At 42.1% G+C, this 232,751-nt stretch overlaps 2 protein-coding genes across 7 annotated transcripts; one reads left to right on the forward strand and one right to left on the reverse strand.

The window, feature by feature from the left end:
• Nucleotides 1-3,814: 3,814 nt before the first annotated feature.
• On the reverse strand, nt 3,815-218,293 carry NEK11 (NIMA related kinase 11). 6 transcript variants are annotated; one of them, XM_089776601.1, is made up of 17 exons: nt 218,137-218,277; nt 217,681-217,722; nt 203,842-204,117; nt 146,926-147,091; nt 138,520-138,638; nt 131,044-131,108; nt 127,987-128,113; nt 107,053-107,202; nt 106,896-106,974; nt 106,245-106,333; nt 101,900-102,019; nt 99,906-99,999; nt 98,904-99,042; nt 65,096-65,241; nt 55,698-55,758; nt 44,799-44,895; nt 3,817-9,025 (listed from the first exon to the last, which is right to left on the reverse strand). In XM_089776601.1, the coding sequence occupies exons 3-17, from the start codon at nt 204,009-204,011 to the stop codon at nt 8,821-8,823; spliced, it is 1,827 nt and encodes a 608-aa protein (XP_089632727.1). In that variant the 5' UTR covers nt 204,012-204,117; nt 217,681-217,722; nt 218,137-218,277; the 3' UTR covers nt 3,817-8,820. The 6 variants fall into 6 exon arrangements, with proteins under 6 accessions (XP_006117646.3, XP_089632728.1, XP_089632727.1 ...); XM_006117582.5 differs by lacking the exon at nt 217,681-217,722 and having other exon boundaries at nt 218,137-218,293; XM_025181916.3 differs by lacking the exons at nt 3,817-9,025; nt 217,681-217,722 and adding an exon at nt 41,190-41,659 and having other exon boundaries at nt 218,137-218,293.
• A 229-nt stretch (nt 218,294-218,522) lies between these two features.
• Nucleotides 218,523-227,503, forward strand: ASTE1 (asteroid structure-specific endonuclease 1). The gene is made up of 5 exons (XM_006117581.5): nt 218,523-219,321; nt 219,444-220,775; nt 222,696-222,906; nt 225,489-225,681; nt 226,995-227,503. Exons 2-5 carry the CDS (start codon nt 219,462-219,464, stop codon nt 227,281-227,283), a joined length of 2,007 nt encoding a protein of 668 aa, XP_006117643.3. The 5' UTR covers nt 218,523-219,321; nt 219,444-219,461; the 3' UTR covers nt 227,284-227,503.
• Nucleotides 227,504-232,751: the final 5,248 nt, after the last annotated feature.

Genomic DNA, 232,751 nt, shown 5'->3' on the forward strand with positions numbered 1-232,751 from the left:
TACAGAGAGGTGACAAAAATCTCTCTCCTGGCGCTGGCAGAATTTAGAGCCACTTCGATTGTTCTAATTTACCCTAGTATATCTCAAGTTTAGGATTTACCTCCCTAAGTAAGGGTATGTCTACACTACCCCGCTAGTTCGAACTAGGAGGGTAATGTAGGCATACCGCACTTGCAAATGAAGCCCGGGATTTGAATTTCCCGGGCTTCATTTGCATAAGCGGGGAGCCGCCATTTTTAAAACCGAACGTGGCTACACAGGGCTCGAACTAGGTAGTTCGGACTAGGATTCCTATACCTTGTGAACTCCAGATGCCTTACAATTCATCTGACCTGCACAGTGAATTCCATCAAGTCACACTGAGTTCCTGCAAAAAGTGACACTCCCTGCCAGCAAGTGGAATTTTCAGGCCCTGTGACTCTCTATAAATTCATCTGATAGACAACTGGCTCTGTTTCCTGCAGTAGGGCTATTGGCAGTCCAGTCACCTCTGAGAAAGAACTCACTTCTTGTGTGCTGTTGCAGATGTAATTGGTCTGCCTTCTAATCCAGCTGCAGACAAGATGTTGACAGCTATACTTCCTATCAAAATGGTCATATGTCCTTTTCCCCTTAACTGTCCAAAGCTCCAAAGACATTCAATAATTAACTCCCAGCAATTCCTTTGCGCACCATATCGCTTCATCGAATAATACTACATGTGTCATTTTTAGGAATGTGAATAGAAAGGAACAAGGTCAACTGGCATTTGTAAAATATGTATGTTGTACAAATATGTGGGAGCCAAGGGACACTTTTGAGCCTAGATCCACAAGAGGAGGTTGAGAATTAGAGTCACAATGCCTACTGAATAAGCACCCTGTCATCTAGTGGAAACCACATCCCTGAGCTAGGACCTCAGTCTCACTATATTAGAGGTTTCAATCTTTTTTCATTTGTGGCCTCTTAAAACATTTTGAATGGAGGTGCACACTCCTTCAGAAATCTTAGACAAAGTCTGTGGACCCCCCCAGGGGACCGTGGACCACAGATTGAAAACCACTGCCCTTATAAATGACAGGCGAGCTAGATGCCAAAGAACGGGACTCTCAAAAGTCAGCATGCTGAATTGGGAGCTGCATGAGCTGACTAGTCAGAAATACGTATTAGGACATGTCGATCCTGAAATTAAAAGCCCACAGCTGGCCCACGGCAGCTGACAAGTTCACGGTATTCGTGCTGAGGGGCTGTTTAACTGCTTCAGCTCCTGTGGGAGATGCACGCCTCTGCCTCTGTCAGAAGACTCCCTTCCTGGAGATCAGGTTAGACTGGTGCTGACTGATGCCAACAAGTGGTGCAGGGAAGGAGGAGACCAGGACTGAGAATTCACAGTTAGTTTCCCTTTTGAAGGCACCGGAAGCCTCGGTGCCGTAGAAGTTTGTGTCATCTCCCATATGGCTGGGAATGGCTGTATAAGAAGAGATCTCTTGCTGCAGACACCTCTGATGTTGATGATACCACCAAGGCAGTGGATGTTCTGTGGCTCTCCTATGGTGGAGAGTCCATCAGAGTCAGACTCAGTGGTACCCCTTCAATGACCTGAGTCATCAGGTTGTTGGAACCTCTCAGTGGCCTGGTGCGGGTCACACTCTATTAGCAACTCTCTGCCCTGCAAACTTCAGGATTGGGATCATTGGTGCCAAGAACAATCTTCTGCACCAGGGATGATGGAGTAAGGCTTCTGACCAGGTCAGCCTTTCCTGACAAAAAGCTTAGGAGGAGGCCCACCATATCCAGGAGGTTGAAAACCTCATTTCAAATCTGCAATGTAAAGAACACACCTGAACCCAGATCTTTCTCCTTCCAGAGATGTGCCCTAACCATTGGACTACAGCATACTCTGGTGTGTTCTTTCCCACTGAGGCTTGCTGTTCCACATTCTATAAATATTTAAGTACTAAATGATTTACCCAACATTGCTTGGGTCCTTAACTCAAATACGTTTTGTTTTCCTTCATTTAAAACATTGCTGTGGGGTAGGGTTGAGGCTGAGGGATTCAGTATGCAGGCTGCCATGGGGCAAGAGGACAACCCCAGCCATCTCTCACTGGAGCAGCTTGGGGCCAGATGAAAAGCATCTCTCCATGGTTGCTGCAGCTCTAGCGGGCACAGTTGGGGGAGCAGTTCATGTCCCCCCCTCCCCAGCTAAAGGACAGACAAACTCTCTGGCTGCATCGAGACTGGCATGATTTTGCGCAAATACTTTTAGCGGAAAAGTTTTTCCGTTAAAAGTATTTGCACAAGAGGGCGTCTATACTGGCATGTGCCTTTGCGCAAAATGATCCGTGCCAGTGTAGACGCTCTCTTGCACAAGAAATTAACATGGCTGTCTACACTGGCCCTCTTGCGCAAGAGGGCTTATCTCTGAGCGGGAGCATCAGAGTAGTTGCGCAAGAACCACTGATTTTGTACATGACAAAGTCAGTGTTCTTGCACAAATACTCGCGGCCAGTGTAGACAGGCGGCAAGATCTTGCGCAAAAGGAGCTGCTTTTGCGCAAAATCATGCCAATCTAGACGCAACCTCTGAAATATATAGCAGATGGCTGTCCTTTTCTCTATATCTGCCCCCTGCTGCCTCAATAGGGTTATTGCCATCCTGGTGCCCATCTCTGGCCTCTTGCTTCCCCTCCCCCATGGTCATTCTTCAGTATAACTCACTCTGACCAGACCCCTCCATTTCCATTTTATGAGAAACAATCAAATTCCGTGTAACCTCCCATTATCCTGGCACAACCAAACACTGACCTTGCTTTAAGTTAGGATAAGAGGATGCTGCCAACCAAATTTGGTAGCGCTAGCTCTTACCGTTTAGGAAGAGCTTTTGAACAAACAGACTCACAGATGGATGGACAGACACACGCACACTTCTAAAATACATAGTAAGATTGATTGAGCAGATGGCTTGAACTTGGATTTTTCACATCCTGGGTGCATGCCCTAAGCTATAGTCTACTGCTTGCTGGCCCAATGAATACTTAAATATTGCATAAAATGTGGAATAGCTACTGGAGAGACTGATGCATCTCAGAACACCCTCTAACTCCTAGTAAGTAAAGCATTCCCTTGGGAGGCTGGATCCTGTGTGAGTGCTCTAACTATAAGGAAACATCAGGGTCATTGATGTTTGCGATGTCTGATCAGTTAGGCTGCTCAGAGACCACCTATCAGTTCAGGCCCTTCAGGGAAGAAATACCTAGCTTGAGGATCCTACACAGCAACTAGGTGGCACCAGGATTTAGGTGGCTTTGTGTGTATCCACCAGCAAACATTTAGGGGACTTGACTGGTGGAAACATAAGCACCTAGCGACTATAGGCACCAAGGGGGTTAAGCCGCAGCTGAGTGTGCTTTTCAGGGGCTCTACATTTTTGATATTACGTGCCAAAAGTGGCACTTACACATCTAAGTCTCTTTATGGACCTAGCCTGTGATGTCTCCACAATTCATTTAAAGCAGCTACTCTGTTCTTTACCAAGACGCAACAATAGTATTCGTTCCCCCATCTCAGCCTTGTCAGATTTCTACTAATGAATATCAGTAAGAGGATCTTGCTGGAAATGAGACTGTGCAAGTGTTTACTAGATTTCGGCTAAAAAGAGCTAAGGACATAATCTTTTCTTAGTTTTAAACCTAAGTTGCAAATTACAGCACTGAGGGTGAGACTTTGGAACAGTGACTCATTGCGTGTTGTCTGATAGCTCTCAGGATGATGATGGGATAGATTTGATCTGTTTCCCTAGTTCCAGAAATATCTTACTAGACTAGCACAGAACTGTGCATAATTTCCCACTGACCTGTTTAGGGTAGAGAGTGGAAGTCAGCGGTGGGGCCAACAGCCACTGCTGGCCCTGGGGCAAGATGTTGGTGTGTGTGTATGGGGGGGGGGTGGAGCTGGCTTCGCACCCCTGGAAGGGGAAGGGCGGTCAGCCCTCAGCACCACTTAGACAATGGTGCACCCGCTTCCTGCCCCAGCTCTCAGACACGCTGGCAGCAATACAAAGGGGTCTGGGGCGCTGGCCATTGCTGCAGTAGCAACAGTGATGGCTCGGATCTCCAGGCCCCTTTGCAACTCCAGACCCGGGGGGCAATTGCCCCCTTTGTTTCCCCCTGCCAGCGGGCCTGGAAGCCAGTTAAATGTCTACATAGACTGGTATACTGCCCAGGACAGTCTCTAGTACCATGCCTGGTGCACGCTCACTCCCTTGCTCTCTCTTGCACTTCCAAGGCCCTAAAATTCTCTGATTTATTTTTCAATAAATCTTTAGTTAATTCAATCCTGACGTCTCCTTTGTGCTACATTCAATTATGCAAGAATGATGGAACCGATAACCTGAGTTTACCAGGCCTGTGTTTTAATTAATACTGTTGTATCTAACCCAGCCAGCATCACTGAAACAAATTCACCAGGGACTACTTCATCAGCCAAACGTGGCAAGGGTAGTTTTACCTGACATGACGTGACATGAGTCTGTGTACTCGAGGATGTACAAAGTGTCAATCCTCTTGATAGCTCACTGCATTTGTTTATATACATTACAGCTCCTAAAATCGCCATTTACCTCTTTGCATCCTGAAGTTGAACAAATACAGGCTACTTCTGACCAAAGCCCTATCGTTGCTCAGATTCTGGCTACAGGGTGGGAGGTTGAGGGGGCTAGCATATTTTTGTTCTTGGCTGGTTGGTTTCTTTATGTAGAATGGGATTTACTGCTGAATTTGGGGTTTAACTTGTATTTAATAAAACCTGTTTTGTTAGTGTTGTGAAAGTGTCTACATCCTCAGGATAGAAACTTTGGATATTCAAGAGAAATCTATAAATTACACTTTAAGCCCAAGAGGTATGAATAATGGACTATTAAAGTCCCTGTCAAGATGTCTAGATAATGATCCAGAAACTACACAGTCAATAAGTGAAGGAGAAAATTAAAGAAATATCTGATAAAATCCCAAAGTGCATATGTGGGTCCCTACAGGTATTTCCCACCTCTATTTAAAATCTGTATGTGATAGGTGGAGGCTACGAAGCCTTCAGCTTCTAGCCATCTGTCTTACGAGCACTCTCTCTTACTTAGTCTACTGCCATCACATTTGCTGAAACAAAAAAGAGGTTCTAAAGGAAACAGTGGCTGGGTTCTGATCTTCATTAAACTACATTTCGGAGGACCTCAGCTTTCATCCGCTCTCTTCTCTGCCCTTAGCCATAAAGAAACTGGGACAGACTCATGCAGAACTATGACAGTACACTAAGGTTTGCAGGTAAAATTTCTCCTTGTTCCCTTACTCACCCCTGGAAGAATGACAGCCATGGGCCGTGAAGATGGGAGTTAGTTGTTATGGAGGGGAAAGTGAAGAAGAGATCCTTAGGGCTCAAACTGTGACTTGGAAAACACGTCCCCCACAGGGGTAAGGAAATGATCAAAACAGCTTTACAAGCTATTATGCTCTTTTTTTTAATATACATCAAACAAAAAAATCCTCACATCAGAGAGAGATCATTTGCCTAGCCCAGAACATGATTTCCATACTTCAAAGATACACTCTTAATGATTTTCTAAGTGCTTGACTACTCCAGAGAGCCTCATTCACCACCTGCAGTTCTTTTTTCTTGCTGTTGGAAAACTTTGTTTCATAAAAAATGTCCTCTATTACTTACAGTCAGTTTTCAAGGTGTTGGGGTAACTTGCTTTGGGCCATGGCCAATTGGAATTATGTACGGCAGACAAAGTTGTCTCCCTTGGTCTACATTTTTGCCATATATGCATTATTGAGGAGTTGCTTTGCTTGCTAATTGGCTCTTGCAGTCCCCAGGTATTTCTCCCATATCCTTGGAAAAGTTGATGCCTGTGTTTTGAGGACTTCAGCCTTTAATAGAAATTATGTTCAGAATCAGAAGCCCAACCATTGTGGTGAAGGGACTCATACGTACCAAGCTAAATAATGTAAAAGGGCCATCAAGGAGTCCTGACCCAGATCTCCTACTTCATGCTGCAGCACAGTGTATGATCACAATCATTCCACGTGAGAAATAGGATTTTGAGAGCTACTTTTGTGACAGTTCAGCATGGAAGTGCTCCAAGTGCTTTGGGCCAGTTTCATTATAAAGCATGACTACTCTTTGTCCTTTTGACAGCATGTTGGGTGAGAGCTGCATTTCTGTGCAGGTTTATTGGCAACTCATGGGGTGATAGCACTGCAATCTTGTGGACAACTGCCAAACCTCTAGTTATTGCAGCTATTTAATTCTGGGTGGCAGCACAGGGCCCCAGACATCATTGTATCAAGTTGTACTCACCAATCAGTTCTGCCCTATGCATCATCACTAGTGTAGCCAGAAGACTCCAGCTGTCACTCTTCCAGTCCTGGCTGATTGCCCCTGTCATGATCTGACCTGAAGCCTGTACAATTCCATGGAAATGTTTTGAGTGGGCTCTGTGGGCCCTGGTAATATTACTATGCACAGCCAACTATTAAGACAGTTTATTTCATGATTTCATCTCCAAGCCACATCATACATGCTGGCTAAATGCAGGATGCCCCTTCTCTAAAACAGTTGGACATGTCAGATAACACATTAGACACAACCTTTCTGAGGACCAGCGGCAACAGGTGTCAAGGGACTATATTTTGGATTATTGAAGCATGTCTTGGTAGACAGACAAGTCAGATTTGCTTCCCATAGTCTCTCTGGATGAGGATTTGCATGCCCCTCAAAACAACTCTATGAACCAAAAGCTCCTTCCCTGTTACAACAAGATACACTGTGGTCAGGGACAGTTTGACGTGGATCTTACCATTAGGCTACATCTAGACTACAAGCCTCTTTCAAAAGAGGCTTTTATGAAAGAATCTTTCAAAAAAGCTTCCTTCAAAAGAGATCATTTAGACAGCAACCAGTATTTTCGAAAAAGAGAACCACTTTTTCAAAAGAGAGCACCCAGGAAGTCTGGATACTCTCTTTCGAAAAAGCGCTGTTTGTGTTCAATAACATCTTTTTTCAAAAGAGCACGTTTGAAAAAAGGCGTTATTCCTCATAAAATGAGGTTTTCCGTGGTCAAAAAAACTGCTGTGTTCTTTCAATTTAAGTTTGAAAGAACGTGGCAGCAGTCTAGACACAGGTGACGTTTTTTCGAAAAAAGGCCACTTTTTTTTTTTTTTAAAGAAAACCCTATAGTCTAGACACACCCTGGCTCCGTCTAGACTGCAAGCCTTTTTTGAAAAAGAGAATCTAGACTACAACCAGTACTTTCGAAAAAGCAAGCCACTTTTTTGAAAGAGAGCGCCCAGGCAGTCTGGATGCTCTCTTTCGAAAAAACACAGTTTGCATTACATAGCGCCTTTTTTCGAAAGAGCACGTTCGAAAAAAGGCATTCTTCCTCATAAAATGAGGATTTCCGCAGTAAAAAAAAATGCCACGTTCTTTCGATTTCATTTTGAAAGAATGCGGCAGCAGTCTGGACTCAGAGGAAGTTTTTTTTTTTTAATAAAAGGCCACTTTTTTGGAAAAAAACTATGCAATCTAGATACGCTCCCTGAGAGCTTCTTCCTGCCTCTGTGAACCTCCAGAACAAAAAGCATCCTATCTGTTAATGCACCGCTTTCTTGATCACCTTGATGACAGATGGATGCTTTTGATGTCCACAGACAATGCTGTCATGATAGACTGGCTTCATCACTTAATCAACACCTAATCACTGCTTGTGACATCAGTAGCCACATACCAGAAGTATCATTATTCCCATTTTACAGATTGGCAAATTGGAGAAAGGTTAATGGCTGCAGCTCCCATCCATAAGTACCTGTCCAAGATCAACTGCAATGATTTTGAAGGCCATTGCTGCCCACTCGCCACGTGAGCACATTTAAAGTACTGCAATGTACTGCACAAGAACAGGCAATGTAAGGGGTCTGATGATGGCTGGGGGCCTAAAGTGAATTTGGCTCCAGGCTCACATGAGAACCTGTTATACAGTATTGTACTTATTTTGTATTTAGAGCTTAACAGGTAATGGTAAAGGAGATCAGCATAGAGAACGAAAAGGGAAAACATTAGGAAGAGAAAGTTAAGCAGGCATAATGAATGGTGTGAGGGTTATCTGACATAACCAGAAGCATTGTGCATTTAGAGAAGGCAACACAAATATGGAGATAAAAAATGTTAAACACAATCTGTGGACAAGCCAACATGGATTTATTTTTCTATTGGTACATTATGAGACTGATCCAAAACCCACAGAAATTCCTCAAAACACTTCCATGGACTTCAGCAGGCTTCAGGTCAGACCTCATTTTGGTCTCCCGCTTTTGCATGGCTCTGTCAAAGGGCACACAAGTGAAATACAGGCCTTCAATAATGTAATAATTAATGTGTGTAATTTCTGATTACCAAGTAACCATATATACCCAGGTACACATGTGAGTATGTACGCACACACACACACACATCTAAGGCCAAATCCAGCAAAGCATTTATGTATGTGCTCAAATGTCTTGCTGGATCACAGCCCACTGCTGCTACCACTGAAACTGTTTGCAAAACTTTTACTGACCTCTCTGGGTCACTTATCATGCATCACTGAAATCAACAGGAACAAACCGTGGACGAAGAATCTGGACCTAAGGGAATACACTGCTTGATGCAATAAAACAAGTGAGTAAAAACAGACTGTCAGCACAATGTGCACCTCCCTGCCCTTAATAATGCAGTACTTGTTCGCTGGCCTGTAAGGGCGAAGCTCAGCATTTTCACATATCTCCAGTGTTTTCCGTTCCTGAGGCATATTTTATATTGGAGCATCTTGATCTAAGGCAAGCAGCTGTTTCTCAAAGTAAAGAAGTTGATCCACTTCAAAACAGTCACTTGCTCTAGCAACCACTTTCTCCAGGCATTCCCGGATCTCGTCTTCACTTGCATTCTGCTGTCTCGCTTTCTTGAGATTGTTGTAAACCTTTTCAAATACTTCTGCTCCCAGCTTCTGAATTGCTGATCTACAGACAAATGTTATGCAAAGGTTACTCACAGATTAATTCATTTCACATATTAACACATGTAGCATGAGACCTTGATCTGGTAAGTTACTGAACCTCTCAAACAAAATGGCTTTCTGCTCCAGAGCAATGTGGAACTATATACAGGCAGTCCCCGGGTTACGTACAAGATAGGGACTGTAGGTTTGTTCTTAAGTTGAATTTGTACGTAAGTCGGAACTGGCGTCCAGATTCAGCCGCTGGTCATTTTCAGCAGCAGCTGACTTGGGAACACCTGGGGTAGAGCAGCTGGGGTGCTGCCGGGTTGGTCCCCGCAGCGCTGAGGTGCGGTGGTGGGGGACCTACCCGGCAGTGCCCCAGCTGCTCTGTCCCAGGCGTCGTCGGCGAGAAAAGCCTGGTCTGCTGGGGGAGAGGGCGCACTAGCTGCACCCCCCCCCCCCGCCCCAGCAGACCAGGGAGACGCGGAGCAGCTTTTCTCGCCCCGGAGGACACGGGCGGCGGGACCACAGCACATCTGGGCGTCGTGCCGCTCCCGTCCTCCGGGGCGAGAAAAGCCCCGTTTGTAACTGCGGATCCGACATAAGTCAGATCTGCGTAACTTGGGGACTGCCTGTATACAATTTGCGTAGAATAACGCTCACTATGGAATTTCTCTATGGGCATTATCAATATGAAAGAAAGTCCCAAAATGAAGTCCTCGCACTACTGAAATCAGTGAGACTTTTGCCATCATCGTCAGTAAAGCCAGGATTTAACTCTTAATGGCTAATTTGATCAACTACTTTATAACATGTTTGCAGTGGAACAGTCACCCCCCCGCTGCAGGATAAAAAGAGTTAAAGATAGCCCTGGGAGAGGAGCCAATTAGAGTGAAGCTAGTGACTGCCAATCAGGACCCAGCTAGGCCTTATAAGAAGGACTCCTGGAGAGGGGGAACACCTCTTGGTTTCAGCTCTGGATGGAGAGAACCCAGCTGACTGCTAATAAGGTATCATGGACAGACCAGTGCTGGAGAAAGCAAGAGCAGGAAGGTAGCCAGGGCAGGCAAAGGTAGCAAGTCCTCAATCCCTTGCCAATGATGAGTGGCCATTTTAGACTGCAGTTTGCCCAAGGCAGGGTTAGAGGACAACTGGCAATGGGTCACTGAGGCAGGTGGGTACAGGGGGTTGGAGTTCTCTAAAGGGGAGTGTGGGGCACTGCTGCAGGGCTGTACCTTAAGGGCATGGCTCCGCAGACTGGGAGGGACATGATCCCTGATACAAGGTGGTGGAGAATGGACAACAGGTAACAGCGGGTGAGACATCAGCTGGAAAAGCTCCAGCACTGAGCTGAGCTAATTCCTAGCACGACCAGAGAGAGGCACCATGTCAGTGAGTGCTACAGCATTCTACAGTGATTCTAGTTCTTACATGCCTATTTACAGCCTCTGGATTTCCTAGCAAATACATTAAATAATATGCCACTGGCATATTGTGAACATTTGCTATTCATAAATCATTCCTTAACCACTTATCAAACAACTGTTGCACAGCATGCAATGAGAATGGAACAGTCATTCTTCTTCTGCTAAAACACTACTCTCCCGTTTTAATCAGAAGGGCTAGCTGTACTTTCATGATGAAAAATACACAGAATACACTAATACTAGTTAACACAAAAGTTCCAGTTAAAAATTCTAAGATTGCTCATCGAATTAAAAAAAAAACAGAGCAAAATTGTATAATGATGCATGTAAAAACCCACAAGTAACACACAGTGCTATAGTCAGGGGCATGCTACCAATATTTTAACAAGAGGATATTCTAAAGGTTGAACCTCCCTGGTCTGGCACCCTTGGGACCTGGACTAGGCCTGAACCAAGGAATTTTCTGGACCAGGAGAGGTCAATGTCAGCCCTTCTGCTGCTGCCCCCTGCAAGGCTCCTCTCTAATGAAAGCAGAGGAGGTGGCATTGATGAGGATGGATGGCGCTCAGAGTAAGAGTGAGGGTGGCTGTGGGGCCCCCACCACCGGTCACTGGCCTCTGCTCCTGACCACTGGCCGCAGGGGTCTGCAGCCCTGAGCTACTTTCCCTGTCCTCACTCCTCCCTTTTTCTGAGCTTGAACACCATAAATCAGCTATTTGTGGTACTCTGGAAGCTCTGGGAGGGTGGAGGAGGAGTATCTGAGCATGGAGCCCAGCATTTCCCCAAGTGCTCCTGCTGTGGAGCACCCATAGATGTCGAACTACACATGTTCCCAGATGACGGAAATCCAGACTATAAAGGTTCATTGTGCTGGAATTATTTATACTTTGTTCCTGAAAAATATGCTGAAACCTACAGTATAGCATGCAGCCTGAATAATTTTAAAAGAGGGGAGAATCCCTCAGAAGCAGCTCTGGAAATCACCCATTTAAGTGCAATCAGGTCCTTTTTTAAAGTAAATAACTGGCAGTGTTTTATTTGAAGAAGACTATGTGATTGTATGAGGCTGCATCATAATGCCTGAGTACAGCTGGACAGAAAGCTGCATGCGCAAACTTCTATTTATCATTTCTTTCCTTTTGTGCACTGACACGTGTAAGCTTAATGTTCGCTGAATGTATTTTGTTTGTTTTAATATCAGAGCTGCATGGTCTCCTGCCATTGACCAAAATAGCAGCTGGCCAAATGGGATTCCCTTGCAGAAATCCCTGACATTTGCTTGCATAACCCTCACTGAGTTCCATGAGCAGCAGTTGTGTAATGCAGCCTGTCCTCCCAATGGCATTTGTGTACCTTTGTCAGGATTTCAGTCATGAACAGATGCTACTGTGCTGAAGGGTTTTCCCTAGAAATTCATTCTGGCAGCCAGGCATTCTTCAATAAGGTTTCTTTATATATCTTAAGGGCTTTACCTGACATATTAATTTAATTGTCATATATTAAAATAAATTGGTAGTATTGTCCTTGGGGCCACTGTACTTGCATGTTCAACATACTTCTCTCTCCAGTGTCCTTCATCTGGAGAGCTGTCATTCATTTTACTCCCCAGGCTCTGCACATTCGATGCTCGGTACCTTTTATTGTTACAAATTCTTACACCAGAGATAAAATATCATTCAGCTAATAAAAAGTCTCATACACTAAAGAAATGACTTAGCAACCGTTTATAGGTTCTAGCAAGAATAAGTTTTGGTGTCCCTTGAATTTGGGACTTTGTCATCTGTTGTATCTGACACTTGCACCTTGGCAATCAGCACCCTCATGGCATCAGGAACATCTAATTTGTCCCTTCAATATTAGGTAGGAGCTACCTGCTGCCACTACAGGGCTGAGCGTGCCCTTTTATGTTTGCTGTCTGATAGGAGGAGGAATCATACTAGCACCATGGTGCTGGCACTAGTCATTTAAGCTGCAGCATTGCACATACAAGTAGGGTGTTCAGAAGTGGGCATCTAACTCCTCTCTTTTATATAAGGACAGCCGCAGTGCTAAGCCATGCTGCTAGCACCCCTGGCAGTGCTGATCACCCTCAACTGACAGCTAGCCGAAGGGACAGGAACAACTCCATAAGGTCAGTATTATCATGAAAAGGGGAATGGGGAAGGGTAAAGCACACAGAGCCCTAGTCTACACTAGGGAGTTATTTTGAAATAACCCCCCTTATTTCAAAATAATAGGCAGAGCATCCACACTACCAAGCATGTTATTTCAAAATAATGGGCTGGTTAATACAAAATCTGTACTCCTGCTTTCCTCAGGGAATAAGCTTATTTTGAAATAGTTATTTCATAGAATCATAGAATACTAGGACTGGAAGGGACCTCGAGAGGTCATCGAGTCCAGTCCCCTGCCCTCATGGCAGGACCAAGTACTGACTAGACCATCCCTGATAGACATTTATCTAACCTACTCTTAAATATCTCCAGAGATGGGGATTCCACAACCTCCCTGGGCAATTTATTCCAGTGTTTGACTACCCTGACAGTAAGGAACTTTTTCCTGATGTCCAACCTAAACCTCCCTTGCTGCAGTTTAAGCCCATTGCCTCTTGTTCTAACCTCAGAGGCCAAGATGAACAAGTATTCTCCCTCCTCCTTATGACACCCTCTTTTAGATACCTGAAAATGGCTATCATGTCCCCCTCAGTCTTCTCTTTTCTAAACTAAACAAACCCAATCCTTTCAGCTTTCCTTCATAGGTCATGTTCTCTAGACCTTTAATCATTCTTGTTGCTTTTCTCTGGACCCTCTCCAATTTCTCCACATCTTTCTTGAAATGCGGTGCCCAGAACTGGACACAATACTCCAACTGCGGCCTTATCAGTGCAGAGTAGAGCGGAAGAATGACTTCTCATGTCTTGCTCACAACAACACACCTGTTAATGCATCCCAGAATCATGTTTGCGTTTTTTGCAACAGCATCACAGTGCTGACTCATATTCAGCTTGTGGTCCACTATAACCCCTAGATCCCTTTCTGCCATACTCCTTCCTAGACAGTCGCTTCCCATTCTGTATGTGTGAAACTGATTGTTCCTTCCTAAGTGGAGCACTTTGCATTTGCCTTTATTAAACTTCATCGGCTGCGTCTAGATTGGCATGATTTTCTGGAAATGCTTTTAACGGAAAAGTTTTCTGTTAAAAGCATTTTCGGAACAGAGCATCTAGATTGGCACGGACGCTCTTCCACAAAAGTACTTTTTGCGGAAAAGCGTCTGTGCCAATCTAGACGCACTTTCCCGCAAAAAGCCCCGATCGCCATTTTCACAATCGGGGCTTTTTTGCGGAAAATAAATCTGAGCTGTCTACACTGGCCCTTTTGCGCAAAAGCTTTGCGCAAAAGGAACTTTTGCCTGAACGTGAGCAGAATAGTATTTCCGCAAGAAGCACTGATTTCTTACAGTAGGAAGTCAGGGCTTTTGTGGAAATTCAAGTGGCCAGTGTAGACAGCTGGCAAGTTTTTCCGGAAAAGTGGCTGATTTTCCGGAAAAACTGGCCAGTCTAGACACAGCCCATCCTGTTTACCTCAGATCATTTCTCCAATTTGTCCAGATCATTTTGAATTATGACCCTATCCTCCAGAACAGTTGCAACCCCTCCCAGTTTAGTATCATCTGCAAACTTAATAAGCGTACTTTCTATGCCAGTATCTAAATCGTTGATGAAGATTTCAGGAGTTATGATTTCAAAAGTAGTTATTTTGAAATAATTTCCTAGTGTAGACATGCTTAAACAGAGAAAACAGCTTTTTGCATAATATCATGGTACTGTTTGAAGTATGTCCACAGGACAATCAATATCCCCCCCAATACTCTAGCACTAAATACTAAGATCCCAGATGGGCCAGGATTCTACACTACTCTTGAATTCCCATTTAATGTGAATTCTTCTGGCTTTCTCGACAAGCAGTAATGGCTGTTACATTTTTTTTTTAAAGTTGCTTACCATTTATATCTTTTTGTTTGAGTGTAACTGGAAACACTAAGTATCCTCATTAGCATATAAAAGATTCCCCAAAATCATAGAATTTATGCACTGCAAACCCTACAAATGGCACAAGTCCCTGTACTTTTAAAAGGTTTCTTAACTGAAGAATGTTATTACTGGTTTGATCTGGCACAACCAGAGCCGAACACCTCCTCCCCACTTCCATCCGGCTATGACTTTGTTCCTTCCACGTTGTTCATTCCCACTTCAGTCCTGCCTTTCAACTGTCTGTTGTCTTCCCTGGCTGATTCCTGACACAAGAGGTGGTTTAGGAACGGACAGCAGGTAGAAGTGGGACAAAGCTTAGGTTGGAACGGGACCAGTCTGGAGTCCCTACAGGTGCAAGATCTGACCCATCCTTGTCTCTCAGGGCTAAAAACCCTCACTCAACTCCTGCCACTAGCACCCATTTATAAAGAAATTAAAATTTTGTAAACTAGCCACTGCTCAGATTAGCTAGCACTTTGTAAAGTGCTTCCTGGGGCTTTTCTGATTTCAAAGCATTAAACAGGGTTTCCTTTTGAAAATAACAAATATCTTAGCTCATCTTCTGCAGCAATATTTCAGCACTTACATCTAGGGATTATTATAAATTAATGAAAAAAATTCTGAACAGATTCCTACTGCATCAATCCTTTTAATGACTGCTCTCTTCCTCCTAAAGGAACATGTTTAATTCTTTGCCCTTCCCATCTATTTAGAGAGGTGAAATGAAGTGAATGAGCACTTTGGGAGCCCTGGAGTCTGCTAATAAATGTGACCTGTGGACTATATCTTTTCTGTTTAGGTTGAGAGAGCATGCACATTAGCATCCAAGAAAGCTAATCTGTATAAAATTCGTACCAATGGGATTAAGGCACAAATGTTGAAAGCTGACAACAAGGGAGCATGTGTCAAAATTTTTAACATCTGCTTCCTCTAGAGAAATCATTAGGTGCCATTTGTACTTGAGATCCTAGGAAAAGACAACTGTCATATAGTACATTTCCTAGGAGCATAAGGGGGATGTGGTATGGGAATCTAAGCCAGAAAATGTCAAATAGATTTTAAGACCCAATTTCAAAAATCAGGAGCAACTCCTCTGCAACCAAAAGATTTACATTGGTGTAAAACTCATCTGACACCAGAATCAAGATCATTGGAGCCGATATCAATAATATTCTCTTTGTAGCTCTGTATCAAAGTATGCTAGTGTTAGTTTTTGCATCCAAGTAGTTATGGCAATTGTGCATTCAAATAAGAACTTGAACGTCTAAAGTTTAAATGTGCAATTGGTGTATACATATGGAGGTCACACTAACAAAGATAGAGAGGTATGTGCACACTCATACATTTTGCACACTATTATCAACCTTATTTTCTAATAATCTGGCATCCAGTATCATTACATTATTTATTATTTCATTCACCTGCAAACCCTGTAATTCTCCCCAGTAATGGTATCATCACTTTATATTTCAGGCAAGCATTATTATTTGTATTACCATAACACGTAGGAACTCTGGTCATGTGCTAGCCGCCATACAAATGCAAACCAATATGCACTCCCTGCCTCAAGAGCGACAGTAGTATCAACCAAGTGCTATTAATAGTGTCTTCTACTATTAGACCTTTGTTACTGGGCTGGCTCATCACAAGCCATAAATTACTGTTGTTCCATGAAAGTCAATGGAGTTATGACAATTTATGGCAGCTGAGAATCTGGCCCAGTGTTATAGTTATTACTGAATTTACCAAATTAAAACTGGGCCATACCTGTGAACCCAAATGTACAAAATGGAATTAATGATGCAAAATTTTAATTTTTTTTAAAGCGCCAGTTTATTTTCTGACTAATTCATCTCATGTGATAGATTACAGTGGGTCTCTCTCTGGCATTACGTGACCCACCATTATCCTACAAAGTATTAATCATGGGTGTGCTCACAGCAATCTGTGATGTTTACAAATCTTCCCCCAGGCTATGAAAGTTACCATTAGTGAGCAACTGTGAGTCTGTATCTTGATGACAGAAAAGGATTGTGTTACTAACTCACCATTAACATTTTCCTGCTGGTCTAGGTTCAATTACGATAGAGCTGTGATCCCCTCCACTCCCTCCCCCCCCCCCCCACACACATTGTGAAGTTTGGCTTATGAATATAAATATGCACAACTCGAAGATGCTTTCAACAAAATACCTTATGTAACCTATCAATTTTGCAGTTACAATGTGCTGGCTGGCTGTGTATATCCTATTTTGGTGCATGCATCATTCTTGTGTGTAAAGTGAGAAATATGAAGTATAAGACTATTTATAGTTTAAACGTGCTAATGAGACCCAGTACTGCTTCCCCACCCCCATCCGGCAGCCTTAATGACTTGATCAACTTAATAACTTCTAAACAGCCTTGTTTGTCCTGTAAGTCCAAAGGGGATTGAACTAGTAAGGCGTGACCATGCCACCTGATACTGGGACTCCATTTTGACCCTGGTGGTTTCCATAGAAGGGGAGAATGTAGAACAAAAAGTTTCCACCTTGGGGGAAAAGACTATCAGCCCTTTGTCTTTGGATTGGCTGGAAAACCCTGGAAGGGTACAAAGGGCTAGGGACCCAAGTCAGGGTAAAAGAATTTCTGACTTGATGATTATACCTAGGACAAGAACAGCTCATTAGGATAAGAATCTACTTGCAACAGGTTTTTTAGGGCATTAACACTAGCTATGCATTTTCTTTTCCTTATAACTTAGTAACTCACTTTGATCTGTCATCACTTGCAACCACTTAAATCCTACTGTTTGTACTTAATAAAACCACTTTTGTTCACTAGCAGGCCCAGTGTAAATGGGGGGGGGGGAGGCAGGGGAAGGAGAGGAGGGGAATGACCAGTGTCCATTTCTCTCTTTCATTGATAAAGACTAAGAGCACAAACATTTTCATGGCTTCCTTTGTGCAAAGCAGTGCGACCAGGGGAGCGAAGCGGACAGGGGACTGCAGACAGGGGAGTTGAAGAGGGAGAGCAAAGCGACCCCACCGCCGAAGAGGCTACCCGGTGAGAGTACAAGCTGTGGTGTGAGTGTGTGCCTGTGCCTGACTGTTTGAATTTTACAGTTTGAAGTGTGAATTGAGAGTCTGATTCCAGGTGAGTGCTAGCAGTTTCAGTTTCAGCTTCTGTGGCAGTTGGGACTGAGAGCCTGCCATTGTTTCCTTGATTGCCTCTGATTAGCCTCAGGCTCAGCCTTCCCCTGTGTGACTCAGAAGGGGGCAGGCCTGACCTAGGCAAGCAGGCTTTAAAAAGCCAGAGCAGTGCGACCAGGGGAGCGAAGCGGACTGCAGACAGGGGAGTTGAAGAGGGAGTTGGGCAGAGGGAGTGACTGATGGTGATGAAGACCCGTAGCACTTGTGCCAGTACTTCTCCTGTCTCCTCCACCTGTGCCTGTATCCAGACAGAGAACCTGAGCATGGATGCCTCTACCCAGGTCTTGGTGTGGTCTTGCTGTATTTGTGGCTTGCAATTCCCACTGAGTGATCTCCAGGCTGGGGGAGACAACCGTTGTGAAAGGTGCCTGCTGGTGGAATCTCTCAGGCAGCAGGTGGGAGAGCTACAGGAGGAGGTGGCCAGGCTGAGGAGCATTCGAAGCCATGAGGAATTCCTGGACAGTATTCCTGTGGAGTCCACGGAGGTCACTGTCCTAGGATGTGGGACTGTTGACCAGCCACTTATGGAGGAGGCAGTGGTGCAGGGTGAGCACTGGCAGCTGGTTACTTCCGGCAGCAGGCAGTGTTCCACCCCTGCTCCTAACCCTCCCACTGTGTTGTTACATAACCGTTACACTTTACTTTCAGCAGGAGACAAGGAGTCACTCCCCACGGTGGAGGAGACCAGGCCTTGCACCACCAAGGTTGAGCAGTCTCCTGCCACCACTGCGAGGAGGAAACGTAGAGTAGTCGTGGTTGGAGACTCTCTTCTGAGGGGAACGGAGGCACCCATCTGTCGCCCTGACAGCTCATCTCGAGAGGTATGCTGTCTGCCAGGGGCCCGTATCCGAGATGTTACGGAGGCATTGTCGAGGATTATCCGGCCCTCTGACTACTACCCCATGCTACTCATCCACGTGGGCACAAATGATACTGCCAGGTGTGACACTGAGCGGATCAAGTGTGACTACAGGGCTTTGGGAGTACGGGTGAAGGAGTTTGGAGCGCAGGTGGTATTCTCTTCTATCCTTCCTGTCAAAGGTAGGGGCCCGGGCAGAGAGAGGTGCATCCTGGAGGTGAATGCCTGGCTGCGACGATGGTGTCGCCAGGAGGGATTCGGCTTCCTTGATCACGGTGTGCTCTTCCAGGAAGGACTGCTTGGCGGAGATGGAGTTCACCTTTCCAGGAGCGGGAAGGCCTTGTTTGGACACAGACTGGCTAACCTTGTGAGGAGGGCTTTAAACTAGGTTTGTCAGGGGCAGGTGAGCAAAGCCCACAGGTAAGTGCTGAATGTGCGGGACTGGGAGATGGGTTGGAAATGGGGGGGACTACGGCCTATAATGGCAAGGAGAAAGGAGGGTCAGGGCACAACAGGGAGGCAAGATCAAATCAGTATCTTAGATGCCTATATACAAATGCGAGAAGTATGGGTAATAAGCAGGAAGAACTGGAATTGCTAACCAATAAATACAACTATGATATCATTGGTATTACAGAAACCTGGTGGGATGGGACGCATGATTGGAATGTTGGTATGGAAGGGTACGGCTTGCTCAGGAAGGACAGACAGGGAAAAAAGGGAGGAGGGGTTGCCTTGTATATTAAAAATGTACACACTTGGACTGAAGTGGAGATGAACGTAGGAGATAGCTGTGTAGAGAGTCTCTGGGTTAAGCTAAAAGGGGTAAAAAACGAGGGTGATATCATGCTAGGAGTCTACTACAGGCCACCTAGCCAGGTGGAAGAGATGGATGAGGCCTTTTTTAAACAATTAACAAAACTATCCAAAGCCCAAGATTTGGTGGTGATGGGGGACTTCAACTATCCAGACATATGTTGGGAAACTAACACAGCGAGGCACAGGCTATCCAATAAGTTTCTGGACTGCATTGGAGACAACTTTCTGTTTCAGAAGGTTGAAAAAGCTACCAGAGGAGAAGCTGTTCTGGATTTGGTTTTAACAAATAGGGAGGAACTAGTTGAGAACTTGAAAGTGGAAGACAGTATAGGGGACAGTGATCACGAAATAATAGAGTTCATGATCTTAAGGAAAGGTAGAAGGGAGACCAGCACAATTGAGGTTATGGATTTCAGGAAGGCAGATTTTGATAAGCTCAGAGAACTTGTAGGTAAGGTCCCATGGGAAGCAAGACTGAAGGGAAAAACAACTGAGGAGAGTTGGAAGTATTTCAAAGGGACGTTGTTAAGGGCCCAAAAGCAAACAATTCCGCTGTGTAGGAAAGATAGAAAATATGGCAAAAGACCAGCTTGGCTTAACAAGGAGATCTTGCATGATCTCAAAATAAAAAAGGAGTCATATAAAAAATGGAAACTAGGACAACTAACAAAGGAGGAATATAGGCAAGCAACACGGGAATGCAGGGGCAAGATTAGAAAGGCAAAGGCACAAAATGAGATCAAACTAGCTACAGGCATAAAGGGAAACAAGAAGACCTTTTATAAATACATTAAAAGCAAGAGGAAGACCAAGGACAGGGTAGGCCCACTGCTTAGCGAGGAGGGAGAAGCAGTAACAGGGAACTTGGAAATGGCGGAGATGCTCAATGACTTCTTTGTTTCGGTCTTCACCGAGAAGTCTGGAGGTGTGCCTAACGTAGTGAATACAAGCAGAGAGAGGGTAAGTTTAGAAGATAGGATACACAAAGAACAAGTTAAAAATCACTTAGGAAAGTTAGATGTCAGCAAGTCACCAGGTCCTGATGAAATGCATCCCAGGATACTCAAGGAGCTGATAGAGGAGGTATCTGAGCCTTTAGCTATGATCTTTGAAAAATCATGGCAGACAGGGGAGATTCCAGAAGACTGGAAAAGGGCAAATATTGTGCCCATCTATAAAAAGGGGAATAAGAACAACCCAGGAAATTATAGACCGGTCAGTTTAACGTCTGTCCCAGGGAAGATAATGGAGCAGGTAATTAAGGAAATCGTATGCAAACACTTGGAAAGTAATAAAGTGATAGGGAATAGCCAGCATGGGTTTGTGAAGAACAAGTCATGCCAAACTAATCTGATAGCTTTCTTTGATAAGATAACGAGCCTTGTGGATAAGGGAGAAGCGGTGGATGTCATATACCTAGACTTTAGTAAGGCATTTGATACGGTCTCGCATGATATTCTTATTGATAAACTAGGCAAATATAACTTAGATAGGGCCACGATAAGGTGGGTGCATAATTGGCTGGATAACCGTAGTCAGAGAGTTGTTGTTAACGGTTCTAAATCCTGCTGGAAAGGGATAACAAGTGGAGTTCCTCAAGGGTCTGTTTTGGGACCCGTACTGTTCAATATCTTCATCAATGATGTAGATATTGGGATAGAGAGTACTCTTATTAAGTTTGCAGATGATACCAAACTGGGTGGGGTTGCGACTTCTTTGGAGGATAGGGACATAATTCAAAATGACCTTAGCAAGTTAGAGAAATGGTCAGAGGTAAACAGGATGAGGTTTAATAAAGAGAAATGCAAAGTGCTCCACTTAGGAAGGAACAATCAGTTCCATACATACAAGATGGGAAGCGACTGTCTAGGAAGGAGCATGGCGGAAAGGGATCTAGGGGTCATAGTGGACCACAAGTTGAATATGAGTCAACAGTGTGATGCTGTTGCAAAAAAAGCAAATATGATTCTAGGTTGTATCAACAGGTGTGTTGTAAGCAAAACTCGTAAAGTCATTCTGCCGCTCTATTCTGCACTAGTTAGGCCTCAGCTGGAGTACTGTGTCCAGTTCTGGGCGCCACATTTCAAGAAAGATGTGGAGAAATTGGAAAGGGTACAGAGAAGAGCGACAAGAATGATTAAAGGTCTAGAGAACATGACCTATGAAGCCAGGCTTCATGAACTGGGCTTGTTTAGTTTGGAAAAAAGAAGATTAAGGGGGGACATGATAGCGGTTTTCAAATATCTAAAAGGGTGTCACAAGGAGGAAGGCGAAAATTTGTTCCTCTTGGTTTCTGAGGACAGGACAAGGAGTAATGGGCTTAAAGTGCAGCAGGGGAGGTTTAGATTGGACATTAGGAAAAAATTCCTAACTGTCAGGGTGGTCAAATATTGGAATAAATTGCCAAGGGAGGTGGTGGAATCTCCCTCTCTGGAGATATTTAAGAACAGGTTAGATAGACATCTGTCAGGGATGGTGTAGACGGAGCTTGATCCTGCCTTGAGGGCGGGGGGCTGGACTCGATGACCTCTCGAGGTCCCTTCCAGTCCTATTATTATTCTATGAAACTTTTATTCAGAGAAAGGTGGATTTATTTGGGATTTTGATCCCCTTTGGGGACTGGTTTCTTGGATGCTGTGCTCTAGAACTGCATTCTCCCAGAACTGAAGTGGTTCAGTGTCTACATTGCAATTCACAGAGTAGTAACCCCAACTCTGTGCCTTGTCTGGGGGAGACCAGAAGATTTAGTCCAGCAGGACAGGGTGGTGGGGAGCCCCAGAGAAAAACAAGGTGGGTAGCAGTGGCAAGATCAGCACACCAGGGAACAATCCCAAGGATACTTCTGAGATCACCATCCACCACAATATCTACCACTATTTATCACTGACAAAAGCTGCAAAGTAAGATTAATGCTTAGACTCACCACTCCTCTGTGGATGTTAACAGCAGGGCTAATATTTCTCAACAGCTTATCGTGTGTAATACAACTATGGGAGATTTCTGCAGCTAAGGTGTTTTTCAGTTTCTTGCTTCCAAATTTCTTGGAAATGGCATCGCAGCAACTACTAAACCCCATATTCTTTTCCTTTGCTACCAAGAGAAGTAGCGGTATTTTTGCTTCTAAAAACAGTAGTTTTCACTAATCCCTTTCAGAAACTGTACTCTGGGTTACTAAAGGATATGCTGCACTCTCATTTCTGAGTGAGATATCAGAATAATGAAATGGGGAAGAAAGTGCTCATATAGTTGATACACATCAACAATAATATTTCATCTACATCCTTCCTAGAGAGTGTGCAGCACAGCTCCTGAATAAGTTGTAGGAAATTCAATTACTGCAAAATGCAAACTGTATTTCATGTCAAACCCTGTGTAAACATTAATCAGCCTTCTGGGCGTAGAAAATAAAAGCACTCAGCTGATGTTTATTTCTGTATATGAAATGTTAGAAGGCAGCTTGGGATCACATAGTAAAATGTATCAATACAACTTTTAAAACAGATGGCAGGGACGGCTCATAGATTCTAAAGGCATCTAGCGCCATGGAAGCCAATACCAAGCACTTCACCCCATGGACTGTCCCTAAGGGCCCTGGTCTTTCACCTGCACTAGTCTACACTGCAGGGTTTTTGCACAAATCGTCTTTTGCGGAAGAGTTCTTGCACAAAAACTTCTTGCGCAAAAGCACATCCACACCTCAAAACACATCGCTTTTGCGCAAGAGAGCGTCCACACTGCATGGACACTCTTGCACAAGAAAGCTCTGATGGCCCTTCACAGAATGGCCATCAGAGTACCTGTGCTTTTTTGGATAGGCTCTATTTGTGCAAGAAACCCCTGCGGAGTGTCCACACATGCCTTTTTGTGCAACAGCTGTAGCACAAAAAGGAGTTATGCCTCATAGACGGAGGCTTATCTACACCACAAAAAGCCCTCAGTTCTGCTGTTTTACTGTCGATTTACTTGCGCTAAAGCACGCTTGAAGTGTGGACGCTCCGTGGATTTTTGTGCAAAAACTGGTTGTTTTTGCGCAAAAAACCTTATAAGGTAGACATAGCCTAGGTGTATGATACCAAAGGACCTACAAGTCTCTAGGGAACTTGAGGCCTCTCTGCTGTTGGGGAAGATATAGTTTTCCTGGTATGGAACAAGAGAATTTCACCAATACCAGTAGCATCTCCAGTATGGACGATAAGAGTCTAACCCCAAACAGAAAGGGCAGCTATCATCAAAGGAAAAGTCTCCATTACAAGAGGCACAGAACTGAAAGATGGGGAATGGGTATTACAAGGAAAACTGTCCTCAAGCTAACAAAGAGGCATCATGATGGGAGTGAAAACTTCCTCAAACTATGGCTACAGCTACACTACAAATTTTTTCTAGAAGAGGAAATGCAAATGGAGCACTCATTTGCATATTTCATGCTCTCATCTGCATATTCTCTTCCGATCCTTTTTGCGGAAGAAGTTTTTGTGCAAAAAAGCATTCTGTAAATGTCACCTTTTTGTGCTAAAATCTTCTCAGAAGAAGGGATCTTGCACAAAAGGGGGTTTTGCGCAAAAAGGTGCCATCTACACAGTGTTTTTTTGCACAAAAACCTCTTCTGCAAAAAGGATCAGAAGAGAATATGCAAATGAGAGTGCAAGATATGCAAATGAGTGCCCCATTTGCATTTCCTCTTCCGGAGAAAGTTCGTAGTGTAGCTGTAGCGTATATGTACTGTGAAAGTGCAGGTGCTAAATAGCATTACTACACAATCTTGTACTATATATAAAAAAACTATACTGAAAATTATGTAAAATATATTTTCAAAAGGATAAGAGCTAAGTGAAACACTGAGGACACCAAAGTATTTTCTCAGGCCACGGGCAGTAAGAAGAAACTTGAAGGGCAATTGATCCTGCCTACCTCAATGTTTATACCGTTGGAATGAGGCACAAGGCTAATCTGAGCACACATGCAGACCGTGCTAGCAAAAATTCAGGTATGCAGGATGCTTGCACACCTAGAAAGGAATATACATAAGGACAAGGACTTGGGAACAAAAGATTATCTGGGATGACAAGAAGATACTATTTAATAGCAAAAATAATAGAATCTTAATTGTGGAAGATGAGCGTCTACCTTACCTTCAACGCCCAGTGGATTTCAACTTTCATTATTACTGTGAGTGAAAATTTCTTCACATGAAGGTGTAATGATAATTTTAATAATGCATCTTTCCTAAAGAGAAGTTACTCTCTTTAGAATAACGATTATTTATTGAGATGAGTCCTCCGGTGGGTGCTCCACTATTGATACTGGGCTCGTCCCGGCCTGATGACTGCTTGAAAGTCTCCGATCCGTGGCGCCTGGATGAGCCCGACACCAACAGTGGAGCACCCATGGGGATATCACTCGAAGAAGAACTTCATAATTTCTGAATTATTAAATCATAACATGACAACAAACAACTCTCTGATGCCCTAACTGAATGACCTATGCAGTCGAAAGTATATTTGGAACAAATTTTCCCACGAGGTGAGAAGGAACATGTTATAAAAGGCTTTAGACAGACAGCTGGAGAAAAATATCAATATGATTCTCCAGTGGATTTCATTAACTGACTAAAATGAATTTGTAGAAACGTAATTGAAGCTGACACCTGTTCTTGAAGGGAGTGTGAATTGAAAGCTCACTGATACTGCACCTACTATCAGCTGAATCCTGAATTCTGAGATTATAAACCACTATTTGAGAAGTCTCAAATTTTTATTTTGTGTTGCATGCTTCATATCCAGTGCTGAAGACAAAAATCATTTAAATTGCCCTGCCATTTGATTTAGGCCATGTGCTGGTCACCCACCAGACCACATACCAGTGATTTCGCCTTAGCCTCTCCTCAAATCAGAGGCTTAATCATTTAGGAAACTGTTGTCACCTAAGCACTTCCCCTTCTGAAAGATACTAGGAGAAGCTGTAAGCCAAATACTCCAGTACAATTTAGCTGCTTTGTGCTGCTATGTGCTTCCATGGACTGATTTGGTAACTCTTATACGACCCAGAGAAGTGCTCCCCTCCTACAGACATAAGCAAATCCACAGCAGGGAGAGAGCGCATGTGCTCATGTACGAATGTGGTACAATTGCTCCAGGGTAAGATGCAATAATGATGGATAATAGTAAATTAGTGTTGATGGGCTAATCGTTCAGCAAAACACTGTTTCTAGTTCCTAAATGTGTTTTACCCATCTGACACAATCTCTGTCTGGATGGTAATGATTACTATTAACAAAGTAAGTTATTTTAAAAAATCAGAAAAGAAAATGGTCAATAGCTGATTAATGTAATACATTCTATTCCTATGCTTAGCTATAGTGTGTAGCTTAGCTATTATTAATGTAATACAGTCTATTCCTATGCTTAGCTAAGTGCTGGGAGCAGTTATCTGTCTCTGTTCTAGTGCTGAAGAAAGGACTACTATACTGTACCATACACAATGAGTAGCACAAGAGATAATGTGTAACTCCTATTTAGAATGTTACTTTTTCAATACGGGTGTGAAAAAGATATTACACCTCATCCACCTTGTTTCTTCAGATGGGTCATTTTAAGGGACTGCCCATTTGCTGAGTGAGAAATAGGATCCAGGAATTCTCTCATGGAGCCATTTCAATAAGTCAGTATTTATATATTTTCTAGATTTAGTTGAAACAATTGTTAGTTGAAACAGGTCCTTGGTAATAAATGACACAGCCCATAGCCTAAAAAAATGATCTGAAAACGGTGCCCAGGTTGCAAACTCTTTCTAAACCTGCTGACATTCTGTGGCCTTGGTAAAAGTATTTCACTAGATATTTTGGCATTTAGCACTGTCACAGTATACAAAGACCTCCTAGAAGCTGTCAATCCAACAGCATCCATTTCTGAGCCAGATCAAGCAAAAATTCAGAACACATTAGACAGATTCTTTACTCAAATTTACTTTGTCAATTAATGTTTGTTGTATTTATTATACTAGAACAGATGCAGATATATTTGAATAGTAGCTTCCTTCTGTATACACAATTGCTGCTTTTTGTATCGTGAAATGCAGTGGTTGCCATTAAAAATCAACAGGAGTCACAAACATCACACAAGATTTACTGAGAGTAGGGTAATAACTGCTGTACTGCACATACCACGTTTGGCCATTGTGGGTATAAGTTGATTATTATTTTTTAAATGGTCACTTGATTTCTGTAACCTATCCATAAAAAGGCAGTTTGAAAGCTGACATATGGTATGCTCAGAAACAGGTGAAATTCCTGTAGAGATTCGTGATAGAAATGTAGCCGTGTTAGTCTGGGGTAGTTGAAGCAAAATGCAGGACAATGTAGCACTTTAAAGACTAACAAGATGGTTTATTAGATGATGAGCTTTCGTGGGCCAGACCCACTTCCTCAGATCAAATAGTGGAAGAAAGTAGTCACAACCATATATACCAAAGGATACAATTTAAAAAATGAACAAATATGAAAAGGACAAATCACATTGCAGAACAGGAGGGGGATGCGGGGGGGGGGGGGGGAGGAAGGAAGGTAAGTGTCTGTGAATTGATGATATTAGAGGTAGGGAGAGTGGGATGTTTGTGAGTATAGTCTCCTATAGACAACCACCTAACCTCAAGATGATTCTTACCAACCACCACAGGACATACCACACTAATACCAACCCTGGTACCTTCCCTTGCAACAAACCCCGTTGCCAGCTTTGTCCACATATTCATTCTGCCGATACCATTATTGGACCTAACCAAGTGAGTTATAAGATCAAGAACACATATTCCTGTGCATCCAGAAATATAATCTATGCTATCATGTGCCGAAAGTGTCCGTCTGCTATGTACATTGGACAAACATCTCAGACACTTCGCCAAAGGATTAATGCCCACAAAACAGATATCAGACAAGATCACAAAGAGAAAACAGTTTCTTGCCATTTTAACCAGAAAGGACACTCTCTCAATGACTTGACCACCTGCATTCTGCTACAAAGACCTTTTACATCTGCACTTGAAAGGGAATCCTCTGAACTGTCATTCATGTTAAAATTCGACACTTGCCAACAAGGACTTAACAAACATTTGAACTCTCACCCCCATTACCAAGACAGTTGCCCCAATTATCACCTCTAATACCATTAACTCACAAACATCCCACTCTCCCTACCTCTAATATCATCAATTCACAGACACTTACCTTCCTTCCTTCCCCCCCCCCCCCCCCCGCATCCCCCTCCTGTTCTGCAATGTGATTTGTCCTTTTCATATTTGTTCATTTTTTTAATTGTATCCTTTGGTATATATGGTTGTGACTACTTTCTTCCACTATTTGATCTGAGGAAGTGGGTCTGGCCCACGAAAGCTCATCATCTAATAAACCATCTTGTTAGTCTTTAAAGTGCTACATTGTCCTGCATTTTGCTGTAGAGATTCCTTACTGAAAACAAAAAGTAACCGATTTCTTTTTAAATTAAATTCACATATAAGTTTAAAAAACTAGAATTTGAATAACAGAAAAAGGAAGAGATGAAAAGACTTATCTATTTAAATAAGACAATATCATAAATCTAGATAATTAGTTGAACAATTAAATCAATCTTTTGTGTGTTATAATCAAATTAATACAGGATGTACGAAGACCTAGTTTCTGAGCTAACTTTGTCAAAGCTGTAAACACTCAAGGTCATGTGAAAAGAGTGATTAATGGAGTCAGCTTATAAAAATTTGGACTTGGCTCATCAATAATACCAAGAATATTGCAGGCCGGAAAGCAGTGTGCTAAGAAAACTTTCTATGAGACCTTGTAGAATAGGAAAAATGGCATACAAATGAAAGAATTATATTAACCAGATTAATAATAGTACCAGCTGAGATTCTTCCTAAAACTTGAACATAGCCTCAATGACGACAACATTTTCATTAACAATTTAGCAAAGATTTTTTAAAAAATGTATTGAATATATATAGCAAAATCCAATATTTACTTTAATTCACATCAGGTAATATATTGGCAAAGATAAAATATAAAATCTTCTCTGAACTATGAGTTCAAAATAATTGTCCTTGTGTAATAGGATTTATAGCTGAGGAATGCCTCTCTATTCAATATTTGCACTTTCAACCCTGAACATATAGAAATTAATATAGCAATACAAAAGTCTTCAGTGTTTAGTGTCAAGTGTCCCTGTCTGGTAACCATCAAAAGACATGTATATTGTATGAATTATCTTACTTCTAACAAATGTTTTTAACATAAACCTTGTCCATGTCCATTCAATGTTATCATTTGTCAATAGAGAACAATTTGTGGGCTGTGCACCAGCTCCCAAATCTTGCATGTAAGTGACAACCTGGGAACAGGTCCTCTCAGAGAATGGCAGAGGCCCAGGCCACTTTGAGTTTACAGGCCCCAGCCCAGCCCCAGCCCCCCATTGTAGCTAACTTCTCATACACAGAGTCATACTAAAACCAAAAGAATATATGAAAATGAACACTTGAGACATATATTTATTAACAATTAAGTCATTATACCAATAGCATGTATATTAAAAAGATAACTTTAATTGTGAGTTTCCACTGCAAGCAAAATTCTTCATTTTAGGAATGCCCTTCTGGCTTTGTTGTGTTCAAACTCGTTTATAATTAAAGAAAAATCTAATTTACGGGCAACATCACTGTTAATGTTAAGCATTGCAAGCCCATTCAAATGCTCTTGCCCCATTGTAGAGCAATGATAGTTCTTTAGTTGTTTTAACACATAAAATATACATTCACCTGAAACTACTGATGCAGGGAGACTGACAAAAATATGCAATGCAATTGCGATATTAGGAAATACAGCTGACAGGCCAAAATCAAATATTTCTTGAAGCAGTTCTTTTGGCTTGCAGTTCAATTTAAAGTTGGTGGAATGTATAGGTTTCAGGAAAATGATCTTGTCACAGAGCTCTTTTGAAATGTCGTTGTTGTATCTTTGTTGAAACTGTTCAGTCACTGAATATAGATCTTTATCACTTAATTTTCGGAACTCTAAAGGAATCAAAAAAGGGCACAAATTTGTCGCAGTGACTCAAATTGACGTGTAAGACCAGATTTGATGGAGTCAATAACAAAAAAAAACATTGACTTGATAGTGCCTTTCCGCATCAGAATGAGATGTTAGGCTGTGATTGGTAGAAAACTCAGATGAAATGTCAATAGCCTAGTGCTACTGATTTGGACTCAGAAAGGAATGCATTCGATTGATCACGAATCTTTTGAATATCTTTAAGAAGTCATTCAATGTTATCCTTCTCAACATCTAATGTAGTACTGTGTGCTTCAATTAAATACTTAGTTTTGTGAATCATTTTTAGGAGCTTCATCCCCAGGGACAACATTCACATTTGGATGTATACTTCTGAATTGACTTAAGCTCAGTGCGAGCATGTGCTATGAGAGTAAGAGATCCAATCTCACTTAGCCTCTCTCACAGATCCCAAATCATAGAATCATAGAATATTAGGACTGGAAGGGACCTCGAGAGGTCATCGAGTCCAGTCCCCTGCCCTCATGGCAGGACCAAGTACTGACTAGACCATGCCTGATAGACATTTATCTAACCTACTCTTAAACATCTCCAGAGATGGAGATTCCACAACCTCCCTGGGCAATTTATTCCAGTGTTTAACCACCCTGACAGTTAGGAACTTTTTCTTAATGTCCAACCTAAATGCTGTGCAACTGGTTTAACGCCATCAATTCGTATTGACCATCTCATTGTTGACATGCTGTAAAGGGAAACAGGCAGATACTGATTTAGAATTTCCCACTTTCGAGGTCTGCTACTGAAGAGGTTGTGTAATTGCTGGATTTTGCCAAAATATGTGATTGCTTCCTTGAATGAGTCAGCGCAACCAATGCTGACAAGATTTAGTGTGTGGTTGCCACAACTGGAGCAAATACAGTGTGAATTGTGTTCAAGAAGGACTGCTTGTACTCCATTGTACTTCCCAGCCTTATTGGACCCATTGTCATAGGCTTGGCCAATGCAAACTTCAAAATTTAATATGAAGTCTTTCAGAATTTCTAATACATGAGCGGCAATTTCTTTTCCAGTCTTTTTGGTGAAATTTCAAAATGAAAATGAATCATTCTTCAATTGAAACCTTTGAATTTTCTGCAATTTTAACCTATCAAATGACCAAGCTCATCTGTTCTTTATGAAAACAGTCTGGAGTTGTATCAATACTAATTGAAAAGTACTCTGCATGTCATATCTCTTCAAGAATTGTTTGCACAAATGTCGCACATAGCTCAATAAACTCTTTTTGTATTCTGGCAGATAGAAAATGGACTTACATGCATTTTCCACTCTCTTGTGATTCATGAACACACTTAACATGGCCTGATAAAAATGGGTTGTACTTGCTAAGAAGCTCAAGTATACCTATAAAGTTTCTGTTTGTAGGGTCACCGATACATTGACTTGAACCAAACAAAGCCAATCCTCATTCAACAAGAAAAAGAATGACATTCAATATGCGCTCAAGGAATTTTTTCCAGTTACGTGTGTTTATTTCACTCAGGAGAAAGTTTTCAATTGAACTGTCAGCTAGTTCTACTCTACTAGCCTATTTCCATGTAACAGTTATCCTTATGTGATACTGAAGTTTCACGTGCAGGAATTTGGTCTTTCAACTTCCTCCAATAATCTACCAATGGATGGATAAGACAGTACTGACGCATTTGAAATATTACTGTTAAAAATGAAACAGGGTACACAGTACAGAGCCTGATTTTCCGCGCTCTAGCAGAGGAAGTCTTTTGTGTAGATCTCTCCATTTGGAAGAGGTTTTGTCAGCAGACAAGTAGGAAAGGCATGATTTTCAGTATCTTTCAGTATATTACTTTGAATCTGAAACCAACTAAGTTTGAGAAACGATTGCATTTGAGCAACATTGTTCTTATTAAGAAGTCCAATATCAGATTCTGATGCCACTATGCACTGTGTCCTGTGCTAGTCATGAGTTCTTGCTCTTGCTGCCCAGAATCTTTAAGGTTCTCATTTTCTGCTCGCACGGTCTCTAAATTGAGTGCAGATGCTGCATCTATCACTACTGTTGGCATTTCTGTGTCTTGATTAATGATCTCCTCATTTTGAGGCAGAGGCACTGAAATGTCATTTGTGGGTACAAAGCTTTCATCATTGGAACTGGAAATGTCACTGTCAGTATGGTCACTGTCTAAAGGCCGAGGCATCTTTTCTACAAGAAATGATGTTATTGGCTTTAAACTCTTAACTCCTGCTTCACTCTGTTGCTTCGCTGTCTCTTACTTGCACCACTTTCAAATGTTTGCTTCACTTTTATAGAGGGGTTCTTTTAAAACACAGTAACACACAATAAATTAATTCACTAAAGGCTATTGGATACACAAAATTTTAATTATATATACTTCACAATTAATATTATTTAATAATGGTTTGGGGGTGTAATTTACTACAGCCCTTATAGCTTTATTTCCAAGTCCTGAAATTTCATCTGCTAACATGTTCTTGTTATTACATAACTGGTGCATTTTTATAAATATAAACATGGGGCAATTGCCAGATTAGATATAAAGTTTATTAAACAACTAGAATTAAAAGATTATTATCACAAAAAAAGCCTTTAGAGGTGAATCTAAAACTGGACAAAGAGGTCGCTTACAGCTGAGCTTGATATGGTTATTGTATACTAAGACACATAAGAAAAAACAGGAATATGAAAATCTCCTCTACAGAGATAAACATCTAATTTAAAGGTTACACTCACCCTCAGACCAAGCTAAATCACTTTTTAGTAACAGAATTAATACAGAGGGATAGACGTGTTAGTCTGGATCTGCAAAAGCAACAAGGAGTCCTATGGCACCTTATAGACTAACAGATGTATTGGAGCATAAACTTTCATGGGCAAAGACCCACTTCGTCAGATGCATGTAGTGGAAATTTCCAGAGGCAGGTATAAATATGCAAGCCAGAATAAGGCTAGAGATAACGAGGTTAATTCAGTCAGGGAGGGTGAGGCCCACTTCTAGCATCTGATCTGGAGGCCTGAACACAGAGAGAGGAGAAACTGCTTGTGTAGTTGGCTAGCCATTCAGTCTTTGTTTAATCCTAAACTGATGGTGTCAAATTTGCAGATGAACTGTACCTCAGCAGTTTCAATTTGAAGTCTGTTCTTGAAGTTTTTTTGCTGCAGGATGGCTACCTTTAAATCTGCTACTGTGTGTCCAAGTGTTGTTTTTTGTATTTTGCCATTCCTAATATCTGATGTGTCTGTTTATTCTTTTATGTAGGGACTGTCCAGTTTGGCCAATATATATAGCAGAGGAGCATTGCTGGCACATGACGGTGTGTATTATATTGGTAGATGTACAGGTGAATGAACCAGTGATGGTGTGGCTGATCTGGTTAGGTCCTGTGATGGTGTCACTGGTGTAGATATGTGGGCAGAGTTGGCACCGAGGTTTATTGCAGGGATTGGTTACAGAGTTAGATTAACATGTACCCAGAAGCCTCCTACTACAAGACAAGCCCAAGAAAGAAACCAACAGAACACCATTGGCCATCACCTACAGTCTTCAGCTAAAAGCTCTCCAACGCATCATCAGTGATCTACAACCCATCCTGGACAATGATCTCTCACTTTCACAGGGCTTGGGAGGCAGGCCAGTCCTTGCCCACAGACAACCCGCCAACCTGAAGCAAATTCTCACCAGCAACTATACATTGCACCACAGTAACTCTAACTCAGGAACCAATCCATCCAAAAACCTCAGTGCCAACTCTGCCCACATATCTACACCAGCGACACCATCACAGGACCTAACCAGATCAGCCACACCACTACATGCATCTGGCGAAGTGGGACTTTGCCCATGAAAGCTTATGGTCCAATACATCTGTTAGTCTATAAGTTGCTACAGGACTCCTTGTTGCTTTTGCAGAATTAATACAACTTTCAAAACCTCTAAACAAAGACTGTAAACAGCATTTCATAACATAGAATCACTAATCACAGAAGCTACTCCAGTCACTCAGATGAAAACTCGGATGTGATTGAAAAATTGGTGAAGGCCCAAGGTCCCACAATGATTTAAATAATTTTTTTGCATAGATAGATAGATAGATAGATAGATAGATAGATAGATAGATAGCTTCTTTTGTTGTCTCTGTTATAACTGCAAGGTGTATAATAAATGGAAATGACTTGGTAGAAAAATGTCAAAATTTGGGTCCCCTTTGTCTCCTGAGGCCAGGGCCAAATGGCCCTTCTGGCATCCCCTCTGATAGGGCCAGTCTGGGAAGATGGACTAAGCACTACAAATGGAGTGAAAGGCAATGCAGTTTCCCTCAAGCAGGTTTCAAAGCAGCAGTAGAGTCACTACACAAGCTACTGCATTGTTAGACTGCAGTGGTCCTTTTGACTACTGTGCACTTCTATAAAGGGTTCTGTACATGCCCATGAATACTTCCATATACACGAATTCCTTCTCAAACATCCTTCATGAAAGATTGCAGACATCTTGCATACGATCCCACCACTCATACATAGTGGAGCTATACTAGTTCTGATGTATACAGGACTTTCCATATCTTGTGTGTCAGGGGAGAGCCACACTTACACCTTACTGAGTTACTATGCTGCACTATGTGCAACAAAATATACCACAATAATGACAACTAAAATATATTGCACTGAATGTATGAGAAGAAGAAACACTGATTTTTCCTACCAGATAACCGTGTATTATTAGATAACTTACTGAGCATATCTATGAAAGACAAAAACGATGGAGCAAACAGTAGTGCATTCATAATCCTACTTAGAAGTTCATGAACAAATGAACACTATTTACATTTTAGCTAGCTAAATTATTTTCGTGCCCATCTGTAAATTATGTAGGGTCAGAATTTTGGGTTTACTAAATACTGCAATGATATGTTAAATGATACCATAATGAAATAAACTATGATTAACTATATGCAAAAACACTCACATTTGTAAAATATTGACAAAAATCAACTCTCCCTAATTAAGCTTGAAATCTGAATAGCTCAATCTGGGTGTGTCTAGACTGGCAAGATTTTGCGCAAAAGCAGCCGCTTTTGTGCAAAAACTTGCCAGCTGTCTATACTAGCCGCTTGAATTTGCGCAAGAGTACTGACTTTGTAATGTACAAAATCAGTGCTTCTTGCGCAAATACTTTCCCGCTCCTGCTCGGGAAAAAGCCCTCTTGCGCAAGAATACTTGTGCAGGAGGGCCAGTGTAGACAGGGAAGAACTGTTTTGCGCAAAAAAGCCCCGATGGCTAAAATGGTGATCGGGGCTTTCTTGCGCAAAATCATGTCTAGACTGGCCACGGATGCTTTTGCGCAAAAGCAGAGTTTGCGCAAAAGCATCCGTGCCAATCTAGATGCGCTTTTGCGGAAATACTTTTAACGGAAAAACTTTTCCGTTAAAAGTATTTCCGCAAAATCATTCCAGCCTCTGTGTATTACTGTACATGTACAAAATTAAAAAACAACAAGGACAAATCCATGGTTTCCACAGAAAATGGGATGTAATAGCCATGTAATTTCCTTAATACTGTGAAAGCTATGGGGTACTTGACATTTCTTTAAAATTAGCCTAATGCATACTTGTAATAATTTGTTCTATGCAGAATGTAATTAGTAGAATGTAATTATCAAACTGAATATAAATAATCTTCAGTATTTAAAGAAGGTTCAAGCTCCTTCTTTTATAAACAATAAATGTCACAATAAACAATTTGAGCAGCAAGAGATAATGAAATGTACCATGGATCTACAACTCTTGGATCAATTAAGAATGTCAAGGATCTGAACAAGGTTTCTTTATAAACACAAATTTATTAAAGCTTATTTCTTCCTCTTAGGGGTTAGAATACATTTCTTGATAAGAATCTCAGGATTCAATTAGCTCATTTTATTTCTGTAAGAAAATAGATCAAGATTTAATACCACTTTTTTGCTCTATGTTTAGTAGGATCTCTAGATCATGTAGGCTATAGAACTGAGGGATAAATCAGGGTTGCCAAATTTCACGCTTTAAATAAGTGACTTGGACTTTCAAATCCAAGCTAAGCCCATTTCAAAATGTGGCCAAAAACAAGCAACTCCCTAAAACCCAGTCTATATGACTGCATTCCCTGGGTGATTTTTGTGGGCCCATGGCACCCCTGAAGTCTATCCAGCTCCCATGTGCCTCCCCTGACCACCTTTTACCACTTCTTCCCCTTTACTAGCCTGGGATGGTACCAGGAGGTAAGGGGAGGTACAAAGGAGCAGAGAATACTGGGCTCTGGAGCAGATTTGTATTCGGTACAAAGGCATGTGATTTCCTTTTCCAAAACCATCCTTCTGGAACCATCTAGGAACATCATATTCACATCAACAAAAAACACAGAAACTTATCCTGTTTCTGGACAAAAATGGATAGCTCATGAAGTTCATTATATGAGAACACCCCAATCGACCATGCTTTATTGCTTCGAATGCAGGATAATAATTAAAACAGCAGATCAGTTATTTCCTTTATTAAAATCATTCAGATTTTTCAGTTTTTGCCAATACTTCCTGCTAAATAAATAAAAAAACACAAACTAAAGTCAAGTATTATTTATGGACTCCTATATATAACAATGGCAGATGCCATCAAGCTGAATAACAAGCTAAATGAAAGGCATCCGTCTGCATTATTTGGGTGCACAGAAGGAATAGTCTTGACATTTTTAAAGATGACATAATTTCAATCTCAAAATACTTTCTGTTCAGCAGGAGAACAATTATACCTGCAAATGTGAGTCCTGAGGTATATTAATTCTGTTTCAGTCACTCTGTTTGACTCTGCATGTATTCAATGGAAATGGGGCAGTCACTGGTAATGCATTTCCTTCTAGAGAAAATGAGTTAATCAAGCATTTTGATATATTTCTTGCATGGCGCTTGTCACAGGGTCTGATCTGTGACTCAGCTTGCAACCAGTCTCTTGGGAGTGACCCCTGAATGTGCTGTGCCTTAAAGAACCACATAGTTCTGTGGGGGCAAGCCTATGGCTTCCAAGGAGGTATGTCTACACTGTGATAAAAGACCAACAGCATGGCTGTGGCTTATAGAGCTTGGGCAGTGGTGCTATAAAACTGCAGTGTTGATGCTCAGGCTGAAGCCTGGGCTCTGAGACCCTCATCCTCACACGATCCTCACACGGCCACAACACCAACCAATCTATGACGGTATGTCTACACTACCCTGCTAGTTCGAACTAGCGGGGTAATGTAGGCATACCGCAATTGCAAATGAAGCCCGGGATTTGAATTTCCCGGGCTTCATTTGCATAAGCGGGGAGCCGCCATTTTTAAAACCCCGCTGGTTCGAACCCCGCGCAGCGCGGCTACACGGGGCTCTAACTAGGTAGTTCGGACTAGGCTTCCTAGTCTGAACTACCGGTACACCTCGTTCCACTGGAGGTGTACCGGTAGTTCGGAATAGGAAGCCTAGTCCGAACTACCTAGTTCGAGCCCCGTGTAGCCGCGCTGCACGGGGTTCGAACCAGCGGGGTTTTAAAAATGGCGGCTCCCCGCTTATGCAAATGAAGCCCGGGAAATTCAAATCCCGGGCTTCATTTGCAATTGCGGTATGCCTACATTACCTTCCTAGTTCGAAATAGGAGGGTAGTGTAGACATACCCTGAGTATCTATGCTGCAAATTTGAGCGCTACAGTCCGAGCCCCACAAACTTGAGTCAGCTGAGGAGGGCACTGGGATTTGATGGTTTGGGGAGAGTTATCACAGCGCAGACATACTCGCAGACTCTGAGATAGGGCCTTTGGCACCAATGAACACTGTCTCACTCTGTGGCTACCTGCAGCAAACCCAGCCAGGCCAGGGTCCTGCTTGTACTGTACTCTTTCGCACTGCAATGCTCAGTGAGTGTTTACAACACAGGCAGCTGTTTCAGAACAAAGTAACCATTTATTAGTCACCCCCCACATAGAATCTCTGCTTAACCAGCTCAGCTCTGCTGTTGACACAGTAGGCATGGGACAGAGCTAAGTCTCCACTCGTTTCCTGTCCTTCTCCACTCAGCTGCTCTGAGACAGGGTGGAGTACCAGGCCCACAATGCCAATTCACTCATATATGCCAGAAACCATAGTCTGGGAAACCTATGGCTGGGAAATTGTTTCTCTTTCTTATGCTCCTGATCAGGCACGCAGTCTAATCTACAATCTTGCCCTTCTTGTTTATAAAGCAACCTTCAAAATTAAAAGAGCTCAGGCCCAAAGTTAAGTATGTGTTTAAGTACATGAGCAGTCCCACTGAGAGTAATGTGCTTAAAATGAGCTTATGTTTCCCTGGTTTGTTGGCTCAGAGCCTAAATAATTAGGCAGAAAAAAAGTGTGTCTTTAAATCACGTTCAGGAGAGACACTGGGCTGGTCTACACAAACATTTAGTTCATGGTAAGGTGAGGTGGGAATTTACCACACATTAGCTGGTCATGTATTAACTGTCCAAATGGAACAAGAGACGGTGTTTTAATAGCTCATTAGTGCACTCTGATCTGGTCCTTTCTGACCTGGGACGAGGTCACAGTCCATTACCAAACTGTTAATAGATTCCTATCCCAGCTTGGTGTGAACGAATTGTTCATAAAGACAAGTCCTCTGTCTGTGTTCAGTTGAGAGAACGTGTATGAAAGTGACTCATAGGATTAAGATTACTGGGGAAAAAAGGGCATGTATACTTTAGAAGTTCCTGTTGTCATAATGCATAAGTTTCTGCTTAAAAATGAATACAAAGAACTAAACTCAGATACAAAGGGGCTAAAAGTACATCTGAGAGAAAATTTAGTGCTCATGAAAGCTGCTAGACTAACAGCATTGAAGAATGATGTCTCTCTTCAGATTAAAAATTGTTATAATTTGGACAACAGAAAGATATGTTTCCTCTCCAATTATTAGTGTCCATTCGATATCAATGTCAAAAGTGAGCATCTGTAAACACCAAACATGATGGTGATTTTTGCATATGGACACTTTTCAATTGGGGCCTATTGCTGTTCCCATTAGTGTCAATGATAAAACACCAATGACAGTAACATTCAGCCAATGACAAGCGTTTTTGAAAAATCCACCAAATGGTAGTTAAAAAGCCAAACCCAATAGACTCCTTACCCCCAATTCTTTGGCAACAAGCATAAATACGTTAGAGAACCTGTTCCTTAGTTGAGGCATAATCTGAGATGCTTATCTTGAAGTCTATATAGTGCACACTCAATTACCTCACTTGACCTTTCTTTCTGAATTTTTAAGAGAAATAACACCTTCAGTGCCAACATCACAAACACAAACAGCACATATACTTACAATTGCTGAATCCAAACCAATGGTGCTATTTGCTATGAGCAATCACAAGAATAGAACAAAAATATCACCAAATGCCTTTCTCTGAAGCATCTGAAAGACAATTTTACTTGCACTCAGCAGGTGATGACGAAGTCTTTTGCCTGATCATGGTATGCTGCTGTGTGCAAGACTTTGGGAGCTGAATAAGGGGCATTTACTGCTGTGCTGTAGGATCTTAATTTACTTAAAATTTGGGACATAAAAGCTCTCTCTTTTTACCCATATACACTTTATTGAATTCTCACTTGCACTTCCATTCAAGTGACTCATTGCATGTGTTCATGGATACCTTCGTAAAGGATCATGAAACATTCTGAATTTATAGTCCTATCTCCCTTTTAATGTTTTTATTCCTTTTGATATTTTCAGGAGCAAAAGAAAAAGATATACATTATCTTATGTATATATTCTGTTATTCTAAAATCACCCATATTTTATAAGGCTCAAATCCTGATCATGCAAGCAAAGCTTGAGAAAGAGAATCCTGCATATAATATTGGGAAGGCTTCAGAGGAACAAATCTTTGCTCTCTGGCAGAGGTGAGCTCCATATGTTATAACACTAAGGCTATGTCTACATTAGAAAGGTTTGGCAATGGAAGTGCTGTTGACAGGCAAATGTCAACAAAACTAAACATTTGTCAAACCTGTTTTTCTGTCACCCACTGTCGACATTTCATGGACACGTTATTACCTCTCCTGTCAACAGAAAGAGCAAAACAATGTGGATAAGCACCCCACAGTGCCTGACATCACTTTCAGTCTCTGCATGGTGGAATGTGCAATGTAGCACTATGCATTTTTGGAAAAATATCCCATCAGTCACCTCATTGCTTCCCAGCCCTCTGTGGGCTTCTGGCTTACTTTCATGTCACCTGGAATTGCTTTGAACTCCAGCATCCGCAATGAGAAATCATGGACCCCCCAACTCTCAATGTGTTTAGGGTATCGCACATTGCAGCAGAGCTACTTATGCAATTCATAGCAGAGGATGAAGATTCGGATGTGGATGACAATGTGAGTGACAGGAACAGAACTGAATTGGCATTGCATTGGGCTGTCACAGATCAGCTGTGCACAGTAGAGCATTGCTTTTGGGGTTAGAGAAATCAGCACTCAGTGGTGGGATCATATTGCCATGCAGGTGAGGGATGAAGATCAGCTGACTGTGAAGCCTTTGGTTCAGTTCATTCTGCATCTTGATAAGACACTTCAGCATCCCATTTTGGTCTTCCATGAGCTTTGACCAGATTCTTCTTCATCCTTTGTGATTTTTTTCTTAGTTTATGGAGTCAGTCTACTGAGGAACATGCCAGACTTCTCAAGGCTTGGTCTGGAAAAGTAACTACTAACAATGGAGTGACGGTACTTTTCGTGATAAAGATTGTAACATTTCGCTAACATGTAGGTCTCTCAACAAAACTTGCTACTTTTCTTGTTACCCTAAGGGCAATTCTAGAGGCAAACACAGATCTCTCCAGACTCTCTGACCATGGTGAGTTTTAAAGAGAGGACGGTTGGGCATGGGTCCCCAAGAAAGTACAGTCTCACCACCATGCATGACTGCTGTCCCCCACCCCGCTGCACTAGAACAACTTACCACCTCACATGGCAGCCATTTACTCATGCTCCACATACAAAATTGCTGTGAGTCCTCACAAACTTCAGGACTTGAGACCAACACCTTGCTGCCTGGCACATTGGTTGTCACCACATTGAGTGTAACCCCCTTGTCCAGTTCCTCCTCTTCATCAATAACTTCTGTCTCTGGGACAACTCCTATTTCTGACTCTGTACTATGGGGAAGTAGCTACACTGTCCTTGGGTGTAGATATGGGGTCTACACTCAGGATTGCATCTAGTTCTTTAAAAAAATGGCATGTTGGGGGTGCAGCATCAGACCTACTGTTTGCCTACTTTACCTTCTGGTATGCCCTCTGGAGTTCCTCTATCTTGGCAATACATTGCAGGGTGTTTCACTTATACCCCTTCTCACAGGACTCAAGAAATGTGATTGCACATGTCCCAGTTCACTCACAGCTGTGACTGCACCGGTTCTTCACCCCACACTGATAAACTCCAAAAGCTTTGGGGGAGGCTCAAAGCAGGAGAGTGTTTTGAGCAATAGCCAGCCCTGTTTTCCTGAGAAGACACCATGAGGACCACTACACAATAAGCCAGACACCAAGAAATGGACTTTAAAGTTCCCGAGGTTTGCAGGTGGGAGGGACACATCTGTTTAACCTATGTACGTGGCTGCAGAGCCACAGAATTCAAAACACTGGCCAGAGTGGCTAATTGGGCATTGTGGAAAACATGCTGGATGTCAATAAACTTGACCAAAAACCTACTGTAGTACACACTGCATGGCTGCTGACAATAAAGGAAGAGGAAGAGACAAAAGTCTCGTGTGGAGGTGGGAGCTTTTTGTCAGCAAAAAACTGGGTGTTTGTCATAACTTTTGTCATACCAAAGACAATACTTGTAGCCAATTCTATTACAAACTATCTAAAGATTTATTAACTAGGAAAAAGAAATAAGCGGGTCACTTACAAGTTTAAAGCAAGTAATCATATATAAACACAAATGAGTTCTAATTTTAATTTTCCCAAATTTTGATAATAAGCACATTCTCAGTGTCCTTTAGGGCTAACCCTGGCAAGCACTCGGGCTTGTTTGTTTGTGCTTAGTAATCCTTGTCCCTCGAAGTCCAAGCAACATAAAAGATACCATTCTTCCTTTATAGGACTTGCTGTTCCATTCCTTCTCCGCTCACCGCTCTGCCCCAGCCCATGCTTTGAGTTGCAAATTTGCTGTTGGGAGGAGTTCCCTTGCATGTCTCAATGCCAGATGAACTACTGCAGAACATCACAGGACAAAAGACTTTGCTGATTGCTTCCCCTTCACCCTTACACCCATTGACAATATCTTCACTGTGGAAAACAATAAAGGGGGTTCCAGCAGGACAGAAACAGTTAAACCATGGAGTGTAGTAAATGTCTGTGCCCAAGATGTTGGTACCAAGAGTAATAAATGGGAAAATGGGCCAAAGAGGTCAATACCAAAAGAGTTGGTACCCCACTACCAGTGTTGGGAGCTTGGGATCAGTACAAACTGCACCAAAGGCAGCTTGTGCCTCATGTTTAGACAGTACTGAAGCATGGGATTGGTATCTCTATGGGTATCAGAGGGTCTTAGGTCAGGCCTTGAGCTACCCTAATTTTAAAGCAGAAAGAGTAGGTGTTTTCCTCTTTCTTTTGCTAGGTGCCTAGGATGGAAAACTGAAACCTGAGCTCCTTAGAGGAACAGTGCTGTATCCTACTTCTTTTGGCTGCAGAAGAACAGTTGATAGCAGGAGCATCCAAGGAATGCTTCAGTGAGAAGCCCTGGATATTAGAACTAAAACCCAATAAAATTACTATCCTAACATACTGTACTATGAACAACAATGCTAGGGTTCCTTATACCAACAAACTCATTGCGATGAGCACAAGTGCAAGAGACAGTGACATGACTGTCCATTTTTTCGCTACCATGGCAATAAGAAGAGATTAAGGGCCCATTAGCTCTGCTCTGCCCTTTGAGTCCTTTGGAGGGGTGATGCAGAACCACTGAGAGTGTGGGTGTGACCTCAACACACACTGTTGTTCAAAAGATTTTAATCGTAACTACCAGGAGTGCATGTGCACAGTGAACTGAATCCATGCAGACAACACTCAGAGAAGGAAAATTAGTTTCCCTAAATACGGCAAGCTGCATTTGGGTATCTGAATTATTATATTCAAAAAACTCAGTAACTTCATACTACATTCCTGTAAGGACTGAGATGTTCTTTTAGCACCATCTTCTCATATCCTCTAATATGAACCCGCTACAAAAATCCCTGTACACTGATTTGGTTGAATCTGCTTAAATTAGCACCCTGATAAACAGCATGTCTATGTACTACCAGGGAATGGAGTCACAGCAAAATGTTGTAATGAATCCAAACAATGAATACTGGATATCTATTCGATTGACTGTCCCACTAGCTGCTGTCTGCAAGCCCATTCATATTATTTATAGATGTCAATTAATATTTGCTATGACACAGATTTTGCTGTTTGACAGTCTCTTGACTAAATTAGTTTCTTGTGTTAATATAATTTGTACTGCGTGTTGTTTAAAGCAATTCATAAAATAAAAGCATCACTTTCAGCACAATGTATTCTTATAAGCATCAGATAATGGGAGCAATCGTTAATTGGTATGCTTCTGGTTCCATCAAAATGTACCAGTTAGAAAGATTACACTGCACTTCCATGCTTATTGATCTTACTTTCTACGTCCCAAAGAGCACATTTAATCGACTAGGTTATCCTGATAGCAAAATATACACACTCTCTCTCTTTTATTGGAACCTCTCAACTGGAAAGCCCTGCAGTAAGGTTTGGAAAGTTGCAATTTTCTGAGTGACAATAAAGAACACAATTTTGGATTATACTAAACTTGTTCTAAACAGGAGGGCATTGCATGTTAGGGGATTTTAAGGGAGCATAGAACAGCTTGACGGTCTCCCTTCCGGCCAGACACACATCCCTCTTCACCCAACCTGCCTTGTACGCCCCTAAGAATAGTTCACATTACACATGGTCTGACTCAGCAGCTCATGGAAACTGACAATTATTGTTTGTTGGACAATGCACCTTTTTTTTAAAACAGCTTAGCAATACTCAGGCCCTAAAAGTTTGGACCATGTTCCAAAAGGCATCTGAAGATGTATAAAGATGTCTTTAATAGCACAGGTTTATCCTGTAACTCCATCTGCCCACAGGATAAAGTCTGTCAGGTGAGTATTTTGTCTAACCAACTCACCTCTGAACCACTGGGCAAACAAGATACAATGTCACTCTCAGAAATGCTCCCCTTGAAAGCGGTGCTGACAAGAATCAGATTGGCCAACACTGACTAACCTCAGAGCTATGGCCAATCCAAGAAGTGAAATGCTAGGGAGACAGTATATTTAGGACTGCTGTAAACTTGGATGGCCTCAGGTGGCTCAGATATTTGGTAGGTACTTCTCTGGGACCCATCTCAATTGTATGTTTTGGTGTAGCACAGTGTTTTATGTAGTGCATCAATGCTATCATGTTTGGTTCTTTTTCTGTAAAGGTTTCAAATAAATAACAACTATCACTAATAATTTGTATTTATAATTTGTGTTCTGGCAGCACCCAGAATTTGCCAGGTACTGTTCTCCTCTGGAAGAGCATACAATTTAAGATCAGCTGATATGTTGTAACACCGTACTTCAGTTCTGATAGAGCATCATAACTAATAGATCAGTATCTAGATAGAAGTACAGTAAATCTGAAATGGTTACTATAATAATACTCTGTATTTACTGTAACGGGCACAAACAGTGTTAACTTTATATAGATATTGAAGGGATGCTACAGGTCTCTGCTCTATTATGGAGGTGAAATAATTATTTATTACAGCTGAGATTTTCAATGGAGACTAATGGAGTTTCAATGGGATTTTGGTGCCAATCTTCCTTAGCCTTACTTAGGCTTAAAATCCTGGCCTACCACAATAATATCCCTATTTAACTGGTACAAGACCAGAAGAAAAAAATCCTTTGCAAGAATGAAGGAATAAAGGCCAAAGGGCACGTGAAAGAAAGAACATGACATGAACATGAACATCGGCTGCTGATTTATGGCGTTTGTGTTGAGACCATAAAAAAGGGATGTTGAGAACGCAGAAAACAATGAAGACAAAGTATGCTACTAGCAAGGCTGACAGTGCTTGTGCAGACTGCAGGGAAAATGTTCAGAAGCAATGGTTAACCCTTCCCTCACAACAAACGTTCCACTGCAATGAACATTTTGGGAGCCATTTCACAGTTGCTTTTCCAATCTCTCTTTCTTTTTTGTTTTGTTTTATTTTGTCTTGCTGTCATTCAAAACTGCCCGCTTCGTCTCTATATTGTTTTCACATAGATATGCTACTCACTCTCTCATGCGTTTCAGCTTGGTCTCAGCCATGGTGTTGTTGATTGCTCTCGATCCCTGGGGCACTGCTGGAGCCACACTGGTAACAGTCCCAGAACCTACAAATCAATGCACAGACATTCAACCTTATTCACCTTTATCTCATCAGTAGTGCTGCAGATTCAAGGCAATAGTCAAGGACAATTAGAAAATGGAAGATAATTCACCTTTGTCACATGGTGTTGCTGTATTAATTAAAGATTAATTAGATTATTAAATGCACATTGAGGCAACTCAGTTCAGCGGGATAAGCAGATTTACAGTTTACAATAATTGTCATTCAACCATTGTATTACATAACAAGGACGTGCACATGGGAAAAAGCTGGGACAGAGAAACTATTAAACAAAAATAAATTTATGCAGTATGATTGTTTTGTTCACTTTGCTTGTATTTTTTTTATAGGAACAATACCCTTGTTTTCACAGCTCAGTTCCTCCTTTGGCTTGATCACGTAGTAAGGTTTAAATGTTGTCCTTACAATGTCAGATTTCTGCTGTCCTGGGTGAAGGGATTTCTGCAGAATTCACCATTTACCTACTGCACTGGAGTGTTGTGAGCTCCGCAGTGAGTTTAGGAATAGCTAGCTGAAAGAGCCGTTGTCAGAATAAGACCAGCTACATCCCCTTTAGAAATGGCCAAGAGATAGCACACCTCCCCTGTGGGGCTGCTAGCGTGGCAGGCTGTTCAAACCTCCAAATAATGTCTCTTTCTTGCCGGGGTACATTAGAGGACCCATTTATTTCTCCCTCAGCCAAGAATGCGCAGAATGGTGGGGAGGAGGAAGGCTGCCTGGCTGCTCTGAAGAGATTGTTATGGCAGTAGGGGACATAATATCTTCTGGGGCATGAAGGAAGGGTGCAGGGCTGCAGCTCTTGGTTCACCTTTAATAAAACAACCATCATTCCCACTGACAGTGCTTGACCTGTTGAAAGGGTAGGACCATTGAATCACCCCTACTTAACCCAGACACCTCCCCTGTGGGACTGCTAGCGTGGCAGGCTGTTCAAATCTCCAAATAATGTCTCTTTCTTGCCGGGGTACATTAGAGGACCCATTTATTTCTCCCTCAGCCATGAATTGCCAGCCACACTTTGACCCTAGGTATGTTATGCCTTTTGAGCTTAGACCTGTACACTCTATATAATGGAGCATGACAATGAAGCAAATTTGTCCCATACAGTCAGAATTTGCTGTGGGGCTGCTATTGCTCCCCCCAAATCTGGAAAGAGGAAATTCTTAAGATAGCAAGATCCTGGGTTTCAAATGGTCTCTTAAGCCTTTTCTATACAAACAATTAGACCACAGCAAGCTGGGAGTGAATCTACACACGCCAGTCTGTTGTGGTCTAACTATTCATGGGCACCCTGCCAATGCATATTATTGTGTTTTGATCTAGGACTTGGGGATTACAGTGGATGAAAAGCTGGATATGAGTCAACAGTGTGCCCTTGTAGCCAAGAAGGCTAATGACGTATTAGGGTACATTAGGAGAAGCATTTCCAGCAGATCTAGAGTAATTATTCCCCTTTATTCGGCACTGGTGAGGCTACATCTGGGCTGTGTCTAGACTGGCCAGTTTTTCTGGAAAATCAGCCGCGTTTCCGGAAAAACTTGCCAGCTGTCTATACTAGCCGCTTGAATTTCCGCAAAAGCACTGACTTCCTACTGTAAGAAATCAGTGCTTCTTGCGGAAATACTATGCTGCTCCCGTTCAGGCAAAAGTCCTTTTGCGCAATAGTTTTGCGCAAAAGGGCCAGTGTGGACAGCTCAGATTTGTTTTCTGCAAAAAAGCCCCAATTGCGAAAATGGCAATTGGAGCTTTTTTCCGGAAAAGCGCGTCTAGATTGGCACGGACACTTTTCCGCAAAAAGTGCTTTTGCGGAAAAGCGTCCGTGCCAATCTAGACGCTCTTTTCCGAAAATGCTTTTAACGGAAAACTTTTCCCTTAAAAGCATTTGCAGAAAATCATGCCAGTCTAGACATAGCCCTGGAGTATTACGTCCTGTTCTAGGCCCCCGACTACAGAAAGAATGTGGACGCATTGGTGAGGGTCCAGCAGAAGGCAACCAAAATGATTAGGGGGCTGGAGTACATGACCTACAAGGAGAGACTGAGAGATTTGGACTTATTTAGTCTGCAGAAAAGAAGAGTGAGGGGGGATTTGATAGCAGCCTTCAACTTCCTGAAAGGAAGTTTCAGAGATGAAGGAGAGAGGCTGTTCTCGGTTGTGACAGATGGGGCAGAACAAGGAGCAATGGTCTCAAGTTACAGTGGGAGAGGTCTAGGTTGGATATTAAGAAAAACTATTTCACTAGGAGGGTAGTGAAGCACTGGAATGAGTTACCTAGGGAGGTGGTGAAATCTCCATCCCTAGAGATTTTTAAATCCCGGCTTGGCAAAGTCCTGGCTGGGATGATTTAGTTGGGGTTGTTCCTGCTTTGGACAGGGGACTGGTCTTGATGACCTCCTGAGGTCTCTTCCAGCCCTAGGATTCTATGATCTAGTTCTTTCTGACACTTGTCTAGATCAAAGTGCATTAATGGACTGTTAATCTGCAGGATGCACATGAATGGTTAGACTATGGTGGGCTAAAGTTGCACCCCAGCATGCCATCAATTAAATGTTAGTGTGGACAAGTCCTCAGATTTTGAAGGGAGAAGAAAATGGCAGTCAAAGGAGTAATATTAATATTTCTTTATGTTCCGTGAAGCTGAGAAGATTTATATAACTATTATGCAATGGCAACCAAAATAATGGGGGTAATCAAATAATTACACAACACTTCTGCTTTAACATCCAGTCCTCCTTTGCTTAAACTTTAGTTCCAGTCCTGCCAATAGGGTGGCTTTCAGGGCTGCAGGGTGTGTGTGTGCGGAGGGGCTAGTCTGGCACATTCCAGTTGAAACTGAGGGCTGGCTGCCCCATTCTTGCCTCTTCAACCCAAGGTCTCGCTCCTTCTGGGAGCATGGAGATATGCCCCCCTTTACCTAGGGGGCTGACAGACTTGCCATTAATAATTAGTGCTTTACCAATGAATGATGGGATGATGAGCATTCACACGATTGTCTTGGTCCTCACAGTTTTTGAGATATCGGCCACTAAAATCATATTGTTATTAAAGTGAGGGGGAATAAAACAAGTAGACACAGCCAGATACGTTTCATACATGAGTTACATGTCACAAGCCTCCAGATTTACAAAATGTCAGCTACTCTTACTGAAAGAAAGCTAAGACAATCACTGAAATACAAACTATCAAAGGCCATTTATCATATAGATGAGGGTGCATTTAGTAGCCTAAGCTACTAGTTTGGTACCTAAATAGTACTGTGTAACCAAGGTTTTATCTTTGTGCCTATAGTTAAGTTGGTGAGTATGACTTGTTCGGTTCTTGTCAACAATTAATATGCACTGCAGCTGCTAAAAATATAATTTTATGTAAAGGCTCGATTGCAGGGCAAAACTATGTAAACGCTCATCTACTAATTTGGTCAAGCAGGACGCAAGTACTCTGCATATGTCTGAGTAGGAAAGGAAAGCTGATCTGAATAAATTAAAGTTGTGAATGTAAAGTATATTCAATACACTGGATTAAACCTTGTGTGGACATTCACATTAAGAATTAAAGTGACCTTAAATCAGTTTAGTGTCATTCAATGCCAAATTGAATGAAACGAAACTGAATTAAAGTTACTTTAATTGTGAATGAGAGTGTCCTCATGAGGGATTAATGCAATTAAACTAATCTACTTTTAATTCACAGGGTTAGTTAATGTAGATTAACATCCCTAAATGTCCCTGTGTACAAAGGCCTCTTATCATTCAATCTCTTGAACTAAGGGCTTGTCTAAACTTAAAAGGCTGCATTGGGCAGCTGTGATGCTGTAGCACTTCAGCAGAAAGGCTTCCAATGCCTTTTCCAATGGGAGGGCTTTGCCCATTAGTGTAGTTAATCCACCTCCTCAACAAGTGGTAAATTATACGGATGGGAAAAGCCCTCCTATCCACATAGTGCTTTCTGCACCAGGAGCTTAGGACAATATAACTGAGACACTGAGGAGTTTAGTTATACTGTCATGAGCTGCTAGCACAGAGCAAATGGTCAGTACTTTGCAGGTGCCAAACAAAATGATGCTGATGAATTGATAGGTGACTCTCTTTGCTCTCACACATTGAGGCTGATAGTCTTGCCAGGCCTCTGGGGAAGGCACAGGGTGGGGGTGTGGATCCACACTCTCAGAATGGGAGGGCTCAGGCAGAAGGAGTGGAGCTGTGGCTAGCTTCCCCTAGAAAGCCCTCAGAACTTCCTGGAGTGTACTATGTCTACTCCAGCCAGCTTGGAGTGCTGCCCAGAGTGTGCCACGCGGGAATCTGGAAGCAATTTAAAGGGCCCAGGGATCCAGCTGCACCCCTGCTGCAGTAGCAGTGGCCAGGAGCCCTAGGCTCTTTCGAATCACCAGGCCCTGGGGCAGTTGCTCTCTCTGCCCCATCCCCCATCCTTGGGCCTGCTCTCAGTCTGTATTGTACTGATGCCCTAAAAACTATGTCCTGACCACCTTTGACTTAAAAAGAAGATGCGAATGGCATTTTTCTTAAGACAAAGTAGAATTAAGCCTGACATCCTGCTAAATTCTAGCTAATAGTAATATTGCAGGATAGATCACTGTGGTAAGAAGCTAGTATAGTCTCCTTATAGTAGTGCCGTTGCATATTTATTGCTCAAATACTTTTGCTACTTCTGCTCCACCATTTAATTATTAATGACATCCTTCTTGACTTTCTGGGAACTCAAGCTAAATAAACCATTCTTACTTTGCCTTTTCTTCACAATGGCAAGTGGCCAAACAAAATTTGGTCTCAAAACACAAACTAATATCTTTCCCTCCATTAAACATTATCTTATGGGTATTGTAGAGCTGATGCAAAGGCATTAGGCTGGAGTATCCTGGGAAGTGGCTGTTATAATAAAATATGGGGTTTCAGTTAAGGTTTTAGCACTGCTAGCACATCCTTACAGTCCTTTCCAAGGGTGCTTGGTAACCCTGGCCGCAAAGAAGGTACCCGTATATACTCGAGTATAAGTCGACCCGAATATAAGCCGAGGCACCTAATTTTACCCCAAAAAACTGGGGAAAAGTATTGACCCGAGTATAAGCCTAGGGTAGGAAATGAGGCAGCCTAGGGCAGGAAATGAGTCGGGGCGAAAGCTGCTCCGGTGCCCCTGGTCTGCTGGAGACCGTCTCCAGCAGACCAGGGGCACCGGGCGGGTTCCCGCGCTTCTGAGGCTTTGCCAGAGCAAAGCCTCAGAGGCGCGGGACCCCCCGCGGCTGCGGCTTCAGTCCGGGAGCCTGTGGTCTGCTGGGGACGGTCCCCAGCAGACCACAGGCTCCCAGATTGAAGTGGCAGCAGCGGAGGTTCCCCGCGCCTCTGAGGCTTTGCTCTGGCAAAGCCTCAGAGGCGCGGGGAAGCGCCGCTGCTTCCGCTTCAATCTGGGTGCCTGTGGTCTGCTGGGGACCGTCCCCAGCAGACCACAGGCTCCCGGACTGAAGCCGCAGCCGCGGGGGGAGGGGGTCCCGCGCCTCTGCGGCTTTGCCCGCCTCAGTTCTCGAGATGCTGACTCGAGTATAAGCCGAGGGGGCATTTTTCAGCACAAAAACTGTGCTGAAAAACTCGGCTTATACTCGAGTATATACGGTATTTATTTTAGCAGAAGTGGTTTTTCTATAAGCTGTCACTTGATTAATACAATATTTTGCACCTAGTTCAAAGCAGTTTATCCATAACTCCTGAGGGCATTCTGCAAGAAAATATTAAAAATTCTTCAACAGAAAAAATGCTGTGCACAATATTTTAAAATTGTGTAATTTTTAGCTGTGACATTAATGTGGAGGTTCCAGCATGACATTGGGGAGCACAGGTCACTGGCTGCATATAGGTACGAGATCACTGTGTGGCTATCCCCGGGATGTGACTTAGTCCTGAGGCAGTAGCCAAACCTGACACAGTGCAAGAACCAGCCAGCACCAGAAAAACACAAGAGTCCTTCCCCTCTGTGCCAGGTATGGGAGGAAAGGCTCAACTAGGCAGGATCCAAGTGTGGGGGGTCAGTGTGGAGAGATCCAGGTGTGGGTTGAGAGGGTTCTGTGTGGGGAAATCTGGGTGAGTGGGCTCAATGGGAGATACAGGTGCAGGGAGGATCTGGATGCACAGGGGCTCATTGGAATAGCAGCACACTAAGGGGAGGGATTGGAACAAGATGGGGCAGGGGTGGAGAGGGCATGGGAAGAGGTGGGATGGAGGTGGAGTAGGAGCAGGAAGGGGCAGGGCTAAGGTTTTGGGAGAAGAGATGGAATAGGGGCAGGACCCAGGGTCAAGTACCCCCTTGGCATATTGGAAAATTGGTACCTGTGAACACAGACCAGAGAAGTTTACACAGGGATTCCTACATCCAGCCCAATAATCTGTGATTGAGTCTAGAGCATATCGTGTAGAAAGACAGCCAAGCTTAACAACTCATGTCTTTCAGTAAGTTGTCCCACTGGCTAATTACTCTCACTGAAAAATTTGCATCTTATTTTCAGTTAGAATTTTTCTAGCTTCAACTTACAGCCACTAATCTTATCATACTCTTATCTGCTAGATTGAAGAGCTCTTCAATATCAAATATCTTTGCCCTATGCAGCTATTAATACAAAGTGATCAAATTACCTCTAGCCTTCCTCCTTCTATAAAATAAACAGATTGAATCCCTTAAATCTTTCATTTCCAAATGTTAATTCATTCTTATGGCTTTCTTTTCAGACCTATCCAATTCTGTAGCTTTTTTTGTTTTTGTTTTTGTTTTTTTGTTTTTTGTTTTAAACAGCATGGACAGAGATTCCATCTCTGTCCTCTTGGACCCAAAGCATACTCTGTATGCAGCTGTACAGGTAATCCAGAATGAATACTGGAATATAGCTGAATTGTTAGTATGTTCATGCTCAGTGAAAACCCTTTAAGTGAAATCCTGATCCCAGTGAAGTCAGACTTTAAGGGGTCAGAATTACATTCTTTGAAACTAAAAACTGAATTTTTACACCAAAAGAACTATTCACAGCCACTAAGATACTGGAAAACAAATTGCATGCTTAATGTATCATCAGCAACATTGCCTCCATTGACTTGAGAAGGCATATACTAGTTAGAGCTCCTCTAAGAACTATGTGAAACTGCACATTTTTGCTTCACGATGGTTTCAAAAAGGAAAAGTCCTGGAGATTCTGACCAGTACAAAATCTGCATCAGCTCCCAGTATTTCTGTACCGTTCATAGAAATTGAGAATAGCTCTTTAATTTCACATGGGTCTTGTTAATTTAATGAAATTCATGCCAAATCTGTAAATGAATGCTATGTGCAAGTTACTCTGTGACCATGTGAACTGGGCATTCTTCTATGCGAAAGTCATACAGCATCTGGAGCCACATTCAAAAGAACAGAATTCATAGAATAAAAATGGTGGCGAAAAATGTAGAGGCCAGGGATCCTACATCTAATTATTATGTTAGTGACACACACTAAAAGATAAAAGTATTTACTCTGGTATGAATACTTCCCAGCATATTTCTGGACACTCTTTACAAGTATTATACTTTGCATCTAGTCAGAGTATCAGAGATCTTACGGAAGTAAATATTGATTTTTTGCATCCCATTTTCTCACATCAGTGAAATGCTTTATTTATGTGTTGCAATATGTAATACAGAAACTGTAAAATAAGGAATGATACTTCATACAAAAATTGCCAGAGAAAATTTTATATTTTGGTTTAAAAAACTTCTTGAAATAATTCAACTTATTCCCAGGATAAATCCTAAATGAAAAGAATGATAAAAAACTCAAGTGAAATGTTAGGTTCTCATTTCTAATTACTAGAGCTACCCACAAATTTTTGTTTATTGCCCATGATTTGTCTGTGACTTTTACAAAATATACTCATAACTAAACCATAGATTGACTTCCGCTTATAAGAATTCTTTTCCTTGGTTCCAAATCTGGATGTTTCTGGTTTTCACAATCTAGGTTAAGAAGAAATATCTTATTTAAGTGACTCTTTTAATTAGCATTTATATCATAGAATGCAAAATGTAGTAAGTTTACCCTCTGCAGCTTTGTAGCATTATATTTGAAAGACTTAAGAGAAAAGCTCATGCTAGGCAAAAGCAGACTAAGTGCAATTGCTTAGGGCCCTAAAAAACTCAATATGGCCCTCTATTCACTTTTTTAGTATGTGTTGAGGGGGGACCCCTTAAATATTTCTTCTTATGGGATAGCACTGCCTCTGCTTATGAGAATACATTTTAGAGACCCTTATTGGACACTGAGCAAATAATGACAAAATAGCTATTAACATTTCTCTTTCATTATCATCTCTTATATTTGTTTAAAATAGATCACACATATCTACGTATTAACACAGCTTGGAGAACAGTTTTAACTTTCAACACAGAACTTGTCAGACATATTTCAAAACTTAAAGTTCATTACTTACATCTATCAGGAGCAGAAATAAAAATCTGTCCTGTATTCTACAGGTAGTAACTGTGCCAATGTCAACCTAATATTCTTCCCTCATTTAAACTTTACTTTTAACTTCTGAACATAACCTAAGAAATTGAAAATTCATAACTAGTATTTGAAAAAGAGACTTTAAGGCTAAAATCTTGCGAATTTAGGAATCTATTGTTATTACATATCTACCAAGAGTGAGACACTGTATATTAAAGCAAATATTGTTTTCTTTCCAATCCTGGTTGAATTAAAAAAGACAACTGTAATTGCCTTTTCTGTCATTATAATATGTGCTAATAGCTATAGAATTCTAGTAAGAATATTATAAAAATTAATCCTTTTCATGTTATATCATAAAGCAAATTACTACGTTTAGTCTTAATCAATTTTTGGCTGGACATAACCCTGCTTATTTTATTTTTAATGACTATTAGCATTAGACTGAACAGCTATACTGTACCTTTCCTCTGAAGATTATGAAGTTCTTTATAAGGATAAGTCTTATTATCCCAATTTTACAGATTCAGAAAGTGACACACAAAAATATAGTGACTTGCCCAAGGTCTCATTTCAAGCCAGTGGCAGAGCAGGGAATAGAACACTAGCCTCTGGACTCAAAGATGTGGATTTTATTCCCTTGACCACACTGAGATCACTGCTCAGGAAGAAGGAATAGAAAAAAATATCAAATCATGTGTCATATCCCAAAACTCAGAAACACTGTAATCCGAAACATGTTTTTTTTTCCTTATTCTTGTAGGCACAAATACACGAATGCAATATTTTTCATCTGGGCAATGTGACACAGTATTTCTCCTTTGTGGCCTCTTTCTCATATCTTGTGATAAATTGTTAATTAACTGTAGCAGATTCAGAGCTGGTCCACTCAAAAATAAATATCCTTAAAGAAGCAACATTTTTTCTCTAGTCTAGGAAAATGACAGCTATATGGATACTTCAACCAGACATTATAATGCATAACAACTTTCATTATCAGAGGGATAGCCATGTTAGTCTGTATTCGTAAAAACAATGAGAAGCCCTGTGGCACCTTAAAGACTAAAAAATGTATTTGGACATGCACATCTGATGAAGTAGATTTTTGCCCATGAAAGCTTATGCCCAAATAAATAAGAACATAAGAACAGCCACACTGGGTCATACCAAAGGTTTATCTAGCCCAGTATCCTGTCTTCTGACAGTGGCCAATGCCAGATACCCCAGAGGGAGAGGACAGAACAGGTAATTATCACATGATCCCTCTCTTGTTATCCATTTCCAGCCTCTGACAAACAGAGGCTAGGGACACCATTCCTACCCATCCTGGCTAATAAGTATTGATGGACCTCACCTCCATGAATTCATCTAGTTCTTTTTTTTTTTTGCACCCTGTTAAAGACCTGGTCTTCATAACATCCTCTGTCAAAGAGTTCCATAGGTTGATTGTGTGCTGTGTGAAGAAATACTTCCTTTTGGTTGTTTTAAACCTGCTACCTATTAATTTCATTTGGTGACCCCTAGTTCTTATTTTATGGAAATAAGTAATTTTTCCGTATTCACTTCTCAATACCTGTCATGATTTTATAGACCTCTATCATATTGCCCTTGAGTCTCCTCTTTTCTAAGGTGAAAAGCCCCAGTCTTTTTAACCTCTCTTCATATAGCACCAGCTCCAAACCCTTAATAATTTTTGTTGCCCTTTTCTGAACCTTTTCCAATGCCAAGATATCTTTTTTGAGATAAGGCAACCACAGCTATATGCAGTATTCAAGATGTGGGCATACCATGGATTTATGCAGAGGCAGTAAGATATTCTCTGTCTTATTCTCTATCACTTTTTTAATAATTTCTCAATCTGTTATTATTTAAGGTGCCACAGGACTCCTCGAACATTCACTATGTGACTGAACTCCATGGGCACTCTCCTTTTGGGTGACGTGAAAACAATCTCCTTCTGTACATATGACAGGTTTCTTTTTTTTTCTTTGGAGGAGGAAGTCTTCTGAAATCTAGTTTTCAAAATCTTTTCCTACAGACATCACAAGCATATGCTTCAGTTTACCACTACCCACTGCTATATAATAATGCTTTATGTCTATTTCTCACACCATGATAGTAAAACAATGTCATCTTGACATGACTGCATTGGATGCTTTATGGAGTTGATGAAGAAAGCAATTAAGGCCACTTTTATAAAATCTCCTACAAGCAGTTGGACTGAAAAGGGAGTGAGCAGAATGCAGACCATAAAGACTGCCTAAGACTTTAGTAAATATTACAATTAGTTTTGAAGAAAAGACATCATCTCACCTACAGAGCTGTTATTCAGGACGCTCTCCAAATGCCTGACCATTGCCTCGACATCAGTATCCTGGTCATGGAAAAGTGAGAAAGAGCATTAGAATTGGAAGAAATATGAATGTTAAGCATTCTACATCATGAGTCTGACCCTGCAAACACTTACTATCCAAGAGTTTCCTATGCTGAGTAATCCTACTCATGTCAACATTGGAACCTCACATTCAGAACAAATACACACAATTGAACCCAATAAGCAAGACCATTTTCTACTTTTTTCCTCTCCCAAATGTCAAGTTTTGGGTGACATTATAGACATGGATTTTCTGACATTAGTTGCCTTACAGAACTGCAAACATGTAGAACAAATGTGTAGGATGTTTTATAGAATTTGAGCTGCTATTTAGTATCTTATGCGATCTCAGCAAAAACATCAGCACTGGAGTCCACTAGCTTGCCATGCATTAACTTACTGCATGGACCTCCCTCCCCCAGAAAACAAAATTTCATAGCACGCTTAAGGTATGGAACTTGTTGTGTGCAATAGCAGCATACACACAGTGAGTTGGTGTGCAACATGATTCCCACTATGGCTTGCTACACGCTCACTCGCCATGTAGGCAAGGCGTTACTTAAAAAAAAAAGGGAGATGAGAATGGTGGAGCTGGATACAATTTCTGCTTTGCTGTGAGGTTTCAGATGTTTACAGAAAAGCTTGCTGATCAAGCCTTTGACAAGTCTGCCAGCACCCACAGTCTACCAAGTCTGGTATACTGACATTTTGAAACATACCGCATTAGTTTTTATATGCAGAACAACAAAGTCAAGTTTGTTCCTGTATCTCAAAGAGATATGTTGAGTCTAGTTCTCACTGAGATACAGCAGCACAATTCTGAGAACATCCGTGTAGCTATGCTGATGTACAGCTGCTAAAGCTCTGGCTCTAGAGTAAGTGGAGACATCTAATGGAAACCTCTCAGTTTGTACCTGAATTCTGACAGAACAGCTGCTCCTATGGTACCGGGCCACAATATACTTAAGATGAAGGCAATATATTAAGTGTTGCTCCATTCCTGGGACAGGTAGGAAGCATTACTTCATTGGGGCAGAACCTCCTTTGGGTAAGAAATGAAGCGTTATGGAGAAAAGAGCTTTTTGCATGTCAATTGAGGATATATTGTTTTGTAAGACAAAAATAAATTATCTCAGCAGAAATGTTACGTTTTGTGGAAAGTTTTAGTGTTGTATTATTGATAATTTTGCTTTGTCCACCATTCCCTTCTTTGGCTATGTCTACACAGCAACATTATTTCAAAATAACTAGCATTATTTTGAAATAACATAGTCTGTGTCTACACAGTCGGCAGTTATTTCAACATAATGTCGAAATACCGTCAAACTGGAAGACTTCTTACTCCGACTCCTGTAACCCTCATTTTATGAGTAAGGGAAATTGGAGGAGGAGTGCTCTATTTTGAAATAAGTGCTGTGTAGACATCACCAACTGACATAGCTCAATTAGCGCAGCTTATTTCAAGTTAAACCCTGATGTGTAGATATGCCCTTTGTGTCCTGACTGTTCTGAGACAAAATGATTTTTTTAAATTTTAAATTTTGCTAAAAGTGGATTAAAGAATATAACTGATTTACTAAACTACCAACATAGCATCCTGTGTGTACAGCAGTCTAATGGAGTAACAAACACAAACAAAAAAACCATTGCTAACAAAAGTTAATGTGGAAAAAGGTGTGTTTCAGCAGAGACCAGACCATGCATCCCACCCTGCCCCTCATTACAAAAAAAGATGCTCTCTTTATAAAAAGCCTACATAATCAGAACCCTCCAACTGTTTAGGGCTGGAAATGAACAGGTAATGGGTATCCAGACAGTTCCCCACTACTGTGTACTCCTTTCTTGTTCAGGATGGATGCAGACATATAGGAAGAGGAGAAAAGGAGGAAAGGTCAGGAGGAGAAAAGTAACATTTTTAAACTGCCCCAGCCCTCAAAGCACTAATTTTGCTCCTTGACCCTGAGAGCTGTGGTTGTGCCATTCATCTTTTATCCTTGTGTTGACATACCCTTAGGAGCTATGCCTTCATTGCAAAAATGGTGTGTTTTTAAACTCCTGGTGAATCAAAGTCACTGTAGTTTTTACCTTGATGAAGCTAGTCAAGGCCAAATTTAGTTAGCTGTGTGCAGGGGAGAGGAACATGGTTGACTTCAATTAGCTACAATGAGGTAACGCTACCTGTGTCTTATCTCCACTCAGATTTTACATTAAGATAGATACCTCAAATAGAAAAAATACATCTATTTTGCTTGGAAGGCAAAGTCCCTCATGAGGAGAGTTAAGGTGCTTTGCAAAATAGACAAAACTAGCCTATACTAAGATATGCCTTAGGAACCTAATGGAATACTTCCTGAATGCATACCAGACTGCCAGCACCTGTAGTATACTAAGTCTGGTTTCTTGACATATTAAAGCATACCGTATGCATTGTAACAAACACAAGTTCATTACTGTATCTCAGAGAGGTTGTGTCCAATTTTCACTGGTGTAATTCAGCATAACTCTGATGAAGCCAACAGCTATACCAATTTATACCAGCTGATTCTCAGGCAGACATTCAAAACAAGAAGCTAATGTACTGAATTAATTAGACTTGCCTTACCAAATCATTAAAGGCAAGTCCTATATTAGCATTAGCATCAAGTGCAAGCATAAAAATCAAGATTATAAATTGAAATGGAGTGTGTCCATTATCACCTCAGCTAAATTAAAACCAACATGAAACTTTCATTGAACAACAACATTTTTTGCTGATGGTAAAGAAAGTTTTGCGATTCCCATGTTATTTGGCCTTGTTACCTCTCACGCAATTAGAAAATCAGTGTTCCTTAAACAAATACATGTATAAAACCATCAGGGAGCCAGAAGCCTGGAAAAGTAATTGTCAGATTCATTAAAGGTTAAAATTTCCCTCTTTCTTGCACAAAACCTGGCTTTGGGCAGAAGAATTAGCAGAGGTTTGGGACACTGAATCCATTCCAAAATCAAGGTGGTGGTCGGTATACCCTACTCCCTAAGGTGAAATGGAGTTATGCCCCATGCATGTATTCAAGGATTCATTGATCATGGCGTTACCCCATGAAGTACTATGCAACTACTCCTACTATGAAGTAAAACTTCTTACAGAATGAAGTCTTTGCAGAGGTTCATGGATAACACATTATAGTGCATTTATAAACACACATTCAAACACCTCACTGGTGATTGTATTTTTTCAGTTATTTCAAGGAAGGAAAGGTATGAATGCTATATCAAAAGGGTCCACATTAAGGGTCCAATCTCACTCCGATGGAGGTCAATTGGAATTTTACCATTAAAATCAACAGGAGCAGAAGCAGTCCCTGAAACTTACTAGCAAGGCAGATTCTACCAAAAAGATTTACGTACTCATATTTGGCATGACCCAAAGTCCAATGAAACCAACAGAAAGGCCCCTATTAATCTCACCAGGCTTTGGATCAGGCCCTGTCCCCAATTCTTTACTCGTGAAATTGATTTTTTTTTAAATTTTTGCTCCCCCCTCCCCTGGAAAATGGGAGATTGTTTTCATTAATAATATTCCAAAACAGGGTCAGTCTTTTCCACAAAAAGGATGCTACTATAGGGGGAAACCAATAAAGAGAGTCACTTGAGAAAGGCAGTGATAAAAAAATGAATATTACTGTCTGCTCTCTTCTCATTATGCACACACGTCTTTCTATAATGTTAACAGAACCTGTGCATGTGTGCTGTAGGGGAAAACAAATAGGCATATGTAGATGAGGGATCAGATTCAGACAAGAAATGTCAATTAAACATTCCTCCCAATCCCCAATACTAGCTTTTGTTGTCATTGAACTGTGAATCACCAAGAAATGATTAAATGTCACTCTGCCTAAATCTGACTGCCAATACCTAATTCACTCTGCATTATTAAGAACTCTATTTATATCTGCTGTCTTTTGATAATTCTAAGGAACAGTCTTCATGTCAAAAAACACTACTGATTGACACTTTCTGATAGAACTCTCTGACATGGTAGATGAAAGTCAAATGAAAACTAAAAGCATAATGCTAACAGGAAAAATACAATATGGGCTGATGACAGTGAGCAATACTGTATTTTTGGGAGCACATTATGATGGATTTTTCAAGCATCTGAGTGGTTTATGCACCATTGCTAGTGGTTTATGCTACATTCAGTCTATGTAGCCCCAGCAGATTACTGATCCTGAACAATCACATCAAAAGCATTCCCTGACATATTCTGCTGATTTTTGATTGACTAATTAAAACTTTGTAAGATCACTAGCTATAACATAATATCTATACTGCTTCTGAATGTTCATACATCTTTAGTAAAACACATGTGGAAAAAGACTTCATATTTTTTAGGAGACATACCTATATGATCCGTGCTTTTTTCAGAGTCTTGAGACTATTTTGATTTTCAGTAAGCTTTAAAACATTAACTCTCTCCAGAGCAAAACACAATTGTAACCCTATCATATTATTTTGTGTTTAATCTGCACAGTTCCTTGTTTTATGTATAATATCTGGATATTTCCAGATCAGATATGAGACTGTTTTGGCATAAACTTTTAAGCCTGAGTTTAACTGATGGCATAGATTCCCTAATACTGTGTTAGAAAGGCAGTACAGTAGTTAGAAATACTTCCTGTAAAGCAGTGATCTCCAACCTTTTTACACCCGAGATCACCTTTTAAGTCTCAGAACAGGTGAAGATCTACCATTCCACCCCTTCCTTGAAGCCAAGCCCTCTCTATTCTCCTGTCCATCACTTGCTATCCCCAGCCCTTATACACTCTGTTAAACAGTTTATTTTTAAATTATGCAATATATAAAATTAAAATCACATGTTTATAGTTATGAAAGAAATGGTCTGTTTTTAATTCATGCTATTTAAATGTCAAACGAAACATTTACAATTATACATTTTGTTCTCTGCTATTTTGTAAATCTAAAATCAAGTATTGATAATTATATATTTTTTCCTCCAATAACAAAGTCTCAGTGTGACACCTGTGACTGAACAGTATCTGTCAGTGTCTTGAGGTCTGGGTTGTAGTCTGAGATTGCTAGTCGTATACAGTCCATCAGATGGGCATCTGTGAGGCGGGTGCGATACTTGGACTTAATTATCTTTAATTAGGAAAATGCTGTCTCACAGAGGTATGTGGAGCCAAAGTAAGCCTTCACTTTGAAAGCACAAGATGACAGAAGTGGATATTTTTCTCTGTTTACCATTCTTCAAAAATCACTGTCCTTTGCTCTGACTTTCAGCTCAATATCATTTTGCATAGTAATAATCTCCATATTAAGTCCATTGCTTTGTAAATGAAACACCTGATGAAATTTTGTAGCCAAGCCGCGAATGTCTTCTACTTGAAGGAATGGATTTAAGACAAACATGACAATTGATTCCACCACATCTAATTCCTGAAATCTCCTGTTGAATTCGTCTGCTAATTTCTTCATGTGTGCACAGAAGTTTTCTGGGTGGAACCATTTTTCCTCTCTCATTCATTTTTTCTAGTATTCCCCCCAAACTTGGGAAGTCATGCAGTGTTTTATTCTCTAATTCGGAGGACCATAGGCCCAGTTTCAATTTGAATGCATTCACAGCACTGAGCATATGTGCTAAGTCTCTGTCCTTTCCCTGAAGTTCACAGTTCAGCTCACTCAGTTTTGATGTCATATCTGTAAGGAACCCAAAGTCTAGCAACCATGCACTATCTGACAGCTCACTGTACACTTCATTCCTTGATTTAAGAAAAGTGTTAATTTCAGGCATCAGCTCTAAAAATCTTTGCAGGACCTTTCCTTGACTTAACCACCTCACATCAGCATGGAGGATTAGTTCACCACAGGCAGCATCCAGTTTGTTGAGTAAGGATTTAAACAGGCGATGCTGAAGAGGTCTTGCTCGAATTGAGTTTAAAATCTTAACAACTACTTTCATTATAGGACAGAAGTCCATAACTTTACTTGCTACTACTTGCTGGTGGATTATACAGTGATAATTGACAAAAGAAGGGACATCAGAATCATTCCTGCAAAATGCAACAAAGCCTGCATTTGCGCCAAGCGTGGCTGGTGCACCATCTGTTGTGATGGAAACCAATTTCTTGATTGGAATGTTTTTCTCAAGCACATACTTTTTGAATGTGTTGTATATATCCTCACCTCTTGTTCTCTCTTTAATGGGCAAAAGGGTGAGAAGATCCTCTTTAATTGTCATATCCTTAAAAACCATATGTGCAAAAATCAGCTGGGCAGTGTCGGTCATGTTAATAGATTAATCAAACTGCAGTGAGAAGCATTTGCAGTCCTTCAGGTCCTGCTGTAGTTGCTAAAAGATGTCTTCTGACAAAGATTCCACTCTTCTTGCTACTGTGGAAGCACCAAGTGACACTCCCTGGATCGCTGTCATTATTTCTTCTTTAGTTTTTAAAATCTTTTAATAAAGAGTCAGCTACCACAATCATTGCTTCTTTAATTATTTCCCCATCTGTGAATGATTTCTTATGTTTTGCCAGCAAATGGCAAATACGAAATGATGCTTCAGTGCAGGCCTTGCCTTTTGCTGCTGGTTTAAAAAATGACTGTCGAGCTTTCAAAATGGCCTTCAGTTCATTAACTTTCTTTGTACGTAACATGCCATTCAAGGGAAAACTATCCTTGAATTTTCTATGTACTGTTGTGTGGTGTCGTTCCAAATTGCTCCTTTTACTTAATGATAAACTTTGATGACATATCAAGCATACGCTCTTATCTTTTATATTTGTGAACAGAAATTCATTTTCCCATTCCACGTGCAAGTTGTACATTTTTTATTTCTTAGGTGGCCTAGGTTTGCCATTCATGTTTATCGCCAGGAAGGGAGGTAGAGCTAAATTAAAAAGCAAGATAGCACTAAACTACCAAATGTGTGATATTTGTGTTTTGGTACAGTGTGGTGATATTATTGTCATGGACAGCCCGAACACAGCTTTTACAACTGTTTGGATTTAGAATTTAAAATTTTCATAGTCAGTGTGGTCTGCTAGATCTGGAACCCAGCAGGGACAGCTTCACCAGGCCCCAGGCCTTTCATAGGACCCCGCCAGACCCAGTTAGAATCATAGCTGCTGTCAGTGATGGATACACTCAAGACACCACAAGTCAATACGAGGGCCTCTCCGGGCTTTACTGTCACTGGGCTGGACGGGACCAGTTACACCTGGCCTGGGAAAGGACAGGGAAAGGAAAAGCAGCTGAGGTTCCATTCTCATTACCAGGCACTGAGGAAAACTCCCCAGAAGGCAGGGCTGGGCAGGTCTATGTCTGGGGAGAAACTGAGGCTCCTAGAATATGGCACAGAGAGGAAGCTGCCTGGCCTCTTGGCTGTGGCATTCAGCTGCCCCACTCCACCTGATGGGGTGGCTTCTCCTCTGTCAGCCCATGTGGAACATGGTGTACCTGGGCTGAACAGAGTAGCCTCCCCATGAATTGAAATTAAGGGGATTGTTCAAATTTAAAAGGGGGGCGGATCAGGGCAGAAGAGGGGTGAGACCGTGAGGGTGAAGGTGGGCTGTATGGCATCATAGCTCACAAAACTGGGGGGTGCTGGGGAAATTCAGGGGGATATACACCCCCATGGGAAGGGGTTCGGGAAATCCCTGGCTGAGTGCCATGGCCAGGCAGCTTCCCCTGTGCACCAGCCCACGTGAAGCATGGTGCACCCTGGCTGAGCACCATGGCCAGCTGGCCGGGCAGCCCCTTCGCTTCGCTCTAGCCCAGCTGCCCTGCTCTCAGACCGGGAGGCTGTGCCAGGATCCTCAGGAAGCCTTCATCTTTTGCTCCAGCACAGCTGGAGCTAGGTAGGTCCAGCCTCCCTGGGCTGAGCGCAGGGCTGCCGGGTTGGAGGGAACAGAAGCGGCTGCCTGGCCAGCTGGCCATGGCGCTCAGCCAGGGTGCACCATGCTCCACGTGGGCTGGTGCACAGGGGAAGCTACCTGGCCAGCTGGGTGTGGGCTCTGCCCGGAGGAGGCTGCCCCGCGCTCCAACTGATCGGCGGCTTCCCCTGTGCACCAGCTCACGTGGAGTGTGGTGCACCCTGGCTGAGCACCATGGCCAGCTGGCCGGGCAGCCGCTTCTGTTCCCTCCTGCCCAGCTGTCCTGCGCTCAGCCCAGGGAGGCTGCACCTAGATCCAGCTGGCTGAGCACCATGGCTTCCCAGCTGAGCCCTTTGCTGCAGAAGCCGGGGCCAGGTGTCTGCTCAGGTCGGCTGCCTGGCTCTGACTGAGCCTGTAGCTCTTATAGCCCTAGACCCACCCTCTGGCTTCCTGTGGGCGGGGCTAGGTGTGGCTGGACCTGCCCCCCAAGGGATTTTAGAGGGTGCTTCCTCTTCCAAGTCAGTGGGCGGCCATGTTGCTGTCCCGGGATCATTACATTTTCCTACACAAGCAATCTTATCTGTGCCTTATCTGGGCAATCAATTTTTTCAAACTCTGGGTCCCAGCGTGTTAGGGCAAGCAGCTAGATGTCTACAAGATGCTTTGTCTTCCTGTGCCTCTGCAGCTACGGGTGATCACAGCGACAGTATACTGCGGATTGCCATTCCTGGCCAATGGCAGCTGCGGGAGGCATTGTGAACTGGGACACCGCTTCCTGCGGCTCCCATTGGCTGGGAACCGTGATCTGTGGTCAGTAGATGGATTGCCCATACCCGCGGATACGCAAGTAAACAAAGCATCTTGCAACTTGCCCTTACAAGCCATGACCCAGTGTCTGAAAAACTCCTCATCTAGTTAGAAGTTATTTATAATTTGTTTAGTAGTTGCAGTATGTTTGGTTTCATTAACATGTAAAAAATCTCAGTCTCATCAAGTGTTTGCAACTGAAATCAGAAACAGTACAATTCAAACACATAACTTAGGTTGAAGGTCTAGGGTAAAATTTTCAAAATCTCATAACTCAGGAAGCTGAAACCCACTTTAAAATGTAACTTAAACATTTAGGAGCTTGCAGCCCATTATCTTTCAGTGAGACTTGGGCTCCCAAGTGCTCATGTCATGTTTTGAAACTTTTACTCTCAGGTTGCTAAGTCACTAAGACATCTTTGGAAATGTTACCCCTAATGTTGCAGCGATGAAGGAATCTTTCACTCTCCACCTCATACCCACCCCCAAAAATGATTTCAAGAAGCACCAAAAATCTACAGTTCTCCAAGTCAGTGGGAATTAAAAATGGTCAACTGATCAAGATTAGACACTTTGGTATTTTACTATTTGCTACTCGAATTGGAAAAATTAGCATTTGCACATATATTATTAACACAAAGAATCATATATACCTGTTGAATTGTTTTAGAGACAGTCTGTAATACTTCTATATTATCCTCTTCCTCCTCATCCTGCCCCTCCTCTTCACTTGTTTCCGAACAAGAATCAAACACATCATTATAATATTCTTCTGCGATTTGTGGATCTTCAGGAATCTCTGGAATAAAGTAAGAGTTTGTAGTAGTTGCATGTATTTAAATCTGAATTCGAGTCTTGTTTTAAATCCTGTTCACTGATTGTGAATCAATGCAAATTAAACAATAAATTCTAGTCTACACAACTCCACAAATATTTGTGTCCTGAAATATGTCTGCCATGACTAGCCTAGCATTTACAGTCCTTTAAAGGATTGTCTACATGATGTGACAAAGCACTTTAGAAGGGAGCGATCTGTAAAGCATTCTATCTGCCCCATGTCAATCCTGTTGGCATGCTCAGAGTCTAAAAGGACTTAGGTTAATGCAAAACAGATATCTTTTACAGCATACTGGCAGGGTTTACATGGGGCAGTTAGAGCACTTTACAAATAACACCCCTTCAGAACACTTTGTCATGCCGTGTTAATAAGCCCTTAGTGAACTTGAATTAATTGGCAATTAGCTGAAGCTAAAACAGGCCCACAAAAGGTAATCTAGACAAATCTGAAAGGAATGCAGAAATAGGAACAGAATTTAGGTATGGCACAATGTCAGCCCTTTGATAATTTTGAGATCTCAGCAGTTCAGTATCTGCTGAGGGATGTTAGAAGTGGGATAAATTATGGTCCAGGGGATTTGAAAGAAGATCAGTTTTCTATTACAACAAGAGCAGATTGTTTTGAATCATAATTAATAGTACCAGGACTCATTTATGAGCTTTCCTTTTAAATAATGAACAAAATTCCTTAAAAATCCTCAGCTCATTCCAAGAATAATGTTATAAATTAACTAATTCAAGTGAATTCATGTGTGTGAAAATGTATACAATATAAATGAGCTTAATAAAATTATCAAGAACCCCTCATTCTAAGGAAGAGTAGTTAATATGTGCTCCAACCAGACAAAACAACATAACTTCAATCATTTTCCTTTTTACCATAAAATGAGTATATTCCCCCCCCCCCCTTTTTTTTTAAAGAACAGAGTTCACTGTTTATTTAAAAGACAATTTGGAGCAGATCGATGCATAATCTACTATATATTTGAGAGAGTTTGTGAGTGATTATGTCTGTTCCTTTCTCTGTTCAAGAACTCCTCCTAAACAGTAAGAGCTAGGACCACCAAATTTGATAGGCAGTTTCCTCTTATCCTAACTTAAAGCAAGGTCAGGGCTTGGTTGTGCCAGTACAATGGGATGTACCTGGAATGTGATTATTTTTCATAACATGGAAAAGAAGCAGGTTGCTAGCAGAGACAGTTATATCATGTTATGACCACAGGGGAGCAGGAAGGGGCCAAAGAAGGGGCCCCATACCCTTTGCCCTGAACCTCCTCACCCCACAATACTGAATCCTGCTCTGCTCCCCCCCCACACACTCAGAACCCCTGGTGTGAGCCTCTCCTCACCCTCTAACTCTTGATTCCAGCACTCCTCCTCACCCCTTTGCCTTGATCCCCTCTTTACCCCGCACCCCTGACTCCAGCACCTTCCCACACAATCCTGTCCTGAGACCCTCCTCACCCGCAGCCCCTGACTCCTTCACCCCCCCACACCTACAGCCCCCTGCCCTGACTCCTGCAGCCCCCTACATGCCTAAATCCCTACCCTGACTCCTGCAGCTCTCACACTCTCAACCCTCTGCCTGGAAGGACCGGAGCAACACCGAGTAAATATTTTAGTTGACTTATTTTGTTGATACAGTTATTTATTCTCAGAAGTCTACACACTAAAAAATTAAACATCACTTCAACAATCTTTAGAAACTGGGGACAATTTTAAAAAAAGAACTCAAATGAAATTATGGCCATGAAGCATGTTGCTATTGTACTGCCTGCATAAATGTTGTAAGACTGAAATACCCAAGTGGAGCTGTGTCAGCATTTTGGATGCAAATCAAATATATAATACAAGAAGATATTTGTGAAAATATACACTAGGGGTAGAACACAGCATTAGAGATATTTTAGCTGGAAAGCTTCCTTCAGCTTGCTCATCAGACAAAATCTAGTTTTAAATGTTATACTCCTTTTTCTGACCTTTAAAGAAGCTTTTCCCAAATCAAAATAACAACTCTTTAATGGCCTTTAACATATTTTCACGTCATTTCTGTCCAAATGGAACAATTTAAAAGTACGTTCTACTAAACATTTATCATTTTAAATTAATTATGGTTAAAATTTACTTTATGGCATTGTAGTAACACTTACAGTAACTCTGTTCATATTCCTACAAAAAGTTGTTTACTGAGAAGAGATTAAATGTTGACCAAGAAATATAGACCTAGTAGAAATCAACATAGCCACATTGAAGTGAACAGGGTTATAGTAATTAACAATTAAGCATCTTGGCTCTTTCTAGCTTCAAATATCAATTTATTGTTATGACAATGAATGAGAGTAGGATACCACAGTATTTCTTCTAAAATATTGTATGCCACAAAATAGGCCTTCTGAGGAACAGTTGTGAAATACAGGTTGAACCTCTCTAGTCTGGCACACTCAGGATCTGACTGTTGCTGAACCAGAGAATTTGCCAAACCACAGGAGGTCAGCATTACCAACACTTCAAAGAGCCCAGAAAGCAGTGGAAAACATTTAGGAGTAAATTAGAGTTAAATAACAGCACAGAATACTGAGAGCCAGGACTGGTGGCTGTAAATAAACTTTATGGAAATATGGGAAACTTGGCCACATCTGTGATAAGTGGACGTTTGGCTAAGTAAAATCATGCTGGACCACAGATATTGCAGGACCAGAAAGTACCAGACTAGAGAGGTTCAACCTATACTATGATAATAATTCAGTGGGGGTAGCCCAATAGCAAAGGAAGGGACTAGAAATTAGCTTTCCTGGATCATATTTCTCAGCTATAGCTGTTTGGCTAGAAGTGATGCATTTGAGTGTTCTAATTCTAGATCCTGTTTCTCTAGGGCAAGTCACTTCACATCCCTGTGTCTCAGCTTCCTCATCTGAGAAATGGAACTACTGCTATCTATCTATGTTGCTCCCATTAAGGCCCTACTTCAACAAATCACTGTTCCAAGTTAAACATTTTTAAACACTTTGTTAAATAAGGATGATGCCATGAATCGAGACCTAAAATAAAATCAGCATCTACCAAATTATCACCCTGTTTGAGATGTTACAGTCTTTTCCTATCTTTATTGAGGGCTCTAGGATGCTGTGATAGAATAAACTGAGTTTTAATAGCAACCACAGTGCCTCATGTTGATATTGAGAAACATAATGTTTGTCGATGTTTTAACTCAAGAGAGAGTGGTTCTGAATAATTAATAATACCTTACATTTCTGTTTATTGCTATTGTACTAATGGTGGACCCAAGTGTTAAAAAAGGGAAAAAAGGCAACTTGAAAACATTTGGGGTTTTGCAATGAATGCTGTAATTTTATCAAATTAAACTATAGATTGTAATACATTTTCAAGAAGATAAACTGCAGAAAACAAAAACCAAAAATGCAAAATGTGTATAATTTTGTTTGACAAATTACTAAGAGCCTTGTCTAGGAACTAGAATCCCCTTGTGACAACAACAGTTTCCTTCAATGAGGTAAAAATACTTCTGGATTAATAGATTTAATTTTCTCTTACCCTGAAGTCAGACTTATATCTAATGTATTAATATTGCATTCTAAGGCTCCCATGCATTTAGGACACAATGGGTGAGTTCATTTATATATATAAAGAATCTATGATCTCTGTGCCTTACCATAGAAAAGAACAGTTACTTACCTGTAACTGTTGTTCTTCGAGATGTGTTGCTCATGTCCATTCGAATTAGGTGTGCGCACCGTGTGCACCACGTCTTCCGGATCGTTTTCCCTAGCGGTACCCGTAGCGCCGGCAGGGCGCCCCCTGGAGTGGTGTCGTAGTGGCGGGGCATAAGCACCTCTGCCGGCGCTCCCCCACCTCAGTTCCTTCTTGCTGGATGCTCCGACGAAGAGGAGGTAGGGGGGGAATCGAATGGACATGAGCAACACATCTCGAAGAACAACAGTTACAGGTAAGTAACTGTTTTTCTTCTTCGAGTGGTTGCTCACGTCCATTCGAATTAGGTGACTTCCAAGCCAACCCCGCTTCAAAGAGGAGGGGTTGGAGCACTGAGAAAGAGAAGTCCACGAAAGTTGAACAAACCAAACATATTTATTCAACTAACCGAACATAGAACTAACTGTAGAAAAGTGCAATGTGGTACAGATAACACATACATATTTACAATACAGAGCTGAGGACCGGAGAGCCCAACCCTGCATCCTCCCTAGCCTGCTGTGCCAGCGCGTAGTGTGCCGAAAAGGTATGGAGTGACGACCACGCGGACGCCCTGCAGATTTCAATGATTGGAACCTGCACCCCAAAAGCTACAGAGGACGCCTGCGCCCTGGTGGAATGTGCTATAACCTGGGGTGGGACATTCCCAGCCAAGGCATAACACTCCCTGATACCCTGCGACCCAATTGGACAACCTCTGGGTTGATATGGGAAGCTCTTTTATTCTATCAGCGACAGCAATAAACAATTGAGTGGACTTGCGAAAGGGTTTAGTCCTATCAATATAAAAGGCTAGCACACGTCTAGCATCCAGGGAATGGAGCACTTGCTGCTTAAGGGAGGCGTGGGGCTTTGGAAAGAAAACCGGGAGGTAAATTTCTTGGGACAAATGGAACGGTGACACCACCTTGGGGAGAAAAGCATGATGAGGGCAAAGCCTCACATTATTGGCAGTAAACACTACATAGGGCGGGTTTACCGTTAATGCCCTCAGCTCTGAGACCCTCCGAGCCGACGTAATGGCCACAATGAATGCAACCTTCATAGAGAGGTGTTTCAAAGAGCACGTGGCCAGCGGCTCAAAGTGGGGGCGACACAAGTCTAGACAAAATGAGGTTAAGGTCCCACGCGGAGAGAGGGGGTCTAACTGAGGGATACAACTTATCCAAACCCTTAAGGAACCTTTTGACCACAAGGTCAGGAAACAGAGAAACCCCTGCCGAACCAACATGGAAGGCGGAGAGAGATGCCAGATGGACCAGAACTGCCTGGGCCACCGAGGGGCTACCAGGATGACCATGGACCTGAAGGTCTTGACCCTCGTCAGAACCCTGGGAATTAGGGAAAATGGAGGGAAAGCATAGAGGATGCCCGCTGGCCACGGCACGGTCATGGCATACCCCTGGACTGTTCCCCCAGCCCCAGCAGGGAGCAGTAGCTCTGGCACTTGGTATTGCGTGCTGAGGCAAACAGGTCTACTAGGGGACAACCCCACCTGTGGAAAACCTGACGAAGGGCTGAACCCTTGAGCGACCACTCGTGGGCTCCGAAGGACCTGCTCAGAGCATCGGCCAGCAAGTTTTTGCATCCCAGCAGGTACTCTGTCTGCAAAACTATGTCATGCACTACGCGCAGGTCCCAGAGGCACAGGGCCTCACGGCACAGGGGAAGTGACTGGGCTCCCCCCTGCCTATTGAGGTAAAACACAGCCACTGTGTTGTCTAGGCGGACCAGGACAGAGCGGCAAGAGAGCTTCGACAGGAAGGTCTTGCAGGCTCTCCTGACCGCCCTGAGCTCCCGGACATTTATGTGCAGAGCCCACTCTGCTGGGGACCATAAACCCTGGGTCCTGTGACACCCCAGGTGTGCTCCCCAACCTAGGTCCGAAGCATCTGTGACCAGTGTAAGTGAGGGGGGAGGTACAGTGAACAGAACCCCACTGCACACCACTGCCTCCTGGGTCCACCATTGTAAGGAGGCTATCACCTCCGGAGGCACTGTGAGAACCGTGTCCCAGAGACCTTTGGCCTGGTTGAATACCCTTGCCAACCAGGCCTGCAGAGGCCTGAGCCTCATTTGAGCATCGTGTACCACATACGTACATACCGCCATGTGTCCCAGCAGCCTCAAGCAGACCCGTGCTGTTGTGATGGGGAACTGGGTTAACTCGAGACCAGCTCCACTATGGACATAAACCTGGCTCTGGGGAGGAGTGCTCTCGCCACCCTGGCATCCAGGAGGGCACCTACGAATTCGAGGTGCTGAGAGGGAGTCAACAATGACTTTTCCTCGTTTAGCATAAGTCCCAGCCTTACGAAGAGAGCCGTTGTGAGGGAAACATAGGCCTTCACTTGATCGTAGGAATGACCACGAATCAGCCAGTCATCTAGGTACGGAAAAACGTATACCCCTTTTTTGCGGAGGAACGCCGCTACGACTGCCATGCATTTTGTAAAGACCCTGGGTGCTGTTGAAAGGCCAAATGGGAGCACTGTAAATTGGAAGTGGCATTGGGAAACAATAAAACAGAGAAACCTCCTGTGGCTGGGTCTTATTGTCACATGGAAGTAAGTATCCTTGAGATCGAGAGTTGCGTACCAGTCTCCTAACTGTGAAACCGGAATGACAGAAGCCAGGGTTACCATTCTGAACTTGGATTTCACGACCGCCTTGTTGAGGTCCCTGAGATCTAAGATGGGACGAACCCTACCCTTGGGTTTCGGAACAATGAAATATCGGGAATAAAACCCTTTGCCCTCCTGATGTGAAGGGACCCTCTCCACAGCTCCCTTTTCGAGGAGCGCCAGCACCTCCTGGCAGAGTGTGCCTTTGTGAGAGGTGTCCCTGAAAAGGGACGGGGTGGGCAGGTTGGAAGGGGGCGAGCCCAGGAAGGGGATGGTATAGCCACTCCTGACTATCTTTAGGACACAGGCGTCGGTCGTGATTCCTGCCCAAGAGTGGGCAAACCGGGATAACCTGGCCCCAAACAGGGGGCCAGAGTGGGAGGCTGGTGCGCGACTCTCTAGCAGCCCATCAAAACTGGTGCTTGGGCTGCTGGGAGGGACCTTGACCAACCCCATGGGGGTTTGTCCCTTCTCGGACGGCGTCGACGACCCCTTGCAGAGGACGGACCCGCAGCCACCCCCGCACCTCCACTGGGAGCACAAGGACGGTGTCTCCAGTAATCCCCATGGGGGACCTGGGACTGCGTTCTCCCCTGCTGTCTGTAGGGCAGCTGACGACGCTGAGGGATCGGCGTGTGAATCCCCAAGGACCGTAGGGTAGACCTCGTGTCCTTAAGTGTATGGAGCCTGGAGTCCATGTGCTCCGAAAACAAGGCTTTCCCATCAAACGGCAGGTTCTGGATCGTGGTTTGGACGTTCGGAGGTATTCCAGACATCTGCAGTCAGGCACCACGGCGCATAACCACACCTGACGCCATGGTGCGGGCTGCAGAGTTGACAGTGTGCAAGGAAGCCTGGAGGGCCGTGCGGGCAATGGTTCTGCCCTCAGAGGTCATGGTCGCAAACTCCTGATGGGCCTCGGCAGGCAGCTTGTCCTTAAACTTATCTACGGTCTGCCAGGTATTAAAAGCATAATGACTCAGTATCGCTTGCTAGTTAGCAATGCAGAGTCACACCCCGCCAGTGGCATACACCTTATGGCCCATCAGGTCAAGGTGCTTCGGCTCCCTAGCTTTCGGGGACGGCCCTGGCTGAGGAAGCCTCTCCTTTTGGGCCGCAGCCTGAACGACCAAGGACCCCAGAACAGATTGGGAGTACAGGTGTTCATGCCCCTATTGGGGAACGTAATAGCGCCTCTTGACTCTCTTTAAGGTAGGGGTCGGGGTCACCGGAGTCTGCCACAGGGCATTGGTAATTTTGGCCACGGTTTTATTAAGTGGCAAAGCCAAGCGGGCAGGCGCATTGTCTGAGAGGATGTCAATCATGTCTCCACAAGGACACCCAGACTGGAGGCCAGACAGCTAAGCAGATCCTGATGTGCTCGAGCATCCATAGTAGGCAACGCCGGTGCGGGATCTGCCAAAGCTTCATCAGGAGATGATGATGATGACGACTCCTGGATCGATGCTGGACCCAGCATAGGAACCGGTTGAGGTGTCGGCTGGGCAGGCAGTACTGCTTGCGGAAGCAGCTCCAGTACCGAGGCCTGTGGCTCAGCAGAGGCATCTGTAGCAACTGACCTCTGGGGGGAGGAAGGGGGTCATGACAGCAACGCCGACGGTTGCGCTCGGTGCCCTGAGGCACCGGACACCTCAGAGGAGAGCACAGGCCCCTGCCACTGGTGGTAAGCCCACGGCGTCCAGAAGGGCCATTGCGGTTGAGGCGGCCAAGTCTGCTGCACCCGCGAACGATCACACCGGTGCCCAGAACGGGACCTATGAACCGAGGAAGCTCCCGAGGACTCCAACCTGAACGATGCCGCATCAGAATCCAACGAGTAGTCAGACTCCGGCCAGGGAGACACATATGACAAATGTCCTGCCACCGATGGGGGAGCAAACCTGGCCATAGACTCGGGTTTGCCCGAGTGCACTCAATGAGGGCGTGCTGGCACTGGGAAGACCAGTCCCGGTGCTGGTGCTTGTTGCGGCACCGGGAGAACAGGTCCCGGTGCCGTGAGTAGAGCCAGCTGCAGCACCGGGAAAACCAGTCCTGGTGCCTGGAGTGGAGTTGGTGCTGGGAGGACAGATCCTGGTTCCCGGGGTGGAGCCGGTTGCGGCACCGGGAGAACCGGTCCCGGTGCCGGTTGTGGTCCGACACGGAGCACGGCTGCACTGCTGAAGTTGGTATCGGTTGCGAGATGAACCCCGAAGAAGCTGATGTCACTGGCGATGGCGGCACTGGCATGGCCCACGGGGTCGATGCCGCTGCCTGTAATGGTGTCAAAACGTGCATCGGTGCTGAAGAGGCTGATGCTGAAGGGCCCAGTGACGACGACTGGAACGGGAAAGCTGCTCAGTGCTGGTATCGAAGATGATGATGGTGCCGTAGATGTTGCCGCAAGGCCAGGGTGATACGGCACCGGTGCAGCCAAGACAGAGTCTGGAAGGGGTCCCAGCACCAAGGGAGGTCGAGCCCAGTCGAGCACCAAGTGAAGCCTGGAGGCCAGCGTCAAGGCCGGCACCGATGTGGAGGCAAGCGGTACTGGTCCCACAGGGGACAGTCCCGATGCATAAGCGACTGGTGCCATCCAGTCATGCCGGTGCGGAGCCGAAGCCGGTGTCAACACGGCCTCCGGCATAAGCGACCTCGACCCCTCCGCCTCAACCGACGATGGAGGGATGGGCGGGGGGGAGGTAGTGAGGCTAATAAGGTCATACACCGCCTCAAAAGTGTCCAGTGTGGAGGGGCGGTGCGAGGGTAGTTGCCCTGGACTGGATAGACATCCCGCTCACTTACGCCGCACCCTGGTGGATGAGGACATGCGCACCGGAGACTTGGCACCGCAGTGTAGGCTCGACTTGGACTTCTGGCTCAAAGACTTACCATGAGATGTTCTCGAACTCTTCGGAGCCAGATAGCGAGACCGGTGCCGGGCCCTCGACGCCAAGGCCCAGTCCTGAGATGGAGCATCTCTCGTGGATGCCGGTGCACTGCACACCACAGAATGCCCAGCCGGTGCCGGCTGTAAAGCCGCCTCCATGAGGAAAAGTTTTAGATGAGAGTCTCTCTCCCTCTTAGTGCACGGCTTAAATGACTTGCAGATCTTACAGGCGTCTGTAAGATGGCTCTCACCCAGACACTTCAGACAACTGTCATGAGGGTCTCCTTTGGGCATGAACTTTGTTCAGACAGCGCACGCCTTAAAGCCTTGCAGCCCTGGCATTCCTCACCCCCAAAGGGGGAGAAGGAAAACAACGAGACACTAACTATCTAACTAATTGAACTATTTAGAACTATCTACAACACTAAGAGAAACGGGAACCATTAGCTGATCTAAGAGAGAGACATGCTCCAACGACCGTCACGGGCAGTAAGAAGGAACTGAGGTGGGGGAGCGCCGGCAGGGGTACTTATGCCCCGCCATGGTGGTGCCACTCCAGGTGGCGCCCTGTCACCGCTACGGTTACCGCTAGGGAAAACGCTCTGGAAGACGCGGTACACGCAGTGCACACACCTAATTCGAATGGACATGAGCAACCACTAGAAGAAGAAGGTAACTAAGAGGCATATGTGTAATGAACAGTAAAAAAAGAATTTAATCATCTTGTCAGCAGGATTTTTTAAAGAGCCTCTATGAACATAACACAAGTAAGTAGAGCAAGGGACAGTATGTCAGAAGACCTGTTGTGTGTTGTTCTTCTCCAAGGTACTTTCTCACTGTGTGACCTTAGGTTAGTCACTTAGGTATAGTTTCTCAAGGGTATTTTGGCACCTAACTTATTGAAATCAATGGGAATTAGGCATCTAAATACCATTAAGGAGCAGGGCCTTAACCTTTTGGTGCCTCAATTTACTCATCTTTACAAGGTACATTGATATCCATAGCTGAAAGCTGCTAGGGTACATCTACACTACAGAGGAAGATCAAAGCTACAGTTGTCTATCTTCCAGGGTTCGAATTAGCAGTCTAGTTAAGACTGCTAATTTGAAGTGAGAGGGGCACTCTGGTCGATGCTGGTAACCTTGCATTCATGAGGGGTAAGGGTAGTCGAAGGAAGAGTGTTCTTCCTTCGACTTCCTGCAGTGTAAACAGCGCCAAAAGCTGAATTAAGCTACTTTGACTTCAGCTACGCAATTAACGTATGTGTTTTAATTCGACTTTGCCCCATAGTGTAGACATACCCTTAGAGATGATCAAAAATATAGCTGTGATCAAAGGAAAACAACCCATGCAGCATCCCAGATAATTTGAAAAATATTACATACATTCACCCATTCATTACAAAACATGATACTTTTTTCATGTCTATGTTGAAAACAAGCTTCTTGGGGAAATTAAATGACATTTAGGACAAAATTCCCAAAACATGGCCTTTTTTATGAGCATGTTACTTAGTGCGTACAAGCATTGCTCTTTGGGGGTGCTACACAAGGGAGGGGAACACATTTCTAATACTGTCACTTGTGTACTTACATGGTAGAACTTATGCAAGTAAACTCATCTGTATTCTCTTTGGGTCCTGGGACATGTAAATTCTACATGACTGTGCACAGTGATAAGGCACAAAATGTGCGCTCACACTAACAAAGAATAGCATGAGGCATCTTTGAAAATATGGCCCTTAAAAAGTATCACATCATATGCCCCTGATTGCCTCATAATGCCTCTGAAACACAGGAACAATCTTGAATATTCCTCAAATGTGTTCTGATCTTAAACTGGAAACGAGCCATGCAGCACTGGAAGTGATCCTCTCCCCTTTGAAGCCCCTATATGCAGGGCCCTACCAAATTCTCAAATTGGGGGTCCTGAACCAAAAGGAAGTTGCAGGAGGATCACAAGGTTATTTTAGGGAGGGGGTCTCAGTATTGCCACCCTTATTTCTGCACCAACTTCAGAGGTGGGCGGGCAGAGTGCGACAGCTGTTGGCTGGGCACCTAGCTCTAAATGCAGTGCTTCATCATCAGCAACACAGAAACATGAATGGCAAATGCCACCCTTATGTCTGCACTGCTGCCTTCAGAGCTGAGCAGCTGCAGAGGGCCCACCTTTGGAGACAGCAATGCAGAGTAAAGGGTGGCAATGCAATACTTCTTACTTCCTTACATCCTTACTTCTGTGCTGCCACTGGCAATGGCTCTGCCTTCAGAGCTGGGCTCCTGGCCATCAGCCACCGCTCTCCAATTGCCCAGCACTAAAGGCAGTGCCACCACTTCCAAGAGTACAGAAGTGAGGGTAGAAGTTCTGCACTCCCTCCACCCCACCCATGTGGCTTTGCTCCTGTCTCCCTGGTCTGCTGGGGGGGGGTCCAGCAAAGCCGCTGGACCCCCCCCCCCAGCAGACCAGGGACACCCGAGCAAAGCCGCCGCCTGGGCGGCTTTGCTCGTTTGCCCGGGAGCAAAGCCGCCCAGGCAGCGGGACCCCCGCCGCCTGGGCGGCTTTGCTCCTGTCCCCTGGTCTGCTGGGGGGGTCCAGCAAAGCCGCTGGACCCCCCCAGCAGACCAGGAAGACCGGGAAAAGCTTTTCTCGCTCCGGAGGACACGGGTGGCGACCTGCCGCCCGTGAGCTCCGGGGCGAGAAAAGCCCCGTTCATAAGTCGGGGACTGCCTGTACATTTAGTTCGTGCAATTATCTGAGCACATGCATGCATATTTTTTCCAAGCAACTACAGTACTTATTTTTTATTTAGTTAGTTGCTCTTACTTCTACACTGCAAAAATGCCTGTGCAGTGACACTCAGAACCCAGGTCTACAGACTCAGGCTTGTCCTACAGCATTAGAAACAGCATCGTAGACATTTCTCCTTGAACTCTAAAACTCAAAGAGGTAGATAGGTCTCAGAGCCCAAGCAGGTACATCTACACTGCTATTTGGGGCACTGTAGGGTGAGTCCCACAAGTCTGAGTCTGTAGAGAGCAGCTTGCTGCTGCAGTGGTGATGGTGGTGGTGGTTGTTTTTTTAAATTTTGCAGTGCAGACAAACTACTAGGGGCCATTGAGAGATCCATGCATACATGAAGTTCCTATGGACTTTAAGTGATAAAGATACCTTATCAGGCTGCAGAACAGCATTCTACACGGAAGTGGTGGAAGCCCCACTGCTTTAAATTTTTAATGCTAGAATGGAAAAACACACTAGAACACACTAAAAATATGCAATGTGGACAAAGAAAGGTGGGTGTATTGGCAAGAAAATCCAATGGGTCTTTTCCCTCTCCCTTCTATGATTCTGAGAACAAAAACAATACAAATCACAAAGAGAATTCTACAATAACTAAAGAACAACTAATACAACAAAAGTAACAATAAATAAATAAATAAAAAACAGGTGTTCTGTACTTTGGTGGGCAGGATTAACAGCAGGAAAGAGTCTTCTGTCATCTACAGCATTGTTTTGTGCTGATTTACCTTCTATGCCAGGGGTGGGCAATAATTTTGGAAGGGTGGCCACTTCAGAAATTTTGGAAGTGGTCATGGGTCGACCCGGAAAAGGTGGTGCCTCGGGCTGAAAACTACCCTGCTGGGTACAGTGACTTTATTTTCTGAACCAGCTACAGCTAGTAAGAACGGTTTATAATTTAAATTATGAAAAAGATTAAGTTTTTTAACTTTCTCATGTTAGTTTATCAAACTTCATTTTAAATAAAGTAAAATATGTCCAACACAAAATGTTTCAATGTTTTCTTTATTTATGGGAGGGGTGAGGAACCCTTTTTGGGTCTGGGGTCTCTGACCCACAAAAAAATCAGTTGGGGACCACACAAGTGAGAAGCAAAAAAACTCCTCCAAAACCGTCCAACACTCACTGATATGGCCCCAACAGAGACACCTCACACCTTTGGTGCCCCAACCTCATGGGGCGAGGGAAAGGGAAGGGGATAACTAAGGTTCAGGGCTTCCCACAGATCAGATTTACTGTTCTGGAGTTAGTGGATTTTATGGAACCTCCTTAGGCTCTGGGGTAGGGACAAAAATGAGGGGTACAATGCACTAGACAGGGCTGCCAGCAAGTAGGATTGGGATGGGGTGCAGGATCTGGGAGGTGTCAAATATGGGTTCTCTTGGCCAAGCCTCGCGCGTATAGCCGAGATCTACCTCAGCAATCTCACCACGTCACATGGATAGCAACAAGGCTTATCTACCAATAAAATGGAGCTTGTCAGAGTCCAGCACTCAACACCATATATGGGCCTCACACCACACCCAGACCTCACCCAGACCACACCCATGCCACTCCCAGAGCACAAACACCACCAAATATGGTAATAGGCAAGAACATAAATACCTCTCTGCCCTTAGCTCAGAGATGACTCCCGGATATTGGAAGACAAAATCTGAGTCTGCCTTAGGACTGATCACCCAAAGGCCGCCTCCCTCCCACCGAATCTAAAAAGTCTAAAAGGGGTGTACGAATCTCGAGCATGCTCCGTTTCCTTGTGTGTCTTTGTGTTGTTGTTGCTGAGTTTGTAAGTATTTAATTTACCCCCACTCTTGTTAAGTTGTTTAAAAGACCCAGGTTAGAAAAAATATTGCTACCCTTGCTATTGTCAGTGTTAAAGAAAGCCTTGCTATTGTCAGTGTTAAACAGGTTTTTTTAAGTGTGTATATATTTGACTTAGCTGTAACTTAGGTAGGGTTTAAAAGTTGTTGTATGGTAAATATTAGGTAGTTGTTCATTATATTAGGTAAATGCTAAGTAAATATTAGGAAGTTGTTCTGCTTAATAAATCACTCCTTTTTTAGCAAAATTTGTTGTCTTGCCATCATTCTGTATTTTCACTGGGTATTTGGCCTTAAGCCTCTGGGGCTCCTGCCATTTTATCGAACTCAGCACCAACAGGAGGCAGTTGGGATGCAGAAGCAGGCTGGGAGTAGGGTGTCTGGACAGGTGGAAGAAGCAGGAACAAGGGAGGGTTAAGTATGTGGCCAGGAGAGAGGGTGCAAGAACAAAGGATGGTGTCGGAGCAAGCTGGGGATGCTGAGTCTTGGGGGGAAGGGAAGTGACGGGATTGGGGTGAGGGGTCTGGACATGAGGGGAAACCTTACCTGGCTTCATGCACCCTTGCAGCAACAGTGCAGACATGAGGTCCCGGCTGCCCCAGAGGGAGGCCCCGTTGCCACGGCCACATGATCTGGCCACAGGCCTCCCCCAGAAGCACCGCAGTCACAGACCACCCCCAGAGGCGCTGCAGCCATGCAGCTTGGAGCCGGCTCTGGAGGCACCACAGCCATGCAGCCACAGGGTGCTCCGGAGGCACTGTGGTCCAGAGCCAGCCCTGGAGGTGCCGCTACCACGGTCAGACAGCCAAAGTGCCAGCCCAGATGTGCCGCTACCCGGCCAGGGGCCAGTCTCGGAGGCACTGTTACCACAGCCACTGGGGCCGCCCCTAGAGGCGCCATGGAAGTAGTGCCTCCAGGGCTAGCTCCAGACCGCGTGACCACAGAAGTGGACCCTCCAGGGCTGTCCCTGTTGAGGAGCCTCAACCCCAGTGCTGCCTCCTCTCCAGTGGCAGCAAGGGGAGTAGAGAGGTGGGGCTGAGCTCCTTCCCCCATGGCGAGACCTGTAATTAGGGGGCAGGGCCTGTAATTGTCTCATGGACCGGATCAAAGCCCAAGGTGAGCTGGATCCAGCCTGCTGAGAGGCTTTTGCTGACCCCTGCTCTATGCAATGCCTCTTAAGTTAATGAAGTTATATGGAACACAAGTCAGAATGAATTTAGTCCCCTACATAAGATTGTGCTCTAAGACGAGTCAGATTTTTGGAGTTCACTTAGGATTCACAATTATGGCTATTTTAAACATTTTGTTCAACATCTTTTTCAGTAAAAAATATCTTTTTAAAATCAATATAGAAACCTCTGGAAGAAATATCCATGCTCAACATGTCTTTATTCAACAAAAAACAACATTTCTGCTGAATCTAATTTTTATTTAGGACTACTTTCTTAGTTCTATTCATAGTGGGCACTGAAAAGGGAGAAAAAGTGAAGTAGCAGTGGGATGGAGGTGCGTGTGGCTGCCATTCAAGATCAGCTCAAAGATTCTATAGCCTCATAATTTCCTATAGTAGTCTTAAATATTTAGAACTGCTTGTGAGGATGGAGGGAAGGCAGAATAGTATAAGGATGAAAACAACACAGGAGACTCAGTAACAGTCTTTGGAAATCATTTCCTTTATGCATCAGAGCCAATTATTTCAAAGGTTGCCCTATAACATGCATAGTGTCCAGCAGAAACACAGCAGCAACACAGCAAGAGCTGTACATCTCATTAAAGGAAAACTGACCATAAAACTATATTAAAAGCTAGACTTAGTCCTGGGGTTATTTTCAACTTTTTGATCAGTCAGACAATAGTTTTAAATAATACCTTTGTATTCCTATTGTAAATAGCAGAGACTGCCTGCTACTATCAGGCTCAGTTTGATGACAGTGAGTGTGAAGGAGGAAGTCTTTATGTGTCAAATAACTACCTATTTTGGGAAGGCAGTTTCCTCCTCCTCTTCAGATTCCATTCAAATGTGCCATTTTCAAGCAGTAAATTAGATATATTTCCAAGACTAGGGTCTATTGGAACAGTAGCTTTCAGAGAGAATAGTCAGTTTTGGACCTGGTGCAGACAGCTATATTACCCAAGAAAGTTCTGATGTAAATATTAACATGTTAATTTAGTATAGCTGTAAACAGGAATGTAAATTACACGCTGGATGTACGATGATCAGAAAATTATTAATTGAAATATTTCAGGGAATAACAGAAAAGGCCCACACTTACAAATGAAGAACAGCCATACTGGGTCAGGCCAAAGGCCCATATAGCCCAATAATTTGTCTTTTGACAATGACTAATGCCAGATGCTTCAGAGGTAATGAACAGAACTGGACAATTTCAGTGGAGTTTCATCCCGAATCATCTTTGCTAATAGCCATTGATGGACCTATCCTTCATCAATTTATCTCTTTTTGAACCCAGTTATGGGCCTTCATAACATCCTCTGATGAGTTTCATAGGCTGACTAGGCATTGTATAAAGAAGTACATCCTTTTGTTTGTTTTCAACCTGCTGCCTATTTATTTCATTGGGAGATCCCTGGCTCTTCTGTTATAGGAAGTTAACACTTCCATATTTATTTTCTCTAGGTCATTCATGATTTTATACACCTCTATAATATCCCCACCTCATAGCTGTCTCTTTTCCAAACTGAAAAGTCCCAGTCCTGTTAATTTTTCTTCACATGGGAGCTTTTCCATATCCCTAATCTTTTTTTTTTTTTTTACCTTCTCTGAACTTTTTCCAATTCTAATATCCCTTTTTTAAGATGGGGCAACCAGACCTGCATGCATTCTTCAAAGTGTGGGCATACCATGGTTTTAAATGAGGGCACTTTGATATTTTCTGCCTTATTATTTATTCCTTTCCTAATGATTCCCAACATTCTGTTCACTTTTTTGATGCTGCTGCACCTTGAGTGAATGTTTTCAGAGAACAATCCACAAGGTCTCCGAGATCTCTAACAGCCTTTATTAGATCTCATCATTTTGTAGGTATAGTTGTATCGCAAGGCACTTATGAACATTGAATTTTATCTGCCATTTTGTTGACCAAGCACCCAACTGTCAAGAATTCCTTTGTAGTTTTTTTGCCATCTGCTGACGACTTAACTACCTTGAGAAATTTTGTATTGTCTGCAAATTTTGTCACCTCACTGTTTATTCCTTTTTCCAGACCATTTATAAATATATTGAACAGCACTGATCCCAGTTCAGATCCTTGGGGGACACCACTATTTATCTCTTATTTTGAAAACTCTCCACTTATTCCTATATTTTCTTTCCTTTCTTTTAACTTTAAATTATTCAGGTCAAATTCAGTGATGAAAAATGGTGTAAGTTTAGTAGACAGGAGATGCAATGGGTTGGCGTAGAAAAATAAACGGCTAAGCTAAAACAGTTGCTTTTCTTGCTGTTATTTCCTGAAATCCCACATGTGTGGGTATTTATTCTGTAACTATTTCTCATATGCATTGAAACACAAAGTGATGGAAGTTACCACTTACATTTGTTTTCTGTACAACTTTCACTTTATTTAGTTACTGAGTCCAATTGTTTACATCAACATCAAATTTGACACAGTTCCTCTGAAGCAATGTTCCCACTATTTTTGGCCATTTATATGCAGAATAAATGTTATGTGCTCCAAGGCATGTGTGGATGTGCACCATCAGCAGAAACTCAAGGAGCTGATAGAGGAGGTATCTGAGCCTTTAGTTATCATCTTTGAAAAATCATGGAAGACAGGAGAGATTTCAGAAGACTGGAAAAGGGCAAATATAGTGCTCATCTATAAAAGGGAAATAAGAACAACCCAGGAAACTACAGACCCCTCATTTTAACTTCTGTGCCAGGAAAGATAATGGAGAAAGTAATTAAGGAACTCATCTGCAAACATCTGGAAGAAAATAAGGTGATAGGTAACAGCCAGCATGGATTTGTAAAGAACAAATCATGTCAAACCAATCTGATAGCTTTCTTTGATAGGATAATGAGTCTTGTGGATAAGGGAGAAGCCGTGGAAGTGGTATACCTAGACTTTAGTAAGGCATTTGATACAGTCTCACATGATCTTCTTATCAATAAACTAGGCAAATACAACGTAGGCAGGGCTATTATAAGGTGGGTGCATAACTGGCTGGATAATTGTTCTCAGAGAGTAGTTATTAATGGTTCACAATCATGCTGGAAAGGCATAACAAGTGGGGTTCTACAGGGGTCTGTTTTGGGACCGGTTCTGTTCAATATCTTCATCAACGATTTAGATATTGGCATCGAGAGTACACTTATTAAGTTTGTAGATGATACCAAGCTGGGAGGGGTTGCAACTGCTTTGGAGGATAGGGTCATAATTCAAAATGATCTGGACAAATTGGAGAAATGGTCTAAGATAAATAACATGAAGTTTAATAAGGACAAATGCAAAGTACCCCACTTAGGAAGGAACAATCTGTTTCACAGATACAGAATGGGAAGCGACTGTCTAGGAAGGAGCACTGCAGAAAGGGATCTAGGGGTCATAGTGGACCAGAAGCTAAATATGAGCCAACAGTGTGACACTGTTGGAAAAAAAAGCAAACATGATTCTGGGATGCATTAACAAGAGAGTTGTGAGCAAGACATGAGAAGTCATTCTTCCGCTCTACTCTATGCTAGTTAGGCCTCAATTGGAGTACTGTGTTCAGTTCTGGGAGCCACGTTTCAAGAAAGATGTGGAGAAATTGGAGAAGATCCAGAAAAGAGCAACAAGAATGATTAAAGGTCTATGAAGGAAGACTGAAATAATTAGGCTTGTTTAGTTTGGAAAGGAGAAGACTGAGAGGGGACATGATAGTGGTTTTCAGGAATGTAAAAGGGTGTCACAAGGAGGAGGGAGAAAAATTGTTCTCCCTGGCTTCTGAGGATAGGACAAGAAGCAATGAATTTAAACTGCAGCAAGGGAAGTTTAGGTTGGACATTAGGAAAAACTTCCTAACTGTCAGGGTGGTTAAACACTGGAATAAGTTGCCTAGGGAGGTTATGGAATCTCCATCTCCGGAGATATTTAAGAGCAGGTTAGATAGACATCTATCAAGCATGGTATAGATGGTTCTGGGTCCTGCCATGAGGGCAGGGGACAGGACTCGATGACCACTCGAGGTCCCTTCCAGTTTTAGTGTTCTGTGATTCTATGAAACAGATGCTGTCTGTTGTTGCCAGCTGTCGGCACTCTGCTAGTCAACTGGATGGCATTTGAACCTCTCCTGGGTGGCCTCCAAGCACTCTGCTATTTTTTTCATTTGTTTTTCATGGCATGGTTTTTCATTTGTTTGTCTGTATTCTAGTTCATCTCACTAAAAGGCTATGAAAAGTTATACTGCTATGTAAGTATTTAACATGCATCTGTGACAAACAAACAAGCTCAGAAAGTAGCAAAGAGACACGAGACCACCACAAAAATGTCCCAGCCTTAAATAACACCCAATATATGTACCATTTTTCAGAGCTTATCTACCAGATAAAGGGATGCACTCACACATCACATGTTTGTTTCCCCAACAGAGTTTTATCATGACTGGATGAATCTCATTTTCCTCTCATTCACACTGAAGTACCTTAACAGAAGGCCTGAGAGTTATATCACTGTCAAAGTTGCTTAAGGCCAGGTTTACACTGGCCGAGAAAAAAAAAGCAATATATGCAATTCCAGCTACGTGGTTTGCGTAGCTGGAGTCAACGTCCCTTGCACTGATTTTCTGGGATGGCCCCACAGTGGGAGGTCAATGGCAGAAACTCTCCTGTTGACTTCCCCTACTCCTCATGATAGCAAGGAGTACTTTGTTCAATGCAGGTGTCCTCAGCATTTGATTTTGTGAGTCTTTACTAGACCTGGTAAATAGAGCCCCAGAAGATCGATCGCTAGAGCGTTGATCCTCCGGTAAGTGGAGATGTGGCCTAAGAAAGAGAAGACTCAGGCCTTACACACAGAATAACAGAATGGATTATATTTCTGCTTTACCATAGATGCTATTATAGCCTCATTATTATAAAATTGGCACACAGTCCTGATGAAGCTATGTAAACACTATACAATTCTGTAAATATTTGCTACAAAATGTGTACATTTGTGAAAAATATTATATATTAATCTAAGTATGTGTCTTATTAATTTCATTCTGTGTTGGTTAGTATTTACTAATTGTATGTATTTAGAATTATCAGCGAATGCATCTGAACATTCATCCAACAAAAGAGTTAAGGGACTCTCAGGGTTGATTTAAAAAACACCCAGTCAGAACATGGGCAGTTAAGTGGCTAATCAAGGTTAAATAAAGATAGATGTAGGCTCTACTTATGAATGCTAAGATATTAAAAAAGCAATAAAAAAGACATCAGAAAATAATGGCAACTGTTTAGGAACATATTTTGCTGTCCCCATGATTTCAAAATGTTTGAAATGTTGAAATTAATGAAGACTAAAGCTTACACTTATTCCACTCTTAAAATGTTCATTGCATTAGTGTTGAAGATGCATCTCTCAGAAGAATATTTTGAGAGAAGATGAAAAGTTACACCAAAGCATTTATCAAATGATTTGCATCTCATTTGGGTCATTGGAATGATGAAATGCTGCTGTTCCTACAGTCTCCGCAGACTTGATATTTAATGATTGATTTACATGAATAAGGTGCTCTCAAAACAATTACCCACATCTAATTATCCAGAAAAAGATAGTTTTATGCATAAATTGAGTATTTAATATACACTGTAGACAGTAAGCACAGCCACATCTTTTAAGAAAGTTGCATGTTTTTTATAACAATTACAATATTATCATCCCAGTGCTGGAACCAGTGTAGGGTATCTCATGTTTCCTTTACAAGAGGGTTGCAGAAACCCGGCTTAGCCCCTGTGCAAGTTAGATTTATGTATGAAAAGGGAATTATCTGGGGTATAGCAATGTTCAGGCCACAACCCATCCTGCCCTTATGGCTGGAGCTCTTGCAGTGGGGTGGCACAGAGTAGAAATTGTCATGTAACCTTAACTATGGAATCACAAGGACATTTCTATACTGTAGTCTTTATGGCTATGAGGATACTGTGCTAATTACACTGAAGTATGCTTAACAATTAGTTATAACAATTACTCTGTCAGGGTGTGTATTCTGCATCATTATTTCAAGATAACTAGCATTATTTTGAAATAACTATGTGAGTGTCTACACAGCCATTCCGTTATTTCAAAATAATTTCAAAATAACGGATGGCTTATTCCAAAATCTGTAAACCTCATTCTACGAGGAATAACACCTATTCCAAAACAGTTATTTCGAAATAAGGCATGTGTAGATGCTCCACAGCTGCTATTTTGAAATAGCCCCTCACCAGGGCCATTCTAAGTTATTCATTCACAGTGCCTCTTAGGGCTCTAAATCAAGATAGCACATTAGGGACACCTGCCTCGGACTAATTTTGAGGCTTCCCTGTAGTGTAGATGTGCTATTTTGAAATAAGCTATTTCAGAACTATTCCGGAATAGCTTATTCTGAAATAAGCGTGCAGCGTAGATGTACCCTCCAGAGTAAAAAAGCAAAATGTGACATTTTCTAAAGGCCTTTGATCTCTGTGACTATCTCTGATCTCATATCTTGGGTAATTACTTTTGATGTGCAGTTCCCTAATATACATGCAGGTATGCAGCCATAACACAAATGGTGTATGTCCATAGTAGGGACTCTTTAAAAATGTGGCCTAAAATGTTTAAGACTTTGCTCCTCTCTTTCAGATACAACGTATTTAAAATTATCCAAAAAGTCTTACAAAAAATGAGTGTGAAAAATGTAACCATTAACTCTATATTTTCTTTGTATGTGTGAGAGTTTCTTATTTAGATTCCGTTGAAACTTTATCCAATTGAAATTCCAAGTGATACATCCAAAACTTACAATTAGCAATGGAAATATACTGATAAATGTATGCAATTATTGTAATGTATTTTGGCTATTTTGGAATGATAATGAAATCAGGGGGGTTGCCAGATGTAATATATTGCAACATATTTATTAAATTAATTAATTTAAAATATTATAATCAGTGGAGTATACAAAAAAGGGGAATAGATTATAAAACAGAGACTAGGGGAATGGAGCTGATGAATGGATAAAGGTGAGTGATGAAAATTTCATAACTGAAAAGTGATTAGCACAAAAGAAAACAGCTAATGCCAAGCTCCACAATAGATTCCTCTGAGAGCTTATGATGAGACTAAAGGATAGATTCTGCACAAACTATGTTTTATGCTGAATATAGGGCAGGAGGGAGCATAATCTCTGATGCAGGCCACTCCAAGAATTTGGTAAGTGGGCAGGGGCCACACTCTTCTATTATATTAATGCAAGAGGAGTGAGGTCTGGGATGGAAGTTGGATGTAGACGGGAGTTTAGGGCAAAGGATTGGAGTTCAGGAGGGGGTGTGGCATCTAGGAGGGAGTTTGGATGAAGGAGGTAGTTGTGACTAGGGGCAGGAGACTGGGGTGCAAGAGGAGGTGCAGGGTTCAGGAAGGGGTACATATGAAGGAGAGGATTCTAATCTGGAGGAGGAACGCAGAAGGGGATGCAAGGTCTAGGATGGGGCTGTGATCTGGAATCTGACCTTTCAAGATTAATGAGATGCTGCTCTGTCTCCCTTTCTCGTGGCAAGGGAATGTTGGAAACCTACATCCTCTGGAGCCCTGGGTGCTAGATCTGTCAAAATTGAGGACTTGTATTCTTAGATCATTACATCACCACACCATTCAGGCACACTCCCTTCTGGGATAGCCCAGGGCCTGTCTAGTTGGGATGACCTGGTGAGATTTTTCCACTCAGCTGGTGCTCTAAACATGGGGTTGGAAACTAGGACTTGGCAGGGTGCAGGCAGACCTTTTAACAATATTTGGAAGAAAAATCTTCTCCGGTCAGGAATAAAGTCATGATGCACCAGCCAATTAATGCTGAATCAGTGGAAAGTGCAGTGAATGGAACACATTTAGTTGCATGATCTCTAAGTGTCATGGGTCAGTTTCTTGGCTCACTGGACCTGAAGATCAGAGGAATCCATCAATAGTTTCAACAAGATCTGGTATGCCCTTGGGCTGGAGAAGATGTGTAAGGCTCATGCTACCTCAACATTAATAAACCTTTAATAACTGTTGTTGCTCTTCTCTGCAATTCCTCCAATTTGTCCACATCTTTTCTGAAATACAGCACCCAGAACTGGACACCATACTGCAGTTGATGCCCAATAAGCATAAAGTAGAGTTGAATAACTATTTCTTGTGTCTTCCTTACAATACTCCTACTAATAGATCCCAGAATGATGTTTGCTTTTTGCAACAGTGTACACTGTTGAATCATGTTTAGCTTGTGACCCACCATAATTCCAAGATCCCTTTCTGCAGCATTCCTTTGTAGGTAGTCATTTCCCATTTTGTATGTGTGCAACTGACTGTTCCTTCCCAAGTGGAGTACTTTGCATTTGTCATTACTGAAATTCAGCCTATTTTCTTCTGAATATTTATCTAAGTTGTCCTGATCATTTTTAATTTTAATCTTATCCTCTAAAGCACTTGCAACCACTCTCACCTTGGTACTGCCTGCAAACTTTATAATTGTGCTTGCTATGCTATTATCTACAATATTAATGAAAATATGACCAGAACTGGATTTAGACCTCATCTCTGTAGGACCCCACTTGATATGTCCTTCCTACTGGACTGGAAGCCACTGATATAGCTCTCTGGGAATGGTTTTCCAGCCATTTTATAGTCACTCAATCTAGGCTGTATTTCCCTAGTTTGTTTATGAGAAGGTAATGTGATACAGTATCAAAAACCTTACTAAAGTAAAAATATACCACATCTACCATTTTTCTCTATCCACAAGGCTTGTTATGCTATCAAAGAAAACTATTCTGTTAGTTTGACATGATTTGCTCTTGACATATACATGCTGTTGCTTGTCACCACATTATCTTCTAAGAAATTGCTTAGTGATTTGCTCCATTATTATTTTTTTTTGATACTGAGGTTAAAAGGACTGGTCTGAAATTTCCCAGGTTATCCTTATTTCTCTTTTTATGGATTGACATTATACTTGCCCTTTTCCAGTCATCTGGAATCTCATCAGTCTTCCATGACTTTTCAAAGATAATTGCTAAAGGCACAAATATCTTCTCAGTCAGCTGCTTGAGTATTCTAGGATGCATTTCATCAGACTTTGGTGACTTAAAAATATCTAACTTGTCTAAGTAATTTCTAACTTGTTCTTTCCACATTTTAGCCTCTGATCCTAGCTCACTGCATAGCATTCATTAAGTCAAATGTCCAATTGCTACTGGAGTTTTTGGTTAAAACTGAAATAAAAAAGTCATTTCGCGTGTCTGCCATTTCCACATTTTCTGTTAGTGTTTTAGCTTTCTCATTTAGAAACATGCCTCCCCTGTCTTTGGTCTTCCCCTTTCATTTAATATATTTGTAAAATGTATTCTTGGTACCCTTTATGTTTTTAGCTAGTTTAATCTGACTGTGCGCTTTGGCCTTTCTAATCTTGCCCATATATACTTGTGTTATTTTTTTATATTAATCCTTTGTAATTTGACAATCCAGTCCTATGCTTCCTCATCACTGTTTCAGTAGTACAGTCTCAATGTAGGTCATCAAATATAACAGAGAATGCTTACAAAAAAAGTATCCCAGTTTGTCAAAACAGGACAAATTTTGTTCTTCTACCCCACTGTAAATCTGGAATAATTATTAGCTGGTGAATTATTCTGGATTTCCATTACTGTGGTAAAGAAAAGGGCTTGACCTCAAATCTGGGATTCACTTATACAGGTTGAACTTCTCTTAACCAAAGGACCATGGATGTTCCAGGACCAGAGAGTCCTGGTGGAGGGCTGGTGGCTGGGAGCCCTGCAGCAGGGCTAGAGCCCAGTAGCAGGGCTGCCCTGCCCTCTGGCAGCAAACCCGAGAGCCCAGCAATAGGGCTGCCGCCCGGTGCCAAACCTACAAGGAGGTACACAGGAGGCAGCAGGGCTAGAGCCCAGCAGTGAAACTGCCTTGAGAGACAGGGATGCAGTGGGGATGCTTGGCAGTACAACTAGGAGCCTGGCAGCCCTGCTACTGCAAAGTGGCTCAGTTGCCTGGCAGGACTGGGAGTCAGTGCAGCTGCCCTGCAGGGCCAGGAGCCTGACCACGGGGTTGCCTGTAGGTGGGCCCAGCAGCACAGCAAAAAGCCACTTAGCAGAGCTGCTTGGTAGGGCTAGGAGGCAGCGGGGCTTCTACGTGAGGCTGAAGTCCAAGCGGGGCTTGTCGCCCAGCAGTCCAACTGGACGGGGGACTGCCCCGAGGGAACGAAGCCTGGCAGTGTGGCTGTGTGCGCTAGCGGTGGGGCTGCCACGGTGGGGCTAGGAGCCCTGTGTGCAGAGGGGCCAGTGGCAGGGGGAAGCTGGCTGGGAGGCTGACAGCAAGGTCATGGCTGAGAGGTGGGACTGGTGACAGGGGTGCACCCAGAAATGATCTTCTCTGGTTTGGCAAAACCCCTCATCCGAGACTGGTCAGGTCTTGAGGGTGCCAGATTAAGGAGGTCCAACCTGTATGTGTGTCCTTTCAATCCCAGGTTAGGTATTTACCCTATTCAGAGTCTTCATATTGTTTTTTCTATTTAGAAATATACCATGGGTGGCTTATAGGTTCATAAATACTTTAAAAACAAAAAAAAGTTTGTCGTCCCACTCTTGCTTATGGTGACCTTTCAGCTTTGAGATTGTTTTGAATGTAAAGTGGCACTTTGAGTCAAAAATATGAGAACATGGCTTTACATTTTCATTGCTCTATCCATTTTTGTCACTTAGATGAATCACTTTGTTGTAAAGATAAAATGATAAAATGGATACAGTTTGGCAAGCCCAGAAATTAAACATGGTATTGTGCGGTAACAGGAGAGAAGCACCATAAAAGTCTCATTTGAGGACTATAATGAAAGTGTGTTTGTAATATACTCTACCTTGTTTTCTATTCATATTAAAATCCAATTCTACTCCTATTTATGCTAATCTAAATCAGGATTAACCCTACTGAAGTCAATGTGATGTTACCAGTGTAAATCTTATGTGACAAGAGAATTAGGTCATTAGCAGAGTAAATATTATTCTTCTGTGTATCAAAACTTCCACAGCAGTCTGATATGATCATTGACGACTTATTAGGTACTGCCTTAAAAAGCCATCATATACATTTGTCATCACATGAGAACACATATCTTCTATCCACAGTAACTGAACAATAAAATATTAAAGGCCAGATCCTCCACCAGTGTAAATTAGCAGAGCTACATTGATTTACATCATATTACACAGAGGTAAATTGAGTGCAGAATGTGGCCTTCAGTATCCAAGTCCTTACTCAGAATCCAATTAGGCAGGAAAATGGGCACCAGCTATTCCAATGAAATTATCTTTTTACTATTCAAATGAATAAGAAATAATATATTATTACCTTACATTATATTTCAGTAACCTTCAAGTAGAAGAATGAGAGCAGAAGCTACATTTTATTTCTGATCTACCTGCCTTCCTATGTGGGCCAATTTCACACCGGTGGCATTATATACCCTTATACAAGTGAGGCTGATTATGTTTCAAGGATACTTGTACTCTTATTTTATACCAGCTTTTTCCCTCCACAAGATAAATTCTCACCCTACTCCATAAGCAGCTGTATATGTTCATTTCACTCCAGATGCAGATTGCAGATATATTTCACTGGTGGGAACAGCCAAATGGATAAAGTGAGTTTCACTCTTGTTTTGTGACATTTGCCTTTCTCCACCATAATTCATATGATACAAATAGGGATGCTTTGTAAAATGAAAGACATCAAAGACAGAACAAAAAAACAGTAAAAGCTAATCAAAATTTCAGAAGACAAAGGCTTTCAAAAACAAAAAGCAAGTACATATCAGCCAAAACTGCTTCCTTATAATCATGCGAGGATGGAGAGTGGGGAGCCTTTGTAACACATATCTACATGTTATATACTTGTGACAAAGAGAACATGCATACAGGATTACCCAGTACACATTTGTCCCCATAATTTACAAAATGAATGATTTAATACAGAGGGAATAAAAAAGTAATATATGATATGGGCTAGAAAACTGTAAGAATGTTTGGATGAGAAGCAGAAAAATAATCAAATGCAAGGGAAATTTAGGTAGTAGATACAATGTAATTATGTGAGTTGAAATTTGTCTAGGATATGAAATCTATAGAAAAATTAGTAAAAGGGTGATTTCCATTTAAAACATAAAAGTAGTAAATGAGGACTACATCTGGTTGAAGGCTAAAGGGTTCTTCGGTAGCTCTGGTGAACCTGATAGTCATTAGATGGGAGGAAATAAAGCTTAAAAAATAAGTTTAGAGTAGACTCTTCCAGTTCAGTGTTACCTATGGGTGCAGATTTGGCAGACTATTTCTGACTACCAATTTTATCTATAATTTAAACAGAAGCAAATACTAAATATTCAATTTCTTTGCATTTAAACTAACAGTGATTAAGCAAAGAACAAAGCATATGTACACAATTCCAATGTAGAACAGCATGTGAGCAGAAAAGAGATTTTGTCTCACATTTTCATGCCTCCTTCTTTTAAGCAAAGAAACTAGAGATGGAGAAATCCAGGAAGATTATCTGACAATGAAAAATAAGATCAGAACATCAACATTTCTCCCTGAACACTGTTTAACTATACATGATACTTCTGTCCAATAATGTCCAATTATCCAGGTTAAGTGGGCATCAAATTTGGAAGATATTATCAACACTAAAAGAATCAGCTCAGAAGAAAGCTAAGCTTTATGGAAACAATTTCAATAGTAAAGAAAAGTTGTTTTATAAATCATTAATTATAGTTTCATAAATCATAAAACCTTTGTACATATTCAACAAATTCTTCCTCTTTTGAGTGCATAAATATGCTGCTGATCTACATTGACCTGGCTATGACTGGCTGAATTGATGTAACTACTGCATTGTTAGAACAACAATGATTAATAACAATATTCTTTTCAAGAAAATACACCAAAAACAAATTATTTAGCCCTCTGGTGAGTGAAGATGCATGAATTTTAGATAGAAAACATACTTAGGGAAATTAAAAAAACCTCTTTGGATGGTTTTATTAATTTCCATTGGCTGCAGGCATTCTCACTGAGCCCCTATCACACAGTAAGCACTACGTTTCACACACTGCAAATATTTACATATAATTGGTCAAAAAGTCCAAATTCTCTGCTCCAACATGGGTACAAAGAAACAACTACATATTGGGGCTGTACTAGTCTACAATCTGCAGACTCAGTGGAATACAAAGGCATCTATCCATAGACCAACCAACTCACAAGTGCCAAGAGCTGCTACGATTCCTTATGCCCACATCAGAGTGAGTTCTCCTAAGCCAGCAGGTTAATGATTCAAGAAAAGAGAGACCTGCCCACTCCTTATTGACTTTCCACTGAACCTGAGAACACCAGTGCAGGCACCTTTCAAACGCTTCCCATTTCTGACAGCAAACTAACTTGCAAAGGGACAGGGACAGAGATAGAGATGCAAAATCTAGGAGGTAGTTGAAATAAATTTAGTACAGTACACACGGTGAGGGTTCTCTTGGTACCGGGTAAATATGCATAATATTGCTTCCCAGAAGCCAAATCTTTTTCTAGCTTGTATTCCCATTTTGTAGAAACTTGCATATGTCAGCAATGTCAAATTTTGCCTCCCAGAGCACCAACAGGAGTAAATATCAGAGTTCTGTAGAGATGTTTGTTGCAAACACAACATTGCCCCTTTATCTCCTTTGCACAGGAGCAAAGAAGTTGGCTCATTAAAAGAAAATCAACATAATTTTTGATTCACCTCATTTGTTGCTTTTACTGCCCATCAGGTTAAGACTAAATTCCCTTCTGCTAAAGTTTAACCAATATATTTGTATATGATTTTCAAACTGTTTTCTGTAAACTAGAGCCCATATTTTTCTCTTTTTAGTTGTCTTCTTCATTTTCTGCTGAATAAAGAGGGTTGTGCAGAATACATTCACCAAGTCTCCAAAGTAGATACAGAAAAATGACAGAACGTCAAGGCATACTGGCAGTCACAAATCACTCTAGCTTAACAGTAGAATCTGAACACTTGGGTTCAAGAATCATGTTCTGAATCAGCTGAAATCCCATGAGTCTCAGATGTTTCTGCGGCAGTCCTGGACCATATGTGAAAGGAATACATTTCCATAATTCATCTGTATGGTATAGTAAGGAGTGAAATGTTGAAGAACCAATTTAAATCTACACTTATTTTCAAATAATATTAAAATTACCATCTGCATCCTTTTATATAGTGGTGGTACTAGACATAAGCATACTCAGCAATTGCTTAGAGTCTGATTTAGCATCACCCCAAGTACTGGTCTTATTATTTAACATTCATTTTTTAAACAAGCCAATTAATGTGTCTGGTGTTGAGAAATTTGTTGATCTGTGGAGGTAACGTATTTTTAAGGAGTAGATGAAAGGTATGGGAGACCCCAAAATATTCTTGCTCAGGGCCTCTTACATTCTATAGCCAATGTAAGAAGCTGATTAGTATTTCATAGTTCTGGAGAACTGTCATTTTACAACAGTTCACTATCTGCATGTAACCTGATTTTGAAAAGGAGTGTGATATAGAGTCAACTTGACAATGGTATGTGTTAGAAATTTTAAGAAGTATGGGTTTCTCTGTATCTAGCTCTACCTGCTACAAGTTTGCAGGTTATGTTTTGTTAGTCTATAAAGTGCTACCAGACCATTTGTTGTTTTTTTATGTTTATCCTGCACAGACTAACTCAGCTACCTCCTGAAGCTTCTGTAGTATTTTAGTTATCTACGACCCCATTCATCATCTGAAAAAGGGAACAGTTTGGAAATTGTCAATTATTTGTAATTGAAGGTAATTTCTGTGCCTCATATGCATACTGGTGATTATGAAGTGAAAATTATTCTGACAGGCATATGCACAGATAGACTAGTTCTCTTCATGAAAGTTCTATTCATGGTGAAAGCAATTAAAACTGGTGTGGATTTCTCTAGCAAGCTGAAGCCTCATTTCATGCTTGAACTAGTGATCACCAATTATTCTGTGCTTGTTCATCATTTTAATTAACATAAAGGCCTTAGGGTTTTTTTCAAGTTGTAATAGATATACCTAATAGTTCAAAATTTGATTGAGTCTCCATGCCTCTTAGAGATGAGGTACTAATTAAACTAAATCTTCCAATTCTTATTGGATGATCTCTTCTAGTAGAATACACGTATTTCATAGTCATCTTGATAAACTTTCAATTAAAGCATAAGAACCTCAAAATGTCATTGTATAGACTTGTTCCAAGTTTTCTTATTTTTGTGCTTTATAGCATATTGACACAAACATAAATATTATTGGGGAACTCCAGCTTCAGCAGAAAATTATAACTTGAAAATTAACAATAGTTTTGTGCAGTTGGCTGTTGCCAAACTTATGAATGATGGGGGTACAAAGTTAGGCTATATTCCTATGCTCTCAATCAATCCTTGTCATAAGTGCCCCTCGGATTTATTTAGAATGGATTAACTCTAAAGATAAACATAGACTTCCTCCCTGCTCACATGCTGTTCTACATCTGCTTTTCCCCTGGTACACTCCCACTCACAGCCTCATTTTTATTGCTCCTTTGTCTCCTAGGTGCAACTGTCTCTCTCCCTTGGACATACTTTCTAGCAGCTGTGTTCTCTCCCACACAGAATGTATCTCTTGATACTATGAAAGAGCAAGCCAACTATGTTAGGCATAAATGCACCTATACTGAAAATTAAAAGCCATTTTCTATTTTTAAAGCATTTTTAATGTTTCCAATTTAGTTTATATCTAAATAAAAAGTTTATACTTTAAACCAGAGCAACCAATGGAAAGTAGTCTCAATAGTTTTAAATAAATAATGCACTTAATGCATATATACAAGTATAAATCTATTATATATTTTGAAGAGTTTGGTTTTTTGTGGATTTGTTTGTGCAAAATGAAGTCATACTTCCCAAATAGATACAGAGGCCAAATTTAGAATAAACAATCCTGCCGCTTAAATTAGCTCAATGCACTACTTTTTACACCAGAATATGCTGGGTGAAAGGTTTCAATAATTTTTTTTGGTTTTCATCAGAAAAAAGTCATGACTATTATGATTAGAGATCATAAAAATATTTGCTAACAAAATTAAAAATGAGTCACCTATTCAACTGTCATTTTAGCCCAAAGAAAAATTTTACTATTACAAATCACAAAATAACTTGAATTAGTTACAGAAAGAGTAATGGAAGCTTTATGAGTTTCTGATTCAAATTTACTTGTATGGTAATTATTCAATAAAATGAATAATGTCTGAAGTTGAAATACTACAAATTTAAAACTATTCTTTTACTTCCCTTTTGCAAGCACATTAATAAAAAATTATATTACATATATTTAATTTCTTGAACTTTCCTATACATGTAATCAACGCAAAATTATTTTGCCCAGTCAACGAACGGCCTTTCATATAAACTTAGAGATAACTAACAAACATGCTGTTTTGACAGGCTGTAATTCACAGTTAATATGTCACTTATTAACCACATTGGGCAGACTTTGTGAAGTTAGTACATCACAGAAGTTATTTATAATTTAATTAAAATCTTTGAACTGTTTAGGTATAGCCCTAGTGCATAAATTATTTACACACACACATTTCATATACATGCTCCTTTTTTATTTTACACTTTATGAGTTTGATCCAAAGCTCACTGACTTAGGGTTTCCAGGTGTCTGGTATTGACCTGGACAGTCTGATATTTCCGCCTTCCGTCCAGTAAAAAAATTCAGAAAATACCGGACACCTAAAATGTCCGGTATTTTCTGATTTTTTCCCCCTGCCAGGAGGCGAATACCAGACACCTGACAACTCTATGACACACTCAGCAAGCAACCCGCCCCCCACCTGGTTCCGCAGGGACATGTCTTGTGGCTGGAAAGAAAAACAAAATGGCCGCCAGCAAAAAAAGCCTCTTCTTAAAGGGGCCATGCTGATTTTTTATTTATTTTATTTACTTAACTGCTGTCGAGGTCCTTTTTTTTTTTTTTTTTGCTCAACAACTTTGGTCTCCCCCCCTATCCTCCCCCCCAACAGAATTTTTTTCCTGTTTTTTTTTGGGGGGGGGGGGCAGGCGGGATGTTGGGTATTTTTGCCTAAACTATCTGGCAACCCTACTGACTTCAAAAATCACATTTCTTCAATTTGACATGGAGTTTGGTTGTTTTAGTCCTGTTCCCAGTGGACAAGTACCCACATTACAAAATCCACCACTACCACTTGCCCCACTTGGAAGTCTCAGCACAAAGGACAATCATTGAACAAGCATGAAGGCCAAGCTACTTTGGTCTTAGGAACAATTCCTTACAGATCATGGTTAAAACACATGGGATAGAAACTTGAACTATCATTACTTTGGCTATAATATGCCTATTCTGTGAATAAATGGAAGCCTTCAGCCACCAGGATTTTTGACCTTTCACCAGTACAACAGGCACACAGAAAAATAGAGGATCTGCTGTCTAAGCATTAAGGAGCAAAGTGAGCTACCATTCTAAAAAGTTAAAAAAACAGAATGTGCATGCTGTCAGAAAAGGCGATATTATACTAAAGGGGAGTACATTTACTCTTTGTAAAACTTTTTGTGCCCAATATGCAGGCCTGAGTTTTTCCTTTGCTCATCCATCCACAAGCAAGGCAAATGTTGTATAGACTTTCACAACCCCAAGATGGTGAGTAAACATTTTAGAACAATACAGACAAGTAAGACTTAAAAGGTTTTCATCTGCTTTTGCATACAGTATAATCACATCATACATTCCAAATGCTCATGTCCTAGGACAATCCTACAGTTCACTTGCAGCTAGGAAAATGGCTTCTGAGCATAATGTTGTCTGGACAGCAGTCACCTGGGCTGTGTCCAGACTCAGGGTTTTTTTCGAAAAAAGTAGCCTTTTTTCGAAAAAACTTCACCTGCGTCTAGACTGCAGCCGCGTTCTTTCGAAATTAAATCGAAAGAATGCGGCTTTTCTTTCGACGGCGGTAAACTTAATTCCACGAGGAAGAACGCCTTTTTTCAAAAGTGCTCTTTCGAAAAAAGGCGATCTTGAAATCAAACAGGGCTTTTTAGAAAGAGAGCATCCAGACTCACTTGCTGCTTTCTTTCGAAAAAGCGGCTTGCTTTTTCGAAAGTTCCGTGTGCAGTCTAGACGCTCTCTTTCGAAAGAGGCTTGCAGTCTAGACATAGCCCTGAAGGTGTGAAGATGGAAGCTGTCTGTTTCTTAACCCAGCCCCTCATTTGGAAGCACTGTTCACCGCTCCTGGATACTCCCAGCTCCCACAGGCTCAAGAAACATAAAATCCTTGTGTTTTTACACTGCAGTCCCATATTCAGCATCTATCTTTCTTTCTCTGATAGATTTTTAACTCCTTAGCAACCCTGATTAATTTTTATTGCAATTTCTCTGTAATAAGTTAGCCAAAGGAGAAATAAATGAAACCTTGCCCTGTTGCCATGAGGTTTCAAATAGAAAGAGGATTAACTTGCCATACAGTTTCAAACTCTTACCATGCTCCACAGGTTCAGACATACAGAGCCTGCCTGGTGTCTCATTTTCAGTTGGTTCTTTATGTCCTATGGATATGTAGTCCATTGCAGTGACTGGCTGAGATTGAATCAGATGTTTTGAAGTCTGCTCATCAGATTCCTTATTTGAAGCAAGATTAATACATATAAACAGTTAGAAACCCCAGCATGACCACAGTATAACAGATACCCTGATCTATACATCTGCTGGATATGTTTTAAGGCAACTTTTTAATCATTTTTAAAAAACTGATCACTAGCTATTGTTATTTCTTGAAAACAGATTAAACATCACTAATTCACCAGAAACAGTATCAAACAGAAATTTATTGGCATGGCAGAGAGAAGCTATTAAGCACTAAACAAGTTCATAGCCATAATTCTAGAATGTGTGGATTGACGTTTTCAAATGATCTTTGTGGCATCTGTGATGAGCTGCAGAGCGGGTGCTAAACTGACCTATTTTCTCTTGCTGATAGCTTTAGGCCAAATAAAAGCTTGCATGGGGAGACACTCTGAGACGTCCTTCTTACTAAAGGCTGGATGGAAAGTTCAAAGTAATCTTCTTAGCTAAATAAATAAAAAGATGCAGTAGCCCTACCAAAGTATGGTATGTTGGAGATTACAGTCTTAACACTACCTTGAAAATGAATTTATTTTGAACTATGACTTTGTGCGGGAGGTAGGGAGAGGGGAGCAGATTGCCTTTAAAATTTCGGTGCATATGTTTGGTTTTAAGAATTATTTTAAGAAAAGAAAATGATGCCATGGGACTGATAAAGACATCGGTTGAAGTGTACCTAAGTTACTGAAGGAATTTTTTCTCAATACAGAACCAAATGAGTTTTCTAGATTTCAATACACAACTGAACACCACACTTGCAGGCAGGATTTGGCCCACAGTACTATACAAGTGTCAGAAACTGAAGTGTTTTGTAGTTTGAATGTGTGTTTAAAACATCCTAAGGGTGAGTTCACACTTACATGAAGCACATCTATACTCAATTGTTGAAAATTACGGGACCTCAGTTCTTGCATTCTTTTGAGGTTTTCTTGATATTTTTCTTCTGCTAGCTCTCTATAAATAAAAGGTACATTTATTCAATATTATGTATCACAAATACAATGAAGACACGTCTGCAATAAGGTACTACTGCTTGTTACAAATAAATCAATGGAAAAGTACGTTATATCATAGGAGTGCAGGCTCAGGGGTGCACAGTGGGCCAATATTTATCCAAAAGGTCTTGGGTGGATATATATAGGATGAGACTTGAATTATTAATTACAGAATTCATAAAATTTACTTTGCCCATTTTGTATAAAATAGTCATGAGGCACCAGATTGTTGGTTCCATACATGGTGCTGGTCAACTCAGAAGAACTTAAATATTTTGCTTTGATTCCACCAAGTTCTTCAGAGAAGTTTTCATGCCAAGAAAAGAGAGGCAGAGTTTTCATATTCTGTGGCAGATATTGCCCAGAGGAGACTATACTATGCATATGCTATCTCAGCAAATCTTGTAGGCTTCACGGCTATGCTCACTTCTCACTCAATTTTGGAGGTGCAATAGCAGTCTGAAGGTAGCCCATTTGAAATGGAACTGTATCTTTGTAGTCCTTCTGCTTAATGTCACTGATTCCTTTGTATTATAACAGAGTATGCTCAGCTAGCCAGTGTGGAACCTAGGCCAGCATTTTAACTTCATGATTATGAATGGGTTTTGAAGAGGATTATCTTCTTTATGCTACAGAAGAGATACATTTATTTTATCTGCTCAAACATGAATTAGAAAACTGCCACTCTATACTATTTCCTAATCCCATTCTACAAAATACTCAAAATTCTGTAATCTATTTTTTATGATTTTTCTCATATATTTGCAAATTGGCCTCTCATTATTAACAATATGATCAAAGACTTTAAGCAACATCCACAAGTCATAATAGAGATGGTGAAATTCCAATTGTGGTTAGACACTGACTGAGCCCAGGAAGAACAATTTCTATTGGTAAGAGAATCAATGTCCATGTAACATAATCAGCATCATCATTTCCAAACCCAGTTGTCATTTTAACCACTCCTTTGCACTAATTTTGATAAATGTCAAATAGACACAACAAATGCTGATTCAGAATTTTTACAAATTGGGACTTCAATCATCAACTATTTTACTTGTTAGCAGTCTTTGTTGTAATTGGATGTCATTACTAATGAAGACACATGCTTGCTTTGTCATGACAAGACTAAAGTGCTGATCCCAATAGTCATAAACAATAAACCATTCCAGCGTACATTTATATAAATAACAAAATAAGCATTAGTTAATCTAGACTGAACTTAGAGAGACTATTTTGGTGAAAGTATTAACATGAATTCAAGAAGGTGGTGAATCTATGATTTTTTTTCATGTTTCTCTCATGAAGAATATGGACTCTCTTCAAAGATTCTCTATTATGACCCCTTATGGTCCCAGGAAAAACTTTCTAAGTAGAATTTTTATAACATGTTCATCACCATTGAATCTTCTCACTTATTAAGCCCATTGCCAAATAGCATTTGTTTTAGAACTATAAAGTTTCTGCCCTTCTACAGAAATCACAGAGGTCAAAATAACTGACACTTTCCTCAAAACCTGGACTGTCAGTCAAAGACAGGTGGCTGGGCTCCTTAGAGTAATGGCCTCAATGAGTCACTTTAAAAAATTCATCTTCTATATATATGAATTCAAAGATTTCTTACTCATTTATTTAGTAAGAAATGCAGTGTCTGTAGTGCAATTTTAAATTAATGCTCTGACTTTCCCCCGCTACTTCAGCAATTACTCTTATCTAATTACTGTAAAATCCCCATTCACCCATCAGTAACTGAAGAGTCTGCATAGTGTCTCTAAATCAACTGTTTTCATTCTTGCTTTCCTGGTAAATTGCACAATTGAAGGAATGCCGGGTGAAAACGCAGTGTTAAGTTATCTTACTTAAGTTTCTTTGCTTTGTCATCTGCAGCATTTAACTTTCGCAGCCTCATTCTCTCTCGTGGAGTCATTTTCTGCACCTCAGAAAGTTCCCTCAGAGTTTGCAAATGGACTTTTTTCTGCCTAAAAATAAAAGCATGCAAGTCTCTATTTATATTAAAATGTAAAGAGCAATATTTAAAAAGATATCATTATGAGGCTGAAAGATTATGGCATTTTGAGTGTAATGAGAAAAACACAGGCAATGTAATGGACTAAACAGAGGTTTCTTTACTTATAGGGGTACTATATCAAATTTATTTTCATTATGAGAGTATAAAAAATGCAGACCTATACATTCAGTACATTTTGCCTGAACCGTTTAAAGTATTTTATAAGATGACTAAACATAAGAATGGCCATACTGGGTCACACCAAAGGTCCATCTAGCCCAGTGTCCTGTCTTCCAACAGTGGCCAATGCCAGGTACCCCAGAGGGAGTGAACAGAACAAGGAATCATCAAGTAATCCCTCTCTTGTCACTTATTCCCAGCCTCTGACAGAGGCTAGGGACACCATTACTACCCATCCTGGCTGATAGCCATTGATGGACCTAAACTCCATGAATTTATCTATTTCTTTCTTGAACCCTATTAAAGTCCCGGTATTTACAGCGTCCTCTGGCAAGGAGTTACACAGGTGGGCCGTGCACTATGTGAAAAAAAAACTTCCTTTTGTTTGTTTTAAGCCTACTACCTATAAATTTAATTTGGTAATCCCTAGTTCTTATTTTATGGGAACAAGTTAATTTCCCTTATTCATTTTTTCCACACCAATCATTTAATTCTCAGTACTTTATTAATATAATAATAAATGTGAAATCATCCCTGCAAAAGTTATAGTATCCTGTATCATTTAAGATAACGCAAACAGAAATTCTGCCTTTCAGTTTAAAATTAAAGCAACTGATAACACTAAGAAGAATGTTTAATAATCAATTTTAAACAAGTATAAAAGAAGAAAATGTTAATGCTCCTTTAATGAGCTTTTAAAATAGTCATTTACTTCCTTGTAAATACTGTCTGCTGTTATTCATTTCCTGGTCCGACAGAACAGAGGTGTTTTTTCTTGGCTCAAATGATTTTCATAGATCTCCCCAGAAAGCTAAGCATGAATAACTAATTCACCTATTCCAAAGCTCAACTATATCCATAAACAAGAGACCAACACATTTCCTATATTTGAAAATAAGTATATATCCCAGACTAATTATTATAATTATAATTATAAGTATTAATATTAATATTAATATTAATATTAATATTAATAATAATAATGCAATTGCAGTCATACATTATAACTTCCCATGTAACCCAAAAGTTTAGATCATTGGAATTTCTGGTGCATAGTATTCATTTCAAATTGTTACTCTTATTCTTAAAATTCAAGATTTAGCTACTAAATCTTCATCTACTCTGATGTGTGATCATCAAAGAATCATAAAATATTAGGACTGGAAAGGACCTCGAGAGGTCATCGAGTCCAGTCCCCTGCCCTCATGGCAAGAGCTTAATTTTATATCCCAATAAATCACATAGTTCCACAGGGACTACTTGGAACATCATAATGTTTAAAATGCAAGGAGAGATATTTTCACCATATTTCTCAAACGTTATCTATGGAGGAAAATATTAGAAGGATCTGAGTGGTACTGGGAAACGTGACACTGAAGACAAAGACAAGAAAATTTCAGCTATTATGCAATTTGGAACAAATCCTTCAAGAATGAATAATTCAGGCATATTTCTTATGCACTGTAACAGAGCTGGGATTTATACTACAAAAACCTCTGGGATAACAAAGCCATTTTTCTTTCATGTTGAAACTGAATTTGTAGAGCTTTATGCTTGCTTAAATATTTAAAATTTATAACTTGGGTAGAACTTCAGTAAACTATTACAGACTTTTATTAGAAAACATAAAGCTAACCTGAGTTTGATACATAAAGATTTAATGGAAAGAAAAAAATATAGACGAATGACAAAATGGTTGGGAAGAATGTACAAGAAATAACTCTATCTAGGGACTTCTATAACTGAAATACAGCTTTAAGTTTATAGCAATTTATGAATACCAAGACTTCACATTTAAACTGTTGCCCTTTGACTTTTTGAATGATAATACTTTCCTAATATTTAGAGTTTATTTTTATCTGTCACTTTGGCATGTTGCTTAACAACGACAATAGAAAGTTTTAATGATCTCAACAGAATTTTATTTAAAACCTTTACATTTTATTGTGATTAGATTAATACATATTATTTTCATATTCTGAAGCCTAAATCCAATTTACTCAGAATACAGAGTATATCTGGGAGGGTTTATAAGAGTTTTTTTTTTTTAAACAAAGAACAGTTGCCTTTAATTTGAGAAGCTTTAAGAGTAAATTTTTATGCTCTGCCAAAATTAGATGATTGTATTTAATGGGAATTTTTCATATGGAACACAGATAAATGAAAGGAAAAAATCTTCAAAATTCTTGAAATGGGCATTTTAAAAGCTGTATAGCACAAGGACACATAGAAAAGGAACGGATGTTTCTAGGAAAGTTCATCAAAAAATAAATAGCCGTCACAGAATTCAAGAACTTCTCTATGGACTCATGCAAAGAGCTTGTTAGCACTTAGAACCTGTTGATTGTGTTGGGGAAGACCACAAGCCCATTAGTGCCGAATGTATGTGAGGAACTGCTGATCATAGAATAAACACACTTTCTCTCTCTCTGACAATTCTGTCCATACACAATGTCAATTTAAAAAAGTGATTTGTTTCAATATAGACTTATTGTATCCAAAGACCTTTGGAGCTTACTGCATTCCTTCCACAAGAGAGTATAAATAAGTGTTATCAGTCGATCTTGGAAACAAATGGAAATTTGGAGGTTGATTTTCCATTTTTCAGCTGTAATATTGCTCCCATAAAAAGCTGTACCCACAATTTTTGGCCCCAAATAAATAACCAAGAAAAGTGTGATTTAAGTTTAAAATGGTGCATGTAGTTCAATGGAGGTGAAAAATGTTACCCACAAAATGAAAGCCAGGACTGGAAATTACATCCCTGATATTTCAAATATTTGATGCTTCAGTGTGTATTTCCGCTATCACATTTCAAACACTTTTTTGGAAATTGAAACCTTGCCTGCATATTATGCCAATGACATTTAGGAGCACAACTCTCCACTACCAAAAAAACATATCTCCTCTGTGGAGCTATGAATTCACTCTTACATGGGTCCCATGACCAATCTGAGGAATAAATGTGAAGCACACAGGATCTACCTGTAATATTTTATGAATATTAATGTGCATTTATTTGTCTGATTTGTTATTATGTTGTTTGTTATATGATTACAATGGATAATAATAATCTGTATTTCTGCATTGTCCATTATGTAAGGATCTCAGAGAAATTTATAAACCGCTAATTAAGCCTCATAACAAACTAGACAAGGAATTATCCAACAGTAAATTGCTGCCATCTTTGTAGAGGAACACAAAGTTTAACAGTGTAAAGAAGTAGCACACAAAGTATAGGGACAGGAAGTGAAATAGAATACCAGATATAATGCAAGAGTAATTTAAGAAGGCAGAAAGAAATCAACATTGAAATTTGTGTTAATCATTGAAGTATTATGATGTGATACTCTTTAACATCTTTATTATTATAGAATTATCTCATATAGGTAACATCGAATGCATATTAGTGTAAGATTCAATAAATATGAGTACTATTAATTTCTTTATATAGTTAAAAGATATTCTACAGGTCTATATACTGACTATTAGTTTAAATGTTTATGTCTTCAACTTTAAAGCATTTATGAAAAAAAAACCTTTATATTCCTGAAGTCATGAATTACATAATGCATAAATGAATCATAGCACATGTCATATTATGACCTCATCTTTCCAAAGGTACAGATCTGAGGATCACATGTCAAAAATATGCATTATCTTGTATTTGTGAGCAGGAATAATTTAATTACACATGCAACAGGTACTATACTTTCATGTACACATATCCTTTGTGCATGCACAATAAACCAATGTGCATGTGCTATTATGTGCTAATATATTCTTATTTGTAATAATAAGAATGCTTAGTTTTTCTAGGGTGGTTTTCACTGTAGATCTCAAAGAACTTTAAAAACAAAGGTCAAAGCACTTTAAAAAGATGCTAAATATGCATGTGCATATTTAGCACAGATCCCTTTCAACATTTGATTTAAATAAATGTTTAAAACATGAATGCATTTAGCAACACTTCCCTTTGTAATACTTTTTATTAATACAAACACTGCAGTACTTACACAGCTTTAATGATGCAAGCAGCTTCTTTCTGACAATTAAATGTCTTGACTTTCATAGCCATATTTGTGAATTTGCATTTGACATTCTTCTAAAAAATAAAACAGCAGCAAAATAAATTATATTAATGCAGTATCCCACATCTTCATCTATGATCCAATATTTGGTTCAGTCCCAATATAAAATACTCGAACAACTTTTCTGTCCCTCTTCCCATAAAGCCTAGCACTAATATATGCTTTAGCAAGACCACAAATCAGAAAAGTAAGAAGTTTTCTAGAATGTGTTGTTTTTCATTAAATATTTGAGTAACTTTTGGCCATTGGCCAAGACCAGAAATGCCTCATAAACCCTTATGCCTATCCAGCCCCAGTAATCTCAGAAGTCTGCAATATAGCGAATACGCTATTACTTGTAAAATTGCATATTTGAGCAGATTCTCACGTGTTCCTTTTCTAGAGGGAGTGGTGACAACAGCTTTGTTTTCCCTCTACCATTTGTAAAGAAACTTGCATGGACTCCTCGCTGACATTTCTTTTCAACAAATGGTCAACATTAATGCATTTTTTGTAATACACACACACACACACACACACACACACACACACACACACACGATAAGTACAGGCCTATTGCCTTCTCACTTTAAATACCTGTAGTTGTTCATCAATGTAGGAGATTTTTAGAATCTCTGCTGCAGATGGTCTCAGACAAGGATTCTTGTTCAGCATGCTGAAATATTAATGGAAGAAAGATAAAGCAATTTTTGAAAATAATTGGACATATCTGAGAAGCCAGAAAATGTCAAACCTGTGGAAGACTGTGTTCAGTTTACTTGGATATCTATCAGGAAGAGAAGGTGTGTTGCCTTCCACAATTTTTAGCACAATAGACAAAAAATTGTGTCCAGTAAATGCATGATCCATACAGCACATTTCATACAAAATGCATCCCAGTGACCTAGAAAAAAAAATAAAGTGATGTAAGAAATTTACAAATACATATTTTGAAATGGCCTACCTAGTGACAGTATAGTAACTATAATAACAGCTTCAGGAGGTAGCCGAGTTAGTCTGTTACAGAAAAAAACAACAAATGGTCTGGTAACACTTGTTTTGTTGGTCTATAAAGTGCTACCAGACCATTTGTTGTTTTTTTCTATAACAACAGCATTGGTAAAGAGCTGAATTCTGTGTCCCTTTCTCTTTATAGTAGGACACTTTGATGTCACATTTTTCTCTTCTTCTGAAATGGTCTTCATTCAGAGCATAGAATCATCTCCTTCTGCTTAGCATTTGTAAAGCCTATAGCCATTATCATTTCATTTTCACAGACATAGGCAGGAAAGTTAAACCACATAAAAAGATTACTATAATAGAGTTCCGATTATCTGACCTAAACGGGACCGATGTGTGGTCGGATTAATGAAAATGTTGAATAATACGGAAACGGATATGAAATCAGGTTTATTAATAATTATTCTACAGTACAACTAACATAATAGAGTACAGAACATTTAGTATGCAGTATGGCCAAAGTTATTGTTTTAAAAAATTAGTGGTTGAAGTTTGTTTTCCAGCTTTGTTTCTCTTCCTTGCGGTGAGGTCACGCCAGTGTCTCAATAACATAACATCACTACCAGTTGCCTCCCCTTGTTGTTGAACATAAGCCAGTGCCGCCTCAAGAGCCTTGACCCCTTCACTGTGACTCATTCTCTCCATTTTGTCATTGTCATTTGTATCTTCATCTTCATCCTGATTCACCAGAGCTATTATGATGTGGTCAGTCAGTTCTTGTTGCTCGTCTTTCTCCATCCATTCCTGTATATCATCATCATTCACTTTCTCACAGCCTGGAATTTGTTGCAACAAAGGTAGCAGGTTACCACAATTTTCTTGCATCATTTCTTGTATATTTTCATCTTCCGAAAGTAGCTTTCTCCATGATCTTGCCAGAGTCTGCGGTTCAATATTTTCCCATGATTGTGCAATCCAATAAATAAAATCTTTTATCTTATCTGGCATACCACTTCTATCATCTATTGCCTCAATGAGCGTAGTTAAAAGCTTACAACGATATTTTTTCTTTAATGCTTCAAGCACACCCTGGTCCATAGGCTGACACAATGAAGTGATATTAGGAGGAAGAAAAATTACTCTAAAGTCCCCACTGATCAGTTCATCCTCATGAGGATGAGATGGCACATTATCAGTGACAAGGATTGCTTTCCTTGGTAGGTTTAGCGGTTTCAAAAACTGTTCTACTGAAGGAACAAATTCATTGAAAAACCAGTCTTGGAAAATAGCTGATTTTCCATGCATTCCTCTGATTCTTGTATGAAAATGGTAGAGAAACCATGGCTAGGTTTTTGAAAGCTTGTGTTTTTTTCGCCTTTCCAATAAATGTGAGTCTTAGTTTGTAGTTACCAGTAGCATTACTACAGGCTAGAATCATCACTCTTTCTTTATGTTGTTTATACCCAGGAGCTGAAGCTTCTGCCTGGGAAGCTAGAGTTTTTGAAGGCAGCAATTTATAGTTTAAGCCTGTCTCATCGCAGTTATATATCTGCTCACCTGATAATCCTTCATTGTCGATAAGACAATGAAATTTACCTTTAAATTTCAGAAACCCTTCCTGATTTGCCGATAATTTTTCACCACATATACTGAGCTGCCTTAACCCATATCTTTTTTTCCAGCGATGAAGCCAGTCTACACAGGCCGTGAAATCAGGTTCCCTTCATTAAATTCCTTTTGGAAAATCAGAGCTTTCTCTTGCAGAATCGGGCATGTGATAGGCATGCCCCATCCCTTTGCTGTGTGAACCATAAGAACAAAGCTTCGCTCACTTTTTCATATTCTCATTTCTTCATCGTTTTTCTGTTCTTCAGTCCTTCGTTTGAGGCTCAATCAGAGTACCACTTTTCTAACTCACTTCTTTTCCTCTTCCAGTCACCAACTGTAACTCGCCCCACACCGAGTTCGGATGCAATTTTTAGCATGGACTCGCCTTTGTCTAGTCTCTTTAAGGCTTCAAGTTTTTGTTCAATGGAAAGAACCACTTTTTTTTCTCTTTTTACTTGCCATGTTCTTCAAACAATAAAATTATACAGTAAGGGGAACATGCAATTGGAAAAATGAAACATAATCACAGCCCAAACATAAATCACTAGCGCAGAGGAACAAACAAAGCTACGGCCATGGCAGTACGTGATGTATGGGTACATAAATAGCACGTCGAATGACTATGTCGGATAAAGCAGAATGTCGGATAAGCGAAGGTTGGATAATCAGGACTCTGTATATAAATCCGCTTTTGTGTTTGTTACAGCCAGTACTGGGTAGTCTAACTAGAGACTGGTAGAGATGTGATGTTCAGATACAGATTCATGTAAGCTATCTTTGGGGTTTTAGGTTTAAGTTAAACCTGGACTAGAGTTCAGGTCTGGATTTCAAATGATAAAAAATTCACAGAAATGAGTGCTGTAATGAGGTTTCAGTGATATAAGGGTACATCCAAGCCTCATCCAGCTATTAGATCCCCTCTAGTTTTAGAGTCAAACCAGAACAATTAATTTAAATGTGAAGCCCCATGGAAATTTTATACAGTGGGCATGAGCGAAAAGAATGTTTAAATGTGAGTTCCTGGCTTAGGCCCAGCTCCAAAATCAGGATGATGCTATGTGAACAAGGAATTTTAAATAGGTGCCTTGGTTACCCCTTGTCCCCCCATCAAAGGGTTCTTCGTCAATATCCTATTGGAGCCCAAAGATATCCAGATAGAATATTTTAGGATAAATATCTTGATATTCATAAGACTTTGTGATTCTGCATGATTGAAAAATGAGCATTTGTATCACAGATGTTGCCATTATTGTACAGATGCAAATTGTTTTGTGTAAAGTGTGTCATGTAAGGTATCAACGGAAAAGATGTAATTTGCTAAATAAGATTATCCTGTTTAAAACCACGTATCACCACTATATCTGAAGTTATAACTATTGGCTGAGTATCTGTATCTAAAATGTGTTTGCTCTGGGATAACACCCATAGGGGAAGCTTCAAAGGGTAGCCGAGTTTGTTGTTTTTTCCTGTACAAACTAATGGTCTGGTAGCATTTCATAGACTAACAAAACATGTAGATGGTATCATGAGCTTTCATGGGCAGAACCTACTTCTTCAGATGACTGGAGTTTTGAGTTTAGGATGTGCAGACCCAAAACTGCACATCCTAAACTCAAAACTCCGGTCATCTGAAGAAGTAGGCTGTGCTCACAAAAGCTCATGATACCATCTATATGTTTTGTTAGTCTATAAAGTGCTACTAGACCATTTCTTGTTTTTACCCACAGGGCAGTTTACCTCAGTCTAGTTAGCTCATTATAAATGTATTATTGAAGCTTAACGGCCCAGTAAGGATGTTTCACTCTAACAATGGGCTCTACAAGAAATGCATCCTGCCCAGTAAGCTTTCTTGTGGCTGCCTCAGCATGGATACGGGCAATGACTGTTTCTGAGTCAAAGGACAAGTGATATGCTCATACGCTACTGATTCCATCATAAGATTTGTCTACACTACATTAAGGATGTTGGTGGTGCTAGCTCTTACTGTTTAGGAGCAGTTCTTAAATGGACTCACAGACGGATGGACAGACAGACAGGTGGACATTGATAAAATATAGAGTAAAAAAATAATGATAATCCCACTTAACATTTCCAGCCAGCATTCCCTCTAAAGACTTCAAATCACTTTACCATAAGAGTGGGTAACACTAATTCAAGAAGTTACTATTACATTCCAAGAAAAGAACTATAGAAGATAAATTTCACTTATTCACTTTTGATTAAATACAATATTTAGAAAGCATATCTGTCCATCTTGCAATTAAAAATTAGACTAAGTTGTTAAATATTATACAGACAAAAAGAGAGAGAAAATATCAGGTATATCTTTCTCAGTGGTTTTTTTTTTAAAACTGTATCTCTGTACAATTAGGCAAAGATTATCTGTAGTGCCTGTTTAAAGTCCAGTCATGCTCACGCCATATTTAAGTACCTAGTCTATGTGTCCCTAGCAGTTCCTGCAACCCACAAAACAGTCAATATTAAATATAGTAAAGATGCATTCATGCTGATAGTATTTTGGAAGGTCAAACTAGAAGTCAAGACAATTGCTATCTGAGGCAATGTTCTCTTACCACAAGTACAAATGCATGTACACATTGTACACAGAAGTGCATATGCACATGGCATCAATTCTATTAAACAGAAATGGAAGCAAGTCAGTGGAAAGGAAAAGAAGGGAGAGTCCAAATTTGACAGACCATGTGTTGCAGCTGGCTTTTTCAGATACAATCTGTTTTAAAGACTGCAGATTTTGGCAGCAGAAATTGCTTAAAGTGCCCTCAGGAACATAAGATTTGCCATATCAGGTCAATGCATTTATCTATTTAGTCCAATATCCTGCCCACACCTGAGGCTTCAGAGAAAGATGAAAAAGAATCCCTAATGCATTCAGCTATCTGTGGAATGCTGCACATGGGGAAGGGAAATCTATTCCTGATTACCATATGCAATCAATTTAGGCCCTGAAGCATATACAGTAATTTGATTACTTGTAGAATCTTAGCTGGAATAGCTACAAATACTATTAGTGGTCATAAAATTATCCAGCCACAGGTTTGGTTTGATGACCTTTTGTGTTAGTGATATCTATAGCTTCACTAGTGATGTAAAGTTCCATTTCATTTTTGTAAATATGATGCGTGTTCATTTCATTTTACGATCACATAGAAAGGAGAGTCTGATCAATTTTACTATATCTTTTCACAATCACAGTTAACACCTCTCTGATCCTAATTCTTTCAGCTAAATAATCCAAATGTTGTCAGTCTTTCCCTCATATTAAGTATTGTATTTTTAACCACTGTTGTTCTTCTGTGGCTCTTTCCAGCATATGTTATTTTTGTTTTTTAATGGTGAGCTCAAATGAATGCTCAAAAACATATAATCAAAATTCTAGCAGCTTTGAGAAGCACTTACTGCACAGAACAAAAAATCTGAAGAATAATTTCTTGACATATATATATATATGAGAGAGTTAGAGAGAGAGATCTAACCTATCTATTATTTATTGCAAGCTTCTCACCCAGCAATTGTAAGCTCTTCAAAACATAGTCTGCATCTTCTCTTGGGTTAGATATAGTGCCTAGCATCATCCTGACTGGTACCTCAGGGTACTGAAAAAATTCTATTGTTATGTCTGGGGGTTTCATTATAAAAGCAACCAAAATTGGATAAAGTATTTCAGAACAGTGCTATTTATTTCAAAATAGAGTTGCAGTGTAGACATACCACATCAGTGGCAAGTTCAGATACCTGTGTGCTTGGACCTAAAACTACCATGAATAAAATGACAGTGCCAGCACAGTCAGTTTAGGTTCTTCTTTTTCCAATTTTACTAGGGTTAGGGAGGGAAACAGAGAGAAAAAGTAAGCTTTAGATGCTTTAAACTAATCACAATCTCAACTCTCTGCATTATTTTTAAATATATACATATGCCTTTCAGAAATGCTGCACAAACTTACAACTTTGGCAAAAAGTTAAAATTCTGAAAACTTTTCCAAACTACACATCTTTCTCTATTTTAATTTAGAAAATAATAAAACATGCAAAATGAATTAAGCACTCTTTCAATTTTTTGCATATTTATTTGTGGATAACCTGTGTAATCAGTCAGAGACCAAATTGCAATTTTCTGCATCCTGAATTACATTTCTGCAGTGGCAATCAAGAAATTTTATTTAGTAAGCCTTGCCAATCTAATCATGGGTATGTTATGATCCTATTTCAGAAAGGGATATGAATCAGAATCTATTATTTGGCAAGGGGTATGCAGCCTAAAAAGTTTGAAACCACTGCTCTAAAGCACAGGAGAGCTGTTTCTTTAGGAAACTTTCTGCATGTCTTTGGAGCAGCAGGGAACATATAATAAACCTAATCTCAAAAAGGTCCTGACAGTGACAGTAGGGCCCTGTGTGGATAAATCTCTGTAACATTTCCATATAATAATGTATCATTCTCATATAAGTTTGTATTAAAAGAAACTTTGTAAGTGCTTTTATATAGAGAGATTAGGGTTGCTAGGTGTCCTGTATTGACCTGGACAGTCCGGTATTTTCGGGTCCTGTCCAGTAAAAAATTCAGAAAATACCGGACATCTGAAATGTCTGGTATTTTCTGGGGTTTCTTCCTGGCCAGGAGGTGAAAATCCCAGACACCCGGCCTCCCCCTCTCAGGCTCCGGCCCCCCTACTTACCTGGTTTTGCAGGGAAGCTCCCTTCTTGCTGCTCAACCAAAAGAAAAACATGGTTGCTGGCAAAAATCCTCAAGGTCAGAGCAAGGGGAAGCAATGCCTCCTCTGGGTCTTAGTGCTCAACTTTCCGTCTTCCTATCCCTGGCCTATTCTGACTCTGCATGCAATTGAAGGGGCCATACGATTTTAATGTTGTTTATTTTATTTTTTGCTTAACTCTTGGGGTCCTTTTTTTTCCCTCTCTCTCTTTTTCTCAACAACTTTTTGGTCTCCCCCCCCCCTCTTTTTCTACCCCCCTCAACAGAATTTTTTCCTCCGTTTTTTTTTTTTGGGGGGGGGAAGAGATGTTCGGTATTTTTGTTGAAACCATCTGGCAACTCTAATAGAGATCTTGTCCTTTTAGATATCTTTATGTTAAGCCTTCTTATAGAATCCCTTGTATTAAGAGAAACCTTGTATCCAGTCTTTTCCATAGAAACTTTGTATCAAGCTCTTTATGTTATAGGTCTTAGGGATAGTTAAGGTAAAGAAAAATGTATTTTGCTAGGAGTAGAATAGATCTTTCCCCTTTCATTGACTGTTGAAATAAATGAGCTGTGAATGGAGAATGAAAGATGAGCACCTCCAGCAGCAGTTGCAAGGGTGGAGAGGGGCTGGGAGCCAGATCTAAGACTATACCTGTGAAGTGAGCTCATTGGAAAGAAGACTGGACATACAGATGGCCTCAGGAGTCAAGCAGCAAGTGCCTGCCCTTGAAAGGACTCTCTTCGAAGCAGCATTAAAAAAGGCCAGATGATGACTAACTGGCTGCATGAGAGGGATAAATATGAGGCTTCTTGCAGAGGGACCCTGGGTTTTCATCTTGTCAACATGGGAGCATCGATCTGGATCTGCAGAAGCCTGGCTCCACCCCTCCCCCATCTAACTCACCTGGCCAGTGCAGCTAGGGGGAGCAACTATTTGTAACAAGACGGAGTGTGCTTGTGTGTGTGTGTGAGTGCATGAGTGTAATGTATCATATGCATATTATAAAGTATTCATTGATCTATGTATGTTCAATAAATGTGGCATGTTGCCTTATCCCCCTGAAAAAGATCCTGGGTGCTTCCCTTTTAAGCACATCACCTGATTACACTCAAAGTGTCTACATTTTTCTGTGAATTTTCATATTAAATAGCCATTCATTTTAAAGGCACAAACATGCACATGAAATAGAAAGCACTCCCTCAGTACATATGTGCAGTACACCTTGCATAAGCCAGCATAGGGTTGGACTTCAAAAATAAAAATATGTGTGCGCGCACAGGTTAGACAATATGTGTGAGCTGATTACTTGAACTGAACATTTGTATGCTAGCCCTCCTACCCCCTCAAACTTGCAGAACATAATGTTATTTTTCATAGCCCTGCCTGCATGTCTTTTTGAAAGCCATTAGGAAGAACTTTGGTGAATATTGCCCTTAATTCAAATACTGTAGTGCACTCCTATAATTTTACAGTGAAACAGTGCCATAAAAAGAAACAAGAAATGCAAATTGATTAGAAACAAAATGATAAATATATCAAATATTAGGAAATTCTACAATACACAAATTCTATTGCTACTTTTCAGAATCACTAAATTATGCACCTTTTCTGTACACTGTTTAAAAAGAAGTCCCATCTTCAGATGAATAATTTAAAAAAAACTAACAAAATAAAATCTGACAGGATCATAAACAAAGAGGAACAAGTGGAGCTAAGATGAAAATCCCATGACAGGGTGCATGTGGAGCCCAATGCACCTGAAGTCCATAGACCATCTGTCAGAATCTGCCAAGATCACATGGAAGAATTTGAGAGCAAAGGCTTTAAAATGTAACAGGGACATTAACTTGTCTCAGGAAAACAAAATTCAGCTTCTGATATCCTTCTTGGAAAGAGTTTACTAGGTTTCTGAATGAAAAACTAATCTGTTTTCCAACAAAATTACATTTCTAACCCTTTCTACCCTAGTCCTCTAGCCATTATTGCAATTTTTATGCCAGAAGCTTTGATTGTCAACTTGGTTTACCATAGGAAATTTTCATTTTAAATTACTTCAGCTAATCTTAAAAAGAAAATCCAGAGAAAATATTAATATCACAAATATGGACAGAATACTATTAAAAGGGGCAAGTATATTAGACATAGTTATTAGAAATAATGTAGAACTGAATGGTGCTGAATCCTTTTTCAGTCAATTTGGTGCAAAATCCTGGTACAGTAGACTTCCGATAATCCGGAACCTTTGGGACCTAGGTAGTGCCAGATTATTGGATGTGCCGGACTATCAGGAGGTACTATAAACTGGTTATATATATACTGTATGCAGTATATAAAGTGTTTTTAATCCTTTTTATTGTACATACTGTATCCAGTATACTGTAATGTTCTAGTTTTTTTAACCCTTTTTTACCCTTTTTGCTTGGTTCAGCTGCTGCCGCTGCTGCCTTGTCACTCGTTGTTTGCTGAAGATCGCTCACTAGGCTCTTGCCATTTTGATGCCGGACTATTGGAAGTGCCATACAATTGGATGCCGGATTATTGAAGTTTTACTGTACTACAGGGCATCCCTGCTATAAGTTGCCCCGGTATACATCCGTTCTGCACTAAAGTCATTAACACTTGTAGGAACTGTTGCATTATAAATCCTCTCATTCCCCGCTCTTAAATCATGAAAAAAAAATCCACCACCAATTTGCGCAAATGGAAGTAAGCCATAGGAAAAATATTCCTCACTTTAAGTTGCTTCATTCTGGGTGCGTCTAGACTACATGGCTTCATCGACAGAGCCATGTAAAGTAGTTTATTCGGCATAGTCAAAGAAGTGGGGATTTAAATAATCCCACTTCATTAAAATAAAAATGGCTGCTGTGGTGTGCCGACAAACAGCTGATCTGGCACAGTACAGCAGTCTAGACGCGGCGCAGTCAACAAGGGAAGCCTTTGTTGACTGCTCCGGTAAACCTCATTTCATGAGACATACTGGAGCGGTTGACAAAGGCTTCCCTTGTCGACCGCACCACGTCTAGACTGCCGTGCTGTGCCAGATCAGCTTATTGATGGCACAATGCGGTGGCCATTTTTATTTTAATGAAGTGGGGATTATTTAAATCCCCTCTTCATTGACTATGTTGAGTAAACTACTTTACATGGCTCCGTCGACAGAGCCATGTAGTCTAGACGCATCCTATAAGTCCAAGTTTTGGAATGAATCTTGGACTTCAAGTGAGGCTGGCCTGTATCTAGGTTTTCCACCAAAGCAGAAGTAGGTCAGTTTTGCTTCACAGAGCAGCACGAAGAGCAAGACTTACAGGGTGAACTTGGAGCTCACATCTTCTATGTCTCCTCTTATGTCATTGCTTAGAAATGGTGTGAGAGTAGGATATTCCACAGCTAAGCAAATGTTTCCTTCCCCTTCCCCTCTCCCATAGATGGCTGTATTAAGTCATGGAGTATACTGCAGCTTCAAGGATACAATAGTGGTCATGCAATTCATCGAATCTGAAGTCAGGGAAAGTGCAGAGGATGAACGAGGAGCCAAATAAGATATCTGCTTAAAATGTCTCCTTTTACCCTGCTTTTTTGCTGACATGAGTGAGTTTCCTAGAGACAAAGAATAAAAAAGCATAAGGTATGTAATGAGCCTGGAACTACAAGATGGCCGCCCACTGACCCGGAAGAGGAAGCACCCGCTATGACCTCTGGGTGGGTGGGTCCAGCTACGCCTAGACCCACCCACAGGAAATCAGAGGGCGGGTCTAGGACTATAAGAGCCATGGGTTCAGTTAGAGTCAGGCAGCGAAGCTGAGCTGATGCCTGGGCCCAGCTCCCACAGTGAAGGCTTCGGCTGCGCTGCTCCCGGCCAGAGGACTGGGTTGGGCTGCTTGGACACCTGCCAACCCTGGAGCCGTTGTCTGGACTGTGGAGACACCGGCCACTGCCTGAGCCCATACTGACCCCACCAGGACCATCGCTGGGCACCAACAACTGGGCCAGCCCACCTGGACCCCTGCCTGAACTGGAGCACATGGACACCCTGCCAGTCCCTCTCTCACCTGAAGTCCCACCAGATTGTCGCCAGAATCTGGTAGGCCTGCAGGGGGGGGTTGGAAATTGCCCAGGGATAGCCAACCTCGGGGCAGCTGAGGACATGGAGGTCAGATGGGCAGCATATTGCAGCCTGGACTCACGCTGATCCTCGATCTTGTCGATGTGTACCAACCTGGATCCCCGCCAACCTAGTGGCTGCAAGGCCGCCACTACCAGGTGCATCCCCTTCTCCACCCCCCCCCCTTTTGGGTGGCAGGTTCCCCTGTGAGGCAAAACCCTCTGCACTTGTCGGCTCTCCCGGAGTGAGGAGACCTGACCTTTGCCCGGCTGGAACTTTAAACTATTGTTCCCCCATTCCTTGTTGCTCTGATCCAGGGCTGTGCCTCTAATCATAGAATCATAAAGCTGGAAGAGACCTCAGCCCCCTGCCCAAGGCAGGCCCAATCCCAACTAAATCAAGCCAGCCAGGGCTTTGTCAAGCCAAGACTTAAGCACCTCTAGGGATCGAGATTCCACTACCTCCCTAGGTAACCCAATACAGAGCTTCACCACCCGCCTAGTGAAATAGTTTTTCCTAATATCCAAACTAGACCTCCCCACACTGTAAAATGAGACCACTGCTCCTTGTTCTGCCATCCGTCACTACTGTGACCAGCCTTTCTCCATCCTCATTGGAACCTCCCTTCAGGACGTTAAAAGCTGCTGTCAAATCCCCCCTCACTCTTCTCTTCTACAGACTAAACAAACCCAAATCCCTCAGTCTCTCCTCATAGGTCATGAGCTCCAGCTCCCTAAACATTTTGGTCACCCTCCCCTGAACCCTCTCCAATGAGTCCACATCCTTTCTATAGTGGGGGGCCCAAAACTGGACACAATATTCCAGATGTGGCCTCACCAGAGCCAAATAATTGGGAATAATCACATCTCTGGATCTGCTGTCAATGCTCCTCCTAATGCACCCTAATATGCCATTAGCCTTCTTGGCTACAAGGGCACACTGTTGACTCACATCCACCTTCTCATCCACTGTAATCCCCAGGTCCTTTTCTGCTGAACTACTACTTAGCCATTCAGTCCCCATCTTGTAACAATGCTTGGGATTCTTCTGTCCCAAATGCAGGACTCTGCATTTGTCCTTGTTGAACCTCATCAGATTTCTTTTGGCCCATTCCTCTAATCTGTCCAGATCACTCTGGTCCCTATCCCTGCCCTCCAGAATATCTACCTCTCCTCCAGCTTAGTATCATCTGCAAACTTGCTGAGGGTGCAATCTATCCCCTCATCCAGGTCATTAATAAAGATGTTGAACAAAACTGGTCCAATAACTGATCCTTGGGGTACTCCGCTAGACCGCCAACCTGACATGGAGCCGTTGATCATTACCCATTGGGCCAGACACTCTAGCCAGCTTTCTATCCATTTTACAGTCCATTTATCCAATCCATACTCTCTTAACTTGCTGTCAAGAATATTGTGGGAGACTATCAAAAGCTTTGCTTAAGTCAAGGTATATCACATCCACTGACTTTCCCATATCCACAGAGCCAGTTAACTCATCATAGAAGCTAATCAGATTGGTCAGGCACGACTTGCCCTTTGTGAATCACTTTCTCCTCTTCCAAGTGCTTCAAAATGGATTCCTTGAGTATCCCTTCCATGATTTTTCCAGGGACTGAGGTAAGGCTGATCGGTCTGTAGTTCCCTGGATTGTCCTTCCTCCCTTTTCTAAAGATGGGCACTACATTTGCCTTTTTCCAATCATCCGAGATCTCTCCTGGTCTCCACGAATTTTCAAAGAATGGCCAAAGGCTCCGCAATGACATTTGCCAACTCCCTCAGTACCCTCGGATGCATTAAATCTGGGCCCATGGATTTGTGTATGTTTAGCTTTTCTAAATAGTTCCTAACTTGTTCTTTCCCCACCAAGGACTGTCCACCTCTTTCCCATACTGCGTTGCCTAGTGCATTTGTCTGGGAGCTGACCTTGTCCGTTAAGACAGAGGCAAAGAAAGCATTGAGTACTTCATCTTTCCCCACATCATCTGTCACTAGGTTACCTCCCTCATCCAGTAAAGGCCCCACATCCTCTCTGATGACCCTCTTATTGCTAACATGCCTGTAGAAACCTTTCTTATTACCCTTCACATCCCTTGCCAGCTACAATTCCAATTGCACTTTCGCCTTCCTGATAACTCCCCTGCATTCTCAAGCAATATATTTATACTCCTCCCTAGTCATCAGTCCAAGTTTCCACTTCTTGTAAGCTTCCTTTTTGTGTTTACGCTCACCATGGATGTCCCCGGTAAGCCAATCTGGTCACCTACCAGATTTGCTTTTCTTGCTGTGCATCGGGATGGTTTCTTCCTGTGCCTTTAATAAGGCTTATTTAAAACACTGCCAGTTCTCTTGGACTCCTTTCCCCTTCAAGTAAGAATCCCAGGGGATCCTGCCCATCAGTTCTCTGAGGGAGTCCAAGTCTGCTCTTCTGAAGTCCAGGGTGTATATTTTGCTACTCTCCTTTCTTCCTTTGGTCAGGATCCTGAAATCTACCAACTCATGATCACTGCTTCCCAGGTTGTCACCCACCTCTACTTCCCCTACTAGTTCCAACTGGGACTTTAAACTATTTGTGTTCCCCCACTGCCTGGTGCCCTGACTCTGGGCTGGGCCGTAGTGGGCTGTCACTCAGCCAACAGCGAGGCCGAGACATGCCACACAGTAAGATCTTAACCCTGTTGATTTTATCAGGGCCAGGAGTTCACCCTCATAGTGAAATACAAGAGAAAATCCACCTCTCAGGATTCTGAGGTCAAGTATTTAATTTTTCTAGGGTTTCATACGATCTTTAAAAAAAATGTTGTTTTAAGAGTGTATTCACATCTCAAGTTTGAGTTCTGGGCATAAAGAAAAAAGGTATGTAATTCGCACAAAACCATAACATTTTTGCCTCATTTCTGATTGAATTCACATCAAACAACTAAATTTCCATCCAAAATGATAACTCCTCTCCCCAGTGCTCAAAAGTTGGCCCAAATTTTACCCATAACTGAAGAAAACCTTGCCTGAGTTTTAGGACTGAATCTAACCATGAACAGGCAGTTGCACATAGCTTTCATGTTTTCCTATTGCTCTGGACTTCCCTCAAGACAACTATATGTGAAAAGTTACACATCTTGAAAAAAAGATAATATACAAATTGTAAATAACAAATGTATTTCATTTGCAAAATATGCCAAGAACACATCACAAAAAAGATTGCTCACTTTGAAAGTCAATATTTGCCATAAGTTTTATATAAAAGAGTACCTCCCATAGTTTAATCCACATATTGCTGCTAAAATGTCATTATAATTATCAGTGTTTCACTGCCATTCTTGCCATTTTAAAACTAACAGCAGAAATTCAATTACCTGATAAACCCAGATTTGATATAGATATAGTCTGTCATTAATAACCAACTTCAAACTCTCTATTTTTGGTCAAGATCCTAGAACAGGTAATGACTTTTCAGTTATATCGCCATCAGGTAGAAAACGCGGTTTCACTAAAGAGCAATCTCTATGCTCTAACCTAATGAAATCTAGACTGGAATTTCTCAGAGTTTTTAATGATTACAGTAGAATGATGCCAGCAGCTGGAGTGTTTTAATTTTGCTTGAGCCAAGTGTTGTTAGAATTGATTAGAAGCCCCTTCTTGTTTATAGTATTATATAGGCATTGCTGGAAGTGTTAAGCTGGACTCCAACTTGCTTAATATATGTAAGTTTTTGTCTATATTTTTCTCCTTTGCTGTAAAAACTGAGTTAATTTTTATTTTTGGATAACACTATTTTTCAGCCAGCAGTGGACTAATATTTCTATTTTGTCCTGGTACTGTGCTCTCTTAGAACATTCTTCTACTTGCCTTTTTTTAATTTGAAAAAAAAAATTGAACAGAGCCTTAAGGATGAGTACTCGTAAAACAAAGCTTTAAATAAAAAATACCCCCAAACAAAGAGATTCTAAGGAGTAGGGTAAGTTCTGCAGTACTAAGAAACCCAACTGAGTTTCTTCCCTACAGGCTGAATCTAAGCAACAGAGCTTTCAAATGAGCATATCTTGCTTTGCATGTGTCCTGAAATGGAACTTCTCTCCAAGCCTGCCAAAATACAATCTTACAATCACATAAACCTGATTCTTTCACAACAGCAGTGCTTAGTACTTCATTGTCAAAAGAAAGGAAAATCTGGGTGGGATTTCTAAGGTCTTTAGTTCACATTAAATAGAAACCAAAGACTATCTAAACATCAAATTTGGATAGAAGATACATGATATGCTGTCATGGGAAGATGCTAGCAAGATGATAGGCTCACTAATGTAGAAACCTACCATCATTTTTTGAAAGAATGTAGGATGAGTCTGTAACATCACCGTATATTTATAGAATATAGAATGAGGCAGATCTGAGCTGAAATCACTGCCTCTAGGAAAATGAGCTTCCTTCAAAAAACGTAAGCTTCTCATTTACTGAGTGGTTCAAAAGGAGCTTTCATCAGCTTTTGTCAGAACCACAGTAATGGGCTCTGGCCCACAAATAACCTGATGACAAGCGTCTGTAGAGAAATACTGGTTTGCCTTCAATTAATAATTCATGAAAGGTCAAAACAGCTGTCGAACTTGCATGGAATCTGTTTTCTACCTAGCCTCACATGAATAAAGGTGATCCTGGGTTTTAGAATAAAGGTCTCTCTGCCAGCCACAGCCACCTCAATCATCAGACTTCTTTTGTGGGGGCCAGGATTCCTAGTGGTTTCTTAGGGTAAATTGTACCTTTTTTTTTCTTGATTGCCTGAAGAAGGGGAGAGAGGTGTGAAGTGTCTTCACCAATTTATCAATCTAGAATGCAAGGGCAGAGCAAGCTCATTCAAAAATACAGCAGTCATGCTTGCCAGTTGGTGTCACATTCGTACTTTTTAAAACTCTTGATCTGTCATTGTTGGCAATAAGAACAATTATGTCATCTCAGATCACAAGGTAGATTAAAAGGAAAATTATATCTGAACTGAACTGAGCGTCGAGACACTTCAGCATGGATCTAAAAAAGAAACATTTATGAGCATCAGAAACAAAATACAATGTAGAACCTCCAAGTCTCAAAGGCTGTGTCTACAAAGCAACATAACGTTAGTAATTTTGAAATAACATAGTCCGCGTCTACACAGCTGGCAGTTATTTTGACATAATGTCAAAATAATGTCAAATTGGAGGGCTTCTTACTCTGACTCCTGTAACCCTCATTTTATGAGGAGTAAGGGAAGTAAGAGGAATAGTGCTCTATTTCAAAATAAGTGCTGTGTACACAGCACCAAAACTCGAAATAAGCTATTTCAAAATAAGCTACACAATTGACATAGCTCAATGTGCGTAGCTTATTTTGAATTAAGCCCTGCTGTGCAGATGTACCCAAATTGTTTTAAGGTCTTTACGTAAAACCTTGATGCATCAAAGCTGTGAAAAAGAATTGTAAATCAATTATTATTGTTGGAAACTAATCATAGAATACTAGGGACTGGAAGGGACCTCGAGAGGTCATTGAGTCCAGTCCCCTGCCCTCATGGCAGGACCCAGTACGGTCTAGACCAGGGGTTCTTAACCAGTGAGGTGCGCTTCCCCAGGGGAGGTGTGAGGTGCCTCCCAGAAAATGTATCGCAATTGCCTTCTCACTGGATAAAATTCTAAAGTTTAGATTTCTTCATAATATTATGAATTAAAATTATAAACATTAATTTCTTAACTTCTAAAGACGGGCACACTACAATAACAGTTCGCGAGCATTGTCGACTTTCATCTTCAAATATTACGTACATTTGTTAGGAAAAGGTTCAAAGTAAAAAGCTCATATTATTCATTTAGGCATTGTAACGGGGTTCACTCACCCCAGAGCGCCACCAGCCATCAGACTTGGGAATTAGCTCGGACGGCTGCGTCCAGTATCCAGCTGGTTCGCCAGGTTCCAGGGTTCAGGCAGGCCTCGGGGTTCGAGCCGGGCCTTCAGCTCAGGCCGGTCCTCCGAATCACCAGGTACCTGTAGAGCCTCAGGTTCCTCTAGGTCAGAGGGTAGCCCTGCTGGCCGGCTTGGCCAGGCCTCGGCAGCGCAGGCAAGGAAGCCTTCGCTGGCCTGAGGGAAGGCGGCTGTGGGAGGCCCGGGCCAGGTCTCAGCCTCGTCAGCCAGGAGCTCTGGGCCTGCCTCTGTCTCCCTCAGAGGCTGGGCCCCGATTGAGCTCCCTGGCAGAGTTCTTATAGTCCTAGCCACGCCCCTTAGCTTCCTGTCAGGTAAGGGGGTGGGGCTAGGCTGTGCACAAAATGGCTCCCAGGGGTGTGTGAACATGAAGTTCACTTTCAGGGGAGGTGTGAAGGTTAAGAACCCCTGGTCTAGATCATCCCTGATAGACATTTATCTAACCTACTCTTAAATATCTCCAGAGATGGAGATTCCACAATCACCTAGGCAATTTATTCCAGTGTTAAACCACCCTGACAGTTAGGAACTTTTTCCTAATGTCCAACCTAAACCTCCCTTACCTGAAGTGCGTAAGGATGAACAAATGCACAGAAATAAAGAGCTGTGTTATTAAAAGGCTAACTGAAGAGTTGAGGAACCTAACAGAAGAAATTCAAAACGTATCAGAGATCAAATAGAATTGGAGCATTGATGGTTGACAAGATTTGATTTCAGCTATCTTGATTAGCCAGGAGATGATTGGAAGTCACTTGGGGCTGAGGTTCTGGCATTTGATGGTGCATATGTATCTACAGTACCCCTAACTCAGGCAATCAAAAGGTTTTGAGTTATACAAGTTCTGTCCTCTCTCGCACTGGGAGCACAAGACCCAAAAGTGAGAACCTTGTGTAAAAGACAGCCTTTTAAGACTAGATATGAAAAATACCATGAAATATTAGAAATATAGCCCAGTGTCTGTGCGTCTGTAACGCTGACGTACACGGCCACGCCCCCTGGCCATGTATGTCAGCGCCCCGCCCCCCTTCCCCTTGCTCAGTGGTGGTTTGGGCTACACGACCCCCTGGACACCCCTCCCCCCTTCCTCTGGCCCCCCCCATCCTCCCCTCCAGCCCCACAGCCCCCAATCTCCCCCTCAGCTCTGCTTTCTACCCCCCTTCCGGTCAGCCCCGCCCCCTTCCCCTCCCTGCATGGTGTGCTGTGGCGCGCTGCATCACTCCCAGCTGAGCAGCGCTCCCGCCGGGCCCCGGGGGGGGGGGGAGCAAACGGCCGCTTGATGCCCCAGGCCCAGCTGACCGCCTGGGGAGCACGGACCCCAAAGGGCCGCTTGCCGCCACTTGCTCCCCGGCCAGGGCCCGGTGGGAGAGTCACTCAGCTGGGAGCAGCGCAGCATGCCATGGAGAGGAGTGGGGAGGGAGGTGGAGGTGGGCGGGGCGCCACGCAGGGAGAGGAAGATGGGGGAGGGGCTGCCTGGAAGAGGGGTGGGAAGCAGCACTGGCGGGGGGATGTCCGAGGGCTGTGGGGCTGGCCGGCAGGAAAAGGGGGCGGGGGGAATTGTGGGCTGTGGGGCTGGATGGAAGGAGGGGGGTAGGAAGCAGACCTGGCTGGGGGGAAGGGGTGTGCAGCCACTGGCAGCAGCCGGATCCCAAGGGGCCACTTTCCGCCGCTTGCTCCCCCGCTGGGGCCCAGCTGAGCGCCGCTCAGGTGGGCCCAGTTGGACAAGAAGGGGGGCGGGGCAGTTATGTACACATCACCGCCACCCCTTCCTCCTCCCGCCGTGGTGCTGAGTGTTGTGCCCCGCAGCCGGGCTGCTACGAGAGAGGGGAAGGAGGGCTGGTGACGTAGACAGCCCCGCCCCCTGGCCGTGTACATCACCACCCCACCCCTTCTCCCCCATGGTGGCCCGGCTGAGCGTGCAACACTCAGCTGAGCCACCACGGAGGGAGGGGAAGGGGGCAGAGCAGTGACATACATGGCCGGGGGTGGGGCTGTTTACGTCACCGTCCCCCTTCCCCTCCCACCGTGGCACTCAGCTGAGTGGTGCATCCCTCAGCCGGGCTGTGGGGGGTTCCAGCAGCACAAGGGGCCATTTGGGCTCCCTTGTGATGGGAGGGGAAGGAAGGGCGGTGACGTACACGGCCCTGGCCATGTATGTCACCGCCCCGCCAGCCTCCCTCGCGGCAGCCCGGCTGAGCAGGCAGCACTCAGCCAAGTGCCACGGCGGGAGGGAAGGGGAAAGGGGGGGCAGGGAAAGACAGCGGGGAGGGAGAGGCAGGAGGAGGAGGAGAAGAGAAAGGGAGAGGCAGGAGGGGGAGAAGAGAAAGAAAGAGACGGAGAGGCAGGAGGCGGGGGACAGCTGAGAGAGAGGGGGTAGGGAGTAGGAGAGAGCGAGAAACTGAGAGAGAGAAAGCGTGCGCTCAGGAGAGAAGACCTGAAAATCCCATCTTATGACAGGCTAGTTGGCTAGTATTAGAAATATAAGGTCTAGAAAAAGGTACTACTTGTGATAGTTCCATTTTGTGTGGTTTGGTTCTTTACATTAAGGAAGAATAAGCAAACAGATACTATATTACTATACTGAACCAAGTTCTGCTCTCATTTAGTCTTCAACAACCCCAATAATATCACTGAGATTGCATAGATGTAACTATAAACAGAATTTGTCCAACTTTCTTCACATTTACTGTATAAAAAGCTGGACTCATAAAACTGCTCATACTGCAAGAAAATAAAATACTTCTTATGGCAAGTCAGCAACAAGTATAAGTATGGCTTGAAAAGGATTTCCCTGCATGCTAAATGACTTGCTCCCCCATCTTTTGAAATCCCGCTCAATATTTTTTATTGAATGGTATGACACTTTCATAGCGTTGGACCCATATTAACAGTAGAGAATCAGACATAAAATCTATTTCAGTTAATTTACAGGAAGCATGAGACAACATTTCTGACTCATCCCCTGACACATGCTGAATACTACAATATATCATTGGGGAATAATGGTAAGTGTTACTGGTGTTTAAAGTTTAGCTATCTGCTTTCAATATTTAGAACTGCCCTAAGGTACCACCAATATATACGAGGAGAAGGACTGGAGCAAAAGATGGTGGAAATCTTCAGAGATCTCAATTAATACAGTAATAAAATAGAAATCCAGGGTTCAAACTCTTTCTACATAGAATTTCCTGATTTGGAATATTAAAAGAAAAAAGGAACACTCAGATATACTTTCCCACAAAAAACCAAGTCCCTTTTTAAAAGAAATACTACAATCTTTGGGACGGTAATGAGACATTTTAGAAAGGAGGTCACTTACAAATACTTTTAGAATAGTAGGAAAATTATAAACTTTTGACTAAGACAGATGACTGTGATGGTGTGCTTATCTATCACATGTCAAGTTTGTGCCACTGACTCTGTTTCCCCATTGTACCTGAGTTTCCCTCCTCCTCTGGTTTTACTTGGGCTGGTATGGTGATTTGGCCAAAGCTACAGTCCTACCATTCCAGGGCAAATAAAAGTCCACAAGCCAAATCCAAAACCATTTTCCTTTGTCTGCAGGGATTCCTACAAATCCGTTAGTCAAAGTCCTTCATCACTTGGACTCAGGTATCTCAAGTTGGTCTTTTGCCTTTTATCCCAGGGGCTCACAAGGCTCTTCAATCTTGGTCATTGGGTTTTTTCAATCACTTCTAAGTGGCACAATAGGTTTGCCCAGGCTCTGCCACCACTCTGGGATCTGACCCTGGCACCCCTTGCTGGAAAGCATCAGACTGTCCTCACACTCCAAAGGTCTATTTCTTGGTTCCCAGGACCACTTCTCACTGTCTTAGGAAATTCTTGGTTCCCTTGCAAGGGGAACCTTTCCTAGATCCCAGTCACTGGAAAGCCTAACATCAAGCTGCTGCTCTCCTCTTATTTATCTCACCAAGGAATGGAACCTGTCTTTTAACTTGTCTCCTATTTCCCAGCAGGCCTTGCTCCTGTTCCCTAATCACCTGACCCTTCTTCACCATGTCCCTTGGCCTGACAGAAAATATAGGTACAGTCACAGTCTGCACCTGATTTTTTTCCTTAAAGGCTCAGCTCATCCTATGACAATATGAGGAACAAAGCTCCACATAGCAAAATAGCTAGGAACTGAAATACATGCCTTGGAATAGTTCTAACAGAGCAGTGCAAGTATTCTAACCAGGTGGCCCTGGCTCCTTTTGTATGCAAATAAATTTGTTAAAGAAAAAAACAGTGAGCCATAATACAAGTAAATAGATGATGACCTAGAAAACTAAAGCATTTTAATTGATTTATTCATTACAAAGAAATGAATACTCCAGCTCAAACAGCATGTTGCCCACTTACCAAATGTCAGATTTTGTGTCATAACCTTGATGTTTCAATGCCTCTGGACTCATGTAGTAAGGTGTCCCAGTAAATGTAGTTGCCAGATCACATGATCCCATCAAGAGACGAGAAACTCCGAAGTCCCCTTAATATAAAATTGTACAAATACTAGTTAGGTAAGAAAATCTAGACTAAAAATCAAACCAAGAACTCTAAGCTTACTTTGAGTAGGTTTAATATAACATTTTATAATTTAAAATTATTTTAAAAATTTGGTGCTAGATCTTCAGCTGCTGGGGATTGTCATAACTCTGTTGAAATAAGTGAAACGAAGGCACTTAACAGCAAGGATCTACCTCTTGAAACACATATACTGGGGTAACTGAATGGCTCAGAATATTGGTAATGGGATACAGAACTTTTCACTTCTACAGTGTTAATTCAAAGGCAAGCTAATAGTAAACAGAAGTGGTTTTTTTTTTCCATTTTACGGCTGTCTGGTCTAGTTTAAATTGATGTGACAGAGTCAGTACGTTCCCCCAGGGATTAATGTCCATCCATCTCACAGAAAGCAGCACTAATAATGGGCAACCTTGGTTTTACTCTCAGCAGAGATGCTAAGGATTGAAAGGGACTGGAGAATGAACTGTCTCCCCTGCTGAGGTGACTCCTACAGTTCAAGGCCAAAGCATATTGTTCAAGCTGTGTGAAGAATTTTACACTGCTGATGCCTATGTATGCTGTCCCTTTTAAGTAGAGGATTTTGACACCTAGTCACCATGGTGATGGGTGCAGTAGAAAATCAGAGGTTAATTTAGATCAGATTGCCACAATATCAGTTTGGAACCTTTCATAACCATGGCAGTTATATAAAAGAATGCTTAGAATTATTTTAAAAATTACTAACAAATTTAACTAGCAGTGTGGCTGTGATTGACACAAACATACTAATTAGAAGAGTCAGTACACCTATCCCCTTTACATGGAAGAATAAAACAGATGTAGTGCATGAACATATGCACTTATAAACCAGTTTTTTCTTTTTTGTATAATAAACATTTTCATCAGAAAAGATTTTGAAAAGGGCATTATCTTTTTAATGTTAATAATGTGCAGTTTTTTAAAACAAGACAACTGCATGTTGTAAAAATAACAGTTCAGATTTTTCTCAGTTCTCATGTCATGACTTGGCAATATGTTCCTAAAATATTTCATTTGAAAGGAAAAAGAAGCCATTTATATAAAGAACAGTAAATCTAGAGTGGATTTGGGAACAGGATTAAACCCACCAATAATCATTAGAAAAGGCTGGAGATTAAATTATATGCACAATTTATCTATCTAGATAAGTGTTTCTGAAAGTGTACCATGGAAACACTTTCAGAAACACTTTAACTGGCTGCCCCGGTTTGTTTATGTACCAGCGCCGTGGCCACAGAGCCTCGCGGCTCCCATTGGTTCCATTTCATCCTTTGCAGCCAAGGGGAGTGACGGGAAGCGGTGGCCTGGCCCATGCTGCTTCCCGCAGCTGCCCTGGGCTGCAAAGGACGAAATGGAGCCAATGAGAACCGCGAGGCTCCGTGTCCGTGGCACCGGTACATAAACCAACTGGGGCGGTCAGTTATAGTGTTTCCAAAAGGATTTCTGCGGTACACTTTCAGAAACTTTGATCTATAGTGAATGGTCATAAAGAGACATAAAAATGATTTTACAAAAAAAACTTGCAATGATTTTTAAAGCATGGAGAAACATCAATTGGTCGTGAAACACTTAGGGTATGTCTAGACTACATGGCTCTGGTGACAGAGCCATGTCGATTAGTTTACTAGACATACCCAAATGAAGTGGCGATTTACATAATTGCTGCTTCATTTAAATTAAAATGGCTGACGTGCTGAGCCAATCAGCTGTTTGTCGGCTCAGCGCACTAGTCTGGGCACTCCGCAGTCGACATCAAAGGCATTTGTCGACCACCCCATTATGCCTCGTGGGATGAGGTTTACCAGAGCGGTCAACAAATGTCTTTGATGTCGACCACGGAGCATCCAGACCAGCGCGCTGAGCCGACAAACAGCTGATCGGCTCAGCACGGCAGCCATTTTCATTTAAATGAAGCAGCGATTATTTAAATCGCCGCTTCATTTGGGTATGTCTAGTAAACTAATCTACATGGCTCTGGCTACAGAGCCATGTAGTCTAGACATACCCCTATAGAAAAGATATACATAGTTTCTCAAGTCTTGATCAGGTTCGAAGTAAAGTAATGCTGTGACAGATGCTGGCTAAGCCAGAGCTCTGACACAGTAGCCTGATTAAGGGGAAACAGCTGAGCAAGCCCAGGCCGGCAGGGCTATCAGAAGCAGCTCTGGGGCTCACAGAAGGAGAGCTATATAAGGCAGAGGAAGGAAGCCAGAGGGGAAGGAGGAGTAAGGAGCCTGGGTGTGGCTCAGTGTGCTCCTAGGTGGACAGAGAGGAGTTGGCTGTCTGGACTGTAAAATGTTGTAAATAGAAGATGGTTCGAACCTACAATAAAGGCACTGGTGTTTGCATCAGAAGGCTTGTGACTGATTTGTGGACCAGCCGGTGTACTAGCCCAAGGGACCTGAGCAAGGACTCCACTACAAATGCCTTAAAATATCCTTCCCCCACCCAACTGTTTGTGCACTGAAAGTTGAAATACCCAAGTTAAAAAGCCATAGACTAAACTAAATTTTACCATACTTTTAGAAATATACTACAGAAATGACATAGTGTTTTAGATGCCCCTAAATACCATACAGGTAGTCCCCAACTTATGAACAAGTTATATACCAAGCACTTGGTCGTAACTCAATCTGTTCATAAGTTGGAGACCATTCATTTCAATGGGACCGCACTGTTCGTAAGTGCGGATCGCGTTCGTAACTCGGGGCTGCGCTTAGTGGGAGGTTGGTCATAAGGATGAACGGTTGTAAATCGATGCGATCGTACCTCAGGGACTACCTGTACCATCGAATTTAAATCTACATCTTTTTAACATTTTTGTTGGAATTTTAAATAGTACTAAAAATCATCTAAGAAAGTAAGTAATCTTACCAATTTTAAGAAGGTTATTTTTCAAAAAAATATTCTTGGCTTTTAAATCCCTGTGAAGTATTCGCCTGAAACACAAAGGAGGGATTCAATTTCATCAGATTTGGAAAAATTATAGTCAAACACAGTATGTCTAGACTACATGCCTCTAGACTACATGCCTCTGCCAACAGAGACATGTAAATTAGACTAGCCGACATAGTCAATGAAGCGGGGATTTAAATATCCCCCGCTTCATTAAAATAAAAATGACCGCCGCACTGTGCCAGCTCAGCTGATCGTTGGCACAATGCAGCAGTCAAGATGCAGATTGGTCAGTAAGGAAAGCCTTTGCCGACCAATCCTGTAAACCTCATTTCACCAGGAATAAGGGATCGGTCAGCCAAGGCTTTCCTTGTCGACCGATCTGTGTCTTGACTGCCGCGTTGTGCCGACTATCAGCTGTGCTGGCACAGTGCAGTGGCCATTTTTATTTTAATGAAGCGGGGGATATTTAAATCCCCGCTTCATTGACTATGTTGGCTAGTCTAATTTACATGCCTCTGTCCTGAACTCACAGTTCACTGGCCCATCCCTGCACTTTAGTTCATTGCCCTCAGTGGGGCTCCTTCTGGTGCAAAAATGCAGTTATTTACAGGATAAGGAACTAGGTACGTAGCATAAAACACATGAATTCAGGTATTGCCATTTCCATTTGAGACAAGCACTCAAGTCCTTTGATGTAAGGAATTAGGTGAGCTGCAGAGGCAAGATATTCAGCTTTTGAGGGAAGGGAACAAAATCTGTTGATCTTTTTACCCATCTGGTTGCTCTGAAGGGAGCTATGTTTTGTCATCTGCCAGAAGGATAATCATCATCATAACATACTTCAGAATAGAGAAATTAAAAAGTGGGAGATTGTCACAGATCTGAGAACCCACTCTCAAGGGGAAAAAGTGTTACTTGAAAAAACAAAATATATCTATATTCTCTCTCTCTAATCAGTTTTAACCAAGCTGTTCCTCAAGGATTAACATGGCACCATAAACCATGAGTAGTGCTGTGTGTAACCATATTTTCTCAACTTTTTGAAATTTTGACCCATGACATCCTTATCTTCCTCCCCTCCAGAGTAAAATAATAATAATAAAGCACTACCATCTATATTATATTTAAAAAAAAGGCTCAAGGAATTTTTGTAAAATTACCCCCATAAGACTCCCTCATATCCCATCATCCCACCTGGGTCTTGCCTTACTCACTTTTTAAATCACTGATTCCTGGAGCATATGCAACAGTGTTCTTTCAGCTGATAATCTGCCTATGAATAGAGTTAACAACAGTCTACAACACCTACTATTACTGGTACTGCACTGAGACCAATTCTTCAACCATTTACTAGAGATAGAGAGCACTAGGGGCTCTAGCATCTTTAGGGGGTAAGCAGTACAATCAAATATGGTAGCTGACTATAGTTGTTGTTCCACTGTCTTCAAATATTGCTCTGTTTTTCCTGGAATTTTTAAAGTTTTCTGTACAGAAATACTGTTGTGATTTCTAAAATGTTTTGTATATTGAAACTAACTTCTGATGCATCATTTAATTTAGTCCACATCTCATAGGAAAGTAATTAATACCTAACAGAAAGCATTATTGTAGATTTATAAACTGCAGATTGAAAAATGAGTCTTTATGCTTAGTGAAATGTAAAAAATAAAATAAAAAATAGTATTTTAATATTTCAACTACTTCTTCCAGTTCTTGTCCTCAAGGATAATAGTTAAATAATTTGTTTCTATACTGCATTAAGAGATGAGAATGAAATATCAATGGATTATGCAATGGGTATTTACCAAAGTTTCTAAATAAACAGATGAAATAAACTTATAATAGCAACTTTTTAAAGCAACACACGTGAATTTGTCAAGCATTAAATTAGCAAGGAACATTAAGCTATTTAAAGTGATATGAATCATTATTTCACATATGCATCCATCCTCATTTTCATATAAAATGTCTCACTTTGTTCAGATTTTATCACATTACTAGACATTACAAAGAAACTCTGAAGTAAATAACAGGACACTGATTTCTGGTCAGGATTTGGATTCCAAAGCGTGGGTTTTTAATAAGGTTAAATTTAGTTATTAAAGATATTATACCATATCTATGTACAACAGAAGTACACTTGATCCTTACTTGACCTATAAAAGTACCCGCTATCAAGGTGCAGTAGACAGAAATAATCTATGTTCATACAAGATATGGATGAACATTTTTCAACATGCTTCACTCATGATGAATAAGGCTTCCTCTGCCATATGCTACCAACTGAAACAGAATGAAGTTTACTGCTGTGAAAATATTATGGAACTAATTTGAACAGCGTGTGACAAAATTACTTGTAGAAGTAAGTGGCTTCCGGTAAACTTGACTCTTCTGCAGTAGAAGGCAGAAATAACAGAAAAGCAATCTAGGCAGTGTCTTGTGTGCTGTGAGATGGTAGTTTTGCACTACTAAAGCTACTATACCAAAATCACTTGATTTTGAAATTGCTCTAGTGGAAATTACCAAGGTTAAGGATCACATAGTAGTTATCTTTTCTCAAAAGAAATCTCAGCAATGGTGTGACTGCCTTGATGGTGTTAAAAGCAATCTTCCATGTGGACATGCAAAGTGTTCCAACTGCTAGACCAAACAGTGGTTAGCACACTAACTTCCTCTAACCTAAGCACTGCAAACCATTATTCTCTCTTCTATTATGCTAATGATAGATAAGATGTGCATCCATTTATTCTAGACAATTTAGCTGTCAAGTTCAAATCCAAAAAACCCATCCAGTTATGTACAATACATAGTAGGTGGTATGGTCACCATGAGATAATTATATCCTTTGAGATTTATGAGGCACAAGAAAAGACAAACATTTCTAATCTTTCTGAGCTGCACTGTCATTGCAAAAATCTTTCAAGATAGCAAAAACATATTCTTTTGAAAACAGAATTTTCAAATACTGAACCAGTAATTTCAGCTAAGCTGTAAGCACATGCTCAGCTATATAGATAGATGTATGCAATTTAACTGCTCCAAAACAAAAAGTTCTCATTCATACAAAAAGTTCTCATTTTGTTGTGAAATTGAATGAATTGATTATGAATATTCCTGTTTATTGTATCATGCAAGCAAGGTAGTAACAAACTATCATACAAGCAAGTTATTAACAAACTTCAACAGGCCTTTACTTACCAAAGGTGAAACCTCTTTACAATGCTGCTGCTGCTCCCCTCTGTAGCTCTCATTCAGCCTGGCTCATCTCCTCCCCCCTCCTTCCTGTTTCCTGTGCTTCCAGATTCGGGGAACCGCCGCTGCTGCTGCTTCAGTCTGGGTGCCTGTGGTCTGCTAGGGACCGTCCCCAGCAGACCACAGGCACCCGGACTGAAGCTGCAGCCGCAGGGGGGTCCCGCGCCTCTGAGGCTTTTGCCTGAGCGGTCACAGACCAGGGAGTTTGCCGGACCAGGGGAGGTCAATGATCCCCAGCTAGCTGCCCTGCTGCCAGTTTCTCTCCCTGGGGCTCCCAATGCTAGCCTGGATCGGGCTCTACACATCCTGCTGCTTGCCTGCTGCTGCCAGGGTTTCTCGGGGTTTCTGGCCAGGACCACCTGGCTGCTGCTGGCCCTGCTGCTGTGAAGGGTTCCCAGGATTTCCCTGTCAGGACACCCTGCCACTGGGGGGGTACCCCAGGTTTTCCCAGCCCTGGGCCACCAGGCCAACACTGGCCCCACTGCCGCTGGGATTCCCCTGCCAGGGCTTCCTGGCTGCCACCTGACCCCGCTGCCACTGAAGAGTCCCTTGCAAGGGACAAGGCTCCCCGCTCTCCGCCTGGCCCCACTGTCACTGAGGGTTCCCCAGCCCTGCCTGGTCCTGCTGCCACTGGGGTTCCCCAGCCTATTTGCTGTTGGCCCAGCTGGGACTCCCCAATCCCTGGTTCTCCCACTCCTGGCCTCCAGAGCTCTTTGGTCTAGCAACATCCATGGCCCTGGCAGACCACAGATGTTGCCAGACCAGAGAGTCCTGGATCTGGGAGGTTCAATCTGTAGTAGAGTATATCATGTTCATCACCATGGTTTTCACTGCTGCTGATGGCCACAAATAACTGATAAAAAAAGAAAAAAAGGGAAGATACTGAAATTTAGACTCCTGTCTGCTCTCCTAGGGATCAATCCTGCAAGATGCTGAGTGCTTGGGTCCTGATCCAGCAAAGCACTTTAGCACATGCTTGACTTTAAGCATGCAACCAGTCCCTTCTAGGTCAAACTTGACCCCTGGGTAGTAAAATGTGAAAAGTGGGACCAGACAAGCCACTTAAGCAGTGTCTAGTTAGTGCACTGAAAGTGGGAGAACTATTTGCACCACCAGGGTTTGTATACCAGAAATTACTGTCCATTTTGGTACTATGCTAGTGGGAAATGGCTGCATAAAACATCACGTGGTGGCTAACTTTGTTCAAAGCAAATCTAATCCAAACAGGATTTCAACTGTCTGCACATTACTGGGAGCAATTGTATGTAGACATGTATGGTAAAATTGATTTAGATAGGTTGCAATTGTTTTATCCTGTAGCATAAGTTTACTTGATGGAATTGCTTTGATCAATATTCTTTACTGATGAAGTAATATTGGAAATTGCTTTGTTCTGTTCTACTAGAGTTGTCTGTCCTATTAGAGGTTTGTTTCTGAAATCATTGCACTGTTCTTTGTGAGAACAAGGTAGGTATGCAATGTGAGTAGATAAGAGAAAAGATGCCAGAAAATTACAAACGAGGAAGTGAAAAAGTAAGACCCCAGCAACCTTGTGCTGAGACCCTGATGGCCAGATGGAGAGTGCAGACTGACTACCCTGAAGTGCAAAAAGGCATCTACTCTAAATTAAGACATGATACAAGAAAAGGAGATGGAAAGTAGCTGTAAAAACAAAATGCTGCTGATGGAGAACTGTGAAAACAACCAGCTTCTGATTAACAATTCAAGCATGACACAGCAAAGTCCATAGGCTTGACAGAGGGCCATTGAGTGCATTCCCCTTTGCTTGTTGATGTAAAACATCAATGCCATATTATTTATCTTGCTTAGCGTGGGTTGAGCCCGACTGAGTGGAGGATGATGGAAGCTGGTTTCAGCATCACTTGTTGCCCTTGCTTTTCTTGGAAAGGGGCTCTTGTTGGCTCCCCTGACTCTGAGATTTTGGAGCCTTAAATCACTTAGAGGTTGGGGCAGAGACATACATCCCCAAGATTTTTAGAGTTGTGAAGGAGTCCTTTAGGCTATGGTGCTTGTCACGGGCTCACAGGAGCCCGCACTGAGGCTGGTGCGTCGCCGGCCACTGTCCCACTTGGAGGGGGCAGAACGGCGCAAGGAGGAGGAAGGCGCAGCGGCCCATGAAGCTGGGCCGCCTGTGTGCGGCCCTGATGCGAGAGGGTGGGGCACGGCCTGGAGGGCGGAACACAGGTGGGGGTGGGGCACCGTGAGGCTGTGGCCGACTGTGGCGATGTTCAAAAGAGAACCAACCACTGCTGAGAGGAGGGGCACCGGGAGTGTAGAGAGACTCCGGGGGATGCGGCGAGTGGCCCCCCTTCCAGAGATGGAGGAAACCGGCAGTGGCAATCTAGAGACTGCCCTTTGGATGGAGAAGCAGGACACGGGCAAGAGGCGGTAGGTTCCCCAGGCAGAACATGGGAGTTTCAAGACACAGGGGGGGACAGGAAGCAGCCCAGGGAAGGGTGGCATTGGCAGCCGTGGGCTGTTGAGTTCCAGGGAAATGCCCCATCAGCCGAGTAAGGGCAAAACAGACCCTTGCTCCTTAGGGCCCCTGGGAGAGGGAGGGAGGGACCGGGTCTCCCCCCCGGGAGCGACAAGGAGGACAGGCCCCGAACCGACTGGTGGTACCAGGCTGAGCATAAAAACCTTACTACTACAGTGAAGTAATTGACTCTCGGGATTTCGGGCAGGACGCTGGGCAGGACAGGGTTTGCAGGGCCCACCCGGACTTAGAGGAGGGACCCCGGGTCGGACAAACTGCCACACGCTTACTATTTGTACTCTGCAAACACAGCCTGCCCATAAAAAGAAAAGTCCTGCATCAACTGCCGAGCTTCAGTCGTTAGGCTGGGGAGGAGCAGCCAGGAAGCTCACTGCATAGAATTACAGCCGCCAAGTCAGCTGTGTCCAAAGCTGCCTGAAGGACCACTCTTGCCACTACCATGATCTTTTCAAGGCTGCCTGGAACCTTCAGAGAATAATGTCTTGAACCTGACTATGGTCTGCCACATATTCTAATCATAATGGCCAAGGAAGGGTTGGTGGTTAGCCACTCCAAAGTGTGAGCTGGAAGACAAATACATTTTTCACACAAATAAATCCAGTCTTTTGGAGTTCCTATTCTGCAGGGGTACGTCTAGACTGGCCCCACCTATCCCTTTAGCTGATGGCTTCCACAGTGAGGGAAATAGGAGCTGGGTGGGTATAGAGGTACTCATTTCCTTTACCTGGAACAAAGTGATTTTGTTCAGCTCTTTTCGAGATAGGGGCAGGGAAGAGGAGATTTTCCACAAGGCAATTATTATTTTCAAATCTCCTTCATGTAGGGACAATGCCACCCTTGCTGGTGCTATAGAGCTAAGAACACAGGAAAGGGAGTCCAATGGTGCCTCCAATTCCTTTTCCTGGAGGTCCAGATTCAGTACAACTCTCTATAGCAGCTCCTGATGAACCTTGCCATCATTTGGCAGAACTGGATGAGGGGGGAGTCAAAATGGCCTTGCCCAGTGACAATGAGGACAAAACCAGTACCATGGGTGCTCCCATCTCTCTGGGTGGTCCGATATTGGGTTGTTCATAGGCATGAGGCATGGTCTCCTCCAGAACTTCTTCCTCAAGCTGAAGATGTGATGCTGTCGCCGATGTCCTCCACTATCAAACATGTGGGTTGAGATGGCTGCATGAACCACCATTGGTTTTAAGAGTACAAGTCTGCTGACCACTGACTTTGAGACCATGAGGAGGTTTGTAGTGCCAATGACACCATCAGAGTGGGGTCTTGGCCTGGCATCAGCAATGGTTGTTCAGAGCCCAGTGGTGATCGAACATTAGCCAGTGACTAGGAATTGGCGGATTGATGACCTATCGCCGACCACTGCACCTCAAGACCAAGTGCTCAGAGTGGGAGGAATCTCTGGTATGGAAAAACAAAGACCAGCTGTGTTGGGGGATCAGTGACATCACACTGCCAATCGATGCCGTGCGCTATGAGAGTGGTACCGGGGCCCCACCCCTTACAGGGCCCAGTGAGGCTATTGGTTCCACTGCACACAGTATATTAATTCAGAATGGTTGTATAGGGCTTTATATCAAAGAAAAATAGCAATTACATTTCAATTTGAATATTAGGTATAAGTCTGCTCTGTTATATCACAAATGTTTCCATATTAAAGTAAATTACTGTACCTTTCATGCATATAGTTGACTCCAAGCAACAACTGTATAAACCATTCTATTATCTGGCTTTCAGTGAATATTTTCCCAGCTTTTTTGTATTCTTGAATTTTGCAATCTAGATCTCGACCCTGATATATAGGAGGATATTTGAATCTTTAATATGAAGGTTATAAACATTTTTTCTTATGCCAAAACATACGACACAGTTGCTATCCAAGACCCACAGGAATATTAGCTATATGACACATCTTTTAAAGCTAATGCTGATCTTTATCGCTGTAGCTTTCTAAAAATTCTGTTTACTACAATTTTTCAAAATACATGAAGTCTAAGAGGAAAATAATCTTCCAATTGGAGATATCTAAAGAGCTGAGGAGTTCCATACCTTTTGGGTTCTCACCTGTGTTGAAGGACTCCAGGCAGGAGACTTGTGGGCAGTTTCCATTCCCTTTGCATGGTCTAAGCAATGCATAAGGAGTGAAAATGGACACAGAACCTGGCCAAAAGTGATGATTGCGGCCTTCGATAATTTTGAAAGAATGTTCAGCTCTCCCGTCAAACTAAAATGATTGGCTCCAATAACTTACAAATTGCCCTAAGTTTAATTTTATGTAAAAAGTCAGTACTTTAGGAAAAACTGCTCAAGAAAAACAACCCTGAAATGTTGTTGCTGAGAAACGCTGAAGAAGTTCATTCTTCCTATTTTGTGTTTGGGAAGGTCAGTATATTAATGTTCTGGAGAGAAGGAAATAAAGCACAGGACAGGGAAGATGTCAAGCTACTTCAGACATTTAAATTTCATGAATTTTGTATAACATGCAGTAATAACTACAGGTAGTCCCCAAGTTACGCGGATCCGACTTACGTCGGATCCGCAGTTACAAACGGGGCCCTCTCCCTGGTCTCCAGCAGACCAGGGAGAGGAAGCAAAGCGGCGGACCACGCGGGCAGCGGACAGCCCAGACGCGTCTGGGCTGTCCGCTGCCCGCGTGCTCCGCGGCTTTGCTCTGCTTTGCTCCCCGTCTCCCTGGTCTGCAGACCAGGGGGACGGGGAGCAAAGCGGCGGAACACGCGGGCAGCACAGACGCATCTGGGCTGTCCGCTGCCCGTGTGCTCCGCGGCTTTGCTCCCCGTCTCCCTGGTCTTCAGACCAGGGGGACGGGGAGCAAAGCGGCGGAACACGCGGGCAGTCTGGGCTGTCCGCTGCCCGCATGTTCTGCCGCTTTGCTCCCCATCCCCCTGGTCTGCAGACCAGGGGGACAGGGAGCAAAGCAGAGCAAAGCCGTGGAGCCCGAGGGCAGCAGGACAGCCACGGCGCGTCTGGGCTGTCCTGCTGCCCCCGTGCTCCGCGGCTTTGTTCCGGATGCCTGTGGTACAGCAGCTGGGGCGCTGCCGGCTGGTCCTGTAGCGCCACTCTGGGCGCTACGGGACCAACCCGGCAGCACCCCGGCTGTTCTGCCCCAGGCGTCCTGATTCAGCCACTGCTGGTCAGTTTCAGCAGTGGCTGAATCAGGACGCCTGGGGCAGAGCAGCTTGGGTGCTGCTGGGTTGGTCCCGTAGCGCCGAGGAGCGGCGGCGCTACGGGACCAACCCAGCAGCACCCCAGCTGCTCTGCCCCAGGCGTCCCCAAGTCAGCCGCTGCTGAAACTGACCAGTGGCTGACTACAGGAAGCTCCTGCCCCGGGCTTCCTGGAATCAGCGGCTGATCAGTCTCAGCAGCAGCTGACTTGGGGATGCCTGGGGTTCTTAAGTTGAATCTGTATGTAAGTCAGAACTGGCGTCCAGATTCAGCCGCTGTTGAAACTGATCAGTTTCAGCAGTGGCTGAATCTGGACGCCAGTTCCGACTTACATACAGATTCAACTTAAGAACAAACCTACAGTCCCTATCTTGTACGTAACCCGGGGACTGCCTGTATTTTGAAACAAGATTTGCTTTTTTGGCTTTTATGATTGATAACATGAACAGGCATTCGTGCCTAGAATTTCTAATTTTTCTGAGAGAATGTGTATTTTAGGATGAACTGAAACCATACTGGAGAAAGGAAATTATGTTATTTTTATTTTGAGAAGGTAATGACTTATGTTTTACATGTCATTGTTTTATTAAAAATCATATGTAATTTGGGGGAAGTTAATCTATTATTGTTTTTAAGAACTATCTTTCACTGATGTCCAGTTTTAGGTCACAAAATAGAACAGAATTCTTCATGTAAATCTTACACAGATTATTTTTATACTGCTGTAAAATATTTGAAATGGGACACACATCAAGGAAGTTCACAAAAACAGACCAGAATACACTCTCTTCTCTTCTATAATTGCAAATGTGGTTAGCACTAATGAAATGTGCCAGACTGGATTACTCTGTTATTCATAGAACAAACATAACATCAGGTGCTGCACTGAAGGGTTGCACCTCATTACTCCATCAAAAGGCTCAAAGCCACAGTACTTTGAAGAAAACAGAACAAGGAATGAAACAATAGCTCATTTTACCATACTAACTTAATGCTTGATTTTTCTTCTGAACTTGCCAGGTAGGGCAGTGGTTCCCAACCACCAGTCTGTGGACGGGTGCCCGTCCGTGAGATTTTGCCTGGCAGCGGCGCTGGGGCTGAGGAGGTGGAGCAGGAGGCACCTCCCTCTTTTCTCCTCCTCCCACCTAGATAAGATGGTAACCCAACTGGGGCTCCGCGCTCCCTATCCACAACCGCAGAGGGACACACGGTCACAAACAAGGAGGTGACTGAGCAGTGTAAATCATTGAGAGTCAGTAGGTCGGAGACTCCTAAGTGCCTTAGTCACTTGTGAAAATTTTACCTTAAGTGACTTGCCAAAGGACACTCAGGAAGTTTGTGGCAAGACAGGGGAAACAACTCTATGGGAACCTTTCTGCTGACTGGGGAGGGAGCTGGACGTGCTTGGGAAGAGAGGAGGTACAAAGGAGGAGGGAGCGTGCATGCCGCCAATGGCCCCTCCCGCTGCCCACATGGCAGTAATGGCCATGTTCCCTAGAGGGGGAAGCCTTGCTCTGGGGAGTGCAGGGGTAGGCGAGGTCAAAGCACAAAACGATGTTGGGTGAGAGTTTGGTGGGGTCATCGGGCAAGAGGTTGTTGGCATATGCTGTAGGGTCAGACGTTAAAGGGTCAAAGGGCATGGGGGTTAGAGTGGTGGTCAAGGGGTGTTAGGCACTGGGAAGCAAGGGATTGGGTTGCAGCGAGGTGAACAAGCAACATTTTATTTACAGATTCATTATTTGCATTATGAAAATGCAAATATACAAATAAAATTTTACTACTCTGTCCAAAGATTATGAATGGGTTTGCTGATCCACAATACAAAAAAGGTTGGGAATCGCTGATCTAGGATACCAATTACTGCCAATTGTAGTAGTAGTTTTGTGACGAGAAACTGGGCATATAACACAGTACGCTTCCAAACACCCATCAGGTGGCAGCAAATTTTGCTCACTGTTAATTTAGGTAGGATTTAAACGGATAACCTTTAGATAAAAAGCTCTGAATCTCATTCATTACATATTACGAACAACAAGTAGTCCTGTGGCACCTTAGAGACTAACCAACACTTGTCAATTGTATGACCTGTGTTAATGAGGCTAATTAAGTGGGCTGGATGTGTCCCATACATAGCTTTTGAGGTGGAAATGCAGATGTTAAAGGCAGGAGAAACTGGCTTTGTAATGCACCACCCACTTAATGTCTTTGTTCAAGTCCAGGGTAACGATGTCATATCTGCAGATGAAATCCAGTTCTGCAGACTCTCTCTGTAATTGGTTAGTGAAATTCCTTTGTAGAAGAAAGCTACTTCTAAATCTATGATTTAGTGACCACGTAGGTTAAAACATTCCCCTACGGGTTTATGTGTGTTACCACTTCTGATGTCTGATTTGTGTGCACATATGCTTTGTCATAGAGACTGTTCAGTTTGGCCAATATACATGGCAGAGGGGCATTTCATATATCATATTAAAGGATGTGCAGTTTTATGATGTTGTGGTTTATGCGGTTACATCCTGCAATAGTGTCACTTGAATACATATGTGGACAGAGTTGGCAACGGGGTTTGTTGCAGGGGTAGGTTCCTGGTGAGTGTATCTGTGGTGTGATGTGTGGCTGCTGGAAACAATTTGCTTCAGGCGGGGGCACTATCTGTAGGCAAGGATTGGCCTGTCTCCCAAGGTCTGAGAGTGAGGGATCATTTTGGATGTGAAGTGATAGACCTTGGCTTCAGCAAAGCTTTTGATACGTTCTCCTGGCTTTTGATACAGCTTTTGATACTGTATTCTTGCCAGCAAATTAAGAAAGTGTGGATTGAATAAATGGACTATAGGTTGGATAGAAAGCTGTCTAGATTGTTGGGTCCAAGGGGTAGCAATCAATGACTCAATGTCTGGTTGGCAGTGAGTTTCAAGCAGAGTGTTCCAAAGATCCAGTTCTAAGGCTGGTTTTGTTCAATATCTTTATTAATGACCTGAATGAGGAGATGGATTGCACCCTCAGTAAGTTCACAGATCATACTTGGCTAGGGGAGAGGTAGATAAGTTGGAGGTCAGGGTTAGGGTCCAGAGTGACCTAGACAAATTGGAGGATTGGGCCAAAAGAAATCTGATGAGGGTCAACAAGGACAAGTGCAGAGTCTTACACTTGGGATGGAAGAATCCCAAGCACTGTTACAAATTGGGGACTGACCGGCTAAGTAGTAGTTTAGCAGAAAAGGATCTGGGGATTACAGTGGCTGAGAAGCTGGATGCGAGTCAACAGTGTGCCCTTGTAACCAAGAAGGCTAATCATAGAACACTAGAACTGGAAGGGACCTCGAGAGGTCATCAAGTCCAGTTCTCTGCCCTCATGGCAGGACCCAGTACTGTCTAGACCATCTCTGATAGCTGTCTGTCTAACCTGCTCTTAACTATCTCCAGAGATGGAGATTCCACAACTTCCCTAGGCAACTTATTCCAGTGTTTGACTACCCTGACAGGAAGTTTTTCCTAATGTCAAACTGCAGCAAGGGAGGTTTAGGTTGAAGCCCATTGCTTCTTGTTCTATCCTCAGAGGCCAAGATGAACACGTTTTCTCCCTCCTCATGACACCCTTTTAGATACCTGAAAACTGCTACCATGTCCACTCTCAGTCTTCTCTTTTCCAAACTAAAGAAGCCCAATTATTTCAGTTTTCCTTCATAGGTCATTTTCTCTAGACCTTTAATAATTTTTGTTACTCTTCTCTAGACCTTCTCCAATTTCTACACATCTTTCTTGAAATGTGGTGTCCAGAACTAGACACAATACTCCAACTGAAGCCTAATCAGCACAGAGTAGAGTGGAAGAATGACTTCTCATGTCTTGCTCACAACATTCCTGTTAATTCATCCCAGAATCATGTTTGCTTTTCTTTGTAACAGCGTCACACTGTTGACTCGTATTTAGCTTGTGGTCCACTATGACCTCTAGATCCCTTTCTGCAGTACTGCCCCCTATACAGTCGCTTCCTATTCTGTATGTGTGAAACTGATTGTTCCTTCCTAAGTGGAATACTTTGCATTTGTATTTATTAAACTTCATCCTATTTACCTCAGATCATTTCTCCAATTTGTCCAGATAAATTTGAATTATGACCCTATCATCCAAAGCAGTTGCAACCCTGCGCTGCTTTGTATCGTCTGCAAACCTAAGAAGCATACTTTCTATGCCAATATCTGAATTGTTGATGAAGACATTGAATAGAACGGGTCCCAAAACAGACCTCTCCAAAACTCCACTTGTTATGCCTTTCCAGCAGTATTGTAAACCGTTAGTAACTGAGAATGGTTATCCAGCCAGTTATGCAGCCATCTTATAGTAGCCCCATTTAAGTTGTATTTACCTAGTTTATTGATAAGAATATCATGCAAGACTGTATGAAATGCCTTACTAAAGTCTAGGTATGCCACATCCACCGCTTCTCCCTTATCCACAAGACTCATTATCCTATCAAAGAAAGCTATCCGATTGGTTTGACATGATTTGTTCTTTACAAATCCATGTTGGCTGTTACCTAACACCTTATTAATCTTCCAGGTGTTTGCAGATGAACTCCTTCATTACTTACTCCATTATCTTTCCTGGCACAGAAGTTAAACTGACTGATCTGTAGTTTCCTGAGTTTCTTATTTCCCTTTTTCCCTAATGGCATATTAGGGTGCATTAGGAGGAGCATTTCCAGCAGATCTACAGAAGAGATTATTCCCCTTTATTTGGCACTGGTGAGGCCACATCTCGAGTATTGCGTCCAGTTCTGCCCCACCCAACTATAGAAAGGATGTGGACACATTGAAGAGGGTCCAGCGGAGGGCAACTAAAATAATGAGGGGGCTGGAGTACATGACCTACAAGGAGAGACTGAGGGATTTGGGCTGAACAAGAAGCAATGGTCTCAAGTTACAGTGGGAGAGATCTAGTTTGGATATTAGGAAAAACTATTTCACTAGGAGAGTGGTGGAGCACTGGAATGAGTTACCTAGGGAGGTTGTGCAATCTCCATCCCTAGAAATTTTTAAGTCCTGGCTTGACAAAGCCCTGGCTGGGATGATTTAGTTGGGACTGGTCCTCCTTTGGGCAGAGGGCTGGACTCGATGACCTCTTGGGGTCTCTTCCAGCCTTAGGATTCTATGATTCTCTATGATTTTCCAGGATAGGTTGTAGATTGTCAATGATGCACTGAAGGGGTTTAAGCTGGGGGCTGTAGATGATGGCCAGTGGTGTTCTATTATTTTACTTGTTGGGCCTGTCCTGAAGTAGGTGACTTCTGGTTACTTGTCTGACTGTCAATCTGTTTCCTCACTTCCCCAGGTGGGTATTTAAGTTTTAAGAATGCCTAATAAAGATCTTTTAGGTGTTAGTCTCTGTCAGTGGAACTGGATATTAAGATTTATCAGAGTTAGGCAAATGTAGAAATATATTTTCTGGTCCCCTAGTCCACATTAGAGTGGCCTAAAGCCTGCTTTTTCTTATCCAGGTTACATATGTAGCCCCAAGGCAAATTAAAGCAGCCAGTGATTGCTTGGGTGTAGTGGGATGGTCCCGGCCATGCCCCTTTTGCTCGGTCATTTTCTATAAACCAGCATGAAGAAGAGGCTGAGTATAGAAGCCATTATGCAGACTACAACATTGCAGGGAAAGAAAACCCCTACATTGGTGTGATGTGCCAGTGACCAGTTACTCTGGCTTCAGGGACACTTTGCACCAATGACACAGTTAAAAAGGGCCTAAATGCAGGGAAGAATCTAGGACCTGGACTTGACTTTCCCTAATTTCATATGTCGGTTCCATTGATATCTGACAATAAAACAGATGTCCCATCAAATGTTATTTGTAACTTACCAGGATCTTTTTGTAATACACCTTGGAGTTATAGAATTACACTTATTTACTGCCTCACAACTTTGAATAATTATGTCATTTCAAGAACATAATCCAACATTTCAGAGAAAGAAAACAGTTTAACAATAAAAGTACACTTAATTTTCAAAAAAGTATATTTTAAAGAGTAAATTAGTTTCTGATTTGATGGGATTTTATTTTCTTAATTGTTAAAATCAGATTTGGATGCTTGCAACAATGTAATTTGCCAGCACAAAATCCATTTGTGATAGTAACTAGGGATATACAAATCCTAATTAATCAGTTAACTGGTTAAATGTTTTATTTAACCAGTTAACCAATTAAACAAGGGACAGGTGGGGATCCAGGGACTGCTCTTGCTGGGCTAGAGCACCCTCTGCCCACTTCGGGTAGGGAGCTGCTCCAACCCACCAATTAACCATAACCAGTAAGCATCACCCAGTTAAGCATTCACATCCTAAATACTAGCTAGGTAGTAATAGCCATTTTACAGATTAAAGTATATAAAATAGCTGCACATTTTGAGCTGTGTGAAAAGCTGTGTGAAAAATTTTGAAAGGTTATTAAAAGGCTGGGTGTGGGGTTTTTCTAATTTCATTTTAAAGCCTTACAATATCTTTTATCTATGCCTCTCTACTTGCCATGGAACAAATGTGGGACTTGCAAAAAATGGCAATAGAAGCTTAAGTGGGATGACAGCAAATTTGCGTGAGCTAAAGATATATTTGCATTTAAAAATGAATAACATACTTTGTAATGGACAAGCAAGTTGTGCATCCAATATCACAGCCAAATATTTTATTCAGGCCCTCATTTCATATCCCACTCTACTACTGTAGCATCCTTCATGAGCTCCACAGAGCAGGGACCATCCTTTTTAAGTGGTTAGAATGTGCCACCTAAACAGCAGGTGATACTGCAGATAAATAAGTTACAAAATAAATCTTCTAAAAGGCCTATTTTGAGAAACACACTACCTCTAATTTGTTCAAAATATTCTACAAGAAGTTTTACCTCACAGTATTCAGTGATGATGCAGAAACTCTCTCGTTCCACAAAGCTTGCATAAAACTTGACAATGGCTGGGTGATCTAGCTTGGAGAGTAGTTGTGCTTCTACATTTGCTTCAACTGTTTCATTCGGCTTGAGGTCTCCAACTGAGATTTCCTTCAGGACTTTTCTGAAAAAGATTCCCGCCCCCAATTAACAAAAATATTAGTCAAATAAAGTTTCACCCACTGTTGTAAGTTCCTACTGTGACATGTCAATGCCAAACATTTAACTAGAATAAGTTTGATCTGGCTTTGCAATATGAAGTGATCAGGCAATATCAAGTAAGTCGGGAGAGATTCCAGAAGACTGGAAAAGGACAAATATAGTGCTCATCTATAAAAGGGAAATAAGAACAACCCAGGAAACTATAGAGTTTAACTTCTGTGCCAGGGAAGATAATGGAGTCAGTAAGGAATTCATCTATAAACACCTGGAAGAAAATAAGGTGATAGGTAACAGCCAGCATGGATTTGTAAAAAAAACCAATCTAATAGCTTTCTTTGATAGGATATCAAGCCTTTTGGATAAGGGACAAACGGTGGTATACCTAGACTTTAGTAAGGCATTTGACACAGTCTCACATGACCTTCTTATCAATAAACTAGGGAAATACAATCTAGATGGGGCAACTATAAGGTAAGTCTATAACTGACTGGATAACCATTCTCAGAGACTAAAAGTCCTGTAGCACCTTGTGGCAGATTTATGGGAGCATAAGCTTTCATGGGCAAAGACCCACTTTGTCAGATGTATGTCCCATGTATCTGACGAAGTGGGTCTTTGCCCACGAAAGCTTATGCTCCATTAAATCTGTTAGTCTATAAGGTGCCACAGGACTTTTTGTCGCTTTTGCAGATTCAGACTAACATGGCTACCCCTCTGATACCATTCTCAGAGAGTAGTTATTAACGGTTCACAATCCTGCTGGAAGGGCATAACAAGTGAGGTTCCGCAGGGGACTGTATTGGGACTGGTTCTGTTCAATATCTTCAATTATTTAGATGATGGCATAGAGAGTACGATTATTAAGTTTGCAGATGATACCAAGTTAGGAGGGGCTGCAAGCAAGAGTGGCCTGAGGCCGACTGCTGCAGCTGGTGCCCTAGGCGGGGAGCCGATTGCAGTACCCCTGCCTGCACGGCCATCAATGGATGTGACGTCATCACTGGGCGCCGGGGCGCCCCATGATGTCATCATCGGGTGCCCGAGCCAGTGGCACCCTAGGCAGCTGCCTAGCTTGCCTAGGCTCACGGACCGCCCCTGGCTGCAAGTGCTTTGGAGAATAAGGGCAAAATTCAAAATGATCTGGACAAACTAGAGAAATGGTCTGAAGTAAACAGGATGAAGTTTAATAAGGACAAATGCAAAGTACTCCTCTTAGGAAGGAACAATCTGTTTCATACATACAGAATGAGAAGTGTTTGTCTATGAAGGAGTACTGCTGAAAGGGATCTTGGGATCATAGTGAACGACAAGTTAAACATAAGTCAACAGTGTGACACTGTTGCAAAAAAATCCAAACATGATTCTGGGATGCATTAACAGGAGTGTTGTGAGCAAAACTCAAGAAGTCATTCTTCCACTCTACTCTGTGCTGATTAGGCCTCAATTGGAGTCTAGTTTTGGGCACCACATTTCAAGAAAGATGTGTAGAAAAAGGAGAAGGTCCAGAGAAGAGCAACACAAATTATTAAAGGTCTAGAGAACATGACCTATGAGGGAAGACTGAAAGAATTGGTCTTGTTTAGTTTAGAAAAAGAGATGACAGAGAGTTCATGATAGTGATTTTCAAGTATCTAAAAGGGATACTATTCAAGTATCTGAAAGGGATACTATTACAAGGAGAAGGAAGAAAAATTGTTCTCCTTGGCCTGTGATGATAGGACAAGAAGCAATGGGCTTAAATTGCAGCAAGGGAGGTTTAGGCTGGACATTAGGAAACACTTCCTAACTGTCAAGGTGATTAAACACTGGAATAAAATTGCCTATGGAGGTTGTGGAATCTCCATCACTGGGGATATTTAAGAACAGGTTGGATAGACAGCTATCAGGGATGATCTAGACTATGCTTGGCTCTGCCGTGAGGGCAGGGGACTGGACTCGAGGACCTCTTGAGGTCTCTTCCAGTGCTAGTGTCCTATGATTCTAAGTAAATATAAAAATACTACAATAAAATAATGGCAAACACACCAGATATTAAAATGGTCTAATACCATTGTACATGATCTCAGGTCTGTTTGCAAAAAATATTGTTTCTAATCCTGCAATGTTTAAGAAAATACTTTTGTTCAGTTACTGTGCTATTTTTTTCTTGACATATTTTCACTATTATGTCTTATTGTAGAATATCAAATGTATAGGGGAAAAATTACATAATAGATTTTATAAACACTATTGAGAAGCTGCATAAGTTAAAAATTTAAGCATGAAACAGGATGTCACAAGATCCAGCTTGTATTCATAATTTTGCTACTGCTTTGCTGTGTGAGCATGAGCAAGCCGCTTTATCTTTTGTATGCCTCCATCTTCCCATATATAAAATTGCGATAATTCCACCAGCTAGAGACAGGCAAGGACCTGAAGTCTGCCAAACTGAAAAGTACAAATACTGACTACAGGGGTCGAACCAAAATTTCAGATTCAAAATCACCGAACGTTGAGGTCAAAGATTGGTTCTAAAGGACCTAAACTTCCACAATCCTGCAAACTCAATGGGGCTATCTGTGTACATAAAGTAAAGCATGTGATTAAGTCATGGCAGGATTTGACACTCAGACCTATCTCTATCTGCTCCTACTTAATTAATTTTTGGAAAACACTTTGTGAGAACAAGCTAGAGAAGTGAATATTACTCTTAAGGAGATGTTCTTGTTGAAATCTTATAAACATTTCCAAAAGTTAGTTTGTTTGTTCTGAAAGATCTCCAAAACAGTAAGAGCTAGAAACACCAAATTTTGCATGGATACTACTGATTTCCTAACTTAAATAACTGCATTGATTATAGCTCAAAATCCACTCCCCGGGTTCCCCCAGAGTCCCAATTGGGCCCATTGATAATTAGCTTAGCTCTCCGAAATGATAAGAGTAAGAAACACCAAATTTTGAATGGATACTACTGATTTCCTAACTTAAATAACTGCATTGGTTACATCTCGAAATTGGGTCCCCCAGAGCCCCAATGGGGCCACCGATTAGCTTTTAGTAGCGCCTGATCATAGGCATTTGCTGGGAATCACCAAATTTTGAACGGATACTACTGATTTCCTAACTTCAATAACTGGATTGGTTATAGCTCAAAATCGGGTCCCCCAGAGTCCCGATTGGGTCACTAATTAGCTTTTAGTAGCGTCTGATCATATGCATTTGCTGGACTCTTCTGTTAAGCATATCACAAACTGTAACTATGAGATCCTTTCGCTATGCTACAAGAAAAAGTATTTCCAATAAAATATGTTATGTTAACATAATTTACATAGTTCTTTCACCACGCCTTTTGTTAGCAAGAAATGAGTTGCATGTAAATGCATTTTGTAAGCACATCACTAGCTATGTTAATTTCTTAAAGTCATATATAAGAGAAAAGTCTTTCCAATAAAATATGCTATGTTAATGTCATTGACATAGTTAGTTCATCACACCTTTTACTATATTTTTGCCAGGCGACGCCAGGTATTTCTGCTAGTATTTAATAAAGAAATGTATGTGTATCAAATAAGTGTACATTTTCATATATTCAAACCAGGAACTAAAGAATATACCTGTATCTGAAGGAGCCTTTTGTGCATATGGAGAACATTACTATATGTTATTGAAGCAAAATTATGGAGTTTCCAGTGACTGTTGAATAAATTAAGGTACATTCCAAGCTGAAACTGAAATGTCTTCATATTTTTTACAATAATTTGCTGTTTACTGCTGCATGTTTGTAAAGTCATAGTATCTGTAGTTAAACATGACAGAATCTTATACAAACTAAAGAAATTTGGAGCAAATGTAGTAAATCCCCATAAGTGAGCTTTTTCCAAACATGACCCATGAATTACTGAGTTACAGTGCATGAATTTTCACATAAAATTGCCTAAGCCCCATCTGGCAGCCTGATAAAACATGCAATTTGATTTGCCTACATCTCCTCAGACTACTTCTGTGCTATTAACACAGGTAATACCTACTGCAATCTTCTTATCTTAAGTTGACATCTGGACATTATTCCTTCCATCATAAATATGTCATGGGACTGACAAACAGAATGAGTCTTCATTAAATATCACTTAATACAAGATCCTTAAGCGCCAAGGGCAGTAATAAAAACCTGACATGTCAATGTAACTTGTCACCTTAGTCACTCAGTGATTTTGATGCTGCCATTAACTGTCAGACAGTGACAAATGTTTATCTTATTAAAATTCAACCACAGAAGAGCAAATCAAGAAATTATACTTTTATAAATGAGCTATAGGTTTACTACTATACCATGCAAATTCACATCCGGAATTGGCAACTTGTTTGTATTTGGAAATCAAAATTTTGCAAAGCAACCAAGATTAAATTTACTTGCATATTATGAGCATGTGTGGGCAGCTATATTATAGACACACATACACGCATTACATGTATATAAAATGTTGCTTTTTCTATGTTTAATATAAAAAGACACTTGGAGACATTTTGCAAAAGTATTTTTGAATTGGTAATAAAGTGCCAAAGAAATTAGCTCTAACTTTTCAGGATGGTAAAGAAAACAGATGATAGTCTCCAGGCCTAAAGTTTAATCTTTTTTTCAACAATCAGAAAAGAAACACTTAAGAAGAAATGGTAAATAAATCAGCTCTAAAGAGTGGCAGGACCTACATTAAGCGTGGCTGTTGCATTTACAGTGCATAAATGCATTATAGAGGTAAGGCAGATAACATGAGCATATAATCCTGTCTATAGTTAAGCTTGTCCAACACTTCCCATTATAAAACACTGTTCAATTCCTTGTTACTCTGTCAAACTAACTTTTTTGGCTGACATTTTCTATGCCAGCTGTCTGCCTCAGGCTGAAATTTTTTGAACGTTTCAGCAAAAAGAACTGAGCCATTTCCAAGAGCAAGGACAGGGAAAAATATATATTTTATTACATATGTTACCAACATTTTTACAAATGCTTTATTCAGAAGCTCTAGCACCTTCATACCTTGGAGTAATGACTTACAATTTGGCAGGAGAGACAGTATGTCACCAAGAATTTGCTGTTGCTCATGTTCCTGTGAAAAAACAGTTCAAATTGGACCAACTGTGAAAGTAACTTAAATTTGTACAGGTACTGTCATTTTGCACTGACCTCTGGGAAGGGCCTCGGGTCAGAGGACTAGAGGGATACCTGTAAGAAATTTAAGTCTCTTTCACCTCTGCTTATAACTACAAAGAATCCACCTATAATGAACATGATCTATTCCAGGGTGTAGAAACTGAGCAAGATATTCTTGGCAATTCCTGTTCCTAGCCACTATGGTGCCTGGCACTGGAACTAACAGCATGGGGGCCCCTGGAATGGTCAAGCCCCCTCATTCCCTGCTGTGGGGGCAGGAGCCATGAGAAAGCGCAGCACACTCACTTCACTGTGTTACGCTTCCCCAAACCTCCTGCCACTGCAGGGATCATGGGAGAATGGGGGGCGGGGAGGGGCTGACAACTGTAGCCCCCTCACTCCAGGTCCCTCCTAGTAATCCTGGAAGCTATGTTCTTGGGGACGTGGTACCATGGGAGGAAGAAGGCGAGGTAGTGTTGGGAAGGGGCAGGGCTTGGGGAACAGTAACAGACAGCCCCTCTGCACCTGGAATTCTGAATTGAATTGCACAATTGTTTTGGCAGGGAGTGGCCAACGGGCTGGGAGTTTGAGACCCCTGTAGTAGACCAGGATGGGGGATAATGGTGAGTGAAGTGAACACTGAGTTAAGCAGGGGTTCTGTTAAAAGAATAATATGTGAACATCTAAATAAAAACTATCATACTACATAAAAAGGGAAACAAAATAATATAGCACAGGACTAAAAATATAGCAACCCTGTTTCATTGTGCATTATTGTGATAACTTGCTAAAATGCTAACTTCTCTGTACATTGTGATTCATATATTTTTTTTTTAATTTTAGCTTAAGAGAACAACCTAAATTACAAAAATAATGCAAGTCCATAAAAGTTAGTAGCAGCCTCTGAAATCTTTGGTTTCAGTGATTTTCTTAGTACCGTACAGAAAGTGGTATACCCGCACTGCTACCATTTCAGTGTATTGCAAGGGTGGGCAATAAGCAGCCTGGACACGAGTCTCCACAGTTAGCCTCTGATGAGTTACTTGTGCTTCTTCAGGTACAGCCGCTTGCAGCTTCTGTTAGTTGCAAATTGCTGCTCCCAGCCAATGGAAGGTGCAGGAAACGACATGGAATGGCACACTGCTTCCTGCAGCTCCCATTGGCCAAGAACGGCGATATACTGCCAACAGCAGCTACAATACTTGTGGATGTGCAGGTAAATAAAGTGTCCAGCACCCTGCCAAGGGCTAACCCTGGCAAACTGCATCTGGCCCAAGGGCTGCTTATTGCCCACTCCTGGTCTAATGCCTTAAGCACAAATCATTCTATAGAAAAACAAAATGTGAACATTTATGTCTCTCTCAGTACTTTGTGGAAGTGAATATGTAGAAAAAAATCCATTTTATATAGACCAAAACCAACCATATAGCCTTCGCCTAAATTTTCTGAGACAGAGTGAAGTTAAATGGACTAAGATTTGATTCCACAACAATAGCAACCTATATACTATTCCCTGACAGATGTAGCCTTTTGCAACTAAGATACTCAGCTGTCTGATCTGCAAAATAGAGAGTAATAATACTTACCTTACTCCTGAGATAGGCCTCTAAGGCCTTGCTCAAGAATAAGTACTGTGAAGAAAATGTAAAATTATTAAAACCAGTCCATGAAATAAGTAAGCCATTAACCTGTAGTCATCTGGCTCTGAGCCCCACGCCTGGCCCCAGGATAAAGATTAGTATGAAAGAATTGTAGAACTGGAAGGATCCTTGAGATGTCATCAGTCCAGTCTCCTGCACTGATAGCAGAACCAAGCACCATTTAAACCACCAATGACAGATGTCTGTCTAGCCTGCTCTTAAAAATCTTCAATGTTGGAGATGCCACAACCTCTCTAGGAAATTTATTCCAGTGTTTAACCACCCTGACAGTTAGGAAATTTTTCCTAATGTCCAACCTGAACTTCCTTTCCTGCAATTTAAACCAATTGCTTTGTCCTATCATCAGGAGTTACAGAGCATAATTTTTCTCCCTCCTCCTTCTAAGAATTTTCTAGGTACCTGAAAATCTGTCTCTTTTCCTCTCCAATTTAGCAGTTTACTTTTGGTACTCTTTTTGCTTAAGTAGAAACTGCCATTTTTAAAGAGAAGAGCCAAAAGATTTAAGAAAATCTTCGGTTTTAATTGAAAGGAGGGGGTGGTTGATACTTGGATGAATTTTAAAGTTGGCACATGGTGTTGTTTTTGAGCAAAAGGGACATAAAATTTGATGAGAATTACTATACAAATTTCTGAAAAGTGTGATTTTTTTTATTGTTTCTTTTTTCCAGGAAAGGTTGCCAAGGACCAAAATACTCTCAGAATTCATATGGCCCCCTTTCTCCTGTCCCTCCCTCCACTCTCCATGGAATGCTATCCATTTTACTTCTTTGGAAACCAACCCATCTTTTCAAAATCAAAAAAGATAAGTTTCTGCCAAAGGCAAAAGCCTTCTAATTTTAACTATGCAGGTAGTACCAGTTCCTTCATAACAAAAAATGAGACAAAGGAAAGAAAACCAGAGAACTACTTTCACGATGAGTTACGAACCAACAGAAAAGCTTGGTTCACATTTGCAAGCTGAAGCATCTACAAGTACTGTATCTTTCATTTCAGACATTCATAATTCAGTCCAGGAAAAAGAACAGTGCACACTTCTAATTTTTTATGTTACAAAAAATGTAGCTATTTGCTTCCAGGTACATTTGAATTTAAGAAATCCTGTGGGTGGACTATCTGCATTTATCAATACTGACAGTGCACATTCTAATGTTCAGATTCATCCAGCCCACTAACTTATAACACAAGCAATGGTGACCCTACCAGGAAAGGAAAAAAGTCTCCTATCCATCTGTGATATGAAGACATGTCAGAATTCTCAACTTTGACAACTCTTGCATATTTATCATCTCCTTGTATGACTTTTTCTTGGGGAAAACCACATACATTAGTGAACACTAATGGGCTGTGCCCCGTGCTTGCTACGCTCACTAACCCCCCTCTCTCTGGCCACTTTTGCGGCCAGAGAGAGTGAGAGACCGCAATGACGTCCTTCTGTCACCCGCAGGAAAGCTGTTTTTATATAGGGAAAGATAAAAAATAGTATAACTTCCTGTTCTCCCTGAATTTATCTAGTTCTTTCTTGAATCCTGTTAAAGTCCTGGTCTTCACAACATCCTCTGTCAAGAAGTTCCATAGGTTGACTGTGCGTTGTGTGAGGAAATACTTCCTTTTGTTTGTTTTAAACCTGCTAGCTATTAATTGTTGACCCCTAGGCAGGAGCGGCCTGAGGCCGGCTGCGGCAGCTGGCAGCCCCAGGCGGAACACGCGAGTGGCGCCCCAGCCTGCAGGGACGTCAATGGACTGATGTCATCATCGGGCACAGTATTCAAGATGTGGGTCTATCGTGGATTTATACAAAGGCAACAGGATATTCTCTGTATTATTCTCTATCCCTTCCTTAACCTAACATGTTTGCATTTTTTTTTAACTGCAACTGCACATTGAGTGGATGTTTTCAGAGAACTGTCCACAATGACTCCAAGATCTCTCTGTTGAGTGATAATAGCTAATTTAGTCCCTATTTAGGGTTGCCAGGTGTCTGGTATTCTCCCAGACAGTCCGGTTGAATGTAAAATGTCTGGTATTTCTTGTTTCCCTCGGATGCATCTGATGGGGGCAGGGGAGTGAGGAGCGCGGCAAAGTCGTAGTGAAGGGGGGCAGGAGGGGACACTTGCTGGGTGCCACGCTAGGGGAGCACCGAGCTGGGGTGGGAGCGAAGCGCATGCTGCTCTGGCCCACGTGACCAGCAGAGACCTGGGAGCTGGCCACGTGATGCCTCCCTCAACACCAGCAATGGTCAACCTGTGGTTCTTGCCGCCCAAAAGTGCGGCTTGTGAAGCCACTCCTGCGCCCCCCCCAAAAAGCCCCTGCCCCCGCCAGCTGCCATCTAGACTCCAGCTTCCCTGTGCTTACCAGGTGGAGATGTGGGGTTTTAAAAATGGCGCCCAAGATGGCGGCCATCTTAAAAGGGCAGCCTCCTTTTTAATTTTTTTTTGCTCCACAATTCTGTTCTGGGGGGCTTTTTGTTGTTGTTTTTGATTAACAACTTAGGTCTCCCCCGTTTTTCCCCCTCCCAGACAGAATTTTTTCCCGGTGTTTTCTTTTGGGGGGGAGGGGGTGTTCGGTATTTTTCGTTAAATCATCTGGCAACCCTATCCCCATCATTTTGCAAGAATAGTTGGGATTACGTTTTCCTATTTGCATTACTTTGCATTTATCAAAATTAAAATTAATTTGCCATTTTGTTGCCCAGACACCTAGTTTTGTGAGATCCTTTAGAAACTCTTTACAGTTTGCTTTGGACTTAGTTATCTCGACAGTTTAGTATCATCTGCAAATTTTGCCACCTCACTGCTTAACCCAGTCTCTAGATCATTCATGAATATGTTGAATAGGACTGGTCCCAGTACAAAACACTGAGAGACACTGCTAGTTACCTCTCTCCATTCTGAAAACTGAAAATGAAAATTTGCATTTAGGTCATTATCAAAATTAAAAACAAGGTGGTGGGAGTTCAGAAAAGAGCAATAAGAATAAGTGAGGGGACAGAATGATTGACTGGTGAAGGAAAGTGTACAGAACTAATTATAGGCCGGTTTTGGGAGCATCACTACCAAAGGCTACCTCACACTTTCCATTGTAAAGTTTTTTCGGTTGCTTATAACTTTGGCAAACTTTAGCTGTCTGGTGAAAATTTAATAGGCTGGGTAAGTGCCTCAAGCTGATTTTTTTTTTTTTTAAGATAAGTTTCATCCAAAAGAGTTGCTCTACTTCTTAACAAAGGTTAATCAAGATTAAGGAGAAATATGGTGCTCTGTCCCTGTTAAAAAATTCTGTCAACCTTCTTCCCCCTCCCTCCCACATCCCAAGAAGCTCTAGCACACCATTTTTTGGAGCATGGTGAGGCTTTTGTACCAGGGATGCACTTTTTGATGATCTGATGAAAATCCAATCAAATTTGGCCAAACTATAAGCCTTTGAAAAATCATAGTTCAGACATGCTCTGAAGAGACTTTTCAGAGTTTAGCTGTTAACATTTTCAAATATTCCATCATGCTCCAGCCACTTACTTACAACTCTCAAATGTTCATACTCTTCTGACTCCTGTGAGTGTCACTATAATGGAATTTCTGTTTATGAGGGGTTTTTTTTTTAAACTAAGAAATGAGGGTTTTTTTTTAAACTAGGAAATTAAACACAAAAATTATATTAAAAACAACCATCTTCAGGATTCACAGTTAAATCTCAAATTAGGAAATGCCAGAATTAAGGTTCCTTGTGAAAAATTAAGTGGGCCCCCAGTGCTATGCATTATGACACAGCTTAAATAATATGATCGTTCACTATTTTTCAATAGAACTTCTACCTCATTCACTGCACAGGATAGATCTGCTCTCAGGATGGATCAGAGTTGTGTAATGAGGGAGGCTGATGTGCCAAAGGGCCTCTTGCACACATATTCCAGAGATCACTTCTGGGTCTGGATCTAGATCTGTTCAATATCTTCATCAATGATATAGATAACAGCATACAGAGCATGCCATTGTAAAGTTTGTAGATAATACCAAGCTAGGAGCAGTAGCAAATGCTTTTGGACAATACGATTACAATTTAAGATGATTTGAACAAATGGTCTGAAGTAAATAGCTGTCAGCTGATCGCGCGCTCCGCGGCTTGGTTCTGCTTGGCTCTGCTTTGCCCCCCCCCCATCTCCCTGGTCTGCAGACCAGGAGGGGGGGGGAGCAAAGCAGAGCAAAGCCGCGGAGCACGCGGGCAGCGGACAGCCACGGCGCGTCTGGGCTGTCCCGCTGCCCCCGTGCTCCGTGGCTTTGCTCCAGACACCTGTGGTACAGCAGCTGGGGCGCTGCCAGTTGGTCCCGTAGCGCCGCTCTGGGCACTACTGGACCAACCGGGCAGCACCCCAGCTGTTCTGCCCCAGGCTCCTGATTCAGCCACTGCTGGTCAGATTCAGCAGCGGCTGAATCAGAACGCCTGGGGCAGAGCAGCTTGGGTGCTGCTGGGTTGGTCCAGTAGCGCCGAGGAGCGGCGGCGCTACTGGACCAACCCAGCAGCACCCCAGCTGCTCTGCCCCAGGCATCCCCAAGTCAGCCGCTGCTGAAACTGACCAGTGGCTGACTACAGGAAGCCCCTGCCCCGGGCTTCCTGGAATCAGCCGCTGATCAGTTTCAGCAGCAGCTGACTTGGGGATGCCTGGGGTTCTTAAGTTGAATCTGTATGTAAGTCAGAACTGGCATCCAGATTCAGCCGCTGTTGAAACTGATCAGTTTCAGCAGCGGCTGAATCTGGACGCCAGTTCCGACTTACATACAGATTCAACTTAAGAACAAACCTACAGTCCCTATCTTGTACGTAACCCGGGGACTGCCTGTATGTACAATAAAAAGGGTTAAGAACACTTTATATATAGTATTTAATGTATACAGTATTTATATAACCAGCTTATAGTACCTCCTGATAGTCCGGCATATCTGATAATCCGGCACCACCTAGGTCCTATGGGTTCCGGATTATCGGAAGTCTACTGTAGTAATTCTTCTGTTTTACTCCACACTGATTAGGCCTCAGCTGGAGTATTGTGTGTTCTATTTCAGGAAAGATATGGACAAATTAGAGAAAATCCAGAGAAGAGCAACAGAAATTCTTAAAGGTCTAAAAAGCATAACCTCTGAGAGAAGATTGGGTTTGTTTAGTCTGGATAAAAGAACACTAAGGCCTGGTCTACACTATAGTGGGAGATCAACTTAAGATACTCAACTCCAGCTACATTAATTACATAGCTCAGTCGATGTATCTTAAGTAGCAATTCCACGCCATCCACACAGTAGGCAGCCGATAGGAGCAAACACTCCCATCGACTTTCCTTACTCCTCACAAAAGGAGGAATAGCGGATGCTGGCTGAAGCCGTCTTCAGTGTTCGATTTATGGGCTAAATTGAATGCCAGAAGATCGACCTCTGGAGTGTCGATCCATCAGTAAGTACAGACACGGCCTTAGGGAACATGTCAACAATAGTATTATTACTTTATATATGCCTAATTTTAAATACACACTTTTAATAGAGTATCACTAAGTACATATCAACTATAATGTTTTGCTGTTGAGTGCATTAGCCGATACCTAAAAAGTCAATGGAGAGCACTGCACAAGCATGATACTCCAGCAATTTTTGTTCTGAGTACAAACTAATAAATATAAACCTGACCTAGCATTTTATTGGTATTTTGTTGCCTCAATCTTAATCCTGATCTGGCTGAAATTTAAAGAAAGTCTTGCAATGAAGTACACCTATGTCTTGGGAGGCAAAAGTCCTTTCTATAATTTTTTATTGATCCTCTCCAGCCAACTCATATTATTCCAGAAGGAGTTAAGTTTGCCTGGTTTAGTTAAAAGCAGATGTCAACCTGATGCAAAAGGGACAACAACATGGGAAAGGAAGAAGACTCTCAGAAAACTCTATCCCTCAAAATAATTACAGAAACTTGCCAGCTGGCCTGTACTAGCAGTGCACTGCACCACAGCTTGCTTAGGACTCACAGTGCAGTGGAGACAGCATGCACATTGCTTAGGGAAAAGAGACTGCCTCATATTTCCCAACAGCAAACCCTTTCTGGCTGACATTGTCAGGCTTTGAGATCAGGCCAGAGCTAGCCCAAAGTTTCTTGGCTGAAAAGGTGATAATATGGGATAAGGAGGGAACTAAACAAAGAAAAAAATCACAAAGGTAGCATTTTAAGGTTTCCCTCAAGGATATGGGGTACGCTAAGGGAATTTTTAAGCTTTAATTAACAGTGGGTTTTATCCCAGTCTATTTACACTATTTACAATATTTTAGAGTCCATCTGGTATCTGTTTTTATTGATGGCCTCACAAAAAATTATATAATTTGATTTATTGGATCAGATGTGATTTTTAAAGTGTAGTTTTAAAAAAGGCTAGTGGATATTTCATTCCATCTACTAATTAAATGTCAGAATGAATTACTGTACTGACTGACTACATTTGTTTGCTTTCATAAAACAATACAACTCTTTTAATGTCAAGAATGGATGTATCTGATAAACTATCATGGTTGAAACTATAAGAATATATGACAAAATAATTGAAGGGTTTAATTAAGCAAAATCTAAGTCATGCATACAGCAGGTGTTCATTTGATTCATTTAGGTACCATCCTAACATTAAACTAGATGAACTATTCAGAGCTTGTCAACCTCCAAACTAATTACAACAAATATTTTACATTTCAGGATAATTCTGATTACAATACAGGGAGATGTAGCACAACTCACATAACTTAGTCTTAGTTTACTTTAACTGAAGCAAAAAACCATAATAATTGTATTGCATTATAAAATAAGAATTTAAATGTGGTGTGTCCATAATGTACTTTTTATGAATAATTTAATTAATAGAAAGCAATTTTAAGTTCAGAATTTGTGTTCTTGAAGTTACGTTTCTATGTCTATACCTTAATGCCTGAGTAAAATTGGCCTGATTTTCAAAGGAGCTAAGTATCTCTAGTACCCACTGAACTGAATGGGATCTGTGGGTACTACAGGTTGAAACTCCAAAATCTAGGATTATCCAGTCCAGCAGGACCATGCATGTTGCTGGATCAGAGAGCCCTGGCACTCAGGAATGTGAACCCTATCCTTGGGGAGCCCCGGTTGGGTGGGGGAGAAATGGGATGCAGAGGCTGGGGAGCTATGCCCTGGGGAGCTCCAGGGGGTCAGAACCCAAGTCCAAGCCCTGCAGTGGGGCCAGAGCAGAGCCAATTGCAGGGAGGGGGAGCTTCCTGGGAGGCCAGGGGGAGCTTACTGGGAGGACCTCCCCATATCCAGTAAATTCCCTCATTTGAGACGGATCAGGTCTCAAAGGTGCCAGACAAGGAAGGTCCAACCTGTGCAGCACTTCTGAAGAATTAGGTCATTTTTAGGGTGCCTAGATACAGATTTAGGAGCCTAAATGTAGGTGCCCAAGTTTGAAAATGTTGGCCTTTTTATTTTCTCACTTTGCATGACCTCTGTGGCTTTATTTGAATAATGATAGAAATATTACACAATTGTTGAAAATAATAAATGATGGAGACCTCTATCTGGAGGAATAAGGAAACCAAGAATATTTCATTTAAAACTGTGACTGGGAGCAATGATTACAGTCTACAAAGTCACTAAAACATAAAAGTGGACAATACAAATATAAAGGATAAGTGATCTAATTGGAATAAACTTTATAGAAAGTAACAAGTGTACAGAATGGAGAGGAAAAGACTAATTAAAGAAATAGACTAACAAAATAAAACTCACAATCCAGCCTTCTCTCCCCAACCGTCCCCATTAAATAGAGCCTTCTTACACAAACCTACTGCATTATTATCTGTTCAGGTTCTTATACTATGATCAGCTAGCATGGGTTAGAGCTAGGACTACCAATAATTTCAATTTTAAGTGCACAAATATTGGCCACTTTGCAGATGGTGAGACCCATTGCTATACATCAGGGACTCCAGAAAAAGAATGGGAGAAGGGATCCACAAAGCAATGACAGGGTAGTGACCTTTCAAAAACTTGGGTTCTTAACCAAACTGGGCATTTGGTCTTTCAACTAGAGATAGAAATGCAAGTATATATGAATTAAATATACAGTATGTTCTGTGAGAGATAACAGTCAAAGACAAATGCTGTGCTATAAGAGCTGTTAATGAGACTAAGCTAAAACTGCAATACAATGTGCAATGCTTAAATAAGCTGCACTGGACAATAACATGTGCCAATACTGTGCAAATCAGGGTAGAAATTTGACATTTTATTTGGCAGCGTTCTAACATTAGAAGTTTCTAGGTCAAGAGTTATAAAATGTTATAGAAATTATATGGAATAATAAATTAGCAGCCACCTCAAAACTAGATTTGCTATATGATTTCTCATCATTACATAGGAAAGTCCTTTAAAAATGGATTGCTGCTGTCCTTGACTGGTCACAGAGATTAATCCCGAGAAGGTACAAAAGTGCTTATGTTTTATGCTTAAAAGACTGATAAATTGGCACAGCAGAAAATGCATCGGAATAGTCTTCCTCTTAACAAAAATGATGAATTCTGTATGTCATAGCAGGAATTAACTTTCTATATAAAGGAAAGTACAGATTTGCCAGTGAAAAACAAGAGGTTGATTAGAAAAGGAGATGGGATAATGTTTTAGCAGTTCAGAATTTTTATTTTGACTACATGTTTATATTATTTGTGTGTTATAATTTGGTTACATTACTTGTTAACGTCTGTTTTTTATATCTTTCATATATAGCTTTATATTTTGTTTAAGGCCCCACCAAATTCATGGCCATGAAAAATGTGTCATGGACTATAAAATCTGGTGCCCCCCGCCCCATGAAATCTAGTCTGTTGCATGCTTTTACCATATACTATACAGATTTCATGGGAGGAGACTGGTGTTTCTCAAACTGGTAGTCCCGTCTCAAAATGGCACTGCAGGGGGTTGCAAGATTACTTTAGAGGAGTCATGGTATTGCTGCCCTTACTTCAAAACACTGAGGGCTGGGCAGCCAGAGAGCAGCAGCTGTTGGCTGGGTGCCCAGCTCTGAAGGCAGCACCTGCCAGCAGCAGCTTATAAAAGTAAAAGGTGGAAACACCATGCCACCCCACCCTTACTTTTGTGCTGCTGCCTTCAGAAGTTGGTGGCAGGAGAGTGGTGGCTGCTGACCAAGTGCTCAGCTCTGAAGACAACAGTGCAGAAGGAAGGGTGGCAAAATCATATCCTTACTTCTCTGCATCTGCTGGTGGCTCCAGTAGCTGCCACTCTGGCTGTCCAGCACTGAAGGAACTGCCAACAGCAGCAAAGAAGGGCAGTAGTACTGCTACCCCACTACAATAATCTTGCAAACTCCCTCACAACTCCTTTTTGGGTCAATACCCCTACATGACAACAGTGAGAAATTTCAGATTTAAATATCTGAAATCATGACATTTATTATTTTTAATATCCTATAAATGAAATTGACCAAAATGGACTGTGAATTTGGTAGGGCCCTAATGATGTTAAAATAAAAGTATTGGAATGCTAGGAATCTTCCACAACAATTCCAGTAAATTAGCTGTTATCTAGCCAATATAAACTGCTTCTATTTTAAATTATGATTAAAGTCCCTCGGGCTGTTTTGTTTTGTTTTGGGGGAGGGGAGAAGGGAGAAGTTTAGGGTTATTTTAAATGAATATATTGTTAGTATAATACAAACACTGTGAGTTTTCACACACTGCATGGACAGCAAGCCCTTTTTTTGAGGTGACTGGATTTAGAGGATGAGAAGATGACTCAGTCTGTGTATTCATTAAAACAAAAGATCTATAGACCAATCTTGCTGTACACATTAGAGATTCCTGCACCTATTCATTTCCTCTAAAAACTCCCTGTGTGTCACTCTCCCACCTCCCTTTTTATCAGGAAGTCCTCTTAACCTCCCACAACCAGCCCTTCATGCCAGGGGATCTGTGCAGTTCACCATTTCCCCTCCTCCCCTTCACTTCAGGAGCTCATCATAACTCCCTTCCTCCATTCCTCCCTCTCACTATAGCAGGGTCCCCCATTCTCCCTACGTTAGGAACTCTGTGTGTGCCTTTCCTCCAGATCCTCCCTTCTCACCTCCTGCCATGCCAGGAGTTCCGTGCCACCCCACTTCCCTGTACACATGGCAGAGAATCAGTGTCACTTCCTCCATACCATTGCCATCTATTCTCCATCCATGCCAGGGGTTATGTTTGGCCCCCATCCCTCCTGGCCTCCTATTCCACCAATGTCATGGTTCCTGCAAATCTTCCATAGCTCCTATTCCCCACATCTTCCCACCAGTGTTTCTGCTCCTATTTTTCCCTTCCCACATACCAGGAGGAACGCGTGCACTACAGCCAACTCAACAATCTGGATTCCCCCCCCCACACACACACATCTTCCATTGGGAAATCTCTGCCCCAGTTGTGATGAGATCTATGGATTCCAGATTGGTCTCAGCCATCAACCAGAGATAACTGGCTATCATTTTAGGGATGACAATCATCCAAGGGAAAGTTTCCATTCTACATTTTCATCAATAATTTCTTATAAAAAAAATCAAAATTACTGAATTTAAAATATTTTAAAATATTTAGTTGAATCTCTTAATATAAACTCATGCTCTACCATTGAGCAATTCAATATAGTTATTGCTGAAACCAATAATCTTATTCATATCAAAAAAATGTAGAAAATATAAAATTATTGGGACAAATTCATCCCTTGACATTATACAATTGAAATAAAGTTACAGCATGGATTAATCTGCCCAGATGGCTGCTTTCCCTCACCTGTGCAAGCAAGACAAACTTCAGACTGATTTAGTGGATTATACATGTTTATGATAGCGAAAAAATGCAGAATAGTAAACCGGAATAGTTGTGGCACTATGACTAAGCAACAGACCATATCACTGTTCTATTAAGAGTCATAAAAGTGCTTTTATTTGCACTTCAGACATTTTTCTTACAATGTATTTATTTTTATTATCTTTTTAGAAATTAAATTATTGTAAGTGATCTGTGATCAGGTGGTGTTGGCAATATATATATGATACGTAGCAGAGATGGACACTGATTTGGCTGTCCTAATAAAATGTTTAATAAAGATAAAGAGTCCTCCTAAAGCTGTATTTTTCAGCTCCTGTATACATTTCTTGGACAATATCAGAAATATTTTAATTACTTTTTTAGACTTTTTGTAACATTTAAACTAAAATATTGATAGACTAAATAAAATGAAGAAATTGCCATGGACTCAACAACAGTTGCTAAAAATACTGCTGGATATTGACTATATATCATGATTTTTATAAATCTCTCTCTAGATCAGTGGTCCCCAACCTTTAGAGGCTCCCGGGCGCCCGGGAGGTGGGGCCACTCACGCGCCGGGCGCCCGGGAGGTGGGGGCCACTCACGCGCCGGGCGCCCGGGGGCGGGGCCGCGCATCCGGGGGCACGCCATGGGACTGGGATGCCCTTGCACCCGGCGCCGGTGTGTGCCCTAGGGCCGGGGCTGCCCGAGCGCCTTGTGCTGTGGGCCCGGGGCCGGCGCTGCCGCCCGAGCCACGCGACTGAGGCCGGCACCGGCGCCGCTCGAGCACCGCGCACCCGAATGCCCGCATGTGACCCGGGGCTGGGGCCGCGCACCCAGCACCGGTGCGTGTCGCGCGCCTGGGGCCGGCGCCTCCCATGTGCCGGGGGCGGGGCCGGCCCAGGTTGTCGGCAGGCGCACATGAATGCCATGGGGCCCGCGGGCACCGCGTTGGGGACCACTGCTCTAGATGTTGCATTACTACCATCTACTGTTTATCATTTTTACTGATAGAATGGAGGTTCATAGGCACTTTCTCCTCCTGACTAGTTGTGTTTAAAAATATAATTAAATGTCAGAGATGCCACTTGCTGCTAATTATAATGAAAAATAAAATATTCTTAGGGGATGTGTGTGTCAAGGGCCAAGGAATCTGTTCACAATATATATCTGAAGACTGCACTCCACTAATATAGCTCAAAGCTTCCACCTAAAAATAGATATTTTTCCCATTGTGATGATCTTTCAAGCAACAAACTGTCTGGAGCAGCAGTACATATTTGACATAACACATTTTAATATCAATTCTGGTAATCACTGCTGCTGATCATGCTGGAATCAGATTCTCTTTTAGGGAAACAGATTAATAGTTAAGGAAAATAAAGTTTAACATTTAATTTGGTTTTAAGCATCATTCTTTGATTAAATATTCTATAATTGCCATGTCACATTTATTGACTCTCTAGATATGTACTTTAAAATTTTAAACTATGGTTACAATAAAATAAAGGCAGAAGCAAAGATGATTCCAAGGGATTTGTCTTTATTACAAAAATCATTACTCAAGACTGTCTTTTCTGTACAGAAAAAAGTGAAAAATCCACAAAAATTCAAACAAGTGTATAAAGTATTTTCTCTACCTGGACAGCAGAATAATGTTGATAAAAGTTATTAAAATATAACCATGAGAAAAATTCAAGACAGCCACCATCTCTTCCCAAAGAACCACGGAAGAATGGCAGGCTGGGTTAGGTATGCTGCGTCTCCTTTCCTGATCAATTACAGGCCCACTTTTCTTTCAGTAATGCCACAGTGGTTCTTCCTTCCTTAAGTAACCCCAGATTGGCCAGTGGGTGAACTTTTAGACTGATCTGGGAAGGAACAAAGAGACATTTAAACTGGCTTACTTCTTGAAGTCATGCATGTAAGGCCAGGTCTACAATAGGGGGCAAAATTGAATTAAGATATACAACTCCAGCTACATGAATAACGTAGCTGGAGTTGACGTATTTTAATTTGATTCACTGCAGTGTCCCCAGGGGGAAAGCAGGGGGGAGGGAGAGGGAGGAGGTCAGCAGAAGAAACTCTCTCACTGACTTCCCTTACTTCTCACAACTTAGTACTGGAGTTGACAGGAGTGTGAGCAGTGGTTAATTTAGCAGCTCAGAACCTCTAAACCCCCGGAAGATCAATCTCTTGGTACGTGCAGACAAGGTCTAAGTGTTTGCAGGATTAAGGCCTGTAGTAGGATCGACTCACTGCCATGGCTCTTTCTGCTGGTCATGCTGGAAATTAGATCAGTCCATGGAGTGCATCACATTCTGGTCAGTGTCGTGCCTGTCATCACTTCACTCACTTTCTAGCTAGACCCACATCACTCCTTTGGTCCATGGCATCTGCTTCAGGACACTGCCATCCAGCAGTGCCCTCTACTCCATTCTCACTCTTTCTGTGGGTGTCAGCACTCCATACAGCCTCCTGAACAGCCAACTACAGCCTCAAAGTCTAGCCTCTTGCTTCAGGGGCAAGCTGCAGTCTTTAACAACAATGCTCCACAATAGCAAGGTGCAGTGCAAGAGGGAAGGAAGAACCCAGGCCCGCCCACCCAGTATTCTGGGTCCTTCTGGTGCAGTGTTTCTTAAACTTTAAGACCGAGGAATACCAAACAACAATTTATTTTTTTTATGAGGAACACCAAGGATTTTTTTGTTGAGAAAAAAAAAAAGGTTGGGGGGGAAAGGGGTCAGGGAAAGTTATTGAGTGGCCATTTTGAATTCTGTTGTTCTCCGCAGAACACAGAACACAGTTTAAGAAACACTGCTCTGGTGGCAGCCATCTCTTGCCCTCCTTCTCTCCTACTGATTGCTCCTGTTCGACAGGCCACTTCTCCATGTCCCTTGCATCTTCTCAGTTCTTGTTTCAAAGCCCACAGCATAGGAGGTATCAATCTGGAGCGTCTCTCTGGTTCCCCTGAGACTGCTCAGTACTGCTTGAACAGTGGTGCTATGCTTTCACTGGTAACCAGTCCTTCATGCTTGCTGGCCACGACTTGCCTGCCCTTCACTCTGCTGAGCAGCTCTATTTATAAGGGTTGCCCCAGCAAGCTGCCTTCTGATTGTCTCTGTGGGTATGTCTACACTACAGCGCTAATTCGAACTAACTTAGTTCGAATTAGTTAATTCGAACTAAGCTAATTCGAACTAACGCATCTAGACTAAAAAACTAGTTTGAATTAGCGTTTTGCTAATTCGAACTAGCATGTCCACATTAAGTGGACCCTGAACCGGGGTTAAGGATGGCCGGAAGCAGTGCCAGCAGGGCATCAGATGAGGACTTAGAGCGTGGAGCTGCTGTCTCAGGCTAGCCGAGGGCTGTGCTTAAAGGGTCCCGACCCCCACCCCGGACAGACAGTTCTCAGGGGTGCCCCGCTTGCAAAGCAGTCCTGGAGTGGATAGCCCGGACTACCCACACTGGGCACACCACACCACTCGGCCATCAGACCGGCTGCACTTGCCGCAGGGAAGTGGGCAATTGGGGGGCTGCAGGAGAGCTTCCATCCCCAGAAGCCCGCAGAGCCAGCCCAGTCCTCCCCATCGGGGGCTCGTGCCCCATTCCTCCCTCACCTCCTTCCACTTACCCTTCCCTAGCCCCTCTTCTTGATGTACAAAATAAAGATAACGTGTCTTCCAAAATGGAATCTGTCTTTATTGAACAAAACTGGGGGAGACTGGGAAAAGGAGGTGGGAGAGGGGAGGGCAACTACAATGATCAGAGGTTTGGAAGAGGTCCCCTATGAAGAGAAGCTAAAGAGACTGGGACTTTTCAGCTTAGAAAAGAGGAGACGGAGGGGGGACAGGATAGAGGTCTCTAAAAGCAGGGGTTGGGTGGAGAGGGTGCATACAGAAAAGTTCTTCATTAGTTCCCATAAAGAAGGACTAGAGGACACCAAAGGAAAGGAATGGGTAGCAGGCTTCAAACTAGTAAGAGAAAGTTGTTCTTCACAAAGCAAAGAGTCAACCTGTGGAACTCCTTGCTGCAGAAGGCTGTGATGGCTAGAACTAGAACTGAGTTTAAAGGGAAGTGAGATCAAGTCATGGAGGTTGGGTCCATGGAGTGGTATTAGCCAGGGGGTAGGAGTGGTGTCCCTGCCCAAGGTTTGTGGAAGGCTGGAGAGGGATGGCACGAGACAAATGGCTTGGTCACTGTCTTCGGTCCATCCCCTCCAGGGTCCCTAGGGTTGGCCGCTGTCAGCAGACAGGCTACTGGGCTAGATGGACCTTTGGTCTGACCCAGTACAGCCATTCTAAGCTCAGGGCTCAGGGTCGGGGGTCTCAGTGGACCACCTTGATTTTCATGCAAACCTGCTCCTGGGTGGCCAGGCTGGCAGCTATCCTGCCCTAGAGGGCCACTTTCCTGTGCTTAGTGCGGAGGTCGTGGACGAGGTCCACGATGTCTGCACTGGACCAGGCGGGTGCCCGCCTCTTGCGGTCCTGGGCAAGCTCCCGGGAGACGCCAGCCTGGTCCCGGGAAGAGGGGGAGGGCTGGGGGGCATCGGGTGGCTGGCTCGAGCCGTGCCAGGTGCAGGGTCTGCTGGCTGGGTGCTGGCAGGCTTGCACCTGGCACGGGCACCGTAGCCAGCCCGTGCCCCTTTAAGAGGTCCGGGGCCAGGAGGGGGGCAATAGAGTTTCCCTGGTGTTGGCCAGAGTGGCCACCAGGGAAAGCTGGGGAGGGCTAGCCTCCCACTAGTTCAAATTAAGGGGCTACACACCCCTTAATTCGAACTAGTAAGTTCGAACTAAGCGCTCCGCTAGTTCTAATTAAGTTCGAACTAGCGGAGCACTAGTGTAGCGCCTATCAAAGTTAATTCGAACTAACATCCGTTAGTTCGAATTAACTTTGTAGTGTAGACATACCCTCTGTGTCCCTACTATCCTTCATTGGTGGAGTTTGGGCAGACTCCCTCTGGCCTGCTTTTAACCCTTCTCCTGCCAGAGTGGGACACCTTCCCCACTACAAGGCTACACTGTGTTTAAAAAGGGGGGGTGTTAGTTTAACAGACCTAGTGCACTTTTCAAGACTACATTAAAAATAATTTACAAATTATTTTAAAGAGACTTTCAAAATCATCTCAAATAAATACACCTTTTATTTTTATTTGCACACACATACTTTTATCATTGTAAATCTGCAAAATGGATATTTTAGCAGTTTGATTTTTTTTTTTTAAACAGAAGTCACTAAGACCTTTTAAACCAAAACACTGACCATTACATTAAGAGCATATTTTTCTATTGGCAACCTATGGATATCTTGAAAAACAGCATTTAATTATGAATGTAAAACTATCTACATAGGAGCACTACCAGGCTATACTGATTTAACTCCTTCCTATCCTTTATTTAGACTCTGATTTTTAAAGAAGTTTAAGGGAGTAAGATGTCCAAATCTTCCAATTCCATTGGAGCGGCACACTTTATTTCCATAGGTTCCTTAATCGACATGGACAGATATCTCTGGATACTTCAAAATAACTTTCAGTAGAAAGCTGCCATTTAATCAAGAAAGGTAAAATTCCGAGCATGCTACAAGGGAAGAAAAGAACTCAAGAAAGAATAAAATTTTAAAAAATATGTTGGATATTGTTATTATTTGGGATTTTCAAAAACACCTTAGTGACTTTGGACCCCAAGTTCCACTCACCAGTCTAACTTTGATCAAAAAGTGCTTTTGAAAATCCTTCTCCACTAATCCATGGCCAAAATGTTCAAAAAGACTTGTGAATAGAGTACCTCGTATTAAATGAGGACATTGACATAATAGGCATCACCGAAACCTGGTGGAATGAGGAAAATCTGTGGGACACAATCATACCGGGATATAAAATATATAGAAAGGATAGAGGAGGCCGGATGGGTGGTGGAGTGACACTGTATGTGAAAGATAGTGTAGAATCAAATAAAATAAAAATATAAAGTGAATCAACATGTTCCATAGAATCGCTATGGATAGTAATTCCATGCTCCAATAATAAGAAATTAGCAGTAGGGATATATTACCGACCACCTGACCAGGACAGCGATACTGACATTGAAATGCTGAGGGAGATTAGAGAGGCTACCAAAATAGAGAACTCTATAATAATGGGGGATTTTAATTACCCCCATATTGACTGGATACATGTCACCTCAGGAAGAGAAGCGGAGATAAAATTTCTCAATGGCTTAAATGACTGCTTCTTGGAGCAGCTAGTGCAGGAACCCACAAAGGGACAGGCAATTCTCGACTTAGTCCTGAGTGGAGTGCAGGATCAGGTCCAGGAAATAACTGTTACAGGACCGCTTGGGAATAGTGACCATAATATAATAACATTCAACATTCCTGTGGTGGGAAGAACACCTCAGCAGTCCAGCACCCTGGCATTTAATTTCAAAAAGGGGAATTACACAAAAATGAGGAGGTTAGTTAAACAGAAATTAAAAGGCAAAGTGACTAGAGCCAATTCATAGATTCATAGACTTTAAGGTCAGAAGGGACCGTTATGATCATGTAGTCTGACCCCCTGCACAGTGCAGGCCACAGAATCTCACCCACCCCTGAAAGCTGCATGGAAACTTTTCAAAGACACCATAATAGAGGCCCAACTTAAATGTATACCCCAAATTAAAAAACATAGCAAAAGACCTAAAACAGTGTCACCGTGGCTTAACCACCATGTAAAAGAAGCAGTGAGGGACAAAAAGGTATATTTTAAGAAGTGGAAGTCCAATCCTAGTGAGATAAATAGAAAGGAACATAAACACTGTCAAATCAAGTGTAAAAATGCAATAAGAAAAGCGAAAAAAGATTTTGAGGAACAGCTAGCCAAAAACTCAAAAAGAAATAACAAAATGTTTTTTAAGTACATTAGAAGCAGGAAGCCTGCTAAAAAACATGTGGGTCCCCTAGATGATCGAGCTATAAAAGGAGCAATCAAGGACGATAAAGCCATTGCGGAGAAACTAAATGATTTCTTTGCTTCAGTCTTCATGGCTGAGGATGTTGGGGAGATTCCTGAATCTGCACCGTCCTTTGTGGGTGATGAATCTGAGGAACTGTCCCGGATTAAAGTGTCATTAGAGGAGGTTTTGGAACAAATAGAAAAACTTAATGTTAACAAATCTCCAGGACCGGATGGCATTCATCCAAGGGTTCTAAAAGAACTCAAATGGGAAATTGCTGAGCTATTATCTGTGGTTTGTAACCTATCCTTTAAATCGGCTTCCGTACCTAATGACTGGAAGGTAGCGAATGTGACACCAATATTTAAAAAGGGCTCTAGAGGCAATCCTGGCAATTACAGGCCGGTAAGTCTAACTTCAGTACTGGGCAAATTAGTAGAAACAATAGTGAAGAATAAAATTGTGAAGCAAGTAGAAGAACATAATTTGTTGGACAAAAGTCAACATGGTTTCTGTAAAGGGAAATCCTGTCTTACTAATCTATTAGAGTTCTTTGAAAGGGTTAACAAACATGCAGATAAGGGGGATCCAGTAGATATAGTATACTTAGATTTTCAGAAAGCCTTTGACAAGGTCCCTCACCAAAGGCTCTTGTGTAAATTACATGGCCATGGGATAAGAGGGAAGGTCCTTTCTTGGATTGAGAACTGGTTAAAAGACAGGAAACAAAGGGTAGGAATAAATGGTAGATTTTCAGATTGGAGAGGGGTAACTAGTGGTGTCCCCCAAGGGTCAGTCCTGGGACCAATCCTTTTCAACTTATTCATAAATGATCTGGAGAAAAGGGTAAACAGTGAGATGATAAAGTTTGCAGATGATACCAAACTGTTTAGGATAGTCAAGACAGAAGCAGACTGTGAGGGACTCCAAAAAGATCTCACCAAACTGAGTGATTGGGCAACAAAATGGCAAATGAAATTTAATGTGGATAAGTGTAAAGTAATGCACATTGGGAAAAATAACCCCAACTATATGTACAGTATGACGGCGGCTAATTTGGCTACGACAAATCAGGAAAGAGATCTTGGAGTTATCGCGGACAGTTCTCTGAAAACTTCCATGCAGTGTGCAGCGGCGGTCAAAAAGGCAAATAGGATGCTAGGAATTATTAGGAAAGGGATAGAAAATAAGACCCAGAATATTTTACTGCCCCTGTATAAAACTATGGTTCACCCAGATCTTGAATACTGTGTACAGATGTGGTCTCCTCATCTCAAAAAAGATATTTTGGCCTTAGAAAGGGTTCAGAAAAGGGCAACTAAAATGATTAGGGGTTTGGAACGGGTCCCATATGAGGAGAGGTTAAAACGACTGGGACTTTTCAATTTAGAGAAGAGGAGACTGAGGGGGGATATGATAGAGGTCTATAAAATCATGAGTGGTGTGGAGAGGGCCGATAAAGAAAAGTTATTTATTAGTTCCCTAAATAGAAGAACTAGAGGACACCAAATGAAATTAATGGGTAGCAGGTTTAAAACTAATAAAAGAAAGTTCTTCTTCACACAGCGTGTAGTCAACCTGTGGAACTCCTTGCCAGAGGAGGCTGTGAAGGCTAGGACTATAACAGAGTTTAAAGAGAAGCTAGATAATTTCATGGAGGTTAGGTCCATAAAAGGCTATTAGCCAGGGGATAAAATGGTGTTCTTGGCCTCTGTTTGTCAGAGGCTGGAGAGAGATGGCAGAAGACAAATCGCTTGATCGTGTCTTCAGTCCACCCTCTCTGGGGCATCTGGTGCTGGCCAGTCGGCAGACAGGATACTGGGCTAGAAGGACCTTTGGTCTGACCCAGTACGGCCGCTCTTATGTTCTTATGAATATATGTACCCATATGAAACATCCAAAATGGATGTGATTTTTTTCAGTTAGTTCTAAGCACCTACCCTCTGAACATGGGGACCTTTTAAGGGTTTAGAACCCAAAAAACAGAGGAAGCCAAAAATCACTAGTCACTTTTGATCTTAGCTTATATGCAATAATATGCTACACTAGCTGTAATATGCACTATGGTGGTTGTCTGCATATAAAATTAACTGCTTATTTTGACTGAAGTAAAAGTACACTCTCGATCGAAATAAATTAAAAATACTATATATAAGAAAACCTTGTTAAAAATAATGATCTGTTATGAAAGCTCTGTTGATACAATTCTCTTGTTCACTTTCTAGCATGGGCATGATTATTTGTTCATAAACCTATGATGACCTAAACAGTTCCTGTTTTCATTTATAATTTTTATATTCAGGCCTAAATGAGGCTGGAAAAAAGGCAAACAGCATGATTAGATGAATAAATGCAGTGTGACCAGCAGGAAGTCATTTGTTATTGTTTTAATCGATTCAGGTTCATATGAATGTTCTCTTTGGAATACCTTCAGAGAAACAAACAGGAGCAAATGCAAGGACTTAACTACACAGCAATCTGCCAATTCTCTCTTGGATATTCATAAGTCACAGAATTCTTCCACCTTTAGATTCTATTTCAGTTGTAATAAGAAGTAATAAATAATTGAAAGTCATGTAATAAATTATTCAGCTAAGGGCACAGTTTCCAAGCAATCATAGCATGAGTCTAGGTTAATGGTATAATGCAAGTCAGAGGCAGAAGTTGAGCTGACACCCCACAATTACCACATGCAGGAACAGTGCAGGGTGTTTGGCACTTCTCAGCATATGCCTTCCACCAAGGGGACATATTAATATCTTTTGAATATTTATGAAGAAGAAATCCCAATTGCCCACTGTGCACTTCTGCTGCTTGCCCATGCATGGTTATGAAACAGGGAGACTTAACCCAAAGCTCCTCTTCATACAATCGATTGGAACGTTCATTATCCACAGATGATAGCACTGTCTTCCCAGTGTTGACTGTTGTATAGTAAGCCACTGATATCACAGGAACATTGATATATCAAGTAATTTAACAATAATAAATAACTCAGATATAGGCTAACTGAGGGAATTATCTATTTCAGTGGCAAGAGGCAGGAATCCCAGGAGTAGCTAATTATAGTGACCGAAGAAATGATTGCACTGGTATCATATTTTATACACACACACACACACAGGGGCTGCACCCCCTGCTCACTACACTCGCCAACACTCCTCATGGATGGGGAGGGCCTAGGGGCGAGGCCACCCTGGATCTTCTGCCCCATCCCCCACCAGCTACCAGGCAGGGCCTGGAACAGCCCTAGCTCTTCCTGCGCTCCCCTCCCCCAGAGCCTGGGGAAGGTCTGAGGCCGCCTGGGCCCTTGGGCCTCTCACCGAGTGGCGCCGAGCTGGGCCAAGGCTGCACCGGACCTGGCTCTCCTCTGGCTGCTAAGAGGAAACTCAAAATAAAGAGAAGGAAAAGGGGTGGGGGGGAAGAAAGATGTTATTTTGCCCACCCCCCTACCTCTATGAATGTTTTCTCCCTCACCTCCCCCCCCCCCTTCCCTTCTCATATTTACTTTGAATTTCCTTATCCTCTAATCATAACTCCGGTCATCTGAAGAAGTGGGCTGTGCCCACGAAAGCTCATGATACCATCTACATGTTTTGTTAGTCTATAAAGTGCTACCAGATCATTTGCTTGATGTTTTTTTCTGTAACAGACTAACTCTGCTATCCCCTGAAGCTCCTGAAATCAGGGATTTATTCTAAAAACCAGCTTCCAGGATGCGTGATAGGGTCATTATCAATTTACACATATTTCCAACACCTTCTACACCTACAATGATAATTGACATCGATAACGATGATCCTGAGGCATCTTCTGAAAGATTAAAGTATGTTCAACATAATTTTAGCGTCAAGTGTATTTTTAGTGATCTGGGTGTACACTGTGTGCTGCTTATAGTGATATGTAATGCCATAAGAACCTACAATATAGAAAATTTTACGTGTATACACTCAAGTGCTTCAAGAAGCCACCATTCTACAATGCAGTGCTACTACTGGACTGGTGAGGATCTATGTGTTATGTTATATTTATTCATTTTACACTGTGTGCTGCTTATAGTGATATGTAATGCCATAAGAACCTACAATATAGAAAATTTTACGTGTATACACTCAAGTGCTTCAAGAAGCCACCATTCTACAATGCAGTGCTACTACTGGACTGGTGAGGATCTATGTGCTATGTTATATTTATTCATTTTACTGTATTCTAATTCTTCAAAAATAGATATTGCATTGGTAAATCTCAGTTAACCAGAATATTTGATAAACCAGCACCTACATTCCCCCAACATGCCAGATAATGGATTACTGTAACAATGACACCCTAGTCATTGTTTATCAGTTAGTTTTCTTCTTGCTACGATACATGGTTCCTCATATAGCTACAATGCTGTAACTTCCCCTTGATGACTTACATCAAGCAAAAACCTGGACTTGAAGGGACGAGTGAGAAAGTTTTAAGACAGACTAAGGATTTACTAGTCTGAGCTGTTAGTGTAAGGGGACTGTTACCCCTTACTAAAACTCTGTGGGAGTTTTTTGGTTTACCAGCTTCAGAAGGGGAAGGGTTCATGAGACTGACAGACCCCAGAGACAATGGAAAGCAGTCAACACTCCAGCTCAGCCTGACTGACAGGTTGTAAGTGGGGATTGTTCTGGCTCTGGCTCTGAACAAACAAGCTGTGTGCAGAAGAGGTCCTGCAAAGACAGAGAGCTGAGAGAGGAGTACAAGAAGAAGTCCTGCAGCGACAGAACCAGACACAGACTGGCCAAGCAGTGCAGACCCTGTGTTGAGCAGCAGACTGGCAGTGCTCAGAAAGCCAAAAGGAACAGAGAAACAACACAAGGAGCTGGAACTGGCCAAGCAGCACAGCCTGCAGCTGGATGTGGTGAGCTACTGGGACCTGCAAAGTGTGGGGAAAGGCTCTGGACTGGGAGAGGGGTCTGGCCACTTAGAGACTGAGGCTGTGTGGTCACTGCCAGTGCAAGTGTGTCCAGCCTGCAGCCCCTTGCAGCACTTCCAGGGCTTCTAAGGAAGAGACTGTGAACTGTCCTTACACTCTGCAGACTGCTGTGTTGATGTCCCTGTGCTACAGAGCAGGGCTGTGTGTTCTCATTTAACCATTCTCATTGTTTCTTATTCTATTCTCTTTAATCAGTTGATGTTTAATAAATTGTATTTGCTTTGAACCTTATGAAGTGATCACTGGGCCAAGAAGGCCTGCAGTGTAAAGAGAGCACCTCGGAGTGGGGACACCCTAACTCCTGCCCCTAGTGACTACAAGGTCAGGGATTAAGCCCCAGGAAACCTGGGCCCAGCCTTGTTGGGGTTTCAAGGGCTCTGCTACTCAGGAGAGTGGAGGGGGAGCCCTCAGGATCAGGGAGCCGTGGGGTAAAGGAAGTGGGAGCGGGGACTCAGATCCTTTCGCTGGTTCATTTCACCGGGGTGTATAGAAGCCAGGAAAGTTCCCCACAAGAGCGGGACCATTCCCCCGCTTACATAATTGGCGTCACGAACAGGATCCTATTCAAAGGGTCCACCCCATTGGTTTATTTGTTGAGTTCTGGTAGCACCAGCCAGGCCTGGTCGAGAGCACAACCATGGCTGGAATTGAAGAACTACAGATCCAAGTTGCTGAACTTCAGCGCAGATTATCAGACCAAAGTGAGGCATTACAGCAAGCTAGAGCTGAGCATAGAGAAGCCTTATCACTGGCCAGGGCAGTTATAGACCAACAGGCAGCAGAAGCTAAGAAACCCCCTACTATTTATGTCCCACGGGAGCGGAAGGTTGCAGAGTTTGGTGGCTTCCCAACTAGGCCAGGAGACATTACGGTAGAGGAGTGGGTGAAGTCTGTGAAGGCAGCTCTGCATGTGCTAAGAATACCTGAAGAAGATCATGTGGATTTCATAGAGGAGCACCTCAAGGGCCAGGCCAAGGCCACAGTAAAGTTTATGGCAATGGCAGACAAGAAAGATGTGAAAAAGGTATTTGAACTCCTCCTAGAAGTGTATGGAGACAAGGTACCTATTGGAACTCGGCTAAAGGAGTTCTTTGAGCGAAAGCAGGAGCCTGGTGAAACTATACGGGCATATGCCTATGAACTCCAGGAGAGAATGAGCAAAGTGGAGCGGCGAGACCCTCAACGAGTTTCAGACGCAGATATGGCGCTGAAAGAACAGATGGTGTTTGGGCTTCGGGATGACTCCCTCCGCCGTGAAATGAAGAGAAGGCTGAAGGAAGAGCCTGGAAAGAAGTTCCCTGAACTCATGCAGGCTGCCATTATGTGGTCAGAAGAAGAGGAGGCCCCTTTGGAAGAGACCGGCAAGCCTAACTCCCGAACACGGAGTGGGGGCCTAGTCAGTGCAACTACTGGGGAAAAGGCCCTGCCCCAAACACAGTTAACATTGGAAAGTTTAAGTGAAGCTATCCAAAAACTGGCAGACCAGCAGGGGGAGATGCTGAAAGTAATGACTGAGGTGGTGAAAGAAAAATCCACCTCCTCCACTACTTGGCCAAAATACCCCAGGACCCCAGGGTCCCAAAGGCCCCCACTAAAGGATGAGCTGGGAAGGTACATTTGTTATACTTGTGAAAGGCCAGGGCATACTAGCCGAGATTGTCCACTGAAGAGGGGACTGGAATCCCGAGTGTCTGAAATCCCAGAGACACCAAGATCGAGTAGCACATCAGGGGAAGGCCAAGCGGGGACAGAAGGGTTCCTACGGCTGTCCCTCGGAAAAGGGCAGCATGCCAGCAGTAAGGAAAAGGACCCTGATGATGCTAGTGCATTTGATGACTTCTGCGGTCGAGCTTTTGGGGACTGCTTGACAGTGGAAATAACCATAGCAGGGGTGAGGACCCGCTGTTTGATAGACACTGGCTCAGAAGTCACCACTATTTCTGAATCATATTTCCAAAACTACTTAAAAGAGAGAGATCTGACCATGCATAATACCCGGTTTGTACAGCTAACAGCAGCTAATGGATTAGCTATCCCTGTTGTGGGGTGCCTTGAAGCTGATGTAGGGTATATGGGTCGGATAATCCCGGGAAAATGCATCTTTATCCTAAAGGATCCAGCTTCGGAAAAGACTTTGATGGGGAACAGAGTACCAGGAATTCTCGGGATGAATATAATAAGAGAGCTGAAAGAATTACTATTAGTGGGGGAAGGAACCCAAGAAATGAACCGGCATGGGGAGCCTAGGATGAAGGCTGCATTGAAGCGGGTACTGGCCCAAGTGGAGAGACAAGGATGTTTTCCTGGTCCCACAGGACAGATTGGCTACGTAAAGGTGGCAGGGAGACAGAAGGTAGTTATACCTCCCTGGAGCGAGAAGATTGTTGATGGACGCTGCCAGGTACTAAGCGGATTCAATGGTGCTTGTTGAGCCAACACGAGGGGCCAGTCTACCTCAGGGACTACTGGTTGCGAACGTACTTGCTAATGCCAGCAAGGGAAAAGTGCCAGTCAGGCTGCTAAACTCAAGTAAGAAGGCCATAAAGTTGTACCCCCGCACTAGAGTGGCAGAGGTACACAGACCCGAAGAAGTAGTACCCCCAGGAGGAGTAGTCCTGGAAGAAAAGGGAGATGAGCTGCGAGTGACAAGGTTGGAGAAGGGAGCACAGGTTACTACACCTCAAGAGGCACCTGATGGAGAGTTACTCATTCCAGTCCAAGTGGATCTCCAACAGCTAACCCCTATGCAGGCTGGCCGTTTACGGGCACTACTGGAGAAACATCAAGAGGTCTTTTCCAGGGATGACCGAGACTTTGGTTACACCACCACAGTGACACACCGAATACCCACTGGAGATGCTGTCCCAATAAAACAGAGACACCGGCGGATTTCACCACAAGTGTTCCAGGAGGTAAAAAGGCACATCCTGGACCTAGTGGCTCAAGGTGTCCTTAAAGAAAGCCACAGCCCCTGGGCATCGCCTGCAGTGATTGTAATAAAAAAGGATGGTGGGGTGCGATTCTGCTGTGATTACAGGAAATTGAATGAAGTAACACACAAGGATGCTTACCCGCTACCCCGGGTGGAAGAGTCCCTGGATGCATTAGGAAGTGCCAGAGTGTTTTCAACTCTTGATTTGACTTCTGGCTATTTCCAGGTTGCAATGGAAGAACAGGACCAGGAAAAGACAGCAGTGACAACTCCGTTTGGGCTGTTTGAATGGACGCGTATGCCATTCAGCTTGTGCAATGCACCTGCTACGTTCCAGAGACTAATGGAAGGGGTGTTGGGAGATTACATCCTAGACACTTTGCTAATATACCTGGATGATGTTATTGTGTTTTCCAAAGATTTCGAGAGTCATATAGAAAAACTGGATGTAGTCTTCACACGACTAAAGGAACATGGGTTGAAGTTGAAGCCAAGCAAGTGCTGCCTCTTACGTGAGAGAGTCAAATTTTTGGGCCATGTGATTTCGAAGGATGGAATCCAGGTAGACGAGGAGAAGACCAGGGCTCTGGAAAACTGGCCAGTCCCGAAGAATGCCAAACAAGTGCGACAAGCTCTGGGTTTCATGAGCTATTATAGACGATTTGTTCCAAAGTTTGCACACATTGCTGCGCCACTATATGGATTGGTGGGCCAACCAACTGAGAGGAAGAAAAGGGATCAATGCTTTGTATGGGATGATGCCTGTCAGGCAGCTTTTGATGAACTAAGACACCGGCTGATGACACCACCTGTGCTTGCATATCCTGACTTTAGCCTGCCATTTATGGTGACAACAGATGGAAGCCTACATGGCCTGGGTGCAGTGCTCAGCCAGAAACAGGAGGGGGTTGAGCGTGTGATCGCATATGCAAGCCGAGGGCTGAGGAGGTCAGAAAGAAATGACAAAAACTACAGTGCTTTTAAGCTAGAATTGCTGGCCTTGAAGTGGGCTATTACTGAAAAATTTAAGGATTATCTAATGTACTCTAAATTCACTGTGATCTCAGACCACAATCCTCTCCGATACCTGTCCACTGCTAACTTAGGTGCGATTGAACACCGGTGGGTGGCCCAACTTGCTGAGTTCACTTTTGAAGTACAGTATAAACCTGGAAGACAGAATATCAGTGCTGACACCCTGTCTAGATTGCCTTTGGAAGAGGAATTAGAAGAGGGTGAAGACCTTGAAAAGGACTTTCTGGTCATTCCTGCAGACGTTGTGCGGGCCTGTTTGTGGCTAGAGGTTCCGAAGCCAGAGGGTGAAGTGATGGTAAAAGAGGTATCACAAAACCTGGTAGAAGGTGAGGATGCAATAATCTCAGGGTATTCATGGGAAGAAATTCGCACCCTGCAAAAAGAAGGGGACCTTGGGCCAGTCTTAGAGGCAGTCATGAACCGGATGAGGCCAGACCGGAGCTTTGGGGCCAAATACCCTCAGTCTAAGAAGCTGACCAGACAGTGGGAGCGACTTAGGTTGCACCGTGGAGTGCTGTTCCGTGTAATCTGTCATCCTCGTGATGGCGAAGAAGTGTGGCAGTTAGTGGTGCCAGTGTCACTTCGCCGACAAGTTTATGAAGCCAGGCATGACCATGGAGGGCATTTTGGAGACAGAAGCACTCTTGAGGCGATGAGGAAGAACTATTACTGGCCTACAATGGCTAGTGATGTAACAGCATGGATCCGTCAGTGCAAGCGGTGTGCCCTAGCCAAGGATGTGTTTCCACCCACTCGGGCCCCTTTGACCTGCACTAACGTGACTGCCCCAATGGAGGTCTTAGCAATGGACTACACTCTGCTAGAGAAATCTTCCGAGGGGTTTGAGAACGTACTGGTTCTCACAGATATGTTTACCCGATTCACTGTTGCAGTTCCAACTAGAAACCAGACAGCGCAGACAACGGCTGAAGCCCTCCTAAAACACTGGTTTATGTATTATGGTTGTCCAGCACGGTTACACTCAGACCAGGGGAGGAATTTCGAGTCAGGGGTGATATCAGCATTGTGTAAACTGTATGGCATAGCCAAAAGCCGAACAACACCCTATCACCCACAAGGAAATACTCAGTGCGAGAGGTTTAACCGGACAATGCATGACATGCTCAGAAAACTCCCGCCTGAAAAGAAACGAGCCTGGCAGGAGCATCTCCCTGAGCTGGTGATGGCCTATAATAGTCACATCCATTCATCGACAGGTTATTCTCCTTTTTACCTCATGTTTGCTAGAGATCCCAGGTTGCCATTGGATATTCTAGACAGAGAGGGCCCTGAGGAAGATGATGTGACCAATCTGGATGATTGGGTCAAAAGTCACCATGACAGGCTGAAGAGAGCCTGTGAAGTTGCTCTCAGTACGTCTAAACAGGCAGCCCTAAGCAGGAAGAGGACTTATGATCGCAAGTCCAGGGGGGCTCTCATCAGGCCTGGTGATCGTGTACTAGTTCGTAATCATAGACACCGGGGGCGTAATAAAATACAGGACAAATGGGAGTCGAGTCCTCACATTGTAGTTGCTCACAACAATCCTGACCTGCCAGTTTACACCATTCGACCTGAACGGGGAGGGCATGAGAGAACAGTTCATAGAGATCAGCTAAAACATTGCACCTTTAGTTCAGTCAGGAATCCTAGGAGGTGTAGATCAGGACAGCCTGAAGAGACTGAAAGGAGTTGGGGAATGGTTTTAGTCCCACAAACTGAATACCAAAGGGAGCAGAGGGTAGCAACCCCTGACCACAACGAGGATGACCAGATCCCTCAGGCTGACCCAGTATTACCTGAAGACAGGGAAATAGAAAATATGGGTAATGAACCACCTGTTGTAAGAAGGTCCCAGAGAACTAATAAGGGTGTATTGCCTGTTAAACTTAGAGATGATTATGTTATTGGTCCTATGTAATGGCTTAATGAGTGTCCGCATGTCCAGTAGAAATAAGATGTTAAATATGTGAAATGTTTTTGTTAATTGTTAATGTTTTTTATATGGTCTGAATTTTGTGGCTGTGGTAGAATTCTAGCAAGGGGGAATGTAAGGGGACTGTTACCCCTTACTAAAACTCTGTGGGAGTTTTTTGGTTTACCAGCTTCAGAAGGGGAAGGGTTCATGAGACTGACAGACCCCAGAGACAATGGAAAGCAGTCAACACTCCAGCTCAGCCTGACTGACAGGTTGTAAGTGGGGATTGTTCTGGCTCTGGCTCTGAACAAACAAGCTGTGTGCAGAAGAGGTCCTGCAAAGACAGAGAGCTGAGAGAGGAGTACAAGAAGAAGTCCTGCAGCGACAGAACCAGACACAGACTGGCCAAGCAGTGCAGACCCTGTGTTGAGCAGCAGACTGGCAGTGCTCAGAAAGCCAAAAGGAACAGAGAAACAACACAAGGAGCTGGAACTGGCCAAGCAGCACAGCCTGCAGCTGGATGTGGTGAGCTACTGGGACCTGCAAAGTGTGGGGAAAGGCTCTGGACTGGGAGAGGGGTCTGGCCACTTAGAGACTGAGGCTGTGTGGTCACTGCCAGTGCAAGTGTGTCCAGCCTGCAGCCCCTTGCAGCACTTCCAGGGCTTCTAAGGAAGAGACTGTGAACTGTCCTTACACTCTGCAGACTGCTGTGTTGATGTCCCTGTGCTACAGAGCAGGGCTGTGTGTTCTCATTTAACCATTCTCATTGTTTCTTATTCTATTCTCTTTAATCAGTTGATGTTTAATAAATTGTATTTGCTTTGAACCTTATGAAGTGATCACTGGGCCAAGAAGGCCTGCAGTGTAAAGAGAGCACCTCGGAGTGGGGACACCCTAACTCCTGCCCCTAGTGACTACAAGGTCAGGGATTAAGCCCCAGGAAACCTGGGCCCAGCCTTGTTGGGGTTTCAAGGGCTCTGCTACTCAGGAGAGTGGAGGGGGAGCCCTCAGGATCAGGGAGCCGTGGGGTAAAGGAAGTGGGAGCGGGGACTCAGATCCTTTCGCTGGTTCATTTCACCGGGGTGTATAGAAGCCAGGAAAGTTCCCCACAAGAGCGGGACCATTCCCCCGCTTACATTAGTACATATCAATCCTCCCTTTGCCAATAAAATTGGTACTGTGAATTCCCAGTTTCATTGGAAACACTTAGATCCATCCCATATTATTCCCCATGTGTCCAGTACAGTCTTCATTCTATATCCTGACCTAAAAATAAAACAGCAAGTTTAAAGATTAATAACATCTGAAAACTGTATGTGATCCTATAGTTTCTTTGTCACCACATTTTCAATGTTACCAAATTTTGAAATAGAACCCAAAGGCCCCAAGTAGGATTAAGCCCCCTTGTGGCTGATGCTGCATGAACATATAGAAAAACAAAGATAATTAGAGATGTGGTGACAGCTAGCAAATTGTCAAACCAAAGAATTTATTTCTGAAGGAAGGGCCTGGGTTATATTCCTAACTGTCCCACTAACATTATGTAGGAATTTGGACAAATTTACTTAAACTCTTGGTTTTTTAGTTCACTCATCCTTCACAACTTTGCAAATTGCTTATAGATTAAAAATAACAGATGTTATGTACATTCAAAGGGTTATTGTTATGTCATATGCTGTAGTACATAAGCTTGGCCTAGGAAAGGATGTCTTAAAGTTAAATGTACATCCTACCAAGTTTCATAGATCTTCAAAGTTAAAAAAAAAAAAGATACATAGGACCAAAGACTTGCCTGTAGTGTAACTCCCAGGACAGAACATTAATAATGCTAAAAGTTATTTTTATCCACAACATGAGCAGGGTTTTTGTTTCTTTCTTTCTTTTAAACGACACACAAGCCAATTCAGACAGTGTAAACGGGTACTACTCCACTAGTGCCTTAGCCACAAGATGTGTCAGGAATCATGGTTTCTGTTCCCACTTTGGTCAAGAGCTTCCTATACTTTACTTAGGAAAACTAACTTAGAGCTTACAGATCATTGTATGGACGCTTATTTGGATGCACAAGAAGACTGGTCTGGTCAGGAACAGGATTGCCAAGTAAAATTGACCTAATCAACATTAGAAAATGTATGCATCTGAATGTCTATATATTTTAGAAATGTGCATCGGTCTGTCTGTCCATCTGTGAGTCTGTTTGTTCAAGAACTCTTCCTATATGATAAGAGCTAGGAACACAAAATTTGGTAGGCAACTTTCTCTTATACTAACTTAAATCAATGCCAGGGTTTGGCTGTGCCAGGAAAACCAGAAATGGGACTGTTTTCCCTAAGATGGAAAGGGAGGGTCACAGAGAGGATGATATGAATGGGAGGGGCATAGAGAAAGGAGGCATGTGATAATAAGAGTGGCCACTGTGGGCAGCCACACCACCAAGAGAGTGGCCATTAGAGCTGGGGCTCCAACATCTTTTCTGCTAACCCGACTGGATAAGTCGTCCCCCTGTTCCAAAACCTTCCCCTTGGCCTTTGGCTGCAGCACTGGAGGAGCTGGGGTGTGGGGAGAAAAGGTTCTAGCAGCTGGGAGGAGGAAAAGAAAGCCCTGCCCGATGAGAACCTCTGCCCTGAGCCCATCCTCATCCCCCAACCATCACTCTTGCATCCCACACACACTCCCAGCCTCCTGCCCTGCTCCACACATCCCTAAGGCCCTGCACTGATTCCTGCACCCCTCCATTCCCAGCCCCCTGCTGAGAAGGACCCAGGCAATGCTGGGAAAGTTTTTTTCTAATATACACTTGCAGATGTTTAACTACAACTGTTGCTCACAGCAGTCTACAGCAACATATGATTTTCTAGTTTAGACTATACCAGAGGTTCTGAAACTGAAGGTCCTCAGGAGATTCTCAGGGGGTCGGGAGGTTATCTGGGGGACCACAAGCTGCCAGCCTTCACCTCAAACCCTGCTTCACCTCCAGCATTTAAAATTGTGTTAAATATGAAAAAAAAGTATTTTTAATTTATAAGAACTCCTGGACTACACCTTAAAAACTACCGGATGGGAAGTACTACAGGACTGAAAAGTATTTCAGCATTATCTAATAAATAAAAGACAAAGCAAAATTCTAGAAGCCAGACATAAACATGAACAGGTAAATTACAAAACATGATATGCAAGTTAGTTCAATGTGGAAGAAGTGAGTCATTGCACACTGGAATATATTATTGAACATGAAATAGTGTAACACTGGTATTTCAGAGCAACATAGGATTATGTATGCCATATTGGCAATACTTCATATCTATTCTATAATTATAGATATAAGATCAGCAGCTGAGCATATATTTTTGCCATTTATAACTGCAATTGTCTGCACATCAGCAGTAATAATCCACGGCACTTCTTACCTACTTTTTTGTTAAAATTTTCCTATGCATATATTTGTAATTAAAAATTGTAGCTGCTTATATTTAAAAAACTCAAAAGAGATATGCAAATAGGATTCTATTCTATTAGATCCTTGAATGTAATGCTGAATTCATATTTATATTACTGTTCTTCATATAGAAACCTAACCTTTCTATCTGTCACACCAGGGTCAGATATAGAACAAATGATACAGAAGCACATTCAGGTTATCTGTTTGCATTCTAAACCTTACAATCTTGTTCTAAATCACTTTGAAACCTTTGTATTTGCAGCTTCTCAAGTACTGGGTTAAGGATCATATATTCCAACCTCCCAATGAAATTCATAGAAAAAGATAATTCCATATTGTACATGGCAGGTAGCTCAGTGCAGTTGTGATACTTCACTTGGAACTGTGCTATATATTCAGTGTGGGCACAGAACTGTCAGCATCTTTTGTTATTTGTCCTCTTTCTTTCAGTTCCACTATTCACCCTTCTTTCTGACTTTGCTCTATCTTCCTGACAGAAGAAGCAGGAGAGAGACCATGACCTTAGCACAGGGTTAATAAACATTTGCTGACAGTCTCTCTTAGATTAACTGTATAAAGTACGTACTGCAAATTTGATCACTGCATGTTTCCAATTTTTTCAGAAGACAAGTTTATTACTGATGCACTGACTTAGAAAACTGCTGCTAGCAATTCACTTAAAATTAAAACTACAGTTCTAAGCAATATATAAAGCAATATAAACTGCAGCATTTAGATTAGCCAAACTGTGAGATATAGGTATTTTAAATGTTGATCACCAATAGCATTAATGCTATGGTTTCTTTCAAGAGAAATATAGAATCCACAACAAGATTATAGAAATATGTGTAACCCTTCTGCCAGGTAGGCCTGGCAGTAACCAGGGCTGGGTTCAATATCTTGCGGCCATCACACATAGAACCGGCTCGAGCCCCCACCCAGTAATCTGGGAAATTCACGCACCCCTGGGCGCCTCTGAGAGGCAATGCTTCCCCACTCGCAAGTACTGAGTCTGAGTGTAGGAAAGAAACATTTAATGAAACAGAAAGAGAAGTCATACGGCATTAACTTGGGGGAAAACACCACAAACAGAGTTCATAACCCCAAACCTGAGCCAAGGCCCCACCACAGCCAAGAATCGCCCGAAGTCCAAAAAGTCCGACACCCCAAAGCTCTCTGTCCCTGGTCCATGCCACCCAGAGTCCCAAAGTTCACCTGCAGGGTTTCACCTCCCAACCTGGGTAGAAATGGGGGTCGGGGAATAGATAGGGGGCACCTTATACGAAACTCCGCCACACTCCACCAGCTGTCTCGTTCCACGCCTCTGGATGCTCCACTGGGCACCTACCGCCGCTCCACGCCACGCCGCTGATGGCCGCTCTTCGCCTGTCGCCGCTCCATGCCACGCCGCTGATGGCCACTCTTCGTCTGTCGCCGCTCCACGCCACGCTGCTAGTCGCCGCTCCTCACCTGTCGCCGCTCCACGCCACGCCACTGGTCGCCGCTCTTCTCCTGCCGCCGCTCCACGCCACGCCGCTGGTCGCCACTACTTCACTGGTGCAACAGGCAAACTCAGCCAAACCAGTAATTTCAGCTCTCAGTGATTTCAACTCTTTAGCCACCAGCTGGACTGGCAAATGAATCCAGCTTTCACTGGACTAGCAAAAGAAAAGACTCCTCCGGGAGTCTACTTTAGGTCTGTCCTTAAAACAAAGGGGGAAAGGTGCAGGCTGGGCCAATCTTATAGCTCACACCTGGCAGGTGTGAAGCAGGCTGACTCAAACCCTTTAACCCTTTCCCCCAGCTCTGTCTATTCAACTCTGGAAGGAGGGGGGGGGGGGACTTGTTCTTCCAAGACCTCTTACCATGATGGTGGTGTCTCTCCTGCAAGCACTGGTGGCATGTTTTACAGTTCCCACATTTAGGGGTAGCATGATAGTTACCCCCACAACAGTCCCAAATTATATACACTTCTTCACATTCCATTCCAACACTGACCTTCCATCAGCCCTGGCTGAATGGGATTTACATAGCCACACCTCAGATTCTCTTCTGAGCAGTATTTACATGTCAACAGTTAATTACCTTGCAGAGCTAAACAACTGTAGTGGGCACACCCACCCCTCCTTTTAGCTGGCTGACAGCAAGCAGCAGTTCAGCCCCTGTTTACATCTGTATAGGAAGTAGCATAGCAGCAGATTTTTGGTGGTATGGCAGGAGGGAGGAAGAAGTTACACTCAATTGTTTCAAAAAAGATAACAGATCGCAGACCCTAATAATCAATACCCAAACACAAAAATTTATTAAGTCAAAGCATTCTACTCTCCAGACAGTGTCATTCTTTTAGTCTTTTCTCCTCTCTTCTATTGATAAATAGTTAGTTTTCATCACCAGATGCTCTCTCCACAGATATGGTGGGGTTCAGCCAGTCTGCAGGTAAGGTAGGTGTGCTGCATCTTGTCATAATGCCATTCTGTCCAATAAATCTTTTAAGCCTAACTCACTTAACCTGCTAGCTCAGTTCCTTCTGACACGAAAGCTAGTCAGCTAGTCTGTGACACTCTTCGGGTGATTCTACACCTTTATCTTCTGCTATCATATATTTCACATTGTAAGAGAAACTTGTAGAAATGGTTCAGAGTGGACTGAAATATATATTGGTAGGATTTTTCATAAACACTGGTCTGTAAAGCCAGGTTATTTGAATCCAATTGTAAATATACACAGAAAGAGAAGAAAATTACTTATTAAAAATAATCTTGTAATTCAGAGGATTGTGACCTCATCCAGAGTTATGAGTAGGGCCCTAACAAATTCACCACAATGAAAAATATATCACAGGCTGTGAAATTGGATTCCCCCCATGAAATCTAGCATTTGTATGCTTTTATCCTCTATTATACAGCTGTCAAACTGGGGGCCCTAACTCAAAATAACACAAGGTTATTTTAGGGGGGTTGCAGTATAGCCACCTTTACTTCTATGCTGCCCTCAGAGCTGGACAGCCAGAGAGCATTGGCTGTTGGATCAGGTCCTCAGCTCTGAAGGCAATAGCAATCCCATACCTGGCCAGCAGCCACCACTTAACTGGTTCACCAATTAAATGGGATTTTACAACCCTATTCCCCCAAATCCTTGTATGGGTCTTGACCCTTACAATTACAACACTGTGAAATTTTAGATTTAAACAGATGAATTTATCATTTAAATTAATTAAATGTAAATTTTAGATTTAAAATTTAATTTACATTTTAGATTGAAATAGCTGAATTTAAATATCTGATTTTAGAATTTTAAAATTTTCAATTTACAAGTCTTATGACCATGAAATTCACCAAAATGGACCATGAATTTGGAAGGGCCCTAGTCATGAGGAAGAATATAGTTGTGCAATGAGAACAAAGAAATTACTTCTGTCACTCAGTAAGAGAAAAAAATGTACATGCATCAATCACAAAGAGGCATAAATAGCAAATAAAAACGCTAGAAATGGTCAAATGGTTTTAAAAGCATTCCTTCTATCTTTTGTGCCATTTGCAAACTTTATCAGTGATGATTTTATGTTTTCTTCCTGGTCATTGATAAAAAAGTTAAACAATGGAGAGCCAAGAATTAATCTCTCCAGGACCATGCTATAAACATATCCACTTGACCACGATTCCCCACAATTACATTTTGAGAGCTGTTAGCCAGTTAATTTTGTCTCGTTCTTGGTTTTTAACCAAAATGTGCATCAAGTCAAATCAAATGCCTTGCAGAAATCTATTACATCAACACTATTAACTCTATCATTCACATTTATACTCTCATTAAAATATACCAATCCATAGCGTGCTAAATTATTTTAATAACTTTTTTTAACTCTTGTAAAACTGGCTAATGGGATAAGATGGAAGAAAATTCCTGTTAAACCTTCAGTAATTTTAGGGTCTTTCCATAATTTCTTTCAACTTCCATAGAGCTCATGTTTCAAGTAACATTCCCATTGTCAGTGACAGCTTGTTTCCTAGATAGCCCAGCCTGCAGAAAAGTATCAATTCTTTTAAAAGCAACAGTGTAAACTTTATCATTGTATCTCAGAATTCACCTCCTGACTTCATACTGAGAAAATGACTTTACAGCCTGTTTAGGATCATTTATGTTGAATGCTTTCTCTAATTAAGCCAGGAGAGCAGTCGGAATATAAATGTTTTAAAAGCATTTTAAAACCTGGTATTCAGTTCCAGTGAAGCATGATGATTCTCCCGGTTTTGTTAGAGTTGCCTCAGAATGTGTCGTCAGAAATTTTACAGCTACCAATATCTTAGTGTGACTGCTTTCTCTCTGGTGCTCGTAAGAGAGCATATATCATCATTCAGAGTTTGCTACAGAAATCTTAGAAAAGTAAATATAATTAAATGGAGCTGAAAACTAGTTTTAACTGAACTTCCTAAAATTACTCTTTGTGCTGAATGCATGCACAACTTGGTTTATGGGTGCATTCAAAATACATAATTACCATAGCCAATAGCCCTTGTTTCACAGAGCCTGGCCCATACCAACCAGTCCTTAGTAATTATAGTCCTGGCCAAAGCCACAGGCTTATGAGACACAGCAGGAGGCGGCAGCAACAATAGAGGGCTGTATCACAGCAGCATCTCTCTTGCCTGCTCAGCAGCCTCTTTCCCACCCCTGTTGCTTGCCTCACCTAATGCTAATTCCAGTCCTGGCCCCCCTGCAGCTCCTTCTTCTATATTCTGCCTGATGCTGAGAGATGGCCAGGAGCAGCAGCTGGCATGAGTTCTAAAGCCAGCCCTATAAGGTTTGGTAGCTGAAGAGGAAGCCTTATCAAGAGTGGAGAATCCCTGTAGTGGGACAGAAAGGTAAAGGCAGAAAACTTATGGAAATGAAAAGAAGTGAGGACAGAGAGATTTTCATTTCACACAGCTCTCCTGCTTCTGGAAGACTAGCTGCCCCTAGACTCTTAGGCTTGTGTACATACAACAGTTATACCCCTGTAACTATACTGTAAGGGAGAGGAATAAATTATACCACTATGAATGTATCCACATGTGAATACATCTATTGATATTCACACACTAACCAAGCAAAAAATCAAGCAAAAATTTTATATAAGCCACATACGACAGGATCAATGCACAAAGCGGACAAGTAAATTCAATTGGGGCTTTACAAGCACAAATATGTCCTAAAGTTCACCAGAAAGCACATGAAGTCATCCAATGGCTCAGAACCTAGCAGCTGATGGAATCTACATTTATTTAGAAAATTGGCCCTTAGTAAATATGGATGGACCCTCATCCAAGCAGCTGGGATCCACTTCTGCAGCAGGCGGCTCATGGAGGCTACCCCTCCCCTCCCCCCCCTCCCCACACACTTTTTTATTAAAAATTAGTCAGTTAACTTTAGGTGTACCCTAGATAATATACCAGCTGCAGGCATAATTCTATAATCATAATGAACAAAAGGCATTAGGGGATATCCCCCAAAATACTTCCTAGGCCCATCCAGAAATTTCTCTTAAGTAATCACTGAAACATTAAAAGTGTTTTGTTAAATCCTTCTCTAGGCACTGTGCTAAAGAAAAAAAAACCCAGAAGATATGTTTGAACAACAATTACAAATCAGCTGCATCAACAGTTCTCCAAGTTTATTTCTCAGTTTTCCCCACAGTGATTTAGATTACTACATGGGTTGACAAATAATGTTTCCTAAACATTATTTGCATTAGCAGACTGTAGCTGATTTCATAGTTTCTCTAAAAACATCCATATCTCACCATGTCCTGAATCCGCTATGAAAATAATAAACATATTCCATGGAGGTGTAGTTTGGGGGGATTAAATGACTTGTTACCTTGAATACATCAAAATGCCCACAGAGCATGGACATGGACCACAACATGAGTGCATTCAGCAGAAAGGTTACATTTAGAAAAGTTAGTTAAATGTTTTATACACTTTACTAGTTTACAGAATCATCTTTATTAGAAGGGAAAATTCTTAAATAGTTAAATTCTGTCCTATAATAATAGATGAACTTCCATGTAATATTTTCCTGTAAGTAATAGGATAAATTTACATCAATAATGAAAATTTTCCATCTTGAACATTGTATTCAAATTATGCTTTTTTTAATTGTATCTATTGCACATGTAAATGGCAGAAGGTTAAGGGAATCTACTGTTGAATTTACAATTAAAGTTCAACAGCAGCTAAAGAAAATAACTGCAATACACAGGTGCCTCCAAGTGGTACACTGGTAAACTGCAGAACTTTATCACTAAATAGCTATAAGTATTTACTTTTATTAACTGTTGCTAAATCCTGCAAGTCAAAACAAAACAGAAATAAGAATCCACAATTGAATCTATAACTATTGTCCTTTTACATCAATAGAATTAGATGGCACATTCAGTTTTCTCTATTACAAAGAACATGCAATGTTTGAAATGCTGCAGTCCATTGATGTTCCCATAAAATAAACAGTTGATGGTATTAAAAATTAAATTTATCAGTAAAAGGCCTCAGAGAAAAAAATATGAATTGGTTTAAATACAATAAAGTCACATCTGTCAAGTGCATTTGGCTGCCCCTGATTTGTTCAACATTATTATTGACCAAATGATTGAAACAATTCACTAGCTAAATACTGGGGGGTGGTACTGCATGACTTCTACATAGCAGTCCTGAGAAATACAGATGACACAATTATAATAGAATCCTCATGAACGAATCTCAGTGTATTTCTGGAAGATGCAAGTACACTTGGTCTTCATGTCAACTGGAAGAAGACCAAACTGATGAAAATGGACCTCTACATCTACCCATTGTCATTGATAGACAAGAAGTAGAATTTGTCAAGTCATTAGAGCATCTTTGCTCTGTTAGCAAGGAGAGAAGCTGCCTTACTGACATGAAACATTGCAAGAGAGTTCTACAGATGAAGGAAGAATGACTATGCGGCCCTTGGGGTGAGTTTGTTGTTTGTTCATTTGTTTGTTGTGTGCTAACTGCTTGCCATGTGCCCGCTTGACTGAAATTTACACTGCAATCTGTTGTGGGGGGGCATGTACTGAGCCTAATGGACTGCCAGGCAAGTTGAGAGCTTCTTAACGAGGCTTTGATCCCTAATTCCTTTAGCAGCCGTTACCCAAGGAGTAGGGCTACCCAAGGCAAACAGTGATTAAAATGATAACTTCTAAGAAACCAGAGGAGCTAGCAAACGGGAGTTTTGCAAAAGAGTTTAGAGAAGGAACAAGAGAGACAGATATACTTAACATTCTATAAACATTGGCCAACAAACATCTCACACATTAAAAAAAAAAATCAAAACACAAAACCGAAAAGCTATAAGAGTAAAAATAATGCAGGCAGAAGTCTAGCAGCATGGGGGAAGAGGGGAGAGATTCAATTTATTGCATGACTGCAGCATGCATAATCACCTGCCTTGTGGTAAATAGAGAGGAATGGCAGAGTAGTTTGTGCTGATGGGGGAGTGGCATTATATGTGAAAGGAAGCATAAAGTCAAATATAATAAAAATATAAATGAATCAAACTGTACCCGACTCTCTACGGATAGAAATACCATTCTTGATTAATCAGAATATAGTAGTATGACTGTACTACTGTCCATCTGATCAGTTTGTTGATAGTGAAAACTCAGTAATGGGGGATTTCAACTATCCCCAAATATACTCAGGACAGGAGGTAGAGAGAAATTTTTAGACACTATTAATGACTGCTTCTTGGAGCAATTAGTCCTGGAGTAATTAGTTTAAAACTAATAAAAGAAAGTTCTTCTTCACACAGCATGTAGTCAACCTGTGGAACTCCTTGCCAGAGGAGGCTGTGAAGGCTAGGACTATAACAGAGTTTAAAGAGAAGCTAGATAATTTCATGGAGGTTAGGTCCATAAAAGGCTATTAGCCAGGGGATAGAATTGGTGTCCCTGGCCTCTGTTTGTCAGAGGCTGGAGAGGGATGGCAGGAGACAAATCGCTTGATCACTGTCTTCGGTCCACCCTCTCTGGGGCACCTGGTGCTGGCCACTGTCGGCAGACAGGATACTGGGCTAGATGCACCTTTGGTCTGACCCAGTATGGCCGTTCTTATGTTCTTAACCCATAGGAGGTGAGGTAATTCTTGATTTAGTCCAAAGCAGAGTATAGAATCTGATCCAAGAGGTGAATACAGCTGAACCACTCAGTAACTGTGACCATAATGTAATTAAATTTAGCATTCTTGGTCAGAAGTACACACACACACACACACACGGAAACTATAAAAAAATGAGGTAACTACTTAAATGGAAATCAAAAGGAAAAGTCACAAAAGTAAAATAAAAAAGAAATAGTAACACTACCAAAAAATGCCTCCATGGCTGAACAAAAAAAAAAAAAAAAAAATGAAAGAGGAGAGTAGAAGCAAAAAGGGCATTCTTAAAAATTAGAAGTAAAATCCTACTAAGCAAAATAGAAAGGAACATAAACTCTAGCAAGTCAAGTACAAAAACATAAGTAGTCAGGCCAGAAAAGCATTTGAAGTACAACTAATGAAGACATAAAGAATAACAGCAAAAATATTGTAAGGGCACTATAAGCAGAAAACCTGTCAAATGGTCACTATAGCCACTGGATGGCTGAGGTGTTAGAGAAGCACTTAAAGGAGACAAGGCCATTTCAGATAAGCTAAATTAATTCTTTGCATTCATGTTCATTGCAGATGATGTGAGGGACATTCCCAAACCTATACTATTATTTTTAAGTAACAAATCTGAGAAAATGTCCCAGATTGAGATGTCAACAAAGGAAGATTAGAAACAAATTGATAAATTAAACAGTAATAAGATACCAAGACCATATGACATTCACCCAAGAGTTTGAGGGAACTAAAATATGAAATTTCAGAGCTAATAACTATAGTATGTAACCTCCCACTTAAATCAGGCTCTCTACCAGAGGAATGGAGGATAAAAAAAAGCTTGATTTAAAAAAGCCATGCTGGAAATTATAAGCCAGTAAGCCTAACTGGAGTACCAGGGGAAAAGGTTGAAACAATAGTAAAAAATAGAATTAACAGACACATAGATAACATGATTAGTTGGAGAAAAGTCAACGTGGCTTTTGTAAAGGGAAACCATGCCTCAGTGGTGGTGCAGGGACTATTTTTATTATAAGGATGCTAAAGGCAAAAACCATGTATTTGCATTGTTATTACTACTCCAAGCCAGGGAATGTGGTAACACCCCTAGTTCTAGCACCTCTGAACATAAGAGCATAAGAATGGCCATACTGGGTCAGACCAAAGGTCCATCTAGCCCAGTATCCTGTCTGCCGACAGTGGACAGCACCAAGTACCCCAGAGAGGGTGGACCGAAGACAGTGATCAAGCGATTTGTCTCCTGCCATCCCTCTCCAGCCTCTGACAGACAGAGGCCAAGGACACCATTTTATCCCCTGGCTAATAGCCTTTTATGGACCTAACCTACATGAAATTATCTAGCTTCTCTTTAAACTCTATTATAGTCCTAGCCTTCACAGCCTCCTCTGGCAAGGAGTTCCACAGGTTGACTACATGCTGAGTGAAGAAGAACTTTCTTTTATTAGTTTTAAACCTGCTACCCATTAATTTCATTTGGTGTCCTCTAGTTCTTCTATTTAGGGAACTAATAAATAACTTTTCTTTATCCACCCTCTCCACACCACTCATGATTTTATAGACCTCTATCATATCCCCCCTCAGTTTCCTCTTTTCTAAACTGAAAAGTCCCAGTCGCTTTAACCTCTCCTCATATGGGACCCGTTCCAAACCCCTAATCATTTTAGTTGCCCTTTTCTGAACCCTTTCCAAGGCCAAAATATTTTTTTTGAGGTGAGACGACCACATCTTCTCTAATATGTTATAATTCTTTGAGGGGGGTCAATAAACATGTAGATAAGGTTGACCCAAAGGATTTTGTGTATTTGAACTTTCAGAAAGCTGTTCACAAAGTCCTTTATCAAAGACTCTCAAGCAAACTACGCAGTCATGTGATGAGAGGCAGAGGTGAAAGTAACTTCAACTTCTTACAGATACTGTCCTATTGTAACCACCCCACTCCCCCTTGGAGAGAACAGAGTAGGGAGGTTGTGATAGGACAGTACCTGCAAGATATTTAAGTGTGAGATGGAGTGTGGGGGGCTCAGGCCCTAGAGGGTTGGGGTGTGTTGTGGAGCTAAAGGATGGGGGTATGAGGAGGTGCAGAAGTCAAGGCAGGGGACTGGGAGAAGTTAGGGGTGCAGAAGTCCAGGTAGGAGTGGGGGGCCTCAGGGCAGGTGTATGGAGGGCTACAGGACTCAGGGGAGGGGGTTGTGGAGTGTAGTGGGTTTAAGAGAAGAGGGTTGGGGACATGGGGCTGGAGCTCAGGGCTGGGAGTGGGGCTACCACACTGCCTGATCTCTAGCCATGTGCCAGGGTTGACTGGAGCAGCAGGGACCATGCTGTTTAGCCACCCAAGCACTGAAGCGGTGGGGACCACACTGCCCAGGAGCCAGATCCCTGGAGTGGCCAACTACCTGGGCACTGGGGCTAAAGCCTGTGTGCGCTGTGGCAACACAGCCTAGGGTGACCACTGGCAGCATCCAAAGCCTGCCCTCCAGCTGCGCAGTCTCTTACCGGTGCACTGCACAGGGATGCACTGGCTTACTTTCACCTTTGGAGAAGGCCCTCTCATGAGTCAGCGAGCTGGTTACAAGATAAAAGAAAAAGGGTAGGAATAATTTGTCAGATTTCACAGTGGAGAGAGGTAAATAGCAAGGTCCAGCAGGGATCTGTAGTCTAGGACCAATACTGTTTTTATCATCTTCAGAAATGACCTGGAAAGCAAGTAATCGTTGAAATAGCAAAATCTGGAGATGATACAAAATTACTTAAGATAATTAAATCCAATGCAGACTGGGAAGAGCCACAAATGGATCTTACAAAACTGAGTGACTGAGAAACAAATGGCAAATGAAATTCAGTGTTGATAAGTGTAAAGTAGTTTATACTGGAAAACATTCTCAACTACACATACAAAAAGATGGGATCTAAAATTACCACTCAAGAAAGATTTTGGGGTCACTGAACAGTTCTCTAAAAACATCTGCTAAATGTGCAGCAACAGTTTAAAAAGCCAACAAAATGTTAGGATCTATTAGGAAAGAGATAATGCCAATATATAAAGCCAGAGTGCACCCACACCTTGAATACTGCAAGCAGTACTGGACACCCCATCTCAAATATTTATATGTATTAGAATTGGAAAATATTCAGAGAAGGGCAACAAAATTATAAAGTGTCAGCAGTTTCCATATAAGGACTGGGACCATTCATCTTGGAAAAGAAATGACTAAAGGGCGATATGATCGAGCTCTATAAAATCATGCATAGTGTGGTGAAAGTGAATAAGGAAACATTATGTATCCCATTCACATAACACAAAAACCAGGGATCGCTCAATGAAATTAGTAGGCAGCAAGTTGAAAACAAACAAAAAGAAGTACTTCTTCACTCAATACACAATCAATCTGCGGAACTAGTTCTCAGGGGATGATGTGAAGGCTAAAAGTATAACTGGGTTTTTTAAAAAAGTATTACATAAGTTCATGGTTATTAACCATGATTGTCAGAGACACAGTGCCATACTCTGGGCATCCCTCAGCCTCTGAAAGCCAGATATTGAAACTGGAAAAGAAGAATGGATTGCTCACAACCTACCTTTTTCGGTTACTTTCCTCAGAAACTTCTGGCATTGGCCTGCTGTCAGAAAACAGAATACTAGACTAGGTAGACCACTGTTCTGACCCAGCATGGCCATTCTTAGATTTTTAATGTGATCGAGCCAGGTGACATTTGAATCACATGGTTTTTAACTCACCTACATGCCACTAATTAAACTAAGGATCAAAAATGTGATTTGTACTGAAAAGCCTTTATGGCATCAATGAATCAATTTGAACAAAGAGACATATCTATCAAGCAGCAGTAGCTTCTGTCCTTTGAAGATCTCAGAGGGGTAGCATGTTAGTCTGTAACTTTTAAAACAATGGGTAGTCCCGTGGCATCTTAGAGACTAACATATATCATGAGCTTTTGTGGGCAAAACCTACCTCTTCAGATGAGATAGTCTTGAGATTTTGTGGGGTTTGCCCCCAAAAGCTCATACTATATATATATTTTGTTAGTCTCTAAGGTGCCATAGGACTACTCTTCTGTCCTTTGGTAAGGCTCTGAAACCTCAGCTATCTACACACAAATGCCTCAGGAGGACAATTTTGGCATGAAATTATAATGATGTATTGAACACACAGTAATTACATGTTATGAACAAAGATATCATGTGTTAGACCAACCAACCTCCAACGGCTTCACACATAACAACTCTGACTCAGATGGCTTGGCCATTTGCTCTGTAAGCTACAGTCCATGCCAAGCCACCAGCTTTATGTGTTTGATCTAATAAAAGCTGCATAGACTCACACATAGCTTCTGACCTTGCACACCTCAGCCTTAATCTAGCACTGGAGGCTGAAGCATTGGCAGGAGATTGGGATCTCTGGAAATAGGTGACTCAAAGTGTTCATTGCATGCTTCATGAGCAAGAGAATGAATGAATCACCCATACATACAACATACAGTAATATAAATGAGAATTACCAGTTTGCACATGGTACCTTTTAGATACATATGCACCTTTTAAATATAGATTATAACAACAGTACTACACTGAACTCATCAAGCCAGCCAAGACTCAGTGCTAGATACCAGGCAGCCCCTAGCTCCCTAGACTTAAGATGCTCTTAGAGTTGCCAGGGCCTGAACAGATAAATAGGACTTGGAGAAGAAAGGAAACATTCAAGTCTTACACTTTATCATAGAATCATAGGACTGGAAGGGACTTCGAGAGGTCATCGAGTCCAGCCCCCCGCCCTCAAGGCAGGACCAAGCTCCGTCTACACCATCCCTGACAGATGTCTATCTAACCTGTTCTTAAATATCTCCAGAGTGGGAGATTCTTCCACCTCCCTTGGAAATTTATTCCAATATTTGACCACCCTGACAGTTAGGAATTTTTTCCTAATGTCCAATCTAAACCTCCCTTGCTGCACTTTAAGCCCATTACTCCTTGTCCTGTCCTCAGAAACCAAGAGGAACAAATTTTCTCCTTCCTCCTTGTGACACCCTTTTAGATATTTGAAAACCGCTATCATGTCCCCCCTTAATCTTCTTTTATCCAAACTAAACAAGCCCAGTTCATGAAACCTGGCTTCATAGGTCATGTTCTCTAGACCTTTAATCATTCTTGTCGCTCTTCTCTGTACCCTTTCCAATTTCTCCACATCTTTCTTGAAATGTGGCGCCCAGAACTGGACACAGTACTCCAGCTGAGGCTAACTAGTGCAGAGTAGAGCGGCAGAATGACTTCACGAGTTTTGCTTACAACACACCTGTTGATACAACCTAGAATCATATTTGCTTTTTTTGCAGCAGCGTCACACTGTTGACTCATATTCAACTTGTGGTCCACTATGACCCCTAGATCCCTTTCCGCCATGCTCCTTCCTAGACAGTCGCTTCCCATCTTGTACGTATGGAACTGATTGTTCCTTCCTAAGTGGAGCACTTTGCATTTCTCTTTATTAAACCTCATCCTGTTTACCTCTGACCATTTCTCTAACTTGCTAAGGTCATTTTGAATTATGTCCCTATCCTCCAAAGAAGTTGCAACCCCACCCAGTTTGGTATCGTCTGCAAATTTAATAAGCGTACTCTCTATCCCAATATCTACATCATTGATGAAGATATTGAACAGTACGGGTCCCAAAACAGACCCTTGCGGAACTCCACTTGTTATCCCTTTCCAGAAGGATTTAGCACCGTTAACAACAACTCTCTGACTACAGTTATCCAGCCAATTATGCACCCACCTTATCGTGGGCCTATCTAAGTTATATTTGCCTAGTTTATCAATAAGAATATCATGCGAGACCGTATCAAATGCCTTACTAAAGTCTAGGTATGACATCCACCGCTTCTCCCTTATCCACAAGGCTCGTTATCCTATCAAAGAAAGCTATCAGATTAGTTTGGCATGACTTGTTCTTCACAAACCCAAACACTTTAATTAAAGTGTCTCCTGGCAGGCCTAGTTATCAACAAAGAAAAACCTAGCTAAACCTTCCACATAAACAGAAACAAAGGTAAATTCTAATAGAAATACGAGAGCCACTATGAAAGCCTGAAGTAGAGATAATATCGAAGTTGTAGTAAAACTTTGATAAACCAATCATAAATCTAGCAGAATACAAGAGTTATTTCATCCACTTGAGGCTCCTCAGACTTGCAGTTTTTGCTAGTTTGAGATTTAATAAATGTTTTGCTTCATCGTACTTTGGTAAGAAAAATTACTTACAAATATCTGGAGTTCTCTGAAGCTAATGATTTTCAGAGGACACACACAATGCCTGACAAATCCAGGACCAATTTAAAGCAATGCACACCCTGACTTGTGGAAGCAAATTCTCCAACAGAAGACTTGTACCTCCTACAGTTCATAGATTTCTTTTGCCAGTAAAAGTAGCCATGGAACTATCTACTCCCTCTTTTCTTAATGCTGCCCACCTCAGGTTTTAGTCTATATAGTCTCTGTTTAATTAGATAACGTTAACATAATTTGGTAATTTTGGAGCTTTTTAAAGCTTCTTGTTCCCATCTCAATCTAAAAATAGTAGCTCTGGGGAAGGCTAGTGATAAGATGTCATAACAGATCAGCATGCAAAATTTCTGTAGTAAAGGGTACTTCCTCTGAGATTACTTAAAACTGCCTGGCCTTTACCAGTTGGAACAGATGTGAATGTAAAATGAGACCTAATGTCATCCTATTCTATCATATGAATATGCACAGGCACTTCTGTGATAGCAAAAATATTTTTCCTGTGCAATTTAATTTGTTTTTGCTGCTAAAAAACAACCACTTTAGTCCCACCGGTTCAAATTTCAATCATGCAAAAAGCTTTCATCTACAGTGAGTTGCTCATGCCAAATTCAAGAATACATGAACACAGGAGTCTCTGGCAGAGCTGACTGATCAACATTGTTTAGAATTCTCAAATTATAGTTTTTAGAGTTGTTCTTGAACATCACAACTTGAATGCTCAAATCCTGCAAAGACTTCTGCACATGACTAACTTAATAAAGGAGTGATCTCAGTGAAGTAATAGCTATTATGATCAAATTATTGATGTCTATGGCATTATTCACATCTATAAAGTCATCCATCTAAGCAGTATAATAATTGAGCATAAGACTGTAAACTGTTCAGAATATTACCAAGTTTTCTTCTGCATCTGGAAGACACCTGGCACTATAGCAACAAAAACAAATAATTTTTTTATATATAATAATATTATCTTGGTTGAGATGTCATCATTTCCAGCTTTGCACTGTGAAGATATTGCTAATTTATTCCAGCAAAATTTTGTCATTTTTGTAGTGCAGTGCCACTCAACAATTGCAAAAACTGACTCGTTTTTTTCACAAATGGCCAATTATTTTAAGGTAAAACAGTGAAATGCTTTGCTTTGGCAAAACTATAATGTTTCACTAGTAATCCTGATATCTTTGTCAGCCTGCAACTCTCTGCAGGCTTCCACACATATGGAGCATAACCACAAGTTTGTAATGAAAAGTTGCCTTAAAAATACTGGAAATTAACTTAGCACATGTAAAAATCACAAAACAAAACGGTCATGTCTTATATAAAAAGTACATGTATAAACAGCTTACAAAAGGTTAAATGAACAAAAGATCTTATAGACATGAATAGCATGGATTATAGCTTTAAGCACATCAGCAGAGTGTGTAAAAGATGGTTATAAACAACTTATTGACCCGTTGAACTATGTAACAATTGATTAACTATTTATTAAAGCATATCTCAATCATTTTTAAATCTTACTATGTATAAATGTATCTTTAATATACAGTGTGTCTACTAAATCATACTTCCCTGCCATATTTTGCTGGGAAAATATATTCTGTAGGATAATATCTAAGATTCTTATGTCATAAAGCTTTGTTAATAGAGATAGAGTGTTTGCTGCAGCATTACAAAACTTCCTGAAAAGGCTTTCAGTTATGGCCTATTCTTTCTTAGTTATGGAAAATTACAACAAAGAATGCCTGGATTTAAAATGAAGAGAACTCTTGCAGTTCCCTGCCAACCTAATTACCATAACCTAATAACCCCCACCAATGTACCATTTATTGAAAATGAGCCTCACCAAAATGACTACAGTACAATAGAAGCTTTAATATTTCTCAAATATACAGAAAAAAACCTCTGTTATCAAACTGATGCTAGTTTGAACTGGCTGAAGTATTGTTGCATGCACCTAGCTCCGTCCAGGTATCAAGGGCCCCAAGAGACCCCCATGGGCCTTAATAACCCTCCTACACAATAAGCAACTGTGCAAATTTTTAAAAAATTATAAGTTCTATTAGCCAAGTAGTCTTGTCTAATATGACTGGGTGATGTGCAAACAGTATCTCCAACAGGAGATACCACATATGTGCTGACTAAGGATGTTAAAGACTAGTTGACTATCTTATAAGCATTTGCTTATCGGATAGTTTTTTGACTAGTCAACAGGCACTTCCACATTCCTCCTTTGAAATGTACAAGAGCCCCACTAGGACTCCGCATATAGCCCGGAACCAGCAGGAAGTCCTGTTGGCTTCGGGCTGCACGAGGCGTTCCTGCTTTGAAATGCACAAGAATCCCCAGTGGGGGCTCTTGTGCATTTCAAAGCCACGGAGCCCAGGATCAGCAAGGGACTCAGAGTCCCCCTCTAACCCTAAGGTTCCATGCTACACTGCATGCTGCTAGGAGCCTGGGGTCAGCTGGGGACTCCCTCTGCTAACCACAGTTGGATTGCCAACAATCATGTTACCCTCTGAGCCAATGTCCAAGTCATTACAGAATATTTGTTCCTCACATAGGTTACTGAGTAGTTCCAAGCTTGAGGAAAAGAGCCTTTTATGAATGAAAAAATATCCATTTAAGGTTTCAGGCATGAAGCAACCAATATCAAGTCCAATGGACACACATATTTCTGGATTATAGGGAAAATATATTTTCTAAAAGTCCCAGTCTTCAAACTTTGAAAATAGAGTCCTATACAACAAGAAATTTCATCCAATAGCAATAGACATGCACCCTAAATTGATTTCACATGCAGAAGACCAAGAAAAAGATACAAATTAATGGGGATGTGAATGACTAGTCAACACGCTAGCTGACTAGTCACTTCCAACCCCTCCTTGCTGCCTCTATCAGAAAAAAGCAGCGGGGATGGGGGGCAGGATGGGGTGCTTTAAAGCAACAGCACTGTGTGGAGCCTGGGCCCAGATCCTGGGCTCCACTCAGCACTGCCACTTTGAAATGCCACATGCAGCCCAGAGCCCCCATCTGGCCTGGGCTCCATGCAGCATTTCAAAGCGGCAGCATCGCGTGGAGCCCGGGGTCTGCTGGGGACTCCCCAACTGACCCCGGGCTCCATGTGGCACTGCTGCTTTGAAGCGCTGCAGGGAACATGAGGCCAGCAGTGGACTGCTTGAGTTCCTTGCCGGCCCTATACTTCCCGCAGCGCTTTCACCTTTCAAGTGTAACAAAAGCCCTTATCAACTAATTGAATATTCAATGCAAACTGTATTGAATATCCGATTAGCCAATTATTCAAAATTTTACATCCCTACAAATGAACAAAAAATTAGAAAATAGGCCAAAATTTATTTTTAAAGTACACTTAGTCAACATGTAATACATGATGCTTACTTACAGTTCTTCTCCTTGTTTTGCCTTCTTGTCTGAAACCAGATAGACCGTTCCAAAGCTTCCTCTGCCAAGTTTCTGCTGAAGAACATATCTTCTTGCAATCAAGATTTCAGAGCAGGTGGACATAGGTGTGGAACCACTAACTGGCTTGAGAGCCTCCTGGAATTTCAGCATTTCTCCATGCAACAGAGATCACATTTATTTGTTTATAACATAACTTTCAAATTCAAGTTCCCTTAGCAATGCTCCTATTCTTCCAGTGATGTTCAAAGGACTACACCTAAAACAGAAAAATAGATTAAATTTTGATCTATTCATTCTTGGATATGGACTTCCAACACTCCTGTCATCTGAAGAAGTGGGTTGGGCCCACGAAAGCTCATGATACTATCTACATGTTTTGTTAGTCTTTAAGGTGCTACTAGACTATTTGTTGTTTTTAAAGTTTTTCCTATTAAATGTTATGTAATACTTTAAAATATTAACAAGATGTTCAGGCTGTTAATTATAACACCACACCTCAGCCATCATCTTGTCACATACAAGCTAAAGAGAATCATTAGTGGTCAATTAGGGATGGGAGACTTCATGGCTAACACCAAATACTCAGAAGACATGTTGTCGATTTCATACGTGTCATTCTGCCTACTGAGTCGGGGGAAATTGTGGGGGGAATTGTGAAACAGAAAGGTTTGTTCATGCAGTGATTAAAGATGTATGATCTGATCTCTTTATCACTGCATCTGCTACTAGGGATGTATGTATTAGAGGGGCACCACCACCTTTCAGATTTTTTACAACTGTGTCAAAATGCTTTGTTAAACACATGAAAATGAAATTATATTTTGTAAAAAGAGAACCAATAAATATTACTGTAAAAGCTTTATAATGCCTGGCTGGAAGCAATAATTTTCCATCTCTACCCATTCCAGAGCCATTATGAAGATTATATAACAATAATACACTGTATACCTGAAATTATTTTAACATCCATATGTTGAGATGTTGGCTCATACTATGCCAATGGGTTAATTCTGAAGCATAGCCAATTTCTAACAACCATAAGTCATTTTCACAAATTACATGTATTCTTAAAATAAAAACAAAATAAGATTACAGAAAAATTTCTGATTCTGTATTTGCCGTTCAGTATCAATGGTGACAAAAATTATTTTTGAAAAGCAAATGGTAAGCAAAGAGTGACAGCAGGAAATTCTACAGCTTCCATAGCTCCCAACCTGTTTTACCAAGCATGAAAGACACTGGAGAGACTGATATGTAAAAATTAATCAAATACAATTTTAGGAATCTGTCATGAGAAAGTACAGGTTGGACTTCCCTGGTCTGGCAGCCTCAGGACGTGACTGGTCCCAAATGAGAGAATTTGCAAGACCAGGGACGGTTCTCTGCCACCAACTCTCAAGCCCACTTCTGCTCCTAGCTAGCTACCACCTCACTAGGCGCTTAGCCTCTGCCACCCCCTTCACCTGCCCCCACTCAACCAGCTGCCGCCGGATCCCCAGCTGTCTGGGCTGCCACAGGCTCTGGTTCCTGTCCCACTTGCCACAGGCTGCCAGGAGCGGATATGGGGTTCTGGTCCCAGCCCCATGCTGCCAGCCCTTCTGGATGGCTCTCCTGCCAATTAGGCTACTGGGCTCTTAGGAGTATCTGTTGCCAAACCACAGAGTGTTGGTTTTCAGCGTTGTATCCTATATACAGGCAGTCCCCGGGTTACGTACAAGATAGGGACTGTAGGTTTGTTCTTAAGTTGAATTTGTATGTAAGTCGGAACTGGTACATATTGTAGGGGAAACTCTAGCCAAACATTTTTTTTAGTTTTGGATAGCATAGGGAAAGGTTAACTCCCCTCTAATGTTTGTTTTGCTGTCTGTTCCCTTGTTCAGAAGATTTCACATCTATTTCTGTCCCTGTTGTTGCATAAATTTCTGGTTTCGTCCCCTTGGAGGCTAGTCTGATTTACCCCAAGAAGAGAGTCACACTTTCAGGCTGGGTCCAACTCAAGTTTATTGGTTGCAACCAAGGTACGGCTAAGGAACTCAATGTTCAAAGCAGAGCCGACCCTGAGCGTAGGCTAAGCATCCTTTTTATACTTTCTTTAACTTTCTTATCTAACTTGGCACGTCTTGATTTGTTACCTTAGCTTCGTGTTGCCGCGTTATTGGTTAGCATATTTCAACTCTATTCCATTCAGTAACAACCACCAGTATAGCTTACTTAAGCAATAGCAATTAGCAAATTTCCCTAACTCAAGTAATACGTGTACTCCAGTCCTTGAGAAATGGGTCTAAACAGCTAGTTCCCCTTTTGACTACAGCTTCTAAAACATGCGCAATTAGCTAAATGATATGTGCTGTTTCAAGCTTAAGTAATGGAAGGGGGAAGAAGCACACATAGTCTTTACTATATTTTACTACAATTCCCTCCTCAAGATGCTTTCTTCGAATTATACTTAATCTGTTTCAGCCATTGCTAGTTTCCGGTAATGTACATTTCACGTTTTACAACTGACTACACAGTCCGCTGTACAAGAGCTATAAGACATGATGCTAGACAAGGCAATAAGCATAACATTATCATAACAAAACAGAACTAAACAGGAATGTGTACCAACATAGCACAATAAGATTCATGTTCATGTTCTTCTTACTAATTTTCAGTTTTAGTCTTTTTGTAGTCAGAAATCTTTGGGCTTTGGCGGTGTCCTAGAAGCTGAGTTTTCCTCTTTTTCTTTGCATGCAGGGGAGAGGTTACTAGCACATCACCCTGTAATATTTTATTTTGGTTCTTCTGGTATCCAACAGGTGGGAAAGCAGGACCAGAAGAGAGAGGCTTATCAGCAGTTGGGGTAGGATCATTTTGCAATGGGAAGCATTGGCCAACAGTCAGTTCTTGGCACTTCACAGCGCTGATGGACATAAGAGTCTTTATTCTCTGAGCCAAAAGCCAGCTAGCTCTTTTAGAACCAAGGTTATTTCCTAGGAATAAAGCAAACCGTAAAAACAATCCCACGCGGTTGCTTGATACCGGCCTTATCAAAGTGAGGCCTTTTTGGCATGTAGTTGCCAGGGGAACCAGGGTCACAGTAACTGCTGTAGCATATGCTTCTCAGGCTGACTTAATGATTTGAGTTTGTCAGTCCTCAGCAAGATACCATGGACTGCCTCAGTTTACTCCTATAGTTCTTTTCTCTTGACTTTGGGGTTCTTCTTAATCTACTAGGTTAAATACAACAATTTAAGGGGTTTTAATTTACTCTGGAAGTGCCGGTACAGCACTAACATTATTATAAATGTTAAAATCAAAACTCCTCACATAATTTGGCAAACACTATTCAAATCCATCCCCAAGATATTTCGTCGCCTTACAGGCACTGCCCATGATTATAGGTTTGACCTCTACTGCCTGGTTGAGTGCTGCAGAGATAGGTGTTTGGCATGGTCCACGGTGTTTCCCTATCTGTGTGTACCTCAGACGGCCAGCCCCGATATATCTTTGGGCATTGGCCACCAACTTCTTGATCTTTGCCTGCAGGGCCAGTAAACCCTCCTCTTGGTACTTACTTCCGCCGTGCCACTCAGCATCTCATGTGAGGTTATCTCCACTACCAAAGTGCGATAGAGCCACATTCTATTGACTATCAGGCCGCTTGATGAGGGACTGTTATGCACACAGATGGATATATAGAGGGGCAGGATGGAGTAATCTGTCTGGGTAGTCAAACACCAGTAGGTACCGTTCATTTGGACCAGCTCGATGTTCATTTGTTTCTCTGAGACAACCACATCAAACCTAGGCAGATTCATCATGATGTTAAATGGGCAGATACATAAAATTTCCTTATCAAATTGGGTGCAACAATCCCTGGGTATAGGGAGGCTCCCACACCTTCAGAATAAACAATGCTTCTTATTTTATCTATATGCCCCTGCTTTGGTACAGGCAGGGAGGTTATTATTCTGATCTGATCTGAGTGAGGAATCCCCAGAGAGGCCAAAAACAAATGGTTGTACTATACCCTATCCAGGTGGGCCTTTGGGTCCTCATGGATTCTTTCTTTCCCCACTCCCATGGGTAGGCACAGGGGAGATAATCTCCAGTCCAAACATCAGGTTAGGTCTAGTGAAGTAGACACAGAGCTGGACAGATCCTTCAAACTATTTAGGATCAATTGATTAGCTTGGCTGGTGTGTAGGCCTTCACGGGCACTGGATATTACTGCATTTTCAAGCCTGGATTCTCATACAATTTCTGGGCTGTGACATAAGTGTTGCTGACAGAGTTTCCAGGCTCAAACCAATCTGCGATGGTATCTGCTAAGCCTTGTCATTGCCTACTCAGGCATTTGCCAATTTGATTAGCCAGTCTAGCACACAGCTGGTCTGTACCAGTGTGGAACATCATCAAGGTAAAGATCAGTGACAGTTGTCCTGGTTCTGGGACAGGGGCCTGTTCAGGGCATGATGCACAATTGGGAGGCTCTATTTTGTCCTTAAAGTCCTGGTTGATGATATCTAAATGAGGGCAAGTTAGCAATGGCCATTAAAGCAAAATCAGTCTGGTGGGAAGGGGCTAGTACCCGTCTCCCATCCTTCTGTTCACGTGATGCACGCCTTGCTTTTTTCCAGTTCTTTTTGTTCACCTGTGGAGACATTGTTAACATTCTCCCAGCCTAAACAATTTTCTACTCACAACATTTGCAATACGTATTACAATTAAGACACACAAGACAAACTTGGACAGAACACAAACTCATTATGTCATGACACAGAACCATGGTATTTTGTTGTTGTTGTTTTTCTTCAACTGGCACCAGCGCTTTCTGATGATCTGAAAGACAAGAAAACATTTCTCCCCCCCCCATCGGGGTGGCCTATTATAACTTAAAATACTGCCTAAGATCTGTTAGGGGAACTGGTTACAGCTAGTTCCTTACCATTTTCATGTACGAGTGAGCTGCAACTTTCTGAGAACAAAAGCGCTTCATCGGTACTCGTGACCTTCCACTCCCTTGAATTACCTTAGAGTTGCTAGCCCTCTCCAACAGTGGCATGGCTCAGTTTCCCTCTTGTATTGCAGACTGGGCTTTTTTTTTAATCTTATGATCTGTCTTGATCCTGCTAAATGACTTTTCTTAATTACACAGATTTGTCTAGCATTAATTTGGTAAGGAAAGTGGGCTTTCCAATTAGCCCCCACGCCTCCTAATTCTTTTCAGTATAAGGTTTGTATAACGTCCAGGCTGCAGCAGTTGATCTATGCTGCTGACTCTGGGGTGGATCACTTGCTCATGCTCTGTAAGGAGATTTATGTTGCAGAATGTGTCTCCTTGTTAGGGCAGATTTAGTTTTTAGTGATTACATCTTCACATTCAATTTCTACTGGTTGACATTTGGGTGGCTTTTAAGTTACCTTCCCCCACGCCCTCGAACTAATTATAACGGCGTGTGAGGGAAAGGTTTTAACTTTTTTTTTTTCCCCTGGACGGCCCCTACTCATGTGTTGTGAAACATCCTTGGGTTGCCTGCGATTCCAGCCAGAGAGGCTGTCGTTATCTATTTGCTAAGAAGGGCTTGAGAATTTCCTGAAGTTGCTTGGATTCGATCCTTGCTCAAAGCTCGCACTCTCTTTTTAATCTCATAGCCTAAGAAGGTGACCTTTGGCTGGGGCTTTTTCTTGTGAGCCTTTATATCTCCTTTTTTCCTAGGGCATCCAACAGGGACTCCATTGCCCTTTTCTAGTTTTCTAAGTCTTTCTGCAATGTGATCTCAAAGACATGGGGGAGCTGATACAAAACCCTGGGGCAACACAGTCCACAACAACTGAGTTTTGTCATGGGTATGTGGGTCCTCCCACTCAAAGGCAAATAGTTTCTAACTGTCTTTATGCAAAAGGATAGAGAAGAAAGCATCTTTTAAATCTAACACTGAGAACACCTTTGCATCTGCCAGAACTTGTGTTAAAATGGTGTGTGGATTTGGGACCATAGGGTGATCCACAAGATCCTTCTTATTTACAGCCTTCAGGTCCCGCACTAATCTATACAAGGTGCCATCTGCTTTGCGTACTCCTAAAACCGGGGTGTTAAAGGGGGAAGAGCCCTGTTTCACCGGCAGCTGCACTACAATCCGATCACCACGGAAGAAAATTTCAGCCTGCAGCTTAGTTAGCATATCTCGCCCTAGTTAGGCAACTGGGCATGCAGATGAAACAACAAAGGCATGCTCCAGCATATTATCTCTAATCTTCGTGAGGAGGGGTTTACATACAGGTAGCTTGCTTCGCCTTCTTCCTTCCCCTCCTCATGTTGCTCCACCATGGGAGTTTTTCTACGCCTGCCTTGAGTCAGATCAACTTCACTACTAGAATCATTTAAAACCTTGGGGCACGCTCTCTTGCCTCCCGTGGCCTTAGTTTTTGCTATCATAACTCTACAAGCTCCTATACTACACTTCAGCAGCCACGCAGGTCGCCTCTGCATGTGATTCAACCAACAATTAATATTTGGGAACTAATCTCAGTGCCTACCTCGAGTAACAATACTATGCACAGAGGCAACTAGATTTACATTAAAAGACTCTGTATCTAGCCAGCCTATCCCAAAGATTGGCCACTCTAGCTGACAGAACTTGATTAAATAATCCTTTGTCATTTTAATCCCAAAATCACCCTTAAATTTACTGAAATTGCGCAACATGCATCCCAATGGGGTTACGGAGTTTTCTACCCGGGAGCGACCTGGACTCATGTCTATATATTTATTACACACACACACACACACACACACACACAGTCAACACGCTTTTACCACGGCTCCGTATGTCGATAGAATGACACCACACCAGCTTTTAGCGTCCGAACTCAGAGAGGGTCCAGCGCTTGGCTGCCTCACTAGAGACACCGGTGTGCCCTTGTGGAACCGTGACACTTAAGACAGGTCTATCAGACAGCAACAAATATAGACAAACAGGGGGCTTGGAGACTCGCTGGGTCACGAGGTTCGGCTGACCCCCCTTGCAATCAAGAAATCCTGGTCCTCGGGTTTCCCCTTGCAGGATTCTTGGGGCGGCTGGAGTCAGCTTAAGTCTCAGACCTGGTCAGCGACAGTCATTCTTACACACAAACTTTTAGTTTCACAATTTAGGTTTCTAACAAATCATTAATATCAAGAACAGAAGTACTCCTACTAAAAACAAAAGCAATCCCCTGGGGTTTTTCTAACTCCTCATAATTTCCCCACGCAACCCACTGGTTCGTGGTGTTCCTTCTGGGGCTTACAGAGGTTTTTACCATTTGGGTGCGACCCAATTCCACAATATTGTGTTCTTTCCAATGTTCAGACCTATGTGCTGAACGCAACGCCCCCGGGGGACAAACAAATACTCAGACCTCTGTGCTGAGTGCAAACTTACACATCAATATCTACAAGAACACAGGAATAGGTATACTCACTCCGTCTATACCCCGGCGCCTTCCTCTTTTCTTCGGACCTGACAGCCTCGTGTGACTCATTCAATAGAGACTCCTTTAACTTTCCGGATGTCCCGACTCACGCTTTCGGTGCCGTGACGGACTCAAACAGTCCGGTGCGCACTTCACGGTCACCTACGGCGAATCTTGTCGTCCGACTCCGGAGTAGTCCAAGGGGTGTCCCATCTGGGGTGCCAATTTGTTGCATAAATTTCTGGTTTCGTCCCCTTGGAGGCTAGTCTGATTTACCCCAAGAAGAGAGTCACACTTTCAGGCTGGGTCCAACTCAAGTTTATTGGTTGCAACCAAGGTACGGCTAAGGAACTCAATGTTCAAAGCAGAGCCGACCCTGAGCGTAGGCTAAGCATCCTTTTTATACTTTCTTTAACTTTCTTATCTAACTTGGCACGTCTTGATTTGTTACCTTAGCTTCGTGTTGCCGCGTTATTGGTTAGCATATTTCAACTCTATTCCATTCAGTAACAACCACCAGTATAGCTTACTTAAGCAATAGCAATTAGCAAATTTCCCTAACTCAAGTAATACGTGTACTCCAGTCCTTGAGAAATGGGTCTAAACAGCTAGTTCCCCTTTTTACTATAGCTTCTAAAACATGCACAATTAGCTAAATGATATGTGCTGTTTCAAGCTTAAGTAATGGAAGGGGGAAGTTACTACACTGTGACAAACTCAGGACTAAAGGAGTAACTCATCAAATACCAAACAGCTCTGCACCATGCTTTGAGCTAATAGCTTTATTTCCTTTTTTTGCTAACACAATGAGGCCAGCACTTTGTTTGTTTTGGTGGAGTCTTTGTTTGCCCAGGGAGCCCAGCATGTATAGGGGGAGGAGGGGCGGAGAGGCTGCTTTTGTCTGCTGTTCGGCAGCCTGTTGCTCAGGGGAGGGGGCAGCCTGTTGCTGGCAGGGGGGGAGGGGGGAGGCGTGCAGGATGCGAGGCCGCGGGGGGGGGGAGGGGGAGAGGCACTTTTCCTCTGCTCAGCAGCTCTGCGGGATCCCTGTCCCTGTGGCCAGCTGCTGCAGGCAGAGGCCAGTTGGAGCCGGCCGAAGAGGAGGAGGAGGTAGATTCTAGGACCCAGGTGGGGTTGCAACTTCTTTGGAGGATAGGGACATAATTCAAAATGACCTTAGCAAGTTAGAGAAATGGTCAGAGGTAAACAGGATGAGGTTTAATAAAGAGAAATGCAAAGTGCTCCACTTAGGAAGGAACAATCAGTTCCATACATACAAGATGGGAGCGACTGTCTAGGAAGGAGCATGGCGGAAAGGGATCTAGGGGTCATAGTGGACCACAAGTTGAATATGAGCCAACAGTGTGATGCTGTTGCAAAAAAAGCAAATATGATTCTAGGTTGTATCAACAGGTGTGTTGTAAGCAAAACTCGTGAAGTCATTCTGCCGCTCTACTCTGCACTAGTTAGGCCTCAGCTGGAGTACTGTGTCCAGTTCTGGGCGCCACATTTCAAGAAAGATGTGGAGAAATTGGAAAGGGTACAGAGAAGAGCGACAAGAATTATTAAAGGTTTAGAGAACATGACCTATGAAGCCAGGCTTCATGAACTGGGCTTGTTTAGTTTGGAAAAAAGAAGATTAAGGGGGGACATGATAGCGGTTTTCAAATATCTAAAAGGGTGTCACAAGGAGGAAGGCGAAAATTTGTTCCTCTTGGTTTCTGAGGACAGGACAAGGAGTAATGGGCTTAAAGTGCAGCAGGGGAGGTTTAGATTGGACATTAGGAAAAAATTCCTAACTGTCAGGGTGGTCAAATATTGGAATAAATTGCCAAGGGAGGTGGTGGAATCTCCCTCTCTGGAGATATTTAAGAACAGGTTAGATAGACATCTGTCAGGGATGGTGTAGACGGAGCTTGATCCTGCCTTGAGGGCGGGGGGCTGGACTCGATGACCTCTCGAGGTCCCTTCCAGTCCTATTATTCTATGATTCTATGATTCTAGGTGAGCGAGCCCCGGGGACGCTGCTGCGCTCCAGGAGCCCGGCATGTATAGAGGGGAGGAGGGGCAGAGAGGCTGCTTTTGTCTGTTCGGCAGCCTGTTGCTCAGGGGAGGGGGCAGCCTGTTGCTGGCAGGGGGAGGCACTTTTCCTCTGCCCGGCAGCTCTGCGGGACCCCAGTCGGAGCCGGCCCGAGGAGGAGGAGGATCCTAGGACCCAGGTGAGCGAGCCCCGGGAATGCTGCTGCGCATGTGCGGGAGTTGCCTCACCCAGTTCGTATCTAGGGATCCGACGTAAGTCGGATCCACGTAAGTCGGGGACTGCCTGTATCTATTTTAATGCCCCTCTCTCTCTCTCTCTCTCTCTCTCTCTCTCTCTCTCTCTCTCTCACACACACACACACACACACTTAAGGTTTGTACGTTACTCTTTCATAACATACAGTGCTGTCACTTTTTTAAAATATAAGTTCATTTTAAAAGTTAATAATATATACTGGAATGTTAGTTTTGGGGCTTACCAGTACTACTTTCAGAAGATCCATTACACAGCTCAAAGCCTATATTTGGCCATTTGTTCCAGCATAAGTATGTGTACATAAGCAGGGGAATCACATACCAACATCACAGTGTAGACATAGCCATAGGTACCTGTATATCCCCCATTATGAGCATGGTGCCTAGTGAATAGAGCACTGGCCTGGGAATCAGGAGATTTGGTTTTATTCCTTATTCTACTGTCCACCTGCTGGGTGACCACTGGCAAGCCACCACACCCTCACTTTCCCATGTAAAATAGAGACAATTATAATTACCTTCAATGTAAAATGCTTTGAGATTCATATGTGAAAAGGGCTATACAAAATTATTTTAACAATATCCTTATGAAATACTAAAGTGCAACATGATACCCGCTTATAGTCAAGCATGGTCTAGGGGTCTGCACACAGGACTGAGACCTACAAACAACTTCGTTATAACTGTGTTAACTCCTTCAATGGCTTTGGTCTACAGACTCTACCTCTGTTTCCCCATTTGTAAAATTAACTAATAACATTCTTACACCTATTTCCCTCAGGACTGAGGATTAATTAACATATTTAAAGATCTTTTCCCTTTAAAATGAACTGTAAAATCAGGGAGTCAGGAAGCAACCAGCACCATGAAACTGTCAGTTGCACCTGGTCCACTATATAGACACTGCTACCCTGCAACAGTGCTGGTATTATCCACTCCTTAGATGAATGTGTTTTGTAAGCTGCTGTGAAAAACAAACAATAAGCTTCAAAATGTTGATACTGTCAAAGTTGTGACAAACTAACAATGAACTAAAATGAACCTAATAAACCATCTTGTTAGTCTTTAAAGTGCTGCATAGTCCTGTCTTTTGTTTCAGCAAGAACAGACTAACACAGCTATTACTATTAACAATGAACTAGATATTCAAAGTTGACTTACCAGCCCTAGCTCACACTTGGTGGCTCTCTCTCATTTCTCCCTACAACTATTCTGTAAAAAGGCAAAAATTCAAGACAGATGCCCAGATTCTGGACCACGTTTACAAAAACCCCTAGCATTTCACTAGAATAAGAGAAGCACAGAACCTTCCTGACACACCCTCAGTATTGGGCAGCGCAGGATGCAGCAACACTTGGGACAGAAAGGGGAATGTCCAAAATTCTTTATAAAGCAGCATTCAGACGGCCCCTGGAACTGTTCTAATTTATGTCAGAAAGCACACACCATTTATATGTTGCATGTCTGAGGATGAATTAGAATAAAGTTTCAACCTTAGATTTGAATGTCCTGGCTTCCCATTCAGGCACTCATACTATAGGCTCAGATTATTTCTGTGGTATCTAAGATTTGTTCATTAGGCTCAGATTATTTCTGTGGTATCTAAGATTTGTTCATTTTGTATCTCCTTTTTACATAATCTAAACAGACTATAAAAGAATCACAGTGCATGGTGCGTGCACAGAGAGATATAGGACTGAAAGTTATTAATGCATTTTCATAAAACTATACATGGCCTCTATGGAGTATTGACTTGCTTCCCATCACCAAATCCCAGTCACCTCTGGAAAAGGCAATGGTTCACAACACACTAAACAATGGAATGAAATCTCTCTGAAAAGTGCTATGTAAAGTGGTCTATTAAGGGTTGTTCCCAAAGACCCAGCAACAGTTAAGTTTCCTAGAACTCAGTTTATCTTCCTCAAGGAAATACAGAGAAATTAACCTGCCAGGATTTGAATATACAACCTTATAGGGTGTCCCTAAACTTTGACAGAGTACAGTAAAACCTGCCACGAGCACTAGAGTTAGCAAAAGGGGTCTCTTGAAAGACATAATCTCTCTTCAAAGGTTTGCACAGCAGTAGGGATGTAAAGACTCCTAAAATAGTAACCATGTCTCTCTGTCCTGCCTGCCTCTTCCACCTCCCTCCCCAGTGCTCAGGAGCTGGGGCTGCTGCACCACGGCCTCGCCCCACCGCACCCCACCCCAGGGGCCGGAGGGAGAAAGTGGGCCCAGGCAAGGCCTCAGCCTGGTCCCCTTTCTCCCCCACCTGTCAGGGGAAGTGAGCTGTGGCTTGTGATGCTTGGCCTGGGCCCCACCCCCAGTGGCCCGGAGGGGAGAGAGCTGGAGTCGGCCTACCCTGGGCCCTGCCCGATGGCCTGGGGGGCGGCCAGGGCAGGCCAAGGCTACCACACCCCAGTCTGGCCCTCCCGGACAGCCCAGGGGAGAGCCAAGAATGACTACCACCAGAGAGAGGGGTTGGCGGGCATAGCAAGCAGGGGGCACAGCCCCCCCTCGTAACTGATTAAAATTAAATCAGTTACACCCGCGGTGTTCAACATGCTAGCCACTAGCCACATGTGGCTATTTGACCAGTTGAGTATGGCTGGTCAGCTTGAACAATGCAGCTATTTGGTCGACTGAGTGTGGTTAATTTGCTATAGCAGTAGCCACTATATTGGCAACTGCTTCAGAACTGGTTGGACACCATGAGGTTACACAGTTAAACGAGACCAGTTGGCTGCTGACCCCATGGGCTTCCAATGCTGCCAGCCCCATGGGCTGCAGAGTTTAACTGTTAACCAGAACTGATAAGAATCAGCTTATCAGTTAACCAATTAAACTTTTACTTCCCTATATAGAAGAGTGCCATAGTGTTCTGTGGCCTCTGCAAGTAGTCCCTTGTGACAGGTGATCTCTCTTCAGAGATTCTCTAACACTAGATCTACATTATAGCTTATGGTAGCATACTTTATGTTGCTCAGAGTGGTAAATATACCACACACACACACTCTCCATGTAACATAAATGATACCAATATAAGAATAGATGTAGACATTAGGATGTCAGCAAAACTGCTCTTTCTTAGATAGCTAATGCCATTCTTGGAAACTGTAGTAATTAAGCCAACAGGAGTGCTCATTCCAATTAGCTTAGAGTAACCACATCACATATCTTAAAGCAGAGTAGCTGCATCAGTGTAGCTGTGCTAGTGCATATGTGCCTTAAGGCAGGTTTTACTGTACTTCCTGGTTATACAGCCAAACAAATAATTAGATTTGGTGGCTAGGTTATGTTTTCATGACAATTTTGCAAACCAGGCAAACAGCATTGCCCAATAGCAGAATTTCATTTGCTCATAACAAGGCTTAGATTCAATTCAGTGCTTATTGTTTTACCATTTTGATGGATATTATCCAATGTTTATTTTAAAGTATTTTTATTGTCACCGATTTACATTTTCTCAGGTGTGCCAAATTATAGGATTTAATCAATTTTTTGAGTTTTAGCTATTTAAATGTTCATAATTGTGGGAAATTATTGTCTGGTTGTGCAATAATTATTTAATGACAGTAGACAATGACATTCAAAATATTAAACCTTAAAACAATTAAAACACAGATTCTCAGTATTACATGTCAACATTTATAAAATTGACAGTTTTATTTTAAACTATGTTCTCAACCGACATTTCTCACTTTGCCTAGCTGTAAATTTCTATTATTGGAGTTTCATGAGTTTGTTATACATGACTTGACATTTATCAACAGAAATCTAATCCTTCCATGCCTAGTTAAAACAGTCTTTTTAATGATTAAGGGTACAGACTATCTTCCATATGCAGAGAGATTAAATAGACTGGGACTATTCCGCTTGGAAAAACAGATGACTGGAGGCAGGGAGGGGCACAGACCAGGTATAATGGAGCTCTGTAAAATCATAAAGGTAGAGAAAGTGAATGGGGAAGGTGTTATTTATCTCTTCACATAACACAAGAATCAGGGGTCACTCAATAAAACTGATAAGCCTATTAATTGCTTAAAAGTAAAACAGTGATATAACTTCACAGTCAACCTGTGCAACTCACTGGTGGCAGATGTTACGAAAACCACAACTATAAATGATCCATCTAAATAAAAAAAAAGAATTAGATAAGTGCACAGGCAATAGCTCCATCAGTGGCTGTTAGCAAGACAAGCGGGGTCACAACTCCACACCCTGGAACCACCTAAGCCTCTGACTGCTCCGTGCAGCTGGCAATGTACAGCAGAGGGCGGCTCACTCAACAATTGCCTGCTGGGCTCGCTCCCGCTGAAGCACCTGCCACTGGCCGCCGTCCAAGGGCAGGATCCGGGGCTAGACGGACCAGGGGGTTCTTCTCTTCACCCCCCTTTGCACGATGCCCGCCCGCAGCGCCCTCTGACGGGATGGGGCTCGGCACTGCCGGGTGCTGCCCCCGGGACTCCTGCCGAGCGAGCCCGGGGCTCTGGCGTGCGGGGGGGAGCGGGGCCACGCTGAGCACATGGCAGTCACGTCTATTTACCTTCTCCACCCCCAGGCCCAGAGGAGGAGAGGGGGGGTCCCGGGGCTCCCACCCCAGCCGGTAGCTGCGCGCACGGCCCGCTCCACCCTCCCGCTCGCTCCTCTCTTGGGCAGGGTCCTCTCTTCCCCTCCTTCCTCCCGCCCCCCGCCATTTGTTTGGGACTGGTCTCCTAGAAACGCCGCACTTCCCGACGGGATACAGAGCCCAGCCCCGAGAGAACCCGAGCAGGCCGGTCACGTGGGCCGCCTGGAAGCAGACGTTAGTATGACGCACCGATGAGCGACGCCACAGCGACGCGCGACGGTTGGCGTAGTAACACGAGATGTAACGTCCGGGCCTCCTCCCCGGAAGTGGCCGCTGTTTGCTGGGCCACGAAGGGAGCGGAACTGGCTTCCTCCTCCCCCCCTCCGGCTGTGGCAGCGACGGGTCCTTCCTACGGAGCGCGCAGAGGGGCGGGGCTTTTCGTCCGCCGCTGGCATCTCCCTGAGGGGGCGGGGCAGCTGTTTTCCCCCCTCCCCCGGTGTCTTCGCTGGGGTGGGGTGCACCCGCGGGGATGGGGGTGCGGGGCGGATCGGGGCAGCCAACGTCGCGGCCCAGCAGCAGGAGAACGGGGCCGCCGCGCTGCTGTCAGGCCATTTAGAGACCCCCCCCCTCCCCTCTTCCCCCACAGGCAACCCCGAGCCGGGGCCGTGTGCAGCGCTGCCCGAGCCCTGCCGAGACCGTTCCTGGTGAAACGTTGTAACCGCTTCCCGGAGGCTGTAGAATGGGGGCGGGGTGAGGAGACGGTCCCTGCAGTTGAGTGACAGGTTTAGTGCTACAGAAGCTACATGAGGCGCAACAAATCACCAAAACCAGTTGCGCGCCCTATGGGCCAGCTCAGACCTTTCCATGGAGCTAGCGCGTACGTGGGGGAATCACTGAATGCGACTACACAGACAGGCCAGAGAGTAGAAGTGACAGCAGTTCCCTTTCCAGTGGTGTAAATTTCAATGGCCATGGATGGCGCTAGAAAAGGCCCTTCACATAGTTAGTGCTCTGTCATGTGGCTGAGGTCGTTTAATTCTAGCAGCTGTACTTCAAAACAATTTGACCTGTCGGGAAAAAGCTACAGGTGACCAGTTTAATTCCTTTTTCCCGAGGAAAAGTTTCATAACAGCCACTTTTGGACTCAAATGTAGCACTGAGGTAAGTTGACAAGGTGCGTGTGGGGGTTTTTTTTTTGTTTTTTTTTTAGCTGATCGTCAGGCGAGGGCTAAATTTTGTGCACTTGTACTTAAAAATTAATGTTTTTATTTGTTTTACTACAGCTGTTACCTGCTACCATTATGGGTATCCATGGATTAATGAGCTATGTGGGAGAGCACAAGCAGTTCTTCACTGATCTGCAATTAAGGAATACAAAAATAATCATCGATGGAAATAATTTGTTTCATCGGCTTTATTTTGAATCAAATCTAGACCTCCAACATGGAGGAGATTACGATTCTTTTACAGATATTGTACACAAGTTTTTTGAAACTCTGTCTGTATGCAAAATATACCCATATGTTTTGTTAGATGGGGGATGTGACTTGTCGGATAAGAAGTTTGCAACATTAAAGGAAAGAGCCAGGGATAAAATCCAAGTAGCATATTCTATTTCTAGAGGTGGTGGTGGAAGTGTGCTACCCCTGCTCACCAGAGAGGTGTTCAAGCAAGTCTTGACCAAATTAGAAGTGCCTTTTGTTCAGTGCTTCTCCGAAGCAGATAAGGATATTGTGTCATTAGCTAATCACTGGAATTGTCCTGTATTAACATTAGACAGTGACTTCTGTATTTTTGATCTAAAAGCTGGATATTGCCCTCTGAATTACTTTCAGTGGAGAAACCTTTGTACTTGTGAAAGCACTCTAGAGTGCTACATTCCAGCTCGATGCTTCTTTTTAGAAAGACTATGCAGCCACTTCAGTCATATGAACAAAGCCCTTCTTCCTCTCTTTGCTGTGATGAATGGTAATGATTACATTAATCTGCCAGCTTTGGAGACGTTCTTCAGCAAGGTGCGCTTGCCGGTTGGAGGCTCTGGTTGGAAGGGGAGGAAGCATATCCGCATTCATGGACTTCTAAACTGGTTGTCTCGTTTTGCTGACCCCACAGAGGCTATAGACAACGTACTGAAATATCTTAAAAAGCATGAAAGAGAAGAAATAAGGGAGCTTCTGTACTCATCCATGGAGGATTATGGACAGTCTGATGTGAATCTTGAGGACTTTTTTCAGAATGGAAATTATGAATCTGAGGTGGCCAGGAAATTAGAATTGCCACAATGGATGCTTGAGGCTTTGGCAAAAGGTAATTTGTCTCCATTCATTAGTGATGCCCTTATATTAAGAAGAACAATCCTTCATGTCCAGGTGGAGAACATGCAGAGACCTAGTGCTCACACAGTTGCCCTGCCCATTCGTCAAATCATCTATGGGCTACTTCTGAATACCTCTCAAAATGATGATGTTACTTCCCCAAGTAAACAATCAAACAAGCTCCCAGTTGTCCGAGAATTTGACAGAGTCCAAAAGACACTTAAAAAATCTTTTGTTCCAACAACAGTGCTGCCTCTGGATTTTTGTAAAGACCATCACCCTTTGGCCACATTAACTCAGGTATGGTTGTAAGAAAAGATATGCTGGATACCCATCAGTGTTTTAATAGGGGAAAATAACTGGAGTGTTAATATAGTCAATTTGCTATCAGATATAGTAATTACCAGGAGCAGTCTTACAGAAGTCACTTGTAGTAAGCACTATATGTAATAAGTGTAGGATCATTGACTTTGGTTTGCAGCATTTAGAGATGTTAGTTATGTATTTAACTTTTTAAAAAAACCTCTCACGTCATAGGTGGAGGCGATAAAGGCCTATATTTAATTTTGCCTAAAACTTTCCATTATAACCCTGTTTTCATTAACATACAATTTTGACAAACCATTTAGGCCCAACATTTCAGATCAGAAACCCTTTTTGCATGAGAAGTAATCCTTGATTGAGGGTTTTTTGTCCTCATGAAATAGAGTCTGGGTTTGATCAAGGTACATACTTCAGAAAATGTCACAAGCTATATTGACTATATACGGAAGAGGCTTTCTGCTAAAATCTAATTCACCTGCACTGTGTAAATTCCAGCCCCCCAGCTGTGTGTGCCATCTGCAGTGAACATGGCAACCATATTGGATAAGACCAAAGGTCCATCTAGCCCAGTATCCTGTCTTCCAACAGCGGCCAATGCCAGGTGCCCCAAAGGGAATGAATGAAGAGGTAATCAAGTGATCCATCCCCTGTTGCCACCATCTCAACCTATCCTGGGTAATAGCAATTGATGGACTGATCCTATATGAATTTATCTCGTTTTTTGAACCCTGTTAAAGTCCTGGCTTTCACAATATCCTTTGGCAGGGAGTTCCACAGGTTGACAGGACCTGTTGTGTGACTGAGTATACTTTGAGCTGTGTAAAGCTTCCTACATGGCTGCAAACAGTAATTGGACAAAGCAGCACCTGAAGAAAATATTTTAGGCTGGAGAAAGTTTGTTGGGCTGGGACCTAGAAGGAAACAGTTCTAGTCTCAGGTCTTCTGTTGACTCAAGGTGGCAGTCCTATGTGTTTCAGGATTATTGATCAAAACCTCATTATCCCTACTTCAAGGGGAAGGAAAATTATCCTCATCCTTTTTTAAAGGGTACATAATTGTAAGGTTGTACAAGGTCACTTCAGGGATAGCTGGGAATAGAATCTACAACCAGTACTATAGAACCAAGTCTCATCTGCAGCCTGTTCCTTCTTTTAGGATATGCCAGATCTGTTTGGCCACGCTGTATATAGTAACAGTAATTCCCAACTTTTAAGCACTTGACTCTGCAACTGCAATCTTTCAGTTAAGTTTTTTGTTTTTTTTATATATATGCGCACATGCACAGTTTGCGCCAGTGTTACTGTAATGGCTTTGGATTTTAAGCAAGTTTCATTTACTAAATTTATGAATCCATATTTTCACATACCTGTGTTGAGAGTTCAAACAGTAATAACTACAGTTCTCTGCCAAAGTCTGGGTAGAAGATTCCACTGGGAGTATAGATCAATGCTATGGATTGTTAGGTGTGTGATAGCACAAGTTTACAGGGTGTGGTACAGAGCTAGCCCTTGAAATGCAGGTGATGTAGACAAGACAGTCTGCCAAGATAGGAGGAGGAGGTTTCAAATTAATAGTAAGGGGTAGGTTTTCATTGTGCTCAGTTCTCAGCTCCATTTAAGTATCTAAGCACACTTCCAAAAATCTAGTGTGCTGGCCATTTGTTAGATTAAATCATCATTCCAAATTCTTTAAAAATAATCTGTTGAAGTTCTAAAGTCACTTTCATTAGTTCAGTATTTGAGGTTTGGTATATTTTGGAGGAAAAGGTAGCAGCTATCTTAGCATTAATACAGGAGTCATTTGCCTTGAGGTGGATATGGCATGTGTTGGACTTCTTTTTCAGCAAAATAAAGCCAGACCTCATCACCGTCTATCCAAATTACCACTTTTTGGCAGGTGTCCAGATCAAATCGACTAGAACTTCTGTTGGAGACATTAAGAGTAAAAGACAGCATCCTACAACCCTGCCCCAGTTCCTTGAGGCTCCCTGTCGCTGTAACCTGCTTCTGGACATATTACTCAGAACCCAAAGTGAAATTGCATCATTTACAGGCTTTACTCCTAGGAATGGTATTTGGGGAATTGCACAGGACAACAAGTAGCCCAGGTAGGTCTCTAAAGAATTAAATTTTGACATGTTTCTTATATGCAAATCTGTATTCCAGCCCGTTTCCCATTAATGGTGATCTAGACTATGTCCTCAGCACTCAATTTATACACTGGTGAAGATTAGAGTTTGGACTGATGGAGTTGAAGTTATGCTCTTGACTTCTATTCCCAACCTGCTTTGTCTTTAGGAATGACAAACTTATCTGACCCTCACTTGCCCATCTTCAAAGGGGTAAAAATCCATATGTATCTTGTGCAGTGGTGTTGGCAGGATTACTATAAGTTTGAAAATATTTTGCACTTTTAACATACAGGCAACGAATGTTGATACAACTTTTGATATTACTTAGAAATGAACTTTTACTGAACTCATTTTGTACTTACAGGAGACATTATGTGCAAGCCTAACAGTGCTTTCTAATTCAAATCTGGGTCAATAAGGAAGCTTTAAAGTAAAGCTATTACCTCTCTTTTTCTGCTAGAACTTCATACTTTCAGGAAGGGAAAAATACTAATAGACATTTGGCCAAAGAATGTCAGTATTAGTAAAAATACATAAAATCCTGAACTGAACTATCTAAAGGGCTAAATCCAAGAGTAAGAACACTCATGCTGGCAACAGTTAGGCATTGAGGTTCTAGTTCAGATTATAAACTAAGACAGACATAGTCCACGTGTACACTTATACATGAACCTCTGTGCTCTGGGTATCCCTAATCTGGGAACACCCATGGTATAGTCCCTAGCAGGCTGAGGAGAAAGTGGATTTGCACGCTGCTGCTCCCCCTTGCCACCAGATGAAGGAACAGCAGCATAAAGACTTGCTTCCCCTGAGACTCTTGCAGCAGGGAACCAGTGGGGAACATGGAGACACGTACCCCCAGGAGCGGGGTGCCCGGTACATGCCCATCCCACATCCCCCTCATGCCCAGACTCTGCAGCACCCTTCCTGACAAGACAAATTCTTTAATACAGGGTTTTAATACAGGACTGTTTCCCAGGGTTGCCAAATTAAAGACATTTAACAGCTTCAGAGAGGTAGCAGAGTTAGTCTGTAACAGGAAAAACTTTAAAAACAAATAGTCTAGTAGCACCTTAAAGACTAAAAAAACATGTAGATGGCATCATGAGCTTTTGTGAGCACAGTCTACTTCTTCAGATGACAGGAGTGTTAGAAGTCCAGATCCAAGATAAGGGGGAGGAGGGGAAAGGGAAAGGAGAGAAAAAAAGAAGGGGAAGAAGAAGAGACACAGTGGCTGTGTCTAGACTGGCAAGTTTTTCCGCAAAATCAGATGATTTTGCGGAAAAACTTGCCACCTGTCTACACTGGCCACTTGAATTTCCACAAGAACACTGACTCATGTAAGATCATCAGTGTTCTTGCGGAAATACTGTGCTGCTCCCGTTCGGGCAAAAGCCCTCTTGCGCAAATCATTTGCGCAAGAGAGCCAGTGTAAACAGCACAGTACTGTTTTCTGCAAAAAAGCCCCGATCGCGAAAATGTCGATTGGGGCTTTTTTGAGGAAAGCCGTGTCTAGATTGGCCATGGACGCTTTTCCGCAAAAAGTGCTTTTGCGGAAAAGCATCCTGCCAATCTAGACGTGCTTTTCTGAAAATGCTTTTAACGGAAAACTTTTCAGTTAAAAGCATTTTCAGAAAATCATGGCAGTGTAGACGTAGCCAGTGAGTAGATAAGTTTCAAAGGGGTAGCTGACTTAGTCTGTAACAGGAAAGATATTCAAGCGTAGTGTTTGGCACAACAGGATTCTGATCTCTACTTGGGCACTCTAGGCAACACTTCAGTTCTGCTATTAATCTTCATTTTTAAAGTCAGCCTTAACTATAGTCTAACAAGAAACCAGAACATGCAGGATTAATGTTAAAACTATAATTAACTTGGCCTGTTTTGACTGGGTATTTCATCACAGGTGGCATGCTCAAGAATCCGCTATAATCTTTACACATACAAAATGAGGCTTAGAAGATGATTGCTTCTTTATGATTGAACCTACTGGAAATGTTAAATTTACAATAGGATTTGTATAAAATTAGTGAGCAATAATTAGTACTTTGGGATTAAATCCTGTTTAAGGTCTTCCCCCCAAAACATGAGGGGAAATCCTATCTTAAAATGGCAAAAGTAGCAAGATTTAAGTGTTTGAAATCTTTAGGAGTGTGGGGAAAAGTTTGTAGGTAACATAAGATGCCACACAGATTTAGGAGGAATTCATGATAGTCTAGAAGGAAGAAAGATTTCTGGACTACAGCAGTGGTACAGGCAATTCTCAGCTGCTTATTAACTTGGCCCAAAGTAGAAAATAACTGAAGATCCCAGTTGGCTCACAAGACGTGCAGGTGTGTGCACACCTAGCTAACATATACCCAAAACAGCAAATGGATTGAATACTTCTGTTTCTGATTCAGCCACTTAAACAGTAACAGAAAACACATTACTTCAGATACTTCCTGGTATAGTGTTTAGGAGGTTCATAGGCACCAATGATTATACATATACTAGCTATTCTTTGTAAAGGAGAATGCATGAGAACTCTAGAAATACTCTGTTCTTGTCTAATCTAGATCCTGAAGTTTTCCACAGCAAAGATGATAAAATGCTCTATGACCAATTTCTAAAATGGAAAGAAAAGCATTTTCAGAAGTTACTGGATTTAGACACAGCCCACGCTTTCTGCCAGTGGCAATGCTGCCTACAGATGGGATTGTATCTAAACCAGCTACTCTCGACTCCTCTCCCTGAACCAGACCTAACTCGGTAAGAACCTGTAATAGACCTACCTTCATCACAAGGTACTTCAATAATGAAGCACCCTCACATTGTGTTTTGTATTATACTTGTGCTTCTGCATTGTGAGCTCCTTGGATAAGGGAGCTTTTAAATTTGGTATTCATATTCTGTTGTATAGCTGTACACACTGGCACTTCACAAATGGTAACTGCTTCTGTTTCAGCAAAAAAGTTTTTGGCAATTACATATAAAATGTCAAAAATGTTTTGAACCCAGTTATAATTAAAATATTACCCTTAATGCTTTAGTACATACTGTGACTTAATTCAGGTAATGTGTAAAATTGGAAAATTCAGGCCTGATCTTGCACACCCTTTGAGGCCAATGAAATGATTCATGTGAGGAAGTCAAACTAAGGTAATGACTAAAGTACATAAATATATATGCTTCATACATGTGACATATCTAGGAGGTTGCATAATGTAGACTTGTACCAAGGAAGGGTAAGGTCCAGTAATTTGAAAACATGAAAAACAAATTTCAGTGTATCTGGAAATCACTGACATTATGATCCAAAGCATTTTCACTTGTGCAGAATTTTCCCTTTTTAAACTTTTTATTAAAGATTCTCACACTTAAGTATGATTTATATGTAAGAGCTGTCTTTTCAGTATTAAATCTGATTTCAAATGTCAGCCAGTAGGTGCAAGTCTTATGGAAGGTTAAAATGCACTTTATTTAAATTCAGTGCTCAGATATTCAAGGTGCTGTTAAAGCAGTTTCTCTCCCTTGGACAAATTAGTTCTGCACTTGTTACTTGTATGTCTAAAGCCCTTCTTTCCACTGCCTTCATGCCTAGCCCTGTAACAGTGTAATCATGCTGCACTCCTGTCTCTGAAGTGAAAAAAAACATGATGGATCATGCTTTGAAGATACACATTGTCCCCTAATTCCCAGCAACTAGTATTTACTAAAGTAATTATTTTTCTTCTGAGTAAACCCAAAACAAAAAAAGTTAAACTGAATTGACACCTGAAAGTTTTTTGGTTTTATTTTAACCTGATGGTTCTAAAAACCAAAACACACTAAGAAATATTTCTAGGTAAATATACCTAGAGACAGGCTGGATTTGAAATTCTCATCAAGATGCTTTTGTGATTATTTCTTTAACAGGCTTTTATTTAAAGAGTTAATAATCACTGATTGTACATTAGAGGTACATAACTGAGTAGCATAAACCACAAATAAGACTGCAGTTTTTTTGTTTTTTTTTTTACACTAAACAGTGTAGTTTTGCTAGCTATAGTTAAGATTCTAAATTTAATCTTTCCTTTGGGCAGGCTTTATTGTGGAAACCTTGTGCACAGATTATGTCAAGAGCTTAAATCAGCACATGCAGCAGAGACTCTGCTCATCTCCTCTCCAAAGATGAGCCAGCTTTATTGTGATCTGCTTCATGCAGTAAAGTCAACTGTACCTCAAGACTTCTTCCAGGAGACAACCACAAAGACCAAGTCCCGCAAAGAAAAAAATAAGCAAGCACAGACTACCAGACAGCATGCTACATTGGAAGCTCAGCTATTGTGTGATGTTAACAATAGGTTTGCATCACTAATGGTGGAAGACTGAAAGCAGCACACACGGTATTCAAATCATTGTGCCTTGGGAATTGATCAAGTGAAGTGTGTGAACTGCGTAAGAACTTAACTGACCCTTTCACAAAAGTTGATCCACATGGATACAGTGGTTTTTTTCTATGATAATGTTATTGGATACTATCTGAACTTTCAAAAAATTGTCAGAAGATGTCATTGGAAAAAAAAGAAACAAGGTTTGCAGTTAAGGTAAATCAGTAAGACTTCTCTCCCCCAACTGTAGAACAAAATAGCTACTACCTCAAAAACCCTTTTAACAGTGGAAGGTTTTTTTTTCCCCCCAGAGAAGCATATTTACCTAAATTATATTTAGTAGTAATTAATGAGGATCATGAAATTCTGTGTAGGTTTAATTTGGGGTAGAGGATGAGAGAACAGCTTTGATTTACAAGAGAAAACCTAGGTTAAGTAAATATTTATGCATATAGGTTTGACAGTCTTAATGATTGTTTCTGACATACTCCTACAATGCAACAGCTAGTATTTAGTATTCTTGTTTCCCTTTAAGTATCAGTCATGTTTCTCTCACGGTTATAAAAGGTTTTGAAACTGCTGGCATCATTAGTCAGAGTTGTGGCCATTGCTCACCAGAAAGTTATGAACCTTAGAATAACTCCAGTTACTTGAGAAGTGCTGTCCTTCTTGGGACACATTGCATCCCTTATGCATAAGGTGAGATTCTTTGGAATAGCAGTGTCCAGTAGATCAATATCTGTGACCCAAGAATCTTTGCAACAGTTGTAGCCCAGGGCACAAGGAGTGGGGGACAGCGTCAACTGTTTCTCAATTCTTTTGCCAATGAAGACTCAAATTAGTGAGATTCTTCAATCTCTTTTCTATGTGGAAAACATCTTGAAGAACCTTGGTGGTTTAAGGTAACTGGTTCTTTTAGCTATCAAGTGATTTCCATACAGATTCCATCCTTGCTCAAAGGTGGGTAATAGGACTCCTATATAAATAGATTCAAGAGCTACATGCTAACAGAGTTTGATCTAGAGGCCTGTCTGACAGTATAGGAGCATAGTAAAAGTACAAACCAAACAGCAAGTCATCATGGCTCAGACAGTGGAATAGTGTTCAGTGATGTAGTGGAAGCTGGAGAGGCTCAAATCAAATGTGTCCGTGGAGATCTCTTTGGTATCATGCAGTAGCTTTACATACAGTCTGAAACCCATTTAGGTATCTACAAGAAACCACCCTTGCAGTGCCTAAAGAACTGTAAGAATACCTAACACTCATGATGCAAAACATGCAGCTTCAACCAAGCACTGGTAAGGAACTGAGGGGCCATAGGGTTGGCAGCACCTAGTCTACCAGTGCCTGAGTTTGGCACTCAAGGGGCACTAAAGCCAACCCTAGAGATAGCACAAAGGCAAAAATCTTCTACTGTGCACATGGGCACCTGAGTAAATGATAAATTGTCCACAAGTAGTATTGTATTCTAAGTACTAAAGATGTTGAAGATAGTATCAATGCAATGAGATTGTAATTGTAGTGAATAGTCATACAGTAGCTTTAAACTGATCTGTCTGCTTGACAATTAGGAGTAGAGCCGAAAAGAATTTCTTCAAGATATTTTTTTTGAAGTGGAGATTTAATCTGTTCTCTAAAGTAAATTTTGACAGAGCTAATTTATTTTACAGTTGCATTTTTAAAATGTTTTACTGAGTTTGGCTATGCAGAACAAATTTGTTCCAAAGTTAAGGTAGGATTTTGTTATTTAGGATAAATATAATAATTTACGGGTTAGAGAAAAAAAATCAAGCAAATTAAAATGGATATGTAATAAAAGTTGGTGGAAAAAAATCAAGAAAAGTTAAGCTCGTAAGTCATCACGTGACTCATGAATTTTTAATCTCTTGGATTCGGATATCCAAAGTTTGTATTTACAGTGGAAATAGAGAGCATGTTTATTTTACTGTTATGCAAAAGGAAGCTTTTGTAATTAAGATCACCGTACCAACTTTTTTTAATGACTTACATTTAAATACAATAAAATCTAGTACATAGGTGTCTAATACATTTCACACATCTGCGCTTAATTTCCTTTCAAGTGCTGAACACTTCAGTACAGTAGGAAGTTAGATGCCATTTAACTATAATAGGGTTATTGTATTAAAAGCTCAAAGATTGCTCTGGGTCTGAAGAGAAGGTGCAAACCCCACAGCTAGCTATGGAAATGAAGGAACTGAGGTAGCCAGGACTGCACCGCTCTTTTGGAACCTAGGAATTTTAAATGTTCTGTGTTGAAAGTGGGCAGCTGTGCCGCCTCAGTCAGGGCTTACTTTCTACAAGGCCCCTGAAGCTCTGTCACCAGAAATCTCGTGCATTCTTAAAGTCAGAGCATGTACAGCCAATTCAGAGACTTATTACATGATGTTCTCTAGGAATACTGAGTGTGCGCCAGGTTGCTTTGACCAGGAAGAGGTTCCTAAGATGCAAGATGAGGTAGGTTTAGATGGATCTAGAAAAGGAGCATTTAAAACAACATAAGGAAGCATTACTGGGTTTTATATCCGTTTTAAAAAAAATCTGATGTTTCAAACAAATGGGAACATGTATCTTTACCCAATTTGGAAAAACATTTAACATATTGTGCTCAAGAACAAGTTACATTTTGTGTTTAAACAGGTACTAATGAGGTATTATATGCACTGCTGCACTCTAATCACTGGAAGTGCACTTCCCAGAAGCAGAAAGAAGTATGTCACGTTGCTGAGGATCAAGACACATTTTAAAATCAATGCTAACTTATAGATCCCTGGAGTTGCTCTAAGCTGATTCCCAGACTGTCGTACGAGTAGGAGGTCTGGAAAGAGAAATTCTGTCACTCAGTTATCCACAATTGGAGCTGATGGACACTCACTTTTGAGAAACTGGTCATATATTTAGATGCCCAAGTACGAGGCTAGGTTTCTGTAATTGAAAGATCAACTTTACACTAGTATCCTGCACTCATAGATGAAGTGTTCTTCCTCTTCCTGTCCCCTGCACATGACACTATTGCAATGCTATTTGATTTCTTACTCATTCTGCACAATTATTTCTTCTGCATTGTGAAGATTTAGTGCTCAGATTTCTATATTTCCTCCAGTGATTTGTTGTTTCTAGTCACTTCTATGTTCTATATTATGCACTTTGTGTTCTGTAACCACATTTCCAAGTTGTTCAAACTTTAGCCTCTTCTAGTTTCTGTTGGCTTCTCCAGACTTCAACTTCTTTATAAACCATCTCCCATCAGAACATTCAACCTTATAGAAACAGATCTATGAATTGGAGCTATGCCAGTAGACTGATTGTTCTGTTTTCTTTCCTGAAGCCTTTATATAAAGGCTACCCATTTTCTCTCTAACTCCTGGCCAGTGTTCCCTCTAAGCTAGGCCACAGCACAGCTTCACAGGTGATTAGTCAGCCTTCCCAGTCAGTCAGCTCTCTGCACAGAGGGAACACTGCTCCTGGCTGGTAACTGCCAGGACACTCAACAGGAACATTTTCCCATTCAACACTATGTACATTAAGTGCTCCAATTAACAGAACAGGGAGAGAACAGAAGATGACAGGAAAATACTGTTAAAAGTTACTCATATCTATGACATTCATCTCTTTCCTAAACAAAACACATCCTCTATCATGAATTGATCTAGATGCCACTGACAAGTATTATTGGCAGCTGGCTCACATTTAAAACTCAAATAATGTGAGTAAGAATACAAATACCTTAAAAATGGAATGAAATCTGGTTTCTGTTGGTGCCAATGAGGATTTGGAACTCAACTGAAGTCCAAGAGTTTTTCAATAATTTCCCATAATTTTGTTTTTACAACATAAAAACATTGAAAGTTAAAATGAATGCAGGTGCTACAGAGGAGAAAATGGTTTCTATTTTTCCAAAACAAACTCAGTGCAACAAAAAACATTAACTTGTTATTCTACCAAAAAGCAATATGACCCATAGAATAGCTAGTTATCAAATTTTCTGCAGTTTTAACATACAAGATGTTTTTGAAGGATTAAGACTAAATATCAATCCCTCTATGAACCATGGGAATGGTAAACACATAATATCCAGCTATTACTCACATGAAACATTGATGTTCAATACACGTTAATAAATTATAGCAGGGGTTCTCGACTTCTCTTTGAGCTGCCCACCTCAAACATGCTATAAAAAAAAATCCCATGGCCCACCACCACAACTGCTTTTCAATAGATTAAAAAGCAGGGTCCGCATTAGAGCATAGCAAGTAGAGCAACTGCTGAGGGCCCCATGCCAAAGGGAACCCTGCAACGCTAAATTGCTCAGGCTATGGCTGCAGCCCTAATTAGTGGGGCTCAGGATTCACTTTGGGCATGTCTATACTTACAGAAAGTTTAGTGTTTGATTTAGCAGGTCTGGTGTAGCCCCTGCCGCCATCCAGTACTACTCCTCTTGCAAGGAATAAGGGAAACTGACGGGAGCATATGCTCCCATAAGCCTCTCGCTCTGTGGACACCTCCAAGGCTCAGCATAAGGTAAGCTGACTCCAGCTACACATTTTACATATCTGGAGTTGCATACATTAGGCCGAACTTCCTGGTCTAGTGTAGACCAGACCTTTCTGCCCTGGGCCCCAGTAAGAGGATTGGCCTTGCTCGGATTCATTTTGGCAGACCCTCTGAAACTTATTTGCAGTCTCCACCTCTCCCTTGGAATCCAGGCCTCTTGGTTGAGAGCCACTGATCTGTCAAAGCAAGCTGTAAGATAAGCAGGGCCTGAGGTTTCAAGGGCATTAACATTGTCATTTATAATTGCACAAATTAATCCCACAGCACGTACTAGAGCTTTTAAAATGCATGTCCCAATGACATACAATAGAGCCTCAGAGTTATGAATATCACCTCATTTGGAATCAGAAATACACAATCGGGCAGCAGCAGAGACAAAAAAGGAAACAACAGCTTAACACAATATTATCCTGTAACAAAATAAAGGGGAAACAAGCATATTCTGAATAGTAAAGTTTCAAGCCTGTATTATGTCAATGGTCAGTTGCAAGTTTTTAAAAGAAACATCTTAATGTTTTGTTCAAAGTTATGAACAACTTGTGTTCCAGAGGTTTTGTAACTGAGGTTCTACTGTATTTTCCACAAAGTTTCTAGACTAAAGCTTTAAGCTGGATTTTAAATGTGTTACGACAGTTTCCTGAAATGTTTTCTTCCTGGGGAAAAAAAGCTATAAATTTAGATTATAAAGTTAGATTGTAAAAGCAAATAGTATGGAATTTCCTTTACAGGAGAGGGGAACAAACAAATCAAAAGATAATAGATGGAATTGAGCATCTTTAGGAAGGAAAGCATTTCATACCAAAGAATTACAGTACACTTGTTTCATAGAATCATAGGACTGGAAGGGACCTCGAGAGGTCATAGAGTCCAGCCCCCCACCCTCAAGGCAGGACCAAG

This window comes from Pelodiscus sinensis, chromosome 2, assembly GCF_052426305.1.
Source record: "Pelodiscus sinensis isolate ZL-2025 chromosome 2, ASM5242630v1, whole genome shotgun sequence".
NCBI lineage: Eukaryota > Metazoa > Chordata > Testudines > Trionychidae > Pelodiscus > Pelodiscus sinensis.

Bases quoted from the DNA above. Each gene is read 5' to 3' on its own strand.
- NEK11 (XM_089776602.1), bottom strand. From the start codon at position 204,011: ATGCTGAAATTCCAGGAGGCTCTCAAGCCAGTTAGTGGTTCCACACCT. The intron at 107,203-127,986 runs GTAAGTGGGCAA...TTTTTTTTCTAG, and splicing joins GACACAAAATCTGACATTTG to GTCACTGGGATGCATTTTGT. The intron at 102,020-106,244 runs GTAAGTACTGCA...TTTTATTTTTAG, and splicing joins GCTTGCATCATTAAAGCTGT to GCAGAAAAAAGTCCATTTGC.
- ASTE1 (XM_006117581.5), top strand. From the start codon at position 219,462: ATGGGTATCCATGGATTAATGAGCTATGTGGGAGAGCACAAGCAGTTC. The intron at 222,907-225,488 runs GTAGGTCTCTAA...TGTCTAATCTAG, and splicing joins CAGGACAACAAGTAGCCCAG to ATCCTGAAGTTTTCCACAGC. The intron at 225,682-226,994 runs GTAAGAACCTGT...TCCTTTGGGCAG, and splicing joins CCTGAACCAGACCTAACTCG to GCTTTATTGTGGAAACCTTG.